The sequence below is a fragment of the Aquarana catesbeiana genome, linkage group LG07 (genome assembly GCF_042186555.1).
Source record: "Aquarana catesbeiana isolate 2022-GZ linkage group LG07, ASM4218655v1, whole genome shotgun sequence".
In the NCBI taxonomy this organism is placed as follows: Eukaryota; Metazoa; Chordata; class Amphibia; order Anura; family Ranidae; genus Aquarana; species Aquarana catesbeiana.
Genome location: NC_133330.1, coordinates 330909523 through 331197880, shown reverse-complemented (window position 1 = coordinate 331197880; position 288358 = coordinate 330909523). Strand labels below are relative to the sequence as shown.

The following is a 288358-nucleotide window of genomic DNA, read 5'->3' as shown; positions in this document are numbered from 1 at the left end:
TTACCTGTACTGAGCCACAGACTTCTGTTATTACCTGTACTGATCTATAGACTTCTGTTATTACCTGTACTGACCCATAGACTTCTATTATTACCTGTACTGACCCATAGACTTCTATTATTACCTGTACTGATCCATAGACTTCTATTATTACCTGTACTGACCCATAGACTTCTATTATTACCTGTACTGATCCATAGACTTCTATTATTACCTGTACTGACCCATAGACTTCTATTATTACCTGTACTGACCCATAGACTTCTATTATTACCTGTACTGACCCAAAGACTTTTATTATTACCTGTACTGACCCATAGACTTCTATTATTACCTGTACTGACCCATAGACTTCTATTATTACCTGTACTGAGCCATAGACTTCTGTTATTGTACTGAGCCATAGACTTCTGTTCTTACCTGTACTGACCCATAGACTTCTATTATTACCTGTACTGAGCCATAGATTTCTGTTCTTACCTGTACTGACAAAACAAATCTCTCCTGCGCTCAGGTGTCCAGGAACTGAACATGTGGTGCGACCACCTATACCAAGGTATTGCCTAGCGTCTTGCAGCCCTCCTCTGAACAATGGGTATTCATGCTAGAAAAAACAGAAAAAGAAGGAGGGCGCACTAACCTAGTGCATTACCACTATAAAACTTTATTGCAGCATAAAAACAGCAAAGATTATACTCACAAACGAGCTATTGAAGCCAGCTTTAAAAAGGGCGCAAATGCGCTGTTCTATGGATCGACACACCAGGACCTATTGCCAAGAGAATCAGACCGGTGCAAATGGCCAATGGCTAACGCGTTTCAGGGGAGCACCCCCTTCTTCAGAGCCTGAACGGGCAATGGCTAGTCTCTCGAAATTGCCTCTCTATAGATATATATATGTGTGTGTGCATAAGTACCTGTGTTTGCCACACCCAATTGGTAGCGACGCCCCCTCACAAACAGCAACACCTACCCATTTGGGCTTACTCTCCCTGCACCCCTCCCTCTATGTACAAGCCCCATTTGCAGCCAAAAGATAGTACTGATAAAAAACAAGCGACAGGTCTCCCTCTATGTTGCTTGCTGTATTTGGAGCTAGCAAAAACTGTAGCAAAATCAGTATGGACCACAAACCAAAAAAAAAAAAAAAAAAAAAAAAAAAAAAAAAAAACCCAAAAAGGGGGGGTGGTGGTGGGGGGGGGGGGCGCCGACCACACATACCTTTCATCCCACAAACAGCTCCATAGGTAACCCCATGCCGTGGACAAACTGCAGTAAATACTACGGGATTTCTCTGGCTCCCAGGAGCCATATGAACACTGCACACAGCGTGTGGAACGCATGCCGCCCGAAGGACCAGGAAGTGCGGGCGTTCCTGTGTTCCACCCGCAACTTCCGGCCGATCGTGACGTCAGTTCCCCTTCTAAAAGCGTCAGAGGACGCTGTGTGCAGGGGACACGGCCCGGAAGCGCGGGTATGTTTGCGTTTCACCCGCTGCTTCCGGCCGTCATGGAGCTGCCTGTGAGTGGCCAGGAAAGTCGGTGCGCGCGCATCCCCGTTGGTCCGCGCGCCTCCCACCAATAACTCCTAGGCTGATAATGCCTGCACAGTACGGCAGCATTCAAATTACAGCCACAGGCAGCTCGCAGCCCAAATCTCTCTACAAGGACCATTCATGGGATGAGAATAGAGGGTAAAGATGTAATAGGTAGACGGCACATATATTTGCTAAAAAATAGAGATTAATCTCAAATGGAGAGGTTGGTGAGGGGATCAAAATCGATACCAAATGAAATTACTAATAGATAATATTCCGTTGGTGTGATCCGCAGAGGTATCCTTACCAAGGTGCAATAGGTTAATACAACACATAATATATGTATGGTTCATAAAAAACACAGTTGATTAGACAGCATATAATATATATATTTCCATAAAATATAATATCTTGAAATGGTCAAAAATGAAAATCCATAGCAAAATTAAAATCAAAAAGAGATCCGTGCACTATGGTACCTGAATAATACTGATCAAAAAAATTATATAATAACAATAAATAAAAGATCTAAAAACAAATGCTCATCGGCCTAAAACATTAATAACACCGTTAAAAAACAGTAATAGAGAATACCGGCTAAGAAACTACGCACCACTCTATATAAATACAAATATAATAAATATAGTAAAATAAATAACCTATGGCAGGATATAACATACTATGTCAAATGGCCATAGTGACCGTCCCCCCAGCAAATGCCGTGCAGGATACCTCTGCGGACTAGCGTACCAAAAACGAGAGAGACCATTGCCCATTTGCACCTAATGGAAAATGAACACTATACCCCAATGGCGGTGAAGTACATAAAGTGACATGGACTACATATTGTTATCAAATTAGCTACTATCTAAACACCAACCACAGCCTGGTAACTAGCTTCTACACATTGAACTGAAAACTGTATGACTACTACTACATCTGAAAAACCTATCTGCCCCAAATCCTGGTCACTACACCTAGTGTACCCCATATGACCCAAAACTGAGCCCCAACCTGCACATTGGTGGCAATATGCACACTTGAAAGGTCAAACCCCAATTGACCTGGCTAGTGCCACCAATGACTCGGGGGCCTTTTCGGGAACTGAAGGAGTTAGACAACATTGTGCAGTTCGATTTCCTCATTCAGGCCTTTTGGGGCCAGAGTTCCTAGGGAAAAAATCCAGAAGGCCTCTCTATTACATAGCATTTGATGTTTTTTGCCGCTATCCAAGTCGCTCGGCATCACTTCTATACCGAACACTTTGAGGCCGTCTGTACTGCTACTATGGGTTTCTTTGAAGTGTTTTGGTATTGAATAGTTGTCCTTCTCCGTAAGGATACTGCTCCTGTGCTCATTCATTCTGGTCCTCATAGGTCTTGACGTCCGTCCTACATAAAGGAGGCCACAAGGACACAGAAGGCCATAGATGACATACGGGGTACCGCAGTTAATGAACTGCTTAATCTTGTGGATCCTACCGTCTGTTCCAACAACTTCTTTCTTTCTATGGCACATATGCACGCAGTTCCCACAAATGTTGCTCCCACATCTGTAATTTCCCTTCTGGTCAAAAATCGTGCTCCAAATACTACTGAGCCCTCCATTTCTTTGTTTTCTCACTCTACTTGGGGCAATAATGCTCCTTAGGTCCTTCGGTCTCCTAAAGACCAAATTGGGGTGCGAAGGAAGGCTTGTCTTCAAGATAGGGTCTGATTCGAGGATCCTCCAGTTCTTTTTGAGGATTTTTTGTATTGAGAGGGCCTTGTTGTTATACCTAGTGCAAAATCGTACTTGTGGTCGTTCATCCATGTGAGGATTTGTCTTTTTTTCTTCCTCTCCAACACGAGTGTTGTCATATAGCACAAGGTATTTTTGGAACGCCTCCTCTATATGCTCCTCTTCGTAACCCTTTTCCTTGAACTTAGTCTTGAGGACAAGGCTTTGTTCTTCATAATCGTGCTTCAGGGTGCAGGTCCGCCTGAGTCTGCAAAACTGACCAAAAGGTACATTCCTAATCCATCTAGGGTGATGGTGGCTCCGGGCGTGGAGATATGAATTACCAGCGCTCGGTTTGAAATGCGTTTTTGAATAGATGGCCCCAGTGTCGTCAACCTGTAGCTCTAAGTCCAGGAAAATCAAGGACTTATCGTCTACCACATGTGTGAAGGAAATCCCATAGGGGTTCCCTGCACAATGTGCCAGGAATCCCTTCAGTTCCTCATCAGTGCCGCTCCAGATGATGAGAATATCATCTATGTAACGCGAGTACAACACTAGGTTCCTCCCATAAGGGTTATTGGCCCAAATATAGTTCTGCTCCCAGTAGCCCATAAACAAGTTCGCATAGCTGGGAGCGAACCTAGCACCCATAGCTGTACCCCTTACCTGCCTATAGAACCTGTCCAGAAAGGTGAAATAATTGTGAGTCAAAGTAAACTCAATGCATTCGTAAATGAATCGAGCTTGCCTGGGATCAAATAGGTGGGCTTCTGCAACATAATATTCAATGGCCCTAAGCCCGAACTCGTGCTGGATAGATGTATATAGAGATGTCACATCAAGTGATAGCCATCTATATCCCTGCTCCCAAGTATATGCACTAAGTACCTCTAAAGCGTGGCCTGAGTCCTTGATGTATGATGGCAGGTTGACCACCAGTCCCTGGAGGAAGTGATCGATGTAGTTGCCAAGATTGCTGGTCAAACTGTCGATCCCTGCTATAATAGGTCTTCCTGGAGGCTTCTCCATATCTTTGTGTATTTTTGGGATATGGTAGAAGTGAGGGACCACTGGGTGCTTTGAATACAGAAAATGATACTCGTTTTTAGTCAGGACTTGATCTGATAGTGCTTTGTCCAGGAGCGCTTTTAATTCGACATTATAGTTGACCGTAGGATCCCAGGTAAGTCTCTCATAGGTGTTGGTATCGCCGATCAATCTGTAGGCTTCCTCTAGATATTGATCTCTATCTTGGATAACCAGACCTCCACCTTTATCTGCTTTTCTTATGACTATTTCAGAGTTCTTTTTTAGACTACCCAAAGGGCCCTCCAGGCACACTTCGTGGCCCCTTAAATACTTCCGTTTATTGTCTCCACAGATTTTCCTGAATTCCTCCATCACCACTTCATAAAACGTGGGTATGAAGTTCCCCTTGTTCCAGTGGGGGTAGAAACTTGATTTTGGTCTGAAGTTAGTATTGATCGTCGCACCCTCCAGGGTTAAAGGAGGAGAGACTTCCACAGATTCTTGACCTCCTTCCAGGTATAGTTCCTCCAAAATCTCCAATATCTCTTTGTCTAGAGGTTCAGCATGGGCAATGGGGATAGTCGTTTCTGGACCCTCACTTGTTCCATTTATTTCCTTCAGTCTAAAGTGGCGCTTTACAGTAAGATTCCGCACAAACTTATTGAGATCGATAAAGAGCTCAAACAGATTTGGAGGACTCTCAGGGGCATAGTTGAGTCCCCTTCTAAGCAATTCGAGCTCCGTGTCAAGGAACTCACATTTCGACAGATTGAAAATTTTTATAGTGGAGTGGCTCTCTGATGTTTTTGATCTCTCTTTGGATTTCCGCCCTCCCCTACACCCTCTTCTCGTTGTTTTAACTGTCTCCTGGTATTCGGGGGTGATAGAGGTCGGAATGCAATGCTTTTTTGCGCTGCGGGTTTCGTTCTTCCCGCAGCTCCTTGCACAAAAAAAGGAATCTCAACCTTAGATTTAATTGTATTGGTACCAGTCGTACCTATCCCCGCTATGTCATTAGATCTTGATTTTAGAGGGGACTCCTGTTGTTTCTCAATTGCATTCAACGTGGACTGTATCGGTATCGCTAGGTCGCTTCTCTCCTCTTGTATTGTAATCTCCTTCTGCTGTAGCAGAGTCACGTCAGTAGCAGGATCATGTCCAATGAGGTCTCCAGCCTTCTGATTGCCTTGCTTGCTTTTCTCATTGTGATCACAGTTACCAAATAAACCCCTCTGATCTCGAAGGGGCGGAAAGTCTTCGTGCACACTACATCTATAAGGGCCCAGGTCTGACCATTTATTAGGTTCCCCATTCTCATTGTTCCTACTTCTGATCCTATTATTTCTACCCCAATGTTTGCTCTTATCTTTAAAGTGGTTCCTGTTACGATTTCTATTTCTATTTCTTTTACTATTCATCACACTGCCAGCGTTGAATGAAGTGCTGGCCTCAGGGCGATCTCTTATCTCAGGACCACCTTCCTGTACATGGGTAGGGGGTCCAGGCGTCTTTTCTTTCTTCCAATTAAACTCCCGCCCTGCCATATAGTCCTGCCTATCCCTTTCGAATTTCCCAGATTTCTTGACTATTAAGTCTGCCTCAAACTTTGTAGTTTGTTCATTGATTTTTGTATCCCATGTAGAGAAAGATTCTATATCTGAAAATGCCTCTAGTTTTTCTTGGATACTAATAATATCTGACTTCACATTTACTAGATTTCTCTCCCTCTGTTTAATAATCATTCCTAACCAGGATTTATTGAAAATCCGCATCTCCCTAATCCAATCCTGACCAATATCCTCATCTAAAAAATCGCACACTTTTGTTATTCTCAATCCTCTAGGGATTCTATTAACTTCTAAATACTTTTGCAATAAAACAACATCCCACCATTGGGTCATTTCGTTCTCCAGAAGATGCTTCAGTTTATAGAAAGTTGATATCATAATTTCCTCTCTATTTGGTGCAACTTTATTAATCTCAATATCCTCTGGTCCTTCTGGTTGCTGTTCATAATTGTCGATACTATTCAGAAATCCCTTTGCCAACGAAGCTCTCCTTAGCTGTCTTTCTTCTATGGATAATACCATACTTGCTGATAGGTACTCGGTCCTTCTTAACACCACATTAGCTGTCCACCCGGCTGCTGGAGTCCCCAAATCAAATTAAACACACACAAAACAAATCTCTCCTGCGCTCAGGTGTCCAGGAACTGAACATGTGGTGCGACCACCTATACCAAGGTATTGCCTAGCGTCTTGCAGCCCTCCTCTGAACAATGGGTATTCATGCTAGAAAAAACAGAAAAAGAAGGAGGGCGCACTAACCTAGTGCATTACCACTATAAAACTTTATTGCAGCATAAAAACAGCAAAGATTATACTCACAAACGAGCTATTGAAGCCAGCTTTAAAAAGGGCGCAAATGCGCTGTTCTATGGATCGACACACCAGGACCTATTGCCAAGAGAATCAGACCGGTGCAAATGGCCAATGGCTAACGCGTTTCAGGGGAGCACCCCCTTCTTCAGAGCCTGAACGGGCAATGGCTAGTCTCTCGAAATTGCCTCTCTATAGATATATATATGTGTGTGTGCATAAGTACCTGTGTTTGCCACACCCAATTGGTAGCGACGCCCCCTCACAAACAGCAACACCTACCCATTTGGGCTTACTCTCCCTGCACCCCTCCCTCTATGTACAAGCCCCATTTGCAGCCAAAAGATAGTACTGATAAAAAACAAGCGACAGGTCTCCCTCTATGTTGCTTGCTGTATTTGGAGCTAGCAAAAACTGTAGCAAAATCAGTATGGACCACAAACCAAAAAAAAAAAAAAAAAAAAAAAAAAAAAAAAAAACCCAAAAAGGGGGGGTGGTGGTGGGGGGGGGGGGGCGCCGACCACACATACCTTTCATCCCACAAGTACGATTTTGCACTAGGTATAACAACAAGGCCCTCTCAATACAAAAAATCCTCAAAAAGAACTGGAGGATCCTCGAATCAGACCCTATCTTGAAGACAAGCCTTCCTTCGCACCCCAATTTGGTCTTTAGGAGACCGAAGGACCTAAGGAGCATTATTGCCCCAAGTAGAGTGAGAAAACAAAGAAATGGAGGGCTCAGTAGTATTTGGAGCACGATTTTTGACCAGAAGGGAAATTACAGATGTGGGAGCAACATTTGTGGGAACTGCGTGCATATGTGCCATAGAAAGAAAGAAGTTGTTGGAACAGACGGTAGGATCCACAAGATTAAGCAGTTCATTAACTGCGGTACCCCGTATGTCATCTATGGCCTTCTGTGTCCTTGTGGCCTCCTTTATGTAGGACGGACGTCAAGACCTATGAGGACCAGAATGAATGAGCACAGGAGCAGTATCCTTACGGAGAAGGACAACTATTCAATACCAAAACACTTCAAAGAAACCCATAGTAGCAGTACAGACGGCCTCAAAGTGTTCGGTATAGAAGTGATGCCGAGCGACTTGGATAGCGGCAAAAAACATCAAATGCTATGTAATAGAGAGGCCTTCTGGATTTTTTCCCTAGGAACTCTGGCCCCAAAAGGCCTGAATGAGGAAATCGAACTGCACAATGTTGTCTAACTCCTTCAGTTCCCGAAAAGGCCCCCGAGTCATTGGTGGCACTAGCCAGGTCAATTGGGGTTTGACCTTTCAAGTGTGCATATTGCCACCAATGTGCAGGTTGGGGCTCAGTTTTGGGTCATATGGGGTACACTAGGTGTAGTGACCAGGATTTGGGGCAGATAGGTTTTTCAGATGTAGTAGTAGTCATACAGTTTTCAGTTCAATGTGTAGAAGCTAGTTACCAGGCTGTGGTTGGTGTTTAGATAGTAGCTAATTTGATAACAATATGTAGTCCATGTCACTTTATGTACTTCACCGCCATTGGGGTATAGTGTTCATTTTCCATTAGGTGCAAATGGGCAATGGTCTCTCTCGTTTTTGGTACGCTAGTCCGCAGAGGTATCCTGCACGGCATTTGCTGGGGGGACGGTCACTATGGCCATTTGACATAGTATGTTATATCCTGCCATAGGTTATTTATTTTACTATATTTATTATATTTGTATTTATATAGAGTGGTGCGTAGTTTCTTAGCCGGTATTCTCTATTACTGTTTTTTAACGGTGTTATTAATGTTTTAGGCCGATGAGCATTTGTTTTTAGATCTTTTATTTATTGTTATTATATAATTTTTTTGATCAGTATTATTCAGGTACCATAGTGCACGGATCTCTTTTTGATTTTAATTTTGCTATGGATTTTCATTTTTGACCATTTCAAGATATTATATTTTATGGAAATATATATATTATATGCTGTCTAATCAACTGTGTTTTTTATGAACCATACATATATTATGTGTTGTATTAACCTATTGCACCTTGGTAAGGATACCTCTGCGGATCACACCAACGGAATATTATCTATTAGTAATTTCATTTGGTATCGATTTTGATCCCCTCACCAACCTCTCCATTTGAGATTAATCTCTATTTTTTAGCAAATATATGTGCCGTCTACCTATTACATCTTTACCCTCTATTCTCATCCCATGAATGGTCCTTGTAGAGAGATTTGGGCTGCGAGCTGCCTGTGGCTGTAATTTGAATGCTGCCGTACTGTGCAGGCATTATCAGCCTAGGAGTTATTGGTGGGAGGCGCGCGGACCAACGGGGATGCGCGCGCACCGACTTTCCTGGCCACTCACAGGCAGCTCCATGACGGCCGGAAGCAGCGGGTGAAACGCAAACATACCCGCGCTTCCGGGCCGTGTCCCCTGCACACAGCGTCCTCTGACGCTTTTAGAAGGGGAACTGACGTCACGATCGGCCGGAAGTTGCGGGTGGAACACAGGAACGCCCGCACTTCCTGGTCCTTCGGGCGGCATGCGTTCCACACGCTGTGTGCAGTGTTCATATGGCTCCTGGGAGCCAGAGAAATCCCGTAGTATTTACTGCAGTTTGTCCACGGCATGGGGTTACCTATGGAGCTGTTTGTGGGATGAAAGGTATGTGTGGTCGGCGCCCCCCCCCCCCCACCACCACCCCCCCTTTTTGGGTTTTTTTTTTTTTTTTTTTTTTTTTTGGTTTGTGGTCCATACTGATTTTGCTACAGTTTTTGCTAGCTCCAAATACAGCAAGCAACATAGAGGGAGACCTGTCGCTTGTTTTTTATCAGTACTATCTTTTGGCTGCAAATGGGGCTTGTACATAGAGGGAGGGGTGCAGGGAGAGTAAGCCCAAATGGGTAGGTGTTGCTGTTTGTGAGGGGGCGTCGCTACCAATTGGGTGTGGCAAACACAGGTACTTATGCACACACACATATATATATCTATAGAGAGGCAATTTCGAGAGACTAGCCATTGCCCGTTCAGGCTCTGAAGAAGGGGGTGCTCCCCTGAAACGCGTTAGCCATTGGCCATTTGCACCGGTCTGATTCTCTTGGCAATAGGTCCTGGTGTGTCGATCCATAGAACAGCGCATTTGCGCCCTTTTTAAAGCTGGCTTCAATAGCTCGTTTGTGAGTATAATCTTTGCTGTTTTTATGCTGCAATAAAGTTTTATAGTGGTAATGCACTAGGTTAGTGCGCCCTCCTTCTTTTTCTGGCTTACCTGTACTGAGCCATAGACTTCTATTATTACCTGTACTGACCCATAGACTTCTATTATTACCTGTACTGAATCATAGACTTCTATTATTACTTCTACTGACCCATAGACTTCTGTTATTACCTGTAGTGAGCCATAGACTTCTATTATTACCTCTACTGAGCCATAGACTTCTATTATTACCTGTACTGAGCCATAGACTTCTATTATTACCTCTACTGAGCCATAGACTTCTATTTTACCTCTACTGATCCATAGACTTCTATTATTACCTGTACTGAGCCATAGACTTCTATTATGACCTGTACTGAGCCACAGACTTCTGTTATTACCTGTACTGAGCCATAGACTTCTGTTATTACCTGCAGGTTTGGTGTGCTTTCAGAAAGTGCATCACACCTGCAGGATATAATTGAATTCTATGGCAGTGCAGCTAACCCACAGGAAAGCCACAGGCGCACTGCGCTGAACCCACGGTGCAGGTAAACTGTAGCGCATCAGTGTGAAAGCAGCCTTAGCACTCATTCATACAATCGGTCCCTGCTTTGCAGGGAAGCGCAATCCAGCACATCCCCCAGTGACAGGACAGAGCTCTGCCTTGTTTACATACTGACCCATAGACTTCTATTATTACTTGTACTGACCCATAGACTTCTATTATTACCTGTACTGACCCATAGACTTCTATTATTACCTGTACTGACCCATAGACTTCTGTTATTACCTGCACTGACCCATAGACTTTGATTATTACCTGTACTGACCCATAGACTTCTATTATTACCTGTACTGACCCATAGACTTCTATTATTACCTGTACTGACCCATAGACTTTGATTATTACCTGTACTGACCCATAGACTTTGATTATTACCTGTACTGATCCATAGACTTCTATTATTACCTGTACTGATCCATAGACTTCTATTATTACCTGTACTGACCCATAGACTTCTATTATTACCTGTACTGACCCATAGACTTCTATTATTACCTGTACTGACCCATAGACTTTGATTATTACCTGTACTGACCCATAGACTTTGATTATTACCTGTACTGATCCATAGACTTCTATTATTACCTGTACTGACCCATAGACTTCTATTATTACCTGTACTGAGCCATAGACTTCTGTTCTTACCTGTACTGACCCATAGACTTCTATTACTACCTGTACTGACCCATATGCTTCTATTATTACCTGTACTGACCCATAGGCTTCTATTATTACCTGTACTGACCCATAGACTTCTATTATTACCTGTACTGACCCATAGACTTCTATTATTACCTGTACTGATCCATAGACTTCTATTATTACCTGTACTGATCCATAGACTTCTATTATTACCTGTACTGATCCATAGACTTCTGTTATTACCTGTACTGACCCATAGACTTCTATTATTACCTGTACTGACCCATAGACTTCTATTATTACCTGTACTGAGCCATAGACTTCTATTATTACCTGTACTGATCCATAGACTTCTATTATTACCTGTACTGATCCATAGACTTCTGTTATTAGCTGTACTGACCCATAGACTTCTATTATTACCTGTACTGACCCATAGACTTCTATTATTACCTGTACTGAGCCATAGACTTCTATTATTACCTGTACTGACCCATAGACTTCTATTATTACCTGTACTGACCCAAAGACTTCTATTATTACCTGTACTGACCCATAGACTTCTATTATTACCTGTACTGACCCATAGACTTCTGTTATTACCTGCACTGACCCATAGAGTTTGATTATTACCTGTACTCATCCATAGACTTCTATTATTACCTGTACTGACCCATAGACTTCTATTATTACCTCTACTGACCCATAGACTTTGATTATTACCTGTACTGATCCATAGACTTCTATTTTTACCTGTACTGACCCATAGTCTTCTATTATTACCTGTACTGAGCCATAGACTTCTGTTCTTACCTGTACTGACCCATAGACTTCTATTATTACCTGTACTGAGCCATAGACTTCTGTTCTTACCTGTACTGAGCCATAGACTTCTATTATTACCTGTACTGACCCATAGACTTCTATTATTACTTCTACTGACCCATAGACTTCTGTTATTACCTGTACTGAGCCATAGACTTCTATTATTACCTCTACTGAGCCATAGACTTCTATTATTACCTTTACAGAGCCATAGAATTCTATTATGACCTGTACTGAGCCACAGACTTCTGTTATTACCTGTACTGAGCCCCATAGACTACTATTATTACCTGTACTGAGCCATAGACTTCTGTTATTACCTGCAGGTTTGGTGTGCTTTTAGAAAGTGCATCACACCTACAGGATATAATTGAATTCTATGGCAAAGTGCAGCTAACCCACAGGAAAGCCACAGGTGCACTGCGCTGAACCCACGGTGCAGGTAAACTGTAGCGCATCAGTGTGAAAGCAGCCTTAGCACTCATTCATACAATCGGTCCCTGCTTTGCAGGGAAGCGAAATCCAGCACATCCCCCAGTGACAGGACAGAGCTCTGCCTTGTTTACATACTGACCCATAGACTTCTATTATTACCTGTACTGACCCATAGACTTCTATTATTACCTGTACTGACCCATAGACTTCTATTATTACCTGTACTGACCCAAAGACTTCTATTATTACCTGTACTCACCCATAGACTTCTATTATTACCTGTACTGACCCATAGACTTCTATTATTACCTGTACTGACCCATAGACTTCTATTATTACCTGTACTGATTCATAGACTTCTATTATTACTTCTACTGACCCATAGACTTCTGTTATTACCTGTACTGAGCCATAGACTTCTATTATTACCTCTACTGAGCCATATACTTCTATTATTACCTGTACTGAGCCATAGACTTCTGTTATTACCTGTACTGATCTATAGACTTCTATTATTACCTGTACTGAGCCACAGACTTCTGTTATTACCTGTACTGACCCATAGACTTTGATTATTACCTGTACTGACCCATAGACTTCTATTATTACCTGTACTGACCCATAGACTTCTATTATTACCTGTACTGACCCATAGACTTCTATTATTACCTGTACTGACCCATAGACTTCGATTATTACCTGTACTGACCCATAGACTTTGATTATTACCTGTACTGATCCATAGACTTCTATTATTACCTGTACTGATCCATAGACTTCTATTATTACCTGTACTGACCCATAGACTTCTATTATTACCTGTACTGACCCATAGACTTTAATTATTACCTGTACTGACCCATAGACTTCTATTATTACCTGTACTGATCCATAGACTTCTATTATTACCTGTACTGACCCATAGACTTCTATTATTACCTGTACTGATCCATAGACTTCTATTATTACCTGTACTGATCCATAGACTTCTATTATTACCTGTACTGATCCATAGACTTCTGTTATTACCTGTACTGACCCATAGACTTCTATTATTACCTGTACTGACCCATAGACTTCTATTATTACCTGTACTGAACCATAGACTTCTATTATTACCTGTACTGATCCATAGACTTCTGTTATTAGCTGTACTGACCCATAGACTTCTATTATTACCTGTACTGACCCATAGACTTCTATTATTACCTGTACTGATCCATAGACTTCTATTATTACCTGTACTGACCCATAGACTTCTATTATTACCTGTACTGATCCATAGACTTCTATTATTACCTGTACTGACCCATAGACTTCTATTATTACCTGTACTGATCCATAGGCCTCTATTATTACCTGTACTGACCCATAGACTTCTATTATTACCTGTACTGACCCATAGACTTCTGTTATTACCTGTACTGACCCATAGACTTCTATTATTACCTGTACTGAGCCATAGACTTCTATTATTACCTGTACTGACCCATAGACTTCTATTATTACCTGTACTGACCCATAGACTTTTATTATTACCTGTACTGACCCAAAGACTTTTATTATTACCTGTACTGACCCATAGACTTCTATTATTACCTGTACTGACCCATAGACTTCTATTATTACCTGTACTGACCCATAGACTTCTGTTATTGTACTGAGCCATAGACTTCTGTTCTTACCTGTACTGACCCATAGACTTCTATTATTACCTGCACTGAGCCATAGATTTCTGTTCTTACCTGTACTGAGCCATAGACTTCTATTATTACCTGTACTGACCCATAGACTTCTATTATTACCTGTACTGAATCATAGACTTCTATTATTACTTCTACTGACCCATAGACTTCTGTTATTACCTGTACTGAGCCATAGACTTCTATTATTACCTCTACTGAGCCATAGACTTCTATTATTACCTGTACTGAGCCATAGACTTCTATTATTACCTCTACTGAGCCATAGACTTCTATTATTACCTCTACTGAGCCATAGACTTCTATTTTACCTCTACTGATCCATAGACTTCTATTATTACCTGTACTGAGCCATAGACTTCTATTATGACCTGTACTGAGCCACAGACTTCTGTTATTACCTGTACTGAGCCATAGACTTCTGTTATTACCTGCAGGTTTGGTGTGCTTTCAGAAAGTGCATCACACCTGCAGGATATAATTGAATTCTATGGCAGTGCAGCTAACCCACAGGAAAGCCACAGGCGCACTGCGCTGAACCCACGGTGCAGGTAAACTGTAGCGCATCAGTGTGAAAGCAGCCTTAGCACTCATTCATACAATCGGTTCCTGCTTTGCAGGGAAGCGAAATCCAGCACATCCCCCAGTGACAGGACAGAGCTCTGCCTTGTTTACATACTGACCCATAGACTTCTATTATTACTTGTACTGACCCATAGACTTCTATTATTACCTGTACTGACCCATAGACTTCTATTATTACCTGTACTGACCCATAGACTTCTATTATTACCTGTACTGACCCAAAGACTTCTATTATTACCTGTACTGACCCATAGACTTCTATTATTACCTGTACTGACCCATAGACTTCTGTTATTACCTGCACTGACCCATAGACTTTGATTATTACCTGTACTGACCCATAGACTTCTATTATTACCTGTACTGACCCATAGACTTCTATTATTACCTGTACTGACCCATAGACTTCTATTATTACCTGTACTGACCCATAGACTTCGATTATTACCTGTACTGACCCATAGACTTTGATTATTACCTGTACTGATCCATAGACTTCTATTATTACCTGTACTGATCCATAGACTTCTATTATTACCTGTACTGACCCATAGACTTCTATTATTACCTGTACTGACCCATAGACTTTGATTATTACCTGTACTGACCCATAGACTTCTATTATTACCTGTACTGATCCATAGACTTCTATTATTACCTGTACTGACCCATAGACTTCTATTATTACCTGTACTGATCCATAGACTTCTATTATTACCTGTACTGATCCATAGACTTCTATTATTACCTGTACTGATCCATAGACTTCTGTTATTACCTGTACTGACCCATAGACTTCTATTATTACCTGTACTGACCCATAGACTTCTATTATTACCTGTACTGAACCATAGACTTCTATTATTACCTGTACTGATCCATAGACTTCTGTTATTAGCTGTACTGACCCATAGACTTCTATTATTACCTGTACTGACCCATAGACTTCTATTACTACCTGTACTGAGCCATAGACTTCTATTATTACCTGTACTGACCCATAGACTTCTATTATTACCTGTACTGACCCATAGACTTCTATTATTACCTGTACTGACCCAAAGACTTCTATTATTACCTGTACTGACCCATAGACTTCTATTATTACCTGTACTGACCCATAGACTTCTGTTATTACCTGCACTGACCCATAGACTTTGATTATTACCTGTACTCATCCATAGACTTCTATTATTACCTGTACTGACCCATAGACTTCTATTATTACCTCTACTGACCCATAGACTTTGATTATTACCTGTACTGATCCATAGACTTCTATTTTTACCTGTACTGACCCATAGACTTCTATTATTACCTGTACTGAGCCATAGACTTCTGTTCTTACCTGTACTGACCCATAGACTTCTATTATTACCTGTACTGAGCCATAGACTTCTATTATTACTTCTACTGACCCATAGACTTCTGTTATTACCTGTACTGAGCCATAGACTTCTATTATTACCTCTACTGAGCCATAGACTTCTATTATTACCTTTACAGAGCCATAGAATTCTATTATGACCTGTACTGAGCCACAGACTTCTGTTATTACCTGTACTGAGCCCCATAGACTACTATTATTACCTGTACTGAGCCATAGACTTCTGTTATTACCTGCAGGTTTGGTGTGCTTTTAGAAAGTGCATCACACCTACAGGATATAATTGAATTCTATGGCAAAGTGCAGCTAACCCACAGGAAAGCCACAGGTGCACTGCGCTGAACCCACGGTGCAGGTAAACTGTAGCGCATCAGTGTGAAAGCAGCCTTAGCACTCATTCATACAATCGGTCCCTGCTTTGCAGGGAAGCGAAATCCAGCACATCCCCCAGTGACAGGACAGATCTCTGCCTTGTTTACATACTGACCCATAGACTTCTATTATTACCTGTACTGACCCATAGACTTCTATTATTACCTGTACTGACCCATAGACTTCTATTATTACCTGTACTGACCCAAAGACTTCTATTATTACCTGTACTCACCCATAGACTTCTATTATTACCTGTACTGACCCATAGACTTCTGTTATTACCTGCACTGACCCATAGACTTCGATTATTACCTGTACTGACCCATAGACTTCTATTATTACCTGTACTGACCCATAGACTTCTATTATTACCTGTACTGACCCATAGACTTCTATTATTACCTGTACTGACCCATAGACTTCTATTATTACCTGTACTGAATCATAGACTTCTATTATTACTTCTACTGACCCATAGACTTCTGTTATTACCTGTACTGAGCCATAGACTTCTATTATTACCTCTACTGAGCCATATACTTCTATTATTACCTGTACTGAGCCATAGACTTCTATTATTACCTGTATACTTCTATTATTACCTGTACTGAGCCATAGACTTCTATTATTACCTGTACTGAGCCACAGACTTCTGTTATTACCTGTAGTGATTTATAGACTTCTGTTATTACCTGTACTGACCCATAGACTTCTATTATTACCTGTACTGACCCATAGACTTCTATTATTACCTGTACTGAGCCATAGACTTCTATTATTACCTGTACTGACCCATAGACTTCTATTATTACCTGTACTGATCCATAGACTTCTATTATTACCTGTACTGATCCATAGATTTCTATTATTACCTGTACTGACCCATAGACTTCTATTATTACCTGTACTGATCCATAGGCTTCTATTATTACCTGTACTGACCCATAGACTTCTATTATTACCTGTACTGATCCATAGACGTCTATTATTATCTGTACTGATCCATAGACTTCTATTATTACCTGTACTGATCCATAGACTTCTGTTATTACCTGTACTGACCCATAGACTTCTATTATTACCTGTACTGACCCATAGACTTCTATTATTACCTGTACTGAGCCATAGACTTCTATTATTACCTGCACTGACCCATAGACTTCTATTATTACCTGTACTGACCCATAGACTTCTATTATTACCTGTACTGACCCATAGACTTCTATTATTACCTGTACTGACCCAAAGACTTCTATTATTACCTGTACTGACCCATAGACTTCTATTATTACCTGTACTGACCCATAGACTTCTGTTATTACCTACACTGACCCATAGACTTTGATTATTACCTGTACTGATCCCTATACTTCTATTATTACCTGTACTGACCCATAGACTTCTATTATTACCTGTACTGACCCATGGACTTCTATTATTACCTGTACTGACCCATAGACTTCTCTTATTACCTGTACTGACCCATAGACTTCTGTTATTGTACTGAGCCATAGACTTCTGTTCTTACCTGTACTGACCCATAGACTTCTATTATTACCTGTACTGAGCCATAGACTTCTGTTCTTACCTGTACTGAGCCATAGACTTCTATTATTACCTGTACTGACCCATAGACTTCTATTATTACCTGTACTGAGCCATAGACTTCTATTATTACTTCTACTGACCCATAGACTTCTGTTATTACCTGTACTGAGCCATAGACTTCTATTATTACCTCTACTGAGCCATATACTTCTATTATTACCTGTACTGAGCCATAGACTTCTATTATTACTTCTACTGACCCATAGACTTCTGTTATTACCTGTACTGAGCCATAGACTTCTATTATTACCTCTACTGAGCCATAGACTTCTATTATTACCTCTACTGATCCATAGACTTCTATTATGACCTGTACTGAGCCACAGACTTCTGTTATTACCTGTACTGAGCCCCATAGACTACTATTATTACCTGTACTGAGCCATAGACTTCTGTTATTACCTGCAGGTTTGGTGTGCTTTCAGAAAGTGCATCACACCTGCAGGATATAATTGAATTCTATGGCAAAGTGCAGCTAACCCACAGGAAAGCCACAGGTGCACTGCGCTGAACCCACGGTGCAGGTAAACTGTAGCGCATCAGTGTGAAAGCAGCCTTAGCACTCATTCATACAATCGGTCCCTGCTTTGCTGGGAAGCGAAATCCAGCACATCCCCCAGTGACAGGACAGAGCTCTGCCTTGTTTACATACTGACCCATAGACTTCTATTATTACCTGTACTGACCCATAGACTTCTATTATTACCTGTACTGACCCATAGACTTCTGTTATTACCTGCACTGACCCATAGACTTCGATTATTACCTGTACTGACCCATAGACTTCTATTATTACCTGTACTGACCCATAGACTTCTATTATTACCTGTACTGACCCATAGACTTCTATTATTACCTGTACTGACCCATAGACTTCTATTATTACCTGTACTGAATCATAGACTTCTATTATTACTTCTACTGACCCATAGACTTCTGTTATTACCTGTACTGAGCCATAGACTTCTATTATTACCTCTACTGAGCCATAGACTTCTATTATTACCTGTACTGAGCCACAGACTTCTGTTTTACCTGTAGTGATTTATAGACTTCTGTTATTACCTGTACTGACCCATAGACTTCTATTATTACCTGTACTGACCCATAGACTTCTATTATTACCTGTACTGAGCCATAGACTTCTATTATTACCTGTACTGACCCATAGACTTCTATTATTACCTGTACTGATCCATAGACGTCTATTATTATCTGTACTGATCCATAGACTTCTATTATTACCTGTACTGATCCATAGACTTCTGTTATTACCTGTACTGACCCATAGACTTCTATTATTACCTGTACTGACCCATAGACTTCTATTATTACCTGTACTGAGCCATAGACTTCTATTATTACCTGTACTGACCCATAGACTTCTATTATTACCTGTACTGATCCATAGACGTCTATTATTATCTGTGCTGATCCATAGACTTCTATTATTACCTGTACTGATCCATAGACTTCTGTTATTACCTGTACTGACCCATATACTTCTATTATTACCTGTACTGACCCATAGACTTCTATTATTACCTGTACTGACCCATAGACTTTTATTATTACCTGCACTGACCCAAAGACTTCTATTATTACCTGTACTGACCCATAGACTTCTATTATTACCTGTACTGACCCATAGACTTCTGTTATTACCTGCACTGACCCATAGACTTTGATTATTACCTGTACTGATCCCTAGACTTCTATTATTACCTGTACTGACCCATAGACTTCTATTATTACCTGTACTGACCCATAGACTTCTATTATTACCTGTACTGACCCATAGACTTCTATTATTACCTGTACTGAGCCATAGACTTCTGTTATTGTACTGAGCCATAGACTTCTGTTCTTACCTGTACTGACCCATAGACTTCTATTATTACCTGTACTGAGCCATAGACTTCTGTTCTTACCTGTACTGAGCCATAGACTTCTATTATTACCTGTACTGACCCATAGACTTCTATTATTACCTGTACTGAATCATAGACTTCTATTATTACTTCTACTGACCCATAGACTTCTGTTATTACCTGTACTGAGCCATAGACTTCTATTATTACCTCTACTGAGCCATATACTTCTATTATTACCTGTACTGAGCCATAGACTTCTATTATTACCTCTACTGAGCCATAGACTTCTATTATTACCTCTACTGATCCATAGACTTCTATTATTACCTGTACTGAGCCATAGACTTCTATTATTACCTGTACTGACCCATAGACTTCTGTTATTACCTGTACTGACCCATAGACTTCTATTATTACTTGTACTGACCCATAGACTTCTATTATTACCTGTACTGACCCATAGACTTCTATTATTACCTGTACTGACCCATAGACTTCTATTATTACCTGTACTGAATCATAGACTTCTATTAGTACTTCTATTGACCCATAGACTTCTGTTATTACCTGTACTGAGCCATAGACTTCTATTATTACCTCTACTGAGCCACAGACTTCTGTTATTACCTGTACTGAGCCATAGACTTCTATTATTACCTGTACTGACCCATAGACTTCTATTATTACCTGTACTGAGCCATAGACTTCTGTTATTGTACTGAGCCATAGACTTCTGTTCTTACCTGTACTGACCCATAGACTTCTATTATTACCTGTACTGAGCCATAGACTTCTGTTCTTACCTGTACTGAGCCATAGTCTTCTATTATTACCTGTACTGACCCATAGACTTCTATTATTACCTGTACTGACCCATAGACTTCTATTATTACCTGTACTGACCCAAAGACTTCTATTATTACCTGTTCTGACCCATAGACTTCTATTATTACCTGTACTGACCCATAGACTTCTGTTATTACCTGCACTGACCCATAGACTTCGATTATTACCTGTCCTGTCCCATAGACTTCTATTATTACCTGTACTGACCCATAGACTTCTATTATTACCTGTACTGACCCATAGACTTCTATTATTACCTGTACTGACCCATAGACTTCTATTATTACCTGTACTGACCCATAGACTTCTATTATTACCTGTACTGATACATAGACTTCTATTATTACCTGTACTGATACATAGACTTCTATTATTACCTCTACTGAGCCACAGACTTCTGTTGTTACCTGTACTGAGCCATAGACTTCTATTATTACCTGTACTGAGCCATAGACTTCTGTTATTACCTGCAGGTTTGGTGTGCTTTCAGAAAGTGCATCACACCTGCAGGATATAATTGAATTCTATGGCAAAGTGCAGCTAACCCACAGGAAAGCCACAGGCGCACTGCGCTGAACCCACGGTGCAGGTAAACTGTAGCGCATCAGTGTGAAAGCAGCCTTAGCACTCATTCATACAATCGGTCCCTGCTTTGCAGGGAAGCGAAATCCAGCACATCCCCCAGTGACAGGACAGAGCTCTGCCTTGTTTACATACTGACCCATAGACTTCTATTATTACCTGTACTGACCCATAGACTTCTATTATTACCTGTACTGACCCATAGACTTCTATTATTACCTGTACTGACCCAAAGACTTCTATTATTACCTGTACTGACCCATAGACTTCTATTATTACCTGTACTGACCCATAGACTTCTGTTATTACCTGCACTGACCCATAGACTTCGATTATTACCTGTCCTGACCCATAGACTTCTATTATTACCTGTACTGACCCATAGACTTCTATTATTACCTGTACTGACCCATAGACTTCTATTATTACCTGTACTGACCCATAGACTTCTATTATTACCTGTACTGACCCATAGACTTCTATTATTACCTGTACTGATACATAGACTTCTATTATTACCTGTACTGATACATAGACTTCTATTATTACCTCTACTGAGCCACAGACTTCTGTTGTTACCTGTACTGAGCCATAGACTTCTATTATTACCTGTACTGAGCCATAGACTTCTGTTATTACCTGCAGGTTTGGTGTGCTTTCAGAAAGTGCATCACACCTGCAGGATATAATTGAATTCTATGGCAAAGTGCAGCTAACCCACAGGAAAGCCACAGGCGCACTGCGCTGAACCCACGGTGCAGGTAAACTGTAGCGCATCAGTGTGAAAGCAGCCTTAGCACTCATTCATACAATCGGTCCCTGCTTTGCAGGGAAGCGAAATCCAGCACATCCCCCAGTGACAGGACAGAGCTCTGCCTTGTTTACAGAGCTCTGTTCTGTGTCTCTCCTCGCTAATCAGCTGGTGTCGGAGGACATGCATACTTACCTCCTCTATGCAGTTGGTTTTGCACAGAGCAGCCCGGATCCTCCTCTTCTCGGGTCCCTCATTGGTGCTCCTGGCCCCTCCCTCCTGTTGAGTGCCCACACAACAAGCAGCTTGCTATGGGGGCAACCAAGCCGAGTCACCAGGGCCGCTGTTAGAAATCATGGGGCCTCCGCACAGCCTAGACTTCTATTATTACCTGTACTGACCCATAGACTTCTATTATTACCTGTACTGAATCATAGACTTCTATTATTACTTCTACTGACCCATAGACTTCTGTTATTACCTGTACTGAGCCATAGACTTCTATTATTACCTCTACTGAGCCATAGACTTCTATTATTACCTCTACTGATCCATAGACTTCTATTATTACCTGTACTGAGCCATAGACTTCTATTATTACCTGTACTGACCCATAGACTTCTGTTATTACCTGCACTGACCCATAGACTTCTGTTATTACCTGTACTGACCCATAGACTTCTATTATTACTTGTACTGACCCATAGACTTCTATTATTACCTGTACTGACCCATAGACTTCTATTATTACCTGTACTGACCCATAGACTTCTATTATTACCTGTACTGAATCATAGACTTCTATTAGTACTTCTATTGACCCAAAGACTTCTGTTATTACCTGTACTGAGCCATAGACTTCTATTATTACCTCTACTGAGCCACAGACTTCTGTTATTACCTGTACTGAGCCATAGACTTCTATTATTACCTGTACTGACCCATAGACTTCTATTATTACCTGTACTGAGCCATAGACTTCTGTTATTGTACTGAGCCATAGACTTCTGTTCTTACCTGTACTGACCCATAGACTTCTATTATTACCTGTACTGAGCCATAGACTTCTGTTCTTACCTGTACTGAGCCATAGTCTTCTATTATTACCTGTACTGACCCATAGACTTCTATTATTACCTGTACTGACCCATAGACTTCTATTATTACCTGTACTGACCCAAAGACTTCTATTATTACCTGTACTGACCCATAGACTTCTATTATTACCTGTACTGACCCATAGACTTCTGTTATTACCTGCACTGACCCATAGACTTCGATTATTACCTGTCCTGACCCATAGACTTCTATTATTACCTGTACTGACCCATAGACTTCTATTATTACCTGTACTGACCCATAGACTTCTATTATTACCTGTACTGACCCATAGACCTCTATTATTACCTGTACTGACCCATAGACTTCTATTATTACCTGTACTGACCCATAGACTTCTATTATTACCTGTACTGACCCATAGACTTCTATTATTACCTGTACTGATACATAGACTTCTATTATTACCTCTACTGAGCCACAGACTTCTGTTGTTACCTGTACTGAGCCATAGACTTCTATTATTACCTGTACTGAGCCATAGACTTCTGTTATTACCTGCAGGTTTGGTGTGCTTTCAGAAAGTGCATCACACCTGCAGGATATAATTGAATTCTATGGCAAAGTGCAGCTAACCCACAGGAAAGCCACAGGCGCACTGCGCTGAACCCACGGTGCAGGTAAACTGTAGAGCATCAGTGTGAAAGCAGCCTTAGCACTCATTCATACAATCGGTCCCTGCTTTGCAGGGAAGCGAAATCCAGCACATCCCCCAGTGACAGGACAGAGCTCTGCCTTGTTTACAGAGCTCTCTTCTGTGTCTCTCCTCGCTAATCAGCTGGTGTCGGAGGACATGCATACTTACCTCCTCTATGCAGTTGGTTTTGCACAGAGCAGCCCGGATCCTCCTCTTCTCGGGTCCCTCATTGGTGCTCCTGGCCCCTCCCTCCTGTTGAGTGCCCACACAACAAGCAGCTTGCTATGGGGGCACCCAAGCCGAGTCACCAGGGCCGCTGTTAGAAATCATGGGGCCTCCGCACAGCCTACCTGATGGGGCCTCTTTCAACCACACCCTTCCTGACCCCGGCTCAAAACAAAATGCAGGTTTGTTGCCATTTACATATATGTGTGTGTTTGCAATTGCACAAAGGAGTGGGGGCAGTTTAAATTGTATTTTATTATTTTTTTTTTAAATAAAAAAATCTTACACTGTATCTTTTACATTTTTTTTCTTTGTTTTTTCCTTTCACAAGGGATGTAAAACATCCCTTGTGATAGTATAGGCCATGACCGGTCCTCTTTATGGAGAGATCTGGGGTCTTCTAGACCCCCTTATCTGTCCTCTGGCATCCAAAGCACCTGATCAAACCAAGATCAGTCTGATCCGATGCTTGTTCAGGCCGGTAATGGATTGTTTACATGATAACAAACCCGGAAGTGATACAATTCTCGCCACTCCTGGTTTGTGACGTCACGCAGTGGGAGGAACGACATCCACCCCTCTCACTGTGTCTCAGGAACTGGATGCTACTGGTCCCATCTTAAAGGTGGTGGTTGGGGGACCCCCTTCCACTGCCTAGAAAAATAATCCAGCGGCTTCCTAGGATTACTTTTAGTTTGTGCAGAATTGCTGGGGCTAAAAAAATGATATCTTTGCTGCAGTGATGACCGAGATATCACCCTTCCAATCCAGAGACGTACTGGTACATCGCTGGACGGGAAGAGGTTAAAGTGGATTTGTTTGGGGGCAGTAAAAATGCAGCTCTGCTGCACATCTTTACTGCTCCCCCCCAAATAAAGTGTAAAGTAGCAGCATCTCACCGTCTTATGATCATCAGCATTACAATAATCACACCGACAGCACAGTAAGCAGGTGCTCTATCATGGCCCTATCATGGCTCTATTATGCCTCTATCGTGGCTCTATCATATCCCTATCATGTTCCTATCATGGCCCTATTATGGCCCTATCATGGATCTAACATATCCCTATCATGGTCCTATCATGGCCCTATCATGGCTCTATCATGGATCTAACATATCCCTATCATGGTCCTATCATGGCCCTATCATATCCCTATTATGGCCCTATCTTGGCCTTATCATAGCTCTATCATATCCCTATCATGCCTCTACCATGGCCCTATCATGGCCTTATCATAGCGCTATCATATCCCTACCATGGCTTTACCATGGTTCTACCATGGCCCTATTATATCCCTATCATGCCTCTATAATGCCTCTACCATGGCCCTACCGTGGCCCTATCATGGCTCTATCATATCCCTATCATGGCTCTATCATATCCCTATCATGGTTCTATCATATCTCTATCATATCCCTATCATGGCTATATCATGCCTCTATCATGGCCCTATCATGGCTCTATCATATCCCTATAATGGCCCTACCATGGTTTTATCATGGCCGTGTCATATCCCTATTATGGCCCCATCATGGCCTTATCATAGCTCTATCATATCCCTACCATGGCTCTATAATATCTCTATCATATCCCTATCATAGCTCTATCATATCCCTACGATGGCTCTATCATGGCTCTGCTTTTGAATGAATGAAAGACTATTTGAATTTTATTTGAACGAAATTCAAAAAAACGAAAAACATTTGGATAATTTTGTTTTTCGTATTTTCTAACATAATTAAATTATTAACCATTATTATAGTTTTTATTATTTTAATAATAAATAATAATAACTATAATAATAGTTATAAATTATTAAATTATAGGTATTGGAATTTCCGTTTAATTTGGCAAACTGGATGTAACAAATTTATCTGAAATAACGAATGCCGCATCTAAATGAAATGATCTGATAAACAAAAAAAAACAAACGAATGAAAGGAGCACTTACTATGCTGCCTGTGTGATTTATTATAATATTGATACCCTGCTGTGCTGGGAGTTCTATAATAGGACACAGTGAGGGTTCAATGCTCTATTATTCACTCGCTGTGTCCAGTGCAGCTACGCTCTCCTTCTGATGTTCCCTGTCAGCCTTTTACTTCACGTAAGGGAATTTAACAAGACTCGTGGCCACTCATTAAAATTAGAAGAAAAGCCGTTTTACTGCGTAGAGGGTTCTTTACTGTAAGAGCGGAAAGGATGTGGAATCCCCTTCCACAGGCGGTGGTCTCAGCGGGGAGCATCGATAATTTAAAAAAAACTATTAGATAAGCACCTGAATGACCGCAACATACAGGGATATACAATGTAATACTGACATATAATCACACACATAGGTTGGCCTTGATGGACGTGTGTCTTTTTTTAACCTCACCTACTATGTAATTATGTTTTTTGAGAAGTGCAGCTCCTTACGTTTATCTATTTATGCTTGTGTACATTTCACTTTGAGCTGCAGCTGTAGTTGTAGGTTTGGAAACAGCGCAGTTTTTTTCTTTTACATACTACAGGAGATGATCAGAGACTGCAGACATGATACAGGAGATGGTCAGAGACTGCAGACATGATACAGGAGATGGTCAGAGACTGCAGACATGATACAGGAGATGGTCAGAGATTGCAGACATAGTGAAGGAGATGGTCAAAAACTGCAGACATAGTACAGGAGATGGTCAGAGACTCCAGACATGATACAGGAGACGGTCAGAGATTGCAGACATAGTACAGGAGATGGTCAGAGACTGCAGACATGATATGAGACGGTTAGAGACTGCAGACATGGTACAAGAGATGGTCAGAGACTGCAGACATAATACAGGAGAAGGTCAGAGACTGCAGACATAGTACAGGAGATGGTCAGAGACTGCAGACATAGTACAGGAGATGGTCAGAGACTGCAGACATAGTACAGGAGATGGTCAGAGACTGCAGACATGATATAGGAGACGATTAGAGACTGCAGACATAGTACAGGAGATGGTCAGAGACTGCAGACATAATACAAGAGATGGTCAGGGACTGCAGACATAGTACAGGAGATGGTCAGAGACTGCAGACATGATATAGGAGATGGTTAGAGACTGCAGACATAGTACAGGAGATTGTGCGAGACTGCAGACATGATATAAGAGATGGTTAGAGACTGCAGGTAAAGCTGTCTCTATAATATATTGACATATTTCCTCTATATTTTTTCCCTCTTCCTTATTTCCTTGTTGTAAATTTATATTATATAATTTACCGTAATATGTATGGAATGCTTTGGAAATTTCCAATGGGTCGTATGTCATTTTCCCAGAAGTTTTTATGATTTTTACTCTAGTAGTTAGAGGTAGTTGTTGTTTTAACGTTCTAGCTAATATTTTTATTTTTAGTTTTATTTCCATATTGATAATATTGAACTCTTGCATGTGAACGTCTGCTGCGCAAATACAGTGTGACATTAAATATTGCAACTAACACCATTTTATTCTCTAGGGTCTCTACTAAATTATATATATATATATATATATATATATATATATATATATATATATATATATATAATGTTTGGGGGTTCCAAGTAATTTTCTAGCAAAAAAAGTGTTTAGTGTTTAAGTGGTTAAACTTACCTAATTTTCACACCAAAGTGTATTCCTTTGATCTAAATTGTTACAATGTTTATACTTAAGTTCCAATGCTAAAGAATGTTGTGATTCTTGGCAGACTGCCAGGTTTTGATTTCCTTCTTTTGAGGCTGTTTGGCTCAAATTCTCTGCATAGAAAGAATCGGGAAATAATTTGTCAAGATCGCAACGGGAAAAAAATTGCGATAACAATTCTTAACGATTAATCGTGCAGCTCTAATATATATATATATATATATATATATATATATATATATATATATATACAGTATTTGAAATTGATTAGTCCTGAGGTGCTGACCTCTCATTTCTAGAGGCCCCAAAATGCCAGGACAGTACAAATACCCCCTAAATAAGCCCCTTCTTGGAAAGTAGACAGTCCAAGGTATTTAGCAAGAGGCATGGCGAGTTTTTTGAAGTTGCAATTTTTTGTCACAAATTTTTGGAAAATGCAGAAATGAAATACATTTTTTTTTTTTCATAACTTTTTTTTTTTCTACATACGGTCACCAATGCAGTGCAGCATCATCATGTGACTAGTCTGCCGTGACCATAGATACGAAGTGCTGGCAGTATATAAAAATTAAAAATGTATATAATTATTTATTCAATTTTTTAAGTATTTTTTATTTTTGTTATAAGCAATCATTTTAACTGTCATGAATGGCTTCCATTCATGACTGTTTGCTTACAAGGGATGCACAGATGCCACTATTTTAGCAACAAGTACGTGTAACCGATACTATTTTTTAAGTACTTGCCCATACCAATCACCGATACCAATTTCCGGCATTTAGAGAGATCAAGATTAGGAGGATCGGGGGGGGGGGGGGGGTCTCCATCATCTATCAGTGTGCTGTGTGATATTACTATCTGGATGAGACCAAGTAATGAAGAAACACAGCACTCCCAACACTCAGCACTGTTGGCCCCACAACTACGAGGACCAACGGAGCCAGAAGGTATCGGTTTTAAGCAGGGCTTTTCTTTCTGGGGGAACTTGGTGGAACTCAGTTCCACCACCTCTGACTCAGACCCTTTGGTGCCTGCTCACCACAATCACTTGTAAACACCGAAGTCTGGCTTCTGTGTTTACAAGTGACAGCTCTGCACTCTGTATGTAATGCAATCCTGGTATTTAAAGTGGGGTTCCACCCAAAAAAACAAAACTACATTAACCACTTCAGCCCCGGAAGGATTTACCCCCTTCCTGACCAGAGCGCTTTTTACAATTTGGCACTGCGTCGCTTTAACTGCTAATTGCGCGGTCATGCAATGCTGTAACCAAACGAAATTTGCGTCCTTTTCTTCCCACAAATAGAGCTTTCTTTTGATGGTATTTGATCACCTCTGCCGTTTTTATTTTTTGCGCTATACGCGGAAAAAGACCGAAAATTTTGAAAAAAAATTATATTTTCTACTTTTTGTTCTAAAAAAAATCCAATAAACTCAATTTTAGTCATACATTTAGGCCAAAATGTATTTGGCCACATGTCTTTGGTAAAAAAAATGTCAATAAGTGTATATTTATTGGTTTGCGCAAAAGTTATAGCGCCTACAATCTAGGGTACATTTTCTGGAATTTACACAGCCTTTAATTTATGACTGCCTATGTCGTTTCTTGAGGTGCTAAAATGGCAGGGCAGTACAAAACCCCCACAAATGACCCCATTTTGGAAAGTAGACACCCCAAGGAAATTGCTGAGAGGCATGTTGAGCCCATTGAATATTCATTTTTTTTGTCCCAAGTGATTGAATAATGACAAAAAAAAAAAAAAAAAAATTACAAAAAGTTGTCACTAAATGATATATTGCTCACACAGGCCATGGGCATATGTGGAATTGCACCCCAAAATACATTTAGCTGCTTCTCCTGAGTATGGGGATACCACATGTGTGGGACTTTTTGGGAGCCTAGCCGCATACGGGGCCCCGAAAACCAATCACTGCCTTCAGGATTTCTAAGGGCGTACATTTTTGATTTTACTCCTCACTACCTATCACAGTTTTGAAGGCCATAAAATGCCCAGATGGCACAAACCCCCCCCAAATGACCCCATTTTGGAAAGTAGACACCCCAAGCTATTTGCTGAGAGGCATGTTGAGTCCATGGAATATTTTATATTTTGACACAAGTTGCGGGAAAGTGACAATTTATTATTATTATTTTTTTTTTTTTTGCACAAAGTTGTCACTAAATGATATATTGCTCACACAGGTCATGGGCATATGTGGAATTGCACCCCAAAATACATTCTGCTGCTTCTCTTGAGTACGGGGATACCACATGTGTGGGACTTTTTAGGAGCCTAGCCGCGTACGGGACCCCGAAAACCAATCACCGCCTTCAGGATTTCTAAGGGTGTACATTTTTGATTTCACTCTTCACTGCCTATCACAGTCTCGGAGGCCATGGAATGCCCAGGTGGCACAAACCCCCCCCAAATGACCCCATTTTGGAAAGTAGACACCCCAAGCTATTTGCTGAGAGGCATGGTGAGTATTTTGCAGCTCTCATTTGTTTTTGAAAATGAAGAAAGACAAAAAAAAAATTTTTTTTTTTCTTTTTTTAATTTTCAAAACTTTGTGACAAAAAGTGAGGTCTGCAAAATACTCACTATACCGCTCAGCAAATAGCTTTGGGTGTCTACTTTCCAAAATGGGGTCATTTGGGGGGGGTTTGTGCCACCTGGGCATTCCATGGCCTCCGAGACTGTGATAGGCAGTGAAGAGTGAAATCAAAAATTTACGCCCTTAGAAAGCCTGAAGGCGGTGCTTGGTTTTCGGGGTCCCATACGCGGTTAGGCTCCCAAAAAGTCCCACACATGTGGTATCCCCGTACTCAGGAGAAGCAGCAGAATGTATTTTGGGGTGTAATTTCACATATTCCCATGGCATGTTTGAGCAATATATAATTTAGTGACAACTTTGTGCAAAAAAAAAAAAAAAAAAAAAAAAAAAAATTGTCTCTTTCCCGCAACTTGTGTCAAAATATAAAATATTCCATGGACTCGACATGCCTCTCAGCAAATAGCTTGGGGTGTCTACTTTCCAAAATGGGGTCATTTGGGGGGGGGTTGAACTGTCCTGGCATTTTATGCACAACATTTAGAAGCTTATGTCACACATCACCCACTCTTCTAACCACTTGAAGACAAAGCCCTTTCTGACACTTTTTGATTACATGAAAAAATTATTTTTTTTTGCAAGAAAATTACTTTGAACCCCCACACATTATATATTTTTTTAAAGCAAATGCCCTACAGATTAAAATGGTGGGTGTTTAATTTTTTTTTTTCACACAGTATTTGCACAGCGATTTTTCAAACGCATTTTTTGGGGAAAAAACACACTTTTTTACATTTTAATGCACTAAAACACACTATATTGCCCAAATGTTTGATGAAATAAAAAAGATGATCTTAGGCCGAGTACATGGATACCAAACATGACATGCTTTACAATTGCGCACAAACGTGCAGTGGCAACAAAATAAATACATTTTTAAAAGCCTTTAAAAGCCTTTACAGGTTACCACTTTAGATTTACAGAGGTGGTCTACTGCTAAAATTACTGCCCTCGATCTGACCGTCGCGGTGATACCTCACATGCATGGTGCAATTGCTGTTTACATTTGACGCCAGACCGACGCTTGCGTTCGCTTTAGCGCGAGAGCAGGGGGGACAGGGGTGCTTTTTTTTTTTTTCTTTATTATTTTTTTGCTTTTTTATCTTATTTTAAAACTGTTCCTTTCATTTTTTTTTTTTTAATCATTTTTACTGTTATCTCAGGGAATGTAAATATCCCCTATGATAGCAATAGGTAGTGACAGGTACTCTTTTTTGAAAAAATTGGGGTCTATTAGACCCTAGATTTCTCCTCTGCCCTCAAAGCATCTGACCACACCAAGATCGGTGTGATAAAATGCTTCCCCAATTTCCCAATGGCGCTATTTACATCCGGCGAAATCTAAGTCATAAAATGCTCGTAGCTTCCGGTTTCTTAGGCCATAGAGATGTTTGGAGCCACTCTGGTCTCTGATCAGCTCTATGGTCAGCTGGCTGAATCACCGGCTGCATTCTCAGGTTCCCTGTTGAGACAGGAGAGCCAGAGAAAAACACGGAAGACGATGGGGGGGGGGGGCATTCTCTCCCACTGCTTATAAAAGCAGTCTAGAGGCTAATTAGCCGCTAGGATTGCTTTTACATGAAAGCCGACCGCTGGCTGAAAAGAATGATACCAAGATGATACCTAAACCTGCAAGCATCATTCTGGTATAACCACTCAAAGTCGTGAATGCTGTACCTGAAGACAAAAAAATGGTTAACAATAAAGCACAGTAAACGGTAAAGTATAAAAAATTGCATACCTGAAAAGCAAACATGATAAAACATAATAACAATAAAACATTGCAGAATAGAATACAGTAAAAAAGAGCAGAACAATAGAGAGAATAGAGAGAGAGAGAATAGAGAGAGAACAATAAAACGACAAGTATTATTTTTTATTTTATATTTTTGTTTGTGTTTTTTTTTTTTTTTTTTTACACTTTTTTTGTAACTGTAACTTTTATAACTGTAACCGGTTCCAGGTTCGGGTCTCTCAAAATGCGATGGCATCTTGGGAGACCCTGTGAAAGTGTGCCTAGTCTGTGCAATGCTGTACCCTACGCTAATACTCAGCTAGTGAATGGTAGCGTTCAAAACATTCACCAATGCAAAGACCAGGATTGTCAGGACAGGAGGGACAATAATAGGGTGTCACGCCTATATCCGCGCTTGCTGCAGACACAACATCTTTTTTGGGGGGGTTCGTTGGGTAGGGGTACTCGGGAGGACATAAAAATGCCTCTCATGCAGCCGACTGCATTTGGTTGGGAATGTGAATGGGGGAAGTACGGGCGCTGCAGAAGTGGTGGGTTCCCAATTAGGATTGGCGAATGCAGCAGGAAGGGCATTATGGGCACGACGGGCCTGTTTGTCTTCTTGGTGGCAGCGGGACACTACTTGTGCTTGCCACCTCACCAGCTTTAACTGCACTTATGGGACTCGCCACGTCACCAAGTGTTACTGCAGTGCTGGTTTGACTACGACCGGGGTGTACTAGGCCGCTGGCGCTTGCCAGTTCACCAAAACGCTACCAAAAAAACTGTTAACGATCGCAGGGATCAGGCCTGACTCTGCGAACGCTGCAGTTATGCGTTTAGTGTTTTGTAAGTGACAGTGATCGATCGATACTGCACTTGGGTGGGCTGGGCTGGGCCGGGCGGAGGGGCAAAACGCAGGTGCTAGCAGGTATCTGGGCTGATCCCACTAACACTGCGTTTTTGGGAACCCTAAACTGCTGGGGATGCCAGTATAGATCTGATCGGATCAGATCAGATATTGATCAGTTCAGATACTATACCACTAAGGGAGGTGTACGGTGCGTGCGTGGGTGTTAGCGCTACTGGCACTAACCTGACGCTGCCTGGGGCTGGTGCTTGCCAGTTCACCAAAACGCTACCAAAAAAACTGTTAGCGATCGCAGGGATCAGGCCTGACTCTGCGAACGCTGCAGTTATGCGTTTAGTGTTTTGTAAGTGTCAGTGATCGATCGATCCTGCACTTGGGTGGGCTGGGCCGAGCCGGGCGGAGGGGCAAAACGCAGGTGCTAGCAGGTATCTGGGCTGATCCCGCTAACACTGTGTTTTTGGGAACCCTAAACTGCTGGGGACGCTAGTATAGATCTGATCAGATCAGATATTGATCCGTACAGATACTATACCACTAAGGGAGGCGTATGCTGCGTGCGTGGGTGTTAGCAGTACTGGCGCTAATCTGACGCTGCCTGGGGCGACGCATATCACCGCCGGGCGATCAGGGGGCTAAATCTTTATTTGGTAATAAACGGCGGGTGCCCTGACACTATAAAAAATAAACAAACTAACCAGCGTCACCCGTAACGGTTATACAGTGATCAGTGGTGAAAGGGTTAACTAGGGGGCAATCAAGGGGTTAAAACATTTATTAGGTAGTATATGGGGGTCCCTGTCGCTATAAAACGCTGACGGCGAACCTAAATATTTACCTCACTAACTAGCGTCACCAGCGACACTAATACAGCGATCAGAAAAATGATCGCTTAGCGACACTGGTGACGGGGGGTGATCAAGGGGTTAAAACTTTATTAGGGGGGGTTAGGGGGGTACCCTAGACCTACAGGGGGCCTAACACTCACTGCCCTGACACTGTAACTGTCACAAACTGACACCAATACAGTAATCAGAAAAAAAAAAAAAAAAAAACCTGCTTGGTGTCAGTTTGTGACAGGGGGGGGGGTGATTGGGGGGGGGATCGGGGTGTTTTGTGTGCCTGGCATGTTCTACTGTGTGTGTGTTGTGCACTCACATTGCAGTCTTCTCTCCTCGGCCCGGAACGGAAAATACCGAGCCGAGGAGAGATGACATCATTTCCTTTGCCTCTGTGTACAATACAGAGGCAGGGAAATGATCCCATTGGCTGGGAGCGATCGCGAGGGGGGGGGCCACGAATGGATGGCCTCCCCCTCACCACCGATCGCCGTGGGAGATTTGCCGACCGCCGCAGGCACCGGGGGGGGGGTCCGATCGGACCCCCCACCCGCGGGCAGGCAAGGACGTACCTGTAAGTCCTTTTGCCTGCCCGTGCCGCTCTGTCGACGTATATAGTCGTGCGGCGGTCGGCAAGTGGTTAAAAATCCTAAAAAAAAACCCCAAAAAAATTTGGATATTTTTTTTTTTAACTTACCTCTAAATGCCTGTTGCTAGGGGGTCCCTCGTAGTCTGCCTCTTCCAGTGCCTGGGCTGGTGACATCACTTCCCCCTCGGCACAGGAAGGGCTCGGCTCTGCTCCCTCCCTCCTGTCAATCATCTGGGACCCATTATAATTCCCAGGTGACTGAGCGGCCAATCGCGGCGCGCAGCGCCGCTCGCGCATGCGCAGTGGGTGCCAGGCTGTGAAGCCACAGCCCGGCGCCCACAGTTGCAATGCCGGCGCCGCTGAACGGAGGGGGAGACGAGCGGGGCTTCGATCCCCCGCATCGCTGGACCCTGGGACAGGTAAGTGTCCAATTAAAAATCAGCATCTGCGGTATTTGTAGCTGCTGACTTTTAATTTTAATTTTTTTTTGACTGGCCCTCCTCTTTAATGCCCCTTTAAGACCCTCCTACTATTCATGAAATTTGACTGACCACACCTACTATTTGATGGGATTTGGAGGGTGTGTGTAGGGGGAGGGGTTTTGTGGGGTCGTGGTTAAGTTCCAGCACCTACTGTTTGAGAAAAAAAGCCCTGGTTTTAAAGAGGAGTTCCACCCGAGGTCCAGGAAAAAAAAAAAAAAAATTAAAAGTCAGCAGCTACAAATACTGCAGCTGCTGACTTTTAATTGGACACTTACCTGTCCCAGGGTCCAGCGATGCGGGGGATCGAAGCCCCGCTCGTCTCCCCCTCCATTCAGCGGCGCCGGCATTGCAACTGTGGGCGCTGGGCTGTGGCTTCACAGCCTGGCACCCACTGTGTATGCGCGAGCGGCACCGCGCACCGTGATTGGCCGCTCAGTCACCTGGGACCTGTAATGGGTCCCAGATGATTGACAGGAGGGAGGGAGCAGAGCTGAGCCCTTCCTGTGCCGAGGGGGAAGTGATGTCACCAGCCCAGGCACTGGAAGAGGCAGACTACGAGGGACCATCTAGCAACAGGCATTTAGAGGTAAGTAAAAAAAAAAAAAATATCCAAATGTTTTTTTGTATTTTTTTTTTAATTTTTCATGTAGGTTTTTTTTTTTTTTTTGGGTGGAACCCCACTTTAAGTATCGGGGCATTTGTACAAGTACCGATACTTGTGTAAATGCCTAGTATCGGTGCAACCCTATTGCTTACTATTGTGATTGGCTACAGCTAATCACATGGTACAGGGTGCTGGGTCTGGAGCAGATACCATATGATAGCTGTGGGCCAATCATAGCATTACAATAGTAAGCAAGCAGTCATGAATGGAAGCCATTTATGACTGTTTTGCTTACATGAAATCACGTGATCGCTATGATTGGTCACAGGATGGCCACAGGATCATGCCGCTGCGCAATACAGGGGGCGCTATTGCCTATGTGCCAGTGCTTATGGGGAGGGGGGGCATCAATGCCCATGTTGAGAAGGATGGAAATCCGGTCCCAAGGAGCCCAGGGGCTGTAGAAGATGCTGATCTGTCCGGGTCCAAGATGGAGGGCCGTGTATGTCCGGACTAGGAAGGTGTGAGGTTGCCTGGCTGTGGCCAAATCATAGGGCTCAGCGGGTCAGACCACTCGGTGGTGACCTGAGGGAAACCGGAGGAACCAGAAGAGCCAAGAGCAACCGACGCACCTGGAGTTATGTCACCGCTGCGCCAGAGACAGAGGAAAGGGACGTCTGTGGTCATCTTGTGGAACGCAAGCTGTGCTTTTGCCGTGACTTACATGTTTCGCAGCGCATGCGCGTCACCGAAGTCACGGCGAGGACGACAACAAGCACTATTTAAAGCCAATGGTAGGCGAAAAAAAACGATCTCAAGCCTGTGGATGTTGTTAACCCCTCGTTACCCATTGCATTGGCTAGAGGCAAAAACACAAGAATTGTAGAGTAAATTACAAATGCGATTACAATACCACAAAATCGCTAAAAAAAACAACATTGTACCACAGGCAGACTTTGTCGTCTTTCGCTCAGCTAAATCTTTTTTTTTTTGGTTTTCTTATTTCATGATATTTTATGGATTCATTTGACATATTATTTGTTTGTATGTATTATAATAAAAAAAAAAAAAAAATCATTTGATCAAAAGAAATAAAGAAATCTTTTTGGTGCATTCAGAGACAAAACGCAAGCACGGATAAACGGATATTCATTTTACATTTTTTTGCCTGTATATTGTGGTGGAATTGACTCCTTAAAGCACAAAGTAGAAAAAAAATGAGTAAAATAGTACTGTGAATAAGAGCCAAATTAAAGTAATAACTCGTAATTTATTGCTGGATAAAATGACGATTCTCACAATGCACTTACCTTTCCTTAAATTATAGTTTTGGAATGACGAGCTGGCGGCGGGATTTATATAACCCTCTAGACGGCCATACACGTGTAAAGGATTTGCGTTATGTGGGATTATAGCGCGGAATGCGGTTCCATCCTGACCTTTTCAAAATTCGGCAGCATGATGGACGTGCGACTTCCAACTCGCACATCTAGTCTTGTTTTACTACGCTGTCAGAGCCAAGGGGAAGGTAAATTTGGCTGCATGGCAAATATAAAATATCAGAGACTTATAGGCTTAATAATCAATTGCAGACAGAATTCAGTGGTCACAAGTTCAACTTTTTTTTTTTTTGTCAAATACTGGCCATAAATCCATATCCAGATCTCCACTTCATTACCATTTTGGATTTTGTGAGAAGTCTGCTAGTTTGGTTTAGAGACATAAAAATATGAAATCATCAAAGATACGTGAAATCATTTAGTGGAATGTAGACATAGGGGTGCACACAGGATGTGCCTGGGCACACCCTAATCACAGATTCCCTCCTGCTGCCCGGGTCCTGGTCCTGCCCCCCCCCCCAGCGCTGCTGGCTTCCCTCCTCTTCAGCCGGCTGCTGCAGGCACGAATGTTGATGTTTCATGATGGAAAGCAGGGGGCCAGTAAATATGTCCTTTACAGGCCCCTTCCTTTTTCTGAATGAACACAGTGAGTGATCGGTGCCAATCACTCACTGTTTTAATTCATAACTGAAGAATAGTAAACTGTGGTTACTATGCTTCGGTTTGTAAATGAACAGGAAGCCGCTCAGCACAGAACGATTCTCATTTATTCACTGTGCAGTGCAAATGAGACTACAGAGAAAAGAGACCGGGGGGAATCTCTCTCAGAAAAATTAGACATGAGGGGTCTATTTAGACTCCTGATATTTCACCAAAGCTCCCTACAAAAATAATAAACAATAATAGTGTAAAAAATGATTTAAAAAAAAAAGAATAATAAAATGAATAATATTAATAATAATATTAATAAATAAATAATAATAAAATATAAATATATATTATATATACATATTATTATTTCATTATTATATATTATTATATATATTATATTAAATATATTATATTATTATTATATATTATATTATAAAATATTATATATATAATTATATTTAAAAAAAAAAAAAAAAAAAAATATATATATATATATATATATATATATATATATATATATATATATATATATATATATATATAAAAATATAAATATAGATAATAATAAAATAATAAACCTTGCTTTGTGCACTGGTCCAAATCATTTGGTGGAGGGGGGATTATGGTGTGGGGGTTGTTTTTCAGGGGTTGGGCTTGGCTCCTTAGTTCCAGTGAAGGGAAATCTTAAGGTGTCAGCATACCAAGACATTTTGGACAATTTCATGCTCCCAACTTTGTGGGAACAGTTTGGGGATGTCCCCTTCCTGTTCCAACATGACTGCTCACCAGTGTACAAAGCAAGGAGGTCCATAAAGACATGGATGAGCGAGTTTGGGGTGGAAGAACTTGACTGGCCTGCACAGAGTCCTGACCTCAACCCGATAGAACACCTTTGGGATGAATTAGAGTGGAGACTGTGAGCCAGGCCTTCTTGTCCAACATCCGAGCCTAACCCCACAAATGCACTTTTGGAAGAATGGTCAAACATTCCCATAGACACACTCCTAAACCTTGTGGCCTTCCCAGAAGAGTTGAAGCTGTTATAGCTGCAAAGGGTGGGCCAACTCAATATTGAACCCTACGGACTAAGACTGGGATGCCATTAAAGTTCATGTGAGTGTAAAGGCAGGTGTCCCAATACTTTTGGTAATATAGTGTACATATACATACATACATATAGGGTGTACACTCTAATGCATATGTATCTGTCTTTCCATCACACTGAAAACAGCTCTGGTATATATACAATCCAGTGTAGTGAGGAATCCAACAACCTGTACATTGGAGAGACAAGGCAACCACCCAACCGCTCAACATATAAGAGGTGCTTTGCAATTGGTTAGAAGTCGGTGCCAAGAGCAAAAGTCCACGCGCCGCTCCTGTCCTTTCTAGAACCCTAAGCTTCTAGCTGAGTCTATACCGTCCGCCATATTGTGCCCCACTCCATGCTGGAGAACTCCACAGGACATTCCTGACCATTAACTGATATATCCCAAAAATAAGGAATGTCCACCACACGTAAATTAGGTTGCAGCACTTGACTGGTGGTACTTGGAAAATGGCACAAAACTGTCACATCGCATTGACATTCATTCCAGAATCACTTGACAGTATATTGCCAATCAAATTTATTTGACAGTCTGCAGCAGTCACACGTGAAAGCACATGCAGCACTTTAAGCAGCCATCTTCCCTCCTACAGTCTCTCTCTCTCCTTGGGAGCACCACAGTGGTGGGACCCATCTCCCTGTATACTATATCTGCAGCATCCTGCTCTAATAGCCAATATTAACAAGTATATGCCAGTCTCTCCTTCCATGTCCCACTCCATAGCTCTACCCAGCCAGGTATGCTCCTTGCAGTTTCTCTCAAAATCCCAGAGTACCCACTCAGAGGGCTCTGACTTGCCCATTAGGCTAAGGTGACCAGATTTTTAAAATGAAATCCGGGGCCTTTTTTTTTTTTTGGCATGGTAAACTATTTTATAAGCATATCTTTCTCAAATGAAATATAAGCAGTGTATGTGGTATGTGTTTATGGAATGATTGTATGATATATACGTTATTTCTCACATTTCGTCAATGAGATTAAAAAAAAGATACTTCTTAGAATTTTTGGAGATATGACTACCAAATGTTATAAAGATAAGATAGAGAAAAAACAGAGTGCAGGGCTCAGGAGTGCACTACATAAAGATTTCAGGGCTCAGGAGTGCGCTACATAAAGAATGCAGGGCCCAGAAGTGTGCTACATAAAGAATGCAGGGCTCAGGAGTGCGCTGCATAAAGAATTCAGGGCTCAGGAGTGCAATACATAAAGAATGCAGGGCCCAGGAGTGCGCTACATAAAGAATTCAGGGCCGAGGAGTGTGCTACATAAAGAATTCAGGGCTCAGGAGTGCGCTACATAAAGATTTCAGGGCTCAGGAGTGCGCTACATAAAGAATGCAGGGCCCAGAAGTGTGCTACATAAAGAATGCAGGGCTCAGGAGTGCGCTGCATAAAGAATTCAGGGCTCAGGAGTGCAATACATAAAGAATGCAGGGCCCAGGAGTGCGCTACATAAAGAATTCAGGGCCGAGGAGTGTGCTACATAAAGAATGCAGGGCCCAGGAGTGCCTACATAAACAATACAAGGCTCAGGAGTGTGCTACATAAACAATGCAGGGCCCAGGAGTGCGCTACCTAAAGAATGCAGGGCCCAGGAGTGCAATACATAAAGAATGCAAGGCTCAGGAGTGCGCTACATAAAGAATGCAGGGCCCAGGAGTGCGCTACATAAAGAATACAGGGCTCAGGGGTGCGCTACATAAAGAATGCATGGCTCAGGAGTACTCTACATAAAGAATGCAGGGCTTAGCAGTGTCCTACATAAAGAATTCAGGGCTCAGGAGTGTGCTACATAAAGAATGCAGGGCCCAGGAGTGCGCTACATAAAGAATACAAGGCTCAGGAGTGCGCTACATAAAGAATGCAGGGCCCAGGAGTGTGCTACATAAAGAATACAAGGCCCAGCGGTGCACTATATAAAGAATACAAGGCCCAGGAGTGCGCTACATAAAGAATGCATGACTCAGGAGTGCTCTACATAAAGAATGCAGGGCTCAGCAGTGTGCTACATAAAGAATGCAGGGCCCAGGAGTGCGCTACATAAAGAATACAAGGCTCAGGAGTGCGCTACATAAAGAATGCAGGGCCCAGGAGTGCACTACATAAAGAATGCAGGGCCCAGGAGTGCGCTACATAAAGAATGCAGGGCCCAGGGGTGTGCTACATAAAAAATGCAGGGTCCAGGAGTGCGCTACATAAAGAATACAGGGCTCAGGGGTGCGCTACATAAAGAATGCAAGGCTCAGCAGTGTGCTACATAAAGAATGCAGGGCTCAGCAGTGCGCTACATAAAGAATGCAGGGTCCAGGAGTGCGCTACATAAAGAATACAGGGCTCAGGGGTGCGCTACGTAAAGAATACAGGGCTCAGGGGTGCGCTACATAAAGAATGCAGGGTTTAGCAGTGCGCTACATAAAGAATGCAGGGCTCATCTGTGCCCAGCAATGCGGCCTCACCAGTGCCCAGCAATGCAGCCTCACCAGTGCCCAGAAATGCAGCCTCACCAGTACTCATCCAATGCAGCCTCACCAGTGCCCATCTATGCAGCCTCACCAGTGCCCAGCAATGCAGGCTCACCTGTGCAGGGAATCAGAGAGGAGAGGAAGAGCGAGCCGGCTGGATGATCACACAGCCGACGTCGACTGCTGTGACAGCCTTAATTTGAATCGCCGGATGTCCGCCGTCCCACAAGTCCCGCCTCCTGGATTGGCTCCTACCTATGATAGACAGCACATGTGTGCTATGCATCAAAGGAGCCTAAGAGGCGGGACTTGTGTGACGGTGGGCACCCGGCGATTCAAATGAAAGCTGCCACAGCGGGCGACACCGGCGGATCCCCCCTCTGCCTCAGCACCTGCCCAGGATCGGCCCTGCACCTGGCGCCGCCCCTGCAATCCGGGGACAGACTGGCTCCGGGGACAGTGCCCTTAGTCTGGGGACTGTCCCCAGAAACCAGGGACGTCTGGTCACCGTACATTAGGCATCCAGCTCATGACTCTCCTTTAGTCATTCCAGAGACAGGATTGCTGCTCTTACTGAATGCTGTACACTTCTCCTGGGATTTTTCCCTGAGCAGGGCTTTGCAATCTTTGTGATGTAGGAGCGCTGAACCTTATGCGTTTTAAAGCGATGGGTGGTTTGTGATCCAAGAGGCTGCCAGAGGAGGAGCGTTTTGAAGTTTGGAAATGATAGGAGCGCCACGCCAGCTTGTACAGACTTTTAAAAAGATTTTTTTTTTTTGTAACAGCCAACGCGTTTTGGGGGCTCAGCTTTCCCCCTTCATCAGGACTAAAAACAAGATGATGCAGACATTTGGATTGGAAAGGCCAATGAGCAGGGCTTTGCCTGTGTAGACTACATCTGCATAGGTGAGGTGTACTTGCCTTGCATGCTTTATTTGCCTAGGGCTCCTCCACCACCTGACTCACCCCTGACATCTCTACAGGAAGGACTTCTCTAAAAAGGGAGCTATCAATTCCTTATAACTTCTCCTTTTACCATACTATTTTTGAACAGAGCCACCTAGTGGCAGACTAGCTAACTGCACTGGCTTACAAACAGATGGCCCAACACTGGAGGGTAAATCCCATAGACCAGGACTAAGCAGCCTTCATTCACTTTAAAGCTGAACTTCAAGCAAATAGAGTGCCTTGAAAAAGTATTCATACCCCTTGAAATTTTCCACATTTTGTCATGTTACAACCAAAAATGTAAATGTATTTTATTGGGATTTTATGTGACAGACCAACACAAAGTGGCACATAATTGTGAAGTGGAAGCAAAATGATAAATGGTTCTCAAAATTAAAAAAAAAAAATATCTGAAAAGTTGTATTCAGCCCCATTTACTCTGATACCCCTAACTAAAATCTAGTGGAACCAATTGGCTTCAGAAGTCACCCAATTAGTACATAGAGTCCACCTGTGTGTAATTTAATCTCAGTATAAATACAGCTGTTCTGTGAAGCCCTCAGAGGTTTGTTAGAGAACCAACAAACAGCATCATGAAGGCCAAGAAACACACCAGACAGGTCAGGGATAACGTTATGGAGAAGTTTAAAGCTGCTTAATGACCAGGCCATTTTTTGCGATACGGCACTGCGTCACATTAACTGACAATTGCGCGGTTGTGCACGTTGTACCCAAACAAAATTGATGTCCTTTTTTTCCCACAAATAGAGCTTTCTTTTGGTGGTATTTTATCACCTCTGCGGTTTTTATTTTTTGCGCTATTAACAAAAAATAACTTAAATTTTGAAAATAAAACAATATTTTTTTACTTTTTGCTACAACAAATGTCCCCAAAAATGTTTTACAAAAACACATTTCTTCATCAGTTTAGGCCGATACATATTCTTCTACATATTTTTGGTAAAAAAAAATCGCAATAAGTGTATATTGATTGGTTTGCGCAAAAGTTATAGCGTCTACAAACTATGGGAAAGATTTATGGCATTTTTATGGCATTTTTATTATTTTTATTTTTTTTTTACTAGTAATGGCGGTGATCCGCAGCGGTACTGCGACATTGCAGGAGACAGATCGGACACTTTTGACACATTTTTGGGACCACCGACATTTATACAGCGGTCAGAGCAATAAAAATGCACTGCTTACTGTGTGAATGTCACTGGCAGGGAAGGGGTTAACACTAGGGGGGCAATCAAGGGGTTAAATGTGTTCCCTAGTTAGCGGAAACTAACACTGCACATCACCCTGAACACACCATCCCCACCGTGAAACATGGTGGTGGCAGCATCATGTTGTGGGGATGCTTTTCTTCAGCAGGGACAGGAAAGCTGGTCAGAGTTGATGGAAAGATAGATGGAGCCAAATACAGGGAAATCTTAGAAGAAAAACTGTTTAGCTTCTGCAAAAGACTTGAGACTGAGGCGGAGGTTCACCTTCCAGCAGGACAACGACCCTAAACATACAGCCAGAGCTACAATGGAATGGTTTAGATCAAAGCATATTCATGTGTTAGAATGGCCCAGTCAAAGTCCAGACCTAAATCACATTGAGAATCTGTGGCAAGACTTGAAAATTGCTGTTCACAGACGCTCTCCATCCAATCTGACAGGGCTTGAGATATTTTGCAAAGAAAAATGGGCAAAAATGTCCCTCTCTAGATGTGCAAAGCTGGTAGAGACATCTCAAAAAAGACTTGCAGCTGTAATTGCAATGAAAGGCGGTTCTACAAAATATTGACTCTGACTTGACTGAATACAAATGTACCCCCACAATTTTCATATATTTATTTGTAAAAAAATTTGAAAACTTTTTATCATTTTCCTTCCACGTCACAATTATGTGCCACTTTGTGTTGGTCTATCACATAAAATCCCAATAAAATACATTTACCTTTTTGGTTGTAACATGACGAAATGTGGAAAATTTCAAGGGGTATGAATACTTTTTCAAGGCACTGTATAGAAGACCCAAATTAATAAAGATCTGTAATCAATAATATATCAAGGTCACAGGCCTCCTTCGGTCTAATGAGGACCTCCAGGGCCAGAGATAGCTGACATCCTTCTGTATGTGGTGGGTTGTGAGGCATGGTAGGTGCAAAGTAGCTAAAGTCATTGGGCGCCAGACACTTCTTGAATGCAAAAGAGATTTTTATTTCTCAAAATAGAACATTGGAAGAGAGGGTTAGGGCCAGGACACCCTTAGGTAGTTGCAAGATTAATTGGCAGACTCCGAGACTTCAACAGGAGGACAGCCACGCAGGGAAAGGCATCCAGCAAGACGCCACATCTGTATGTGTAGGAATGCTGTCTCCTATGGCAACAGTCTTTACCAGTTCCTAACACAAAGTGTAACAGTTCCTTCACTTCTACTACAATTACTTCTTGTAGTTCTTCAGCCCACAGCTCCGGGTCTCTCACTAGACTAGATAATTCACTACCACTGAATCGCTTGAGCTCCTCCAATCTTCATGGTGGTATCTTCCTCAAGCGTCACCCCCACCTCTCTGCTCGGTCCCTGGCTTGACACACAAGGCTGATCTGCAAGAGTTACCTCCGCTGGTTGGGTCCCTGGCTTGATACCCACTGAAGTTTCCAGATTCTTCACCGTCCCCAGTTGGTGAGAATACTGCTCCGGTACTTGCTTCAGTTACTCACTGTGGTCCCCGGTAATAAGGTGGATGGTCCCTTAGTGGCGACAGCTTCCCCTCTACCTCCGACCACGACAGGTTCTCCGGCCGGCAGAACCGTCACTTCTGGTTGGACTGCAAGCCGCAATCCCAACCCTGAGCTGCTCTCTTACTTCTGGATAGGCCCCCAGACAGCCTAGCAGCCAGGTGTGCCCGGGATAGGCCCAATCTCTGGCCTAGAAGCCCAGGCAATACAACACATGTCCACCCAGACAGCCGTCCAGGTGACACAGATCACCTGACTCCATCCAAATATAGCTCCCAGCAGGCCAAGGGATACAAAAAAAAACCCTGTCCATTGGCTGAGATACCCCATATATCCATAATCTGGCCTTGCATTGCCCTTCTCTTATCTAATGCCACCACTGGTACCCGGCCACCTAGTGGCAGAAGAGAAAAGTGCAACTGTGCCAGACTTAGGGAGAAATCAGATGATCCCTAACAATTAGCCAATGTAGCTACACCTAGCAGGTAAATTTAGGAGCAACCCTGCCCAAAAAGACAGACCTCCTCAAGAGCCAGATCATTCCATCTCTTGTCTTGTAACAGTTTAAAAAAAATCTGGATGCATTCCTCAATGCAGAGAAAATGGCTATTAAGGTTTATAGGTAATAACACCAGAGATGGTAGAGTTAGGGAATATCCGATTGCCAAAGGGCACGGATCTCCAAACCTTTTCGTACAGGGGCCACACTGAGGGTTGCCAAGCCTGAACAGACATTTACTGACACGACACAAAAAAAAAAATTAATGACAGAAATTATTTTTTATTGACAGGACATAAAAATATTATTGACAGAGCCAAATATTTACTGACAGTTCAAAAGTTAGCAAAAATACCAATTTTCAGTGTAAAAATCAATATTTAAGCTACAAACAAGTAGCTAGTGCAAATAGCAAATGTGCTTAAGGTATAACAAAAGGCAAAACAAAATTTTTCCTTTTACATAAAGGTCAGGTTCATATAGCCCAGCACAGAGTTCCCCCTTACATCAGAGTCTGCATGGTTCTTTACAGTGCAAGGGGGAACTCTGCGGACCCTGATGTAGAGGGGAACTCTGATGTAAAGGGGAACGCTGTGGACCATGGTGTAAGGGGGAATCCTGCAGGACTCTGGTGTAAAGGGGAACTCTGATGTAAGGTGGTCTGTGATCACCAGAACTCCCCCCCCCCCCCTTACATCAGCATTCCCTTTTACATCAGAGTTCCCACTTACCTCAGGGTCTGCAGCATTGCTCTTTACATCAGAGTTCCCCTTTGATAGCAGGGTCCGCAGAGTTCCCCCTTAGTAAAGAGGGATAGTGATATAGAGTCCCCCCTTACCTCAGTGAACCCCCACAGACTTTGTGTGGCCTGGCTGGACCGGGGGCACTGACCTGCCTCCTCCGTAAGACTGCTAGGGTGCAGTCAGACCACGGTCCAGGTCCTCCTCTGTTTCTTTATCTCCCATTCTGGACTTCAGTCCTCCCCTGTCCCCATGCTCCTGCCCCCAGCTCCTCCTCCTACCATTCGTAAAAGGCACCAAGCGGTGCTATGATGTCACCAAGGCACCGCCCACCCCCCACTCGAACACCCAGCCATTGTGTTTTTACTGGACAGCCACCACCCATAATGGACATTTACAGGCAGTGTAAAAATTGGCCCACTTTTACAAATTGGCCATAAATTTATGGACAGTTGGCAACCGTGGCCACATTGACAGACAGCATGGCATGATTCAGAATAACAGAGAAAAAATTTCAGTAAAAAAAAGCACTCCAAATAATTTTGAGCAATTAATAAAGCCTGAATATTACTGTCCCTATAGGAGTCCCCTCTTACATCAGTGTCCCCAACAGAGTCCCCCTTAGATCAGTGTTGTCCCCCTTACATCAGTGACCAGTTTAGAGTTCTCTCTTACTTCAGTGTCCCCAACAGAGTCTCCCTTACATCAGTGTCCCCCCTTACATCAGTGTCCCTATCACAGTGCCCTTTACATCAGTGTCCAGATCAGAATCCCCCTTACATCAGTGCCCCCCTTATATCAGTGTCCCTATCAGAGTGCCCCTTAGATCAGTGTCCCCTCTTTCATCAGTGACCAGTTTAGAGTTCTCTCTTACTTCAGTGTCCCCAACAGAGTCCTCCCTTAGATCAGTGTCCTCCCTTACATCAGTGACTAGTTTAGAGTCTTCTCTTACTTCAGTGCCCCAACAGAGTCTCCCTTACATCAGTGTCCCTATCAGAGTGCCCCTTACATCAGTGTCCCTATCAGAGTGCCCCTTACATCAGTGTCTCCCCTTACATCAGTGTCCCTATCAGAGTGCCCCTTACATCAGTGTACCCCCTTACATCAGTGTCCCCCCTTACATCAGTGACCAGTTTAGAGTTCTCTCTTACTTCAGTGTCCCCAACAGAGTCCCCCTTAGATCAGTGTCCTCCCTTACATCAGTGACTAGTTTAGAGTCTTCTCTTACTTCAGTGTCCCCAACAGAGTCTCCCATACATCAGTGTCCTCCCTTACATCAGTGTCCCTATCAGAGTGCCCCTTACATCAGTATCCCCCCTTACATCAGTGTCCCTATCAGAGTGCCCCTTACATCAGTGTCCCCCCCTTACTTCAGTGTCCAGATCAGAATCGCCCTTACATCAGTGTCTCCATCAGAGTGCCCCTTACATCAGTGTCCCTATCAGAGTGCCCTTTACATCAGTGTCCAGATCAGAATCCCCCTTACATCAGTGTACCCCCTTACATCAGTGTCCCCCCTTACATCAGTGACCAGTTTAGAGTTCTCTCTTACTTCAGTGTCCCCAACAGAGTCTCCCTTACATCAGTGTCCCCCCTTACATCAGTGACTAGTTTAGAGTCTTCTCTTACTTCAGTGTCCCCAACAGAGTCTCCCATACATCAGTGTCCTCCCTTACATCAGTGTCCCTATCAGAGTGCCCCTTACATCAGTGTCCCCCCCTTACTTCAGTGTCCAGATCAGAATCCCCTCTTACATCAGTGTCCCCATCAGAGTCTTCCTTTACTTTCATGATTCAGCTTACACAGCATGGCTGCAGCTGTGTAGCAGCAGGCCGAGAGCCGGTCCAAGCAGCCAAGGACACAGTGCAGCAAGGGGATAGTGTGGGGATGCTTGCGCTGGGGACTATCTGTGAGGGTGGGGCTAAAGAGGCACAGACCAACTTAGAATCCTGTGCTTTAAGTCTGAGGATCACTACGGGCCAGATAAATTCTCCTAGCAGGCCACATGTGGCCCTCGGGCCGTTTGACCTTAGCAGATCAGAGAGGATTTTTTTCCCCTGTTGGAAATTTATAAGTTTTTTTTTTGCCTTCCTCTGGATCATCTGTGGGTATAGCGTTCTGTATATGGAGGTTTTCTATTTATGTATACATTTTTTTTCTGTTGGTTGAACTCAATGGACTTGTGTCTTTTTTTTCAACCTAATTATGTAAGTTTGTTGGCGGTTCTATAGCAAGGACCTTAAAATTCCTAAGCGGCTAGTCCCTTAAAACTTCCTATCAAATCAGTAGAAGCATACTCAGCTCACCTCCCATCATCATTGTTTATCTCATTATTCTACCAAGCCGTCTGTTCAAACAATACGATATCCAGTGGTAGCTGCCCTGCCCCCGGAATACATTAAGTCACAGAGCCGAGATTAAAGCTTTCTGTATTCTTGGTTAACGCGACCTTTTAAAAATGTACCAGACATAAATCTGCATTGTCACCACTTTTCAGAACCCGCATACCGTCCCCTGATGAATACATAATGAAAGGCTGGTGTAATCGCCGCCGGAGAGCTGTCCTAACCGGACTCCAGAGACAGTCTGAAGTAAGACAACATAGTCTGTGCATTTTAGGGCCTATTCACACCATGACTCCAGACTGTTCATTTTGAATGCTGAGATAAAAATGATCACCTGGGCTTGGCATGTCTACTAAACTGAAGCTGGCCATACACGGTTCTGCTTAGCAGGTTCCCACATCCACAAAGATCTACTGTCAGGACATGGATCACCTGCTGGTGGCGCTGTGGTAACCCTAGGTGGAGGGTTGTAATTACAGTGTCCACCAGCGGGTGTCTCCCAGCAGCCAGCTGACCCCAGTAATCAGCTTTTTACCTGATGCTGGCTGCTGGGAGGGTATTTAGGCCCTCCTCCAACTAAGTGCCTCTCGCTCCAGTGTTTTGCATGCTGCCAGTTACTGCTAGAGGTTATCCTTTTCCTGAGCGGCGGCTGGTGTTTTTTTTGTTGGGGGGGCGGCAAACAACCACCCCCCCTCCCCGGCACCTCAAACCCCACCCATCCCCCCTCCCAGCTGTCTTTTGGTGGACCGGCACTTACCCCATCTAGGCGGCGGGCATCCAAGGAGCGGTGGGGATCGGGGCACCAAGCAGCGGCAGAGATCGGGCATCCGAGGAGTCGGGCGAATCTGAGGAGCAACGGGGATTGGGGAACCAGGCAGCGGCGGGGATCGGGCATTGATGTTCTCCTCCTTGCTTCCGCCGTGCGTCTCCTCCTAGGCATCCAATAGGTGCGCCTGTCCTTTCAGCCAATCGGGTGATGGGTATCAGACTCGCCTCCCGATTGATCGGTAGGGGGATCAGTGTTGCAACACCCCTGGGTGGGCTCTAGACGTAATGCTCTGTGCCCCGAGCCCACCCTATTTTGAAGCCTAATAAAGCCTCTGGCTCTAATCAGTGCTTAAAAAAACACACCCCCCGCCATAGGAATTCATGTGCCCACCATCCAGAAAGGGGATGGGTGCATGAATAGGGAGGGCAGCGTCAGAACGTCTGGGAGATCTCCTGAGAGTCACCTGGGTGGGCTGATGAGTGTCAGTCTGGGAGGACTGTGGGGAGAAGTTAGCCTGGAGGGCTAATGAAAGGGGCAGCTGCAGCCAGGCGGGTTGGCAGTGCCTGAAGAGGGGGCGCTGGGATCAGTAGCCACAGAAGGAATTGTAAGCTGGACACTGAACTTTGCTATACAACCAAGGGGCTCCGGGTTCCTGCCTGTAATGGGCCATTGCTTTAATCTGACTGAGTGATTGTCAGACATTTTCAGTGTTCCTGCTCAGTACTGCATACAAGTGATTGCTGGAGGAAGAAGAGGAGCTGTATATAGAGAATGTATATAGGAAGAGATGTTCCTGAAGTTTGTTCTGAAGTCAAATGGGCACCCCATAACCTCCCATCCCCATCCAAGGTATTATTCCTCAATAAAACAAACAAAAAAAGTCACGGACTGTCATCTGACTCAAGTGTGCCTGTTAAGATTCGGTGAGCCTGACTGTGCAGGGTGGGGGATCCCAATTTAATTGCGGCTCCTCAGTGGGTGCGCTACACATATACTGCTAACATCAATGATCTAACGATCTTTAACTAACTGTAAGGAGCATTCTTCCCGCTGACTACCAATGTAAGGAACATTCTTCCCATTGATCACCAATGTAAGGAACATTCTTCTCACTGATCACCAATGTAAGGAGCATTCTTCTCACTGATCACCAATGTAAGGAACATTCTTCTCACTGATCACCAATGTAAGGAACATTCTTCCCACTGATCACCAATGTAAGGAACATTCTTCTCACTGATCACCAATGTAAGGAGCATTCTTCCCACTGATCACCAATGTAAGGAACATTCTTCCCACTGATCACCAATGTAAGGAGCATTCTTCCCACTGACCTCCATTGTAGGGGCCATTCTTCCCACTGACCTCCAATGTAAGGACCATTCTTCCCACTGACCTCCAATGTAGGGACCATTCTTCCCACTGACCTCCAATGTAAGGACCATTCTTCCCACTTACCACCGATGTAAGAAACATTCTTTCCATTGATGTCCAATGTAAGGAACATTCTTCTCACTGACCTCCAATGTCAGGACCATTCTTCTCACTGACCACCAATGTAAGGAACATTCTTTCCGTTGACCACCAATGTAAGGAGCATTCTTCCCACTGACCACCAATGGAAGTAGCATTCTTCCCACTGACCTCCAATGTAAAGAACATTCTTCCCACTGACTACCAATGTAATGGAACCCTTTTACCACTAACAAACAGTGAAAGGAGGCCCCTTTCCCAATGACCAGCAGTACCGGTATAAGGTGGTCCTTCTCTCACTGACCACCCCACAGTACTTTTTGTCTGCCACTAGGTGTCTAGATCCATTCAACCCACTCCCTTGATCTGTAGTCATCCTAGACCCACCACAGCTGAGACTAGTTAGTGAAATGCAAAGCAGCACAACGATTGGCTCATCTCTCTTTAACTCTGCCCTCTCCTCCTATCAGCACACGTCTTGCCATCACATGAATCGATTGGCTCCTTGTGCTGCTTCTTCCTCAGTCCAGCTCTGCCGGACCTCCTGAGGCTGATACCAGGTCCCATTTAGACACTTACACTGCTTGTATTTACAAGATACATTAAGACCTCTTTCACACTGAGGCAGTTTTCAGGCATTTTAGCGCTAGAAAAAGCACCTGAAAACTTCCTCCCATTCATTACTATGAGCGCTTTTACTCTGGGGCGGTGCGCTTGCGGGACGTATGGAAAAGTCCTGCAAGCAGCATCTTTGGGTCAGTTTGGGAGCACTGTATACAGCGTTCCCAAAACGCCCCTGCCCATTGCAATCAATGGGCAGTGCTTCCGAAGCGCCGCAACACGGGAGTTTTTAACCCCTTCTTTGGGGTTAAAAGTGCCCCGCTAGTGGCCAAAAAGTGCCGCTTAAACAGCGCTAAAGCGCCTAAAACGAGCGTTACTTTAGCGCAGCCACGGCCCCAGTGTGAAAGGGGTCTTATTGATGTAATTAGCGAATGCAGAGTTGCATTTATTTGTGTCTTTTATATCTGCCTGGAGCTCAGCGTTTACTTGCTGTTGAAGAGTTTCTGGACTGGCCTCTAGAGAGATCGGAAATAAAACAACGCGCTATTGTCGAAAATTCTCTTTTGAAATTTATTGGTGGAAAGTTCTAAGAGCTTTATTAAAAAAAATAGAAAAAGTGAAACATTTCACATGAAGACGATTTACGAGTTCTCATAAAACTGCTACAAACGGCTGCATTAAATACAAGTACTGTACACTGCGCTGGGTACGGCACCTCAGGGAGGGACAGTAATATCCCCGTTACTATCTGTAAGGTTAAACGCGGGCGCCGTTCACTTCCCGCCGTCGGCAGCTTTATATCGGCACGGAGCAGATGTATCTGTGCCTCTCGCTGCAGCTTTTCTCCGTCCATTCTTTCCTTCTCCGGACGAGGATGCAGCTTTCCTCCGAGGCTCCGGACAGAAACGAAGATGATGGCTTGAAGTTGCTGGATGTCCAGTGTTGTCCGTTTGCCCAGGACCAGGGCGAGCGTCTCTCTGATGACTTCAGGCCTAAGGATTAACAAAAAAAAAAAAACGTGATCCCAACGGCTCTCGACCATTTTTTTGATATCACAATCACTGTGCTGGGAGCGCACACTGGGCATGCTCTGTGCACAGAAATCTCGGCCATCCATAAAAACATACAGTATGTGCATGTATTGCCATATGTGCGTTACGTGGGCAGCGAGAGGTGAAAGGCACAGTCCACCCTTAGGACCATGTTTCCCATTTTTAGGGTATATCGTGTAGGACTGGTCCCCTCCCTCCAACCTTTAATTATGGGGTGCATCATACTCTTGCTGCATTAAAACTTTTTTATGGCTGTATCTGGTTCCACTAGGGTTGCCACCTGTCCGGGATTCACCTGGACAGTCCAGGTTTGGAATCCTGTGTCCGTGTTTCAGTCCATCAGTGGCAGCTCCTCATCACAGTTCTTATATCCCCCTCTCCCCTCCTGTCGGCTTCCAGTGCTTTTAATTTTATTGGTGGGGGGATGCTTTAACTGGGGTACAGACTGATGTGGGAGGATTATACTGGGGGATAGACTGACTTGGGTCGGATTATACTGGGGGATACACTGACTTGGGTCGGATTATACTGGGGGATACACTGACTTGGGTCGGATTATACTGGGGGACAGACTGACTTGGGGCCGATTATACTGGGGGGGACAGACTGACTTGGGGCCGATTATACTGGGGGACAGACTGACTTGGGGCTGATTATACTGGGGGACCGACTGACTTGGGGCCGATTATACTGGGGGACCGACTGACTTGGGGCCGATTATACTGGGGGACCGACTGACTTGGGGCCGATTATACTGGGGGGGACAGACTGACTTGGGGCCGATTATACTGGGGGACAGACTGACTTGGGGCTCATTATACTGGGGGACCGACTGACTTGGGGCCGATTATACTGGGGGACCGACTGACTTGGGGCCGATTATACTGGGGGACCGACTGACTTGGGGCCGATTATACTGGGGGACCGACTGACTTGGGGCCGATTATACTGGGGGACCGACTGACTTGGGGTGGATTATACTGGGGGGACAGACTGACTTGGGTCGGATTATACTGGGGGACAGACTGACTTGGGGCGGATTATACTGGGGGACAGACTGACATGGGGCCGATTATACTGGGGGACAGACTGACTTGGGGCGTATTATACTGGGGGACAGACTGATTTGGGGCGGATTATACTGGGGGACAGACTGACTTGGGGCTGATTATACTGGGGGACCGACTGACATGGGGCCGATTATACTGGGGGACCGACTGACTTGGGTCGGATTATACTGGGAGACAGACTGACTTGGGGTGGATTATACTGGGGGGACAGACTGACTTGGGTCGGATTATACTGGGGGACAGACTGACTTGGGGCGGATTATACTGGGGGACAGACTGACATGGGGCCGATTATACTGGGGGACAGACTGACTTGGGGCGTATTATACTGGGGGACAGACTGATTTGGGGTGGATTATACTGGGGGACAGACTGATTTGGGGCGTATTATACTGGGGGACAGACTGACTTGGGGCATATTATACTGGGGGACAGACTGATTTGGGGCGGATTATACTGGGGGACAGACTGACTTGGGTCGGATTAAACTGGGGGACAGACTGACTTGGGGCGTATTATACTGGGGGACAGACTGACTTGGGTCGGATTATACTGGGGGACAGACTGACTTGGGGCGTATTATACTGGGGGACAGACTGACTTGGGTCAGATTATACTGGGGGACAGACTAACTTGGGTCAGATTATACTGAGGGACAGACTGATTTGGGACGGATTAAACTAGGGGACAGACTGACTTGGGGCGGATTATACTGGGGGGCAGACTGACTAGGGGCAGATTATACTGGGGGACAGACTGACTTGGGGGGTTATACTGGGGGACAGACTAGCCTGTGGGGGGGATTGCACTGGGGGACAGGCTGACCATGTTTGATTTAACTACGCTCCTTATGCTTCTCCCATTATTAACAAAATTTGGCCACACCTAATGTATATCACGGGATGCTACATGTGCCACAATACTACTCAAAGGTGTCCCAGGTCTTTTACAATGCTAGTGTATACTGCAAAAAAAATTAAAAATTGTCGCGCGCCACTGAAGTGTTCGGGTTTGGGTTGATGAAAAAGTGGCAACCCTAGGTTCCACCCACACAGCCACACCGTCCAAAGTTCACCACTACTACAAGTCCCATCTGGGGCCGCAGCACAGCGCCACCAGCAGGGCATTGACAACGCCATCATGGTAGTTTGACCGCACCCCTCCAGTCCAATAACAGAAGGTCTGTACTTCCGTACAGACCTGGGGCTAAATGCTGCAAGCAACTATGCAATACACCTGATTTGCGCTAATTGTGGGTGCAATGCTCTGCAGGTTTTGATGCAAAAAAAGTAGTTAGTTCACTTATGAGGCAGACCCCCCACTACCTGATTACAGAACACTACTTTCAAGCAATAGTAAAAAATGTAAAAAAAAATGCCAAACTGATAAGAGGCATGGAGGAGCTCAGCTATTAGGAAAGATTAGAGGAACTGAATTTATTCTCTCTTGAGAAGAGGAGATTAAGGCTAGGTTTCCACTAGTGCGTCCCCAAAGTCGCGCGATTTTGCCGCAATTTTTTACCGCGATTTTACCGCGACTTTTTACCGCGATTTGAAGCAATGCCTGCATCTATAGACCTCAAGTCGCATCAAAGTGGGACCAAAGTAGTGCAGGGACTACTTTGAAGTCGCTGCGACTTGAAGTCGCACAGATATGAACGGTACTCATTGGAAATCATGGGAAACAATTTGTCATGCGACTTTTCAGTCCCAAGTCGCATGAAAAGTCGCACTAGTGGAAACAGAGCCTAAGGGGGGGATATGATCAACATATACAAATACATAAGTGGTCCATAGAGTGAACTTGGGGGTTGATTTACTAAAACTGCAGAGTGCAAAATCTGGTGCAGCTCTGCATAGAAACCAATCAACTTCCAGGTTTTTTTTGTCACCCTAGGCAAGACCGGCTACTTGAACCCCCCCCCCAAAGAAATAAAACTTACATTTTTTTAAAAACAGTAAAAAATGTTTATAACAGCCTGTAGCTCAGGTGACATGGTCCCACTTTATATCACTGTATATCCCTGATGTTTCTCTGGACACTGGCCAGAGCCCTGACACATCAGCTCTCACATCCTGGGCCTGTTGTAGGGAGTGCTGGGCCTACCTCCTTGAGGTGCTCACAGTCAGGGAGGCTCCGTGTGACTACCTAGTACCCTGCCAAAACACAATGCATTATGGACCGTTGCACCACCATGGCCACATTATCTGCAGAGCAACACCTGGGCTCTCCAGACCTGTTGGAGGAGGATTGCATCCACTAGGGGTTCCTCCATGGACCACGGGGTTAAGTGCTCCCCCAGTGCCAGTGGGGTCGAGCTCTGTCGAGATCCTGCATCAGAGGTACCATCCTTGGAGGCCAATGAGGGACCGCCACCTACAGCAGCACACCCAGCAGACGGAATTGGTTCTCTAGGACCATCAGAGGTACAGCCATCTGCCCTACCTGCCGAGGAACTGCCACAGTAGGTGGTGGTGTGTGGGCCTTCAGCCCCTTGTGAGGAGCCAGAAAGGTCTGTGGCTCATGTCGCTTCACCTGCAACATCTTGACCAGTTACCACCGCTGTTTTGCCTAATAGGGGGTGCTATCACAAGGTCCCTTAAAGTGGGGTTCCACCCAAATTTTGAACAATATCTGTATGTATTCTCTTCCTTGCCTAGATGCTGACATGCCGTTTAAAAAATTTTAAATCGCCGTAATTACCTTTTATTTTTCTATTCTTCTTTGCACTTCCTGGTTCTCCTCCCGTGGGAGTAGGCGTGTTTCTAGCCTCTCCCAGACTCCTGGGAGCTAGTCTCAGGCTTCCCAGGATGCCACTGAGCATGTGCGGGAACGAGCGGTGAATGCTGGGAGCACAGCATTCACCACATCCAGGAAATAAATGCTTGTGGGCTTCAAATGCCCACAATGAAGATGGAAACCGCCTGCAGTGAATAATATAAGTTATTCTTTCCGACGAAATCTGACACAGGCGGACATATTACACACAATATGTGAGTATGTAATGCTGAGAAGAAAAGTTTGTGAATGAACTAAAAAAAAACCAAACGATAGATAGGTGGACCCCCGCTTTAACCCCAGGGAGACCTGGTGCCCTACTTACATAGAGTCAGAGGAGGAGGAAGGGGGGGAGACCAACACTGCCCTGGAGACCCCCCAAAGCCCTCCATTCTACCTGCACTCAGCAGTTGTCATGGCTCCAGCGGCCAATGATCAAGGATGTTGGGGAACTCTATGTACTTGAGTTCCCCTATGTTCTGGAAGCTTTGTTTTGTACCTGAGAGGCACAGTGGCAGCAGTGGTACGAGACTGCAGCCTGGGACCATTTACAGGTGCCCAAACACCATCAGGTGCTTGTGGAAGGGACAGCCACCTGTACAGAGTTCCACCGATATCAGGTGTGGAACTGTAAATACCATATTTACATGCACAAGGTGGTTGTGGCTCATTCCAATTCCAAGGACACCCATTATTATGTAGTTAGGCAGGTCCCAGGTACATAGAAGTGGAGAGGACCCCAAATAATACATTTAGTGTGCCCTGCAAAATCCTTTGATTCTGTTGTTTGTTTTATAAGCATGCACTACATATTGTGTATCTGATTTGTTCCTATTGAGGTTTGGCCTCAATAGGAACAAATCAGATACAAAATATGCAGGTACAAGTCATGGAGGTGTGAAAGCAGAAAGCAGCAGGGTGTGATGCAGCCTCATGGCGGATTGTATAGGGAGACCAGCGGCCTTGGTTGGCAGTGTGCCCTAGGCGGCTCCCTAGTTCGCCTAGTGTTAGTACCGGCCCGGCCTGTGCTCACATCTGATTGGAATTTACTAATATCTTACCAATCCAAAACGGCTTCTTGCTGGCGAACTTCCAGAGCCACCTCATCGCCGATTGTGACTGGACACTTGTTAAATGACTGCCCGGCCTGAAATACAGAAGCTGGGGGTTAGGCTAAATCTTTGGGAAGACCACACTCCATGTTCACCTAAACATTTTTGGATCCCACCACTAATTCCCAAATCTGTGATTATGTGGGCTGGGGAGTCATGAGTTCATCTAGAGGTGCCCTATATCGTAATATGTACACTCGTCTCAACCATTTACTGGGAACCAATAAATATTTATTTATTTTTATGTGTATATAATGATAATATATTCCATAGTGGTCTACAAAGCAGACAAGGCTCCATCAGTCCCTGTCCCAACCATACCAGTCCCTGTCCCAATCACACCAGTCCTTGTCCTATTCACACCAGCCCCCATCCCATTAACGCCAGCCCCCGTCCCATTAACGCCAGCCCCCGTCCCATTAACGCAAGCCCCCATCCCATTAACGCAAGCCCCCGTCCCATTCACGCCAACCCTTATCCCATTCACGCCAACCCTCGTCCCATTCACGCCAGCTCCCGTCCCATTCACACCAGCCCCTGTCCCATTCACACCAGTCCCTGTCCCATTCCCACCAGCCCCTGTCCCAAATCACACCAGCCCCCATTCTAATTGAAGACTAACCTAGCAGCATGTTTTTGGAAGGAAGTTGAACCCTCAGTAGTACACACATGGGGAGAACACACAAACTGTTTGCAATGTCCTAGTGGGTAATGGGTTTAGGACTCCAGCTCTACAGGACCTCAGAGTGCTAACTCCACCCCCCTAAAGATGTGTCAATGTCTTACATTTGCACACAGTCCTGCTCGGCCTCCTCCCAGGTGCTCTTTTTATGGGTATTCAGATAATAGCAGTATTTCTGGTGGTGAGTCCACCCTGCAGGACATCTTCTCAGCTTCTCTCCCTACAGACGAGCAAAGCATTAATTAATATTAAACAAGCTCATCGTGACATCTTTACTCATGCAAATAGACTAATACCAAATATTGACTCTTCCTTAGAATTCTGACATCATTGCCAATGAATGGACCAATATCAAATATGGACTCTAGGGACAGGTTTCCTGGAAAATCTCTATGACATCATTGCCCATATACAGTATGAAGTAATAATAAATATAGACTATGGGGATGGGGTCTCTTGAAGTTCTCTCTGACATCATGACCCATATATGGACAAATATCAAATATGGACTCTAGGAAGGGGTTCCCTGGAGTTCTCTGACATCATTCAAATATGGACTCTGGGGACAGGTTTCCCTGAAAATCGTTTAGACACCATTTCCCATATATAGACTAATATCGAATATGGACTCTAGGAAGGGGCTTCCCTGGAGTTCTCTCTGACATTAGGACCCATATATGGACTAATACCAATTTTGGACTCTGGGGACAGGTTTCCCTAAGGTTCTCTCTGACATAATTTCCTATATATAGACTAATTTCAAATATGGATTCTAGGAAGGGGTTTCCCTGGAGTTCTGACATCATTACCCATATATGGACTATTATCAAATATGGCCTCAGGGGAGAGTTCTCTCTGAAATCATTGCCCATGAAAAACCCCTCTATATATGGACAATATGGATTCTAGAAAGAGATTTACCTGGAGTTCTCTGACAGCCTTACAAATATATGGACCAATATTAAAAATGGTCTCTGGGGACAGATTTCCCTGAAGGTCTCTCTGATCTGAAGGTCTCTCTGTTTACAAAGCCATCCACAATACCATGCCCCCCAGCTACATCACTAACCTATTCTCAATATAGCAACCTAATAATTTCTCTTGGCTCCTCCCAAGACCTCCTGCTCTCTAGCTCCCTCATCACCCCCTCCCATGCTCACCTCCTGGACTTCTCCAGAGCTTCTCCTGTCCTCTGGAACTCTCTACCCCAATCTGTCCGACTATCTCCTACTCTGTCCATCCTCAACAGTTATTACCTTTTGTATCTCTTGGCCCTCCCTCTTAGATTGTGAGCTCTAACGAGCAAGGTCCTCTCATTCCTCGTGTATTGAATTGTATTGTATCTGTACTGTCTGCCCTCATGTGGTAAAGCGCTGCATAAACTGTTGGTGCTATATAGATCCTGTATAGTAATAATAATAAATTAACTAATATTAAATATGGACTCTTGAAAGGAGTTTCCCCAAAGTTCTCTCTGACATCATTACCCATATATGGATTAATCTCAGATACAGTCTTATATACTCTGATCTGTGTCATGCTGAGCTATATACCCTGATCTGTGTTATGCTGAGCTATATACCCTGATCTGTGTTATGCTGAGCTATATACCCTGATCTGTGAGGCTGAGCTATATACCCTGATATGTGTTATGCTGAGCTATATACCCTGATCTGTGAGGCTGAGCTGTATACCCTGATCTGTGTCATGCTGAGCTATATACCCTAATCTGTGACGTTGAGCTGTATACCCTGATCTGTGAGGCTGAGATGTATACCCTGATCTGTGAGGCTGAACTATATACCCCGATCTGTGAGGCTGAGCTGTATACCCTGATCTGTGAGGCTGAGCTGTATACCCTGATCTGGGAGGCTGAGCTATATACCCTGATCTGTAATGCTGAGCTGTATACCCTGATCTGTGAGGCTGAGCTATATACCCTGATCTGTAATGCTGAGCTGTGTACCCTGATCTGTGAGGCTAAGCTACATACCCTGATCTGTAATGCTGAGCTGTATACCCTGTTCAGTGAGGCTGAGCTGTATACTCTGTCCTGTGAGGCTGAGCTGTATACTCTGTCCTGTGAGGCTGAGCTGTATACTCTGTCCTGTGAGGCTGAGCTGTATACTCTGTCCTGTGAGGCTGAGCTGTATACTCTGTCCTGTGAGGCTGAGCTGTATACTCTGTCCTGTGATGCTGAGCTGTATACTCTGTCCTGTGATGCTGAGCTGTATACTCTGTCCTGTGATGCTGAGCTTTATACTCTGTCCTGTGATGCTGAGCTGTATACTCTGTCCTGTGATTCTGGGGCTGTATACTCTGTCTTGTGATTCTGGGGCTGTATACTCTGTCCTGTGATGGTGGGGCTATATACTCCTGACACTATGGGTGAAACCAAGTGGAATACAGGGGATGAAGTATTCTATAAGGGGTAGGGCTTATGAGAAGTGGGAGGGGTCAAAAAGGAAGGACGGGGTCTGGCGCTCCCCCATCCTAAAACTTCACCAGCCGCCACTGATCTTTACAGAGGGGTTTCTTTGAAGTCCCCATTTGGATTTGGTTCAGCTGAACACTATGAAAGTGACATTTTAGTCATAGATGAACATTTTGCATCACAACTCCCCCAAAGCAGGATGGTGCACTGCATATAATCATCTAATATAATGCTGCAGCCTGTATGGAGATACTTTGATAAAATCTAATATCTAGCTGCAGCATATTGTGAAAAGTTCAGATTAGGATAAACTGAGTTGATTTTGTGATTTTTAGCAGAGTTTCAGGGTTTGCTGGATGACACTGCCTGCTTCACTAATTGTTTTCGCTTGTTGCCTGCAGTCTATTTAAGTCTACACCTTCTTTTTTTAATTTGCACACCTTTATGAGCATTTTCAAAATGAATACCTGCTGTGTCCCGTTACTCGATTGGCGTATTGAGTCTGGAGGGGCGGAATCATGTTGGGGGCGCTCTGGAGCAGAAAGACCTGACGGAGCTCCTACCAGCCAGACTTCTCTTCTTCGGGACTGCTGAGCTCCGCTCAATGGCGTCATCCCATGATACTGTATAGGAACAAAGAGAGAGGGAAAACTGACCCCATCGGACGCAGATAGGTGAAAGGACAACTCCAACCAAGCTGTTGTATACACTTGTGTAAGAAATGTCTGAATTACCAACCAATGCATAAAAAATAGAAGTGTTAGTGAGCCACAGGTTTGTATCAAGTCCAGGAAAACTGTAATTTTCTTGGTAACAGATCAGAGGTTAAAATTGATGTGTTTCGAGGTCAACTCTCCCTATTATCAGGGCTTGTGTGCTGACAGTTGTTTGGGAACATTGGACAATGAAAAATAAATAATTACTTTTAGAGAGATCACAGGTCACTAGTCTGGCAGCTGTAAACTTTGTATATTTTTCACTGTCCAAAATAAATGAATAACTGCCAGCATACATACCCTGATAAAGGCGGAGCTGGGAACACCTTAAACACGTTGGTTACATCCTGTGACTTGTTATCAAGATAAATACATTTTTTTACTTGATACAACCTTTTGGCACCCTCATCCCTTCATACACTATTTTGACCACTCTAGAGGCCCTAGGGCAGTGATGGCGAACCTTGGCACCTGTCAGGGCTGGGCTCAGCCCTTCCTTCTCTGAGATGGCCGCTCAGCTGTCGGCTAATTGCCAGCTCCTATCTCTCCACAGTGACTCAGCTGTTGATGATATCCTGCTCGTCAGTCCTGCCTACTTAAGCCGTTCAGTCCAGAGGAGCTCTGCCTTCGTCATGGTCAACATCATAGAAACTATCTCCTGCGATCCTGTTCAAGACTTGCTTTGCTGACCACCCTTCTGGCTCCAGATCCTGCTTGCTGTTCCACTACATTGATCCCTGACTTCTGGCTTGGCTGACTATCTGTTCCGGTTACTGAACTTTGGCTATGTTTTGACTATGTTTGTTCTTTTTTACTTTTATTATTAAACAAGTGTGGTTTAACTGTACTTCTGTCTCGGTCTGATTTCATGGTTTCTGACAGCACCCTAGATGTTTTGGAACTACATTTCCCATGATGATCATGCACTCTACAGTGTAGTTGAGCATAATGGGAAATGTAGTTCGAAAACATCTAGGGTGCCAAGATTCGCCATCACTGCCCTAGAGTACCGTGGCCAACTTTTCACCTAATGCCAACACGCTTTTTAAAAAAACATGTAAAGTAATGCACATCTCCCCCCGTGCAAAATAACAAAACCAGCTTTCACCTTCAATCTAGAGATTACCCTTGCAGTATTTTTTCTGTAGCTATAGGTCTTCAGTTTCATGGCCAGCATCATTCCCCCCACTTCCTCTGAGTTCAGGTTATCCCGGACCAGCCCCCAGCCTGTAAAAAGGAGAAGCAGCAGAGTGATGACCTCATCTCTCTGTTCTCCTATCAGAATGCTTCTTATCAGCACATGAACTGATTGGCTCCTTGTGCTGCTTTTCCCTCTCCCAGTCTTGGCTCTGTTGAACAGGGACTACAAGAGGCTGATACCTGGTCAGATTTAGGTACTTGCACTACCTGCATGTAAAGAAATGCATTTAATGGTGCATTAATGATTAGAGAGGAGCAGTCATTTGCATCTTATATATCGGCCTGGAGTTCAGCTTTAAAAAAAAAAAAAAAAAAGTTGGCAAGCATCGAAAAGAATAAAGAAATTACGTCTGAGAGCTTCATCATCCCGATTATTGAATTATTGGAGACCTAACTATGCTTTTCACCACTCCCCTCAATGAGGGTCTTAATCTCATCCCGCAGCCCCGTGTCATCTTCATCAGTCTGCGCTAATTAAATCGCCGGCGGAGGCCCGGGCCCTCTTAAGAGAGAATGTCAACCTCGGCCCCAATTTATACCAACCACTCACCGAACCTGGAGCGGCGTAATGACATAATTAGATCTGTGCAATAATCCATAGAAGTTTTTCATTTGCTGGGAAGAACACTATCAATTAAGAATGAGTTATACCGTCTCATTTATTTCCACCGTTATTAATGCCCTTTTTTTTTTTTTTTTGTTCTTGTGTTTTCGGATAGTTAAATTAAACCTACGAGGACGCTGCTTCCAGCAAAGGCCAGCTCCTGTCCCGGGCGGTCGATGCCGGTCATAGAATGATAAATTCGAGGGGCGGCTTGGACGGAGGCTCGCGTGTTTGGCAGCCGGATCTGAGTGATCTGAGTGGAGATTTCGTCGTTTTTTCCGCGGCCCCTCGCGTTCGTGTTATGGCCTCCGCACTGACCTGTTAAGAAAAATGACCTAAGGTTAAAAAAAAGAGACCCGTGTTCATTTGTCTTTTTATTTGAGCCGGGGGCTTCAAACTTTTCAATACGAGGGCTACATTGTACATTTTATTAAAAACATTTACAGGTTGAAAAATTTTAGTTTTATTAAGAGTCTCGCTTAAAATCCAGGAGTGCCCCATCAGAGTCCCCCCTTAGATCAAGAAGTGCCTATTAGCGCTAACCCTTATATCCAGGAGTGCCCATCAACGTGCCCCCTTACATCCATGAGTGCCCATTAGCACCCCTCCTCTAATATCCAGGAGTGCACCATCACAGTCTCCCCTTAAATCTAGCAGGAACCAACAGAGTCCCCCCTTGTATAAAGGAGGGCCCATCAGAGTTCTCCCTTACATCCAGGAGTGCTCATTAACACCCATCATCTAATATCCAGGAGTGCCCATCAGCGTCCTCCCTACATCTAGAAGTGCCCTTCAGGGTCCCCCCTTACATCTTGAAGTGCCCATCAGCATCGTCCTTTTATCCAGGAGTGCCCACCAGCGTCCCCCTTACATCTAGGAGTACTCATCAACATCCCCCCTTACATCTAGGAGTACTCATCAACATCCCCCCTTACATCTAGGAGTGCCCATCAGAGTTCCCCCTTACATCTAGGAGTGCCCATCAGAGTTCCCCCTTACATCCAGGAGTGCCCATTAACACCCATCCTCTAATATCTAGGAGTGCACATCATTGTCGCCCCTTATATCCAGGAGTGCCCACCAGTGTCCCCCTAAACATCTAGGAGTGCCCATCAATGTCCCCCCCTTACATCTAGGAGTGCCCTTCAGAGTCCCCCATTACATCTAGGAGTGCCCTTCAGAGTCCCCCCTTACATCTAGGAGTGCCCTACAGAGTCCCCCCTTACATCTAGGAGTTTTCAAAGTCCCCCCTTACATCTAGGAGTGCCCTTCAGAGCCCCCCTTACATCTAGGAGTGCCCTTCAGAGTCCCCCCTTACACCTAGAAGTACCCATCAGAGTTCCCCCTTACATCCAAGAGTGCCCTTCAGCGTCCCCCCTTACATCTAGGAGTGCCCATCAGAATACCCCTTAAATCCAGGGGTGCCCACCAGAGCCCTCCTTATATCTAGGAGTGCCATCAGAGTTCCCCCTTACATCCAGGAGTGCCCATTAACACCCATCCTCTAATATCCAGGAGTCCCCCATCAACTTCCCTCCTTACATCTAAGAGTGCCCTTCAGAGTCCCCCCTTACATCTAGGAGTGCCATCAGAGTTCCCCCTTACATCTTGGAGTTCCCATCAGAATACCCCTTAAATCCAGGGGTGCCCACCAGAGTCCCCTTTAAATCTAGGAGTGTGATCAGAGTGCCCCTTTACATCCAGGAGGGCCCATTACAATTCCCCTTACATCCACTAGTGCCCATCAGAGTCCCCCCTTACACGCAGGAATGCTCATCAGAGTCCCGCTTACATCCAGGAGTGCCAATCAGAGTCCCCCTTTACATCCAAGAGTGTTCCATCATAGTCCCTCCTTACATCTAGGCGTGCCCATCACAGGGTGTGGGGGGAGGGTCATGGCTGGCAGAGGATTCGCCAATCTCCATATTACGATACACAGACCAGCGCATCCACTGCCAGCCAGGGTATTTTCATGGACAGTTACTATGGGCCAGATAAAATCTTGTAGCGGGCTGGATTTGGCCCATGCGCCGTAGTTTGGTGACCCTACAGAAGGGGATAGTCACTTGATTGTCATGTTGATCCCCTTGTCTTCAATGCTTTGAGTCACTCGCCAGGAGCAAGTATGAAGACGAGGGCCTCTGCAACTTCCCCAAACTGTATATTTGCTGCTCTCATAACAGGTTGGCTTAGGTCCCATTCATGGTATGGTGCTGTGGTAATGGTCACGTTTCCAAAATCTGCAACCCTGCACATTATATGCATTGTTGCAATGCAGTGTCATTCTGATTGGCACCTCAATGCACCTTCTGATAGAATTACATGAATGGACCATATTAGTGTGCTGCTGCACAGTGGGTGCGCTCCCGTGTTCCTGTGCCCCCGTGTTGTCACCCTGTCACATTGGCTGCTGGTAGAGACTACCACAGTTACAGCGCCATGTCACACAGGTTTATTTATTTTTTGGAACCATCAGGAAAATCACCCCGAGAAATGACATGCAGCCATCGCTAAAAACAGAAATTTGATTTAAAAAACAAAACACAAAAAAACCCTGACAATTGTTTATGATGCAAAGCGCTATAGTAAATTAAACCTTATCCAGTTGGGGTTTATACCGTATCTAATTTAAGGAAGGACACTGCTCTATACTGTACAGAAACATTATTTTTTTCTAGAGTAGTTTTTTTTTTTTGGTGGAGAAGGGTGCAGTGTGAGGGGTGCTCTGTGGAGTAGGGTGCAGAGTAGAGTAAGGTGGGGGGTCCAGAGTGAGGGGTACTGGGTGGAGTGGGGTGGAGTGTGAGGGGTGCTCTGTGGAGTAGGGTGTAGAGTAGAGTAAGGTGGGGGGTCCAGAGTGAGGGGTACTGGGTGGAATGGGGTGGAGTGTGAGGGGTGCTCTGTGGAGTAGGGTGTAGAGTAGAGTAAGGTGGGGGGTCCAGAGTGAGGGGTACTGGGTGGAGTGGGGTGGAGTGTGAGGGTGCTCTGTGGAGTAGGGTGTAAAGTAGAATAAGGTGGGGGGCCCAGAGTGAGGGGTACTGGGTGGAGTGGAGTGTGAGGGGTGCTCTGTGGAGTAGCGTGTAGAGTAGAGTAAGGTGAAGGGTGCAGAGTGTGAGGTGCTGGGCGGAGTGGGGTGTAGTGTGAGGCGTTCTGGGTGGAGTAGGGTGTAGATTGGATTAAGGTGAGAGGTGCAGAGTGAGGGGTGCTGGGCGGAGTAGGGTGCAGAGTGAAGGGGAACACAATCTGTGCCCACTGGGTAGAGTTAGTGCTGTGTGTGTGTAGTGTGAGGGCTTCTGGGTAGAGCAGTGTGCGGAGTAGAGTAAGGTGAGGGGTGCAGTGTGAGGGGTTCTGGGTGGATTGGGGTGCAGTGTGAGGGGTTCTGGGTGGAATGGGGTGCAGTGTGAGGGGTTCTGGGTGGAATGGGGTGCAGTGTGAGGGGTTCTGGGTGGAGTGGAGTGAAGTGTGAGGGGTGTTGCGTGGAGTGGGGTGCATTGTGAGGGTGTTGGGTGGAGTGGGGTGCACTGTGAGGGGTTCTGGGTGGAATGGGGTGCAGTGTGAGGGGTTCTGGGTGGAGTGGGGTGCAGTGTGAGGGGTGTTGGGTGGAATAGGATGCAGTGTGAGGGATGTTGGGTGGAATGGGGTGCAGTGTGAGGGGTGTTGGGTAGAGTGGGGTGCAGTGTGAGGGGTGTTGGGTGGAATGGGGTGCAGTGTGAGGGGTGTTGGGTGGAATGGGGTGCAGTGTGAGGGGTGTTGGGTGGAATGTGGTGCAGTGTGAGGGGTGTTGGGTAGAATGGGGTGCAGTGTGAGGGGTGTTGGTTGGAATGGGGTGCAGTGTGAGGGGTTCTGGGTGGAGTGGGGTGCAGTGTGAGGGGTTCTGGGTGGAATGGGGTGCAGTGTGAGGGGTTCTGGGTGGAGTGGGGTGCAGTGTGAGGGGTTCTGGGTGGAATGGGGTGTAGTGTGAGGTGTGTTGGGTAGAATGGGGTGCAGTGTGAGGGGTGTTGGGTAGAATGGGGTGCAGTGTGAGGGGTGTTGGTTGGAATGGGGTGCAGTGTAAGAGGTTCTGGGTGGAGTGGGGTGCAGTGTGAGGGGTGTTGGGTAGAATGGGGTGCAGTGTGAGGGGTGTTGGGTAGAATGGGGTGCAGTGTGAGGGGTGTTGGTTGGAATGGGGTGCAGTGTAAGAGGTTCTGGGTGGAGTGGGGTGCAGTGTGAGGGGTGTTGGGTAGAATGGGGTGCAGTGTGAGGGGTGTTGGGTAGAATGGGGTGCAGTGTGAGGGGTTCTGGGTGGAGTGGAGGGAAGTGTGAGGGGTGTTGGGTGGAGTGGGGTGCAGTGTGAGGGGTGTTGGGTGGAATGGGGTGCAGTGTGAGGGGTGTTGGGTAGAATGGGGTGCAGTGTGAGGGGTGTTGGGTAGAATGTGGTGCAGTGTGAGGGGTGTTGGGTAGAATGGTGTGCAGTGTGAGGGGTTCTGGGTGGAGTGGAGTGCAGTGTGAGGGGTGTTGGGTGGAGTGGGGTGCAGTGTGAGGGGTGTTGGGTGGAATGGGGTGCAGTGTGAGGGGTGTTGGGTGAAATGGGGTGCAGTGTGAGGGGTTCTGGGTGGAGTGAAGTGTGAGCATTGTTGGGTGGAGTGGGGTGCGGTGTGAGGGGTGTTGGGTAGAATGTAGTGCAGTGTGAGGGGTTCTGGGTGGAGTGGAGTGCAGTGTGAGGGGTGTTGGGTAGAGTGGGGTGCAGTGTGAGGGGTGTTGGGTGGAATGGGGTGCAGTGTGAGGGATGTTGGGTGGAATGGGGTGCAGTGTGAGGGGTGTTGGGTAGAGTGGGGTGCAGTGTGAGGGGTGTTGGGTGGAATGGGGTGCAGTGTGAGGGGTGTTGGGTGGAATGGGGTGCAGTGTGAGGGGTGTTGGGTGGAATGGGGTGCAGTGTGAGGGGTGTTGGGTAGAATGGGGTGCAGTGTGAGGGGTGTTGGTTGGAATGGGGTGCAGTGTGAGGGGTTCTGGGTGGAGTGGGGTGCAGTGTGAGGGGTTCTGGGTGGAATGGGGTGCAGTGTGAGGGGTTCTGGGTGGAGTGGGGTGCAGTGTGAGGGGTTCTGGGTGGAATGGGGTGTAGTGTGAGGTGTGTTGGGTAGAATGGGGTGCAGTGTGAGGGGTGTTGGGTAGAATGGGGTGCAGTGTGAGGGGTGTTGGTTGGAATGGGGTGCAGTGTAAGAGGTTCTGGGTGGAGTGGGGTGCAGTGTGAGGGGTGTTGGGTAGAATGGGGTGCAGTGTGAGGGGTGTTGGGTAGAATGGGGTGCAGTGTGAGGGGTGTTGGTTGGAATGGGGTGCAGTGTAAGAGGTTCTGGGTGGAGTGGGGTGCAGTGTGAGGGGTGTTGGGTAGAATGGGGTGCAGTGTGAGGGGTGTTGGGTAGAATGGGGTGCAGTGTGAGGGGTTCTGGGTGGAGTGGAGGAAAGTGTGAGGGGTGTTGGGTGGAGTGGGGTGCAGTGTGAGGGGTGTTGGGTAGAATGGGGTGCAGTGTGAGGGGTGTTGGGTAGAATGTGGTGCAGTGTGAGGGGTGTTGGGTAGAATGGTGTGCAGTGTGAGGGGTTCTGGGTGGAGTGGAGTGGAGTGCAGTGTGAGGGGTGTTGGGTGGAGTGGGGTGCAGTGTGAGGGGTGTTGGGTGGAATGGGGTGCAGTGTGAGGGGTGTTGGGTGAAATGGGGTGCAGTGTGAGGGGTTCTGGGTGGAGTGAAGTGTGAGCATTGTTGGGTGGAGTGGGGTGCAGTGTGAGGGGTTCTGGGTGGAGTGGAGTGCAGTGTGAGGGGTGTTGGGTAGAGTGGGGTGCAGTGTGAGGGGTGTTGGGTGGAATGGGGTGCAGTGTGAGGGGTGTTGGGTGGAATAGGGTGCAGTGTGAGGGATGTTGGGTGGAATGGGGTGCAGTGTGAGGGGTGTTGGGTAGAGTGGGGTGCAGTGTGAGGGGTGTTGGGTGGAATGGGGTGCAGTGTGAGGGGTGTTGGGTGGAATGGGGTGCAGTGTGAGGGGTGTTGGGTGGAATGGGGTGCAGTGTGAGGGGTGTTGGGTAGAATGGGGTGCAGTGTGAAGGGTGTTGGTTGGAATGGGGTGCAGTGTGAGGGGTTCTGGGTGGAGTGGGGTGCAGTGTGAGGGGTGTTGGGTAGAATGGGGTGCAGTGTGAGGGGTGTTGGTTGGAATGGGGTGCAGTGTGAGGGGTTCTGGGTGGAATGGGGTGCAGTGTGAGGGGTGTTGGGTAGAATGGGGTGCAGTGTGAGGGGTGTTGGTTGGAATGGGGTGCAGTGTGAGGGGTTCTGGGTGGATTGGAGTGAAGTGTGAGGGGTGTTGGGTGGAGTGGGGTGCAGTGTGAGGGGTGTTGGGTAGAATGGGGTGCAGTGTGAGGGGTGTTGGGTAGAATGGGGTGCAGTGTGAGGGGTGTTGGGTAGAATGGGGTGCAGTGTGAGGGGTTCTGGGTGGAGTGGAGTGAAGTGTGAGGGGTGTTGGGTGGAGTGGGGTGCAGTGTGAGGGGTGTTGGGTGGAATGGGGTGCAGTGTGAGGGGTGTTGGGTGGAGTGGGGTGCAGTGTGAGGGGTGTTCGGTAGAATGGGGTGCAGTGTGAGGGGTGTTGGGTAGAATGGGGTGCAGTGTGGGGGGTTCTGGGTGGAGTGGAGTGGAGTGCAGTGTGAGGAGTGTTGGGTGGAGTGGGGTGCAGTGTGAGGGGTGTTGGGTGGAATGGGGTGCAGTGTGAGGGGTGTTGGGTGGAATGGGGTACAGTGTGAGGGGTTCTGGGTGGAGTGAAGTGTGAGGGGTGTTGGGTGGAGTGAAGTGTGAGGGGTGTTGGGTGGAGTGGGGTGCAGTGTGAGGGGTGTTGGGTGGAATGGGGTGCAGTGTGAGGGGTGTTGGGTGGAGTGGGGTGCAGTGTGAGGGGTGTTGGGTGGAGTGGGGTGCAGTGTGAGGGGTGTTGGGTGGAGTGGGGTGCAGTGTGAGGGGTGTTGGGTGGAATGGGGTGCAGTGTGAGGGGTGTTGGGTGGAGTGGGGTGCAGTGTGAGGGGTGTTGGGTGGAGTGGGGTGCAGTGTGAGGGGTGTTGGGTGGAGTGGGGTGCAGTGTGAGGGGTGTTGGGTGGAGTGGGGTGCAGTGTGAGGGGTGTTGGGTGGAATGGGGTACAGTGTGAGGGGTTCTGGGTGGAGTGAAGTGTGAGGGGTGTTGGGTGGAGTGAAGTGTGAGGGGTGTTGGGTGGAGTGGGGTGCAGTGTGAGGGGTGTTGGGTGGAATGGGGTGCAGTGTGAGGGGTGTTGTGTGGAGTGGGGTGCAGTGTGAGGGGTGTTGTGTGGAGTGGGGTGCAGTGTGAGGGGTGTTGGGTGGAATGGGGTGCAGTGTGAGGGGTTCTATTTAGTTGTCACAAGAACGGGATCTCTCCTCATATTGTTTTTTTTTTTAAATGTCGCTACATTTTACACAACTTTTTGTTTTCATGCCTTACATTTAAAGACAAACTTTATCGCTATATAAGGCTGGAAGACAATGTAACAAAAATCAGTCTTAAAATATAGACCCCATAGTGGTGAATTTTGCTTCCTCCTGACCCCCACATTACATCTTGTATCCTTTACGACTCCCCGCAGCAATTGAGGCAGTATGATCTGTGTCCAGCAGGTGTCACTGTTGTTCCAGCATTCGCTGGCTCAGAAGTGTGCACACGGTGGAGCGAAATGCGTGCATCAGCTCTTTTCTGCAGAACGTGTCTCTCTTTCCACTTTCATTATGGCTTGAATTATATCTTGTTGCGCATATCAAAAACAGTGGAGGGATTGTAATCCTTTAAATCCCAAACACAGTAGGTGGCAAAATGCAACCCAGCAGGAACGTCACCAGGAAAAAAAAACGAGGCGTCTGCGATGAATTAGGATGTTTTGTACAGCGCTAAACTTCAGCAGGGATAGAGGGGGCACTGGGGGTCAGATCTAAGTTATATACCCCCTCAGGGGGCTTGTATTGTGACCCCTCCAAGGGAATTTTGTTTATCCTACATAGCAGAATGGTAAAATCTTTTGAGGACAAGTTCAGAATTAAAAAAAAAAAAGCTCCCCTCCCTCTCTAGCCCCCCTATACACACCAGGCCTAAACCCCTCTCTGCAAAGTGCATACAACCCCCTCTGACAGCTAAATCCAAATGTATTCTCCTATTACTATTTATATAATTTCTCTCTCAATATACGCTTATTGGGATTTTATTTACCAAACATATGTAGCAGAATACATTCCAATTGGAATCGAATTCCATTCGAAATTCGAATTTTGGAAGACGGTTCTATTCTTTCAATTCCATTCTATTCTATTGTTTTTTCTATTGTTTTTTTTTAATTTTATTTTCTATGCTGTTCTTTTCTTTGATATTATATTCTATGCTTTTCTATTTTATACGAATTTTAATTTATTCTATTCAATAATCAAATTTCAGAAAACAGTTATGTTGTTATATTCTATCTTATCCTATTCTTTTCTATTGTTTATTCTATTCTATTCTTTTCTATTCTACTATATTCTTCTATTTTCTATCCCATTCTATTTTATTCTATTCCTTTATTTTCTATTCCATTCTAATCTATTATGTTGTCTATTCTATTCTTTTATATTCTTTTCCTTTATTTTCTATTCCATTCTAACCTATTCTGTTTGATTATATTCTTTTTTATTCTATTCTATTTTATCCCTTTATATACTATTCTGTTTTATTCTTCTCTTTTCTATTCTATTACATAAAAGATCATCTTCTAAATTCAATGTTATACCTTGTTGTATTTACTGCAATATATTTCCACTTCAAATTCAAAATAATTTTCTGTTTCAATAATTTTTATTATTTTTAACAAGTTCCTAACATGCTATTGCCCACGCAGGGGCTAGCGTTGACAGTGGTGACAAGAGTTAGCTAACAAAGGTAGATAAACTGCAGCAGCATGAAATGAGAACTATTGTAACATCTGAAGATAGGCCTTTTCTATTTTATTTTCTATTCTATTCTTTTGTATTGTATTCTATTCTTTTCTACTGTATTCAAATTTATTCTATTCAAAAATTGGAATTACAGAAGATGGTTATATTCTCCCTATTCTTTTCTATTGCTTTATTTTCTATTCTTTTTTATTTTATTCTGTTTTTATTTTCTATTCTATTTTGTTCCGTCTTACTCTATTCTTTTATTTTGTATCCTGTCTCTTCTTTTTCTTTTCTATTTTTTTCTATTATTTTATTTATTCTGTTCTGTTTTACTCTATTATATTCCATTCTTTCATTTTCTATTATATTCTTTTCTATCCTATTCCTTTATTTTATTTTCTATTCTATTTTATTCTGTTCGGAAATTCGAATTTGATTAGAAAACTATTCAAATTTGAATTCCGTCTGAAATTTTGATTCGTTATTTTGGATTTGTTTAAATTCATTACTATTGTAATTCGGTTATTTGGATACATCCGAATTTCCGATTAACGAAAAATTTGTCTAAATTTCAATTCTGAACGAAAAGAACTTCACACGTCTAATAAAATGTAAAATTTTGTGAAATTAAGTAATTATATTCCATTCTTTTATTTTCTATTATATTCTTTTCTATCCTATTCTTTTATTTTATTTTCTATTCTATTTGATTCTCTTAACAAACTGCACATGTCTAATAATAAAATGTAAAATGTAGTGAAATAAAGTAAAATGATTATTTTGAGGAAAGTTCCCTGGAGGTGAGGTGGATCTGATGAGGTGAGGTGGATCTGGTGAGGTGAGGTGGGGCTCTATCTGACTTGCTGCAGCTTCTAATGCACATTGTGATAAGCTCACAGTGTGCGGTGAAATCAGAGTAAGTGATAGAAGAGGAGCCATATTCAGGGATACTGTCACAGATTGCACCCCGAACTGCCCTATCACGTGACTTTCTCATGCCCCAGATTTGCCCCAACTAGATGAAGTCGTTTCCCATATTACAAAATCCGTGGGACATCCTTCTCACCATCTCTGGGATCCACAATCTCCACCGTGGCCTCCCGATTCTTCCCCAGCACGCCGTTCTTGGGGGTCCTCAGTAAAATTTTTAAAAGCTCGTGATTTTCCTCCAACCCGTCATTCTTTAAGTAAATATTCCAGGATTTCATGGAAACTCCTAAAGGAGAGAAAACAGAATATTCAACTGGAATCAAAGATATTATATATTCATATTAATTATAGATGGAGCCTGGGGGTCAGTCCCTGGATACTTATCTATGCAGACATCTCACCAACTGATCAAAGAGATCCCACCAACTGATGGAAGAGATTCATCAACTGATAGAAGAGATCTCACCAACTGATGGAGGAGATTCATCAACTGATGGAAGAGATTCAACAACTCATAGAAGAGACTCGCCAACTGACAGAAGAGATTCAACTGATCAAAGACTCAACAACTGACAGAAGAGATTCACCAACTGAACAAAGAGATCTCACCAACTGACAGAAGAGATTTACCAACTGACAGAAGAGATCTCACCAACTGATAGAAGAGATTCATCAACTGATAGAAGAGATTCATCAACTGATAGAAGAGACTCGCCAACTGACAGAAGAGATTCAACAACTGACAGAAGAGATTTCACTGACAGAAGAGATTCATTAACTGATAGAAGAGATTCATCAACTGAACAAAGAGATCTCACCAACTGACAGAAGAGATTTACCAACTGACAGAAGAGATCTCACCAACTGATAGAAGAGATTCATCAACTGATAGAAGAGATTCATCAACTGATAGAAGAGACTCGCCAACTGACAGAAGAGATTCAACAACTGACAGAAGAGATTTCACTGACAGAAGAGATTCATTAACTGATAGAAGATATCTCACTAACTGACAAAAGAGGCTTGCCAACTGACAGACGAGATTCATCAACCTACTAGAAGAGACTCACCAATTGACAGAAGAGATTCATCAACTGATAGAAGAGATCTCACTAACTGACAGAAAAGATCCGACAACTGACAGCGGAGATTCACTAACTGACAGAAGAGATTCATCAACTGACAGAAGAGATTCACCAACCAATAGAACAGACCCACCGACAGACATAAGAGACTCGCCAATGGACAGAAGAGATCTCACCAACTAATAGGAGAAATTCACAAACTCACTTACCAATTGATAAAAAAAACTCAACTGACAGAAGAGATCTCACCAACTGATGGAGGAGACTCGCCAGCTGATAGAAGAGACTTTCCAGCTGATAGAGGAGACTCACCAGCTGATAGAGGAGACTCGCCAGCTGATAGAGGAGACTCACCAACTGATAGCGGAGACTCACCAACTGATAGGGGAGACTCGCCAGCTGATATAGTAGACTCACCAACTGATAGAGGAGACTCGCCAACTGATAGCGGAGACTCGCCAACTGATAGCGGAGACTCGCCAGCTGATAGAGGAGACTTGCCAACTGATAGCGGAGACTCGCCAACTGATAGCGGAGACTCGCCAGCTGATAGAGGAGACTCACCAACTGATAGCGGAGACTCACCAACTGATAGGGGAGACTCGCCAGCTGATAGAGTAGACTCGCCAACTGATAGAGGAGACTCACCAACTGATGGAGGAGACTCACCAGCTGATGGAGGAGACTCACCAGCTGATGAAGGAGACTCACCAGCTGATGGAGGAGACTCACCAGCTGATGGAGGAGACGAGGAGACTCACCAGCTGATGGAGGAGACTCACCAGCTGATAGAGGAGACTCGCCAGCTGATAGAAGAGACTCGCCAGCTGATAGAAGAGACTTGCCAGCTGATAGAGGAGACTCACCAACTGATAGCGGAGACTCGCCAACTGATAGAGAAGACTCGCCAGCTGATAGAGGAGACTCGCCAACTGATAGCGGAGACTCACCAACTGATAGCGGAGACTCACCAACTGATAGCGGAGACTCACCAACTGATAGCGGAGACTCACCAACTGATAGAGGAGACTCACCAACTGATAGAGGAGACTCGCCAACTGATAGAGAAGACTCGCTAGCTGATAGAGGAGACTCACCAACTGATAGCAGAGACTCACCAACTGATAGCGGAGACTCGCCAACTGATAGAGGAGACTCGCCAACTGATGGAGGAGACTCGCCAGCTGATAGAGGAGACTCGCCAACTGATAGCGGAGACTCGCTAACTGATAGAGAAGACTCGCCAGCTGATAGAGGAGACTCACCAACTGATAGCGGAGACTCACCAACTGATAGAGGAGACTCACCAACTGACAGAGGAAACTCACCAGCTGATAGAGGAAACTCACCAGCTGATAGAGGAGACTCGCCAACTGATAGAGGAGACTCACTAGCCGACAGAAGAGATCTCACCAACTGTTAGAAGAGACTAACAAATGATAGAAGAAATCTCATTAACCGATAGAGGAGACTCACCAACTGATAGAAGACACCAGCCAACTAACAGAAGAGATCCAACCAACTGATAGAGGAGACATTTAAGCTGACATACGTTTTAAAGGAAAACAAAAGCTGCATGTCACAATATACATAAATAATATACATTTTCAGAAAAGCTTCACATTTTATCATTATAAAATGGTCTTTGAGCTCCAGTCAGGTGACTTTTTTCTAGGCTGGGATGATGCCATTAGTCTTCTGCAGGCAGGAGGAAGCATTCCCTCAGTCTCCTCTCCCCCACTGATTAGACTTGCGTTTCCATCCAGGAAGTAAATGGGGACTCTAGGTCAGTAGTGGGACAATATCCTCTGGCACCCAGGGCAAATAGGCCAAAGTGCAGCCCACCACCACCACACTGAGGGGGATGGATTTTACATTGGCTGGGCCACTGGCCCTATATTTACCATTTTTGACCCCGGAACTGCTGTGATATGGTTAAACCATAGGTGTGGACAGCCTATTGCATTAGGGTGTGCACCCCAAAGCTCAAACACATGTATGAGTGGACGGTGTCAGTAGACCAGTGGATGGTGTCAGTAGAGCAGAGGACGATGTCAGTAGAGCAGTGGATGTGTCAGTAGAGCAGTGCATGGTGTCAGAGCAGTGGACGGTGTCAGTAGAGCAGTGGACGGTGTCAGTAGAGTAGTGGACGATGTCAGTAGACCAGTGGATTGTGTCAGAGCAGAAGACGGTGTCAGTAGACCAATGGATGGTGTCAGTAGAGCAGAAGGCGGTGTCAATAGAGCAGTAGACGATGTCAGTAGACCAGTGGACGGTGTCAGAAGAGCAGTGGACGGTGTCAGTAGAGCAGTGGACGGTGTCAGTAGTGCAGTGGACGGTGTCAATAGACCAGTGGACGGTGTCAGTAGTGCAGTGGACGGTACAAATAGACCAGTGGACGGTGTCAGTAGACCAGTGGATGATGTCAGTAGGGCAGTGGATGGTGTTAGTAGACCAGTGGACGGTGTCAGTAGACCAGTGGACAGTGTCAGAAGAGCAGTGGACGGTGTCAGTAGACCAGTGGATGATGTCAGTAGGGCAGTGGACGGTGTTAGTAGACCAGTGGACGGTGTCAGTAGACCAGTGGACAGTGTCAGAAGAGCAGTGGACGGTGTCAGTAGAGCAGTGGATGGTGTCAGTAGACCAGTGGACGGTGTCAGTAGTGCAGTGAACGTTGTCAGTAGACCAGTGGTCGGTGTCAGTAGAGCAGTGGATGTGTAGGTAGGACAATAGATGGTGTCAGTAGGGTTGAGGTATGTGTCATTAGGACAGTGGATTGTGTCAGTCAGTAGAGCAGAGATTGGTGTCAGTAGTAGTGGATGGTGTCAGTCGTGTTTTATTTTTATTATTTTATTTTTTACAATTTTATTTTTATTATTTTTACAATATTACGGTATTATTATTATTTTATTTTTTTTTACAATTTTTTATGAGTCCCATTGGGGGGATTTTGGTGAGATATCAGGGAACTAAACAGACCAGGGCACGAGCAGCAGGGGGAATTTGCATCGCACAGGGTGAATAGGGTGTGCCCAGGCACATCTGGCACACCCTGTGCGCACGCCTATGGGTTAAACTGTGATTTAGTCATTCATAATCCAAATTTTAGACATCATTACTCTTCAAATATGTTTGTGTAGTTAATGAATGTGTCATCACTAATTACTATTCCTGCACCCTAAATCTGGTGTGAGGTCACTGCCCCCCAAAACCAGAAGTGATAGTTGTCACTACATAGCCGATGCCGGTCCATAAATCTCTCATGGAGAAAATCCATAATGAATTGTTTAGCATAATAAGCTGATTGAACCCGGACACGTGTCACTTTATAAAGGAGTGCGTCTATTTAATGTTACCTTTAATGAAAATCCTTTTTGAAACGACAACCTTTAATTGAGCGCTGACCCTGTCCTGAGATTTGATTTACTGGAACCTTCTATTTTGCTGGAATTCACAGAGATGAATAAATTAGCCCGGTACCAGTAACTGGATTATAAATTACCTGTCCGTCCGCAAGCAGAGCTCTGGGTGCAGGTAGCGGGATGAAGCTGGAGAAATGTTACTTTACAATTCCTGATGTGATCATAGAAAATCCTGATCACTGGATTCAGGGCATATCCGGATTGTGTGGTAAGATGGTGCAAGGAGAAATGATGATGGAAAGAGTAAGCCTGATCTCAACTTTCATCTGTTGTATTAATTTTATTGACATTATTCATAGGTGTGTGCAGCCTATTGCATTAGGGTGTATACCCCAAAGCGTAAACACACACGTGTATATATATACTGTATATACACATATACAGTCAGGTCCATAAATATTGGGACATCGACACAATTCTAATCTTTTTGGCTCTATACACCACCACAATGGATTTGAAATGAAACGAACAAGATGTGCTTTAACTGCAGACTTTCAGGTTTAATTTGAGGGTATTTACATACAAGTCATGTGAACGGTGTAGGAATTACAACAGTTTGTATATGTGCCTCCCACTTTTTAAGGGACCAAAATTAATGGGACAGATTAACAATCATCCATCAAACTTTCACTTTTTAATACTTGGTTGCAAATCCTTTGCAGTCAATTACAGCCTGAAGTCTGGAACACATAGACATCACCAGACGCTGGGTTTCATCCCTGGTGATGCTCTGCCAGGCCTCTACTGCAACTGTCTTCAGTTCCTGCTTGTTCTTGGGGCATTTTTCCTTCAGTTTTGTCTTCAGCAAGTGAAATACATGCTCAATGGGATTCAGGTCAGGTGATTGACTTGGCCATTGCATTAAAAAACTCTTTGGTTGCTTTCGCAGTATGCTTCGGGTCATTGGCCATCTGCACTGTGAAGTGCCGTCCAATGAGTTCTGAAGCATTTTGCTGAATATGAGCAGATAATATTGTCCGAAACACTTTAGAATTCATCCTGCTGCTTTTGTCAGCAGTCACATCATCAATAAATACAAGAGAACCAGTTCCATTGGCAGCCATACATGCCCACGCCATGACACTACCACCACCATGCTTCACTGATGAGGTGGTATGCTTTGGATCATGAGCAGTTCCTTTCCTTCTCCATACTCTTCTCTTCCCATCACTCTGGTACAAGTTGATCTTGGTCTCATCTGTCCATAGGATGTTGTTCCAGAACTGTGAAGGCTTTTTTAGATGTTGTTTGGCAAACTCTAATCTGGCCTTCCTGTTTTTGAGGCTCACCAATGGTTTACATCTTGTGGTGAACCCTCTGTATTCACTCTGGTGAAGTCTTCTCCTGATTGTTGACTTTGGCACACATACACCTACCTCCTGGAGAGTGGTCTTGATCTGGCCAACTGTTGTGAAGGGTGTTTTCTTCACCAGGGAAAGAATTCTTTGGTCATTCACCACAGTTGTTTTCCATTGTCTTCCGGGTCTTTTGGTGTTGCTGAGCTCACCGGTGCGTTCTTTCTTTTTAAGGATGTTCCAAACAGTTGATTTGGCCACACCTAATGTTTTTGCTATCTCTCTGATGGGTTTGTTTTGTTTTTTTCAGCCTAATGATGGCTTGCTTCACTGATAGTGACAGCTCTTTGGATCTCATATTGAGAGTTGACAGCAACAGATTCCAAATGCAAATAGCACACTTGAAATGAACTCTGGACCTTTTATCTGCTCCTTGTAAATGGGATAATGAGGGAATAACACACACCTGGCCATGGAACAGCTGAGCAGCCAATTGTCCCATTACTTTTGGCCCCCTAAAAAGTGGGAGGCACATATACAAACTGTTGTAATTCCTACACCGTTCAAATGATTTTACATACCCTCAAATTACCCTCAAATTAAAGCTGAAAGTCTGCAGTTAAAGCACATCTTGTTTGTTTCATTTCAAATCCATTGTGGTGGTGTATAGAGCCAAAAAGATTAAAATTGTGTTGATGTTATTTATGGACCTGACTGTAAACACAGACACACACAATTTCTGCTAAATCTAAAAGATAAAACTGTATTGAGTTAATAAATAAAGCTCTGCGTGTAAATGCGCTCTTGGGGGTCATTCACATGGGTGCTAAGGTTTTTAAAGTGTAGTGTTTTTTTTTTTACCACATCCGATTCCTATGCTGCCCAGACAGTGGCACATGGGGTGATTAGGGTGTGCCCAGGCACATCCAGGATACCCTGTGCGCACGCCTATCACATTATTATTATTATACTTTGTTTACTGAGCACCAAAACAGTACACAGGACTGGACAGGAAACAAAAAGAGAGTTCAAACTCCAGAGATGACACTGGGGGAAAAGTAGGGGATCAGAGAAAAAGATCACAATGTAAGAGTAGGAGAAGATTCCATGGAGCCGAATCACAGAGGGAGGAATGAATGCTGACCAAGCTTTGTGAATAAAGGGAAGCTAAAATCAGAGGTCAAAGACTACGAAAACCACAGTGTGGTAATCTGGTGATTGGTTGTTGTATAAAAAGAAAAAGAGAGAAAAGAGAAGGAAGAAAGTAAGGAAAGGAATGAAGAAAAAAAAGAGAAGGAAGGAAGGAAGGGATGATTATTGTATAAAAAGAAAGAGAGAAGGAGAAGAAAGGAAGGAAAGCAATGACGAAAAAAGAGAAGGGAAAGGAAGGAAGGAAAGAAATGAAGAATAAAAGGAAGGAAGGAAGGAAGGAAGGAAGGAAGGAAGGAAGGTGAAAGGGAAGGAGAAAGGAAGGTAGGAAGAAAGACAGGAAGGAAGAAAAAAGAAGAAAAGGAAGGAAAGAAATAAGGAAGGGGGATGAAATTGAGGAAGAAAAAGGAGGGGGCAGAAGAGAGGTTGGAGGAAAGGAAGAAAGAGAAATGAATGAAGGGAAAGGGAAGGATGGAGAAAACAATGGAGCAAGGAACAGATGAGGAAAAAGAAAGGAACAATGAAAGAAAAATGGAACAGGGGAAAAGAAGGCAGGAAAGAAGGGAAACAAAAAGGGAAAAGGAAGGGAGGAAGGAAGAGACTAAGGAAGGAAATGGAAAGTAACGGAGGAAGAAAAATAAAGCAAAGAAGGGCAGGGGGGAGGAAGGAATATAAGGAAAATAAAGGGTAAAGGAAGGAACGAAGGAAGGAAGGGAAGAAGGAAGGGAGGAAGGAAAGGAAGCAAGGGAAATGAAAAGGAATGAAGTAACCAATGAAAGGGAAAGAAATGGAGAAAGAAAAAAAAAGGAAGGAAGGAGAAGGAAAGGGAAAGGAATAAAGAAAGAAAAATAATAGGGAAAAAAAGAGAGGGAGGGCAGCAGGAAGGAGAGAAGGATGAAAGGGAAAAGGAAAAGAACAAACAAAAAACATATATAAGAAATGGAGAAAAGAAGTGAAGGCAGAAGGAAGAAATAAAAAGAGGAAGAGAAGAAAAGAAGGAAAAAAGAAAGGATGGGAAATGAAAGGGAATAACAAAGGAAGGAAGCAATAAAAGGAGGGAAGGAGGAAAGGGAAAGGAATGGATAGAAAAAAAGGATGGAGAAAAGAACTAAGGAATGAAAGAAGAAAAGGGAAATAAATAAAGGAAGAAAAATAAAAGGAGAAAAAAAGTGGGAGGGTGGGATGAATGAGAGGAGAAAAAAAAAAGGAAAGAAGGTGAATTGGAAAGGAATAGATAAAGAAAAATAAAGTATAAATAAATATAAATAATAAAATGGAAGGAGGAAAAAAGGAAGAAAATAAGGAAGATAAATGAAAAGTAAGGAAGGAAATGAAGGAAAGACCGAAATCTCCTTTTATCTGTTGCCTATCTGTCTCATACTCAGCTCATGGTAGGTGAGCCAGCTATGACTGGGAAGTATATTTAGGGCTCTGTAAAAGAACATTACATTTATTTGTTGTCTTTGTTAAATGTTTATTAAGGACAAAGTGTGCAGCCAACCATCTATAACACCTTATCTCATAATTCTCTGATATGGGAAGAGAGGACGTCTTTCGGGACTGAAATACGGAGCAAAGGACATATTAACATCAGAGCAAATCAGATCTGTCCCCTGGTTTTTGGAGAGTGATGTGATCTGGGCTCCTGTATCATTACCATTGCCAATAACAATTCTTTAATGTAAGCAAAGGCACATATTCTTTTTTATTATTCGGTTTGTGTTTGGCACCATCAGTGCTGAAAGATATATCCGGGTTTTAGAGCAGCATATGCTCCCATCCAGACAGCATCTATTTCAGGAAAGGCCTTCTATATTTCTGCAGGACAATGCTAAACTGCATACTGCATGTATGACAACAACATGGCTTTGTAGTAGAAGAGTCCGGGTGCTAAACTGGCCTGCCTGTAGTCCAGACCTTTCACCAACTGAAAATATTTGGTGCATCTTGAAACAAAAATATGACAAAGACCCAGGACTGTTGAGCAGTTAGAATCCTATATCAGGCAAGAATGGGACAACATTCCTCTCCCAAAACTCCAGTAACTGGTCTCGTCAGTTCACAGACCTTAACAGAGTGTTGGTAAAAGAACAGTACACCATGCTAAACATGGCCCCACCCCGACTTTTCTGAGACATGTTGCTGCCACCAATTTCAAAATGACCTTTTTTTCTTAAAATGGTTCAATTTTCTCAATGAACACATTTGATCTGTTTTCTATTGTGAATAAAATATGGGTTTATAAGATTTCTAAATCATTGCATTTTTTTTTTTTTTTGGTCCATGCCGCGGATGACGTCAGATGTGACAAAACATGTAGGGTGGAGCCTGTTGTGACTTCATCGTGTAACCAGAAGCTATTTTCTCATCATCCGGCAAGTTTGTTTGTAATTCAAAATCTCTTTTACGATATTTTAAATGTTAGTACCTTACCTTTCTTAATAAAATTGCCTTTATGGTTTTTACACTACAGTATCTCACAAAAGTGAGTACACCCCTCACATTTTTGTAAATATATTATATCTTTTCATGTGACAACACTGACGAAATGACACTTTGCTACAATGTAAAGTAGTGAGTGTACAGCTTGTATAACAGTGTAAATTTGCTGTTCCCTCAAAATAACTCAACACATAGCCATTAATGTCTAAACCGCTGGTAACAAAAGTGAGTACACCCCTAAGTGAAAATGTCCAAATTGGGCCCAATTAGCCATTTTTCCTCCCTGGTGTCATGTGACTTGTTAGTGTTACAAGGTTTCAGGTGTGAATGGGGAGCAGGTGTGTTAAATTTGGTGTTATCGCTCTCACTCTCTCATACTGGTCACTGGAAGTTCAATATAGCACCTCATGGAAAAGAACTTTCTGAGAATATAAAAAAAAAAGAATTGTTGCTCTACATAAAGATGGCCTAGGCTATAAGAAGATTGCCAAGACCCTGAAACTGAGCTGCAGCACGGTGGCCAAGACCATACAGCGGTATAACAGGACAGGTTCCACTCAGAACAGGCCTTGCCATGGTCAACCAAAGAAGTTGAGTGCACGTGCTCAGCTTCATATCCAGAGGTTCTCTTTGGGAAATAGATGTATGAGTGCTGCCAGCATTGCTGCAGAGGTTGAAGGGGTGGGGGGGTTAGCCTGTCAGTGCTCAGGCCATACGCCACACACTGCATCAGATGGTCTGCATGGCTGTGATCCCAGAAGGAAGCCTCTTCTAAAGATAATGCACAAGAAAGCCCGCAAACAGTTTGCTAAAGACAAGCAGACTAAGGACATGGATTACTGGAACCATGTCCTGTGGTCTGATGAGACCAAGATAAACTTATTTGGTTCAGATGGTGTTAAGCGTGTGTGGCGGCAACCAGGTGAGGAGTACAAAGACAAGTGTGTCTTGCCTACAGTCAAGCATGGTGGTGGGAGTGTCATGGTCTGGGGCTGCATGAGTGCTGCCGGTACTGGGGAGCTACAGTTCATTGAGGGAACCATGAATGCCAACATGTACTGTGACATACTGAAGCAGAGCATGATCCCCTCCTCATCCTCAGAGACTGGGCAGGATTCCAACATGATAACGACCCCAAACACCTCCAAGATGACCACAGTCTTGTTAAAGAAGGTGAGGGTAAAGGTGATGGACTGGCCAAGCATATCTCCAGACCTAAACCCTATTGAGCATCTGTGGGGCATCCTCAAAAAGAAGGTAGAGGAGCGCAAGGTCTCTAACATCCACCAGCTCCGTGATGTCGTCATGGAGGAGGGGAAGAGGACTCCAGTGGCAACCTGTGAATCTCTGGAGAACTCCATGCCCAAGAGGGTTAAGGCAGTGCTGGAAAATAATGGTGGCCACACAAAATATTGACACGTTGGGCCCAGTTTGGACATTTTCACTTAGGGGTGTACTCACTTTTGTTGTCAGCGGTTTAGACATTAATGGCTGTGTGTTGAGTTATTTTGAGGGGACAGCAAATTTACACTGTTGTACAAGCTGTACACTCACTACTTTACATTGTAGCAAAGTGTCATTTCTTCAGTGTTGTCACATGAAAAGATAGAATAAAATATTTACATAAATGTGAGGGGTGTACTCACTTTTGTGAAATACTGTATATTTGGCTTTTTGCGCTCCTTTCTTGTATGTGTTTGGAGGATGGAGGGGTGATTATGGACATCAATGTCATCTATTGGAAATGAATATTCCTGTCGTATCTAGCAATGTGTGGAACGTTGAAGAGGGGATTCTTGTGAAATTATAATACCAATGTTTGACTTCTCTTTAATTAGAGGGTCATTCCAATCCGGTAAGCGCATATTTGTGGTATCTGTTGGAGGTGCTACAACTATCATTGGACACTCTCACGCTGCGTATTCACGCTCGGACATTCCGACAACAAAATCCTGGATTTTTTTTCCGACGGATGTTGGCTCAAACTTGTCTTGAATACAACGGTCGCACAAATGTTGTTGGAAATTCCGAACGTCCAGAATGCGGTGACATACAACACGTACGACGAGCCGAGAAAAAAGAAGTTCAATAGCCAGTGCGGCTCTTCTGCTTGATTCCGAGCATGCGTGGACTTTTGTGCGTCGGAATTGTGTACACGCGCTCGGAATTTCCGACAACGGATTTTGTTGTCGGAAAATTTAAGATCAAGCTCTCAAATTTTTGTTGTTGGAAATTCCGACAACAAATTGCGATGGCGCCTATACACGGTCGGAATTTCCGACAACAAGCTCCCATCGAAACATTTGTTGTCGGAAATTCCGAGCGTGTGTACGCGGCATTACTCTCAAGATTCCCATAATATGGACATCTTGTTTTTCTTCTGGACATTTATTACTTTTTTCACTTTGGACTCTATTATTATTTTGTTCACCTTTTTATTGGGATTTTGTATATGGTGTACAATCATCCATGGTGTTGATATTCTTTTTCACTATTTATTTGCATATTTGTGCTACGCAATTTAGATAATTGTCATAATGTGAATTAGCGCAACATTTTCTTCTAACCATTCTGTTTTTATGTAGATTTAGCACAGCATCCCAACTATTTTGGAATAGGGGTTATTTTTATATTATTTTATGTTCATTGCTAAAGAAACAAATTCTCTAACAAGCCCCAAGCTCAGTTCATCTTCAATACACAACCCGCTCAGCAGCTCTACTATTAGCAGATCGTCATCCGACCGGCGAGTGACAATTTATTCCGCCCGGCGCTCAGTTTATGGATTTCTCCCACACTTTGTGCCGCCTTTCATATCACACCTGTGTCACATTATTACCCGGCTCTCCAAAACAGATGTCTCCTCCTAATCCTGATGAGTTAAGTGATCCTCTCGCTACAAATGTAATGAATTTCACATTCCCAGCTGAACTCCAGGGGAAAGAACACCGGCCAAATCAAAACGCCTTCTTTAGATGCCATCTGGGCCGGTGCTGCAACTTGGACCCACGCTCGGCCTTAGCTATGTTCTATCATTCATCCCCACCTCTAATTTTGGGAGGGGGGTGGGGGGAGATAAGATCACATTTCCAAGCGGGGATTTTTGTTTCAGGTCCAGTGTCACTCTTCTCACCATAGAGGACAACCAGTCACCACCAATGCATCTCTCTCTTTTATTGTATCTACTCTTTACATGTACAGTATTAATATATAGTGCTATCAAGAATGAAGACTAAAGGATTTTGAAACAATCATCACCCTCCTAATCTGCCCAGACATTCTAGCTCTGAACTCGTTCCAAGACGTGACGGCCTCCACGGGGGCCTAATGGCCTTACACCAGACTGCCGTGTCTGATCTGACAGGATGAGAATACAAGAGAATAACAACACAAACACCAATCCCTATTATGGAGTTTATACAATCATTCCTGAATCCTGCCTCTCTTCTCACCCAATACTGGAGGCTCCAAATTATAAAATGATTTCAAAATCCAGAACAAGTGTGGGCCTTCTTGTAAAAGAGTTAGATATAGGCATGTAGATAAGTACATAATAGATAGATAGATAGATAGATAGATAGATAGATAGATAGATAGATAGATAGATAGATAGATAGATAGATAGATAGATAGATAATGGAAGGCAGAAAAAAGAAGAAAAAGAAGGAAAGGGTAATGAAATTGAGGAAGAAAAGAAGGAGGGAGCAGAAGTGAGGTTGGAAGAAAAAGGAAGAAAGGAAGGGAAGAAAGGGAAATGAATGAAGGGAAAGGGAAGAATGGAGAAAGGAACGGATGAGGAAAGAGAAAGAAACAATGAAAGAAAAATGGAACAGGGGAAAAGAAGGCAGGAATGAAGGGAAAAGTAAAGAAGGAAGGAGCATATGGAAAGTAACGGAGGAAGAAAAATAAAGGATATGAAGAAATAGAAGGAAAAGGAAAGAGAAAGAAATTAAGGAAGAAAAATAAAAGAGATGGAGCAAAGAAGTGCAGGCGGAGGAAGAAATATATAGAGGAAGGGAAGAAAGAAAGGAAAGGAAATGAAAAGGTATGAAGTAACCAAGGAAGGAAGGAAGGAGGAAAGGGAAAGAAATAGAGAAGGAAGGAAGGAAGGAAGGAAGGAAGGAAGGAAGGAAGGAAGGAAGGAAGGAAGGAAGGAAGGAAGGAAGGAAGGAAGGAAGGAAGGAAGGAAAGAAGGAAAAGGAAAGAAATACGGGAAGAAAAATAATAGAGAAAAAAAGAGTGGGTAGGCAGGATATATATATGAGATGGAGAAAAGAAGTGAAGGCAGAAGGAAGAAATAAAAAGAGGAAGGGAAGAAAAGAAGGAAAAAAGAAAGGACGGGAAACGAACGGGAATAACAAAGGAAGGAAGGAAGGAGGAAATGGAAAGGAATGGAGGAAAACAGTTAAAGGATATGGAGAAAAGAAGTAAGGAATGAAAGAAGGAAAGGGAAAGAAATAAAGGAAGAAAAATAAAAAGAGAAAGAAAAAGTGGAAGGGTGGGATGAATGAGAGGAGAAAAAAGAAAAGCGGAAGGATGGAAGGTGAATTGAAAAGGAATAGAGAAAGAAAAATAAAGGATATAGAGAAAAGAATTGAAGAAGGGAGGAAGGAATGAATAAAGGCAGGAAGGAAATGAAAGCGAAGGAGAAAGGAAGGAGGGAAAATGAAAGGAGAAAAAGAAGGAAGAAAATAAGGAAGATAAATGAAAAAGAATAGAAGGAAGGAAGGTGAATCGAAAAGGAATAGATGGATAGATAGATAGATAGATAGATAGATAGATAGATAGATAGATAGATAGATAGATAGATAGATAGATAGATAGATAGATAGATAGATAGTAGAAAACATAGATTTATAGCTAGATAGACATAGAAAACATAGATAATATGATAGATAGATATTGATGTTACCTGGGTCAAACTGGACGAGGCTTGCACTGCTGTGTGCAAAATCCAGGCCATGTCTGGCGGAAAGTTCTTGGACCTTTAAACAGAATGATTCCATTAATAATTTCTAGTTGACATTTGCCAGGATCAGATCTGATCACACAAAAAGCTCCAGATTGATGATCTGCCCCCCCCCCCCCCCAGTCATTCACACACAGGCAGGATCACTACGAGACATAAATGACAGACGTGTAACTGAATACATCTTTACCATCAAACTATCATTGATGGTCATTCTTCTAGATGTTCCTTCACATGGTGGCATATCTGGGGGGGGATCCATGCCTGTTCCCTGTAGTTAGACAGAATGTTCTCTCTCAGGGGGTTCACCATTTCAAAGTAGAACACCTGGAATTTCCATTCCTCCTTCCGGAGAAATCCGGTCCTCGGCTATGTTCACACCTATGGAAACTCGTGCAAAATATCGCGCTTTCACAACACGCACAGAAATGCGCTGCCCTTTAGCAGACGCGTTAAGGTACCGTAAATTAATGACACCCCCACACATCTGCAAGTGTGCAGGTCTTCGCGTGCGGCAAACCGCATAGTGCCGCAGCACCATGCGATTTAGTGTGGTGCATTTTTGGAAGCGAGTCAGGGACTTTCTTTTCCACGTTTCTCACGCATTGAGCAGCCCATTAAAATGAATAGGCTGCCCTACACGTGACGCGCGGAAACTCGTCTGCACTTGGTTGCACCTGTAGGTGTGAATCCAGCCTTATAGTTATCAGTCACTAGGCCAGATCTGAGATCTCTTGGAGAGACAAATTATCGATTGTATTATTGACTCTAAAAAAACGAAATTTTCCAATAATTTCAAAAATGTGACCTACAATACAGCAACTAAGATAAAAATGATTTAAAAATTGTCATTTGATTACGTTTTGTCTACCTTTTTTTGAAATTTTTGCCTGGGTTTATTCTTCAGTAAATCATGCCAAGAGTTTCAATGAAAAAAAAAGAAAAAAAAACAGACAATCCAAAATAGGCTCTCCCCTTTTTTTTCAAACAAATAGCAAAGCATTTTTTTCTAATAATTAAAAAAAATGTGATGTACAATAACCAAGAAAAAAAGATTAAAAAAATTGGCATTTTATTGTGTTTTGTTTCCTGCCTAATATTTTCGCTGTGGTTTATTCTTTGGTAAATCAGACCAAGAGTTTCAATGAAAAAAAAAACAGACAATCCAAAACTGCCTCTCTTTTTTTTTTTACAGCAAATAAGTGCTCTTAAAAAAAGACTTTTAATTTATTTATTTTTTTTGCTTTGGCTTATTCTTTGGTAAGTCAGGCCAAGAGTATCAATGTAAAAAAAAAAAAAAAAACAGATAATCCAAAATAGCGTCTGCCCTTTTTTTTCTTCAAATAAGTGCTCTTAAAAAAGCTAAAAATGTTTTTTAATCATTTCAAAAATATGACATACACAATAAAAAAAAAAAAATAATTATGAAAAAAAAATGGCATTTTACATTTTGCTAAATACGAGATAACCCATGTATGTAGATTCTGTACCTGCCCTTAAAATTGTTTCCTTTTTTTTTTTTTTATTTGGTTCATTCTTTAGTAAATCAGGTCAAGAGTTTTAAGTTAAAAAAAAAAAAAAAAAAAAAAACAGCATATGATCCAAAAAATTTCAAAACTGATGTACTATAACTGAGAGCGAAAAAAACAAACGATGAATAAGAAAAAAATTGGAATTTCATTAGGTTTTGCAAATGATACAAATAAGTGCTCTTAAAAAAGCAAACCATTTTTCTAATCATTTCAAAAATGTGACGTATAATAACTGAGAAAAAAAAAAATTAGGAAAAAACTTGGCTATTTACTACATTTACTAGTTTTTGCAAAAAGTGATATAATCAATGTATTTACACCTGCCCTTGAAATAGTTTCCTATCATTTTTTTTTTTCTTTTTTTTTTTAGCCCTTCAAACATACAATGTAAATCTGTCCCTGAGGGAACAAACCAAACAAGCAAAAAACGACTGAATAGCAGAAAAAAACAAGTCAGTAGTTTTCCCTAAAATAATAATAAAAAAAAAAAAAATATTTTTTTTAATTTTATTTCCAGGCCTGACTGAGAATCCAGGCACTGTTAGTTATCTGCAGGCACAGTCGCTGTGTTTGGCTCGGCTTATCGACTTGAAGCAGATTTTTTGCAGGCCTGTTATCTCGCTCTTTACATGTCCATGCACACAGAACTGGTGGCCCCACATAAATATCTCCCTCCAAAGCCCAACACCTTCCAGGATTTGGCACGGGGAAACGGGTGATGTGTGTGCTGGAAGGATTTAGTGAGGATTGAGCCTGCGGAAAGCCCCCAAACTTTATATTTTTTTTGTCAACTTGCAAAAAAAAAAAAAAAAAAAAACATGAGAAAAAAGCGATGTTGGATTTGGTTGTATTAAACCCAAAAATTCTGGAGTAACAGAAAAGCTTCAGAAAAGTATATAGTTTAAAAGGAAATCAAAAGTTTTCTTTCTTTCTACTGGAAAGATTATTTGCCAACATGACAAAAACAGGAATATTCCATAGAAGGTACACAAATCTTTTTATTTTTTAATATAAAATAATGAAATTTTAGTTACCTGACTAAGCTTTTGGAGTTTTCGAAAAAAGGAAATTTGTTCTCCTTTGAGGAAATTCTATAGTCACCTTTAAAAACAGAAGATGGCAGAAAAAAGACCAAGTGGTCCATCAAATCTGCTCCATTTTTTAAACTTTTTATGCTTTTTTTTTTTTCCTAACTTTTTTGTCTAGATCTATGTTTGTCCCAAGGATGTTTGAATCCACGTACTGTTGAATAAAATTGACTATGCAGGGACTGGCCTTAAACTCACATTTCCGGAAACTTTTACAAATTACAAATTTCCATATACCGTTTGACCCTTCCTTTCTCCTTCCTCCTCAATAATTCAATTCCCACGATTATATATCGAAAATCAATTCCGAGACATCTCATAAATCCAGCCGAAGCCTGTATTCCAGCCTGCTGGTGCAAAGTATATACCCACTTCAATTCCAATGTGACTTAACAAAGTAGACAACATTGGAAGGATGAAAGACCTCTTTTCCCCAAAATAATTTACAAACTTCCATATACCCTTTGACCCTTCCTTTCTCCTTCCTCATCAATAATTAATTTCCCTCCATAATATATCAGAAGTCAATTCCGAGACATCTCATAAATCCATCAGAAGCCTGTATTCCAGCCTACTGGTGCAAAGTATATACCCCCTTCAATTCCAATATGACTTAAAGTAGACAACATCGGAAGGATGGAAGACCTGACTCGTTTAAAAAAAAATAGATCAGATGTGTTCTACAATACATGGTTCTATTGGTTCCAGTTCACCTACTTGGAAGAGGGTAAGCGCCTGCTGGTGGAACAGGACGGAGTGGACAAAGTACCCATCCACCCATTGCTAGACAACATCTCATTATGCCCCTCAGTGGTTCCAATGTGACTTAAAGTACACATCAGAAGGATGGAGGACCTGACTCATTCCCCAAAAAATAGATCAGATGTGTTCAACAAGACATGGTTCAGTTGGTTCCAGTTCATCTACTTGGAAGAGGGTAAGCACCTGAACGAACACTGTACCCATCTACCCCCCCTTTACTGCCCTAACTTCATCCACCCCCCCATTTCCCACCCATTCCTGGACAACATGTCATTATGCCCCTCAGTGTTTCCAATATGACTCAACAAAGTAGACAACATCAGAAGGATGGGGGACCTGACTGATTTCCAAAAAATAGATCAGATGTGACTATTGGTCCATTGTCCTATTGGTTCCAGTTCATCTACTCGGAAGAGGGTAAGTGCCTGCTGGTGGGACAGGACAGGACTGAGTACTATCTATCCCCCTACCTCCCATTCGTTCCTGAACAACACTATTATCATTATGCCCCTTAGTGGTTCCAATGTGACTTAATAGACAACATCAGAAGGATGGAGGACCTGACCCATTCGCCCCTAAAAATAAATCAGATGTGTTCAACACAGTTGGTTCCAGTTCATTCACTCAAAAGAGGGTACGTGCCTGATGGTGGGACAGGACTGAATGGACAACGTACCCATCAATCCCCCTCCTATTGCCCTGATTTTATCCATCCCCTCACCTCCCTCCCATTCCTTGACAACATCTCGTTATGCCCCTCAGTGGTTCCATTGTGACTCAACAAAGTAGACAACATCAGAAGGATGGAGGCCCTGACCTGAAAATAGATCAGATGTGTTCAACAAAACATGGTTCCAGTTCATCTACTCAGAAGAGGGTAAGTGCCTGCTGGGGGGGGGGGGGGTGGCAGGACTGAGCAAACACAGTACCCATCTACCCCCCTCCTATTGCCCTGACTTGATCCACCCCCTCACTACCTTCAGTACCTCCCGCTTCTTGACAGCATCTCATTATGCCCCTCAGTGGTTCTCCCAGCCTCGTCCCCATCCAATTCCCACTTTTAGTCCCTTGTTCACTCTCCACCACCCTATTCCCCTCTTCTTAGTTATACCTTTTCCAACACCCACTCCCATGAAACCTTTACTCCTATACAAGAGATCACTACTATGGGATTCCTCTGTGACTACTCAACCACTGTGTCATGGACAGGGGTCAGGCTCGGAGACCAGTAGCAGTGGAGAGGCTCCCAACGACTCCCAACGACCAGCAGGATAAGTATACAAGCAGGTCACCCTGATGGATGAAATGGGTTCACCCGAGGTGCGGCGTCTAAGCACTAACCAGTCTTCACCAGAGCTCCTGATGATGGGGATCGGTTTTGCTGCGTGTAAGTACCAAGTCACAGTCCTCAGGATCGCCCAACCAGGAGATGAGTAAGCAGGGAACCAGTAACAGATACAGCAGCTTGGGATCAAGCAGAAGTGCAGTTGAGGAACAAGCCAAAGGTCGGTAACGAGTGGTAGTGAAGATATGGACGGCAGCATGAGAGACAAGAGCAAGATATTGACTGGAGAGAGCACAATAATATGACAAACAGGAAATGCAAAGGCATAGCTAAAATAGGAAGTTCATGGGAGGAGCAAAAAGTTTAAGGTTCACTAAAAACAAGGTTCTAGGCAAGATTGTTCAAGGATTTGTCCAGGATGCTGTCCAGCATCTCAGGTGGCTCAGCAAGAAGAGACACTGCCAGATGCAGCAGAGGTTGCAGGTTCATATGCAGGTCCTGACGCCTCAACCTATCCATGTTTTAATTACAAACATTGTAGAGATTTTTAGTCAGAGAGCTAATACCCTGAATCACTCTCTGGCGAGCCAGTCTACGAAGACACCTACAGCCCCCCCAACATCAGAGTTCACACGAGTTCTTACATGAGAGTCCCCCCTCTTAGATTAGAATCTCCCTTTACATCAGAATCCCCAGCTGATCGAAATTTGTGTAATTCTCCCCCCCCCCCCGCACTGCCACTGATGTACTACGTACGTTGGTGCCAGTTAAAGGGTTAGAGCTGATTATAAGAACTGGAAAGGTTGCACTAACTTTTGAAATGTCATTAATATGTTAAAGCTCATATAAGATTTCAGTGACTGGTTAAGATCTGTACTCAGAACTCAGGCTGGAGTGTCAAGAATAGGAGACCTCTTGGATACCCACAATGTTCAAAAGCATGCCAGACCTATTTTCCTGGAATTGCAAAAGTAGAACATTCAGAACCATTAAAGATGAATTGAACTTTCAGTTTAAATCTGTTAAATAAATTCCAGGTGCACCAAAATACACTATGATATCAAAAGTATTGGGACGCCTGCCTTTACACGCACATGAACTTTAATGGCATCCCAGTCTTAGTCCGTAGGGTTCAATATTGAGTTGGCCCACCCTTTGCAGCTATAACAGCTTCAACTCTTCTTGGAGGGCTGTCCACAAGGTTTAGGAGTGTGTCTATGGGAATGTTTGACCATTCTTCCAGAAGGGCATTTGTGAGGTCAGGCACTGATGTTGGACGAGAATGCTTGGCTCACAGTCTCTCCTCTAACTCATCCCAAAGGCGTTCTATCTGGTTGAGGTCAGGCCAGTCAAGTTCCTCCACCCCAAACTCGCTCATCCATGTCTTTATGGACCTTGCTTTGTGCACTGGTGCGCAGTCATGTTGGAACAGGAAGGGGCCATCTCCAAACTGTTCCCACAAAGTTGGGAGCATGAAATTGTCCAAAATGTCTTGGTATGCTGACGCCTTAAGAGTTCCCTTTACTGGAACTAAGGGGCCAAGCTCAACCCCTGAAAAACAATCCCACACCATAATCTCCCCTTCACCAAATGATTTGGACCAGTGCACAAAGCAAGATCCATAAAGACATGGATGAGTGAGTTTGGGGTGGAGGAACTTGACTGGCCAAAGTCTTACAATTCATTTTCTTTAGGAAGCAGCCACAGCCTGAGCAAAAAAAGCCTTTCCCCCACCAGGATGCTGCCTAGAAGGACCCTTGTTCTTTGTGTCAAAGCAGTGGTCTCTATGCAGAGGTCTCACATGCACCCAAGTTAGAGCCCTAAGCGCTCTAATTAGCAGAATGCGTGAGCTTTGCTGAACTCAAAACTCCTGGTGTGACACAGCGAGGGGTGTTTCAGACCTCATGCCAGAAGAAAGCAAGGCTCCAACCCCGGAAGAGAAGAGGCTTTTTTACTCTGGCTGGGGCTGCTTTAAAAATAAAATTGTTTTTTTTTTGATGTACCTAGAATGTATTTTGGTGATTTTCGGTGCTCCAAGGCAACATTGTGCACAGCAAGTTTAGAAACCTTAGTTCAGCAGTGACGTGCCTCTTAAAGTGATTTTTAATGGAATATTTTGAAATGTTTCCATTGTCTAGCAGCAGAGCAGATCTTACCTTTATACCAATAAACGATGGATCCTTGCTGCTCCCTGTTCTCATTAGTGTGATAGCGAGAGTCCCTGAGTTTTCACAAACCCGATAATACGGCTCAGCAAGTTGTAAGATCGACCACTGCAGTTCAAGACTGAAAGAGGACAATTATATTAATGTGCAGATTTTCAGAGTACATCCAACCAAACAAATAAAACAAAACACAAACTTCTATGTCTTGTAGTCAGCTTAGACTCCATTCACAAAGCCATATCTTACTCTATCCGAGTATGCGGTAAATTACCGCACAGCGTTTTTCGAAACTTTTTTTGCATTCACTAAAAAATGCTACTAAAATACCACATGAGTTATTTTATAAAGTCATGCAGTATTTTAGTAGTGAAGGCCTGCGATAATTTACCGCTGGCGGTAACCGGCGTCCTTAACACAGATTTTAAATAGCTGGTTGTTAAGGAGCAGGCGGCCGGCTGTCTGACGGTCATAGTTGTTACAGTAAGAAGTGGGCGGCCATCGCGTTCTTAACAACCAGTAACTGTCGTGGTTGTTCAGAAGCGGGTGGCTGCCATGTTCTTACAAACCAGTAACTGTCATGGTTGTTCAGAAGCGGGCGGCCGCCATGTCCTTACAAACCAGTAACTGTCATGGTTGTTCAGAAGCGGGCAGCCGCCGTGTCCTTAACAACCGAGGAGTCATCAGCTGTCAGCGGGGTTCCCTGCTGACAGCTGATTGTAAAAGAAAATATGCCGGCAAGGAGAAATTAAGAAAAAAAAAATGGCGTAGGATTCCCCCCTCCAATCCATACCAGGCCCTTCTATACCTCTGTAGCTCTAACACTAACTCAACTGTAACCCTAATACTGATCCTCCCTGTAACCTCAACACTAACCCCTGATACAACTCCAACATTTTGCCTCCCTTTATTCTGATAACTATCCTTCCTTGGAATCCTAACACTAACTCTCCCTATAACCTTAACACTAACCATCCCTATAGCTCCAACACTAACCTAACTGTGACCCTAACACTAACCCTCCCTATAACCTTACCACTAATCCCCCTGTAACTTCACTACCAACCTATAGCAGTAATACTAACCAACCTGTGGCCAAAACACTGATCCTCCCTGTAATCCCAACACTAACCCTTGCTACAACTCCAACAACTCCAGCATTTTCCCTCCCTGTAACCTCATACCTATCCCTCCTTGTAACCCTAACTCTTCCTATAACCCTAACACTAACCCCTCAGTTACTAACACTATCCCTCCTGATAGCCTCAACACTAACCCTAACACCGATCCTCCCTTTAACCCCAACACTAACTCTTGCTATAACGCCCGCACTAACAATATCGAGAACCTTAACACTACCCCTCTGTAACTCTAACATTAACTGTCCTCATAACCCTAACACTAAGACCTCTGTAAATAACATTAACACTTCCTATAGCCCTAACACTAACTCCACTGTAACCCTAACACTGATCCTCCCTGTAAGCTCAATACTAACCATCGCTGTAACACCAACACCAACCCTTCCCGTATCCTTAACACTAACGCTTTTTCTAACTCCAACAATAACCCTCCTTGCAACTCCAACATTTTCCCTCCCCAGAACTACTCCTCCCTACAACCCTAACACTGACTTTGCTTGTAACCCTAACTCTAATTTTCCCTGTAACCCTAAATCGTTCCCTCTATGTGACCCCATAACTATTCTTCTTTTAACTCTAACACTATACCCTTCATGTAACTCTAACAATAACCCAGCATGTAACCCTCACAGAAACGTACCCAGTGTAATAAGGTTTCCTTATCCTTGGATACTCACTGCTAGGACCTTCTATGCCATAGACCAGGGGTAGGCAACCTGGGGCCCTCCAGCTGTTGTGGAACTACATTTCCCATGAGGCATTGCAAAGCTGGCAGTTACAATTACTCCCAGAGGCATGATGGGACTTGTAGTTCTGCAAACAGCTTGAGGGCCCCAGGTTGCCTACCCCTGCCATAGACCAACCCTTCCTGAACCAAAAAAACACCAGAATCCCAATGCCAGATTCTGTTGATTTGCAAACTCCTTGTCTCTTTTTGTATATCACACTCAGTGAGCAGGATTTATTTCTGTTATCTTGGCTCTCTTGGTTAATATTGTTTCAAAAACGTATGTTTAAATGCATAAAAAAAAGGATTTTTTTAAATGTAAAATGTGGTGTAGCTAAAACGACTGTGAGGGGTTCCAGAACTGTCACAAATAATCCCCCCCTGTAAATTGTCTAATATGTGTATTTACTGTGATCTTCAGCTCCATCTAGTGGCCATAAGGCCATATTTTCCCTGAAATGCTGCAATCCAGGAAAATAACGCATTATGGCCACCAGATGGAACTGATGAACTTAGATGAACTTAGGAAATAAACATTTTCGTGGCAGCAAATTTTTTATAAATAGACCCCCAAGTAAAAGGTTGTGTATTTTTTTTTCCTGCAGGATATCGCACTCTTCTGGGTAGTATGTGTGTCAGCCTTTAGCATCAGGTTCCGGCCAAGGGGAAAGCAAAGGAGGCCTCTGCCTTGGGCGCTTTAGCAGGAGGGCAATAAAAAAGGGTAGGACCTGCAACCTATGCTGCTAAAGTAATTCACAGCTCAAGGGGGGGGGTTCACCTAACGTAACTTGTCCCTGCACGGCTTAGCAACAGATACAATATTCTTGTCAGCACAAAGACCTCAATATTCCACAAGGAACCTACATTTCAGGAGGACTTTTATTTCCAGCCGGGTCAGAGACTTGAAATTCAAAGCTGTCTGAATTCACATCTAACGAGGGGTTAATGACATAGCGAATCAGCCTCTGATTAACATCCTTCTGTGTGAACGTTCTTCCTATGTGATCACCTGTGAAATAAAACCAATTAACTTACATACAAAATGGTTAAAGTAGATGTAAAGCCAACCGAATGACTAAATCACTGTGTATCAAAACCAACTGCCATTTTTTTAATTCTTTGTTATAAGGCTAGATTTTTTTTTTATTTTTTATTTCAAAGCAAATTTAACCATAGAAGTTAAATGAGTAAAACAGAAGGGTCAATTTACACTTTTCCAATGCATTGCGGGTCCACTGCCTCGACGCAACTCACTCATAGGCGTGAAATTAAAAAAAAACAAAAAACACCCAATGCCCAGGAATGCTAATGTTTAAATGGGCCCTAAAAGTTTCAGCTTCAGTAAAATTTCACTGATGAAGAAATGGATAATTTTGGCGCAAACCCAATTTTGGCTAAATCACTTGGCCCATGTCTAGTGGCTAAAGAAACGACTATACTCTCCGTTATCATTACAAGTCTAGCGGTACCCCCCATAGGGGATGCTAAGTGTTGTGGCCCACCTGTCACCCTGCCCAGCCTGGCATTCACCTCTCCGAGACTCCGAGACATACAACAGTCCATGTACTTTGTTTTAATGTTTTATAGCCGGTCAGCATTCTGGAGTATCCCACGGATCCCTACCCTATCCAAGTTACTCAGCAACAAACACAAAAAAAGGCAAACCCCTAGACCAGTGGTTCTCAACTTGGGGGTTGAAAGATGATTTGCCAAGGGTCAACGAATCCTGGGCTGGTCCTGAAGCTCACGCTACTCTCCCAGTCTTTTTGCGGCCGCCCAGCAGGGATGTCCCTGGAGCCACTCAGCCTCTTCGCAGCTGCCCATTCAGTTCACGACATGGCTGGGGGGCAGAGACTAGAGGTCAGCTGACTGGTGAGGAATGTGAAGTGGGAGGGGCTGGAGAAGACCCCATCTCCTGATTTCGGCATAGGTGTCACGGCTACGAAACACCACAAAGTCGGAGACACAGTGAGTAACACTACCTGGGATTAGAGTTACCATTAAAAGTCCCCTCTACAGTTCTCAGATCAGCAGATGACCTTCATCAAGAGCACCTAAGTTGGTTGATCAGAACTCCCCCGCCAGCACTGCCACTGATCCCAACTCCCCCCGCCAGCACTGCCACTGATCCCAACTCCCCCCGCCAGCACTGCCACTGATCCCAACTCCCCCCACCAGCACTGCCACTGATCCCAACTCCCCCCGCCAGCACTGCCACTGATCCCAACTCCCCCCGCCAGCACTGCCACTGATCCCAACTCCCCCCGCCAGCACTGCCACTGATCCCAACTCCCCCCGCCAGCACTGCCACTGATCCCAACTCCCCCCGCCAGCACTGCCACTGATCCCAACTCCCCCCGCCAGCACTGCCACTGATCCCAACTCCCCCCCGCCAGCACTGCCACTGATCCCAACTCCCCCCGCCAGCGCTGCCACTGACCCCAACTCCCCCCGCCAGCACTGCCACTGATCCCAACTCCCCCCGCCAGCACTTCCACTAATCCCAACTTCCCCCGCCAGCACTGCCACTGATCCCAACTCCCCCCGCCAGCACTGCCACTGATCCCAACTCCCCCCGCCAGCACTGCCACTTATCCCATTCCCCTCACCAAGGAGTAAAAATAGAGAATACATGGAAGGGAGAGAAAAAGAGGGGGAGGAACAAAGAAAGGGAGGGAAAGAACAAGAAAGACGGCTAGAGAGAGGGACGGGGAAAAAAACCCAAAAATTTAGGATATAGAGGTAAAAGGGAAAGAAAGGAGAACAAAGAGTGGTACATCCTAAAATGTACCATAAGGAGTTTTTTTACTGTACGAGTGAAAGGGACTCAGGGAGCACTAAATGTCCGTGGGTTAGGGGCGCAAATGACTTGTCTTGCCTTGGGTGCTGACAACACACGCTACGAAAATAAATTTTACTGTTAGGGGTCCCCACTACTTGGGAAATTTTATCAAGGGGTCACGGCAATAGAGTGGTTGAGAACCACTGCCCTAGACTATTCAATAAACCAGAGGAGTGAATGCTGCTGTGGGCCTGGCTGCTGTACTACAGAGAGGGAGGAACCTGGGATAAATCGGTGGCCCTTGCGGGGGTAGCGCTACATATACAATCCCCTAGATAAATGAGAACCTCCATAGAAAGTTTGAGGAATACCTTATTGCAGCGATGACTCCCATTGTCCTTACCTGCCTTTGCATTTTCCAAGTGTCCGAAACTGGGAGATCTTAGAATGACGTAGAGAAGGTCATCCTCAGCGCTGTCGGGATCCGAAGCCTTCAAGTTGAGTGATGTGATCTGGATGACAGATTTCCCATCTTTCAGGTTTTCCACCGTAGATGGTCTCTCCTTCTGTTGAATTTTTGGGGGCATTTTATCCACATGCTCCACCTTAAAAAAGCAAAGGCAGAGTGTGTTAGACCTTTGTGTTGTGGTAATGCACAATAAAAAACACGTGATGCATGGTAATGCAGGACTGGTGGTGCCATTCAGGCTGATGATATTCTGCACAGCAGTTATAATTTTAAGATGTTACGAAGAGCAGCTGCTGACCTCCTACTGAAAATGCTGGTTGCCTGGCTGTAAACCGGCCCTCTGACTGCAATCATTTTTGAGTCACCAACCCTGAGCAGACATACTTGTTCTAGATCAGTGACTTAAAACAGTGAAGCCAGAGTCATCATGGCAACAGTACTGAAGTCAATGTGGAAATGAAAGTGGAAGGCAAGTATATGCACATAAAGAACCACCCCCCACTAACCTGTTTCACCCAACATAGGCTTAATCAATGATTAAGCCCATGACAGGGGAAACATGTTAGGGGGGCGTAGTTCGGGAGGGGATAGTGCTGATGTCTTCCTGTCACATTTTAAATCTAGCAGCTTTTGGTTTGCACTTCTATCTTTTCCCTGTATGATGTAAACAGGAATGTGTAGATGTATTGGAGGGCTGACAACGCCTTTAGGGTGCTGGACTCATGGTGGTGACATAATTTACAGGAATTTGGAGATGGATTGGAGAACCAACAATGCCTCTAGGTTGCCAGACACAGGGGCGATGACATCATTCAATCACAGAAATGTGGAGATGGATTGGAGGGCCAACAACACCTCTGGCAACTCAGGGGCAATGACATCATTCACTGTATTGAAGGGCTGACAGCATCTCTAGTCTGCTGGACTCATGGCTGATAGCATCCTTCATTCATAGGAATGTGGAGATGGATTGGAGGGCTGGCAAAACCACTAATGTGTTGGACCCATGGGTGATGACATCTTTCATTCACAGGAATGCGGAGATGGATTGAAGGGCAAACAAAGCCTCTAGGGTGCCGGACTCATGGGAGATGACATGATTCATTCACAGGAATGTGGAGATTGATTGGAGGGCTGACAACATTCATTCATTCACAGGAATGTGGAGATGGATTGGAGGGCCGACAAAGCCTCTAGGGTACCAGACCCATGGGTGATGACATCATTCATTCACAGGAATGTGGAGATGGATGGAAGGGCTGACAACACCTCTACGGTGCCGGACTCATGGGAGATAACATCCTTCATTCACAGGAATGTGGAGATTGATTGGAGGGCTGACAGCATTCATTCATAGGAATGTAAAGATGTATTGGAGGGCCGACAAAGCCTCTAGGGTGCTGGACTCATGGGTGATGACATCCTTCATTCACAGGAATGTGGAGATGGATTGGAGGGCTGGCAACACCTCTAGGGTGTCGGACTCATGGGTGATGACATCCTTCATTCACAGGAATGCGGAGATGGATGGAAGGGCTGACAACACCTCTAGGGTGCCGGACTCATAGGTGATGAGATCCTTCATTCACAGGAATGTGGAGATTGAATGGAGGGCTGACGGCATTCATTCATAGGAATGTAAAGATGTATTGGAGGGCCAACAAAGCCTCTAGGGTGCTGGACGCATGGGTGATGACATCCTTCATTCACAGGAACGCAGAGATGGATTGGAGGGCTGGCAACACCTCTAGGGTGCTGGACAATGGGGCGATGACATCCTTCATTCACAGGAATGTGGAGATGGATTGGAGGGCAAACAAAGCCTCTAGGGTGCCGGACTCATGGGAGATTACATCATTCCTTCACAGGAATGTGGAGATTGATTAGAGGGATGACAACATTCATTCACAGGAATGTAGAGATGTATTTGAGGGCCGACAAAGCCTGTAGGCTGCCGGATTAATGGGAGATGACATCCTTCATTCACAGGAATGTGGAGAGTGATTGGAGGGCTGACAACAGTCTTTTTTTCACAGGAATGTAGAGATGTATTGGAGGGCCGACAAAGCCTCTAGGGTGCCGGAATTAATGGGTGATGACATCCTTCATTCACAGGAATGTGGAGATGGATGGAAGGGCTGACAACACCTCTAGGGTGCCGGACTCGTGGGTGATGAGATCCTCCATTCACAGGAATGTGGAGATTGATTGGAGGGCTGACAGCATTCATTCATAGGAATGTAGAGATGTACTGGAGGGCCGACAAAGCCTCTAGGGTGCCAAACTCATGGGAGATGACATCCTTCATTCACAGGAATGTGGAGATTGATTGGAGGGCTGACAACATTAATTCATAGGAATGTAGATATGTATTGGAGGGCCGACAAAGCCTCTAGGGTGCCGGACTCATGGGAGATGACATCATTCGTTCACAGGAATGCGGAGATGGATTGGAGGGCAAACAAAGCCTCTAGGGTGCCGGACTCATGGGAGATGACATGATTCATTCACAGGAATGTGGAGATTGATTGGAGGGCTGACAACATTCATTCATTCACAGGAATGTGGAGATGGATTGGAGGGCAAACAAAGCCTCTAGGGTGCCGGACTCATGGGTGATGACATCATTCATTCACAGGAATGTGGAGATGGATGGAAGGGCTGACAACACCTCTACGGTGTCGGACTCATGGGGGATGACATCCTTCATTCACAGGAATGTGGAGATTGATTGGAGGGCTGACAGCATTCATTCATAGGAATGTAAAGATGTATTGGAGGGCCGACAAAGCCTCTAGGGTGCTGGACTTATGGGTGATGACATCCTTCATTCACAGAAATGCGGAGATGGATTGGAGGGCTGGCAACACCTCTAGGGTGCCGGACCCATGGGTGATGACATCCTTCATTCACAGGAATGTGGAGATGGATGGAAGGGCTGACAACACCTCTAGGGTGCCAGAATCATGGGTGATGAGATCCTTCATTCACAGGAATGTGGAGATTGAATGGAGGGCTGACAGCATTCATTCATAGGAATGTAAAGATGTATTGGAGGGCCGACAAAGCCTCTAGGGTGCTGGACTCATGGGTGATGACATCCTTCATTCACAGGAACGCAGAGATGGATTGGAGGGCTGGCAACATCTCTAGGGTGCTGGACAATGGGGCGATGACATCCTTCATTCACAGGAATGTGGAGATGGATTGGAGGGCAAACAAAGCCTCTAGGGTGCTGGACTCATGGGAGATTACATTATTCATTCACAGGAATGTGGAGATTGATTAGAGGGCTGACAACATTCATTCACAGGAATGTAGAGATGTATTGCAGGGCCGACAAAGCCTGTAGGCTGCCGGACTCATGGGAGATGACATCCTTCATTCACAGGAATGTGGAGATGGATGGAAGGGCTGACAACACCTCTAGGGTGCCGGACTCATGGGTGATGAGATTCTCCATTCACAGGAATGTGGAGATTGATTGGAGGGCTGACAGCATTCATTCATAGGAATGTAGAGATGTATTGGAGGGCCGCCAAAGCCTCTAAGGTACCAAACTCATGGGAGATGACATCTTTCATTCACAGGAATGTGGAGATTGATTGGAGGTCTGACAACATTCATTCATAGGAATGAATTGGATGTATTGGAGGGCCGACAAAGCCTCTAGGGTGCCGGACTCATGGGAGATGACATCATTCAGTCACAGGAATGTGGAGATGGATGGAAAAGCCAACAACACATCTAGGGTGCTGAACTCATGGGCGAGGACCTAATTCATTCTCAAGAATTTCGAGATGGATTGGAGGGCCGACAACATCTCTGGGGCCCCTGACCCAGGAGCAATAACATCATTAATTTACATGATTGTAGGGTGCTGGACTCGGGGTGATGACATCATTCATTCGCAGAAATGTGGAGATGAATTGGAGGGCTGACAACATTCATTGATTCATAGGAATATGGAGATGTATTGGAGAGCTGACAAATCCTCTAGGATGCCAGACTCATGGGAGATGACATCACTCATTCTCAGGAATGGGGAGATGGATGGAAGGGCTGACAATGCCTCTAGGGAGGTGGACTCATGGGTAAGGCCATAATTCATTATCAAGAATGTGGCGATGGATTGTAGGCGCTGTAGGTGGGGTGCAGAGTGGTGCGGAGGCAATAATTCACACAGGCAGGTGCGATAGAAACTTGTATTGAAGTCATGCAGCAACGGTTCACAATAAAACTGGGGAGCAGGCTTCCCAACCGGGTGCACAGATTCCAACAACGTAGACAGAGCAGGCACCAGCCAGATTGACAGTGTCTGTTGAAAGGGGCAGAATGAGGCCTGGTCTTCTCGTACCCAATCGGAAAGATGTCCATTAGTAGTGACCCTATGCTTTCCCTCCTCGTTAGGAAGCTTAGCCTATGACTACTACTATCCCTAACAGGGGGGACCCTTCGCCTGTACTACCCACGCCTGTGCCAAACCCAGGGGCCAGGGTCTAAATAGACCCTGCAACATCCAAGATGGCCACCAGAGTCACATGGGTGACCAACATCAAATTGGATCACTGCCCCAGTGACTCAAGAAACCATAGAAGAACTCTGTTCCCCATGACTTCCTCTCCCTCTGCATTGCCGATGGGGTTGAGCACCACCTGCAGTGGAGACAGCAGACTGCACCTGCCTACAGGCTGACAACACACCTTTGAATGAATTTTTAGTGGTTCCTGGCACTCAATAAGAAAAAAGCCATTAACACAAGCACTGGCAGGATCAACAGGTAAACTTGAAACAGAAAGAGAACGTTACCATGATATTGTGAATGATCATCTAACAAAAGGAAGATGTATTTGTAGATTGATTATTAATTTGGGATGGAGTTCTATTTTTATTTTTTTTTTTGGTGGTAGGAGGGGCAAATTGGTTTTTAAACGGCTCCTGAGGATAAACTGTCCTTTACCTGTTCTTCCGCCAAGAAAAAAAAAAAAGAAAAAACAAAAACACTCCTCGTTGGCCTTTTTATTTGATTTTTTTCCATAGACAGCCAAAAAATAAAGGAAAATAAAAAAATAGAAAGTGAATGCGCAAATAAAAAAATACACACAAAAAAAAAAAAAAATAGTAAGAAAAAAAAAGAAATACAAAGAGCAGTAAATTAAATAAACTAAACTGCTCTGAATACATCACCCGCAAACACATTAAATAATTAATTTTAAAAAAATTGGATTGATCGTGTTTTTTTTTTTTTTTTTTAACAACACAGCTCGGCAGGTTTGCAATGGTGCATGCCCCTGAAGGCGGCGACTGAAGAACAAATCATCGCTGGAAATGATTTTATAAATCAAATTTTATGAGTTATGATTATTTTATGAGTATACAACAAACAAACAAAAAAAATTTTTTAAAAATCTGAAATGTCTGCTAAATTAGTCTTTCCTGCTCATTTAGGAGAACGTTCCTTCTGCAAAAACCGTGAACTGCAAAAACTTTTTTCACCTGTTCAAGCAATGTGCACCCCGCGGGACGCCCACCTCCACGCTGCTGTCCAGCTAATTAGCCGCCTCGCTGACTGCGTTCTGTATTTCTGAATTGATGGCTCCCTACCTGACATCTCATGACACGTGATTAGCAATCTAGGCCACAAATTTACCAAATAAGCAGTTTAGGCATTCAGGGCCGTTAACTCTTTGTTGGTTTCACTCACCGTGACCGGCCCAAGGCTGGGACAACGTGTTTTATATATATATATATATATATTTTTTTTTTTTTTCTTTCATTATCTTACTTAAATGCATTTACATTGAGCTTAGTAAAATAATAATAATAATAAAAAAAAAATTAAAAAAAATGTATATATATATATATATATATATATATATATATATATATATCTCATATACTGTATATAAAGATCCTTCTATGAAAGGAAAGGACAATACAGGAACTGGATATGACCACCCACGTCCGAAACGCGTAAGATTGGGATCTGATTTGTAACTTTTTACTTGTGACAAATAAAGAGAAGCTGCAATCTATTACGTGGGTTCCGCTTTCTGTTACTATAATGGGCGCACCTTTTACCGCCCCTCCAACCCCCGATCACATGGACACATGGTGCAAAATTGATCTCTTACACCAGCTGGGCATTTTTTAACTGCTACTTTTCCTTATATTAACTAGTTAACTAACTAAATAACTAATGTAATAATGTGATAGATAGATAGATAGATAGATAGATAGATAGATAGATAGATAGATAGATAGATAGATAGATAGATAGATAGATAGGTAGATAGGTAGATAGATAGATAGATAGATAGATGTCCACCTTGGGTAAGCTTCAATGATAGATGGTCTCACTGCCCCCCCCCCCCCCCCCCCATTTGACAGTGGTCGGACGTGGCAATTGGCTCAAACACTGTCCCATTTAACCCCACATTCAGGAGTACAAAGAAGGGAGGGCAAAGGAAGTGGATAGATGAATATAACTATATAGATGAATATAACTTGTTGGGGAGTTTGCCGAGCAACAAATTCTGTTACTCTTTCCCAATGTTCCTTTACACTAGACGAGTCTCTCTCTGTGCCGCTGATCGGCTGATGTGAGACAGAGAGAGAGACTCGGGCAGAGCAAGGGACATGTCAGTGTGAAATTTTCAGGGGGTGGGGGGGCAATTGCCCTGTTGCCCCCCCCCCCCTCCCCCTGGATCTGCCCCTGCCTGAAGGACTCTCAGACCATGAGAAATAAAAATTCTCTGGTCTGATGAAACAGTCTTTGGACTGAATGGCAAGCGACATGTCTGGAGGAAGCCAGGCACCTCTCATCACCTGGCCAACACCATCCCTACAGTGAAGCATGGTGGTGGCAGCATCATGCTGTGGAGATGTTTTTCAGCGGCAGGAACGGGGAGACTGGTCAGGATCGAGGGAAAGATGAATGCAGCAATGTACAGAGACATCCTTCATGAAATCTTGCTCCAGAGCGCTCTGGACCTCAGACTGGGGCGAAGGTTCATCTTCCAACAGGACAACGACCCTAAGCACACAGCCAAGATAACAGAGGAGTGGCTACGAGACAACTCTGTAAATGTCCTTGAGTGGTCTAGCCAGACCCCGGACTTGAACCCGATTGAACAGCTCTGGAAAGATCTGAAAATATCTGTGTACCGACGCTCCCCATCCAACCTGATGGAGCTTGAGAGGTCCTGCAAAGAAGAATGGGAGAAACTGCCCAAAATTAGGTGTGCCAAGCTTGTAGCATCATAAACAAAAAGACTTGAGGCTGTAATTGGTGCCAAAGGAGCTTCACCAAAGTATTGAGCAAAGGCTGTGAATACTTATGTACATGGGATTTTTTTTTGCTTTTTATTTTTAATAAATTTGCAAAGATTTCAAATAACTTTCTTTCACGTTGTCATTATGGGGTGTTGTTTGTAGAATTTTCAGGAAAATAATGAATTTAATCCATTTTGGAATAAGGCTGGAACATAGCAAAATGTGGAAAAAGTGAAGCGCTGTGAATACTTTCCGGATGCTCTGTATAGCGCAAAAAATAAAAACCGCAGAGTTGATCAAATACCACCAAAAAGAAAGCTCTATTTGGGGGGAAAAAAAAGGGACATCAAATTTTATTTGGGTCGCATGACCACATTTGTCAATTAAAGTAACGCAGTGCGATAAACACCAAAAAAATGACCTCAACATAAAAGGGGGTAAATCTTCCGGAGGTCAAGTGGTTAATAACATTAAATTGCAACATGGCTTGTGTAGCAACTGCATATGCTATATAATTGTTTTTTATTTGCTATATTTGGAGTGGAGTAAAGCCTTTAAAACACAGAAACTTTCAAAAATATTTTTTTAACAGTTATTCAAAATGTAAAATAAAAGAAAACCCCAAATACTGGAGAAAAAAAAAAAAAGGAAAAGAAAAAAAAATTGCCCATAAAGACCACTAAAAGTGATTTTTCTGGCAGGACCGGCGAGGTAATAGTTAAGATGCTGAAGATTCCTCGTCCTTCGTGTGGGACTTGCACTCGTGGGGAGCCGGTTGGACAAATGATTCGGAAAACAGCGCTCTCTGAACTTTTGCCAGATCCGTCCCTCCCTGGTGACTCTGAATACAGAATGAGCTGCATGTTAGACCTGTCAATTCTTCGTAAGCAGTTTAGTATGCGCAGCGTTCGTGGTACGGGAGAAATATAAAGGAAAAGGTCCATAGATTATTTATGTCGGGGAGGGGGGGGGGGGGGGGGGCACTCCACAAAAAAAAAAATATCTTTCCAAGGATATATAGCTTCAAACTCCACTTTTCATCTTTCTGCAACCTTCATCCTGCGCAAGTCTTATAGTACGGTCCAAATAATTCACAAAATGACTTTCTTCACATATAGGGCTGAAGTTAAAGCTGAACTCCGGGCAAAGACAACTTAATATACAGACAAAAAACATACACCGTATTACCAAAAGTATTGGGACGCCTGCCTTTACACGCACATGAACTTTAATGGCATCCCAGTCTTAGTCCGTAGGGTTCAATATTGAGTTGGCCCACACTTTGCAGCTATAACAGCTTCAACTCTTCTGGGAAGGCCGTCCACAAGGTTTAGGAGTGTGTCTATGGGAATGTTTGACCATTCTTCCAGAAGAGCATTTGTGAGGTCAGACACGGATGTTGGACCTGGCCCGCAGTCTCGGCTCTAATTTATCCCAAAGGTGTTCTATATGATCAGGACTCTGTGCAGGCCAGTCAAGTTCCTCCACCCCAAACTCGCTCATCCGTGTCTTTATGGACCTTGCTTTGTGCACTGGTGGGCAGTCATGTTGGAACAGGAAGGGGCCATCCCCAAACTGTTCCCACAAACTTAGGAGCATGAAATTGTCCAAAATGTCTTGTTATTCTGACACCTTAAGAGTTCCCTTCACTGGAACTAAGCAACGCATTTGTGAGGTCAGGCACTGATGTTGGATGAGAAGAACTCGTCAAGTTCCTCCACCCCAAACTCGCTCATCCATGTCTTTATGGACCTTGCATTGTGCTCTGGTGCAAATCATTTGGTGGAGGGGGGATTATGGTGTGGGGGGTCCGTTTTTCAGGGGTTGGGTTTGGCCCCTTAGTTCCAGTGAAGGGAACTCTTATGCCGCGTACACACGGTTGGACTTTTTGACCGGACTTGTCCGACGGACGCCGACGGACCAAATCCGGCGGACAATCCGATCGTGTGTGGGCTTCAGCGGACCTTCAGCGGACTTTTCCAGTCGCAAATCTGACGGACTTTAGATTTGGAACTTGCTTCAAATCTTTACGCCGTAACTCCGCCGGACCCAGAAATCCGCTCGTCTGTATGATAGTCTGACGGACAAAAACCCACACTAGGGCGGCTATTGGCTACTGACTATCAACCTCCTTATTTTAGTCCGGTGTACGTCATCACGTACGAATCCGTCAGACTTTTGTGTGATCGTGTGTAGGCAAGTCCAGTCGTTAGAAAGTCTTTTGAAAGTCTGTCGGACTTTTGTAGCTGAAAAGTCCGGTCGTGTGTATGCGGCATTAAGGCGTCGGCATACCAAGACATTTTGGACAATTTCATGCTCCCAACGTTGTGGGAACAGTTTGGGGATGGACCCTTCCTGTTCCAACATGACTGCGCACCAGTGCACAAAGCAAGATCCATAAAGACATGGAGGAGCGAGTTTGGGGTGGAGGAACTTGACTGGCCTGCACAGAGTCCTGACCTCAACCATATAGAACACCTTTGGGAGGAATTAGAGCGGAGACTGTGAGCCAGGCCTTCTCGTCCAACATCAGTGCCTGACCTCACAAATGCTCTTCTGGAAGAATGGTCAAACATTCCCATAGACACCCTCCTAAACCTTGTGGACGGCCTTCCCAGAAGAGTTGAAGCTGTTGTTGCTGAAAAGGGTGGAGCCAACTCAATATTGAACCCTACGGACTAAGACTGGGATGCCATTAAAGTTCATGTGTGTGTAAAGGGAGGCGTCCCAATACTTGTGGTAATATAGTGTATATGGGTTCTATGTAACCTGTCAAAAGGAGTAATACTTCTGTCCATCCAGTCCTGAGATTTGCACTACTCTACCACAGGGTAGCTAAGGGTAATGTCACCTCCACACACATACGTGTATGCTGCTGAATTTCTCTTGGACACTTTGTTTCCAATCTAATTTTATGTCATCTCATTTTGCTACTTTAAGCCCTTTAAGAGCCAGAACGTGGTGCGGGAAACCCCCGTGTTCCATGCACGACTCCCGCACCGCATTCAAAATGCACTGGGTGTTTGATCTGCTGCGGGTGTCGATGTAATCCTAACAACGTCACATACGCAGATGCACATGCGCAGCTCAGTTTACATCGCCGACGCGGTCCCTGTGCGCTGGGATGACTGACTCCCGTACACACGTGCATCCGGCGCTGGCCAATGAAGAGGCCCAAAGACCGGCACCTGGAAGGAGGCTTAGAGAAGATGCCACAAGAGACCCCCCCGCAGACGTCGGACGGTCAGTGAGGACGCAAGTGTGATGACTTTGGTTCCGCTTTAAGTATGTATTGAATATCCAAGGCCCAACTATAAAAATCGTTTGGACCCCGAAACGCGTTGTTATGTTGTGGTCAATTGTCTGATGAACAACTAAAGTTTTCTTTCTTTTTTTTTTATCTTATTTTTTTAAATTATATTTTGATACATTTCTTTCATTTTGCTTTTCTAATCATCTCAATTGTATTATATATATTATACAATTTACAATTATTTTCTGTTTGTATTACTATAATTTACTTCAATAAATCCTAAAAAAAAAAATTTTAGTCAGAGTCTTTATATCTGTCCTTCCAGTCCTGAGATTTGAGTTTATTTTGGGTGTTTTTTTTTTATTCACATTCATTTTATATCAACTCAACTCATTTTGCTTCTTTGATTCCTTTTAAACACTCTTTTCCCAACATTTCATATTCCTGATGAGTAGCTGCCGTACCGTGTACTTGTATGAGAAAGTCTCCTGTTCTCTATGTATTGCTTTCATTCGTGTGACATACCGGTGTTCCTGCCAGCCCCTCTGCTTTCCTATTTCAAACTGACCACACTAGGCATGAGGGCACATTCTTCCCAGTGTGGTCAGTTTTCTGGTTGTGCTGAGAGAACAGCCTACCTGTCCTCCAATGGCCAAGACTTATACTGAACCCCCCCCCCTCCATCCCCCTGCACAGCCATTCACTGGGAAGATCATTGTACTGCTGCTTTTTCACCCCCACCTCTCTAAGCCCTTAATGCAGCTGAGAATAGAGGTCATGTGATCACTTATAAAAAGAAAAAAAAAGTTATTTATAATATACACTCACCGGTCACTTTATTAGGTACACCTTGCTAGTCCCGGGTTGGAACCCCTTTTAGCCTTCATTCTTCGTGGCATAGATACAACAAGGTGTTGGAAACATTCCTCAGAGATTTTGTAGGCTGAAATCACAGAGCCAGTCCAGGCTCTGAAAAAATCCCGACCCATATGGTCATTCGTGATCCACCCAAATCCCTGGACCGGCAGCTGGCTCAACCTCTCGGCGATCTGCTGAGAGTCTCAGCCAGCCCCTCCCTCCCCCCTGCACAGCCCAGCGCTCCAGTGAGCCCTGGAGGGGCAGAGCAGAGACACAGTTACTGACAGTCACCAGCTCTCTGCAGGCTGAGGACCGAGAACCGAGCGATCAGCGGTCTTTGATCATTCTAACAGGCAGCAGGGGGGGGGGGGTGGCTGCGGCTAGGATCAGTGCCACAGCCATCTAGGTGAGTATGACTGTTTGTTTTTTTGAAGCATTACTTTTCTTTTAAATACCCAAGTCTCCAAAAAGGGAGACTGTTTGGACCCCGAAACGCGTCGAAAGGACATCAATTTTATTTGGGTACAGTGTCGCACGGCCGCGCAGTTGGAGCTGAAGTGGTTAAAATTATACTTCATTAATAGTTTTTATTTTATATAAATAAAATATCATTAATTATATAATAATTAACAAATAATTCTAATAATCATAACTAGCAAGCGCGTCGAAAGGACATCAATTTTATTTGGGTACAGCGTCGCACGACCGCACAGTTGGCGCTGAAGTGGTTAAAATGATACTTCATTAATAGTTTTTATCTTATATAAATAAAATATCATCATCAATTATATAATAATAAAAAAATATTCTAATAATCATAACTAGCAAACGCGTCGAAAGGACATCAATTTTATTTGGTTACAGCATCGCACGGGTGCGCAGTTGGAGCTGAAGTGGTTAAAAAGATACTTCATTAATAGTTTTTATTTTATATCAATAAAATATCATCATCAATTATATAATAATAAAAATAATAATATTAAAAAAAGATTCTAATAATCATAACTAGCAAACGCATCGAAAGGACACCAATTTTATTTGGGTACAGCGTCGCACGACCGCGCAGTTGGAGCTGATGTGGTTAAAATGATACTTCATTAATAGTTTTTACTTTATATAAATAAAATATCATATAATAATAATAATAAAAAATAATTCTAATAATCATAACTAGCAACATAGTAATAATTACAAAATAATTAAATGATAACAGCAATAACAATGAATTAATTCAATAATAAAAATTCAATAAAAATTCGACAGAAATAATTCTACAATAAAAGAATATAATAATAATAAGAATTCTATAATAATTACAAAATAATGTGACAATAATTAGTAATAATAATAATAACAACAATATCAATATTATTAATAATTATCATTATTATTATTATTCTATAATATTTACAACATAATTTGATAATAATAATAATCATAGTATATTAATAAATAAATTATAAGAATTCTATAATAATTACAAAATAATGTGACAATAATTAGTAATAATAATAATAATAATAATAACAATATTAATATTATTAATAATTATCAATATTATTATTATTCTATAATATTTACAACATAATTTGATAATAATAATAATAATAATCATAGTATATTAATAAATAAATAATAAGAATTCTATAATAATTACAAAATAATGTGACAATAATTAGTAATAATAATAATAATAACAATATTAATATTATTAATAATTATCAATATTATTATTATTCTATAATATTTACAACATAATTTGATAATAATAATAATAATAATCATAGTATATTAATAAATAAATAATAAGAATTCTATAATAATTACAAAATAATGTGACAATAATTAGTAATAATAATAATAATAATAACAATATTAATATTATTAATAATTATCAATATTATTATTATTCTATAATATTTACAACATAATTTGATAATAATAAAAATAATAATAATCATATTATATTAATAAATAAATAATAACATCATCATCAATTCTATATTAATAATTCCAAAATAATTGAATAATAATATTATCATTCTTATTTTATTAAATGATAATTCAATAATCATAATAATGACAAAACAAACATCATCATAATAATAATGATAAGTTTGCTTTACATGTTTAATATTTATCAGAGCTGCAGATCCCAGCATGCCTTGGCACATAAAATAATTCTGTGTGTTTTTTTTTTTGAGGGGGGGGGGGGGGGGTTTGGCACAAGCAGCTGACAGCCAGAATAATTCAATAAATGGTCAAGAACCTCCATTCCCAAAAGAATGCAAATTTGGGGTTTTTCCTTAAATGCCAAACCTCATATTTCCAGCACAAGCCGCAGGAGCCTCAGAAAAGGAGGCTGTGAGAAGAAGCAGAGGCCATAAATCCAGGCTGTTAAAAACCTATAATTTGGAAGTGTCCCGTTCGGTGAACGTCGCAGTTTATCCGCCATCCCGTCCCACAGCTGGACGGGTTTACCGCCTGGCCCGGTCTCAGCATCGTGTTTGTCCACATCCCGCACGGGGGAACTGCAGACCCTCGCTGATTGGCTACCGTCCTCTTTAAATGTTATTAAGTCTCGCCCACGTCTCCCCCACAAACACCTCCAGAGTGCCAGCGGGCCTCGTTACAGCAAACATGACCAACGGGGTCTGGACAAAGTCAGGATTATTCAGGGACGTCGTGTAGGAAACATCTCCGGTGAATGACACCAAACAAAAACGCTGCAGCTTGAAAAAAAAACACGACTCTGCATTTAAAGTAGATGTCGCCCCTGACTGCTAAAAAACCTCATATACTCTTTAACATGGTAATATCATTTAAAAAAAGTCATTTTTAATCTTCTCCAGGCAAATATGATTGAGGTGAGCATGCTGCCTGGCTAAAAAACAAGTCTCTAATGCTGTGAAACATCCACAATGCTCTCCTAGTCAGACACCATGGGGGTCTATATGTAAAGCATTCGTTGGACAAACGTCACAAACATTTGTGCAGGCTGGACGAACTTTCCCTGTTTAGCCAGGTGCTGTGCTACAGCAATATGGAGAAGGAGACATTGCCTTTTATTCTTCTCTCCCTTTTCTGAGATACTGATGTTATGCTGCACCATTCTCCTCCAGCCAGCAGGGGGCGAGCTGAAGCCGAGCAAGCCCATAGGCTTCTATGCAGAGCACTGAGAGTCCTGGGAGTTGTAGTTTGAGACGGCAGCCCTAAACTGAGACGAATAGACTCCATACACTACTGATCCCAATATGCACTGTGCGGTAGTAGGAGGGGAGAGATGATTTTTATTAAACTGCCCGGGAAAGTTCTTCCTCTCGGCACCAGAGGAGTAAGAGAGAGAGAGAGAGAGAGAGAGAGAGAGCAACTCTGTCTGGGTATTCGCCTGCCAGCAGGAGACCATACCAGCAGAGATCCGAGCCTGAGACTGGGAGTGAGGACACCCGGTGGCAGGGTGGCAGTGGTACAGGTGCTGCGATATGGGCAGTGCTGCCCTACCCCTGGGTGTCCTCACTCCCAGTCTCAGGCTCGGATTAACGAGTAAGAGAGAGAGAGAGCAACTCTGTCTGGGTATTCGCCTGCCAGCAAGAGACCATACCAGCGGAGGTTCGAGCCTGAGACTGGAAGTGAGGACACCCGGGGGGCAAGGCAGCACTGCCCATATCGCAGCACCTGTACCACTGCCACCCTCTGCTTCCCACCACTGATCACTGGAGGCTTTCAGGGAGAGACCGAGGTGGTAGGGTTGCCACCTCATCCCTTTAAAACCAAACACATATTATTTAAACAGGTTCTGTAGCTAATTATGGTGGTAATTAAACTCACTTAGTGCCTTACCTGCAATTAAATTAGCCTCAATGTAATTAATATGTGTTCGGGTTTAAAGGGATGAGGTGGCAACCCTACGAGGGGACCTTCCTTTTCAACAGCAAGAGGTCACCATAGCATCTCAGTGACTAGAGAGAGGGAGACATTCACCCATTGCTGATACTGCTAGCAGGGATTAATCCATACTGCACCCTTAATGCACTCTATACCGTACTTATTTAAAATCTAGACCGCACCTACACCGACCCTATACCGCATTATAGCGAACCTTTACTGAATCCGAACCACATCTATCTTGCACCTGTGCCAAGACTATACAGTACCAATACTGTACCTGTACTGCATGCAGGTGAACTGGGACTGTTGTTAATTGCACCGATGCTCTTAAAGGGCCCCGATGATAGCCGGCAGAAGAACATCTCTAAGGCCTGCCCCTCCTGTAATACTCATTCTGCAATCTCCTTTGTTCACGCTGCCCTATGCGAACCGCTGCGGGTGTCAGCAGAAAGTTATTGACGCTCCCAGATCGGTTCGCATATCGCAATTCGGACAGGAATCGGATTGCATGGGTGTGAACATCCATGCGATCTGATTCTGGTGCGGACCAAAAAAAAGGGTTCTGCACGATGTTGGCCCGAATGTGATGCGAAATCAGCCATACAATCTGTATGGCAGAATTTGCATTGCACAAACATCACATGCGAAGTCTGACAAAGCAGCAGTGTGAACCCAGCCTGTGTGCTAACTGCGTTGCGGCGCAGTATTGCAATGCAAGATCCCATTTGGGATTGAAAAAAACAGGCAATCAGGAGGTGGCGGTATAGCCTCCTAAACACCTGCAAACTGCCACTCAACCAGCTCTGAATAATGAATAGATAATAAATGGTACATTACTCCCTGGGAAGCACTGAAGGTGTACCAAGTGGCCTACTGTGCCGCATCCCTATGTATATATGAGAACCAAGAGTCAACGGGAAAAAAATGGACTTTACAGGCCTATAAAGTCTATGTTTTTCTGTTGGCCATCGTTGCACTTCTGAAGAGTGATCCATCGTGGATTACTTTTCAGATGGCAGGTAAACTATGCCACAGACGTGGCTTTTGCCCAAACCTCATGGACTGAGGATACAGCTCTGATCATCAGAGATGGAGCCAGGCCTGAAATGACTATCTGGCATCTCTGGTACTTACTAGAAAGGCATTTTTTTGTCTAAGGACATCTCCAGTGCGGAACTGGAATGAGTGCCATTGCCAAACCATTACTGAACCTTTGTGTATTAAAAGGTTTGGTCACGTAAGTATGCAAAACATGGACTTGCTTATTCTATGACTGCACTGACCAATATTCAGTTATAAATCAGCATTTCAAATTGAAGAGGTCATTATAATTGAGGAGGACTTTACTAACCTGAATTACAAAGGTCGCCAAATCTTCTTTCAACTGGCCATCAACCATGAAGCCTTTGTTCACGTCATCTGTAGCAACGAATGAAAAGCGATCCAGTTTCGCCAGGCCACCATAGTGGCGGTAAGACAGCAAGAGGTTGTTGACGTCAACTTGGGTGAATTGGTTGTCCTGCAGGACGCGGTCACCCAGGTATAGCTGCCCATACTGAGGGTACTCTATGATTTTGTAATGTAGTTTCTCCAGCGGGCTGTCAGGGTCTGTTAGTTGTAGATGATTGGGTGAGATGACCATTGTTCCACCTTCGGTTATCTGGAGACCTTTATTATTCAGTAGGGTTGGTGGTACACGGTCAGTGCGCTTGGTGAGAAATTCCAGTGACCCATCTTTGGCCTTTAATCCGTTGCTCACAGTAAAACTATACAAAACAAAAAACATAAATACTTAAAATGCCAAATGATGGCCAATTAATGGCCATGTTCTTGGAGTGTGGTAAACACACGTAAGTCAGGGAGAACATACAAACTCCATGCAGATAGTGTCATGGTTGGGATTGAAATGACCCTACTGCTGCAAGGCCACCAAGCCACTTTGGGTCAATAAGCCATCCAGGCCACATCTCAAATTTTTAAGAGCTACCTCTGTGGGGGATTGTTATATCATATCACACTATGGCTTGCTGTTAATGCCTAAAGTCTAAGAGCTTCTTTCTTTTGGGACACCGAACCCGGGAGAAAAAGCCTCAGATGTGCTTCTCATTGGCAAGCATGGTCACATGAGTCTCCTCTTCTGGGGTCCCCTGCTGGCGCTCCAGGCCCCTCCTCTTCATCGGGTGCCCCCATGGAAAGCGGTTTTCCATGGGGACACCCGTGCAGGCACGCCCCCAGATCTTGTTGCTGCGGCCACAGACAGCCAAGCTTGGCCCCGCCCCCTGCTCCCATGTCACAGCTTTCGAAATTGACAGTAGTGGGAGCCAATGGCTCCCACTGCTATCAGTCTGTCCAATGAAGAGAGAGGCAGCGGCTGGAGCCCCTGCGCTTGTGCACATTGCTGGATCGTAACGGGGTCAGGTCAGAAAAAGGGAGGGGAGGGGGGGTCTGGAAGGGGGCAGCTACAGCACAGAAGGTTTTTCACCTAAATGCATAGAATTAATTTTGGTGAAAAAACTTTAGGCTTTACAACTGCTTTAATATTATTCATAATTAATAATATAATAATAATAATAATAAAAAATAAATATAAATAGATAGATAGATAGATAGATAGATAGATAGATAGATAGATAGATAGATAGATAGATAGATAGATAGATAGATAGATAGCGCTGCGTAAATTGACGGCGCTATATAAGTACCTTAAATAATAATAATGTTATTTATATATGTATATATATATATATATATATATATATATATATATATATTATATAATTATTATATTATTAACTTAATATATTTATTATATATAAATATATGTATGATTGCTGCTTTATCATTTTCCATGCAAGGGCTAAAGTGTGTTTTTGGTAGGGGAATTGGGGGGGGGGGGGGGTTCAGGTCTGTTGCCATCGAGTCTTTAACGTTACATTAATCAATTTTTTCCTTTCTCCAATTGCCCAGAAATCTGTGAAAATCCCTTGTAACCTAACAAGGGAACAACACCGCGCTCCGCGTCCAGCCCTGGCACCGAGTCTTCCGGCGAAAGCGCTGGCAGATTGGAAGTTACGCATGTGTTGAGCAGATGGGTAAACTTTAAAGAAGCGCAAGAAAAAAAAAAAAAGCAATTTATTAAATCACCTGGAAACAGCAGCTCGATTCCAAAAATAGTGAGAATGAAATATAGCAGAGGACAGCGCGGGAAGCTGGCACGGCCCGGCACCAGAAGGTACCGGTTACAAAACAAGATAAACATTTTGGGAAGCCTCAGCTGTGGAGCAGAATAATGAGATGCTTTTTAACCCAATAAGCCCCGAGAAATCCAACCAGGATGGCGGATTCTGCGTTTTCTCCTGCTTACCTTGAATCTATGTGTTTTTTTTTGGGCATTTATTGGACAGGCGGGCAACTTGGATGTGTTTGGAAGGTGTGGGATGTTTTTACAAGATGTATGATAAGTGGTGAACGACTTTGTACAGATGGTACCGGCTCTCTAAGACATTTAAGGCTGAAACCTAATCTGCTTATATTTTGACTTCCCTGGTTCCTCCTTTCCCCTCTCACCAACATACTAATGATATTTTTTAAAATAAAATCTTTCCATTTTCATTACAGACATCATTTTAGACATCAGGTTTCTGCTCTTCTCTGTGCAATGCAGGCAGATTATGGCTGGTGGGAGGGGCTGTACATAGTCTCCTGAAAACAACACAGCACCTTGTACTCAGTACTCCTCATGGGAGGAGTTATGCAAATATCAGAATGTCTTCATGGGTGGGTGTTAGTCTTGAGCAGTGGGCGTTCCTAGGCAGGATGTATTTGAATGCAGGCCACCGTACGTAACGCCCACATGTGATGGTGAGCCTCCATGATTGACAGAACTAAAATCCAATGAATGTAAGGGGCCAGGAGCAGAAAACTTCAAACGTTCAAAAAAAAACTTTGTCAGAAGATTCCACAAAACTGCTCAGGATATTTTTTTTTTGCTCCGTTTCTCTTTTATTAGAGTTATTAAACTACATATTAACCGCTTGCCGACTGTATCACTTACATGTGCGGCGGCCAAGGTCGGCTCTGCTGCGCTGCATCACGTACTGGGCACGTGATCCGGCACTTCCAGGTAGGGTGACCACGTGTCCCGGAGTGTCCGGGACAGTCCTGCACCTTCATTCCAGGACAATACAGTGTCCCGGAAAGAAACTGACACAGTTTCATTCCGGGAACCTTTGAGTTTGGGCCACACCTACACTCTCAACCCAAGCTCACTGCTAGTGCAAATGTATGCTCCTGTATACGTGGCCATGTGGCCAATGATGTCACAAACATGTCATTGACCTAATATGGTCATGTGGCCAATGAAGTCACAAGCATCTCTGTCCCTTTATGAAGTTGTACATGCAGCTGCAGGTGGAAAATCCCCTGCCTGCAGCTCATTGGCCCGGCAATGACATCTTACCTCTGGGTGCGCCTGAACTTGGGTTTGGGCTGAACCTAAGCTCATCACTAGTGCCATGTGGTCATATTAGGTCAATGATTAGACCATACTAGGCCAATGATGTCATAAACATCCCCACCCCTTTTTGTAACTGCAGCTGTGAGCTGCCGGCAGGGGATTGACCTTATATGGCTATTGGTATTGACCATTTGGCCATATTAGGTCAATGATGTCACAAGCATGTCATTGAAGTAATATTACCATGTGGCCACTGGCCAAAGATGTCATGAGCATGTCATCAACCTAATATGACCATGTGATCAATGATGTCACAAGCATGCCATTGATCTGATATGTGACCATATTAGGTAAATGATGTCATGAGCATCTCCTTTGTGTATGTTCAGCTATGATTTGCGGGCGGGAAATTGACCTGATATGGCCAATGTAATTTTTATTGATCATGTGGACATGTTAGGTCAATGATGTCACAAGCATGTCATCGACCTAATGTGGCCATGTGGCCAGTGATGTCACAAGCATGTCACTGACCCAATATTGGCTATGTGACCAACGATGTCATGAGCATGTCATTGACCTAATATGGCCATGTGGTCATTGATGTCACAAGCATGTCATTGACCTAGTATGGTAATGTGGCCACTGGCCAAAGATGTCAGGAGCATGTCATCAACCTAATATGACCATGTGACCAATGATGTCACAAGCATGCCATTGTCTCAGCTATGAGTTGTGGGCGGGGGGATTGACCTGATATGCCAATGTAATTTTTATTGATTATGTGGCCTTTTTAGGTCGAAGATGTCACAAGCATGTCGTTGACATAATGTAGCCAGTGATGTCACAAGCATGTCACTGACCTAATATGGCCATGTGGCAAGCAATGTTACAACCATGTCAATGACCCAATATGGGCAATGATGTTACAAGCATCTCAATGACCTAATATGGCCATGTAGTCAATGATGTCACAGCCATGTCACTGACCTAATATGGTCATGTGACCAACAATGTCATGAGCGTGCCACTGACATAATATGGTCATGTGGCCAACAATGTCATGAGGAAGTCACTAACCTAATATGGCCATGTGGCCAAAGATGTCACAAGCATGTTATTGGCCTAATATAGCCATGTGGTCATTGATGTCACAACCATGTCACCTACCTAATATGGCCATGTGACCAATGATGTCGTGAGCATGTCACTGATCTAATATGGCCATGTGACCAACAATGTCATGAGCATGTCATTGACCTAATATGGCCATGTGGTCATTGATGTCACAAGCATGTCATTGACCTAGTATGGTAATGTGGTCACTGGCCAAAGATGTCAGGAGCATGTCATCAACCTAATATGACCATGTGGCAAGCAATGTTACAACTATGTCAATGACCCAATATGGGCAATGATGTTACAAGCATGTCAATGACCTAATATGGCCATGTGACCAACGATGTCATGAGCGTGCCACTGACATAATATGGTCATGTGGCCGACAATGTCATGAGCAAGTCACTAACCTAATATGGCCATGTGGCCAACGATGTCACAAGCATGTCATTGGCCTAATATAGCCATGTGGTCATTGATGTCACAACCATATCACCTACCTAATATGGCCATGTGACCAACGATGTCATGAGCATGTCACTGACCAAATATGGCCATGTGGCCAACAATGTCATGAGCATGTCACTGACCTAATATGGCCATGTGGCCAACAATGTCATGAGCATGTCATTGACCTAATATGGCCATGTGGTCACCAATGTCATGAGGATGTCATTGACCTAATATGGCCATGTGGTCAACAATGTCATGAGCATGTCATTGACCTAATATGGCCATGTGGTCAACAATGTCATGAGCATGTCATTGACCTAATATGGCCATGTGGTCAACAATGTCATGAGCATGTCATTGACCTAATATGGCCATTGATGTCACAATCATGTCAGTGACCTAGTTTGGCCATGTGGTCATTGATGTCACAATCATGTCTTTGACCTAATATGGCCATGTGGTCATTGATGTCACAAGCATGTCATTGACCTAGTATGGCCATGTGGTCATTGATGTCGCAATCATGTCTTTGACCTAATATGGTCACGTAGTCATTGATGTCACAACCATGTCATTGACCTAGTATGGTAATGTGGTCATTGATGTCACAATCATGTCTTTGACCTAATGTGGCCATAATAAGTCAATGATGTCAGGAACATCCAGGCACTTTAATGTATATGCAGTTGTGGGGCTGGGAATCCCCACCTACAGCTTTTTGGCCTGGCACTGACAGCTTACCTCCGAGTTTGGCCAAAGATGAGTCCAGACTGTATCCAAGCTCATAACTACTGCAGACGTATGCCGCTGTATGTTATTTCTTAAACTGCGAGTTTAATAACACTTAATAATGGCAGCTCCTGGAAGCAACACTTTATATAAATCCATGGCAGTAATTTTTCAAGGGGCACTTTGGACACCATGAATCTGTGTAAGCCTTGTAAAGCTAGATTTAGATTCCCCACACTTCACATTGTACCAGATATTCTTCATCGCAGATGGCATCAAGATTCCCAACACAGGACCTCCCCAGCCTCATTATTCATTCCTGTGCTCGGCTGGTACCCTTCCTGACATATGGTGCCATTCTAGGGCGTTTAACCCTTTCCGAGGCATGGGCAAAAAAAAAAAAAAAAGAGAAAGCCATCTCACCTGAATGAATCCGTCCCAGCCTCGCGGCTGTTGTCATGGACGTAGCAAACCTTCTGAGCCGCGACATCCAACTGGCTGAAGCTGGAGATGGGCAAGCCGGGATAATTGATGTACTCAATCTGACCATGGACAGGTGGCACGGAGACGGCATACAGCAGCCTCTCTGGTTTGCCCGTGCCATCTGTTGCCAAGAGAACAGCTGTCGTCAAGGTCACCCTGTCACCCTCTGTTAAAGTTACGGGTCTGGTGAGGAGAACGATGTCACCTATGGAACACAAAAAAATGGAGGGACAACGTAACCAAATGATCCTGAAACATCCTTAAAATAAAAAAAATATGACACAATGGGGGTTCCCTAATACTGTCTGTAAATGAGCAGGTTAGAGATTGTATTACAGACAGCTCTCATGTATAATAGGAAATCAATTTAAAGCTGAACTCCAGGATATAAAAGACACAAGTGAATGCAGCTCTGTAATCATCAATACATCATCAAATGTTTTTTGTTTTTTTTTTAATACAAGGAATGTAAATACATGAATGTGACCTGGTCTCAGCCTCTCTCAGTCCCTGTGCAGCAGGGCTGGAGTGTTAGAGGAAGAAGCAGCACAAGGAGCCATTTAGTTCATATTTTGAAAAGAAGCATGCTGATAGGAGAAGAGAGCCGAGTGACAGAGTAAACTTGCAGTTCATCACTGTGCTGCTTCTTCTTTCACTGTCCAGTCACAAACTGGAGGCGAGTCCAGGAGGGCTGCGGGGGGGGGGGTAAATCTCTTGATTGAATCTCTAGATTGACTTTTCATATTTAGCTTGTTATGTTTGGCTGTGGCTTTGCTTTAATTAACGGGTAAGGGCAAGGAAAAACTAATGGTTATATCCAGGATGGGAGATATATTTGTCCCAGCAGCAGTATATCAACTGTTTGGACCTGGGACAAATATATCTCCCATCCTGGATACAACCAGTAGTTTTCCTGGCCTCCTGTCTCATATATATATATATATATATATATATATATATATATATATATATATATATATATATATATATATATATATATATGTGTTTTTTTTCAGTGGGAACGTGGGTGTACCGCAGTTCTGGCGCTTCCAGCGGTAAATGTATGTAATGGCAAGGGGTGCACTGGAGAGTTTATTCATGCTGGCCATTGAGGTATCTATTGACACTTGGGGGATCTATTGTTGCAGGGGGAGAGGTCTATAGTTACTGGTGGCGTTCTATTGTTGCTGGGGGGAGTAAGTCATATGTTGCTGGGGGTGATCTGCTGTTGAGGGAGGGGTCTATCATTTTATTATTCTTATTTCTATCTGTGTCTTCATTGGGTAGATTCACACACACTCTATTTGTCCTAGTGACTTATTACCAAGACAGGAAGTGATGGGAAATCCAAAAATGTTACAGTTGCCACCAGAGGAGAAATAAAGCGGAAATTGTCCAATGGGGACATTTGTTCCGGTGACAATTGTCCAGAGGGTTTCCCTTTCACTTCCTGTTGTGTCTACCCAATAGGACAAAAACACCCAAAAAAAACCCTATTTTTAACCCTTCCTTTCTCTATTCGAAACAATAAAGTTTTGGATATATTTTATATATATATATATATATATATATATATATATATATATATACAGGGGCGGACTGACCATTCGGGCCCTCAGGCAGTGCCACTAAGGTGCCCCATCAGGGTTGTCAGCCTCAATAAAACCAGGGACAGTATGTAAAAATCTGTGTTTTTTAAAAATCCCAAGATCAAGCTGCCCCGCCTCTCCAGTACCTTTTCAGTGTGTGTATGTGTATTCTGTGTGTGTATATTGTGTGTGTATATTGTGTGTCTGTGTGTGTATACTGTAGGCGTGTGTGTGTACTGTGTGGCCCCATAATCTATTGCCTGGGGGCCCCATCATCTCCTATTGCCTGGGGGCCCCATAATCTCCTATTGCCCGGGGGCCCCATAATCTTTTCCTATTGCCCGGGGGCCCCATGAGTTGTCAGTCCCCTGCATATATATATATATATATATATATATATATATATATATATATAAAATATCCAAAACGTTAGTGTTTCGGGTAGATAAAGGAAGGGTTAAAAATAGGTTTTTTTTTTTATATATATACAAACACACTTTAATGTAAATCTAATGAATGCATGTTGATGTTTAATAAGTAGTCTACAATTGTTGGTATCTGGGAAGGTCATTCGCCCCAGTGGGGAGGTACCAACCTCCCTTGTAAGTTGCAAAGTTGCAATACATAGAAAACATTGAGACTAAATGGGACTTTTAGATACATTATCGGATATTGTATCTTTTTTTTTTATTGTGTTTTATACAACAAACACATATGTACACATTTATGTACACGCGAGCAGTCAAATTTGCTCCTGTATAGTGACTGTGCTTTACTGATCCTCCTGCCTCAGAAGTCTATTATGCTGACTGTAGTCGTAGGATAAATGATTTAAAAAAAAAAAACACTGGATTTCAAGTCAATTAGTCACATTGTTGATTTTCATTGACAGGTCAGGAGACATCTCATGTCATTGAAGTACTCACAGACAACGCTTGGCCACATGGTCAGCAAGAGAAATACCACTGGGATGGGTTAGATACAGGGATATGCAATTAGCGGACCTCCAGCTGTTGCAAAACTACAAGTCCCATTGTGCCTCTGCCTCTGGGTGTCATGCTTGTGGCTGTCAGAGTCTTGCTTTGCCTCATGGGACTTGTAGTTCTGCAACAGCTGGAGGTCCGCTATCTGCATATCCCTTGGTTAGAAGATCTTACCTCTTTCTAGGGTTTTATTTGCCATAATAGCACATGTGGGCAATGCTTAGGGCAGCCAGGTTGCAGGGCGCCGGGCCACCACTATTTTCGATACATTTTTTGTTAAAGTTTGGGGTGGAGGTACTTGACTGGCCTGCACAGAGCCCCGACCTCAACCCAATAGAACACCTTTTGGGATGAATTAGAGCGGACACGGCAAGCCAGGCCTTCTCATCCAACATCAGTGCCTGACCTCACAAATGCACTTCTGGAAGAATGGTCAAACATTCCCATAGACTCACTCCTAAACCTTGTGGACGGCCTTCCCAGAAGAGTTGAAACTGTTATCGCTGCAAAGGGTGGGCCAACGCAATATACTGAACCCTACGGACTAATGCCCCGTACACACGGTCGGACATTGATCGGACATTCCGACAACAAAATCCATGGATTTTTTCCGATGGATGTTGGCTCAAACTTGTCTTGCATACGCACGGTTGCACAAAGTTGTCGGAAAATCTGATCGTTCTGAACGCGGTGACGTAAAACACGTACGTCGGGAGTATAAACGGGGCAGTAGCCAATAGCTTTCGTCTCTCAATTTATTCTGAGCATGCGTGGCACTTTGTGTGTCGGATTTGTGTACACACGATCGGAATTTAACCGATCTGATTTTGTTGTCGGAAAATTTTATAGCAAGCTCTCAAACTTTGTGTGTCGGAAATTCCTATGGAAAATGTCTGATGGAGCCTACACACGGTCGGAATTTCCGACAACAAGGTCCTATCACACATTTTCCATCGGAAAATCCTATCGTGTGTACGGGGCATAAGACTGGGATGCCATTAAAGTTCATGTGCGTGTAAAGGCAGGCGTCCCAATACTTTTGGTAATATAGTGAATATTTGATTAAGCACTGCATGTTTGTTTTTCTATTGTGGTATGATTTGTAAATCAACAAATTGGTGCTGGCTGATTTTTGTTCAGTGCTTTATAGTCTGAGCGCAGATATTTTACGTTATTTTAAAGGCTTATTAGAACAAAAACCGATCGCGTATGTTTTTTGGGCAGTTGTTTTAGGCTCGGTTTCCACTAGTGCGACTTTTCATGCGATTTGGGACTGAAAAGTCGCATGAAAAGTCGTAACCCCCATGATTTCCAATGTGTACCGTTCATATCTGTGCGACTTCAAGTCGCAGCGACTTCAATGTAGCCCCTGCACTACTTTGGTCCCACTTTGATGCGACTTGAGGTCCATAGACCTGAAGAATACACAGGCATTGCTTCAAGTCGCGGCAAAAAAATCGCGGCAAAATCGCGCGACTTTGGGGTTGCAATAGTGGAAACCGAGCCTTGCCGGCCACTCAAAATAAATAGGCTGCCTTAACGCAATGCATGGTCACACTTGAAATACTACACATTGGGTTATAAGCATGAACATGAAGCTCCAAATTTAATTCTCCAGCATCTGCCAAGCACTGAAAATATCATTTCTTGGTAGACTGACCCTTTAAAAAACAGACGACAAGCAAATAACTCTAAGTAATAGAGAATGTTTTTTTTTCATTTAGGAAACATGAATTAAGACTCAGAGCAGATTTAAGTGATTTGAAACATTAATATGGGGTAGAGATTGGAATAAAGAGGATCTTTATAATGCCAATGAGCCCAAAAAAGTCAATTAGCTGCAGAGGGTGTAATTAGTATTGACTGGTAGGGGTTCAGCAGCCAGAGCCGATCGATAAATGTTAATTAGGTGCATCCTCGCCGCACTCAGATAATATATAACAGAACAGAATAAAGATTTTTAAGCATGTTTGGGGTCTTTAGGTTGAAGGTGACACTGCAGAGATAAGTGCAGAATTTCAGGTTGGTGAATCACAAAATGCAAAGTATAAAAAAGAAAAAAAGGGCCAAAGCCTTGTAACCCTCTGCAGCTAATTGACTTTTTTGGGCTCATTGGCATTATAAAGATCCTCTTTATTCCAATCTCTACCCCATATTAATGTCATTCCTTCACTTTTATTTGCATGTTCCACTTTTAAAATGTAAACTTTGGTCAGCTATGAACGTTTTGCATTTTAAAGTACAACACCGGGCAAAACTTCTTTGGTTTTGGATAGTGTGAAAGAGTCAAAACTTTTGGTTTTATTGCTCTCTCCCCCCCCACTAGGGGTGATTAACCCTCACTTATGTTTTCCTAACCTTATGATCTACAGTAACTAACATTATGGTCCCAGATCCTGGGACGTTGTGAACCCCATCTACAGTCCACATTTTGCACCATTCCAGGAAGGCGTTCCTAAATCAGACTCCTTCTCTAAATATGTGGGACTGCCCATCACACCCACTTTATGGGTTGGTCCTGCACAGATTCTGTCTCTAAATATGAGAACCGCCCATCCTGGCTTCCAATTGTCAGGGCTGGGCTCAGCCCTTCCTTCACTGAGCTAGCCACTCAGCTGTTGGCTAATTGCCAGCTCCTATCTCTCCACAGTTACTCAGCTGTTGATGATATCCTGCTCTTCAGTCCTGCCTACTTAAGCCGTCCAGTCCAGAGGAGCTCTGCCTTCGCCTTGGTCAACCTCACAGAAACTATCACCTGCGATCCTGTTCAAGACTTGCTTTGCTGACATCCCTTCTGGCTCCAGATCCTGCTTGCTGTTCCGTTACATTGATCCCTGACTTCTGGCTTGGCTGACTATCCGTTCCGGTTACTGAACTTTGGCTATGTATTGACCATGTTTGTTCATTTTACTTTTATTATTATACAAGTGTGATTGATCTGTACTTCTGTCTCGGCCTGATTTCATGGTTTCTGACACTAATACCACCTCTATGCCGTTGACACACAGATCTATCTCTCCACTCCTCAACTCACCCCCTTAATCTCCTCACGTATCACAAACTTACTGAGCGACATATCAGTATGGATGTCACACCACTTCCTCAAACTCAATCTTTCTAAAACCGAGCTTGTAATATTTCCTCCCCATGACTTTACCATTGAGATCAGTGGCCAAAACCAGCTGTCCCTTCACACACGTCAAGGTGCTGGGTGTAATCCTGGACACTGACCTCTCCTTCAGCCCCCACATCCATTGACTGGCTAAATCTTGCCGCCTTAACCTCTGCAACATTTCCAGCATTTACCCCTTCCTGACTAACGACACCACAAAACAACTCATTCACTCCTTGGTTATTTCCCACCTTGACTACTCCAACTCCCTCCTCACTGGCCTACCTTTACACAGGCTATCCCCCCTTCAGTCTATTATGAATTCTGCTGCCCGACTAATACACCTTACGAGCCAATCCATGACTGCTACTCCTCTCTGCCAATCCCTTCACTGGCTTCCCCTACCCCACCGTATAAAATTCAAAAATACTAACCACAACATACAAGGCCATCCACAACATCGCCCCCAGCTTCATCAACAACCTCATCTGCAGATATCGCCCAAATTGTCCTCTCCACTCCTCTTAAGACCTCCTGCTCTCTAGCTCCCTTGTTATCTCCTCCCTTGCTCGCCTCCAGGACTTCTCCAGAGCTTCTCCCATCCTCTGGAACTCCCTGCCCGAGTATGTCCGGTCAGCCCCTACTCTGTCCAGCTTTAGGCGATCCCTGAAAACTCACTTATTCAGGGAAGCCTACACAACTTCCACCTAAGAAATGTCCCCGAATCACCTCCATCAGATCATCCCCACAGCTATTACCTTTTGTACCACCTCCCCCTCCCTTTCGTTTGTAAGCTTCATGAGCAGGGCCTTCCTATTCCTACTACATTGTAAAGCGCTGCACAAACTGTTGCCGCTATATTAATCCTGTATAATAATAATAATAATGTATGATAATCCCACCCACTCTACTGGCTGGTCTCACCCAGACCCCATCTCTAAATATATGAGAACTGTTCATCACACACATGTTTCAGCTACATATGTGGGACTGCCCATCCCACCCATTTTACGGGTTCGTTTTGCCCAGTCTCCTAATATGTGGGATCACCTATCCAAACCACTTCATGGGTTGGTCCCACACAGACCGCACCTCTAAATATGTGAGAACCAACAATCACACCCACTTCCAGGTTGGTCCCATCCAGAAAATGCCTCTAAATATGTAAGAAGCATCCATCCCATCCGCTTTATGGGTTGGTCCTGCCAAAATACTGCCTCTAAATATGTGGAACTGCCCATCACACCCACTTTATGAGTTGGTCCTGCGAAAATTCTGTCTCTAAATATGAGAACCGCACATCCCACCCACTATACCGGTTGGTCTTACCCAGACCCCATCTCTAAATATATGAGAACCATTCATCACACTCATGTTACATGTTGGCTCCACCTAGACTCCACCTCAACATATGTGGGACTGCCCATCTCACCCATTTTATGAATTAGTCTCGCCCAGACCCCTTCTCTAAATATGTGGGACCACCCATCCAAACCACTTGATGGGTTGGTTACACACAGACCGCCCCTCTAAATATGTATGAATCATCCACCACACCCACTTTCATGTTGTTCCCTCCCAAAAACTGTCTCTAAATATGTGAGAAGCATCCATCCCATCCACTTTACGGGTTGATCCTATCGAGATCCTGTCTCTAAATATGTGGGATTTCCCATCCCACACACTTTGAAGGTTGTTCCACCCAGACTCCACCTCTAAATATGTAGGACTGCCCATCCCACCCATACCCTGTCTCTAAATATGTAAAAACCATCCATCATACCTACTTTACAAGTTGGCCTCACTCAGACCCCACCTCAAAAAATACGAGAACTGTCCATCATACCCACTACAGTTTGGTCCCATTCAGACCCTGCCTCAAATATGTGGGACTACCTATCACACCCACTTTGTGGGTTTCTCCAGTCAATACCAGCCTTTAACTATGCAAGGACCTCCCACTCACTAACCCCACAATAAATAACTTTTGGAGTTAGTGCGCATGTGCAGAAACTCAAATGAGGCTGACACAGTAATTCTGGGACATGGCCTGGGACACTGTATTGGCAGGAGACAGGGCCAAGATGCCGCACTGTCCCGCCAAAAAGCAGGCATGCATGTGATTTCTTTACAAATAATAACAATTGCAGCGTGTCCTATTTTACTGGCTGGTGGGCCGAAAAAAGTAAATCGGCTTTGTAAATTAATTATTAAAATAAATAAATGGATGAACAAGTACCTTCCAAGAATTGACATCAGAAGCCTACCCATCACATCAGAATCCCCATTTCAAATCAGAGTCATTCTTTCACATCGGAAGTCTCCCATCACTCCAGAGACCCCTACATAGAACATCATTCAAGAAATAACTTCACCCTCAAATTTTTGTACAATATAGAAGTGAGAGATGATCTGTACTGTGCCAGGTGTGGTCACTTTTCAGGATCCCACATCCATCTTCTGTGGCGCTGTCCCAAATTGAGAAGGGCTCGGGCCAAGTTAGTAGGAACACTTAACGGTCTCCTTGGGATTGACCTCCCGGTTGAACCCCTTACCTGTTTGCTCGGGTATATTGATTCATCCTCAATAGACCATTCATAGCTCACAGCCTAATTATGCTTAAGTGGACCTCACCTTGACCGCCCATTCTTTCTGAATGGATAACGGATCCTAATAGATGTTATCCAACAAATAACTTCATATCAGAAGTCTCTCTTCTCTTGCTTCTGGCGATGGCTGTGAACACAGCTGATGTCTTTGGTTCATTTGTAAGGACCTAGTGGCTGCTTTAAATTGCAATGCCCACTATATATGGGGCACCCTGGTGTGATCCCTGCTGTGTGGTTCCTGTCTGGTGGTCTCCTGCCCTTTCCGCAGTTCCCGGACAAGACTGTCCTCATGGTCATTCCCCACTTCACTCCATTTCTTTTGCCAGAGAAGGATTTTTTAATTCTATACATGTTGTTATATGGCTGGTGAATATCCGAATAAATATTATCTTCTGAAGAAGTAAATGTTGCTTTACAAAACGCGTTGAGTTGAATGATATCAACTGGATATTCTTATATGCATATATACTATGCCATCATACAACTATTCATCATCTTTGGATATATGCTATGCAATTTTAATATGATTTTATTTACATATGTTAATAAAAACTGAATTGTTTTAGGAATGTACTGATTTGTTTTTGGGTTTTTTTGTGTGGTCCAACTCTTTCAAAGTCCCATGGGCAATGTTTGTATTTGAGAGTTCTCATATCAAAAGTCCTCCTTCACATCAGAAGCCTCCCCTTCATATCAGAATCCCTCCCTGCACAAGCACATCAAAGTCCCCTTTTCACATCAGAAGCCCCCATCACTTCAGAACCCCTACATACAACACCCTTCAAGAAATAACTTCATATCAGAAATACTCCCTCACATCAGATGCTTCCCATCCCATCAGAGCTCCCCCTTCAAGTAAGAGTCCCCTTTTGCATTAGAAGCTCCCCATCCCTCCAGTGCTCCCTACATACAACGCGAGGCAAGAAATAACTTTGTATCAGAAGCCTTGACCCACAGCAGAGTCTGGCCTTCAAATTAGAGTCCCCCTTACATATCAGTAGCCTGACTATCACATCAAAGAGTCCCCCTTTCACATCAGAAGCTCCCCCATCACTTATACTATACTATACTATACTATACTTATAATATACTCCCCGTATATCAGAGCTCCCCCACCCTTACATCAAGGTCCCCATAAAAAGCAGAGATCAACTGATCTGAGTCCTCAGTTTGAGGATATGCCACTAACCCTAACTATGGGCTGGATAAAATCTCATAGCAGACTAGATGTGGCCCATGGACTGTAGTTTGGAGACTCTATACAAAGCTACAATTTGAAAAATATGAATGGAGTTTAACTTTAAAGTGCTTCTAAACCCTTACATCTACCCAGGAAGTGACAGGCCTCAGGTGATACACGGATGAAACAAATCCTCCTACTTAAGTTGTACCTGTTTATCAGCAGTCTTCCCTTCTTTACAGCTCTACAGCAGCTCCACCCAAAAAGCTCTGCCTTCTTCTCCCCCTGCCCTCCCCATCTGCTGCCACATTTGGCACCTTTTGGGGGGGAGGGGCGGTCTTTTTGAGAGATACCGGCTGCCACTTCCGGCTTAGTTCGTGTGGCGAACTGAGCGGGAAGTTGCCCCCCCTCCTTCCCCCATGGCCTTCTGGGACACTTCAAAGGTCCCAGAAGACTGCAGCCCATTTACAAAGTGCAGCGCGCTTCGGGCATGCGCACTAGGGAACTGGATTCACTGCTGGTTTCCCTTAGTCAAGATGGCGATGCCAGCGCTCAATACCCGATTGAAGAATTGGCACAGGTGAGGACACCACTAGATGCCTGGACAAGCCCTAATAAAAAAAAGTCAGCAGCTACAGTATTTGTAGCTGCTCACTTACATTTTTTTTGGTTGAGCCTGGAGCTCCTCTTGAATTTACATCTTGTCTTAAGCCTCGTACACACAATCAGATTGTTGGCCAACAAAGCGTCAGACTTTTGTCCGAAGGGCGTGTGCCAGGAACTTGTCTTGCATACACACGGTACACAATTGTTGGCCAACAAACACAAACATAGTGACCTACTATGAGGAATTTCAGCTCTTGAGCGCCACCATTTGGGCACCTTCTGCTAATTTCGTGTTTGGTGAGCATTGATTCTGAACAAAAACCAACGCTAGGGCAGCTTTTGGCTACTGGCTATCAATTTCTTCACGTACGTATCCGTTGGACTTTGGTGTGATCGTGTGTAGGCAAGTCCGTTCATTAAAAAGTCCATCAGAAGTCCATCAAAAGTCAGTTGAAAGTCTGTCGGAAAGTCTGGTCGAAAAGTCCGCCCGTGTGTAAGCGGCTTAAGAGTTCCAAAGTCGGTGGAGAGCTGAAGTTACACTCTGCAGAGCTCAGTGAGGAGAGTTCTGAGACCTGATTGGACAGAAGGGACCCCCCCTTTCCAAACAGCACACAGGAGCAGAGCTGAGGTTGTCAATCACAGGCTGTGTGTTGGAGCTTCCTCCCGTCACCATTTTTCTCTTGGTGTCAGGAAAACTTGTCAGAAGTGACTCATGCAGATAGCAGAGGAAGGAGGCAGCAGAAAGAAATTTCACACTTTGTGCTCTCGACTGAGAGGACTGAGACAAGTACAACACTATAGAGGGATATGCTTTGTTCATATTTCATGTCTGAGGTTTACAACGACTGTAAGCCTTGTGAACATTTCTGATACAAAAAGGTAGAAGATTAATTTTTCTCGAAGACTCCGAATGAGTTAATTTTTCTCATTTCCAGCCTGCATGTCGTTAAGCAGAAGCAGGGTTTATTATGTCGGCCTGCTTATTGGTTTTGGCACAGGATCCTTAATTATATTAAAAGTGATGACTGACAAAGAACTTGGGGAGAGGCAAGCTGTTTTTTGGCTACGCTCTCTACGCTAAAACCTTTGAAAACGATTTGAATGCGCGGTCACGACTGTGCAAACTGGAGGGAGCGGAGCCTGAAGGTGCGCAACGCGGACAGCGAGCCATTAGACCGGAACGCCATCCCCCGGCCAGCCCCGATGCACGCTTCACGGCTCCGTGGACGGAGCCGCATCCCGCTTCAATGGAAGGCCTCCGACATGGACGAGATCAGAAAGACGCGGGGACGGCACAGATTATTCGCTGTGCGGCCCGCGCTCGCCTCGCTAATGATATCGGCATCAAAGGCTGGTTGTTTACTCCTTGTTTCTTTGTTTACGAGCCAATGACCTTTCCAGCAGAAACGCAAGCACGCACCGTAAAACCTCAAGTCGCCACCATGTTAAAAATAAACAGACGACAGAATCCCGTTTGACTCGATTGCCAATTAAAAGCAATAAAAAAAAATTAAAAAAAAGTTTTAAGAAGCCGACTTCAGAGCACTAACGCAAACAGTAATTAAACTGAACTCAGACATGTAGTAAAGGAATGCCGTTTTATGATCTTGTTTTGCTTGTGGTAATAAAAGAAATTACACAAACAGAAAATTGAAATATAGGTGGCATTAGGGGGATTAGTTTTAAAAATTCACTGCTTTCACACAGCCATCCCGAATAATCCCCGTAACGTGTCTAATATGTGTATTTTCTATGATCGTCGGCTCCATCTAGTGGCCATAATGTTGTAAATTCCTGGATTGAGGTATTTTAGTAAAATGCCGCATTATGACCACTAGTTGGAGCCGACGATCATAGGAAATAAACATATTAGACACATTACGGAGATCATTTGAGATGTAAATGGTGAGACATTCATAAACCAGATATTTTTTTTATAAATAAACACCTACACGAAAGAGCAATAGCACTAGTAGAAGTATGCATGTACATTTATCCCGAGCTGATCAAGAACAGAGATATACATATTAAGACATATACAGCTGTATTTAGATACAGGAGCTTAATGACAAATGACAGGCCCTCAATGCTTTATGGTCATTGTAAATCTCTCCCCATATAATGGTGGTCTGTGTAGTGTCTCCTTAAATGCCCATGTCACATTGGTGGTTCATAGGGATGTGCCCCCTTAAATTGATAGAGAGCCTCTTTACAATAAATGTACATTGAGTGAAGAGCGGTCACCGGAGATATGTTCAGAGATGAGAAGGACCCCCCTTATATTGGTGGTCAGTAGGTGAAAATGGCCCCCTTACATAGGTGGCCAGTGGGAGAGAAAAGGTCCCCTTTAGTGACCAGTGGCTGTATAGTGCCCCCTTTCATAGGTGGCCAGTGGAGAAGGGTTTTATTATGTCAATGATCTGTGAAGAAGGGCATCTTGACATTGGTGGTGAGTGGTGAAGTTCCCAATTACATCGATAGTCTGACAAGAATTGCCCCTGTACATTGTCAGTGTAAAGGCCTTTGTTAAATTGGGGGTTGGAGGAGACATACCACTGATGATGGCTGAATAAGAAGCCCCTTACAATGGCAAGTAATAAAAGAAGAAGAGTTCTCTTACACGGGTGGCTGGTAGGAGAGGGGGGCCCCTTCAATTGGTGGTCAATGGGTGTCATGGTCAGGGGCCAACCTCAGCGACCAGTAGCTATAGCAGTAGAGAGACTCCCACCGACCAGCAGTATAGATATAAAAGCAAGTCACCCTGGTGGGAGATGCAGGCTTACCCGAGGTGCTTGGTTTAAGTACTAACCGGTGTTTACCGGAGCTCCTGATGGTGGAGATGGTTTTTTCGGCGTGTTAATTCCAGGTCACGTTCCTCAGGACGACCTCACCGGGAGGTGAGCAAGTCAGGGTCCAGGAGCAGATATAGCAGGTAGGGATCAAGCGGACGCGTAGTCGAGGAACAAGCCAAAGTCAGCAACAAGTGGTAGCAAAGATGCAGACGGCAGCAGGAGTGACAAGAACAAGATGTTGCCTGGATAAAGCACAATAATCTGGCAAACAGGAAGTGCAGAGACATGGCTTAAATCAGGACATTATTGGGAGGAGCAAAGAGTTCAAGGTTCATGAAGAACAAAATTCAGTTGATTGCAATGCCCTAAGGTGGCAATCAAACACCCTAAATATAAATGTGCCACATCCTACATAATCTGGAAATATTGTAAAAAATTGACTTTGTAGGCACATATAAAAATAATAACTAATTTTTAATAGTTCACATAAAATACATACATATACAACACATGATTTGTAAACCGAAATATGGGACACAGTGGTTTTTCCTGGAGGAAATACTAAATATGATACTTCATGTGGGGGGCAATGCTAGATGTGTCAAGAAAATGCCCACACTGAGGTGTATGTACTCCTCTTAAGTGTTCCCAAAGTCCTTATAGAATAAAAGAATTGCTCGCTCCACATGTTTCGCGACCTGAAATGTCGCTTCTTCAGGAGCTTCAATGTTTCTAGTTAGAAGAACATACTTTAATTAGAATACAATATACAATATGAGTATTGAGGTATTGAAAAACAAGGCTTAAAGCGGGGTTCCACCCAAATTTTGAACATTATCTCTATGCATTCTCTTCCTTGCCTAGATACTGACATGCTGTGTAAAAAAAATTTAAATCGCCGTAATTACCTTTTTTTTTCTAATCTTCTTAGCACTTCCTGATTTTCCTCCCATGGGAGTAGGCGTGTTTTTAGCCTCTCCCAGACCTCCCACAGTCCCCTGGGAGCTAGTCTCAGGCTTCCCAGCATGCATTGTGCAACAGCGTCATCACAACATCTCGGTGAATGCTGGGAGCACAGCATTCACTGCATCCAGGAAATACATGCTTGTGGGCTTCAAATGCCCACAATGAACATGGAAACCGCCTTCAGTGAATTTTATAAGTTATTCTTTACAACGAAATCGGACACAGGCGGACTTATTACACAGAACATGTGAGTAGATAATCATGAGAAGAAAAGTTTGTGAATGAACTCCAAAAAAAAAAAAACAATAGATAGGTGGACCCCCGCTTTAAGGCAAGGTTTTCTAAGCAATCAGGTAGGGAGCTGTCCAGCATCTCAGGTGGCTCAGTGAGAAGAGTTGTTACCAGACACAGCAGATGTCTTGGGTTCAGGTCCAGGCCCTGACAGTGGAAGAAGAAAAATTGGTGGCCACTTGAAAGGGAAAAGGCCCCCTTACAATGGTGGTCAGTTGGGGAAAAGAACCTCTTATATTAGTGGCTAGTGGGACAAGAAGAGCCCTCTTACACTGGTGGTTAGTGGAAGAAGAAGGGCTCTTTATATTCCTTGTCAGTGGTAGAAGAAGGGCCCCCTACATTGGTGGTCAGTAAAAGAAGAAGGACTCCCTTATACTGGGTGATCATTGGAAGAGAGAGGGACCCCTTACATTGTTAGTTAGTGGAAAAGGAAGAATTTCTTTACCTTGTCAGCCAGTGGGAACCTAAAGGCCTAGACTTTTTGAACAGTCAATAGACTGTTCAAAGAAGGTCAATGATGTCAGTGGTTACATACCTCTGGCGAAGGAAAGGAGACTCTGGTGTGGCCACTCGCTGGATGCTGGACATGATACTTCCATTCAATGGGGATGCCTGGACTGGTAAGCAGAGCAAAGTAGGTCTCTGCTGCCCACCAGTCAATCGAAATTCTGTGTATATTGTGCCCCATTGTTGGTGTCAGTGGGAGGAATAGTGACCTATCATTGGTGTCAGTGGGAGGAATAGTGCTCCATCATTGGTGTCAGTGGGAGGAATAGTGACCCATCATTGGTATTAGTGGGAAGAATAGTGCCCCATCAATGGTATCAGTGGGAGGAATAGTGCTCCATCAATGGTGTTAGTGAAAGGGATAGTGCCCCATTAATGGTGTCAGTGTTAGTTATAGTGCCCTATAGTTGGTGTCAATGGGAGGAACAGTACCCCATCATTAGTGTCAGTGGTAGGAACAGTTCCCCATTGTTGATAAGGGGCCAGATAAAAGGCAAAAAAGAGCCACGTCCGCAGTTTAGAGACCACTGACCTAGCCCATGCTCCCTACCCCATAGAACAAAGCACAAATGTTACTCTGGCTGTCCTCTGATGTCCATGGACAGCTTATGAAAATCAAAGCAGACCTAGGTTTCTTTTCATCATTGTGATCTGCAGCGGACCAAGCCGAGTGAGTTACCTACTGTTACCCCTAGAAACCTCTGGAGGAACCCTGGTTGGAAAACCCTGTTCTAGAGGAATCCCACAGGTATGGAACCTGCATACGTATACTGGTCTAACCACAGGGTCTCCAAAACTTTTTAAACAAAGTGGCAGGTAACTACCCATTAGACTTTAGGGGGCCGAACCGTGGCTAGTGGGAGCAGAAAATGGTATCAGCGGAAAGAATAGCGCCCCATCAATGGTGTCAGTGAGAAGAATAATGCCTCATCATTGGTGTCAGTGAGAAGAATAATGCCCCATCATTGGTGTCAGTGAGAAGAATAATGCCTCATCATTGATGTCAGTGAGAAGAATAATGCCTCATCATTGGTGTCAGTGAGAAGAATAATGCCTCATCATTGGTGTCAGTGAGAAGAATAATGCCTCATCATTGGAGTCGGTGGGAGGTCTAGCTCCTCATTATTGATGTCAATGGGAGGAATAGTGCCTCGTATCAGTGTGAGAAATAGTGTCCCAAGGGCCGGATAAACGCAAGCAAAACGGCCAAATTTGGCCTGTGGGCCGCAGTTTGGAGACCACTGGTCTAAGCTGGAATATTGTAACTATGTAAAAATTGCCATACCAAAACCTTATCTTTAGGAGGGTCAAGTAAAACAGAGCTAACCACAAAGTTTTAATCCAAGCCGGCCACATTACGCATCTGCGCCGCAATCACAGCAAACCCCTCCATATACATCCAGCCGAAGACTTTACATTTTCGGATCGTGGGAAAAATATCCCGCACGTAGCTACGGCGCTTATCGCTCACCGCCCCCCCCCCCCCCGATCTGAAGAGCATCTTAACCCCCCTAATTTGCATTAAAAGCCAACTGCACGCCTTTATTTTTTCCTTGTTTATTCTTGCATTATAATACGGGCAACCTTTTTTTTTTCTCTCCACCATTTCCCACCATGCAGAAAGGCGGCCGATGATTGCTCTGAATTAATGGATTATCTCGTGCACCATTTGGCTATCATCTGGTCAAAACAAAACAAACAAAAAAAACACACAAAAATCAACAAATGCACCTGTTTACTAATAAATAAAGCCTCAGCTGTAAGAAAAATAAATTAGATGCGTTTAATTGGTAGGCTGAGCGGGCACCTCTCTTTATTACAATGTCGCCTCTTGTATTTTTTTTATGATGTCAGGGAGAGCATGGCACACTGACAAAGTGTTTATGAATCGCAGTTTGCAGATGGCACTTCTGGTTTCTCACTAGTTTTGTGGACAAGTAGCATTAGCGAGGAACGAGGGAGGAGGGGGATTTTTTTTTTTTTTTTTTACTATGCCAAGGTCCCCCCCCCCCACTCTCCGCCAACCGTCCCTTCCCCCCACCCTCTGGGAATTAGCAGTGTCTGGCTCTCTTGTGCCAATCTCTTACTGGCAGCATCCTTCCACAAGCACACGTTCAATAAATCACCAGCTCTTGGCGTGTTTGCACAGACATCTAACGCTTGCTGCACATACTCACCCGCACGTTGTTGGTTTTGTTTTTCGGTTTTGTGTACCCGACAATCTTGGCAGTCTACCTGTCGTACCAAGCCGATCGTACTTGCAGTATTCTTATTTTCTTGCAAAGCATACAGTCTACGTAAGTCGCTTTCATGTTCATTTTATTGAAGCGTCGATCTTTTTACGCTGGTGTGTTACCGTAATGCGCATTAATGCAACGCGTGGTAATGCTGATACAGTAATAGTTTTTTTTTTTTTCCTTTTTTCTTTTTCGTTATTTTCTCATACATGTTCAAATCTGCATCTTTTTGCTGAAAATTAACCTAAACCACACAACAATTATATATTTTCTGACAGCAGGGACACCCTGGAGAAAAAAAAATGGTGGCTGTTTGGCTCTAATCAGTGCTTCAAAAAAAAAAAACACCCCCGCCACTGTAATTCATATGCCCGGTGACCCGAAAGAGGCCGGACACATGAATAGGGGGGCGGCCGCGGCGGCAGTGGATAGATTCATGCTATGCATGAATCTATCCGCTGCATATGGGGGTGGCGAGGGTGGGGGGGGGGGGGGGGGGGGCTGGTATATACTGTCTAATTAGGGAACCAAACAAAAGAGCTAAGAGTCCAAATTTTTTTTATAATAACGTAAGTTTGCAACAAGACAACATAAAACAGCCAACGCGTTTTGCAGCCCAACAAACTCCCCCTTCTTCGGAGCCACAAAATGGACATGAAAATAATGCTACATAGGTATAGAATATATCAAATATAAAATCCTACGTTGGTCCAATCAGTATTAGAAAGAATCAACTCATTTAAAATATTTAAATCATCACAATTATTTTCATGTCTGTTTAGTAGCCCTTTGGACGGGGAGGTTGTTGGGTCCCTGAAACGTGTTGGTTGGTTTATGTTATTCTGCTGTAAAATAATATTATTATTAAAAGATTTGGACTCTTGGGCCATTGTTTGGCTATCTTATTGGATTTTATATACAATACATGGACTCTCAGTTCTTAGTCCCTTTTTTTTTTTTAAGGGTTGCCCCAATTTGTGGAGAGCAGCCTCACCGGAGCCACTGTGCCCTGTTATAATCTCACCAATTTACCAAAAATTTGTACCCAGTGCCCCCTCTATACTGATGTTTGGATTATACGTTTTAAGATTATCTAAGCATAAAATGCAAGTTAAGAAGTAAAAGTGTGGCAAGAACCTGGCAGCACTCACCCGATTTCCATCACCCGTACATGGACCCAAGTCTATGATCTAAATCAGGGTTCTCCAAACCATGGCCCATGGGCCACATCCAGTCTGTTACAAGATATGATCCGACCTGCAGGCAGAGTCAGTGATGTATCCTCAATGAGGAGTCAGGTTGGCAGAGGTTGCCTTATGGTCTCCACTTCAATCCCCCCAACCTGCACCCAGACTCTGTAAGGGTGGACTGTGATGAGGACCCTATGATGGGGACCTCTGATGTAAGGGGAATTCTGATGGGGGCCTTGATGTAAGGGGGGGGACTCGGAAGGGTACCCTGATGTAAGGGGGAAGCCAATGGGGATTCAGATCGGAACCCTGATGTAAGGGGGACTATGATGGGGACCTTGATGTAAGGGGGATTCAGATGGGGACCCTGATGTAAGGGGGGCTCTGACGGGGACCCTGATGTAAAGGGGACTATGATGGGGACCTTGATGTAAGGGAGATTGATAGAAGGTGGGACTCTGATGTAAAGGGGCTACTTCTGATGGGGACCCTGATGTAAGGGGGGATGCTGATGGGTATCCTGATGTAAGGGGAACCCTAATGGGGATTCGGATGTGATGGGGATTCAAATGGGGACCCTGATGTAAGGGGGGGGCTCTGAATGGGACCCTGATGTGAGAGGGACTATGATGGGGACCCTGATATAAGGTGTGACTCGTATGTAAGGGGGATTCAGATGTGGACCCTGATGTAACGGGGCTTCAGATGGGGACCCTGATATAAGGTGGGACTCTAATGGAGAATGTTATGTAAAGGGGCTACTTCTGATGGGGACCCTGATATAAGGTGGGACTTTGATGTAATGGGGCTTCAGATAGGGACCCTGATATAAGGTGGGACTTTGATATAAGGGGGCTTCAGATGGGGACCCTGATATAAGGTGGGGCTCTGAAGGGTACCTTTGATGTAAGGGGAATACAGATGGGGGCCTTAAAATAAGGGGGATTCAGGTGGGGACCCTGATGGAAGGGGGGACCCTGATGGAAGGGGGGACCCCGACGTAAAGGGGCTTCTTCTGATGGGGACCATGATGTAAGGGGGGATACTAATGGGGAATCTGACGTAAGAAGGATTCAGATGGGCACCCTGATCAAAGGGGGGCTATGATGGGGACCTCTGTTGTTAGGGGGGATTCTAATGAGGACCTTGATGTTAGGGGGGATTCTAATGCGGACCTTGATGCAAGAGGGACTCTGATGAGTATTCTGATGTAAAGGGGACTCCTTATTGGGTCTCTGATGTAAACGAGAGTTTAACGGGGGCCTTGGTATACAGTGATGTACAATGTGGCCCTAATACTGAAAATTTTGGAGACCCTTGCCCTATATGGTAGAAGGTAATCTATAGTATCACACTCAAACATCAAAATGATTCATAGATACAAAGTATTTAAAAATTCCTTTTCATGCTTCATACAACCCATAAGAAATCACTAGATCATTTTGGATGTTAAAAAAGGATATTTCAAAAGTGGTCCTTGAAATATTAAAACTGAAAACTGCAGTCTTTATATTTTCCTAATAGATACATACAATAAGTAAATAAATAAGATAAAATATTTAAAAATAGTATTACCGGTAAATGAGTATGATTCAAAATATATTTTTGTATAATTTTTGGCAAGCAAAAACAAAAAAAAACAAAAAAAAGAAAAGTTTCAGCTGACAAAATGATCAATTAAAAGCATTCAGAGGATAAATGGCCCGAAACATCGCTATTTTCCACTTGGATTTATTTTTTCACTTTGGAGAATAAACAGCAAATGGATAGGCATCAGGGATAACAGCAATGCCACACATGGGAAAACGGCGTGTGATCGTTAAAAGGGTTGGACAGACTGACTGGTCACCATGACAATAACACGTCTGCAGATGGCCCATCGGAATGGTCACTGGAAACAGACAGTTGATTATCAGCAAGCTTGTAAACATTGTTCCTGGATTCTCCAGTGTGAATAATGGCGACATTGTCTATTTAGGTCTGCAATGTTTTTTGCTTCTTTTAGGAATTTTAAAGTCGTTAGATTATTATTATTTTTTTTTTTTTGCACATAATGAAGCATTTTAGTAGTCTTTGATTAGTAGAACAGCCTCTCTCAACCAATTTAACATGGAGGAGCCCTGGAAATAACTGTCAGGTCTCAGAGAAGCCCCACTAATAATGACTATATCTACACCTCATCGTACCTCACCATGAACAGTGAGCTGAAATAAAGAAACATTTAAATGAATCCTGAATGTCCGGTTCTTAGCTTATTTAATGCAGCGCTGCTTTTTGCGAAATCTATTTTCATTCATAATAAGAAAAAACAAAAATCATGGGGAGAAATTAAATGCAGATGGTGGAAATTGCTGTGTTCCCTCACATTGGTGGTCGGTGAAGAAACACCCGCTGATGTTGATGTTCAGTTGAGATGTGTCCTCTTATTTTGGTGGTGAAGTAAATGCTCCCTTAGATAGATGGTCAGTGGAAGCCCCCTACATAGGTAATCATGGTGGGAGAATGGCTCCATTACCCTGGTGGTCAATAGAAATAATGCTCCTTACATTGGTGGTCATTGGGAAGAATGCTCCCTACATTGGTGGTCAGTGAGAAGAATGTTCCTTATATTGGTGATCAGAGGGAAGAATGTTCCTTACATTGGTGATCAGTGAGAAGAATTTTCCTTACATTGGTGGTCAGTGGGAAGAATGCTCCTTACATTGGTGGTCAGTGGGAAGAATGCTCCTTACATTGATTGTCAGTGGAGACAGGCTCTCTTAGGTGGTCAGTGGAAGCCTCTTACATGGGTAATCATGGTGACAGAAGGGCCCCATTACTCAGGTGGTGAGTTGGGATAAATGCACTGTACATTGGTGGTCAGTGGTAAGAATGCTCCTTACATTGGTTGTCAGTGAGAAGAATGCTCCTTACATTGGTGGTCAGTGAGAAGAATGCTTCTTACATTGGTGATCACTGGGAAGAATGCTTCTTACATTGGTGGTCAGTGGGAAGAATGGTCCTTACATTGGAGGTCATTGGGAAGAAGGAGGAGGAGGACACACCAAACAAGCTCTCTCTGAGAACCAGCCTTTTTTTCAAGCCTGGGCCTTGCCTGTTAGCTTTGCCCAGGAATAATGCCTGGTCCTGGGGGAGGCCCTGGGACTGAACCCCCTGATGACACGGGGCCTAGTGAGGAGGAGGTGGAGGACCTGACTCTGGGTCCAGGCCCTGGTGTGGATACAAATGTCTTCAGTCAGAAGTTCATCAATCGTTTCAGGGCGATTGGAAGAGCCGAAGAAAAACTTAAGGTTCTTAAGGCTGAACACAAATCCTTCAGAGCCAAATATTGCCAGGCCTGGAGTAAAAATGGTTTGCCCATGAAGCCAGAGTTACAGGAATTGGAAGAAAAGCTTTCAGTGTGTCACTGGCCTTAAGGGATTGCCCAGGCTCTGTAATGAGGGAGGGGTTGCGTTTTAACAATTTAGAAAGAATCCCTTTGAAGTTTAGGGATCAAGCCTGGCTCGCTTTCCATGGAAGGCTCTATGTCAGAGGGAACTTGAAGCATCGCCCTGTGGATGATCGGGATTGTCCTAGAGCGGAGTGTGATGGTAAAGTGGAGTCTATGGAGCACTTTTTGCTGCTTTCACTCCCTTAGCTTTTGTTGGTTAGTATCTTCTTTTTGAAGAAGGGCTGCATGCATAATGGGTGCGGGTTTGTTTCTCGACCTCGCAGGTTTGTCTGGTGTAGTGGTGTGAGTTGTAGTGAGATTTATCTTCCCCAGTAATGACATGATTATTCCTTTTGCTGTAAAGTCCTTCTTTGTTTGAGAGCAGATTTGCTATATTTATTTTCATTTTGTATGTAAATATGTATATACTCACGTATAATATATATATATTGTTTTTATGCTTATTGATTGCCAGACTTTTAATAAAGATAAATTGGGAAGAATGCTCCTTACATTGGGGGTCAGTGGGAAGAATACTTCTTACATTGCTTGTCAGTGGAGACAGGCTCTCTTACATAGGTGGTCAGTGGAAGCCTCTTACATGGGTAGGGATGAGCTTCGAGTTCGAGTCGAACTCACGTTCGACTCGCACATATCGGCTGTTCGCAAGTTCGCCGAACAGCGAACAATTTGGGGTGTTTGCAGCAAATTCGAATGCCGAGGAACACCCTTTAAAAGTCTATGGGAGAAATCAAAAGTGCTAATTTTAAAGGCTTATATTCATGGTATTGTCATAAAAAGTGTTTGGGGACCCGGGTCCTGCCCCAGGGGACATGGATCAATGCAAAAAAAAGTTTTAAAAACGTCCGTTTTTAGGGAGCAGTGATTTTAATAATGCTTAAAGTGAAAATAAAAGTGTAATATCCCTTTAAATTTCATATCTGGGGGGTGTCTATAGTATGCCTGTAAAGGGGCGCATGTTTCCCGTGTTTAGAACAGTCTGACAGCAAAATGACATTTCAAAGGAAAAAAAGTCATTTAAACTACTCGCGGCTATTAATGAATTGCCGGTCCGACAATACACATAAAAGTTCATTGATAAAAACGGCATGGGAATTCCCCACAGGGGACCCCGCGCCAAAATAAAAAAAAAAAAAAACGGCGTGGGGTCCCCCCAAAAATCCATACCAGATCCTTATCCGAGCACGCAACCTGGCAGGCCACAGGAAAAGAGGGGGGACGAGAGAGCGCCCCCCCCTGAACCGTACCAGGCCATATGCCCTCAACATTGGGAGGGTGCTTTGGGGTAGCCCCCCAAAACACCCTGTCCCCATGTTGATGTTCATCCCCACAACCCTGGCCGGTGGTTGTGGGGGTCTGCGGGCGGGGGGCTTATCAGAATCTGTAAGCCCCCTTTAACAAGGGGAACCCCAAATCCCAGCCCTCCCCCCTGTGTGAAATGGTAAGGGGGTACAAAAGTAACCCTACCATTTCACTAAAAAACTGTCAAAAATGTTAAAAACAACAAGAGACAGTTTTTGACAATTCCTTTATTTAAATGCTTCTTCTTTCTTCTATCTTCCTTCGGTTTCTTCCTCCAGTGTTCTCGTCCGGCATCTCCTCCGCGGCGTCGGCGTCTTCTTCCCTTCTTCTCCTCGGCCCGCTCCGCATCCATGATGGCATGGAGGGAGGCTCCCGCTCTTCTCTTCATCTTCTTCTCTTCATCTTCTTTTCGGGCTGCTCCACATCCATGATGGCATGGAGGGAGGCTCCCGCTGTGTGACGCTTCTCCTCTTCTGACGGTTCTTAAATAACGGGGGGCGGGGCCACCCGGTGACCCCGCTCCCCTCTGACGCACGTTGACTTGACGGGACTTCCCTGTGGCATTCCCCGTCAGAAGAGGAGAAGCGTCACACAGTGGGAGCCTCCCTCCATGCCATCATGGATGCGGAGTGGCCCGAAAAGAAGATGAAGAGAAGAAGATGAAGAGAAGAAGATCAAGAGAAGAGCGGGAGCCTCCCCCCATGCCATCATGGATGCGGAGCGGCCTGAGGAGAAGAAGGGGAGAAGACGCCGACGCCACGGAGGAGATGCCGGACGAGAACACCAGAGGAAGAACCAGAAGAAGAAGAAGATGGAGGAAGAAACCGAAGGAAGATAGAAGATAGAAGAAAGAAGAAGCATTTAAATAAAGGAATTGTCAAAAACTGTCTCTTGTCATTTTTAACATTTTTGACAGTTTTTTTGTGAAGTGGTAGGGGTACAACCCTTACCATTTCACACAGGGGAGAGGGCTGGGATCTGGGGGTCCCCTTGTTAAAGGGGGCTTCCAGATTCCGATAAGCCCCCCGCCCGCAGACCCCCACAACCACCGGCCAGGGTTGTGGGGATGAGGCCCCCGCTGTGGTCCTCATCAACATGGGGACAAGGTGTTTTGCGGGGCTACCCCAAAGCACCCTCCCAATGTTGAGGGCATGCGGCCTGGTACGGTTCAGGCAGGAGGGGGGGCGCCCTCTCTCCCCCCCTCTTTTCCTGCGGCCTGCCAGGTTGCGTGCTCGGATAAGGGTCTGGTATGGATTTTTAGGGGAACCCCACGCCGTTTTTTTTTTTACATTTTGGCGCGGGTTTCCCCTTAAAATCCATACCAGACCTGAAGGGTCTGGTATAAATTTTGAGGGGGACCCCACGCCATTTTTTTAAAAAAAATTTTGGCCGGGGTTCCCCTTACTATCCATACCAGACCTGAAGGGCCTGGTAAGAAATTTAGGGGGACCCCCCCACGTCATTTTTTTTTAAAATTTTGATTCGGGGTTACCCTGTGGGGAATTCTCATGCCGTTTTTATCAATGAACTTTTATGTGTATTGTCGGACCGGCAATGCATTAATAGCCGCGAGTAGTTTTAAATGACTTTTTTTCCTTTGAAATGTCATTTTGCTGTCAGACTGTTCTAAACACGGGAAACATGTGCCCAGGTCCCCAAACACTTTTTATGACAATAACTTGCATATAAGCCTTTAAAATTAGCACTTTTGATTATTCATGTTCGTGTCCAATAGACTTTAATGGTGTTCGCGTGTTCGAACAAATTTTTTGCCTGTTCGCATGTTCTGGTGCGAACCGAACAGGGGTGTGTTTGGCTCATCCCTATACATGGGTAATCATGGTGACAGAAGGGCCCCATTACCCAGGTGGTGAGTGGGAAGAATGCTCCTTACATTGGTGGTCAGAGGAAAGAATGCTCCTTACATTGGTGGTCAGTGGGAAGGAAGAATGCTCCTCTTACAGATAGCTTAAAAAGATCATGGATATCTGTCGTTACCTATCTGAGGGTCTGAAATTGGTCATTGCCCACCAAGGATCCCTTGGATTCCACAGAATTCAGGCTGAGATAGGCTGGTGTAAAAAAAAAAAAAAAAACAATCCTACCTTTCCCCAGGTTTAGAATGGAGATGTAGAAGGTGTCGGGGGGTGAGCTGTGTTCTCCATCGGTTAGGTAAAACCGGAAACTGTCGTGCCCTTTGCAGCCGAGGATTGTGGTGTGAAAATACCAGATATGATTCAGGTCAACTTCTTCCTGCGTAAAATTCATTCCGGCATACAGGGTGACCCAGAGGGGGCCCACCTAGAGAAACGGGGAGAGTTCAAGTTATTTAGGCCAATTTTTTCGGATAAATAGGGGGAGGGGTTAGAACGTCTTTCAGGAAATACAATTCCTTTGGCAGCTAAACAGACCCCATATATTTATTTCTTCTGTGGATTTAGAGGTGTGGCCTGGAGCTTTACGTCGCCAATCAGATTTCATCTGTCATGTTTCAAGAAAAGATTACAATTCGAATAAAAACTCTGATTGGATACAATGGGCAACACAGAGTATGAATTTTTACAAGAAACAACCTTGGGCTATTCACCTAAAATCTCCCTATTTTATAGTTTGCAGAACGCAAAATGGAAATCCTCAAGGTTGGATCGATATCTAGCAAATTGTTGGTAAACATATGAGCACCGCAGTGCAACCGATTGTCTCCTTGTGCTTATTTCCCCTTTCCCAGGCTGAAAATTCAAAAATTCGAAAGAACGAAAATCCAAAATATTAACTAACTAATTAATAAAAACTATTACTAACTATTAAATTATAGGTATTGGAATATCCTTTCAAATTTGGCTGTTAGTGAACATAATAAATACGAATTTATCTGAAGTTATGAATTATCCAAAAATAACAAATGCCGCATCTAAATGAATGGAACATAACGAATTAATAATAATAATAATAATAATAAAACCTTTTTATTATTATTATAATTTATTATTATTAATTTGTTACGTTCCATTTGTTTAGATGCGGCATTCGTTATTTAGGAAAATTCATAAATTTGTATTGGTTACGTTCACTGACAGCCAAATTTGAAAGGATATTCCAATACCTATAATTTAATAGTTAGTCATTATTGGTTAGTTAGTTATTATTTCAGATTTTCAAATTTGGCTGTTAGTGAACGTAACGAATACAAATTTATCTGAACAAGTTACGAATCATCTGAAAATAACAAATGCTGCATCTAAATGAATGGAACGTAACAAATTCATATTATTATTATTATTATTATTACTACTAATAAAAACTTTTTATTATCATTATAATTTATTATTATTAATTTGTAACGTTCCATTAGTTTAGATGCGGCATTCGTTATTACGAACTTCCGATAAATTTGTATTTGTTACGTTCACTAACAGCCAAATTTGAAAGCATATTCCGATACCTATAATTTAATAGTTAGTCATTATTAGTTAGTTAGTTATTATTTTGGATTTTCACATTTTCGGATTTTTGGATATTCAAATTTCCGAATTTTTCGAATTTTCGCTAACTTACAAATTTTTTCAAAATAATGAATAACCAAAAAAAATACCAAATGAAACAATAACGAACACATTTTTCGGCAGTGCACATGTCTAATTGGGACTTGCAAAGACCTCCTGTTATATGAAGTTGCAAGCTGCATCGAAATCGCCAGTGCAAATCGTACTGATGTGCAACTTTGAAATCGCGATAAAGTAGCCCGATTTCAAAGCTTACACCGGTATAAAACCAGAGCTTAGTGTATTTTCTACTGAAAATTTGTTCTTGATAACCCTTTGCACTAATATCGTATGACATCAAAATTTAGAACTACCATGATTTTATTCTCCAGGGGCTCTGCTTTAAAATAAATATACCTTTGGGGGGGGTTTACGTAATCTTCAGGCCTAAAATGGTTTTGTTAACCGTAAGTGCAAAAAACGGCTCCGGCAGCGAAAGGGTTAATACATATATTGGATTAATAAATACAAAGTTGCGCTCATTTGTATCGTTTCCCTATGGCTGGAGTTCAGCCTTCGAGTCCCAACATTCTCATTGGATGGGAAGGAAATCCGGGAACCAACCTTCCTCTTCAGCTCTCCGTAAGTCGGGGCGTTGTTGATGATGTAATAAATGGATTGCTTTCTGGAATCTCCATCTTCAGCCTCCAGAGCAACGCTGGAGATGACTTTATTATCTGCCGCCTCAACCTCTAATCCGCCATTTCTACCGAGGAAATACAAAGAAACAAATTCATTGCTACAACAAAATAAAAAAAACAGGAACGGTGCAGTCAGGGTAATAAAAGATGCTGATTGGCCGATATGAGCTACGGCAGTATCCAATAGGCTATGTGCTTTATTATAGTAACTCTTTTCTTTGGCACTGTGAGCGTTTATCTGAATCCAATTTTTTTTTCACATCTGCTGCAGTTTTAACTAAGGTTATGTTCACACCTACAAGAGTGACCGCATGCGCATTCATGTGCATTTTTTTGCTCATAACATGTAGGGCACTGCCGAAAGATGTGTTCGTTTTAGTTTCATTTGTTTTTTTGTTTTTTTGGGTTATTTGTTAGGATCGAAATTCATTATTTTTTAAAATAAATTCGTAACTTTGCGAAAATTAAAAAAATTTGGAAGTTCGGAAATTTGGAAATTCGAATGTCTGAAAATTCGAAAATCCGAAAATAAGAACGAAAATTTGAAAGTTTGAAAGAACGGAAATCTGAAAATTTGAAAGAACGGAAATCTGAAAATTTGAAAGAACGAAAATCTGAAAATAAGAACGGAAATTCGAAAGAAAACGAAATTCAAATATCTGAAAATTCGAAAATCCGAAAATAAGAATGAAAATCTGAAAGAACAAAAATCTGAAAATAAGAACGAAAATTCGAAAGAAAGCGAAAATCCGAAAATTAGAGCGAAAATCCGAAAATTTGAAAATCCGAAATAATAACTATTAAATTATGGGGTTCATTTCAATGGGCCCCTATGTGCAAAAAACACAGAAAAGAAGCCCCTGACACCCTTTTCTAAAAACGTGCGGCACTGATGATCTGCATGGTGAGGCGCTAGCGAATGCATGACGGGGGCAATAACAATTAATGGCACCGCTGTGCGGCGCTAAACGGCAGCGCTTTTCTGCGCATGTCAGGAGGGCGCATGATTTTGCGCACATTCCTGAAACGCAAAGGTGTGAACCTAGACTAAAACAGTCCCTGATGATCCTGCCATGGAGGTCCTTGTTCAGACACATCCTGTTATAGGGTGACAACGCCCTGTCCCTGTCTCCCAGCTGTGCTCCGGTGTTGTCACCCTGTCACATGGGCTTATAATGGAGGCTACTATACACGTGCCGTTCATTTCCTTCCCGATTACAAATTGACACATTTTTTGTTATTTGGATGTATCTGAAATTCCAAACTACAATAGTAATGAATTTAAACGAATCTGAAATACCGAAACAAAATTCGACTGGAATTCGAATTCAAATCGGATTCGATAGGAAAAAAAGTGCAAAAGTTTTGCCTTTTAGGCTGCATTCACACCCGAGCGACGTATTTTTGAGCCTTTTTTTCCTGTTTTTTTTGTACAGCATTTTTAAAGCGTTTTTGAGCTTTAGCATCTTTTTTAATAGAGAACCAATAGAGAAAAAAAGTCATCTGTTTCATCTTTTGTTGCTATGTTTTTCAGCTTTTTTATCTGCTTTTATGTATTTTTTTTTATATAGATTTAAGGGGTTAGGGTTTGGGATTAGGGGTTAGAGTTAGGGGATAATCTATTTATTTGTTTTATGTACAGTATTCTTTATTATTATTAATTCATTTACTTGCTTATTCATTTATTTATTTTTCTTTCTTAGGGGTTCATTTATTTATTTTTTATTGTTAATATTATTGTTGTTATTATTACTATTATATTTAGCGTTAGGGGTCTATTTATTCATTTTAGGTGTTATTATTTATTTATTTATATTTATTTATTTATGTAAGTTGGTTTATTCATTTTTTTGTATTATTTATTTATTAATATTATCATTTATTAATTTATTTTTTATTTTTTATTTTTTTTAGGGTTAGGAGTAAACTTTTTTTTTTTTATTTATATTTATTATTATTTTTATTATATTTGTTGATTATGTTGGATAGTTTTTTATTTTTTTAATTTAATTATTGCATTTGAGCAGAAAAATGTATGACACAACATACAAAAAATGTGCAAAGTGTGCATTTCAATGCATTTTTCCCAGGGAAAAAAAAAAACGGTTCAAAAACGCACCAATCTGCCTAAATTGAGCGACCAAAAAAGTTCTAAAACTTTTTTGAGCCTCAGGTGTTGGGCTTCAGGTGACTTGGAGTGGAGATGTGAACCATCTCCATGGAGAAGAATTGGATTTTTTCTCCTCCAGTTGTTTCGGAGCTTCGAGCTTCACACCGCTCAGCTGTGAACGGAGGAGGGGGGGCCTTAGATACCCCTTTACACGGGCAGAACCGGTTAAATTATCCTGCAACAGACATCCTGCCTAGATGGTTCTCCTCGCCCTACAATGAAAGGCCTCAGCTGGTGCAAAGCCTCATGGGAAGCAAACCTAACCCACTCCATTTTGCTTTTTTGAACTGGTTCCCAGTTTATGTAGCAGAACCATTGACAGCCCCCTCCTCCCCCACCCCGTGAGATTATGTGGCAGGTGTGGGCATCGCAGCACTGGCGTCTATGGCAGACAAGTCCCCTCCTGCGGTGGTCCAAATCATTTCCATCTCACCAGCCTTAAGGGCAATCGCTCCCCCGGGGTCAGGACGGATTGTCTGCGGCCTTATCTCTACCTTCACATTGATTGTCTCCTACAAAATATTCTATTGTCTGCCCGGGATTGGCCGGGAGAATATTGTTCAGCCAATAAAAGGATTAATCTGCAAAATCCCAAATTAATATCACCGTTGTAATTCATCACCTTCACACACCGCCAGGAAAGGCGCCAATCAATTAAATAGTGTTATAGGAGCTGCAAAATCTGGTTGAGAGTTTACTTTGGTAAAATAAAAACTGTATTTTAATCAACTGCCACTTTTTTATTATTATTATTATGTATTTTTTACATTTTTTTTGTTAGGGTTTAGAGTTTGGGATTATTATTATTATATATATATTTTTTTCTTTTTTGTTAGGGTTAGGGATTAGTGTTTGGGGTTAGAGTTGGGGGTTCAATAATTTATTTGATGTATTATTTATTAATGGTGTATTTAACAATAGCCAGGAAAGGCGCCATTCAATTACATAGCATTATAGGAGTTGTAAAATCTGATTGAGAATTTACTTTGGTAAAATAAAAACAACTGCCACTTTTTTATTTTTATTATTATTATTATTGTTATTAATAATAATAATAATATTATTATTATTTATTATTATTATTATTATTTTTTTTCTTAGGGTTTAGGGTCAGGGGTAAGAGTTGGAGGGTAATATATATATATTGTTTGTGCTATTTATTTATTTATTTATTTATTTATTTATTTATTGTTAGGGTTAGGGATTAGAGTGGGGTTGGAGTTTGGGGGTTCATTTATTTATTTTATGTATTATTTATTAATTATGCTATAGGAGTTTCAAAATCTGATTGAAAGTTTACTTTTTGTAAAATAAAAACTGTATTATAAACAACTGCCACTTTGGTATTATTATTATTATTATTTATTTATTACATTTTTTTTTGTTAAGCATAGGGGTAAGAGTTATAGGGTAATTTTTTTATTTTATGTGCTATTTATTTATTTATTGTTAGGGTTAGGGATTAGAGTTTTGGGGTTAGAGTTGGGGGTTTGTTTATTTATTTTATGTATTATTTATTCATTATGTATTTAATAATAGCCAGGAAAAACACCGTTCAATTGAATAGCATTATAGAAGGTGTAAAATCTGATTGAGAGTTTACTTTGCTAAAGTAAAAACTGTATTATAAACAACTGTCACTTATTTTTATTTATTTATAAAAGTCTGCTTTAGCATTTTTGTTATCCCTTTTGCATCTCAATATTGTGGATCTCCTGCAGCCTCTTTGCTGCAACTTCCTGTCCACACTCTAACATTTTTTTTTTTTTGGGGTTTAGGGTTAGGGGTAAGAGTTAGAGGGTAATTTATTTATTTTATATGTTATTTATTTTTTATTTATTTACTTTGTTTTCTTTTGATTAGTGTTTGGCGTTAGAGTTGGGGGTTCAATAATTTATTTGATGTATTATTTATTAGTTATGTATTTAACCACTTAAGAACCAGCCTCGTTTTGGATTTTAGGTGTTTACATGTTTAAAGCGGGGGTCCACCTATCTATCGTTTTTTTTTTTTTTTGAGTTCATTCACAAACTTTTCTTCTCAGCATTACATACTCACATATTGTGTGTAATATGTCCGCCTGTGTCAGATGTCGTCGGAAAGAATAACTTATATTATTCACTGCAGGCGGTTTCCATCTTCATTGTGGGCATTTGAAGCCCACAAGCATTTATTTCCTGGATGTGGTGAATGCTGTGCTCCCAGCATTCACCGCTCGTTCCCGCACATGCTCAGTGGCATCCTGGGAAGCCTGAGACTAGCTCCCAGGAGTCTGGGAGAGGCTAGAAACACGCCTACTCCCACGGGAGGAGAACCAGGAAGTGCAAAGAAGAATAGAAAAATAAAAGGTAATTACGGCGATTTAAATTTTTTTAAACGGCATGTCAGCATCTAGGCAAGGAAGAGAATACATACAGATATTGTTCAAAATTTGGGTGGAACCCCGCTTTAAAATAGTTTTTTTTTGCTAGAAAATTACTTAGAACCCCCAAACATTATATATGTTTTTTTTTTCTAACACCCTAGAGAATAAAATGGCGGTCATTGCCATACTTTTTTTTGCACCGTATTTGCGCAGCGGTCTTATAAGCACACTTTTTGTGGAAAAAAATTCACTTTTTTTGAATAAAAAAATAAGACAACAGTAAAGTTAGCCCAATTTTTTTTATATTGTGAAATATAATGTTATGCCAAGTAAATTGATACCCAACATGTCACACTCCAAAATTGCGCCCTGCTCGTGGAACGGCGTCAAACTTTTACACTATAAAAATCTACATAGGCGACGTTTAAAAAATTCTACAGGTTTCATGTTTTGCGTTACAGAGGAGGTCTAGGGCTAGAATTATTGCTCTCGCTCTACCGGTCGCGGCGATACCTCACATGTGTGGTTTGACCACTGTTTTCATATGCAGGCGCTGCTCACATATGCGTTCACTTCTGCGCACCAGCTCGTCAGGATGGGGGGGGGGGGGGGTTTAAAAAAAAAAATGTTACCTTTATTATTTATTTTACATTATTTTATTTATTTTTACACTGTTTAAAAAAAAAAAATGTGTAATTTTTATTCCTATTACAAGGAATGTAAATATCCCTTGTAATAGAAAAAAGCATGACAGGACCTCTTAAATATGAGATCTGGGGGGTCAAACAGACCTCAGATCTCATATTTACACTAAAATGCAATAAAAAAAAAAAAAAAAAAAGTCATTTAAAAAAATGACATCGAAAAAAATGTGCCTTTAAGAGGCGTGGGCGGAAGTGACGTTTTGACGTTGTTTACGCCCAGCCGTGTCATGGAGACGAGTGGGCGCCATCTTAGCCTCACTCGTCTCCAGGCACAGGAGGGAGACAGACGCGATCGCCTCCGCCGCTACCGACAGCTCCGGTAAGCGGCGGAGGGCACCGGATCACGGTGGGAGGGGGGGGGACCCTCTCCCGCCACCGATAAAAGTGATCTTGCGGCGAATCCGCCGCAGGGACCACTTTTATCAGAAAGCCGGCCGCCGCACGAAAACGGGGATACCGGGGTTATGCCATAACAACGATATCCACCGTCAAAGTTTGGACGTACATTGGCGTGCGGCGGTCCGGAAGTGGTTAATAATAGCCAGGAAAGGTGCCAGGTGGCTGCCTGGCATTTCTAAGGGCGGGTTTGCTGATGGTGACAACAGAGGACCATTTCTGTGTCCTCTATAGTCTCTCCGTTGGAAGCTCAAGTGACAGGGTGAAGCCTGCATGCATTGCACGTGGCTGCAGGGCAGTTTGTGATGTGGCCTCAGTCGCTTGAATGAGTCGTGTTCCGCAGCAATATCGCCTGCTGAAAGCGCATTGTCGTTTAATCGCCTCAGCTCCAGGTAGGGCTGCCACATTTTCTTCAACCCAAACACTGTAGTAGCCTTTGGGTGCCCCAAGGAGAGTAGTAATGCCGGGCGCATAGTGTGCCGCAGCGAACAGTGGGTGTGGCCAAATTGCTCTTGCTGACATCATCGCCCTGCCCCCCCAGTGTTGCCATCCGCAGCTCCCGGCAACAGATTTGTGTGCGACTATCTTGGTTAGTGGAGGAGCCACAGCCTGGTCTGTACAATGTGTCCGGGTTTATGTCTGCCTGAAACCCGGACACATCCACTTTTATTTATTTATTCTGTAAGGGGTTAATTTATTAATACTTACTTATTATTTATTTATTTTGTTAGGTTAGTGGTTAGGGTTAGAGGGTTAATGTTAGGGTTAGGGTTAGGGAAATAATATTGGTAATAATATAGGTTTTAGGGGTTAATTTAAGGGTTAAGTGTTGGGGTTAGGTTTTTAAAATTTTATTTATTTTATTGTTTATTTATGTATTTTATTTTAATTATTATCATTATTATTATTATTTGTTTTCCTTTAATTGTAGCATTAAATGAAATTTGAGATTTGGCCTGTTTTTAATTAGCCAATAGAGAAAAATCTAATTTTTTTCATCATTTGTTCCTATGTTTTTCAGCTTTTTCATGCACTTTTATTTATTTTTTTTTGTTTACTTTTTTTTTTGTAAGGGGTTAAAGGTTAGGGTTTTTTTTTTATTATCATATATATTAATTTATTTTGTTAGGTTTGGGGTTAATATTAGGGTTAGGGTTCAAGATTAGAGGTTAATATTAATATTATAGTTAAGGGTTGGGGGTTAGGGTTTTTTTTAATTATTTTGTTTATTTATCTATGTATTTTATTATTAATTTATTATTAATTTATGTATTTATTTATGCTTTTTATTTATGTATTTTATTATGTATTCATGTATTTGATTATTTATATATTAATTATTATTATTATTATTATTAATGTTATTATTTATTTTCATTTGATTATTGCATTTGAGCAGAACAACGCTCAAAAACATGTGACAAAATGCACTAAAACGCTAAAAAATGCTCAAATCAATCGTTTCCGTGCGTTTTTATGGAACAAAAAATGCTTAAAAAAATTAACCAATCTGCCAGTAAAGTTCTACAAAATTTACAGAACTTTTTTGAGCTTCAGGCGACTTGTAGTGGAGATGTGAACCGTCTCCATAGAGAATAATTGATTTTTTTCTTTGCCCTTAATTATACTTTAATGTAATGAATGTTAACACATGACATAACAGGCGATAATGTGTCCCCAAAACAAACATGGACCCTTTTTTTTAAATAGACCTCAAAGTGTTGTGACCATCTGAAAAGTGTTCATGAGGTTTCAAGGAAAAAAACATTCATAAGCAATATTCATCAAATGTGGCCATACACACTTCAATTTTTCTTTTCTGATCTATGTGGGATTCGATTAAAAGGATACATTTAAACCAATCCAATGGTGGCCATAAACAGAACAATCTGATATATTATTGAATTATTGATGGAATTACCGTCCAATCAGAAATATGATCAGAAAATAGAAAAGAGTGTTCAATGGGTATTGTATATGTCAGAGGTCTCCAAACTACAGCCCACGTGCTGGATGCAGCTCTTTGCTTGCCTTTATCTGGCCCTTGGGACACTATTCCTTCCACTGACACCAATGATGGGGCACTATTCCTTCCACTGACACCAATGATGGGGCACTATTCCTCCCACTGACACCAATAAAGGGGCACTATTCCTCCCACTGACCACCAAGCCAGAGGCATTCTCTACTCCCACTGGCCATAGTCTAGCCCCTGGTCTGAAGTGAACTGGCCCTTTGTTAAGAAAGTTTGGAGACCTCTGGTATAGGATTATCAACTTTTCTGCAATCCTAATTTATTTCTATCCAGACCAATCGAAATAATGCTGCTTAAACTGATCACTTTTGCTAAAATTGTGTGCGTCTTTTCACTAATTCACAGATCAGACGTTTGATCGGATTGTTACGTGTATGGCCATCAAGAGAAGACGCCCCCTATAGGGGGACTGGTTGGGGACGCATGGTCCTCCATTGTGCCGTATACATCACCTGATCAGGCCGGGCTTCTCATCATTGACCGGCACGATGTGCACATATAATGTGTCCTGGACGGTGTGTCTGCCATCTGTCAGCTGGATGGTGAAGCCGTCCTGTGCAGTGTCTGTGTCATCGTGTGTGTAGACAAAGGCCATTCCTACAGGAACACAAACCATTAATTCATCCGCTCTATTCATGCCCACGCACCCCAACACCCACGAACCCCGACACCTACACACCCCGACACTCACACACCCCGACACCTACACACCCCGACACCCACACACCCCGACGCTCACACACCCCGACACCTACACACCCCGACACCTACACACCCCGACACCTACACACCCCGACACCCACACACCCCGACGCCCACACACCCCGACGCCCACACACCCCGACACCTACACACCCTGACACCTACACACCCCGACGCCCACACACCCCGACGCCCACACACCCCGACACCTACACACCCCGACACTCACACACCCCGACGCCCACACACCCCGACGCCCACACACCCCAACACCTACACACCCCGACGCCTACACACCCCGACACTCACACACCCCGACGCCTACACACCCCGACACTCACACACCCCGACACTCACACACCCCGACACTCACACACCCCGACACCTACACACCTCGACACTCACACACCCCAACACTCACACACCCCGACACCTACACACCCCGACACTCACACACCCCGACACCTACACACCTCGACACTCACACACCCCGACACTCATACACCCCCAAGGGCTACACACCCTGACACCTACACACCCCGACACCTACACACCTCGACACTCACACACCCCGACACTCATACACCCCCAAGGGCTACACACCCCGACACTCACACACCCCGACACCTACACACCTCGACACTCACACACCCCAACACTCACACACCCCGACACCTACACACCCCGACACTCACACACCCCGACACCTACACACCTCGACACTCACACACCCCGACACTCATACACCCCCAAGGGCTACACACCCCGACGCCCACACACCCCGACGCCCACACACCCCGACGCCCACACACCCCGACGCCCACACACCCCGACGCCTACACACCCCGATGCCTACACACCCCGACACTCACACACCCGACACCTACACACCCCGACGCCCACACACCCCGACACCTACACACCCCGACACTCACACACCCCGACACTCACACACCCCAACACTCACACACCCCGACACCTACACACCCCGACACCTACACACCCCGACACTCACACACCCCGACACCTACACACCCCGACACTCACACACCCCGACACCTACACACCTCGACACTCACACACCCCGACACTCATACACCCCCAAGGGCTACACACCCCGACACTCACACACCCCGACACCTACACACCTCGACACTCACACACCCCAACACTCACACACCCCGACACCTACACACCCCGACACTCACACACCCCGACACCTACACACCTCGACACTCACACACCCCGACACTCATACACCCCCAAGGGCTACACACCCTGACACCTACACACCCCGACGCCCACACACCCCGACGCCCACACACCCCGACGCCCACACACCCCGACGCCTACACACCCCGATGCCTACACACCCCGACACTCACACACCCGACACCTACACACCCCGACACTCACACACCCCGACACTCACACACCCCAACACTCACACACCCCGACACCTACACACCCCGACACCTACACACCCCGACACTCACACACCCCGACACCTACACACCCCGACACTCACACACCCTGACACCCACACACCCCGACGCCCACACACCCCGACGCCCACACACCCCGACGCCCACACACCCCAACACCTACACACCCCGACGCCTACACACCCCGACGCCCACACACCCCGACACTCACACACCCCGACACTCACACACCCCGACGCCCACACACCCCGACGCCCACACACCCCGACGCCCACACACCCCGACGCCCACACACCCCAACACCTACACACCCCGACGCCTACACACCCCGACGCCCACACACCCCAACACTCACACACCCCGACACCTACACACCCCGACACTCACACACCCCGACACCTACACACCTCGACACTCACACACCCCGACACTCATACACCCCCAAGGGCTACACACCCTGACACCTACACACCCCGACGCCCACACACCCCGACGCCCACACACCCCGACTCCCACACACCCCGACGCCTACACACCCCGATGCCTACACAGCCCGACACTCACACACCCGACACCTACACACCCCGACGCCCACACACCCCGACGCCCACACACCCCGACACCTACACACCCCGACACTCACACACCCCGACACTCACACACCCCAACACTCACACACCCCGACACCTACACACCCCGACACCTACACACCCTGACACCCCGACACTCACACACCCCGACACCTACACACCTCGACACTCACACACCCCGACACTCATACACCCCCAAGGGCTACACACCCTGACACCTACACACCCCAACACCTACACACCCCGACACCCACACACCCCGACACCCACACACCCCGACACCCACACACCCCGACACCTACACACCCCGACACTCACACACCCCGACGCCCACACACCCCGACACCTACACACCCCGACACTCACACACCCCACACCTACACACCCCGACGCCCACACACCCCGACGCCCACACACCCCGACGCCTACACACCCCGACACTCACACACCCCGACACCTACACACCCCGACGCCCACACACCCCGACGCCCACACAGCCCGACGCCCACACACCCCGACACCTACACACCCCGACACCTACACACCCCGACACTCACACACCCCGACACCTACACACCCCGACACCTACACACCCCGACACTCACACACCCCGACACCTACACACCCCGACACCCACACACCCCGACGCTCACACACCCCGACACCTACACACCCCGACACCTACACACCCCGACACCTACACACCCCGACACCCACACACCCCGACGCCCACACACCCCGACGCCCACACACCCCGACACCTACACACCCCGACACCTACACACCCCGACGCCCACACACCCCGACGCCCACACACCCCGACACCTACACACCCCGACACTCACACACCCCGACGCCCACACACCCCGACGCCCACACACCCCAACACCTACACACCCCGACGCCTACACACCCCGACGCCTACACACCCCGACACTCACACACCCCGACGCCTACACACCCCGACACTCACACACCCCGACACTCACACACCCCGACACTCACACACCCCGACACCTACACACCTCGACACTCACACACCCCAACACTCACACACCCCGACACCTACACACCCCGACACTCACACACCCCGACACCTACACACCTCGACACTCACACACCCCGACACTCATACACCCCCAAGGGCTACACACCCTGACACCTACACACCCCGACGCCCACACACCCCGACGCCCACACACCCCGACGCCCACACACCCCGACGCCTACACACCCCGATGCCTACACACCCCGACACTCACACACCCGACACCTACACACCCCGACGCCCACACACCCCGACACCTACACACCCCGACACTCACACACCCCGACACTCACACACCCCAACACTCACACACCCCGACACCTACACACCCCGACACCTACACACCCCGACACTCACACACCCCGACACCTACACACCCCGACACTCACACACCCTGACACCCACACACCCCGACGCCCACACACCCCGACGCCCACACACCCCGACGCCCACACACCCCAACACCTACACACCCCGACGCCTACACACCCCGACGCCCACACACCCCGACACTCACACACCCCGACACTCACACACCCCGACGCCCACACACCCCGACGCCCACACACCCCGACGCCCACACACCCCGACGCCCACACACCCCAACACCTACACACCCCGACGCCTACACACCCCGACGCCCACACATCCCAACACTCACACACCCCGACACCTACACACCCCGACACTCACACACCCCGACACCTACACACCTCGACACTCACACACCCCGACACTCATACACCCCCAAGGGCTACACACCCTGACACCTACACACCCCGACGCCCACACACCCCGACGCCCACACACCCCGACTCCCACACACCCCGACGCCTACACACCCCGATGCCTACACACCCCGACACTCACACACCCGACACCTACACACCCCGACGCCCACACACCCCGACGCCCACACACCCCGACACCTACACACCCCGACACTCACACACCCCGACACTCACACACCCCAACACTCACACACCCCGACACCTACACACCCCGACACCTACACACCCCGACACCCCGACACTCACACACCCCGACACCTACACACCTCGACACTCACACACCCCGACACTCATACACCCCCAAGGGCTACACACCCTGACACCTACACACCCCAACACCTACACACCCCGACACCCACACACCCCGACACCCACACACCCCGACACCCACACACCCCGACACCTACACACCCCGACACTCACACACCCCGACGCCCACACACCCCGACACCTACACACCCCGACACTCACACACCCCACACCTACACACCCCGACGCCCACACACCCCGACGCCCACACACCCCGACGCCTACACACCCCGACACTCACACACCCCGACACCTACACACCCCGACGCCCACACACCCCGACGCCCACACAGCCCGACGCCCACACACCCCGACACCTACACACCCCGACACCTACACACCCCGACACTCACACACCCCGACACCTACACACCCCGACACCTACACATCCCGACACTCACACACCCCGACACCTACACACCTCGACACTCACACACCCCGACACTCATACACCCCCAAGGGCTACACACCCTGACACCTACACACCCCAACACCTACACACCCCGACACCCACACACCCCGACACCTACACACCCCGACACTCACACACCCCGACAGCTACACACCCCGTCACCTACACACCCTGATACCCACGCACCCCAACACCCCAACACCTACCCCCGACATGACACACCCCAACACCCACACACCCGACACCAGAACATCCCGACACCGAAACACCCCGACACTCACACACCCCGACACCCGCACAAGCCGACACCTACACACCCCAACACTCACACACCTACACACCCTGACACTCACACACCCCGACACTCACACACCCGACACCTACACACCTCGACACTCATATACCTCGACACTCACACACCCCGACACCTACACACCCCGACACCTACACACCCCGACACTCATACACCCCCAAGGGCTACACACCCCGACACCTACACACCTCGACACTCACACACCCCGACATCTACACACCCCGACACCTACACACCCGACACTCATACACCCCCAAGGGCTACACGCCCCGACACCTACACACCCCAACACCTACACACCCTGACACTCACAGGCCCCAACACCCACACACCCCGACACCCACACACCCCAACACCTACACACCTCGACACTCACACACCCCAACACACACACCCGACACCTACACACCCCGACACTCACACACCCCGACACCTCGACACTCACACACCCCGACACCTACACACCCCGACACTCACACACCCCGACACCTACACACCCCGACGCCCACACACCCCGACGCCCACACACCCCGACGCCCACACACCCCGACGCCTACACACCCCGACGCCTACACACCCCGACACTCACACACCCCGACGCCTACACACCCCGACGCCCACACACCCTGACGCCCACACACCCCGACACCTACACACCCCGACACTCACACACCCCGACACCTACACACCTCGACACTCACACACCCCGACACTCATACACCCCCAAGGGCTACACACCCTGACACCTACACACCACAACACCTACACACCCCGACACCCACACACCCCGACACCTACACACCCCGACACCTACACACCCCGACACTCACACACCCCGACAGCTACACACGCCGTCACCTACACACCCTGATACCCACGCACCCCAACACCTACCCCCGACACGACACACCCCAACACCCACACACCTGACACCAGAACATCCCGACACCGAAACACCCCGACACTCACACACCCCGACACCTACACAACCCGACACCTACACACCCCAACACTCACACACCTACACACCCCGACACTCACACACCCCGACACCTACACACCCCAACACTCACACACCTACACACCCCGACACTCACACACCCCGACACTCACACACCCCAACACTCACACACCCGACACCTACACACCCCGACACCTACACACCTCGACACTCACACACCTCGATACTCACACACCCCGACACCTACACACCCCGACACTCATACACCCCCAAGGGCTACACCCCCCGACACCTACACACCTCGACACTCACACACCCCGACATCTACACACCCCGACACCTACACACCCCGACACTCATACACCCCCAAGGGCTACACGCCCCGACACCTACACACCCCAACACCTACACACCCCGACACTCACACGCCCCGACACCCACACACCCCGACACCCACACACCCCAACACCTACACACCTCGACACTCACACACCCCAACACACACCCGACACCTACACACCCCGACAATCACACACCCCGACACCTCGACACTCACATACGCCGACATCTACACACTCTGACACCTACACACCCCAACACTCACACACCCCGACACCTACACACTCCGACACCTACACACCCCGACACTCACACACCCCGACAGCTACACACCCCATCACCTACACACCCTGACACCCACGCACCCCGACACCCCAACACCTACCCCCGACACGACACACCCCAACACCCTCACACCCGACACCAGAACATCCTGACACCGAAACACCCCGACACTCACACACCCCGACACTCACACACTCTGATACCCACACACCCCGACACCTACACACTTCGACACCGACACACCCCGACAAACACACACCCCACACACCGCAACACCCCAACACCTCAACACCGAAACACCCCAACACCAAAACACCCCGACATCCACACCCAGACACCAACACACCCAGAAACACATGAGATTTAGGACCTTTGATTGGAAAGTCCCATGATTACATGGGGGGGTTTAGTACAATTAAAAAGAAACTGCTTTTATCCTTATTAATTATTAACTCCACACAATGCCAGTTCTTATCGCACTATTATTCTGAATAAATGTCAGCAATCCCATCATTAATATTAATCAAGTCCAACCAATTCACCCTAGTGGGGGAGTGTCTGAGCCCTCGAAATGTGTGAGTTGTTTTGGCCATGTCACACTAGTTGCGGATTGTCTGAGCCCCTGAAATGCATTTGCTGTTTTGGCCATGTTACCTTGATGGGGGAATGTCTGAGCTCTTAAAATGTGTTGTTTTGGCTATGTCACCTTAATGGGGGAGTGTCTAAGTACCCAAAACCTGTCTGCTGTTTTGGCATATCACCCTAGTGGGGGAGTATCTGAGCCTCTGAAGCGTGTTAGCTGTTTTGGCTATGTCACCTTAGTGGGGGAGTGTCTGAGCCCCCGAAACATGTTTATTTTGGCTAAGTCACCCTAGTGAGAGGTTGTCTGTTTTGGCTATATCATCCTAGTGGGGGAGTATCTAAGCCTCCAAAATGTTTTGGCTGTTTTGTATGTATCACTGTAATAGGGGGTGTCTGAGCCCCGAGGCGTGTTGGTTATTTTGGCTATATCACCTTAGTGGGGGAGTGTCTTAGCCCCACAAACGTCTTGGTTGTTTTGGCTGTTGCCATAGAGGGGGACTGTCTCAGCCCCGAAACATGTTGGCTGTTTTGGCCATGTTACCTTGATGTTGGAGTGTCTGAGCCTCAAAAGGTGTTGGTTGTTTAGGCCATGTCACCTTAGAGGTGTTTTGGCTCTGTCACCTCATCTGGAGTGTCAGCACGGGGCTAGAGTACTGGCTCAAGAGCAAGTGGAAATTTTGGGGGCTACACTGAAGCCCCCAGGCAGCCAGGGGGCAGTAAAAACATGTGTTTTTTACTGCCCACCTACAGGGGGGCATGGGGGGTGATTATCGAAAGCCGTGCGCCATCAGTAGAGGCGCACGGCGAGATGCAACGCACAGTTCCATATTTAAGATATGGTGCACAGGTAACAGAGCGCAAATCCCCCATTTACTATAGCAATCTCGGCGCATGGGAGAATGCAATCTGTGCGCCACTATGGACATGGCGCACGGCATCTCCAATTCAATACTGACAGAGGATGGAGGTGCCAATATTATGGGGTGATGTGAGGAAGTTTAGTAACAACTGCCCAAGTAACAAATATGCCCATGAATGACAAAGTAACTTTTTCAGAGAAAGCCTGCTGTGCCCGCAAGTACGTTTAGAACTGCGTAAGATCAATGTAAGCACTGCGCATGCGCAAGCGGCTGTTGTGCTCGTTCACATGCATTTGTTCACTGCGTGGCCAAAATCTAAGTAAATGTTAAGCAACGTACATGCAATTGCACAGATGAACGGGCACACCTCTAAACTTGACAACATTTTTTTTTTTTTACGCTGGTTCACCTATATGTATTTTTTTAAGGAGATTTGCACACGGGTCATATTAGCGTGTTACGTTGCCGAGATGTGACATGCACCTTGTTAAAATTATGTAAAAAGACTCTCGCTCCTCTAGCTCCTCCTAAAAGGGCATTTAACCTTCCCCTTCTAATGCATATGATTTCCTTAGGCTAGCTTTTGCTTTTAAAAGGGGAAATCCACACTCCATTCTCCAATGCTCTTGTCTCCTCCCTCTAATTTCTTGGATTTCCATGGGCTAACTTTTGCTTTTAAAGGGGAACTCCACACTCCAAAGACTTCACCAATCCAGACCACATCCTTTTTCAGTGCATACAACAGGGCCGGCAAGGAAAGGGGCGAGAAGAGCGATCGCCAACCCCCTCCTGAACCATACAAGGCCACATGCACTCAACATAGATGGCTGCCTTTGGGGCATGTTGGGCTCAGCCCAATACCAACCACAAAGCACCTTGTACCCACTAGTTTAAAGGGGTTTTCCACATTCCGCAAAGCCCCCTGTCTGCAGCCCCCCACAACCCCAGCCTATGGTTGTGTGGAAGAGGCCCTTGTCTCCCTGAATATGGGAACAAGGTGGTTGACTTTTGGGGTGGCCCAGCCCCTCCTGCCCCCAAGTATCCACCCCCCTTTCATGGGCTGGCTTTCTGTGTGTTTGGCTATGGGGTTTGTTAGTGTGTGGGAGGGGCACAATATTTTTTTAGTTTGGGGTGGTATTTTTCACGTGGGGGGTTCTCATTTTAACCCTTAACAGACCCAAATGGCCTTGTATGTATGGGGGGGCAGGCTATTTTTTGTTTTGTTAAAATCTTGCAGCTGCAATGTAAATTTGTACATTTTCTCTAAAGCCGTACATCTTTGAAGCAGCATTTTGGATACATGCTACAGACACACCACTTTACAGGCAGAGTAACCCCCCCACCCAAGTTACTAGCTTTTAAGCAATTTTGCATTGTTAAAGGCACTTCTCCTTGTTTCGTTTTTGGGGTTGTCCAAATTGGTGACATTGATATATGTCCCTCAGAGTGGAACCTGGGCCCCCATACCCATTTTAAAGCCAATAACTAGAATATAAGCCAGCCGAGTGGGTACTAGCAAAATTAACAAGTCAGTTCCCATAGACTGCAATAATATTTGTTGTATAACTTTTGCCCATGTTAGGCTCTTTGTTTGCCCCCCTGGACCGGGGGGGGGGGGGGGGTTTGTCCCATCTGTAATTTTGTAGCATGCTGGATGATGTGCTTAATTTTTACTTTTACTTTTTTACTTTTGTTTCTTCTTTTTTTTTGGGGGGGGGGGGGTTATATTTTTCACTGAAATTTTTTTTGATGTTGTCAGTGTTTGTAGGTTGTTAGTTTCACTTTCATTTAATTGTCTGTTCTGCATTTTTTGCAAAATATTCCTCAAGATTTTGTGACTAAAATGTTTAAATCCCTAAGGGACTGTCCGTTTGTGGGAGCAGTCCTTTTAACTCCTGTTCATTTCCTCTGCAAAATGGTCAGACCTCAAAACCAGTTTCTGTTAGTGTCTCAAATTAACATACACGTTTTTTTTTTTTTGCTCATGGGACGTGTAGTTCCGCAACAGCTGGAGAGCCGTAGTTTGAAGATTCCCGATCACTCTATCATGTCTTGAAAAAAGGTGTTTTTTCATGTGCCTTGTATAATGCCCAAGAAATATCGTTTGGAAAATACAAGTGGGTCATGGCACATCTACATTCCAAATTTGGCACCAAGGATGGTCATGCACTATGCAATCTGATTGGCCATTCTCTGTACAACTCGATATTTAGGCAAAATAGGTAATAGGAAGGCGCACTTGAACAATTAATTCAAATTATAGGAAATCAAACAGGCTCTTGCACTAAATCTGATTTTTTTAAGATCTAACTGATTTCAGTGTATGGTCACCTTTAAAGATCAAGATTTGAAAATTTTAATTTATTGGGTTTGGAAACACTTCTCTGTTCTTTGTAATGTATTGAAAGATTTGAGTAAAAAAAAAAAAAAAAACACATTTCAAAGATATATTAGAATTAATAGGAATGAGATTAGCATCAAAAGGGTTAATTAACTGACAACACCTACTAATTGCCTAACAAGACACGTCCAATGAGATGAAATTAACCAATTGTATTGAGCATGCGCTATTATCATCGGGAAAACCGCAGTTACCCTAGTGACAGTTGCAGTTTACATATGCGGGTATTTATTATTGTTATTTGCGCCTCAATGTGCACCGGTCCGCACGTTCAATTAATGACTTTTCCAGCGCACCAATTAATGTATGAACTGGTCCCTTCTTTTTAGTAGATCACCCCCATGGTGTCACTTGGCTGCATATAGAGAGCTTTGCAGAAATTTTAACTCTACATGCAGAATTTGCAGACAGACGATGTAAGGGGGCACTGTGATGGGGATAATCGATGTAAGGGGACACTCTGATAACACATCTGATGTAAGGGGGTATATTGATGAGATATCTGATGTAAGGGGGCGCTCTGATGAGACATCCGATGTAAGGGGGCACTCTGATAAGACATCTGATGTAAGGGGGCACTCTGATAAGACATCTGATGTAAGGGGGCGCTCTGATGAGACATCTTATGTAAGGGGACACGCAGACATCTGATGTAAGGGGGCGCTCTGATGAGACATCTGATGTAAGGGGACACTCTGATGAGACATCTGATGTAAGGGGACACTCTTAGACATCTGATGTAAGGGGGCACTCTGAGACATCTGATGTAAGGGGGCACTCTGATGAGACATCTGATGTAAGGGGGCACTCTGATGAGACATCTGATGTAAGGGGACACTCTGAGACACCTGATGTAAGGGGGCACTCTGATGAGACATCTAATATAAGGGGGCACTCTGATGAGACATCTGATGTAAGGGGGCACTCTGATGAGACATCTGATGTAAGGGGACACTCTGAGACATCTGATGTAAGGGGGCGCTCTGATGAGACATCTGATGTAAGGGGGCACTCTGATGAGACATCTGATGTAAGGGGGCACTCTGATGAGACATCTGATGTAAGGGGACACTCTGAGACATCTGATGTAAGGGGGCGCTCTGATGAGACATCTGATGTAAGGGGGCACTCTGATGAGACATCTGATGTAAGGGGGCACTCTGATGAGACATCTGATGTAAGGGGGCACTCTGATGAGACATCTGATGTAAGGGGGCGCTCTGATGAGACATCTGATGTAAGGGGGCGCTCTGATAAGACATCTGATGTAAGGGGGCACTCTGAGACATCTTATGTAAGGGGGCGCTCTGATGAGATATCTGATGTAAGGGGGCACTCTGAGACATCTGATGTAAGGGGGCACTCTGATGAGACATCTGATGTAAGGGGGCACTCTGATGAGACATCTGATGTAAGGGGGCACTCTGATGAGACATCTGATGTAAGGGGGCACTCTGATGAGACATTTTATGTAAGGAAGCACTCTGATGAGGACAATTCATGTAAGGGGGCACTATAATGGGGGCACTTGGTTGTAAGGGGAACTGTGATGGAGACAATTTATGTAAGGGGGCTTACTGATGGGACAACTGATGTAAGTGGGCTTTTTGAAGGGGGAAATTGATGTAAGGGGTGATGGGTACAGTCCATGTAAGTGGGCACCATAATGGGTGCAATTGTTGTAAGGGGGCACTCTGATGGGGACCATGCATGTAAGGGGACACTCTAAAAGGGACAATTGATGTAAGGTGGCACTCTGATGAGGACATCTGATGTAAGGGGACACTATAATGGGGACATAGAACCAATTTAAGGGTTTAAGCCGCGTTAACATCTGGTGATTTGGGATCAAGAGCAGAAGCATTGCGATTCTGCCCGCGATTCCAAACCACACTGCAATAGTGGCAAAATGCACCACTGTGTTTGGATGCCTATCGGATGCCTCAAAAGCAGTGCAGTTTTGCCGCAATTGGTGGCAATTGCAGCAAACTGCATTGCGTGAAGCTTGTCTTCCAAAAAGGAGCATGAGCTTCTTTAGTGCGACAAGCTTTGCATGATGTTGTTTTCCATTTGATTTGTTATGTGACAATCACAGCAAAACTGCACCGCGTTTGAGGTTGTCATTAATAAATGAAATGAAATGCCACTATTGCAAAACTATTTGGAATAGTGGGCAGAATCGCCAGATGTTAACGCAGCTTAAACCCTTATGCCGCGTACACAGGAGTGGAATGTCCATGAGAAAAAGTCCGATGGGGAGCTTTTCATCGTATATTCCCACCGTGTGTATGCCCCATCTGACACCCGCTCGTCTGTATGCTGTTCCGACGTACCAAAAACGACGCATGCTCAGAAGCAAGTACGAGACAGAAGCTATTGGCTATTGAACTTCCGTTTTCTAGTCCCATCGTACCAGTTGTACGTCACCGCGTTCTGGGTGGTCGGAATTCGGTGTGACCGTGTGTATGCAAGACAGCTTGAGCAGAATTTAGTTGGAACTCCGTCGGAAAAACCTTCAGATTTTATTCCGACGGGAAAACCGGTCGTGTGTACGCGGCATTAGAATGGTTCTAAAGGCAGAAGGTTTTTTTACCCTATGCATTAAAGTGGTTGTAAACCTGAGACATAAAATATGAACAAAGCATATCCCTCTATGGTGTGTACTTGTCTCAGTCCAGAGCACTAAGTGTCATTTCTGTCTGCTGCTTCCTTCCTCTGCTATCAGCATGAATCACTTCCGACAAGTTTTCCTGACACCAAGAGAAAAATGGCGATGGGGAAGGCCCTCCAGCTGATTGACAGACTCAGCTCTGTTCCTGTGAGCTGTGTGAAGGGGGGGGTGTCTTTTTCCTCCAATCAGCTCTCAGAGCTCACCTTGCTGAGCTCAGCAGTATGTAATTTCAGCTCTCCGCCTTCTTTTTTTTTTGTAACTCTCAGAGAAGCTTTTTAAATTCAGCACTTTGAATGGATGTAGAGAAGAGATGGCAGATGAACAGGTACAGCTTTTGTAGCAGGATTTGTTTCAATTCGGGTTTACAATTACTTTAATGACTGTACATGAGTCCCCCCTTCCCGTTACACAATCGGATATTATTATTATTATTTTTTTTTTTTAAGTATGTTTTTGAGGGCCTCAGCTTTACTTTTTCTTTATGCCTAGGTGGGAATGGGGGGGGGACTTTTTTACGGCTAGGTGGGAATGAGGCCCCCCCCCCCCCCAGCCTGAAGCCTCCAGAGATACTGACCTTGAACACCTCAGTAGGTTTTGGGTCAAACCCTACCGCACCCCCACCCATCATTGGACAGGCTCAAAGATCCAGGGAGAGAAAGCCAGCTCCCTGATGACCTCAGAGGAGAAGATGGCGGCACGGGACCTGGCATTCTGCAATGCCGTGGCGACCTACAACAGACAATAGAGGATTTGCTGCGCGTGTCATGTTTTCGGAGGACAACCTCCTCCAAAAGTAAGGGGGTGTAAACTTCCTCTTTGGGTGCATCTGTGACATGAAAATTCTGTGTTCTATAAATGTATTCTTTTTATTTCTACTTTGCCACAACCACCATAAACGTGCATAGATGCATGTGCGTGTGTGTGTGTGTGGGGGGGGGGTCCAATGGCGTTCCTTCGACCGCTGTCATTGGTCAGATAACCTGCCAAAAATCAATTAACGAAAAAAAAAGCATATAGGGAGTTAGGAAGGGCTGCACACCCCAAAAAACTACAAAATGGACTGGTTTCCCCAGGGTTTTTTTTTAATTTTTTTTATTATGATACAAGATATTCATAGATTTCTGTACATTATGATGCACTAAACATATGGATATATTTTTGATATGTCTCTCTAGAGAAAAAAAATCCCCTGAAGAAGACTATGACTGTTTAAAGTCGTAACGCGTCAGAATTTTCATGTGGACATTATTTCTGCAATGTAACAAACTTTGGATAGGTGTACTATGTGAAGTTTGACAGATGTAATGAAACATGTTTGTATTTATCGATAGCCAAGACTCATAGTTTAACTCTATTTCCATTTTTTGAAATTGATTTTGTTAAATAAAGTTTTCAACAAGTAAACCAGGGATAAGCAATTAGCGGACCTCCAGCTGTTCCAGAACTACAAGTCCCATGAGGCACAGCAAGACTCTGACAGCCACAAGCATGGCACCCAGAGGCAGAGGCATGATGGGACTTGTAGTTTTGCAACAGCTGGAGGTCCGCTAATTGCATATCCCTGAACAAAACCAATACTTTGTATTCAAGTATTTGGCTGCTTAAAAACCCCCTTGTGGGAAACCAGTCCATTTTGTATTTCTTGCAAAAATCAATGCCTACACACGACTTAATAATAACATTCATTCTTTTGTTAATAGTTCTAAAGCCTGAGCGCCTTGTAGGTGATGGGAATTTTTTTTTTTTAAAAAACCTTGCATCCCAGCTCCCCCCTTGGGTCATGGAAGGAGTTAATCTCCAGATTTTTTTGGAGCCGGTCAGACTGCAGTCGCCTGAATCTCCAGCAGAGGGCATTCACAGACTGCCAATCCCCCACCAGCCCAGCGCTCTTCCACTGGATCTTGGACAAGTCGGAATTACAAGGCATTCAAAAACACAAAACAGATCCCCGCAGCGGCCAAAAGTCTCATCTGGTGCAAAGCAAAAAAAAAAAAAGAGGAGAAAGAAAGAAGCAAAATCAAAACACAGTTCCCCCCAAAAGCCCAACAGGATATAGTAAGCTTGTGCAGATCTGGGGTCTTGCAGCGTCGTATACAGATTAAGACGCCGTAGAGACATGAGGATCCATAGAACGAAGGCGGGGGGGGGGGGGGGGGGTCCATATGTACGGGGAGTCATGGAAGCCATAAAATCTTGATACAAACCTTGCTTCAGTTCATCCAAGGTGAAGCTGTCAATGGCTGAGCCCTTCCCCCGTTCTCCGAAACTCCCATATCTGTCCGGACTGATATCCTTACCAGATGCGCCGTTTAATAAGGAGCCGTGCACGGGGGGGATTATAACCGTGAATCGCAGCGTGTCCGGTGGGGCGTCCAGGTCTTCTGCGTTCAATGTGGCCGGCCCGATCTCGCAGCTTCCCCCTTCAATTATCTGGATGGAATACAAAAGACGAAACATAATATCAAATTCTGTGAGAAGGTCCAACCTGAGAACCCAACCACAAATGGTTTTCCTAGTTTTGGATGAAGCATCATCTAGCCTCTAGCATGCGGCCTTTGGCATTTTTGTTGGGCCCTCGGCGGCCCCCTGAAGACACTAATCTGGGTTTCCCTATTGCCCTGTTATAGCCGTGAATTCTAGCTGTCAGATACAGATAGAGCTGCACGATTCTGGCTAAAATGAGAATCGCGATTTTTTTTGCTTAGAATAAAGATCACGATTCTCGCGGAGTAACAACATCTTTCACATTATACAAAAAAATTGGGCTAACTTTTCTGTTTAGTTTTTTTTTTTTAAATTCATTAAAGTGTATTTTTTCTACAAAAATTGCGATTGAAAGACCGCTGCGCAAATATAGTGTGACATAAAATATTGCAACAACCACCATTTTATTCTCTAGGGTCTCTGCTAAAAAAAAAATAATAATATTCGGGGGTTCTAAGTAATTTTCTAGCAGAAAATACTGATTTTAACTTGTAAGCAACAACTGTCAGAAAAAGGTTTAGTCTTTAAGAGGTTAAACTGCCCTCATTTACAGACCGAAGTTCATTCCTTTGATTTAAGAACAAAATGTTACTTTGTTTATAGTTATCTCCAATGTTGTGATAAATTTGGCAGGCTGCCTGGATTTTTTATTTATTTTTTGTCAGCTGTCAGAAGTGAGCAGAGAACTCTGCACTTGTTACATAGAATCGGGAAAATGCTGTTTTAAAGATTGGAAGGGGGGTAAAATCGTGATTTCGATTGTTTAACGATTATTCGTGCAGCTCTCGTTACAACCTTGTTCCAAAATGGATTAAACTCATTATTTTCTTCAAAATTCTAGAAACAATACCCCATAATGACAACATTAAAGAAATTTGTTGGAAGTCTTTGCAATTTACAAATAAAAAAACAAAAAAATGCCATGTACGTAAGTATTCACGGCCTTTGCCATGACACTCAAAATTAAGCTCAGGTGCATCCTGTTTCCACTGATCATCCTCGAGATGTTTCTACAACTTGATTGCACCTGTGGTAAATTCAGTTGATTGGACATGATTTGGAAAGGCACACACATGTCTATAGGAGGTCCCACAGTTATCAGTGCATGTCAGAGCACAAACCAAGCCATGAAGTCCAAGGAATTGTCTGTAGATCTCTGAGACAGGATTGTATGGAGGCACAGATCTGGGGAAGGGTACAGAAACATTTCTGCCACAGTGAAGATCCCAATGAGCACAGTGGCCTCCATCATCTGTAAATGGAAGAAGCTTGGAACCGCCAGGACTCTTCCTAGAGCAGCCCGCCTGGCCAAACTGAGCTATCGGGGGAGGAGGGCCTTAGTCAGTGAGGTGACCAAGAACCCGATGGTCACTCTGACAGAGCTCCAGCATTTCTCTGTGGAGAGAGGAGAACCTTCCAGAAGAACAACCATCTCTGCAGCACTCCACCAATCAGGCCTGTATAGTAGCACTCTACAGACAGGTGCCACTCCTCAGTAAAAGGCACATGATAGCCTGCTTTTAGTTTGCCAAAAGACACCTGAAGGACTCTCAGACCATGAGAAACAAAATTCTCTGCTCTGATGAAACAAAGATTGAACTCTTTGGCCTGAATGGCAAGTGTCATGTCTGGAGGAAACCAGGCACCGTTCATCACCTGGCCATTACCATCCCTACCGTGAAGCATGGTGGTGGCACCATCATGCTGTGGGGATGTTTTTCAGCAGAAGGAACTGGCAGACTAGTCAGGATTGAGGGAAAGATGAATGCAGCAATGTACAGAGACATCCTTGATGAAAACCTGCTCCAGAGTTTTCTGGACCTTTAGACTGGGGCGAAGGTTTATCTTCCAACAGGACAACAACCCTAAGCACACAGCCAAGATAACAAAGGGGTGGCTACGGGACAACTCTGTACAGGTCCTTGAGTGGCCCAGCCAGAGTCCAGACTTGAACCCGATTGAACATCTCTGAAGAGCTCTGAAATGGCTGTACACCGACGCTCCCCATCCAACCTGATGGAGCTTGAGAGGTCCTGCAAAGAAGAATGGGAGAAACTGCCCAAAAATAGGTGTGCCAAGCTTGTAGCATCATACTCAAAAAGACTTGAGGCTGTAATTGGTGCCAAAGGAGCTTCACCAAAGTATTGAGCAAAGGCTGTGATACTTATGTACATGGGATTTTTTCCTTTTTTATTTTAAATAAATTTGTAAAGATTTCAAACAAACTTCTTTCACGTTGTCATTATGGGGTATTGTTTGTAGAATTTTGAGGAAAATAATGAATTTAATTCATTTTGGAATAAGGCTGTAACCAGAGGCACTGTATCTCCAGTCAATGATTGTCTCCCCAAGAATGTGCTCAGTCTCCTATAACTCTTATAGCATGTTTACAGTCTCTGACCATCTCCTGTACCCCGGGCTGATGTTAGAAAAGACAGGGCCCCACACTGCCTACCTGAGAGGGCCCTGCTCCCCCCCCCACCAGAAAATATCAGTTATATTTTTGCTAAAAATAGACTAAAATCATTATTATATGACATGTTTACCCCCCTCCTCAGCTCCCCATCCTGAAACATCCCCTTGTGTGCCAGCAGCAGCTTCCGGCAGGAGAGGAGGGAAGCCGGCCAAGCTGTGGAGAAAAGGGGTGCACGGGGCGGTCAGAAAGTAGAGGGATGGAGGCGCAGATGCTAGAACTAATCCTCTGCAGCACAGCTAGAGGTAGGGATAGGAAGAGCTGCAGAGGAAGGCAGAAGAGGATCAGTGTCTGCGGTAAGGTAGTACAGCTGGCCCCCCTGCTCAGAAGGTGCCCGGGCCCCCTTTTCTAGCTGATGGGCCTGGGCCCAGTACAGGAGGGGCTGGCTGTACTGCCTTATCAGCAGCTCTTACTGTATCCTGTCTGCAGTCTCAGACCATCTCTTGTATCATGTCTGCAGTCTCTGACCATCTCCTGTATCATGTCTGCAGTCTCTGACCATCTCTTGTATCATGTCTGCAGTCTCTGACCATCTCTTGTATCATGTCTGCAGTCTCTGACCATCTCTTGTACCATGTCTGCAGTCTTTGACCATCTATTGTACCATGTCTGCAGTCTCTGACCATCTCATGTATCATGTCTGCAGTCTCTGACCATCTCTTGTACCATGTCTGCAGTCTCTGACCATCTCTTGTATCATGTCTGCAGTCTCTGACCATCTCATGTATCATGTCTGCAGTCTCTGACCATCTCTTGTACCATGTCTGCAGTCTCTGACCATCTCTTGTATCATGTCTGCAGTCTCTGACCATCTCTTGTACCAAGTCTTCAGTCTCTGACCATCTCATATCATGTCTGCCTTTCTCTTAGGCCCCTTTCACACTGGGGCGGTAGGGGGCGTCGGCGGTAAAACAGCGCTATATTTAGCGCTGTTTTACCGCGGTATTCGGCCGCTAGCGGTGCGGTTTTAACCCACCGCTGGCGGCCGAAAAAGGGTTAAAACCCCTCGTGTAGAGCGGCTATAGCTGCGGTATTACCGCGGTATAGCCACGCTATCCCATTGATTTCAATGGGCAGGAGCGGTTTAGGAGCGGTGAATACACCGCTCCTTCACCGCTCCAAAGAAGCGGCTGACAGGAGATTTTTTCTTCTCCTGCCAGCGCACCGCTTCAGTGTGAAAGCTCTCGGGCTTTCACACTGAACAAACAGCGGAGGCTGTTTAGGGGCGGTTTGCAGGCGCTATTTTTAGCACAATAACGCCTGCAAACCGCCCCAGTGTGAAAGGGGTCTAACAATCCCTTGTACCATATCTGCAGTCTCATACCATCTTCTATATCATATCAAAATCCCACTGCTTGTATCAGGACTGAGGCCTACTGAAACCAATGTACAGCACCCTGCTGGCCGCTCCCACCCACAATCTGTCTCCATTGCCTATAAAAGCACAGAGACCCAGTGATGGGTCTAAAATAAGATATTTAATGAAAATAGAGGTTTTATTTAAACGTTGTATTAGCGTATGGTTGGGATGGGTTAGAAGTTACCAGGGATGCCAAAATATCAGCAGACTGAACTTCAAGCTTTGAAATCTATCGCCTTAAAGTGATAGTAAAGGTTCGTTTTTTGTTTTTTTAAAATAACAAATATGTTATACTTACCTCCTCTGTGCAAGGGTTTTGCACAGAGCGGCGCCGCTCCTCCTTTTCTGGTGTCCCCCAGCGGCGCTCCTGGCTCCTCCTCTTCTCGAGTGCCCCCACGGAGAGCAACATTCCATAGGGGCACCCATGCAGACGTGCTTCTGAGTCCTGCTGCTGCTGCGTCCATTGACCAAGACAGGACTCAGACCCCGCTCCCGTGTTACTGGATTCGATAAACAACAGCGGGAGACAATGTCTCCTGCTGCTATCAATCTATCCAATGAGGACCCGAGACAGCGGCTGGACCTGCTGTGCTCTTCCCCGTCGCTGGAACGATCGGGTTCGGGTAAGTAAAACAGGGGGCACTGGGGGTCTGCAGCACTACAGAAGGTCTTTCACCTTAATGCATAGAATGCAGTATGGCGAAAAACCACGAGGGGTTTACAACCCCTTTAATATTATAGTGCTGATCGGTGTCCCTTTTTCCCGTCTAAGAAAAAGTTGAGCGGCGCGGTGGTGTGACCTTCTGCTGAACCCCAGATTCTGGACGGCCTCGCGGCCCCCGGATCACGCCGCGGTGTTGCTGGAACAAAAGACGGGATTCTGGGCTGAAACGAGAACTAGCAGCCAGGCTGGGAGACACGGCAGATTGGTAATACGGTAACATGCGGCTCATAGAAAATACGCCTTGATTACCAACCCCGCCGAAACAAAACAATAATTCTCTCAAACGAGGGCCCCGACATTACTCATGGAAAGAAAAACAGGATACGTTAGAGAGGGCTCTGCTCCTTCCCGGATTCTCTGTTTTTTTGCGGCGAAAAACGTTCTGTTACTCTGTAAACACGCGGCGGACTAAATTTAGGCTCTATGTGTGTGGCACGGGCTCCTTCATTTGCAAGCCATTCTGGGATTTACACCAGCTGACAAGCACACATGGAAGCCGGGATTTAATGTTCCTTTATCCTCTGCCATGGACCTCTGGCATCAGATATGTTCTATTTTCATGCGTTCTGTTTACACTTTGCGGTCTGCTCCGTTCACGGGGGACTTGAGATGATCAAATACGAGCCCCATCTCTGGACCTGCCAAAAGGACTGCTCCTCGCTAATCCTCATCACCCCCCGCACTTAAAGGGAAAAGCCTTAACACCCAGGAAATTAAAAAAATTCTATACATACATACACATATATATATATATATATATATATATATATATATATATATATATATATATATATATATATATATATATTTATTTTTATTTATTAACATATATGTATATATATTTTTTATTAATATATATATATAATATATATCTAGATCTAACACATTTAAAAGTACATTTTTAGGCAAAACTATTTTTATTTTTTTCTTAATGCAAAATCTCTGAAATTATACGTAAAAAAAATAATGCAGAACCTATGGGGTTTATTTATAAAAACAAAATTTGTTGGACAAATGTCACAAGCATTTACCCAGCCAACACGAATTCTCAGCGTATTTTTATCTCTTTATTTTTCATGATGAGCTCCATCAAGTGGCCATAATGCATAATTTCTCTTAAAATACCCAAATCAGGAATATACAACATCATGGCCCCTAGATGGAGCCAATGATCATAGCAAATTGTCAGGAACCATGAATCAGATGGAGACAGAAAATGCTGTTAAAAATCACACCTTTTAATATAATGGTAAAAAAAAAAATGGTACAAATAGAAAACGTAGTCGAAACAGCCAGGGTACGCGGTAGCCAAAAGCGGATAGTCAGAACAAGCCAGTAAATCAGGAAGCCAGAGATCAGCGTAGTTGGAAGCAGCAGACAGGATCAGGAACCAGAAGGGCATCAGCCAGGTAAGTCTTCAACAGGAACACAGCAGAGAGTCTATTGATATGTTTGACCAAGGCGAAGGCACAGGAGAAATGAACCAGGCAGTTTATATAGTCAGAAGGGGCTGGCTGTAGGCTGGGGTGATGGGCAGAAAATGATCACCAGGTGAGCTACAGTGGAACGATGAGTACTGGCAATTAACCGACAGCTGCGCAACCCAAGAGCTGAGAAGGGAGGGAAGAAAGCCCAGCCCTGACAGTACCCCCTCCTCAATGACCCCTGCCCCTCAGAGGACCACCAGGTTTGAGGGGAAAACGTCTATGGAAAGCATGGAGGAGGACAGGAGCATGTACGTCTGAAGATGAGAGCCAAGAGCGTTCCTCCGGACCGTACCCTATCCAATGAACCAGGTACTGTATGCGCCCAAGGAAAATACGGGAATCAATGATCGATTGTATCTCATACTCTTCATGGTTTTCCATCTGAACCAGGCTAGGACGTGGTACCAAGGTGGTGAAGCAGTTGCACACCAAGGGTTTTAATAAGGAGGCATGATATACATTCAAAATACACATGTTAGAAGGAAGGTCTAATGCACAAGCCACTGGGTTGATCCTACAGAGAACACGGAAAGGCCCAATAAACAGTGATGCCAGTTTCAGTGAGGGAACATGGAGTTAGAGATGACAGCCAGACCCTCTCCCCAACCTGGTAGGAAGGCGCAAGTAGGCGTCTGCAGTTAGCATGGAGTCTGTACCTATCACTGGCATGTGGCAAAGGACTATTGGACCTACAGCCAAGTGGAACGAAGATCACAGAGATGCTCCTCTAACGCAGGAATTCTTTGAGGAACAAATGAGTCAGGCAACATGAATGGTTGGAAACCATAATTCGCCATAAACTGAGACAACTGGGAAGTAGTATTGACAGCACTATTGTAAGCAAACTCCGACCAAGGTAAGAGGTCTGACCAGTTGTTATGAAGGTCCAAAATATAGCAATGTAGAAACTGCTCCAAGGCTTGGTTGGCTCGTTCTGCAGCCCATTGGACTGCGGGTGATACGCAGAGGAGAAGGAAAGCTGAATTACTAACTGTGTACAAAAGGCTCGCTAGGACCTGGAGACAAACTGACTACCCTTATCGGAGATGATTACCTTGGGTAGCCCATGTAACTGAAAGATCTCCCGAGCAAAAATGGATGCCAGTTCTTTGGAAATGGGCAACTTCTTTAGTGGAATACAATGTGACATTTTCAAGACGCGATCAACCACCATAAGAATAACTGTGTTGCAATGGGAGTTGGGTAACTCCAAAATAAATTCCATGGACAGGTGGGTCCAAGCCCTCTCTCCAGTGGGTATAGGCTGTAGGAGGCCCACTGGAAGGTGTCATGGTGTCTTACTCTGAGCACACATGGAACAAGCAGCTACGAAGGCGGTCACATCAGCGCGGAGACTAGGCCACCAAAATTGTTGAGAAATAGCCAGGCCCGGACTGGCCATAGGGCAGACCAGGCATTTGCCCGGTGGGCCGGGGCCACACGCTCTGTGGCGGCTTGTTGATGAATAGGCCGCACAACGGGAGGTAAGCGCTGGCCGCGGCCTGGGCTAGACTAACACAGGTCGTGGCCGCTGCTCGCCTACCACTATATGGCCATGCCTGTGTCTTCTCCAGCGGAACTAGCGGCTGCATGGGCTGAGCTATGTGTCTCTCACACACAGCTGAGCCTCAGAGCCGACGCTGGCAGTTCCGCTCTCCGCTCCTAGGGACTCCTCCTCCAGCCATGGGCGTCCGCACTGTGGGGCAAGGGGAGGGAGAGCTATGGGCCGCTGTCAGGATGTTTCTCCCACTTGCCTCCCCCTCCCCTTCTCATGTCAGCAGCACGGGAGAAGAGAAAGTTTCCAGCCTGTTATTCTTCCCTCCCCATTGGCCACAGCGGAGGGCCAATCAGAAAATGCTAGAGGGGCATCATGGGAAATGTAGTCCCAGAGACTGGCAGCCCAATTTTTCTCAGTAGGGAACAGGCTACAGTCCCCAGCATGCACTCTACTGGGGGAAAAAGAGAAAACCCGGAAACAAGCTGAGGAGTTGTACACTGTAGCAGCTACTACAGGAGACATGGAAAAAGAAAGAGAGGGCTGTGCTGGGGGAACTAATAGCCCCAGCACCATCAGATAGAGCCACGCTGTACCCACACCACCAGAGAGAGAGCCACGCTGTACCGCACCACCAGAGAGCGACAGCCACGCTGTACCCACACCGCCAGAGAGAGCCACGCTATACCCACACCACCAGAGAGCCACACTGTACCTGCACCACCAGAGAGCCACGCTGTACCTACACCACCAGAGAGCCACGCTATACCCACACCACCAGAGAGCCACGCTGTACCCGAACCACCAGAGAGGCACACTGTAACCGCACCACCAGATAGATCCACGCTGTACCCGCACCACCAGATAGAGCCACGCTGTACCTGCACCACCAGATAGAGCCACGCTGTACCCGCACCATCAGAGAGAGCCACGAGAATCACACTGTCCCTGTACCACCAGAGAGAGCCACGAGAGTCATGCTGTACCCGCACCACTAGAGAGCGAGAGCCACGCTGTACCCGCATGACCAGAGAAAGCCATGCTGTACCCGCACTACCAGAGAGAGCCATGCTGTACCCAAACCACCAGAGATAGCTATGAGAGCCATGCTGTACCCACAACACCAGAGAGTGAGAGCCACGCTTTACCTGCACCACCAGAGAGAGCCACGCTGTACCCGCACCAGAGAGAGCCACACTGTACCCGCACCACCAGAGAGAGCCACGCTGTACCCACACCACCAGAGAAAGCCACGCTGTAAATGCACCACCAGAGAGAACCACGCTGTACCCCCACCACCAGAGAGCCATGCTATACCCGCACCACCAGACAGAGCCACGCTGTACCACAACACAAGAGAGAGAGCTTCACATTGTCCAGCACCATCAGAGAGAGAGCGCCACGCTGTCCAGCACCACAAGAGAGAGAGCGCCACGCTGTCCAGCACCACCAGAGAGAGAGAGCCATGCTGTCCAGCACCACCAGAGAGAGAGCGCCACGCTGTCCAGCACCACCAGAGAGAGAAAGCAGGTCAGTGTCACTGGGCAGTGTGGGCACAATAGGAGACAGACAGTACTAGCACTGTAAGGCCACAATAGGACTGGGACACTGTAATATAAAGGGGACTGCACTGTAAAGGGGCACTGCAATCATTGCAGTGCCCCTTTATATCACAGTTTCCCTGCACATTACAGGTGGAGGACCGACACCGGCCACCCCCGCGAATGTCTACCGACACCCCCCCCCCCCCCAGGTCACCAGGTTTCTCGAGAGGAGAATATCATCAAGATAATCCACCACACATTGCTGCAACATATCTCGGAGGACATCATTGATGAATTCCTGAAAAATCGCAGGGGCGTTGCAGAGACCAAAAGGCATTACGAGCTATTCGGAATGTCCTGTCCTGGTATTAAAAGCAGGTCTCCATTCATCGCCCTCCTTGATCCTTACAAGATTGTATGCCCCTCTCAGAACAAGCTTTGTGAAAACCATTGCTCCCTTATGCCGCGTACACACGGTCGGACTTTTCATCTACAAAAGTCCAACGGACGCCGACGGACTAAAGCTGGCTGGTAATCCGATCGTGTGTGGGCTTCTCCGGACTTTCAGCAGACTTTTTCAGCCTCAAATCCGACGGACTTTAGATTTGAAACATGCTTCAAATCTTTACGTCGTAACTACGACGGACCCCGAAATCCGCTCGTCTGTGTGCTAGTCCGACGGACAAAAACCCATGCTAGGGCAGCTATTGGCTACTGGCTATGAACTTCCTTATTTTAGTCCGGTGTACGTCATCACGTACGAATCCGTCGGACTTTTGTGTGGTCGTGTGTAGGCAAGTCCGTTCGTTAGAAAGTCTGCTGCAAGTCCGCCGAAAGTCCGCCGGAAGTCCGCCGGAAGTCTGTCGGACAGGCTGTCGGACTTTTGTAGACGAAAAGTCCGACCGTGTGTACGCGGCATTAGAGGCGGTCAAATAATTCCATAATCAACGGAATGGGATAGGCGTTCTTAATCGTGATGCGATTGAGACCCCTATAAATCGATACTAGGTCTCAGTTCACCACTCTTCTTTTTCACAAAGAAGAAGTCAGCACCAGCAGGAGACGAGGATTTGCGGATGAACCCTCGAGATTGCGTCGGCAACATAGACCTCCATGGCTTTATCCTCCGAGACAGATAAAGAGTACACCAGACCACGAGGGAGCAAGGCACCATGTTGAAGGTCAATTGCGAAATCCTACGACCGGTGTGGAGGCAAACTACCGGCTTGTCCTTTGTCACAAGACATCGTAAAATTCGTGGCACTCCTCTGTCAAGGAGGAGAGTGAAGAGGTGCACAAGACCTTTGCCACTTTCCGAAAACATGTTTTTTTTTTACACTTCTTTTTTTCATTGCAAACTTCTCCGAGAGCGCACATAAAAAATAATAACGCATGTACGCACTCTTGCAAAACTATGGGGTTTATTTATTAAAAAAATTCACCTGGACAAATATCACAAGCATTTGCCCAGCCACCACAAATTATCACCATATTTGGCCTAATATGTTTATTTTCTATGATCAGAATGTTTGCATTTTTTCCAGATATGGTACATAATATATATATATATATATATATATATATATATATATATATATATATATATAAACACCCTCTGAAAATGCAAGCTAAAAATAATACATGTGCGCACGCTTTAAAAAAAAATGCTGGATTAATATCAAGCATGTAAGGCACAAACATTTGCCCAGCCATCACGAATTTCCACTGTATTTACCTAATATGTTTATTTTTCATGATCAGCTCCATCTAGTGGCCATAATGCATTATTTTCTTAAAAATACCATATTTAGGAAAATACTTCATTATGGCCACTCGATGGAGCTAATGATCATAGCAAAAAACTTATTACACAAAATATAAGGATTATTTGTGACCATTGTGAAAATGCTCTCACATTCGCACAGCGATTTTTTTTTTTTTTTTTATGAATCACCCCTCCTTTATCCTCTGCCGTAGAACTCTGGCATCAGATATGTTCTATTTTCGGTTTACGCTTTGCAGCCTGCTTCATTCAGGGGGGACTTGACATGATCAAATAGGAATCCATCTCTGGTCCTGCCAACAGGACAGCTCGCAGATAAAAGGAAACTAATTTATCACCAGTGAAAAAAAAAACGAAACTTTATATAGTATATTTTTGGCCAGTAAAAAAAAAAAAGATATATATATATATATATATATATATATATATATATATATAGCACTAACTCTTGGTGGAGCTGCTGGTTTAAGTGGGCTTGTTACCTTCACTCTCCTTCCCTCTGTTTTACCGGTACCGGGTCTAGGGGTTCCGTTGAGTTTACCTCCGGACGACACACGCACCAACACTGGAGTACGTTTTCAATGCTTTATTGAACAATTTACTAAGGAAATAGCAGGAAAGAGGCAGAAGGGAAACTGCAGAAGAAACATATACCTTTTCATAAGGTTCTTGACAAATGTCCTGGTAGGATTTAGATATTATAATAGAATGCGCTCCCCTCGTGGGACACACTCTTTGCTCGCCTGGATAGGCCTCTCTCACTTGCCTAGCAGCCAGTACGTAGCACGAACAAAAGTCTCTGCCACAGACTTGGGATAAACCGGTACGATCCTCTGCCACAGGATGTATTGGTCTTTTCTGTAATGAAAGTCAGTCACAGTGCTTGAACCTTTAAGCCAACCCGGCTACACTATGCTGTATAGTTACTTTTAGGATACGTCCTCCAACCGAGTCACCAGGCCCCTCTCCAGACCAGCACTCTGCGTGAACCTTCCATGACGGGTCCTCCCCTGGGATCTCCTCGGTTGTCCAGTTTCTTCACTCTGGATAGACAGCTCAGGACCATTCCTCGGCTGATGTGGCAGGCCCCAGACAAGCCTCTGGGCCCACCCCTGCGCCGCAGCGGCGTGGGCCTCTGGAACGGAGGACCACAAGATTTCTCTCTAATGCATAACTGTCGGCCAGGAGGGTCAGCAGGTGGCTGAAAAACGAACCCCTCAATTTGGCTTCTGTCCCATAAATACCCTCGCCCAGAATGCAACTCGGAGGACCACCTCCACCGAGTTGTCTCCGGGACAGAAGAACATCCATACGCTTCGACACGTTGCCTTTCCAACACTGACCAGTAATACCAGCGACACCCACTGGAAACACATACAACGTCAGTCAAGCTGGAACAGAGGCAAACTTAACCTATTTAACGAACAAGTTACTAAATTTACCTAACATATGGTAGATCGCAAATCTACCAGCGCTACATATATATATATATATATATATATATATATATATAAAAAATTATATATATATATATATAGATATATATAGATATCTATATCTATATAGATATAGATATCTATATCTATATCTATATAGATCTATATATATCTATATATATATATATATATATATATATAGATATTTATATTTATAGATATATATCTTTATATAAAGTGGGGACGGAAAGTATTCAGACCCCATTAAAGTGTAAGTAAACCCCCCCTATCGTTTTCAGCCAAGGAAGCTGCCATCTTTGCCTCTGTTTAATCTACAACTGCCATGATGCTGCACATGTGATCAGTTTAGACACCAGCCATTGGATGGCTTGACAGTTTGGTTGAGAGCACAACCAATGGGAGTGTTACATTTCCGGCACGTGCCGGAAATGAAACTGTTTTATGGATGGGTTTACTTCCGCTTTAAATTTTTCACTCTTTGTTATATTGCAGCCATTTGCTAAAATCATTTAAGTTCATTTTTTTCCTCATTAATGTACAGACAGCACCCCATATTGACAGAAAAACACAGAATTGTTGACATTTTTGCAGATTTATTAAAAAAGAAAAACTGAAATATCACATGGTCCTAAGTATTCAGACCCTTTGCTGTGACACTCATATATATAACTCAGGTGCTGTCCATTTCTTCTGATCATCCTTGAGATGGTTCTACACCTTCATTTGAGTCCAGCTGTGTTTGATTATACTGATTGGACTTGATCAGGAAAGCCACACACCTGTCTATATAAGACCTTACAGCTCACAGTGCATGTCAGAGCAAATGAGAATCATGAGGTCAAAGGAACTGCATGAAGAGCTCAGAGACAGAATTGAGAAGGCACAGATCTGGCCAAGGTTACAAAAAAATTTCTGCTGCACTTAAGGTTCCTAAGAGCACAGTGGCCTCCATAATCCTTAAATGGAAGACGTTTGGGACGACCAGAACCCTTCCTAGAGCTGGCCATCCGGCCAAACTGAGCTATCAGGGGAGAAGAGCCTTGGTGAGAGAGGTAAAGAAGAACCCAAAGATCACTGTGGCTGAGCTCCAGAGAGTTCCAGCTGAGGTTGAACTGCTCCACAGTGTCTACTGTTCACAACTGTGAGTTATTAGTTTCATTTCCTTAGTTTGGCTCTTCCTGCTCCCCTCTCCCAGCAGTGACTTAGCAGTCTGCCAGTCTTCTAATGCAGGGGTCTTCAAACTTTCTAAACATAGGGCAAGTTTACTGTCCTTCAGACTTCAGGGGGGCTGGACTAGGGCCTTCGGCAGTAAAAATTGTCCTGGTGTTCAGTGGGAGTAAACAATGCCATATCTTTGGTGCCAGTGGGAGAACTAGTGCCCCATTGTTGGTGTCAATGGGAGAAATTGTGCCCCATTGTTGGTGTCAATGGAAGGAATTGTGCCCCATCGTTGGTGTCAATGGTGCCCCATCGTTGGTGTTAATGGAAGGAATTGTGCCCCATTGTTGATGTCAATGGAAGGAATTGTGCCCTTTTGATGGTGTCAGTTGGAGGAATAGTGCCCCATTGTTGATGTCAACAACAGGAATGATGCCATATCTTTGATGTCAGTGGGAGGACTAGTGTCCAAAGGGCCAGATAAAGGCAGGCAAAGGGCCGCATCCAGCCCTATGGCCGCAGTTTGGAGACCACTGTTATAGTCCCTAATGTAAAAACAGAGCAGGTGCACAGGAAGAGGAGCAGGAGTACCAAGACCCTCATCTGAACTGAAGGTCTTCTCTACTTCTCTTGTGAACACTGAAAATGAACTACTCCTCAGTACCTGCAGCTACAAAGGTCAGTGAGGGCTTGTTTGAAAGTTTACTTGATGCTTCCTAAAAGATAAGGGCTCCAGTATTTTTCAACTTCCAGTGCAGCAAGTCTCACTCTCTTGGCAGTGCCTGCACAATACACCCCAGTAGACTTCTATGAGGCCATGTCCAGAGGCTGAAAATGAAGGAAGATGCCCCTATAGAAGTCTATGGGGGTCGTAAATATACATGAGCAGCCAGGAGAGTGAAACTTGTGAACAAACACCAGAGGTCGGGGCCATTGGTTTGAGGTAGGTATGCTTCTGTGGAGTAGGAGGGTGGTCTAGGTAAGGTCAGACCAAAGGGGCCAAAGCATTGTCTTAAAGTGCACTCGTCCTTTAAGAATATGTAGATATTTAAATGTCCACAGGTGCTACTGCAACCCCTGCAGGTGTATCTAGTAGTAGTTGGTCACATTCAACTGGACTTGTTCTGTAAAGGTGAAGATGTTTCAACTTTCATCTACAGTAAATAGCTTCTTTAGTTCTAACAAGTTTTAAAAATATGCCCCACAATTACTGCCACATGGGTAATTAAGTCACCTTAATCCAAGCACCATGAAATGATGCCAATTGGACAAGAGCATGGCAGGAGGCAGTCCTGAGACAAGGTCATCTAAAGCCCAGGGTGAACATGCAAAATTGCACCCCTCCCTAAATGTATGAGCATTATGTGTCAGCAAACCCCCCCCCCCAAAAAAAAATTGAGCACCAATCTGCATGCTTACCCCCTAAGTATAAATTCCCCCTTCCCCATACAAATCCGTTCCCTGCTGAAATCCTCTTCCCAGAACAAGTCTTTTCCTGCCCCCCCCCCCCCCTCCCCAAACACTGCCAGCTCAAATCCTCTCATTCTCCATATGCCCAGCACAAATCCACCCCCCCCCCAAAATTCCCCCCTCCTAGTACAAATGCTCTACCCTTCAAATTCCTCCTATGAGTACCCCCCCCCCCCACTACCCCACTACAAATCCCCCTACCAGCATAAATTCTCACCAATCCCCCATCCTAGCACAAATCCCCCCCAAATTTCCCCTCCTAGCACAAATATCCCCAATCATCCCTGCTAGCACAAATCTCCCCCCCCCCCCAAAAAAAAAAAATTGCCCTCCTAGCACAAATCCCCTCCCACCCTTGACATTACCTTTTCTAGCACAAACCCCCCCCCCAAATTCCCCCACCTAGCACAAATCTCCTCCCCCTATCCCTCCGCTCCAAAAACAAATCCTCTCGAATCACCACTCCTAGCACACCCCAAATGTCCCCTCCTAGAACAATTCTTATCCCCCCATCTCACATGATACCACAGCGCCCAGGGCAGTCACCTCTCCTGCCCCCCCCCTTGTCCCGGTCCTGGCAGGAGATGTAAAAGTTTGTGATGCCACCTTGTTCTAGTCACGTAATCAAGTGCCAAGAAGTCTGGGGCAGGTGCTCACTATCCAAGTTACATGGCTGAACGTGTGACTTGGCATCAAATTATCAGAGTAAAGATGTGCAGTAGAGAAGAGGAGAAGATGTTCCTACTGCATCCTTGGAGCTCTGCTTTTTTTCCTGGTTCGTTCCTGGTCAGCTATGGCATATCACCATCCGGAATGTTCAAAGACAAAAACCTGCTATGCTATTGGGAAGTGGGTCCTGAAACCCGATTGGCTGGGAGTCCTAAGACTCCCGACCAATCGGGTCTCAGGATCCACTTCCTGATTGGCCGGGAGGGGAATCAGGAAGACAATAGCGAATATTAATTCACTATTGTCACACAACTGGGTGGGCTCAGGGCGCAGTGCTCTGCGCCCCGGTCCCACCCTTTTTTGAAGCCAATTAGAGCCTCAGGCTCTAATCATGTGCTTCAGAAAAAAAAAATCCCATTGAAATCCATGTGTCCGGCGACCTGCATGTAGATTAGGGGCCGGGCACGTGAGTTAGCGGGGCGGCGCCCCTGCGCCCTGTATAGACGGGCCGCCACTGGTCCTCAGTTTAGTAACACTTTCATTTTCTTTTTATTTACCATTATTACTCTCACATGGGAGGACAATAGCCCCAAACGTGATAGCTTTTTGCTGTAACAGGTTCTTTTTACTGAGATGTGAGGGGTCTTTTAGACTGTCGTTGTCTCCCTTGCTTTTCATTGAAGCTAATGTGGCACAGATTGTTCTCCATTAGCTTCTTCATCCACCACATCAGCTAAGGAAGTGACATCTGACCCTGGAAGTGATGTAATACATGTGACTTCCATCGTCATTTATTATAAGGGAGATTAGCGAATGGTCGTTCCCTGGTTTCCCTCTGTTGCGCCCACTGACATCGCCAGGGATAACACCGGAGCCGTAGATACATGGTGGAGGTGGTCTGGTGGGCGAGATGGTACCTTTTGGGCAGGCTGTGAAAGTGGCCATGTCCACGTTCACATTGAAGCTCATCGCCTGATCTACAAATTTAAGTGTGTTTAAAATCCCCATCTACCAGCTGCTGTGTAAAAATGGTGGTTACAGACTTGGAAAAAGCTGCTTGAAACTTTCTGAAAGCTTTGTAAATTCTCGCTGAGTCTCAAGTCTTCAGGCAAGCATATACTGGCTTACCTGTCAGGTAAATACCAAAATCCAGGACACAAAAAGCTGAGCTTACCGTAAGGTTCTTGACATGCAGCTGAGGTTGCTCATCGTTAGTGGGTTGGATGACAACGTAGAAAGGAACGCTCATAGACTTGTAGAGGGAATCGCTAACCGAGATCATGAAGAAGTCCCCTGTGGGTTCTATGCCGCGATGATGAGACTGGATGTACTCGATAGATCCGGAGGTGACTTGCTGCAAGCTGAAGGAACCTGAAAAAGAATACAAAGTCTGTCTCCATTCAAAATGTGTCACAGTTCCTAAATCTCCATTTCCTGGACTATAGGTGTGTGCAGCCTATTGCATTAGGGTGTGCACCCCAAAACTCAAACACACATGACTTTCTCTGCAGCCTTAGCTGCCCTGGACAGGGGATGAATGGGAAGTGCTCTGTGCTGAGCGACTTCCTGTTCATTCACAAACAGAAGCATAGTAAACACCGTTTACTATGCTTCTGTTATGATTGAACACAGTGAGTGAGTGTGTTCACTGTATTCATTTAGAAAAGGAAAGGGCCGGTCAATGACAAATTGATTGGCCCCTTCCCCCACTCTCCATCCTGAAACATCCCCCTCAGCAGCCGGGGGGGAGAGAAGGGAAACCAGCATCACTGCGGTGGTGGGGCATAGCACAGGGGGAAGATGGGCAGTAGGGGAAATTGGCATCGGACAGAGTAATTAGGGTGTGCCCAGGCACACCCTTTGTGCACACCAATGTCCCAGACCCAAATCCACCCATCCTTTTCTCCTTCACAACTCCCCCCCCCCCTCTAGGTTTTATCTTATAGATCTGTGTAAAGAAAAGTACAATTTGTCTGATTCTTATGAGAAATGTTTGCAAATCTGATATCTGCACAGTGCCCAAAATTTAATGTACGACATTATATATATATATATATATATATATATATATATATATATATATATATATATATATATATATATATATATATATATATATATATATATATATATATACTGGACACACAGTATACATCTATCTACAGTATATCTATATCTATCTATATATACACATACACACGATAGATAGGTAGATAGAGATATATATATATATATATATATATAGATAGATGTGTATATATATATATATATCTATATAGATATATATACTGTAGATATATAAAATATATAAATATTCCTTTATCCCATTGTTTTGCAAATCTATGTACACTACAAACTGTATGATTGAATCGGTTCTGATATCGCTGTTTTGCTAACCTGACAGCTTCTTATTCTAAATAGGAAACCTTCATTTAGTTTGCAAATATTAAAAATTCTAACTACCAGCAAGAATAAGTCCTTACATTTAAAGAGCACCTGTCATTTCAGATCCATCATGGCAGCGCCTGTTAGCGGGCATCCACTCACCTGCTGCCGCCACGTCCCTCACCTTGTTGTGTCACTGCCGCATCATCAGCCGTCCCATTAAAGTGAATGGGACTGTCGAGGAGCCAACGGCAGGTCAGAGGAGGAGCCAACGGCGGGTCAGAGGAGGAGCCAACGGCGGGTCAGAGGAGGAGCCAACGGTGGGTCAGAGGAGGAGCCAACAGCAGGTCAGAGGAGGAGCCAACAGCAGGTCAGAGGAGGAGCCGCTCCGGGACAAAGATGACAGTTGCTCTTTAAAAATTATGATTTAAAATCGACTTGATTTAAATCAAGCCTTTTTCAAGCCTTTTCACTAGTGATTTAAATCAAATCCACCCTGATCTGCATGTCTTCAATATGTCATAGGGTAAAGCAAAGAAGCCTGAAATAATGGCGAATTTTACAAATATATTCTAAAATGCCCTCGATTTGTTGGTACCCCCACCCCAGCTTACTTTGCTCTCTAGACACCGCAATTCTGCTCCTGTCGCCTGCTGTGTTTTCATTACCTCTATCATTACATACATAAAGGGGCACAGATCATGGCATTACATGATCTGCCCCATTGATACAATGTTAAAAATTTCGGAATATATGGAAGAGACAAAGACTGACAATGGTGGACTCAGCTGGGAATATAACCTACTTATTTTGATCTCAGAGGCGGACTTTTCTGAGCCAGGCATGGGCAGCGTGTTCTTCAGATACCCGAATTGTGGCTGCGTCTCCATGAAGAATATTAAATTGTCAGCCAGGGTGTCCGCGTCGGACGCATTCAGGTGGGCTGGGGTGACGACAGATGAAGATCCTTCATCCACCACAAATATATCACCTGTAAACATACAAAAGAAGAGATTAAAAATATTCACACTTAGGTTAGGTTCACATCTTGTGTGTGTCGGGAACGCACGTAAAAATCGCACACTTTCCAGACATGTAGAGAAACGCGCTGCCCTTTTAGCAGACGCATGGCGTGCCATTGTTGATCATGTGGTTCAGTGTGACACAACTTTCAAAAAGGGTGAGGGACTTTATTTGTGCATTTCTCATGCATAGGGCAGAACCATGGAAATGAATCGGCTGCCCTACATGCCAAGCACGAAAACAATGTGCGCGCCTGGTGGCACCTGTATGGTGTGAGGCTAACTTTAAGCCCCGTACATGCGGGCAGAATGTCGCTAATCATTTGTCGGTACAAAAAAAAAAAAGGCGAGCGACATTCTGCCCGTGTGTGTGTTGGTCTGTCCGGCTGGCTTCTGTCAGAGGTGCATGCTGGGAAACCAGCAGCTGACTGACTCCTGGTCAGCGCTCATAGCCAGGGCGGCTGTTAGAATTTTTCGGGGCCCCGTACAGCCTACCTGGCAGGGCCCCCCACCCAATATATCAAAACAATATTTACCCTAAAAATACACTAAAATCATTATTAGTGGTCCCTATTAGTTGCAAATCATTTGGGTACTTTGTTCCCCCATGCTGGTCCCCACTAATTAAGGAGCATTTGGTTACTTTTCTCCTCCATTTTTAAATTCCCCCTTATTTCAGGTTCATTTGGTTCCATTGCCCCCACATTTCTGGTCCTCATTCAGGATCATTTGGTTACTTTGTCCCCCTATTTTTGGTCTCTGTTACTTCAGGAACATTCGGTTACTTTGTCACCACCATTTTTGGTCCCCATTAGTACAGAATCATTCGATCACCCCCCCCCCCCCCCCAACATATGTTTGGTCCCTGTTAGATCACAATCCTTGGGTTACTCTGTCCCCCCATTTTGGTTCCTCATTGGTTCAGAATCATTTGGTTACTTTGCCCCTTCATATCTGATCCTCATTAGTTTAGGATTATTTGGTTATGCCGTCCCCCAATTTTTGGTCCCCATTAGTTCAGGATAATTTGGTTTCTTTGTTACCCCCCATTTTTGGTCTCCATTAGTTCACGATCATTTGGTTACTTTGCCCCTTCATATCTGATCCCCATTGGTTAGGATTATTTAGTAACGCCATCCCCCAATTTTTGTTCCCCATTAGTTGAGGATCATTTGGTTACTTTGCCCCCCCCCCCCCCCCCACTTTTGATCCTCATTGGTTCAGGATCATTTGGTTACTTTGCCCCTTCATATCTGGTCCCCATTAGTTTAGGATTATTTAGTTATGCCATACCACAATATTTGGTCCCCATTAGTTCAGGATAATTTGGTTACACTGTCCCTCAATTTTTGATCCCCATTAGTTCAGGATCATTTGGTTACTTTGTCCCCCCCATTTTTAGTCCTAATTAGTTCAGGATCATTTGGTTACTTTTCCCCAATACCCCACACCACCATTTTTGGTCCCTATTAGTTCAGGATCATTTTGTTACTCTGTCTCCCCATTTTGGTGCCTCGTTAGCGCAGGATAGTTTGGTTATTTTGTTCCCCTACATTTGGTCCCCATTAGCAGGATCATTGAGTTACTTTTTCTCCTAAATGTTTGATCCCCATTAATTCAGGATCATTTAATTACTTTGATCCATTCATTTTTGGTCCCCGTTTAGTTCAGGAGTATTTGGCTACTTTGTCCCCCTATTTGTGTTCCCTATTAGTTGAGGATCATTTGGTTACTTTGTCACTCTATTCTTGGTCCCCATTAGTTCACGATCATTTTGTTACTCTGTCCCCCAACTTGGTCCCCATTAGTTCAGATCATTTGGTTACTTTATTTTTAGTCGCTATTAGTCCCCACGAGTTAAGATTTAATGAAATCAGCTGTATATGTATATACTGTACTTATTAATAAGTTGGTTGGTGGTAGTCAGTTTTTGTACTGAAGGATTAGGGGCCAGCGCTATATTTGAACATTTTTAGAGCAATGATATTAGAACATTTTTCCTTGCTGTGTTCTGAGTTCTGCAGACTATAAATCCCCCATGGTACGTACAGCCATTTATATAGATCCAGTCGTCAGGGGGAAAAGCACAATTCCAAAAAAGAAGAGGTGAACCATTTTCCGCGCTGTCTGGCGTGCCGTCTTTATTCATAAGGGATATTTTTAGCCACCTACGTTCTGGCTATAACATATGGTAAGTCGCGCTCGTCGTCGAGATGCTTTGGATGGATGCTTAATTACCTTCCACTCCAACGGGCTCCAGAGCGGAACTGTGACCTCGTTAGTCACATCGTACTCACCAATGTGCATGATAGGTTGCTGATTATTGACAGGCGTTAGAGTGATGTTCAGATCGTAGACGGGGAGGCTGGCGTGAAGAGGGATCGGTGGGGGAAGAGGGCCATTGAAGCAACAGGTGTCGGCTGTAGTGGATTCTCCATCTGAGACTATGAGCGTAACTGTATCTGCCTGGGGACGGGGTCCAATCTCTCCTCCTTAAGGTGCAGAAAAACATGTTAAGTATCAAAATATTCGGCCAAAGTTCAAAAACAAAACAAAACAAAAAAAAACACAAACAAGAAAAAAAAATTTAAAAAAAAACACAAACAAGAAAAAATAAATACATAAAAAAACACAAACAAGAAAAAAAAACAAAAAAACGAAAAAAAAAAAACACAAACAAGAAAAAAAAAAAAAAACAGAAAACAAGAAAAAAAAAACAAAAAAAAAAAACACACACAAGAAAAAAAAAAAAGCAAAAAAAAAAAAAGAAAGTCTTGTGCATAACCAGAAATTAGTATGTGGTCTGAACTCCACCTAGAGTAAAACACTTATTAAAGTAAGCCAACCAAGACTGGGATGATGTAAAAATCTGAATATTCAGTGCTAAAGGAGAAATAAAGTGCCACGCTCAATAGCTGAAAGGGCTACACTTTTTGGGCAAAAGTGGCGTGCAAAGTCTCTATTGGCAAATATGTAAAAATTTGCATAGCTCTCTTTGAGATTTTTGTGTGTGCATGCACTGTACACCCAAGCTTATTTTTGGCATCCTGAGGACATGAGCACAGTGAGCGTCGCTATGAGGGTGCGGGGGGGGGGGGGGTGCGCACTTGGGTGACACCCACCAGAGAAGTTACACCAGAGTTGCCAACCATCCGTGAAAAATATGGTTACGTGACTACTTTGGAACTGCGTATTCGCAGTTCCAAAGTCAACTGGGCGCGGACATACTCGGCTATTTTCATAGCGCATGGGCAGTGAGTCAGTGACGCCATGGCGCTGCTTGGCGCCACGTTTGAATTAATGGCAGAACAGCAACATGGCAGTGGGCACACTTCCAGAGTCCCGACACGGAGACTGGATCCTGGCCTGGCACCATCCATCCATGGCTGCTGGAGACTCCCACCACACCACTGTGAGCTACAGTTGCCATTTCATCCCTTTAAATCTGAACACATGTTCTGAGGCTAATTTATTGCAGATAAGGCACTAAGTGAGTTTAATTACCACCTTAATCAGCCACAGAACCTGTGTAATTAATATGTGTTCGCGTTTAAAGGGATGAGGGGGCAACCCTACTGTGAGCATGGCCACACGGAGTCCCAGAGACTGGACCCCCACACCTTCCATCCATGGATACTGGAGACTCTCACTCCACTGTGAGTATGGCTATGGCCACAATCTCTGACCATCTATTGTATCCTCTCTGCTGTCTCTGACCATCTCTTTTATCATGTAGTCAGCGGGCGGGGATGGCACCATATTTTATGGCACCGGGTGACACCAACCCTAGTGTCGCCACTGCATGTGCATGTAGGCAGGTGCAGCTAGCTAATTTGCCACTTAGGTGGTTCTCAGCCAGAATAGTGTCTGGTAACAGCAGTAAGTGTCATCAGGCGCTAGGCCCCTTTTAGGTAGAGCCCTCCTACAGTGATGTCATGGGTGAGGCAGGACCCACATAATGCCAGGTTGTGAGGAGCCCCAGGGCACCTGGGGCATGGGAGATAAACACCCCACACCAGCATGAATGTAACCAGCACATGGAGGGGCCTTGTCTCCACCCCCTCCTGTGGTTTTCTGCAGGCAGCCTGTAGAGGGTGGAGCTTGCTGGGACCCCTCCCACAGCTCTGCTCGCTCTCCTTGTGCAGGGTGACTGGTCTTGTCTCCGCCCCCCCTCCTGTAATTTTCTGCAGGCAGCCTGTAGTGGGTGGAGCCTGCTGGGCCCCTCCCAATGCTCTGCTCTCTCTCCTTGTGCATGGGGACCGGTCTTGTCTCCGCCCCCTCTGGGAATTTTCTGCAGGCAGCCTATAGTGGGTGGGGCCTGCTGGGCCCCTCCCATAGCTCTGCTCTCTGCACAGGCTATGTACAGCACAGTGATGATGTCACTGCTACTTTTACAAGGTAATATCTAGGTTTATAAATGCATTTGGTGCTCACAAAGTGGATTTAAAGTGTTCTCAAACCCAGGAGCCTTCATTCACTATATCTGGTCTCCCACAGTACACAGAACATGGACATGCAATTATTTTAGTAAATATAAACTGCTAAATTCCTTTTTTTCATCAGCAGTATATGGCTTGTGACTTCTGTCAGTGTCTGGGTAAAGATTGTAAGAGGACTTTTCATTCTGCAATTAGGCTGGATTACTTTCTGTCTGGACAGTGCTGATTGGCCCTGTGCCGATCCCCCCCCCAAAAAACCCTCTAGCAATACACACCAAACTGAGCATGTGCAGAGTGTCTCCAAGGCTCTGTTCTATCAGCAGTTGGATTGGGGACAATAAAAGAAAGGGGGGATCAGGGAAGACAGGCTTTTTACACAATGCAGAGGATTAACCCCTTAGGTTCCACAGTGAGTATAACAATTTTGCTTTACTGCATATACAGACTGATTTTACTGTTGTGGGTTTAGTAACACTTTAAGTTCTTTAGCTATTGAATACATTTAAATGAAAGTTGTCTAATATCTCAATGCGGGGGGGGGGGGGGGGTTAAATATAGATATTTTGTAAGTTAGTCTATACTTTACTATTATAGGTATAATAATTTAATGCAGAACTGTGAACACCAAATTCATTGTAAACGTTGTGCGTAATTCAGAAATTCATAAATTCTTAAATTCATAAATTCGAAAATTCAGAAATTTGGAAATTCAGAAAATCCGAAAATAAAAAAGATAATCCGAAAATTCAAATATTAACTAACTAATAATAACTAACTAATAAATTATAGGAATTGGAATTTCCTTTCAAATTTGGCTGTTAGTGAACGTAACAAATACAAATTTATCTGAAGTTACGAATTATCCGAAATAACGAATGCTGCATCTAAACAAATGGAATGGAATGAATTAATAATAATTATTATTATTTATTATTATTCATTTGTTACGTTCCATTCGTTTAGATGCGGCATTCATTATTTCGAATAATTTGTAACTTCGGATAAATTTGTATTCATTACATTCTCTAATAGGGCGTACACACGGTCGGACTTTGTTCGGACATTCCGACAACAAAATCCTAGGATTTTTTCCGACGGATGTTGGCTCAAACTTGTCTTGCATACACACGGTCGCACAAAGTTGTTGGAAAATCCGATCGTTCTAAACGCGGTGACGTAAAACACGTACGTCGGGACTATAAACGGGGCAGTGGCCAATAGCTTTCATCTCTTTATTTATTCTGAGCATGCGTGGCACTTTGTCCGTCGGATTTGTGTACACACGATCGGAATTTCCGACAACGGATTTTGTTGTCGGAAAATTTTATCTCCTGCTCTCCAACTTTGTGTGTCGGAAAATCCGATGGAAAATGTCCGATGGAGCCCACACACGGTCGGAATTTCCGACAAAACGCTCCGATCGGACATTTTCCATTTTACGGGGCATAACAGTCAAATTTGAAAGGAAATTCCAATAACTATTACTAACTATTAAATTATAGGTAAGTTATTATTATCAGTTATTATTTCAAATTTTCGTTATTTTCAGATTTTTGGATTTCAGAAATTTCGGATTTTTGAATTTACGAATTTTTTAATTTTCTAATTTACGAATTTTTTAATTTACGAATATTCGGAAAAATGTGTTAAACGAATTCAGAACAAAACGAATTGCACATGTCTATTTGCCGGCCCAACCCCACCCAAAAAATATACCACCAGCCCCCACTGGTAGCAAGATTCTTTACAGCCAGTACTCTGGTCCACCTCGCCCTGCCCTGAAATATGGGGGGCACTTTGACGTCACCGTGTGTTGTCAGGACCAGCGGTGGACATTAGGGGACAAGGGCCTCTTCCCCAACCCAGTGATTTTAGGGGTCTATGGGCAGGGGGCTTATTGGAACCTGGAAGCCCCTTTTAGCAATATCCCCCCCCCCCACGTTAATAGCCCCTTGATGCTTTTGTATTAATTTTGCACTTAGTGACACATTCTCAGCATTCGTGGTCAAGTTTGAATTTCAGATTCTGCCGTCGCTGTCGTATAACTCCTGATCCTCGGCTGCTAATATTGTATTTAATTATTCTAAAACTACAAACAATCTTTTTTTTATATTTTTTTTTTTTTCTTACACAAAGTTGAGTGTTTGGAGCATCTGTTGTGCCGTTTTCGTCCGGGGAAGGAAGATTGTTTTTCAAGCAGAAAATATTTATTTTAGGAAGAACATTTTGGAAAAAGTCGGATTTTGACAGGTGCCTCGGCAGGGAAGACGTCAGCCTGTCGTGTCAGCAAATTAGAATTTTAAAAAGGTGATTAATATCAGCGGAATTCATTAAAGCCTGTTGATTTGCCTTGGCAGGTTGTGCGGTATTGCCAGTTGTCACAAAAAAACAAAAATGGAAAAAGAAACGGCGAGATTTCTGATGAGAATATTGAACGTTGAAGACTGCTCGCCCGTTTTTGGGTTGACTTCTTCTGCGGTACAACCCGGGAGGGAAAATAACTGAAAGAATTCATGGAGTCAGTTACAGTCAGTGGCGGCCCGTCCATTAGAGGCGCCCCCTCTCTCCTCTCCGCCCCCTATATACAGTGGATTATCCACAACCGTCGCGGCCGCCCCCTATTCATGTGTCCGGCCCCTTTCAGGGCACCGAGGCACATGAATTAGAGCGGCCAGGGTTCTTCTTTCTTGTAGCACCTGATAGGCTCTAATAGGCTTCAAAATAGAGTTGGGTTGGGGTCGCAGAGCATTGCATCCGGAGCCCACCCAGGCGTGTTGCCACAGCGAACGAATATTCGCTGTTGCAACACTGATCCTCCTCCCGGCCAATCGGGAAGCAGGTCCGGTACCCATCCCCCAATGGGCTAACAGTACAGGGCTATCCTATTGGATGCCTTCCAAGGAGGAGAGAAGAGACGCGCATGGTGTCTCTATGAGAGGAAACAGAGCCGCTCCCGGGACACATCTTGTTGCCATTCACCCGCTGCCTGACCCGTCACTAAGATAGGGTAAGTGCCATGCAGACAGTGGGCGAGGGGGGGGAGGGGGGCTGTCGCTGGATGAGTGTGCTGGTGGTGGGGGTGGGGGGGGTTGGTTGATTGCCACCTAGACATGTGCATAGCCAAAAAATTTGTTCATTTTCGTTTCATTAGTTTAATATTTTTTTTCGCTTTTCGGGTCATTCGTTATGATCGCGATTCGTAAATTCGTTCATTCGTAAATGCGTTCATTCGTACATTCGTAAATTCGTACATTTTTACATTTGTACATTCGTAAATTCGTACATTCGTAAATTCGTAAAATCGTACATTTGTAAATTAGAAAATTCGGAAATTTGTAAATTCGAAGTTTGAAAATCCAAAAACCCGAAAATTCACAAATCTGAAATAGTAACTAACTATTAAATTATAGGTATTGTAAGTTCCTTTCAAATTTGACTGTCAGTGAACGTAACAAATACGAATTTATCCGAAGTTACGAATTATCCAAAACGAATGCTGCATCTAAACGAATGGAACGGAATCAATAATAAATAATAATAATAAAACGTTGTTATTATTATTATCGTTATTTATTATTATCAATTCATTACGTTCCATTACGTTTTTTCGGATCATTCATAACTTCAGATAAATTTGTATGTGTTACGTTCACTAACAGCCAAATTTGAAAGGAAATTACAATACCTATAATTTAAAAGTTACTAGTAATTACTAATAGTTAAGTTATTATTAGTTAACTATTATTTCAGATTTCCGAATTTTTGAAATTACAAATTTACGAATTCACGAATTTACTAATGTACGAATGAACATTCGTAAATTACGAATGTCCAATTTTATCAAATTTACGAATATTCGGAATAAATTAGTTAAACGGGTTTTCGTTAATTCGGATATTCCCGAATTAACGAATTTGTCGAAATTCGTCAAAAAACTAATTCGGAACGAAACGAATTGCACATGCCTATTGCCGCCCCTCCCAAAAAAATACCCACGAGCTGCCACTGGTTACAGTATACAGTAAAACTTGGGATTGCGAGTAATGCAGTTTACAAGCGCTTCGCAATATGAGCTGTTTTTTTTTTTTTTTCTTTTTTTTTTTTTAAATCCTGACTCGGTTTGCGAGCGTTGTCTGGCAAGACGAGCAGGATTCAAGCCTCTGGGGTGTGCAGTATTGCATGTAGCCAGAGGTGCGGGGGCACCGCTCAGAGACACTTGGAGCTGCTCGGAGACACTCGAAAACACCCAGAGACACTCTGAGACTTGGAAACACTCAGACACTCGGAAACACTCTTAGATACTCCGTTCCCGAGTGTCTCTGAGCGTCTCTGAGTGGTCTTTGAGCGTCTCCGAGTGTTTATGAGTGTCTCCGTCACCCCCCCCATCTCTGGCCACATGCGGTACTGCATACACTAGCAGTGCTACAAATTATCTGAGTTTCCCTATTCGCAGGAGAAGAATAACAAAATTCTGTCCAGGTGGTACTGGGACCCCCTCCACATTACACAAAATGTTTCCATCAACTCCAGCCTCTTGTTGGCGCTGTGATTCCTCTACAGGGACTTATCTACATGTCTGGTGGGAATGCGTCCTTCTGGACTCTGGTATTTGAATGTTATAATAAAATTTATGAAGAAACGCTATTGCCCTCCCCAAAGATTGCTCTCCTCTCGATATTCCCTGGGTCTATAACATTGCAGAAACGGAACCTCCTCCATGTTTTGATGTCCTCAGCGAGACAACTCATCCCATCATATTGGAAAACAACCACCACTCCTCCCTTGTCACGATGGGTCTCAATTATGAAGGACACAATGAGAATGGAGGAGATGTTGGCTCTTGACAAAGACACCCTTGATAAGTAGAAGGTGCTGTGGTCCACCTGGCTCCGCTTCTCTGCCTCAGATGCCCTCACGAATATACTGTGGACCCTGACAAGGTCTTCACAACATGCAGCTTAACCATGGGATTATTTAAGGCATCTACTCACTGGTCCCCCACCCTCTGTCCAATAATTACTTCTCTCTACGAATGTCTCCTCAGCAGCCCTTTCGCTGTTCTATGACTTTCTCTCTCTTTTCGAACCTAATTATTTGAGTTTATAGTAATTTCTATGGAGAAACTCGCTTTGATATACGAGTGCTTTGGATTACAAGCATTCTTCTGGAACGAATTATGCTCGCAATCCAAGATACTACTGTATTAGACTTTGACCCACTGGAGCTTACCCTCTAATCCCCCCTTTACAGTCATAAAACCACCCACACGCGCTGGCCCTCTTTCACAAAGCTGCAATATGACTTAAAGTATATATGTGAACCCAACAATGAACTTCATTTATATGTTTCCTTTGGGCCTGTTAAATATACCATTGAAAGTATTTTATTGTATCTGTTTAATAAGTGAAAAATAAATGTTGATTCTGCCTGAAATCCAATAATATGATAACTTCCTGTGTGCTCTGTCTGTGCTGCACTCTAATTGCATTTTTCCAGCTATCTCTCTGTGCTATAGAACACCCCCCCCACACACACCTTTGTTGTAGAAGAGGACAGCGGGGTGTTCTGTAGTCCTAATTATTGATGAGCTGGTGTTTGAAATAAATAATGTTGTATACACCCTTTGCTGTATGTCAGCTGTTTGTCAGGGAATCCCCTACAATGCGTAATAAGATGGAATGTTTAGGATAGAATTATACAGTACACTATATTGTCAAAAATATTGGGACACCTGCCTTTACACACACATGATATTTAATGGCATCCCAGTCTTAGTCTGTAGGGTTCAATACTGGGTTGGCCCACCCTTTGCAGAGGATTAGAGCGGGGGTGTTGGCGATCTCCTGGGCAGTGAGTGAGTTGGTGGGTGGAGGCAGTGGAGGACAGAGTAGAGTGTTGAAGGTAGAGAAGAGTTGACGTGGACTGGATGAGTAGGTGTTAATGAGTGTGATAAAATAGGTCTGTTTGGCAGTGTGAAGGCAGGAATAGTATTTTAGGAGGGCAGATTTATATTGTGTGAAGTCTTCCTGGAACTTAATCTTATGCCACAGGCGCTTAAGAGCGCGGCTACGTTTTCTGAGACTTCTGGTGTCATCTGTTTGCCAGGGTTGTAGCAGTCGGGGCCTAATTCTGCGTGTAGTGAGGGGGGCAAGCTTGTTTAGGGAGGAAGACAGAGAGCTGTTGTAGATGAAAGTGGCTAGGTTGGGGTAGGACAGGGGTAAGATTTTGTCATAGAGGTGATCAGTAGCAGAGAAGAGAAGGGTTGAGGTGGCGAAGGTTTCTACATGTAACTGTTAGGCGGTTGGAGGGAGAGGAGGTGGAAGACAGGGAGAGAGCAAAACTAATAAGGTGGTGATCAGAGAGTGGGAGAGGATTGTTGGAAAGGTTGCACGGAGTGCACAGAAAGGACAAGACAAGATCAAGGGTGTTGCTGTTGGAGTGCGTTGGAGCCTGTATCCATTGCTTCAGGTCAATCGATGAGGTTAGACTGAGAAGTTTAGAAGTAATAGTAGTATTAGTGTTAACAGGGATGTTGAAGTCACCGAGAATAATTGTGGGGATTTCAGAAGAGAGAAAGTAGGGTAGCCAGGCATCAAGGAAGGCTGATATTGGTCCAGGGGGCCGGTAGATGACAGCAATTCTAATGCCGCGTACACACGGCTGGACTTTTCGACCAGACTGGTCTGACGGACGCCGACGGACCAAATCCGGCAAACAATCCGATTGTGTGTGGGCTTCACCGGACCTTCAGCGGACTTTTCCAGTCGCAAATCTGACGGACTTTAGATTTGGAACATGCTTCAAATCTTTACGTCGTAACTCCGCCAGACCCAGAAATCCGCTTGTCGGACAAAAACCGACGCTAGGGCAGCTATTGGCTACTGGCTACCAACCTCCTTATTTTAGTCCGGCGTACGTCATCACGTACGAATCCGTCGGACTTTGGTGTGATCGTGTGTAGGCAAGTCCGGTCGTTAGAAAGTTCGCCAAAAGTCCGTTGAAAGTCTGTCGAAAGTCTGTTGGACAGGCTGTCGGACTTTTGTAGCTGAAAAGTCCGACCGTGTGTACGCGGCATTAGAGAAATGGGAGAGAATAGACGAATGCAATGTGCCTCAAAAGAGGAGAGTGTCAGAGAGGGAGGTGGGTGAAGTACCTGATAGGTGCTGCATGGGGCTAGAAGGATTTCCACTCCACCCCCTTTCTGTCCACTTGGTCTGGGGGAGTGAGTCTAGAGAAGGCCCCTATGGGAGAGGGAAGCAGGAGAAGTAGTATTTGATTCATGAACCCAGGTTTCAGGAATGGCAAGTAGGTTAAAGGAATTGGCCAATCAAAATTAAGATTGATACAATTCATGAGGAGATCTCCAATGCGCAAAAACCTCCCCCATGCAACACCCCATGTCCACAGATACAATCATTACTTCCCTCATTCAACCCTGCTACTATTAATGAGGTTGCTAAACTTTTATCCAACACTCATCTAACCACCTGCCCCCTGGATCCTGCTCCCTTGCAAATGCTACGCTCACACTCTGACATAATTCTACACTCTCTGATTCACATTTTCAACCTCTCCCTCTCTAGTGGCATCTTCCCAAACTCTCTAAAACATGCGCTAGTCACCCCCATACTTAAAAAGCCCTCACTGGACCCCACCTACGTCCCATCTCCTTACTCGCCTTCTCCTTCAAACTTCTTGAAAGACTGGTCTACAAACGACTAAGCGACGATGTGACCATGAATAAACTTCTTGATCCCCTTCAGTCCGGATTTCGCCCTCAACACTCCACGGAAACTGCTCTCCTTAAACTCTCAAATGACCTACTAATGGCTAAAACCATTGGACACTATTCTGTACTACTTCTCCTGGATCTCTCTGCTGACTTTGACACAGTGGACCACCCCCTCCTCCTCAAAAAACTCCACTCCTTTGGTCTCCGTCACTGTACTCTTCGCTGGTTCTTATCCTACCTACTTCCTCCTCTCCTCTTCCTTTCTCTGTTGGGGTCCCCCAAGGTTCTGTTCTTGGACCCCTCCTTTTCTCAATCTACACCACCTCCCTGGGTCAGTTGATTGCCTCCCACGGCTTTAAATATCATCTCTACGCTGATGACATCCAAATCTATCTCTCCACCCCCCAGCTCTCTCCATCTGTCTCCTCACGCATTACCAACTTACTAGCAGACATATCAGCCTGGATGTCACATTACTTCCTCAAACTCAACCTATCCAAAACCTGAGCTCATGATATTTCCTCCCTCAGGTGCCACTTCCCCTGATTTCTCTGTCAATATCAACGGCTCAACTATCAACCCATCTCCCCACGCCAAGGTCCTAGGTGTAATCCTGGACTCTGAACTAACCTTTCGGCCCAATATTCTATCACTATCTAAAATTTGCCGCCTCAACCTCCGCAACATCTCCAAGATACGCCCCCTTCCTACCCAATGTCACCACAAAGCTTCTAATCCACTTCCAGGTCATCTCCCGCCTCGACTACTGCAACTCCCTCCTCATTGGTTTACCTCTAAATAGGCTATCCCCCCTTCAGTCCATCATGAACGCTGCTGCCAGGCTCATCCACCTCACAAACCGCTCAGCGTCTGCTATACCCCTCTGCCAATCCCTTCATTGGCTGCCACTCAGTCACTGAATTAAATTCAAGATACTAACTATAACTTACAAAGCCATCCACAACCTGGCCCCCTGCTACATCTCTAACCTAGTCTCAAAATACCAACCTAATCATTCTCTTCGCTCCTGCCAAGACCTCCTGCTCTCAAACTCCCTTGTCACCTCATCCCATGCTCGCCTTCAGGACTTCTCCAGAGCCTCTCCCATCCTCTGGAATGCTCTACCCCAATCTGTCCGATTTTCTCCTACTTTGCCCACTTTTAGGCGATCCCTGAAAACTCATCTCTTCAGAGAAGCCTATCCGGCCCCCACCTAACAACTGTACATTTATCTTCTCAATCAGCACATCCCCCACAGTTATTACCTCTTGTATCTCTTGACCTTCCCTCTTAGATTGTAAGCTCTAAGGGGCAGGGCCCTCTGATTCCTACTGTATTAAAGTGTATTGTATTTGTACTGTCTACCCTCAAGTTGTAAAGCGCTACATAAACTGTTGGCGCTATATAAATCCTGTATTATTATAATAATAGTAATAATAATAACAGGATAGATGTGACATTGTATGTGAAGGGAATGGGAAGAAGATAAGGGAAGGCATATAAATGCCGCTCATGCAGGATGCACGGGCGCCACGCACCCCCCCCCCCCCGATCCATGCCCTCTAATCTACATGTGGGGCGCCGGACACACGAATTTCAATGGGGTTTTTCTTTTTCTATGGTAGAGATGGTACGGCAAGGAAAGGAATGGAAAAAGTGAAGGAATTTTAAGATGAAAAAAGAAGAGGGAGAAGGCCAGGGAAGAGATGTATGGAATAGATATTATATGTGAAGGGAAGGGAGGGGATGTATAGCAGTAGTCTCTAAACTGTGGCCCGTGGGCTAATACAGCCCTTTGCTTGCCTTTATCTGGCCCTTGAATCACTATTCCTGCCATAAATACAAGGCACTCTTCCCCTCACTGACAACAGCAGTGGGATACTATTTTTTCACTGACTCAACAATGGGGCACTATTCCTCCCACTGACACCAATAATGGGGCACTATTCCTCCCACTGACACCAATAATGGGTCACTATTCCTCCCACTGACACCAATAATGGGTCACTATTCCTCCCACTGACACCAATAATGGGGCACTATTCCTCCAACTGATGCCAATGAGACATTGTTTATTTCCAGGGCCTTTTCTACTCACACTGGCCACAATCTGGCCCCTCAATGTCTGAAGGATAGTAAACTGGCCCATTGTTTGCATATATACAGTGCCTTGAAAAATATTTATACCCTTTGAAATTTTCCAAATTTTTCATGTCACAACCAAAAATGTAAATGTATTTTATTGGGATTTTATGTGATAGACCAACACAAAGTGGCACATAATTGTGAAATGGAAGAAAAATGATAAATGTTTTTCAACATTTTTTACAAATAAATATGTGAAAAGTGTGGGGTACATTTGTATGGCGCCCCCCTGGAGTCAATACTTTGTAGAACCGCCTTTCACTGCAATTACAGCTGCAAGTCTTTTTGGGGATGTCTCTACCAGCTTTGCACATCTAGAGAGTGAAATGTTTGCCCATTCTTCTTTGCAAAATAGCTCAAGATTGGATGGAGAGTGTCTGTGAACAGCAATTATTGATCGGGCCATTCTAACACATGAATATGTTTTGATCTAAACCAGAGCTCTCAAACTGGCGGCCCTTCAGCTGTTGCAAAACTACAAGTCCCATCATGCCTCTGCCTGAGGGAGTAATTCTTGTAACTGTCAGCCTTGCAATGCCTCATGGGACTTGAAGTTTCGCAACAGCTGGAGGGCCACCAGTTTGAGACCCCTGATCTAAACCATTCCATTGTAGCTCTGGCTGTATGTTTCGGGTCGTTGTCCTGCTGGAAGGTGAACCTCCGCCCCAGTCTCAAGTCTTTTGCAGAGTCTAACAGGTTTTCTTCTAAGATTGTCCTGTATTTGGCTCCATCCATCTTCCCATCAACTCTGAGCAGCTTCCCTGTCCCTGCTGAAGAAAAGCATCCCCACCACATGATGCTGCCACCACCATGTTTCACAGTGGGGATGGTGTGTTCAGGGTGATGTGCAGTGTTAGTTTTCCCCCACACATAGCGTTTTGCTTTTAGGCCAAAAAGTTACATTTTGGTCTCATCTGACCAGAGCACCTTCTTCTACATGTTTGCTGTGTCCTCCACATGGCTTCTCACAAACTGCAAACAGGACTTTTTATGGCTTTCTTTCAACAATGTCTTTCTTCTTGTCACTCTTCCATAAAGGTCAGATTTGTGGAGAACACGACTAATAGTTGTCCTGTGGACAGATTCTCCCACCTGAGCTGTGGATCTCTGCAGCTCCTCCAGAGTTACCATGGACCTCTTGGCTCTTCTCTGATGAATGTTCTCCTTGCCCGGCCTGTCAGTTTAGGTGGACGGCCATGTCTTGGTAGGTTTGCAGTTGTGTCATACTCTTTCCCATTTTCACATGATGGATTGAACAGAGCTCTGTGAGATGTTCAAAGCTTGGGATATTTTTTTTATAACCTAAACACGGCTTTAAACTTCTCCCCAACTTTATCCCTGACCTGTCTGGTGTGTTCCTTGGCCTTCATGATGCTGTTTGTGCACTAAGGTTCTCTAACAAACCTCTGAGGGCTTCACAGAACAGCTGTATTTATGCTGAGATTAAATTACACACAGGTGGACTCTATTTACTAATTAGGTGGCCTCTGAAGGCAATTGATTCCACTAGATTTTAGTTAGGGGTATCAGAGTAAAGGGGGCTGAATACAAATGTACCCCACACTTTTCACATATTTATTTGTAAAAAATTTGGAAAACCATTTATCATTTTACTTCCACTTCACAATTATGTGTTGGTCTATCACATAAAATCCCAATAAAGTACATTTACATTTTTGGGTGCAACATGACAAAATGTGGAAAAATTCAAGGGGTATGAATATTTTTTTTCAAGGCACTGTATATATATATATATATATATATATATATATATGTATGTGTGTTTGTGTGTGTATATATATATATATATATATATATATATATATATATATATATATGAAGAATAGGATAGGGCTGGATGTAAGGGTGGGGGGGAATCTGCAACCCACCTGTTTTTAGGCACATATTATCTCACCTGTGTGAATGTATGTAATTAATCTCTGAATCACATCAAGCTGTGTGAACTTCTCCACCATGACCCCTTGTCTCTGTATCATCCCATACAGAGGCATGCGGGCGACCATGTACGTGAGCTTTGCGTCATCGCTGTCTGGGTCGGTTGCATAGAGGTTTTCAGCAGTTATGTAGACGTGACCGCCTTCTGGGCAATCCAGACTAGATTTCAAGCCGGGTTGCAACTCTGGGGGTTCATCATTTACCGGTATAATCTGCAGAAGGAAAAAATGCAACAAAGTTAAATACAGCAGCCTGCTCTAACCACTGCTATCAAAACTAGACTGTCTAATAAGTATTTGTAAAAATTGTTCAGACTCCGAGCTCAGAGATACTCCATTTTATTCATCTGCAGATCCATTCATATCACTGCTTTATGCCCCATTTGCTGCACATTCAGAATCCTTGGTGTGTGGTGCCAATATAGCCAACTATTATAGAACCATTTATTCCAAACTGCATACAGCTGTTTCAAGTTATTTGTCTATCATCAGTGTAGTGAATTGAAACCATGGTTTCTATTGAGAAGGGCACATATATCAAACACAAGGCCCGCGGGCCGGATCCGGCCTTGTCAGGTTGTCCTCGCACCCAGTTTTGCAGCCGAACTCCATGCCACCACCTCCGGCTCTCACCCATTGCTCCCCATCTGTCACTTGTAGACTAAGAAGCCTTCTGTGTTTAGCGGCTCCTGGACCTAACAGATCTCTGCATGCACTCATGGTGGGGACAGGTCTCCAGAATCAGACAGAACAATCTCACTGCATAGACCTACACAGGGAGGTACTAGAGCCAGGCCAAATAGGAGAGAGTAGAGAGGCAAGAAAGCTTTGGGGTTGTGGGGGGGGGGGGGGGGGGGATTAGGGCTGTGGAGATGTGTGCAGAGGTGGGGAATGAGGGAGAGTCGTGGTCAGAGCTGAGAAGGAGGGGTGGAAATGCGATGTGGACAGCCTGTGCTACACACTGCACATAGCGCATCCCCTAAACCCTGCACTCTGTACATAGCACACCCCTGAACCCTACACTCTGTACGTAGCACACTCCTGAACTCTGCACTCTGTACATAGCACACTCCTGAACTCTGCACTCTGTACATAGCACACTCCTGAACCCTGCACTCTGTACATAGCACACTCCTGACCCCTGCACTCTGTACATAGCACACTCCTGAACCCTGCACTCTGTACATAGCACACTCCTGAACCCTGCACTCTGTACATAGCACACTCCTGAACCCTGAACTCTGTACATAGCACACTCCTGATCTCTGCACTCTCTACATACCACACTCCTGAATCCTGTACTCTGTACATAGCACACTCCTGAACCCTGCACTCTGTACATAGCACACTCCTGATCTCTGCACTCTGTACATAGCACACTCCTGATTTCTGCACTCTGTACATAGCACACTCCTGATCTCTGCACTCTCTACATAGCACACTCCTGAATTCGGCACTCTCTACATAGCACACTCCTGAATCCTGTACTCTGTACATAGCACACTCCTGAACCCTGCACTCTGTATTTAGCATACTTCTGAGCTCTGTACTCTATACGTAGCGTAATCCGGAACTTCTGCTTTCAGAGATGGTTATTACTTAAATTATTATTATAACCAGTAATTGTCGAATGCAGCGGCAATTATTTGAAATGATAAACAGTAGATACATAGTCTTACAGATACAACCAGCCCTTTGAGGGCAACCATACTGCTGATGCAGCCTGCAATGAAATTGAGTTTGACACCCCTGGAGTAGGGCTTGGGACCAAACAAGACAGTTCAGGTTATGGTGAGAAAGGAACAACCCCACCCCCACCCCCGGGGGAATCAGTGAGCCTTTCTAAAACAGAAGGTATTCACATATCTCATCCAATCACTTATCCCACCACATTGATTTGATCGGGGGGGCTTTTATTTGGTTGAGCAACAGATCCAAGCATTGTGATGGTTCATGGAAAGAGTTCTGCAAATATCAAATCGCTTTGATAGGTGGATGTCAGTCTGGAGGAGTGAGCATTCCTAGGCAAACAGCATTTGCATGCACACTGCCCTAGGGCCAGAGACAGTCAGGTTATGAAGGAAAAGGCTAGACAATGCTGGACATCTTCCAGCCAGTAAATAGGGTGGGCTCTATGTTACTTGCTGCAGATTCTAATGCACATTGTGAGAAGATCACAATGTGCAGTAAAATCGAAGTAAGCAACATCAGTACAGGAGAGGAACCTGTACAACTGTGCAAGACTGAAGGTAAAGCTGGAGTTCAGTTTTCAGACTGAAAATTCAAATTTCTGCGTCAGCTCAGTCCTGACGGGGTCTCTTTATTAAGTCTACTTTTTTTGACAATTGGATGACACAAAGCGAGCGCCTGGATTGTCCATATTTCCATATGCAGCTGCCGTGAAACGTTCCGTTGTCACAGATATTGCAGGTGTATGTGGCAAAGCGGACGCCTCATTACCTTCCTAATTATACCCACCATTCAGAGGTTAATGGAGGCGCTTGTTTAACAGGATGGTAGAGGGCCCAGCGAGGATGCCAATTTGTTGGGGTAATGAGAGATACTTTCATCATTATATATTGTGCTACATTACACTGGAACCGCTCCTAAAAATTGTCTGAGAAGCGAACAAATGTATACAATTTAGGGATCGCCGTACACTCCATTTATTCACAGGATTCTGGCATATGGCAAACGTAATCAAATACCGGCATGGCAAAGACTTCGGTGGCTCCAAGTCAGTAGAGTGACAGAGGGTAAAAAAAGACACATGTCCATGGAGAGCAACCAAAGACAGCAATCGATTCATTAAAAAAAAAACACCTCCAAAACCTGCGGCTGATCTAAAGCAAGTTAAAAGGAGCTCATAAAAAAACATTCAATTTCCTCTTAAAAAAGGAACATTTGCTCCCAAAAAGGCAATTGGATGTTCTCTGCATCAACCTGCATACAGCCTCTCTCAACCTTTTTACTCTGGAGGAACCCTTACAATAATTTTGAGGTCTCAGATAACCCCAACTTGAAATTTGGGCAATATCACAATCAGTAAGCTATTGAAAGTTGTAAAAAAACATAGAAAAGAATATGTTAAACTTAACATTTTTGAGAACCAGAGCCAATTATTTTAAAATACTCCCTTGCCCTACACAGTGACTTGAAAAATACCCTTTGAAATTTTCCACATTTTGTCGTGTTACATCCAAAAATGTAAAATGTTTTTTATTGGGATCTTATGTGATAGACCAGTGGTCTCCAAACTGCGGCCCGTGGGCCAGATGCGGCCCTTTGCTTGCTTTGATCCGGCCCTTGGGGCACTATTTTCAAACACTGATACCAACAATGGGACATAATTAGACCCACTGACACCAATGATGAGGCACATAAACGTTTACTGTACAAAATAAGGTCCGTTGGCATGGACCATAGGGTGAGTACATGGATTGAAAACTGGCTACAAGGGCGAGTTCAGAGGGTGGTGATAAATGGGGAGTACTCAGAATGGTCAGGGGTGGGTAGTGGGGTTCCCCAGGGTTTCTGTGCTGGGACCAATCCTGTTTAATTTGTTCATAAACAGCCTGGAGGATGGGGTACACAGTTCAATCTCTATATTTGCGTACACGAAAGATGGGACACAATTCCTCGAAACGACACCAACGATGGGACACAATTTATAGTAGGTGACACAAGTACATCAAGTCCAACCTATGTGTGCGATTATATGTCAGTATTACATTGTATATCCCTGTATGTTGTAGTCGTTCAGGTACTTATCTAATAGTTTTTTTGAAACTATTGATGCTCCCCGCTGAGACCACTGCTTGTGGAAGAGAATTCCACATCCTTGCCGCTCTTACAGTAAAGAACCCTCTACGTAGTTTAAGGTTAGACCTCTTTTCTTCTAATTTTAATGAGTGGCCACGTGTCTTGTTAAACTCCTTTCCGCAAAAAAGTTTTATCCCTATTGTGGGGTCACCAGTATGGTATTTGTATATTGAAATCGTATCCCCTCTCAAGCATCTCTTCTCCAGAGAGAATAAGTTCAGTGCTCACAACCTTTCCTCATAACTAAGATCCTCCAGACCCTTTATTAGCTTTGTTGCCCTTCTTTGTACTTGCTCCATTTCCAGTACATCCCTCCTGAGGACTGGTGCCCAGAACTGGACAGCATACTCCAGGTGCGGCCGGACCAGAGTCTTGTAGAGCGGGAGAATTATCGTTTTATCTCTGGAGTTGATCCCCTTTTTAATGCCAATATTCTGTTTGCTTTGTTAGCAGCAGCTTGGCATTGCTGAGCCTATCATCTACTAGGACCCCCAGGTCCTTTTCCATCCTAGATTCCCCCAGAGGTTCTCCCCCCAGTGTATAGATTGCATTCATATTTTTGCCACCCAAATGCATTATTTTACATTTTTCTACAATAAACCTCATTTGCCATGTAGTTGCCCACCCCATTAATTTGTTCAGATCTTTTTGCAAGGTTTCCACATCCTGCGGAGAAGTTATTGCCCTGCTTAGCTTAGTATCGTCTGCAAATACAGAGATTGAACTGTTTATCCCATCCTCCAGGTCGTTTATGAACAAATTAAATAGGATTGGTCCCAGCACAGAACCCTGGGGGACCCCACTACCTACCCCTGACCATTCCGAGTACTCTCCATTTATCACCACCCTCTGAACTCGCCCTTGTAGCCAGTTTTTAATCCATGTACTCACCCTATGGTCCATGCCAACTGACCTTATTTTGTACAGTAAACGTTTATGGGGAACTGTGTCAAATGCATTTGCAAATCAGCTGGTACCATTCCAGTCAGTAGACTGTCAGTAAAAATTAAGAACAATGGTCTGGCAATTACTTGACTGAGTTCCCTAAGTACCCTCAGATGCAAGCCATCCGGTCCCAGGGATTTATTAATGTTAAGTTTCCCCAGTCTAATTTTAATTCCGTCCTCTGTTAACCATGGAGGTGCTTCCTGTGTTGTGTCATGAGGATAAACACTGCAGTTTTGGTTACTGAAGCCCCCCGATTACCTTGTGAAGACTGAGGAGAAGAATAAATTCAATACCTTCGCCATCTCCCCATCCTTTGTAACCAGATGTCCTTCCTCATTCTTTATGGGGCCAATATGGCCTGTCCTCCCTTTTTTACTATGTCCAAATCAATGATAATGTATAAATGACATAAATAGTAAAAATAACAGTTCAAAAATAGCCCAAAGGTGAGTGCTAAAAAGTGACACCTCTTGATGACAGTGCGCCGCCACCACATAGATTGTGAGCTTACCAGAAGGCAAGCTTTAGAGAGCCTGCGGCTAAATACCCAGCCAGGGCCTTTGTCCAAACAGAAGATGGTATTCCACCACTAGTTAGGAAAGGAGCTTGTATGAACCTCAATTTAGCCAAAAGTACTCGAGCATCAGCCACCAGGAATCAATTGAGATATTGCCCAGAAAATAGAAAGAGAGACTCCATAGTGTATACTGTACCATAAAGGATTTAATATAATAAAAGAATTGCACTTACAATTGGGAAGATAAAAACAGTCATATCAAAACAGCCGACCAGCAAGCGAACACACGTCCACAGAGGAAGCGTGATGACGTCAGCACGTCAACCTCCCAACGCACGTTTCGTCAGGGCATTTGTAGCGTCCCCTTACATTGGTGGTCATTGAGAAGAATGCTCCTTACATTGGTGGTCAGTAGGAAGAATGCTCCTTACATTGGTGGTCAGTGGTAAGAAGGCTCCATACATTGGTGGTCAGAGGATCCCGGAGAATGGACATTCTGGGTGGACCTGACCAATTAGCAGCTCTGCCTTAACACTGAACCTCCATATCAGGAGAGATCACAAGACCAATGCCTTGGCATATGACTACATGCTGTAAAGATGCAGACTAATTAAAAAAAAAAAAAATCTGTTTTTTCACCTTCTCATCCCCCCCCCCCCAAACTTAAGCTGAATTCCAGGCTGATATAAAAGACACAAATTACTGCAGTTCCATAGTCATAAATGTATTTTTAAATGCAAGCAGTGAAAGTTCCTGAATCTGACCCGGTATTGCCCTCTTGCAGTCAGTCCCTGTACAGGTATAGGAGTAGAGCTGGAGAATAAAAGAATGAAGTAGCACAACAAGCATGCAGCTTGTGTGCTGACAAGGAACATGCTGATAGAAGGAGAAAACAGAGTGACAAAGAGTGCCAATTCTCCTTTCACTGTCCAGTCACAGCCTGGGGGTGGGTCCAGGATAACCTGGGCTCAGAGAAAGTGGGTTTAATGATATTGGCTACAAGACTGAGGACATCTGCTGGCCGAAAAAAAGTACTACCGGGGGGGGGGGGGCTCAATCTCTAGATTGAAGTTAAATATTGCATTTTAAATTTTGCTTTAAAGAAAATTAAAGATTTATCACCTGTCACTGCAGAACAAGAATTTCTATCTTTTCTTTTTAATAAACTATTACATTTTGGTACCTGAAACCTTTTGTTGATTCAGCTGTTATGTGAGAGGGGTTTAATGTAATCAAAGGCACTTTCCAGAGGGTGAGCGCAACAGGTAACTGACGAATGTGCTGAATATATACATGGAAATGTAAAAAAAATGATGAAAGTGAATATTATGTGTAAGTTTATTTTCAGAAGTATAATTCCTGATTCAATTACCTGAACGCCAAGCACTCCATCCGCTTCATTATTTCCATCTGTCACGGTGAAAACAATCACATCTTCGTATGATTCTGAGTCATCGTGCTGATACCTGCCAATAAAAATCAACATAGAAATATGTATTTGTTAAACTTTTGACAGTATAGAGCTTGGCAGCAAGTTACAGGAATCCCCCGCACCATCCTTAGGTTTACTGCAGTGTTTACCTTTGGTGAGATACTTGCTAATGGTGCCACCCACAGAAAGGGAAGAAGCTTCCGTTCCATCATACCTAGCACAGCCGCACACGGGTCATTCTGGATGGAAGAATGCCCTTTAAATGGTGGCTAGTGGGAATAATGCTCCTTACATTGATGGTCAGTGGGAAGAATACTCCTTACGTTTGGTGATCAGTAAAATAATGCCCCTTACATTGGTGGCCAGTGGGAAAAAAGGTCCCTAAAGAGGTGGCCAGTGGAAAGAATGCTCCTTAAAATGGTGACCAAGGGGAAGAATGCTCCTTAGAATGGTGGCCATTGGTAAGAATGCTCCTTACAATGGTGGCCATTGGGAAGAATGCTCCTTAAATTGGTGGTCAGTGGGAATAATGCCCTTTACAATGGTGGCCAGTGGGAATAATGCTCATTACATTGGTGGTCAGTTGGAAGAATGCTCACCATTACAGTGGTGGTTAGAATGCAACCCTTACAATTAGCTAAAAAGATCATTGCTGCTGGCACTGCCAAGTGGCCTTGGCCTGGAACTATGTAGGCACCCTTCAAATGGGAGGTCAAATCAACCATAACTCAAGGCTCTGGGTATCTGTCGTAACCATAACTCAAGGAACTCTGGAAACTCTGGAGGAGCATGCACGCTCCTACTTAGCAGCAATTCTATCTTGTAATGAAGAGGCAGTTTGTTCCTACCTGACTTTCAAGGCTCGAAGGTCTTCAAGGTTAAATGAGCCTCCCTCAGGCAGGATGACTCCGCGGAGCTCCAGGTTTCCATGCAGAGGACGGGACTTCAAAATAATTCTCAGATCCTCCTCTTTTGTATCCACATCAGAAATATCAATATTTTCCCCAGTAATCAGAGAGCTGGCTCCTTCCTCAGTTCTCACAGGGCTGGTAAAAATCTGAAAGGTAACATTTGGTGAGCAATGGCACCAATGAACATGAGCCTATTGTGGCACTCTAAGGCCCCATTCACACCTGAGAGTAGTGTTTTCAGGCAGAAAGTTGCGCGATTTTTGCAACAGTTTTTGCCGCAATTTTGTACGGGTCAAAAAGTCACCAATGTGAAAAGCAGAAAAACGCCAAAATCTGCCTAAAAAAAAAAGTTCCAGAAATTGTATGAGCTTCAGGCGTTTTGGAGCTTCTGGCTTGAGGCATTTTGGAGTGGAGATGTGAACCATCTCCATAGAGAATAATTGATTTTTTTCCCCTCCAGAGTTTTGTAGCTTCAGGCTTCAAGCTACAAAATGCTCAGGTGTGAATGGGGCCTTAGTTGTAATTATATTCTCTAGAATTAATTCTTATAACCAGTAATAATACAACTTGTTAAATCTTGTCTGCTGCACATACACACCTTCGGGGTCTGATCATCTACTGGCATGACCGTTATATTGAAGAGGAGTCCAGTCAGCTTTCCTCCGTCCTCATCGCTTACCGAGAACTCAAACTGAACATACATGGGGTTGGGTCCGATGTCATGGATCGGCGGCATGTATGCCACTTTCAGGTGGGTTACTGCTTCCTGGCCAGAGGATTTCAAAATGTTATCAATAGCCAAACAATAGGTCTGATTTATAAAAAGACTGAAGGAAGAAAAGCTTTGTTGTCAGAGGCAGACAAACTCTTCCATTTCTCCAGTCCTGAGAAAAAGAACAGAGACAAGAAATGTTCTTCCTTGTCAATGGAATCAACAGACATGGTGAAGAGAGCATACACATAACGAGAGAGAAGAGAAGCGAGAGAGATAGACAAATAGAGGGTGAATAGAAGAGAGAGGAATGAGGAGAGCAAGAGAGAAGATAAAGAAAGGTGAGAAGAGGAAAAGAAAAAAGGTAAGAAGAGGAAAGGAAGAAGGAAAATGAAAAGAAAGGAAGGAAGAGGAAATAAAGGAAAAGGAAGAGAAAAAAAAGGAAGGAAGAAAAAAGGAAAGGACAGAAAAGAAGGAGGAGGAAAAGAAAGAAAGGAAGGAAGAGGAAAAGAAAGAAAGAATGGAGAGGAATAGGAGGGAAGGAAGAGGAAAAGAAAGAAGAGAATGGAGAGGAATAGGAAGGAAGCAGAAAAGAAAGAAAAGAATAGAGGAATAGGAAGGAAGTGGAAAAGAAAGAAAAGAATGGAGAGGAATAGGAAGGATGGAAGAGGAAAAGAAGGAGAGAGAAAAGGAAGGATAGGATAGGGGAAAGAAGAGGAAAGAAAGGAAGGAGAGAGGAAAGAACAAATAGGGGAAGGAAGAGGAAAAGGAATGAAGGAGAGGGGAAAGAGGATAGGGGAAGGAGGAGGAAAAAAAGGAAGGAGAGAGGAAAGAAAGGAAAGGATAGGGGAAGGAGGAGGAAAAGAAAGGAAGGAGAGAGGAAAGAAAGGAAGGAGAGAGGAAAGAAAGGAAAGGATACGGGAAGGAAGAGGAAAAGAAAGGAAGGAAAGAGGAAAGAAAGGAAAGGATAGGGGAAGAAAGAGGAAAAGAAAGGAAGGAGAGAGGAAAGAAAAAATATTTATGGAATGAAGCAAGCAAGGAAGGAAGATAGAAAAATAAACCAGAGAGATGGAGAAAAACAGAGGAATAGAGGAATAGAGGGAGGATGAGAGGAAAAAGAAGAAAGAAACAACTGCCAACATACCAAAGAGTGATAGAGAGACGATGCGAGAGGGAGGAATGAAGAGCGCAAGAAATAGGAAAATAGGAGAAGGAAGGAAAGAGGGGGGGGGGGGGGGAGGGAAAGAAAAGGAAACTAATTGCACCCACCTGGGTAAACGCATTCAGGGAAGGGATTAATGGATCTTTTTCTAAAGTGTTTGCTGTATCTACAAGGATAAGTTTCCCGGCATCCTGGATCCTGTAGAAAATACAGAGACTGGGTTATAATGTGTCCATATCCTCTGCATGTAAACCCCATAGTGTGTAGGGAAGGGGAGTCAAATTCTTTTTTAAAACGTCATGATAGAAGTTCACTCTTTGTAATACTTCAATAGGACCTGAGACATTACCTTAAAGTGGAGGATATTCAGTTGATTGGACATGATTTGGAAAGGCAAACACCTGTCTATATATAAGGTCCCACAGTTACCAGTGTATGTCAAAGCACAAACCAAGCCATGAAGTTCAAAGAATTGTCTGTAGACCTCTGAGACAGGATTGTATGGAGGCACAGATCTGGGGAGGGGTACAGAAAATTTTCTGCAGCATTGAAGGTCCAAATGAGCACAGTGGCAGACATCATTCATAAATGGAAGACGTTTGGAACCACCAGGACTCTTCCTAGAGCGGGCCGCCCATCCAAACAGTGCGATCGAGGGAGAAGGGCCTTAGTCAGGGCGGTGACCAAGAACCCGATGGTCACTCTGACAGAGCTCCAGCATTTCTCTGTGGAAAGAGGAGAACCTTCAAGAAGAACAACCATCTCTGCAGCACTCCACCAATCAGGCCTGTATGGTAGAGTGGCCAGACAGAAGCCACTCCTCAGTAAAAGGCACATAACAGCCCGTCTGGAGTTTGCCAAAAGGTACCTGAAGGACCCTCAGACCATGAGAAACAAAACTCTCTGGTCTGATGAAACAACAAAGTTTGAACTCTTTGGCCTGAATGGAAAGCATAATGTCTCGAGGAAACCAGGCACCGCTCATCAACTGGCCAATACTATCCCTACAGTGAAGCATGGTGGTGGCAGCATCATGCTGTGGGGATGGTTTTCAGCGGTAGGAACTTGGAGACTAGTCAGGATCAAGGGAAAGATGAATGCAGCAATGTACAGAGACATCCTTCACGAAAACCTGCTTCAGAGCAAACTGGACCTCGTACTGGGGCGAAGGTTCATCGTCCAACAGGACAACAACCCTAAGCACACAGTCAAGATAACAAAGGAGTGGCTATGGGACAACTCTTTTAATGTCCTTGAGTGGCCCAGCCAGAGCCCAGACTTGAACCCGATTGAACAGTTCTAGTGAAATCTGAAAATGGCTGTGCACCGACGCTCCCCATCCAACCTGATGGAGCTTGAGAGGTCCTGCAAAGAAGAATGGGAGAAACTGCCCAAAAATAGGTCTACTCAAAAAGACTTGAGGCTGTAATTGGTGCCAAAGGTGCTGCACCAAAGTATTGAGCAAAGGCTGTGAATACTAATGTACATGGGATTTTGTTGGTTTTTTATTTTTAATAAACTTGCAAAGATTTCAAACAAACTTCTTTCACGTTGTCATTATGGGGTATTGTTTGAAGGATTTTGAGGAAATTAATGAATTTAATCCAGTTTGGAATAAGGCTGTAACATAACAAAACGTGGAAAAATTGAAGCGCTGTGAATACTTTTCGGGTGCACCGTATGCTGTTGCAATCAGTGTCCTCTAAGTTCCCAATGTCAGTGGGACTAAACAATGCCACATCGTTGGTGCCAGTGGGAGGAATAGCACTCCATTGTTGGTGTCATTGGAAGGAATTGTACCCCATTGTTGGCGTCATCGGGCCCAATTGTTGGTGCCATTTGAAGGAATTGTGCCCAATCTTTGGTGTCACTGGGAGGAATTCTGCCCCTTCATTGGTATCAGTAAAAGGGAATTATGCTCCATTGTTGGTATTGGTGGATAGTTCCCCAAGGGCCGTATAAAAGCAAGCAAAGGGCCACATCTGCCCCCCCCCCCCCCCCCCCGGGCCACTGTTTGGAGACCACTGCTTTAGCTAATAGCAGTCTCTCTGCTACTTAATCAATACATTTCTAAATGTTTCACCACCAATGCAAGGTGGACTGCCTATACTCACCACCAATGCAGGGGGGTCCATCTACACTGACCACCAAAGTAAGGAGGCCCATATACACTCACCACCATTGCAAGGGGGGACCATCTATACTTACCACCAATGCAAGGGGGCCAGTCTTCACTCACCACCAATGCAAAGAGGCCAATCTAAACCCAACATAATGCAAGGGGGACCATTTGCACTGACTACCAATGCAAGGGGGCACAAACGGAGCCCATCTACACTGACTACCAATGAAAGGGGGCCTGTCTACACTGTCTACTAATGCAAGGGGGCCTGTCTACAATGATTACCAATGCAAGGGGCCCTGTCTACACTCACCACCAATGCAAGAGAGCCCATCTACACTCACCACCAATCATTAGTCCGGCCCCCCTAAAGTCAAAAGGACAGTAAACTGGCCCATTGTTTAGAATGTTTGGAGGCCCCTGGTGTAGTAGGAGATCCATTATCTGACTCATACCTCGGGGACATCAGAGAGTGACACGGTTTGGTGATGGTGTACAAGAGCTGACTATGCGGTGACTCGGTGTCGGTAAAGTGAAGTTGATTACGACCGATCCTGGTCACTTCGTTCTCCTTCACGATAAGATGTCTTGTACTTCCAGATACTTCTTTTGGAAGCTGATCCTTCACAGAAGTAATAAGGATTACAACAACCTAAGAAAATGAACAGACATGCGTTAGGAAGTCAATCCTGGGGAGCTAAGCAGCGATCCCCTGCACAAAGCTGGAAGCCACTGACAAGAATAATCCAAGTTTTCTAGAAGACAGCTTATGCTGAACAAAATCAAATAATATGTTTTTCAGATGAAACTGCTGGCCTGCCTTCTAAAAGTTTCTGGAGTGCTCTCCACAGTGCGATCCATGTGCACTGTCCATTGTACACACTCCATAGGGAATGCATGCCTGGACTATACAAAACAAAAACAAAGAAATTTCCCAGCTCAACTTACCAGCCAGCCTGCAACAAACCAAATTATCCTGTCTAACAGTTCACGTTAAAAACAGGGGTTTAGTTTGCACACATGTGCAAATACAGTGGAACCTTGGTTTACGAGTAACGCGGTTAATGAGCATTTTGAAAAACGAGCAACTTTTTTTTTTTTTAAATTCGAGTGTTGTCTCGCAAAACTAGCAGAATTCAAACTAATGGGGTGTGCAGTACCGGAGGCGTGGGGGCGCTGGGGACACTCGGAACGGTTTGGAGCCGTTCGGAAATGCTCGGAATCACTCGGAAATACTCCATTCCCGAGTGTTTCCGAGACTTTCCGAGTTCAGCTGAGCTGTCCCCGAGTATTTCCGAGGCTCTCCGGTCGCCCCGCCACCTCTGGCCACATGCGGTATTGCATGTAATAGAAGTCAATGCGGAACAAATTATCTTTGTTTCCTTTGACTTTTATGGGGAAACTTGCTTTGATATGCGAGTGCTTTGGATTACAAGCATTCTCCTGGAACGGATTATGCTCGTAATCCAAGGTTCCACTGTACATGCGTAAACTGCAGTGGCCGCGACAAGGCACCCCAGTATTATCTGCAGTCCTAACTTTATAAACATTGAGAGCCTCAATAGTAGGAGTACATATATAGTAATGGATAGATAGAGGACAGGTATGCCTGGGGGGAGCCCACTCGTCCCCAAAGGCACAGCGGCGCACTGGACACCCAGAAATTAGCACAATAGCAGCAAAGTTGTCCAGTGGGCCCCCTCATCAAATAACCAACAGTACAAACAAAAACATTTGCATACATTTGCAAACATGTGTGTAAGTTGCGTCGTCCTTCCATGTGCTCCTTGCTGTTAAAGGGGTTGTAAAGGTAATTTTATTTTTTTTTTAAATAACTAACATGTCATACTTACCTTCACTGTGCAGCTCGTTCTGCACAGAGTGGCCCCGAACCTGCTCTTCTGGGGTCCCTCGGCGGCCGTTTCAGCTCCTCCCCGCAAGAGCGAACCACCTTAATGCGTGCTCCCTCGCCTGGTGGTTAGTTATTGCGGGCGCGCTTACATGATACAGCCGGCGGCTATAGCCGCTCACTGTATCACTCGGCCCCGCCCCCCGCGCGCCGCGTCATCGGATGTGATTGACAGCAGCGCGAGCCAATGGCTGCGCTGCTTTCAATCCATCCACTGCAGCCAATCAGCGACCAGGCTGAGCTGCAATAGAGATGACGGGAACGAGCAGCGGAGATTCGAGGTGTCAGGTAAGTAAAACGGGGGGGCTGGGGGCGGCGGTATTGTCAAAAGTTTTTTCACCTTAATGCATATAATGCATTAAGGTGAAAAAATTTTTACCTTTACAACCCCTTTAAGGCCAGTTATAGGTTGGGGAATTTGCTGTTCGTTTTTACTCTTGGACTATACAAGCCTCAGGACCTGTGTTGATGGGATTTGGACTTGTGTCAATGGTATCAGTTTGAGATGCTTCTAAGATCATTCAGAATTAATTGACTGGCCCAGTGGAACTGCAGATGACCTCCATCTGGCCTGCATTTGACCTGCAGGTTTTTTATTCCCATAGTCTTGTATGGGAATGCAAAATTGGTTTGAAGTGAACAAAAGCCCATCAACACAGGCCCTTAAATTGGAACTTTATTCCTCCCAACCTTTACCCCCATCCCTTCTTACCTGTTAAACTGGGTTAAATTCAAAATCCCAGATGCCCCGGCCATTCTGTGAATGGGCCCTCCTGAGATATGCAATGCAGGTTTCCCAGGGGATGCAGAAGCAGTACACACATCATTCGGACCTAGGCCAGGATTGCAGTAGGGGGCAGAACCAACAGAAAAAATAACAAAAAACACTGCTCAAAAAAGTTTCCCAAAAACATCTTATTATTGTTGAAGGTGTGTGTGTGTGTGTGTGTGTGTGTGTGTGTGTGGGGGGGGGGGGGGGGGGGGGGGGTAAAGGCATGGACGCAAACTTAACCCTGAGAGTGAAGGAAAATACCAATTTTTGGGTTGTCACCAGAACAAGAATAGAGGAGAAAACTTACAATAGGGACACTAGTTGTGGTCACACCCCAGGATTCCATCCCTTTGAAGGGATTTTCTCTCACTTCCTGTTTTGGGACAGGATGTGAAGAGACCCGGCAGGGGTTTTAATCCTCCCTTACTCTATCCAAAATGAAAAAAAAGTTTTGCCTTTAGTACTTTTCAGCATTTTTAACCACTTTCAAGTTAGCTGTAATTGAAATTCTAAATGAACAAATGCAAAAGTTACTGGTTTCAATTGACCACAAGGAGATCAAGATTGATCAAAACCGCCTCTATGGAACCTCTGGCCTGATATATATATATATATATATATATATATATATATATATATATACACACACACACTCAGTTGTACATACTCTTTCTTGTTGAACGACGTAGGTAGGCCATAAAATAGTGTATACAATCCTTGCTGCATAAAGTCCCCTTGGGGAATATATTATCTGCCTTCAGTACCGGGACAGGTTCCTCCAGCACCCAGAGCAAGGATGAAGAACTGTACCCCTTTTCCCAAATGCTAATGCATGCCATGGTATGGGTGTACTGCCCTGCGCCCATTCTCGGCCCCCTATCTCCAGCTGCTTATGGTTGTCATCAGAGGCGGCTCTAAGCTTTGTGAGGCCTTAGGCATAACCTAGACATGAGGCCCCATTAAGGTCTATAATGGGAAAAAAATAATAATTCAAGCAATAAAAATTAATTGCATATATTAAGAGTACTGGTGTCAGTACTCTCTGTCTCAGCGCTGGTGTCAGTGTGTTCCATCACACCAGTACTGAGAGCACACTGACACCAGCGCTGAGAGCACACGGACACCAGCGCTGAGAGCACACTGACACCAGCACTCTTAATATATGCAATTAATTTTAATTAATACTTATATACTGTGCACTGCTGTCAGTGCTCTCAACTCCCCAGTAACATGCACACCCCCCAGTCACCTGCACACCCCCCCAGTCACCTGCACCCCCCCCCAGTCACATGTACCCCCCCAGTCACATGTACCCCCCCCAGTCACATGTACCCCCCCAGTCACATGTACCCCCCCAGTCACATGTACCCCCCCAGTCCCCTGCACACACCCCCAGTCACATGTACCCTCCCCCAGTCACATGTACCCTCCCCCAGTCACATGTACCCCCCCAGTCACATGTACCCCCCCCAGTCACATGTACCCCCCCAGTCACATGTACCCCCAGTCCCCTGCACACACCCCCAGTCACATGTACCCTCCCCCAGTCACATGTACCCTCCCCCAGTCACATGTACCCTCCCCCAGTCACATGTACCCCCCCAGTCACATGTACCCCCCCAGTCACCTGCACCCCCCCAGTCACTTGTACCTCCCCCAGTCACATGTAATCCCCCCCAGTCACATGTACCACCCCCCAAGCCCATGTACCTCACACATAGCAAGGCTCTGTCCCCTCACAGCTCAGTCAGTCGTCTGCACACAGACAGGCTACAGTGTACTGGAATTGGCTCCGCCTCCACCACGAAAGGCCCGCCCTGAAAGGAGGGTGGACTCCGCGATCCTGTGCTGAGGTGCTAGCTGTGCTCTTGCACAAGATATCGGCTGAAAGGACGGACAGGATTTGCTGGCGGGCGGGGCGGGGTGGGGCAGGGCAGTTGACGGTCTGTGTGTGTGTGTGTCTGCTGGTGTTCTGACGAGAAGGACACCTGCTGTTCCAGTGGAGTTTTCTTAAATGGCGTGGAGACTGGGCAGTGCCCTGGTGGAACGGGGTGTTACAGAGCAGAGAAGAGGCGGACTGACTGTACTCTGAACGAGGCGGCACGAAGCTCCGCTGACTGTACCTGGGATTAATGTAGTATGAGGATAGCCAGAGGCGGTTCTTTAGGCAAAGTAGGCGGCGGCGAGGCCCCTGGGAGGGCGAGGCCTTAGGCAAATGCCTACTTTGCCTAATTAGAGAGCCGCCTCTGGTTGTCATTATGTGTGTACTGCACATGCATGCCCAATCGCTTGCTTTCCAGCAGCTAGAAGGTAGTTGTGCATGCATGGTGTGTTTTTCGTATCAGATGTGGGTAGATGAGGTGGAGATTGGTCATGTTGTCGCACAATGTGACAGCAGCAGTGGTTAGAGCTGACAAGAAGTCACGCTCCATTTATTGCCAGCCTCTGATCTGGATCTTACGCATGGTAATGGGGTGCCCTTCCTATGGTTGCACCCAGAGCGGCTGCCCCTCCTGCCCACCCCTTATCCTTGCAGTGTGCAGTAGGGGCTTAGTCCAGTCACAGCTATGTCTTCAAAGTACAATGTGACCTCCAAAACAAGGAACCTATGTCACCAATTGCATGGACTAGCAACACTGTCCTCAGTCTCTCAATTAAGGTAGATGCAGCGCCCTGGGGTTTAGTCAGGGAGCTCCTCACAAATTGACTTGCCAGGAGTAGTTATCCTGGTCAATTGCTAGAGATCCATTGATTTCTCCCCAAGTTTGGCCTTGTTGCACTTTTCTCTTCCACCACTAGGTGGCCGGGTACTTGGTGGTGCTAGATATGAGAAGGGCAACCCAAGGTCAGGTTATGGGGTATATGGGGTATCTCAGCCAATGGGCAAGGGTTTTCTTGAATCCCTTGGCCTGCTGGGAGAACCTATATATTTGGGTGAGGTCAGGTGATCGGTGTTCCGTGCCACTTGGACGGCTGTCTGAGTGGACGTGTGTTGTACGCCCTGGGCTGCTAGGTCAGAGATTGGGCCTATACCAGGGACATCTGGCTGCTAGGCTGTGTGAGGGCCTATACAAAAGTAAGAGAGCAGCGCAGGGTTGGGATTGCGGCTTGCCGGCCGGGGAACCTGTCAGTGGTCGGGGGTAGAGAGGAAGCTGTCGCCACAAAGGGTCCAACCACCTTATTACCAGGGACCACAGTGAGCAACTAAAGCAAGTACCAGAGCAGCATTCTCATCGAATGGGCACGGTGGAGAATCGGGAAACTTCAGGCAATGTCAGGGACCCAACCAGCGGAGGCGACGCTTGCAGAGCAGCCTTGTAAGTCAAGCCAGGACCAAGCCGGTTAGCGGGGGTGAAGCTTGAGAAGTATCTGGAGTGCCAAGCTAGGGACCCAGCAGGGAAGCGTGGGTGATGCTTGAGGGAGATACAAACGCAAAGCTTTGAGGAGCGCCAGGGATTCATAGTCAGTGAATCAGAGGGTCTAGTGAGAGACCAGGAGCTCAAGGGGCTGAAGAACTACAAGTAGAAGTAGTAGTGAAGTAAAGAGGACTGTAACGATTTGTGTTAGGAACTGTTAAAGACTGTGTAGGAGACAGCAATCCTACACGTGCAGATGTGGAGCCTTGCTGGGGGCCTTTCCCTGTACGGCCGTCGTCCTACTGAAGTCTCGGAGTCTGCCAATTGAAATTACAACTGCTTAAGGGTGTCCTGGCCCTAACCCTCTTTCCCCTCAAAATATAAATAGGACTGTTGAGAGAAATAAAACCTCTTTTACATCCAAGAAGTGTCTGGCGCCCAATAACTTTATCCACCTTGCACTCACTATGCCTTACCACCACATACAGAAGGATGTAAGCTATCTTTGGACCTGAAGGTTTTCATTAGACTGGAGGAGGCTAGAGACTTTGCTACATAAATGTAAGCCCAACCACTAAAATCTTAAATACGTATTTAACATGTTATTACAATTTCATTTTACAGTAGTTTTTATTATTTACCCATACTAGTATATCTATATTGAAAGTTCTGGAATTTAAAGCAGGAGGAACTCACATGCTTGTCAGAATAGTTGGGAGGCTGGTGGCTGTCTGACAACACAAACTCGAAGGAGTCCTGGAAGATCTCCTCACCAAAGTGTCTGTAATAGATGAGGCCACGGAAGAGATCCCTCTGCAGGAACGTCAGTACCGGAACACCTAGGACAAACCACACAGTTTTTTACCTTCATTGGTGTTAAAAGCCTCCGAAAAAGTTATCTTCAGGTTTTCAGAACAGTCCATAATTAAAGAGGGGAACACTGCTGGACTATAAGTAGAACACACCTAGAGGTGGCATTTACCGGGACTCTCGGAGGAATATCTCTTCACCAATTCTCCAGCTGTAGGTGGCCTGGTGATATTGTAGAGGATGTGGTCATCGCTGGAATCCATATCGGTTGCCAGTAACATGTCTTTCTCAATGAGGATGGAGGCACCTTCCAGGAGCTCGAAACCCACATTGTTAACCAGGAAGGGTGGGCTGTCATCCTTAGGGAGAATGTTGATGGGGAATTTGTGTCGGATGCTGTGTTTGCCATCGAAAATTCGGAAGACAATGAAGTCTTTGGTGGTGTCACTGTCATCGTGGTGGTAACGTACAACGCCATCTTTGATGTCCTGGACAGTGACTACGAAAGCCTTGGAGTCTAATGAATGGAATTAAATGATTATTACTAAACTTCTTCAAAGCTGAGCTTTTTTGGTTCAAAATATTTTTATTGACTTTTGCAAGACATAAATTGCATATACAAAATGCACAGGTTTGGAATGTGACACCCTACAGGAAGGTCAAGACACGTGGCCATAGCAGAAAATACAAATTGGTGATGACCAATAAAGTCAAAGAAACTAAAAAAAACTTTTTGTAACAAGACAAGAAGGCTCCCTTTAGAGCAGGGATCTCCAAACTTTCTAAGCAAAGGTCCAGCTCACTATCCTTCAGACTTTAGGGGGGCCAGACTGTGGCCATTGGGAGTAGAAAATATCTCAGCATCAGTGGAAGGAATAGTGTCCCGTTATTGATGCTAGTGGGAGGAATTGTACACCCTCATTGGTGTCATTAGGCTCCATTGTTGGTGTCATTGGGAGAAATTGTGCCTCATCGTTAGTATCAGGGGGAGGAATAGTGCCCCATCGTTGGTATTAGGGGGGAAATAGTGCCCCATCGCTGGTATTAGGGGGAGGAATAGTGCCCCATCGTTGGTATTAGGGGGAGGAATAGTGCCCCATCGTTGGTATTAGGGGGAGGAATAGTGCTCCATCGTTGGTGTTAGGGGGAGCAATAGTGCTCCATTGTTGGTATTAGGGGGAGGAATAGTGCTCCATCGTTGGTGTTAGGGGGAGGAATAGTGCCCCATTGTTGGTGTCAGTGGGAGGAATAGTGCCCCATCGTTGATGTCATTGGGAGGAATAGTGCCCCATCGCAGGTATTAGGGGGAGGAATAGTGCCACATTGTAGGTGTTAGGGGGAGGAATAGTGCCCCATCGTTGGTATTAGGGGAAGGAATTGTGCCTTATCATTGGTGTCAGTGGGAGGAATAGTGCCCCATCATTGGTATTAGGGGGAGGAATAGTGCCCCATTGTTGGTATTAGGGGGAGGAATAGTGCCCCATCATTGATGTCAGTGGAAGGAATAGTACCCCATCATTGGTATCAGTGGGAGGAATAGTGCCCCATCGTTGGTATTAGGGGGAGGAGTAGTGCCCCATCGTTGGTATTAGGGGGAGGAATAGTGCCCCATTGTAGGTATTAGGGGGAGGAATAGTGCCCCATTGTAGGTATTAGGGGGAGGAATAGTGCCCCATAGTTGGTATTAGGGCAGGAATTGTACCCAATTATTCGTGTCAGTGGGGAGGAATAGTGCCCCATTGTAGGTATTAGGGGGAGGAATAGTGCCCCATAGTTGGTATTAGGGCAGGAATTGTACCCAATTATTGGTGTCAGTGGGGAGGAATTATGCCCCATTGTTGGTATCAGTGGATGAAACAGTACCCCAAGACCGGATAAAAGCAAGAAAAGGGCCGCAGTTTGGAGACCACTGCTTTAGACAAAGGGACTCTAGGCTGGCCATACACTTTTAGATTTTTCTATATCTATTGTTTCCCCAAACCACACAAAACAGTGTGGCTGGACATTTTTTAAAATTAAAATAGTGGGGGAGGGGGCTGGAGCCAGATGCACTTTGATTTTTTTTTTTTTTTACCCCACGTTTAATGTCCCTTAAAGGGCCGGCAGCAAAAAAAAAAAAAAAAATGATAATTACAGAGCTGCATTAATTTACGTCTTTTGTATCTGCCTGGAGTTCAGCTTTAAGAAGTCCATAAAACCGCCGCTGGCCATTACTGAACAATGCTTTGTCGGAAATGTGAGTCCTTTTTAAATCTTTCTTCCCGCTGCTCCACGTTCTCATGATGAACCAACAAAGAAGAAAAAAAAAGACATTTCTGCACCTCTCAGCGTGAGACGTCCGTGATGCAATCCATCCACTGTTACCAGGCGAACAGCTTGAATGTTATCGTTATCCACGATCTGGAAGAGATCCCAGGTGATAGGGCGAGACTGTCCCTCCAACAAGTCCAAACCTGGGGAGCGCGGCCAATAGAAAGTGACATCAGCAACGCGGATATTTTTATAGCAAACTAAAACAAGCTTGTTTTATGGACAAATCCAGCTGTAGCAATAAAAGAGTTCAAGAAAAAAAATTACCCGAAATGTTACATAACATACAGAACTGGCACCCGCAGCAATCTGTCATTTAAAGTGTTACTAAACCCCGGACTCTGCATTCACTATATCTGGTCTCTCCCACAGTACACTGAACATGGAAATGACATTATTTTAGTAAATATAAACCGCTAAATACCTTTTCTCATCAGCAGTATATAGCAGTCTTGTGACTTCTATCAGTGTCTGGTTAAAGCTTGTAGGAGGAGTTTTCTTTCTCCTCTGACTGTCCTATGAGGATGCAGGACCCCTGACCCTCTGACTGGACAGTGCTGATTGGCCCTGTGCTGATCACATGCACCCTCCCAAGAAAAAAAAAAAACTCTCCTAGTAATACACACCAAACTGAGCATGTGCAGAGTGAGACTCTGTTCTATCAAGAGATGGATTGGGGACAGTCAAAAAAGGGGAGGATCAAAAGACGGCTCAAACAGCCTTTTTACACAATGCGCAGGATTTAACCCCTTAGGTTCCACAGTGAGTATAACAAGCATGCTTTACTTCATACAACACTGTACCCAAACTAAAGTTTTATAATTTTCTTCCCACAAATTGAGCTTTCATTTGGTGGTATTTGATCACCTCTGCGGTTTTTATTTTTAGCTAAACAAACTAAAAAAGACCGAAATTATAGAAAAAACAAAAACTGATGGGCACTGATAGGTGGCACTGATAGATGGCACTGGATAGGCAGCACTGATGAGGGGCTACTGACAGGCATTACTGATGGGACACTGATTGGCACTTTTATGGGCACTGATTGGCAGATTTATGGGCACTGATAGGCACTCTTTATGGGGCACAGGCTGGCAGCTGATGGGCAGTGATTTGCAGCTGATGGGCACATCTGATGGGGCTGTGCTGATAATCAATGTGCTGATTATCAGCACAGACCCCCCTCTGACAAGAAGAGCCGCCGATTGGCTCTCCCTGTCAGCGCGAGCCGAGGAAAGCCCTCTTGATTGGTCACAGCGGATCACGTGGTAAGAAGCCTCCGTCAGCGGCTCCATACCACGATCGGAGTTGTAGTGTGTCAGACAGCACCTCCGATCGCTGCGCTGCACGGGCACGTGCCGGCTTGTTATCCTGAGCAGGTCATATAACGTCTGATCAGGATAACGAAACCACTTTGCCGACGTCATATTGCTGTATGGCGGACGGCAAAAAATAAAAAAAAAACGTAAAAGCCCAATTTTTCGTAAAATATGAAAGATGATGTTACGCCGAGTAAATAGATACCCAACATGTCATTGCTTTAAAATTGTGCACACTCGTAGATTGGCAACAAACTATGGTACTTATAAATTGACACTTGAAAATTTTTTACAGGTTACGTGTTTAGAGCTACAGAGGAGGTGCTAGAATTATTGCTCTCGCTCTAGCGATCGCGGCAATACCTCACATGTGTGGTTTGAACACCGTTTACATATGCGGACGCGACTTCCGTGTACGTTCATTTCTGCGCACAAGCTCAGGAGGGATGGGGCGCTTTCTATTTTTTTTTTTTTTTTTTATTTATTTTACGTTTTGTTTTTTATTTTTACACTGTCCTTTTTTATTTATTTTTTTTTATCACTTTTATTCCTATTACAAGGAATATAAACATCTCTTGTAAAAGAAATAAGCATGACAGGTTCTCTTTGTTGCGAGATCTGGGGTCAAAAAGGGCCCAAATCTCTTATTTACCTTTAAAGAAAAAAAAAAATTTGTCTTTAAGAAGAAAAAAAAAAATCCCTTTAAACCTGAGAGGCGGAAGTGATGTCAGATGTCGCTCCGGTCCTCCAAGGGCATAGAGCCAAGTGAGGGCCAGAGGGCCAGAGTCCTATTAAAGTGATCCTGCGGCAAATGTGCTGCTGGGACCACTTTTAATCTGAAAGCTGGCCACCTGCAAATAAAGATACCGGGGTTATGGCAGCTAGCTGCAGCCATAACCTTGATATTTAACGTCAGATGAATGACATATATTTACAGTTAGGCGGTTGGTAAAAGGTTTCTGCGCTACTTTGATGCGATTTTCATGCAACTTGAGTGCCATAGAGTGTAATAAGTCTCACGAGTCGCACTAGCGCCAACCGAGCCTTAAATACCTTTCAATCGCAAGACGAAATGAACCCTAAAAAGTATAGTGAGGGGGGGCAGTAAAACCGTGGTTCGACCCCCTATTTTTACCAACCCTCACCCGCTCATGTGAACAAGCCCCTACTTCTACTAGAACTTCAGGTGACTAAATGGAAGCTGTAAAAATGCTGTTAGCCAGAAGGCCTTTCGCTGCATAAAGAGGGTTTTTTTTTTTTAAATAATAAAATTAATAATAAATAAAAAAAATAATAAAATGATTAAATTGAAATTCAGACTAGTTAAACTTTTTTAAAAAAAGCTGTGCTACAATTTTATAATCATTACATAAAAAACTGATCATTCCATCTAGAAAAAAAAAGAAGTGTGAATTATATAAAAAGGATCAAAACTTGTTTACTGTTAAAAATTTAAATTTGCATTATAGCGTGTATTTTAAGAATGTACATCGATGAGAGCAACCGCCGAACACGGAAAGGTTTATATCCATCGGTAAAAGAAACCAACCATAAGGAAGCATGGAGGAGTGTGATGGCCGACACCTCCCTCTGAACATACTAATTTCCTGGCTGTCGTTCTGACTTTAACCACTTGCTTACTGGGCACTTAAACCCCCCTCCTATCCAGACCAATTTTCAGCTTTCGGCGCTGACGCACTTTGAATGACAATTGCGCGGTCATACAACACTGTACCCAAATGAAATTTTTATCATTTTTTCACCACAAATAGAGCTTTCCTGACAGACTCCATGGCAGCCTACGTGTGGGTTAACCCCGCCTCCTCTCCAATGCTATAGGACCCCATTCCCATAAAAGAGTACTCACCACTAGCTACTGCGTTCCTTTTTTGTCCTCCTCCAATGGACCTATTCAAGTTGTTCACATCCGGTCGGACGGATCCAGGATTATGGCATACCTCTTGCGGTGCAGCTCAGGGCCCAGCCACGGGCGGGCGAGTAGCGTTTGAGGCTGAAGATTTTCCCCTTGTGGTGGAGGGATGGTTGCCTCTGTATGCTGAAAACTTCTGGACGTACCAAACGGCTGGCAAGGTCGGAAGCATGTTTGTCTCCATGGCAGTGTTTTCTATGTATCCTGTCTTTCCCCAGGTATCTCCGGTCTCTATATCAGCGAGACCGGTCGTTTTGGGTCCTTTTCCGCCCCTCATGGCGGCTGGAGCGCTGGTGCGTTCCAGCCTGCTTCACTACTTCCGGGTACGGCGTTCTCGCTGTTCGCGCATGCGCAATAGCCTCCTCGAGACCGAGGCTTGGCTCGCGCATGCGCAGTACGGCATAATGCCCTGGAACCGCGCGTGCGTGGTACGATCGCTGACCCATGGCGCAGGCGCGTTATGGGCGGTGACGTCACGGGCGGGGAGCTTTAAATGCCGCTCTGAGACTCCCTCACAGTGGGATTTCCCTCGCAGTGAACGGGAGTGCAGCGGTCTTCCCCATGCCCAGCACTGGTCAACTTTAGGTGAGTGTTTTGAGCACTTTGGTATACTTTGTGCGTGGAAATGTAAAAATGCATATACTTGTAAAAAAAAAAAAAAACAAACAAAAATATATATATTTTATATTCAAAGTTTTAAAAAAAAAAAAAAAGGAAATAATATAATATAAAATAAATTAAAAAAAAAAAAAAAAAAAAGAAGAAAAAATATATAATATATATAAATAAATTTTCTCCTTGATATATGATGACATGTTGTGACTCTTTAGGGGCAACGGACTCCTTCTTACTGGTTTGTTGGCCCATCTAGGCCATTTTTTCTCTCTTTTTTGCAGACCAGCTGCATTGTATCGCACTTCTTATAGAAGAAGCAAATTATGGATAGTTCACCGCCTTTAAGTGGCCAGCCCTCTCGCACAAGGTATGTGCTTAAGAGGGGAGGGGTGGAAGGTCAGTCGCATGGTATATGCGTCTTCTGATGACGGTCCCATCATTTTCCCTTCCCTATTGTGCTTTTTTTTCCAGCCCTTCTAGATCGGACCCTCAGATTCCGGTCCAGAATGTTAAAGACCTTGCCAGGCCACAACGCCAGTCTCCTTCAAGATCCAGACGAGACTCTGCTTCTGGAGACCACCACCAGAGGAGACGATCTCATTCCTCCTCCAGACACCGCTCCCACCGCCATGACAGCCGCTCTGATCGTAGAGCCTGCTGGGGATGTGGAACAAGAGTTCCGGAGGGCAAATCACTATGTGACCGGTGCTATGCCCGGGCGGTCAGGGAAAAGGAAACAGAGACCCAGCATTTGGAATCTCTAGTTAAACGTGTGGTACAGCAATCCCTGAAAGAGTTGGATTCACCCCACACGCTGAGCCAGTCTACGGTACTGTCTGGCCCCCCGGCTGATGAGGCCCGTGAAGACCCGGGCACGTCCCAGCCTTATGCGGCCTCTCTTGATTCCTCAGATGATGATCTTCGGGAGGAAGAGGAAATCGGAGGCTTTGACTTCAACATGGTGTCACCTTTAATTAAAGCAATCAAAGAGGCCCTTAAATGGGAGGATCCCGCTACTCCCCCGGCCAAGCAGAAGAAATTCTTCAAACACCTCGGAAAAGAACGTTCAAACTTTCCGCTCCTTTCAGAGCTGAAAGATATTATAGATGAGGAATGGAGCAAAACGGATAGGAAATCCTCTATGGTTAACAAACCTCCAGATTGTACCCCTTCAAGTCAGAAGAGGTGAAATACCTAGAGAATGCTCCCCTTGTAGACGCTGCCCTGATGCGGCTGGCTAAACATGTCACTCTTCCCCTGGAGGATACGGTATCCTTCAAGGATGGTCTCGAGAGAAGGATTGACCAGGATCTGAAGAGAATCTATGGGTTGGCAGGCACGGCCTGTAAACCAGCGTTTGCTCTGGCAGCCATGTCAAAAGCCATGGAGGCTTGGGCGGAAAATGTGGATTCCTTCCTTAAGGGAATTTCGGAAGAACTGGCGGGAAGTTCAGCGGCCGCAGAATTAAAGCTAGCGGCAGTCTTCTTGGGGGAGGCATCCATTGATTTGATACGCCTGTTGGCGCGAGTTATGCTATCGTCAGTCACGGCCAAACGGGCATTATGGTTACGTCCTTGGCTTGCTGACCCTATTTCCAAACAGGCCTGGTGTAAAATTCCCTTCGAGGGATCCTCACTGTTTGGCAATAAACTCGATGATGCCATATCACGTGCTACGGGTGGCAAGTCGGGCTTCCTTCCCCAGGATAGACGCCTTCTTGGGCGGAAGAAACCTCAGTTTAGAAGACGTTCCCCAGAGCGCTCCAGGGAAGCTCGCTCTTACAAGCCCGGCAGGGACTTCAGGAAGAACTGGAGCAGAGGTCAAGCTTCCTTTCGCAAGTCCGCTAAAGGCCAGACATCCAGTGGTCGTGAGCAGGCAAAGTCCTTTTGAGATTACGCCCGCCCAGGCGGGTCGGGTAGGGGCACGGCTAAGCCTCTTCCGGCACGTCTGGGTGGCCTCGATCTCGGACTTTTGGGTGATAAGAACAGTTTCAACAGGTCACAGATGGACCTTTTCCAATATTCCTCCCCCCAGATTTGTCTCCACTCTTCTTCCCCGGTCGGAAGATCAAAGGAAAGCTCTTCTGTCCTATGTGGACCTTCTGAAGTCTCAAGGAGCAGTTGTACATGTCCCCAGGGACGAATGGTTTCAGGGGGTATATTCTCCCCTTTTCTTAGTTCAAAAAAAGAGTGGCTCTTGGCGCCCGGTCATAGACCTGACCTACCTGAACGAGTTTATAGAGCAAGGAAAGTTCAAGATGGAATCTCTGGCGACCATTCAGCAAGCCATTCAGCCAAACGATTGGATGATTTCCATCGATTTGAAGGACGCTTACTTCCACGTCCCAGTAGAGGAGCGGCTTCACAAGTACCTACGTTTCCAAGTAGGGCAGGAGCATCTGCAGTTTATTTGCCTCCCCTTCGGGTTGACAACCTCCCCCCGGGTCTTCTCAAAGATCCTCTTAGCCACGGTGGCCCTCATAAGGTTAAAGGGGGTGCGGCTCTACCACTACCTCGACGACCTCCTGGTTCTATCTCAAAGCAGGGATCGGCTGCTGGCCCACCGGGAGCAGGTGATCTCCGCTCTATCCAGCTTCGGGTGGCTTCTGAATCTTGCAAAGAGCCACCTAATTCCGACTCAACGCCTAATATATCTGGGAGCACAGTTCGACACTGTAAGAAGCACTATTTCTCTTCGACTACAGAAAGTTCCGGTGGTCCGGGACAGAATTGCTCGGGCTCTACATGCCTCACACCTGAAGGCCTCTCAGTGTCTAATAATCATCGGCACGATGGTCTCCACGACTCCCATGGTCAAATGGGCCTTGTGGAGATTACGTCCCTTCCAGTCAGGGTTCCTGCAGCAATGGGAAACAGGGGACAAGAATCAGGTCATCCGGGTGACATCATCAATGAGAAACAGCCTCTTCTGGTGGCTCCAACGCAAGAACTTACTGACATGTCATTCCATTGCTCCCATCGCCTGGATCACGGTTACGACCGATGCCAGCGGGACGGGCTGGGGAGCCCTCTGCGGTTCGAACCTTGCACAGGGCAAATGGGATCCATGCCTGCCAGTCCCGGGTTCGAACGTCCTAGAGCTCAGAGCGGCCTGGTGTGCACTGCAGTCCTTCTCTCACCTACTGAAAGGGAACTCAGTATTGCTAAGAATGGACAACACAACGGCAGTCGCCTATGTGAAGAGGCAGGGGGGTACCCGGAGCCTCAATCTCCTTCGGGAAGTCGAGCCCATCCTTTCCTGGGCACAGAAGAACCTATGCAATATCTCGGCAGTGTTTGTCCCAGGGGTCCAAAATACCCAAGCAGACTTCCTTTCTCGCACCAAGCTGGACAACAACGAGTGGTCCCTGAATATGGAGACATTCAGATGGGTCTCATCACTGGGAATCGAACCCGAGGTGGACCTATTCGCCTCACGCCACAACTGCAAGTTGAAGAAATATTATGCCAGAGGTCATTGCAGCCAGGCTCTCGGGTCGGACGCACTGACGGATCTCTGGAGATTCAACAAGGCCTATGCCTTTCCACCGCTTCCAGTCATCCTGAGGTTCCTGCAGAGGCTCAGTTCGGAAACAGCCGAAGTGTTGATGATAGCTCCATACTGGCCGAACAGGCCATGGTTCCCTCTCCTTGTCCAGCTCAGCTTCAGGGACCCGGTGCCTCTCCCTCTCAGGCCGGACCTTCTGTCTCAGGGGTCAGTTCTGCACCCATGTCCGGCAGTACTGAGACTGATGGTCTGGTTCTTGAGAGGGAGAGGCTAATCTTGCTTGGCTGCGCTCCCTCAGTGATCTCAACTCTTATGAGCTCAAGAAGATCTAGCACGAATAAAGTCTACAGTAGGATCTGGTCCAAGTTTGTGGATTTCTGCTCTTCTAACGGCAGGTCTTGTAGACACCCGGAGGTGCAAGACGTCCTCAGCTTCCTTCAAACAGGTTTAGACCTACCATTATCCATCAGCTCGCTTAGAGTCCAGGTATCTGCACTGTCTGCCTTCTCAGGGTCCTCTTGGGCAAATAATCCGTTAATCCGGCAATTCTTTCGTGGCGCTTCAAGGCTTAAGCCCCAAAGAAAATCCAGGTTCCCCAAATGGGATCTGCCACTAGTTCTGGATTCAATCTCGGGACTCAGTACTAGCGGGCCTTCCCCGCTCTCTATTAAGGACTTCTCGGCAAAGGTGGTCTTTTTAGTAGCCGTCACATCGGCAAAAAGGGTCTCTGAGATTGGCTCTCTGGGTTGTGAAGAACCCTTCCTGACGTTCTTCCCAGACCGGGTAGTACTCGTCCCTATGCTGGGTTTAAATCCAAAAGTGTCCTCAGTGTTCCATGATAATCAAGAAATAGTCCTTCCCACGTTTAAGTCTCCAGGATCTTCCGAAATTCATCCTCTGGATGTAGGGGAAGCAATTAAAGAATACCTGAGAATAACTTCTTCCTTCAGACGTTCTGACCATTTATTTATTTTACACTCAGGAAGCAATAAAGGGAAAAAAGCTTTGATTAGGACACTCGCTACTTGGATTGTTCAGACTATTCAGCAAGCATACAGGGCGAAGGGCTTGGCTCCTCCACAGGCGGTGACAGCTCACTCCACCAGGGGAATGGCGGCTTCATGGGCGGCAGCTCGACACGTGGCCCCGGACACCATATGCAAGGCGGCCTCGTGGGCCTCTATCAATACTTTCATGTCTCACTATTGTATTGAGCCTGCTTCATTGTCCTCTGTAAACTTTGCTTTGAGAATCCTATCGGTTGATAGGGCAAATTAAAATTTTTGGTTTGACTCAACATACCCACCCGTGTGGTCGGCTAGTTATTTCCCACACGTAGGCTGCCATGGAGTCTGTCAGGAAAAAGGAAAATTTATTATCAAATACTTACCGTAATTTTCCTTTCCTGATGGACTCCATGGCAGACGGAGTTCCCACCCATTGGTCATAGAGTAGGCTAGTTACGGAACGCAGTAGCTAGTGGTGAGTACTCTTTTATGGGAATGGGGTCCTATAGCATTGGAGAGGAGGCGGGGTTAACCCACACGTAGGCTGCCATGGAGTCCATCAGGAAAGGAAAATTACGGTAAGTATTTGATAATAAATTTTCCTTTTTCTTTTGGTGGTATTTGATCACCTCTGCGGTTTTTACTTTTTATTAAAAAAATGTAAAAAACTGATTTTTTTTAAAAAAAAAAGTTTATTTTTTTATATTTTGTTTTAAAAAAATTTAAACGGGTAATTTTTCTCCTTCATTGATGTACGCTGATGAGGCGGCAGTGATGGGCACTGATAGGCAGCAGTGATGGGCACTGATGGGTGGCAGTGATGGGCACTGATGGGTGGCAGTGATGGGCAGCACTGGCAGGTGGCACTGATTGGCACTACAGGTGGGCATTGATAGGTGGTACTTGTGGGCACTGATAGGTGGTACTTGTGGGCACTGATAGGTGGTACTTGTGGGCACTGTTAGGTGGCACTGTGGGCACTGTTAGGTGGCACTGTGGGCACTATTAGGTGGCACTGTGGGCACTATTAGGTGGCACTTTTACTGGGCACTGATGAGGCAGATGTGCCTCTTCCACTTGGGGACCGATGTCCCTCACATCCGATCCGGTGATCGGCTTTTTTTCTACTCGCGCTGTCAGCGTGAGTAAAAAAAAAAAACGATTACCGATCTTTTGTTTACATCATGTGATCAGCTGTCATTGGCTGACAGCTGATCACATGGTAAGGGGCCGGGACCGGCCCCTTACACAGATCGGTGATCAGCCGAGTCTCAGTGACTCTGTGATCACATCGCGCCCGGCGCGCGCCCTGCAGGGCGCGCGCAGGGAGCGTGCACAGGGGAGGACGTCATATGACGTCCTCCCGGGAATGTAGGTCCGCGCTGTAGCCGTCATTCGGCTATAGCGCGGATGCCAGGCGGTTAAATCTTTTTTTACTCTCAATTTGTATTTGTATTAATTTTCGTTTGTTTATTTTTTTATTTGTTTTTTCGTTTTTCTGGTCAGTCGTTATGATCGCAATTCGTAAATTCGAAAATCCAAAAATAAGAAAGTTATTCTTTAGAATTAAATAATAACTAACTATTAAATTATAGGTATTGTAATTTCCTTGCAAATTTGGCTGTTAACGAAACGAATACGAATTTATCCGAAGTTACAAATTTTCCCGAAATAACGAATGCCGCATCTAAACAAATGGAACAGATCAAATTAATAATAAATAATAATAAAAAAGTTTTTTGATTAATATTATTGTTTTTTTATTATTATTAATTCGTTACGTTCCATTCGTTTAGATGCGGCATTCATTATTTCGGATAATTCGTAACTTTGGATAAATTCGTATTCGTTACGTTCACTAACAGCCAAATTTGCAAGGAAATTACAATACCTATAATTTAATAGTTAGCAATAGTTAAGTTATTATTAGTTAGTTATTATTTCAGATTTTCGAATTTCTAATTTCCGAAACTCCGAATTTACGAATGTACGAATTTTGGAATATTCAAATTTACGAACATTCAGGAAAAAAATCGTTAAACAGGTTTTCGTAAAATCAGATATTTCCGAATCGACAAATTTTTCGAAATTCGTTAACAAAACGAATTCGGAACAAAACTAATTGCACATCTCCAGTTCCAGGGCCTCTGGGGTTCTGAAGCCACAGACAGCCAGGCATCTTGTATTTTCAAAAAGAGACCAGTGGCGCTTTCCGTAGTTCTTTTGGTGCAGGTTCCCTTTAACCACTTTATATGGATAGATAGATAGATAGATAGATAGATAGATAGATAGATAGATAGATAGATAGATAGATAGATAGATAGATAGATAGATAGATAGAATTTTTTTGCTTTTTTTTTATCAGAGACCCAAGTGAGTAAAATGGCGAATATTTTATGTCACACTGTATTTGCACAACGGTCATTCAAACGCAATTTTCTTGGAAAAAATACACTTTAATGAATTTTAATGCAAATAAAAAAAAAAAAACACCAGAGAAAGATAAAAGATAATGTTACACCGTGTAAATAGATACCTAACATGTCACGCTTTAAAATTACTTTAAAAATCTCCATAGGCGATACTTTAAAATTTGTTTACAGGTTACCTGTTTAGAGTTGCAGAGGAGGTTTAGTGCTAGAATTATTGCTCTCGCTATAACGTTCCTGGCAATATCGCACATGTGTGGTGTGAACACTGTTTACATATGCTTGTGCGACTTACGTATGCGTTCGCTTAGACATGCGAGCACGAAGGGAGCACACAGGGATTCCAGATTGCGATAAGCCCCCTGCCCACAGACCCCCACAACCACAGCCCAGGGTTGTGGGGATGAGGCCCTTTTCCCCATCAACATGGGGACAAGGTGCTTTGGGGTGGGGAGGCAGGACCTCCCCACATCCCAAATTACCCCACCTCCCCCATGTTTAGGGCATGTGGCCTAGTATGGTTTAGGGGGGGGGGGGCACTCGCTCGGCCCCCCACTTTCCTGGCCTCCCAGGCTGCATGCTCGGATAAGGGTCTGGTATGAATCTTGAGGGGCCATGTCCAATCACGGCTGATCACGATGTAAGGAAGAGCCGGTGATCGGCTTTTCTTCACTCGCATCTAACAGACGCAAGTAGAGGAGAGCCGACCGGTGGCTCTCCTGACAGGGGGGGTCTGTGCTGATTGTTTATCAGCACAGCCCCCCCTCGGATCCCGCCCAGGACCACCAGGTATGCCCCCCCCAGACCACCAGGGAAACGCAAATCTGTGCCAAGGCAGCTGCCAATTAATGCCCAGGCAGCTGCCAATCAGTGCCCACTCACAATGCCTACCACTGCCAGTGCCACCAGGGATGCCTATCAGTGCCGCGTATCAGTGCCTATCAGTGCCCATCAGTGCCATGTATCAATGCCCATCAGTGCCACCTATCACTGCCCATCAGTGCCGCCTATCAGTACAACCCATAAGTACCCATATTTGCAGCCTTTTCAGTGCCCATCAGCATCGTCTATCAGTCCCCATCAGTGCCCATCAGTGCCGCATATCAGTGCCCACCATTGGTGCCTGTCAGTGCCCGCTCATTGGTGCCGACTCATCAGTGCCGATGCAGCCTTTCAGTGCCCATCAGCATCGCCTATCAGTGCCCATCAGTTCTGCATATCAGTACCACCCATCAGGGCTGCCTACCAGTGCCCATCAGTGCCGCATATTAGTGCCCATTGTCTGTGCCTGTCAGTGCCTGTCAGTGCCCGCTCATTGGTGCCACCTCATCTGTGCCGATGCAGCCTTTCAGTGCCCATCAGCATCGCCTATCAGTGCCTACCAGTGCCACCCATGAGTGCCCATCAGTGCCACCTATCAATGCCCATCAGTTCTGCATATCAGTGCCACCCATCAATGCCGCCTACCAGTGCCCATCAGTGCCGCATATTAGTGCCCATCGTCGGTGCCTGTCAGTGCCCGCTCATTGGTGCCACCTCATCTGTGCCGATGCAGCCTTTCAGTGCCCATCAGCATCGCCTACCAGTGCCACCCATGAGTGCCCATCAGTGCCGCCTATCAATGCCCATCAGTTCTGCATATCAGTGCCACCCATCAATGCCGCCTACCAGTGCCCATCAGTGCCGCATATCAGTGGCCATTGTCGGTGCCTGTCAGTGCCCGCTCATTGGTGCCACCTCATCGGTGCCGATGCAGCCTTTCAGTGCCCATCAGCATTGCCTATCAGTGCCCATCAGTTCTGCATATCAGTGTCACCCATCAGTGCCGCCTACCAGTGCCCATCAGTGCCGCATATTAGTGCCCATCGTCTGTGCCTGTCAGTGCCCGCTCATTGGAGCCACCTCATCTGTGCCGATGCAGCCTTTCAGTGCCCATCAGCATCGCCTAACAGTGCCTACCAGTGCCACCCATGAGTGCCCATCAGTGCCGCCTATCAATGCCCATCAGTTCTGCATATCAGTGCCACCCATCAGTGCCGCCTACCAGTGCCCATCAGTGCCGCATATCAGTGCCCATTGTCGGTACCTGTCAGTGCCCGCTCATTGGTGCCACCTCATCAGTGCCGTTTTATCAGTGCTCGCCAGTGCCGCCTTATCAGTGCCCATCAGTGAAGGAGAAAACGTACTTATTTCCAAAATTTTATGACAGAAACAAAAGCAAAACTTTTATTTTTTTCACAATTCTCTGTCTTTTTTTATTTGTTTAGGTTTAGAAAAAACCACAGAGGTGATCAAATACCACCAAAAGAAAGCTCTATTTGTGGGAACAAAATGATGAAAATTCTTTTTGGGTACAGTGTAGCATGACGACACAATTGTCATTTAAACAGCGACAGCGCTGAAAGCTGAAAATTGGCCTGGGCAGGAAGTTGTATAATTGCCCAGTATTGAAGTGGTTAAAAGAGAAGTATGATTTTTTTTGGCTATTCATACTTACCTAGGTGGATACAGCGTCAGACCGATGCTGCATCTGTCCCCCCCGCCGCCTCTGCACTGAGAACCGAGCGATCAAACATCGCCGATGGCTCGGTTCCCTCACCTCCCCGAGCGGAGAGAGCTGCTGCCTGTTAGTCAGCACCTCTCCTGCTCTGCTCCTCCGCGCTCACTGGAGAGCCGAGCTGTGGAGGGGCAGGGGGCAGCCGTCTCAGCGTCTCACTGAGAGGCTGAGACTGCCATCAGTCCAGGCACCTGGCGGATCCAGACTTCGGAAGTCGGGATGAAGTGGAGCCTCGACTGATTCCTGTGACGTCAGCGGAGAGTGGACTTCAGATCGCTTTCCGCTGAAAACAAGTCACAGGAGTGCTAAAAAGCTCAGGCCGGACTTCTCCTTTAACAACCAGCTCAATGCGGTAAATTACTGCATGACAAAATGCGGTAATTACCGCTCAATTGAACAAATACCGCTTTCGTTATTTAAAACGCAAAAGTCTTAGTGAATTACACTTTCAAAACAAATGTACCGCAAGCGCAATTTTACCGCATTTTATTGGCCGTTATTTAACTCTTAGTAAACTGACCCTGTAGTCACTCTGCCCTGTGAGTAGGCACTGCTGTGTCACATATTTCACAGAGCCTGCCTTCTGACTTACAGAGGAGCTGAGAGAAGGAGCTTCAGGAGGTGGAGTCAGGACAGGAAGGTACCATGGGATACATAGTCCTTAGAAAACTAAAAGACGCTCCAAAGCATGCCAGGAATCCAGGAAGTTGTGGAAAGAGATGGCAAGGAGACAGGCAGCACTCCCCAACATTTCAAGTATGCTTTTATTGGATTGTCAATAATAACTATTGTCTGTATTGCTTTTACAGTGCTGATGTTGTTAAATGAAGAACAATAATAATACATATACAGTACATTATATATATATATATATATATATATATATATATATATATATATATATATATATATATATATATACACACACACACACACACACACACACACACACACACACACACACACACACACACACACACACTATCTCACAAAAGTAAGTACACCCCCACATTTTTATAAATATTTTATTCTATCTTTTCATGTGACAAAACTGAAGAAATGACACTTTGCTACAATGTAAAGTAGTGAGTGTACAGCTTGTATAACAGTGTAAATTTGCTGTCCCCTCAAAATAACTCAACACACAGCCAAAAAACCCGATAGGAGTTCTAATCCCTCTCCACTCTATCCGATGTTAAACATAAAATTGCCTTTAGATGATACTTTAATGCTTTGTTTGGGTACTCACCCATATTCCAGGACACTCTGGGGGAGTTTGTCTCTGCAGTTCTAATGGAGAAATGGACCATTATGGGGGTGCTGCTCAGGAAATAGCTATCGATTGCTTGAAATTCAACCTAAAAAAGGTACAAGCGGAAAAATGGAAACAAGAAACCAGTTTTAGGGCAACCCATTTTAAACAATAACCCCCCCCCCCGTCTCACCTGCCTCAGTAAGGGCCTACTAGACTTGCAGTTGGGGGGTGTTAAAAACACGCAATAAGGCCAAAGTTTGAGGGTCACAGACAGAACTTTCACAGTAATTTTAACTCTTACCAACTCCATCCAAAAAAAAAATGAATTGTCCTGGGGATAAACTTCAGGAAACGTCAGGACAGGAAGTAAGGACAAATCTCTCCAATGGGACACAGGGGATGGGTGTCCCTGGAACAGGAAGTGAAGGAAAACCTTCTCAATAGGGTTACAGACAGAATTCTATAAGTAATTTTAACTCTTTTCAACTCTATCCAAAAAAAAATGAAAAAAACAGCCCTGGGGCTATAAGAAATTTTTCTATACACTGCCCATCCAACTCACAGTACTTATCATCTTCACTTTTTTGCCTCTATATAATCTACTGACTGCTGTTAGACAAGAACAGGTGAATTTAGAAATTTAAGCTCACAACTCACCTCGTAGTTGCGTCTGTCGGGATGGGAGGTGTTGGGTGGCTGGTACGCTATCTTCAGGTCATGTAAGTCTTGCCAGGTGAAGGAAGTAATGGCTTTGGTCTGGTCATCAACATGGGTGATATATCCCTCGGGCGGTGGCTTACTGATCTTAAATACAAGTTTATTCTTTGGAGTCTCATCATCTTCGGCATCGAGAGTGGCCGTGGTAAGAGGGGTCAAGATGAACTGGTCGATTTCCAGGATAAACATGGGCATGAAGGCCGCCCTGGGTGGAGTGTTGGGAACTGCGCCTGAGATGTTTACAGGAATCCAGATGTTCTGCACCTGAAATGCGGAACAGTTAAAAATAAATAGGCAGCACAGTGGCTAAGTGGTTAGCACTTCTGCTGAGCAGCACTAGGGTCATTGGTTCAAATCCCAAACCCAACCATAGAGTTTGCATGTTCTCCCTGTGCCTGTGTGGGTTTCCTCCACACTTCAAAGACATGCTGTTAATTTTATCTGGAATCTGTGTCCATTGGGGAGATTTCCCTTCACTTCCTGTCCCATAGCCCCAACAGGAAGTGAAAGGAAATCCCTCCAAAGTGGGGAAATCCCTAATTGTCACCAGAACTAGTGTCCCCATAGGAAGATTTCCCACTGCTTCTCTCTGTTCCATGGAGTTTGCATGTTCTCCCTGTGTCTGTGTGAGTTTCCTCCACGCTTCAAAGACATGCTGGTAGGTTAATGGGCCCTAAAATGTGTATGTATGAATGTGAGTTAGGGACCTTAGATTGTAAGCTCCTTGAGGGCAGGGACTGATGTGAATATACCATATATATGTAATGCACTGAATAAATTGACAACACTATATAAGTACCTGTAAGTCAAATGTAGGAAATGTGAGCTAGGTCCTTGGTGTTGCTAACTGAGATTCTTATAGGAGCCTTTAAACAGAAAACATTAGAGATATGTATTGCTATTACCACTATATAAGCTTGTTAGACATCCCATTTCAAAACCATGTACATTGTTAAAAGGGTTCCCTTCTGGGAAAACTTTCCCTAAAATTTTGGAGTGTGTCTACGGGAATTTTTGCTCATTAGGGTTTAGCTTGGATTCGACTCTGGGTTTGGTCAGAATGTTTGACTGAACCCAAAAGTCATCTGTCCGTGACGAGCCAATGAACTGAGGGTGGGGAATTCCCCCGCCCCACAGCTGCACCACACAATGGGGTGGGGGTGCTTATGACATTGACCTAATTAGGCCACATGGCCATATTAGGTCAATGTCATTGACCTTATATGGCCATGTGGCCATATATAGTCAATTATATCATGAGCATGCGTTATGGGAATTGTCCAGCCTGCAGCTGATTGGCCCAGGAATGACAGCTGGCCTCTGGGTTCAACCGAACCCGAGTTTGGAATAAACCTAAGCTCATCACTGGTGCCCATTTAGCCAAAAGAGTATTTGTAAGGTCAGGTTCTGATGTTGGACTAGAAAACCTAGCTTACAATTGGCATTTCAATTAAAGTCAGAGCTGGATGGAGTTGGAGAGTCTCCCCACAGGACAGTTTAAGCTCTAGTGGATTTGTGAGCCTACCCTTACTCCCTCTTCTGTTGCATCCATGGACTTGCTACCAGTGGGCTCCACTAGTTCCTAACTATGTGCTGGAAGACTGTTCATAGCCCTATCACCACCCCAATTACTTCATAGATCATTTTAGAATGGTTACTTTTTGATGGCTACGTGTTCTCTCTGCCCCCATTGTGAACCGGCCAAATGGAAGCGGTCAACTGGCAAAGTGGACTTGCATTTGGGCATCTTGGTTGCTAAAAATGGCAAATGTTATTTGTAATGCGTTACTGCAGTGCCTTTACTACAACCCAACAACGGATAACCACACAGTCTCATGCACCTCATACAATATAAATGTTACCTCCACAGTTGTTAGTTTCTTATTTTTTACGTCTGCAAAGATGAAATAAGCTAATGGATAAAGTGCAGGTCTGAGAATGAGGAATGTATCTTGGTTGCCTATTCACAAATTTGAGATGTTTAACACCAAAGGTCGTTGCGATATGGTATCACGATATGGTATCACATGCATAGGCCAACATACACTGAGACCTCTCTTTTTATGGTAATGTTAGAAGATTTCTGACCTGCAACTGTTTTCGATTGTCTTGGCTGCGATACTCAACCTGCAGCGGTATGTAATCGGCATCGGGGGAGGGAGGACTGAGGTGTTCATATCTGATACCCATCTCAAGAAGATCGGCACAGTTGGCCTTCAGTAACCTCATTTCCTTTAGTCCCGGGTGGCAGGCCTTGTTGCCAGAACATCGCAATTTTTCTTGCCTGTCTGGAGAGAAAAAGAATAAAAAAATTTCAACAAAAATAATGTATATAAAATAAACACCAACTCTTGCTAAGCAGTAATTATTACAGAAAGGGAGATAGTGGCTGGCCTAGACTTGGCAGTAAAATCTGCACTGAACACATGTATGGCCATGGAATGTAAGCTTAAATGTGAGTGTTGGGTTGTGGGTATTTTTGGCAGCCAAATTATTCATCATGGTAATATTTTTTTGTTGGTTGGATTAGGTTCTAGGGCAGAGGTCTCCAAACTGTGGCCCTTTGCTTGCTTTACTATTCCATCCACTGACACCAACAATGGGGCATAATTCCTGTCGCTGACACCAACTCCTTCCATTGACACCAACGATGGGGCATTTTTCCTTCTGTTGATACTAACGATGGGCCACTATTCCTCCCACTGACACCAATGATGGGGCATATTTCTTCCATTGATACAAACAATGGGCCACTACCCCTTCCACTGACACCAACATTGGGACACAATTCCTTCCATTGACACCAACAATGGGGCATAATTCCTTCCTTTGATACCAACGATGGGCCACTCTTCCTACTAACACCAACAAGGGAGCACTACTCCTCTCACTGACACCAACGAAAGGGCACAATTCCTCCCACTTTCACCAACAATGGGGCACAATTCCTTCCATTGACACCAACGATGGGGCAGAATTTCTGCCATTGACACCAACGATGGGGTACTATTCCTCCCACTGGCACCAACAATGGGGCACTATTCTTTCCACTGATACCAGTGATGGGGCACTATTCCTCCCACTGACACCAAAGATAGGGCACTGTTTATTCCCACTGGACTCCAGAACATTTTTACTCCCACTGGCCCTAGTCCGGCCCCCCCTAAAGTCTGAAAGACAGTAAACTGGTCCTTTGTTTAGAAAGTTTGGAGACCCCTGTTCTAAGGGGTCACTATAACATTAGATTTAAGACTAAGTTCAGGGTAAGATAAAGGGAAGAAGGGTTATTTGATGATTAGTTTAAGGGTTGGTTAGTGTTATTTTTATGGATGTGATAATCAATTGTTGTGTGGAATAGTTAATTTTTCAATTCCCAAAAGACTTAGAGCCATAGTGCGAGTGTCTCGAATGTCCAATTTACTGTAACTAAAAATAAAGTCCCATTTCCTGGGACTTCAGATTCTGAAATGGATTACCAGAAATGTTGATACAGAACAGCACAAAAACTCCAGAAGAGGTGAATATGTATATTATATTATTCATACCGCAACGCAACTGTGGTTCTAAACAGGTTTTCTATATCTAGATGGGCATTCAATACGTCATCAGTGCACTCACAGTTCCTGACTCGCGGGTGCGGAAGAGATCCAGCAACAAGTCTGCTGTCACGCTTTGAATCCTCTATCACCATCTGTCCATAGGCAGGAAGACCCAGTTCAGATCCAAGGGTCCTGGCCACACAGTTTGTCCCTGGTCTTTCCAAACGATTCTTGAAGGACAGGATGTTTTTGTCCACCGATTTAGATGAAATGCCATAAAACTCTGGAACTTCTAGAGAATTCTCTCGCAGAAGAACAATGCCGGCCAATGGCTCTGTAATTTTTACTTCTAAAATAAAACTTTTCACCAGTGTCTCCCGTTCAGAAAACCTACGATATAGGAAAAGGCAATCTTTGAACACAACAATTAGAAAAGATTAGCTGTGGTAAGCAATTAGACAACAAAAATTCTGCACATGCCCATTATATTTTTTCCTATGGATGCTGGAAGTTGTTCATTCATAAATGAAAGATTATTCTACAAAACAGCCTTATTCTCATTGGTCTAATTGTGGACGTAGGTAAGAAATGGCACACTAACCTGATGGGAGCATTGGGGCCTTCCTCTTCCAAGCTCCTCAGCCGAAACCATTAATCCGATCTCCCTCAAACCCATTAAAAAAAAGCCCTGAAGAAGTGGGTGCTATGTTTAAAGGCCTTTATTTATTTTTTTACCTATCACCACAACATTTCCACCTCTAAAGGGACCCACCTTACGGCCCTTCAACAAATCAAGCTGCCATGGACGTTCTACCCCAACAAGGTCCATCACTACCTTACTCAGTTTCTGTAGACCCCTTGTTGGTCTAGTGTAAGCATTTTTGCCTATGGAAGATGGACTTCACTCCACCTATGTCATGTACCTGGGTGTATTTGAACCGGAATGTCCCACAGCTGCAGTCTTACTTATTGTGCCACAGAGGAGCTCTGGAGTTATAGCTATGCTCTCTTAGTTTGATGCATTACCTTGGGCTCACTAGCCCCACCTGCTGCCAGTTGTGGACAATCTACAATCAAAACAGCCCATATAGAGCAGCACTTCCTATCTCTCAGTTCCCGTTTGTGTGGACTAGCTTCCTGGGTGTTTTGACTGCTTTGTGACTTTGAATACCGTATTTGAACTTCTGCCTGAATTCCTGACTACTCTCTAGCCTCCTGATTTTGTACTTCACTGCCAGCTCGTGTATGACCTTTGCCTGCCTGACCAATCTCTGGATTTTGATCTTGTACCGCTTTACCTGATCTGTTGCTGTTCTGATCTGCCTGACTAAGTTTTCGTCTGAATCCTCAGCACACAAGTGCCACCTCGGACACTACCTATCACAAGTACCTTACAACCTATCCTCAGGAAAAAGCATTATCAATTGTCCAGGAAATGCAACCCAGCAAAGCCTTCCTAGGACAGGGTTGGCCAGGTTGAATTTACCAGCCAATCATCATCTTTTCCCAGGATTTGCTGGTATCTGGGAAACTGACTAGTGACAGTATGTAAAAATATATTTAATAATTTTTTGACATTTTTTTATAAAATGTTTTCTTTTTTTACAATTTTTTTTTTTTTTTTTACATAGCGTGACCAGAGCAATTCAGTGGTACCACAATAACACTGTTCTACTCTGGGAAGATGATCAGGACTTTTTTTTTTACATGTAGTACCCTACTAGATAGGTGCTGGAAGAGAATATAATTTTTGATCTTTCTGCTTACCAGGAAGATGGTCAGGTAAAACTTAGAGTGCTCTCTGCCTACCAGGGAGCAGGATCTATTGGTTAGGTCTGCTCATTGTACCCAGGTGCAGCTCAGCTTGTTCTGACTGTCCCCCACTGGTCCAATAGGGAGTCATATTGGACAGTGGGAGAGGACCTGACAAGTGAGTGCACAGGTTTTGTTACAGCCCTGGCAATTGGCAGAAGGAAAGTTTGCATTATGGGCAGACTTTGGAAACTGCTGAAAGGTAATTACTGCAGACCAGAAAAGGGTCTTCAACATCTTGGTCAACTGGTAGAATACCACACAGAAGCAGACTTACTATTTAAACCAGTCCTTCGCACTGTGCGGGGCGGGGAACTAATGGGTGTCTATTAGGTTTGTACATTTTTGAGAAGCATGTAATTTGAGGCCGAGGCTGTAATTGGCTTGTTTCAGGTTGTCCTCGGGGGCGTAGAGCACTGCGCTCTGAACCCTCCCACTTTTGATTTTAGCGAATCAATATTTGTCATCGCGTCACTTCCAGTTTCCGGCCTCTCGTCCCGTGGAACGCAAGGCGTCCTCTGGTGAGTGTGGACCTTTTTTTTTAGCACCAGCCACCCCGCACCCCCCAAAAAAAAGGGCGGGGAGCGAACCATCGATACTTCACTCTCTTTTTTAAGGAGTGCTGGGCTTGGTTTGGCAGAAAACCAGATTTTTACAAGATTGCTCGTCTCTAATAATAGTGATATAACATATTTCAAGATCAACACAAAAATAAAAAGAAAATTATACTAATTGCGACATAGAGGCTTTTCAAAGACTTCAGACAATGGACTGGGTCTGCTGTACTGGGATTTTTATTGTTTTTTTTTTTAACGACAAAACAGCCTTGATCAAAGAGACCGCACAGGAATTTGTGTCTGGTATGGAAAACACAGACAACTACAAACGGCGGTTGTAGAAATATTTATTGGTGATTTATAACCATGGTTCGCCTTTTCTAGTGAATAATTCTGTTGGCATTTAAAGTTCCAGACTGGCCTTTGCAGTATTTTGACAGAAGAGACAGATGAATAGTCTGGAGGTGTCACAAAAAATATTTTTCGGATGCTTTATAGTAGATGTAAATCCAAGCTGGATGATATTTCGTTTGCTACAGAAATGTGTATTATAAACAGTTGCCATTTTGTTATATAATACTTGTTTTCTTTTTTTTCCTTCTACAGTCTGAGATATCTTATCTGTAGGATACAATCTCCAGACTTCTCATAAGAAACTGGAGGAAATCAAACATCTTTGGTATAAAAAAAAACAAAATACTTTTTTTTCAAACTGACCTGACTTCAAAGTGAGACACATTTTCTGAACTGTAAATAACAGAATAATGATGTATGGGAATAGATAGGTCGTGACACCACAACCTAAAACTACTCAAATAAATACTTTAATTATATACGGTACACCCAAGGGACTTTTAAGATGCCAAATAATACACTTAATATATTTTAACAGAAAAAAATAAATTAATTGTATTTATTAATATTTATTTAAAGATTACATAAAATTGTATATATATATATATATATATATATATATATATATATATATATATATATATATGTAAAAATTATTTTCTGGCACCTTAAAAGTCTATTGTGTGTAGAATGTGTATAATTAAGGATGCTAAACAAACTTCATATATTATAAAAATGAAAATTTTATGTGATTTATTTTATTAATTAATAAATACAATTGTATTTTTTTTTTTAATGTAAATTATGTGAATTTTATTGTTTGGTGCCTTAAAAGTCAATTGTGTATAGTGTGTAAAATTAAGGATGCTAAACAAACTGCACATATTTATATAATTTAAAAATGACAATTTTATGTGATCTATTTTATTAATTAATAAATACAATTGTAAAAATGTATTTTTTATGTAAATTATATGAATGTTATTATGTGGCACCTTAAAAGTCCATTGTGTGTAGAGTGTTTAATTAAGGATGCTAAACGCAATACTCATATTTATATATTTAAAAAAATACAATTTAATGTAATATATTTAGTTTGCTACAGAAATGTGTATTAAACAGTTGCAATTTTGTTATATAATAATTGATTCCTTTTTTTTTTTCCTTCTACAGTCTGAGATCTCCTATCTGTAGGGATACAATCTCCAGACTTCTCATAATAAACTGGAGGATATCAAACATCTTTGGTAGAAAAAAAAACAAAACAAAAAGAAACAAACAAAAAAAAAAACAAAAACTTTTTTTCAAACTGACTAACTTCAAAGTGAGACACGTTCTCTGAACTGTAAATATAGAATAATGATGTATGAGAATAGATGGGTCGTGACACAACCTAAAACTACTCAAATACTTTAATTATGTACAGTACACCCAAGGGACTTAATATATTTTGACAGAAATTTTTTTTTTTACAATTGTATTTATTAATATTTATTTAAAGATCAAATAAAATTGTGTATATATATATATATATATATATATATATATATATATATATATATATATATATATATATATATATATATATATATATTATAATAAAAATATTATTGTTTGGCAAATTAAAAGTCTATTGTGTGTAGAGTGTATAATTAAGGATGCTAAACAAACTTCACATATTCATATAATATAAAAATTTAAATTGAATGTGATTTTATTAATTTATAAATACAATTGTAAACATTTATTTTTTATGTAAATAATGTGACTTTTATTGTTTGGCACCTTAAAAGTCCATTGCGTGTATAATTAGGGATGCTAAACAAACTTCACATATTTATATATTATAAGGATTGCAATTTTATGTGATATATTTTATTAATTAATAAATACAATTGTAAAAATTAATTTTTATGTAAACTATGGGAATTTTATTATTTGGCACCTTAAAAGTCCATTGCGTGTAGAGTGTATAATTAAGGATGCTAAACAAACTTCTCATATTTATATATTAAAAAATTACAATTTAATGTAATATAATTTATTAATTTTTATTTAAAAATGTGGTCACCGTCACTCCCGTCAGGCTGAACAATGGGAAACTGGCAACTTAAACTGAAAATGCCATCATTGTTCTGTTACCACTTTTTATTTATACAACATTTGTTACCCTTTTTGGTTCTTGAAATCTGCCTGCACCAAATTGCCATCATATTTACCATGTAGATGTACCGTCGTATGCTGTGATGTTCAACAACTGAATTATGAAACTAAAAGTCCATTGTGCCATTTGTGCGTAGAATGTATACTAAAGGGTGCCAAAAAGACTTCACATATTTATATAGAAAAAAACATTACAGTTTTATTACATTTTTTCAAATTACTGAATAATATTGTAAAAATGTATTTATATGTAAAATATGTGAATTTTATTGTTTGGCACCTAAAAGTCTCTTCATTTTTTTTTTTTTTAAATGTTAGTTATTGAATACATTTGTAAAAACATTTAGTTTTATATAAAATATGTCAATAAGTTTGGCTCCTTAAAAGTTCATTGCATGTTGAGTATATAATTAAAGATGCCAAACAAACTTCACATAATTTATATAAAAAAAAAAATGACCATTTTATTTAATCATTTTTTTAATTAGTGAATAAAATTGTAAAAATATACTTTTATATAAAATATGCCAGTTTTATTGTTTGGCACCTTAAAAGTTCAGTGTTAAGGTTTTTTTTTTTTGTTTTTGTTTTTAAATCTACAATTCATACAAAATGCTTTAACTGTAAACTCTACACACAAGGGACTTTTAAGTTGCCAAACCATAAACTTCACACATTTATTTAAAAAAATTGTGCGATTTTATAATTTTTTTTGCTATTTCATAGATAAAATTGTATAAAAAAAAAAAAAAAAAAAAGTATAAATATGTGAAGTTTATTCTTTGGTGGAGTACAATGCTAAACCATAAACTTCACATATTTATTTCAATAGAAATTGTGCAATTGTATTTATTTTTTTCTATTTATTAAATAAAATTGTAAAACAAAAAATAATAATAGTTTATAAATATATCACATTTATTGTTTGGCACCCTAAAAGTTGCTTGTTGTTTGTAGATGTAAAAAAAAAAAAAAACAAAACAAAAAAAAAACAGAAAGCGATTGAGGACAGCTTCAGCTGCACTGCAGAATCAAAGAACAGGAAGAACTCTGTGCAGAGGCTTCCTGGTCATTTACAAACTGAAGCATAGTAATCACAGTTTACTATGCTTCAGTTATGAATGAACACAGGAGAGATCGGTATTGATCACTCACTGTGTTCATTCGGGAAAGGAAGGGGCTGCAAAACATGACACGACGGGGTGACTAAGCTGTTATTTGCAGCTTTTGGAACTTCCTGCACCATAAAGCTGCCCGGGGGCCCCCACATTGTACTGGTGATGTACAGGTGGGCCGGTGTTCCCCTTTATTGGCTGCCCTGCCCCCAATTGGCATCCCCCCTTTGTATAGACTCAAAATATTGCTATGGAAATATACAAGTAGGCAAAATGTACCTGTAGACCCGGAGCATCACCTGATCGACATCCAGCATGGGGGACCCATTGTGTGTGTACCGCACTTCATCTGGTAGGAAGTGACAATCAAATCCCTGCAAGAGAACACAAGCCAAAAGACCCTCAGTTGTAGTATAATGACATCTAGTGGCAGTTTTTGCCCACTGCAGTTTGTTTACAATGTGGTTTTGGTTTCTTCCTCTGTCCTCCCCTCCTGTTTAGTGCTAGTTAGTTCAGTCCTAGCTGGACCCTTTACACTTTTAGTTAGTTAGTGTTAGTTATTCACAGACCCAGGGCTCAGGAAAGTTCTTGTTTCCTTACAACATTCCCTTTAGAGCAATTCTCTAAAGAAAAATTGCGTTAGGTTCAACTTCTGCATTTTATTGAAGAGTTAAGCTGTCTGTGGATGGTGTCAAGTCAGCAGGTGGCCCAGACTGTCTTAAGAAGGTACACTATATTACCAAAAGTATTGGGACGCCTGCCTTTACACACACATGAACTTTAATGGCATCCTAGTCTTAGTCCGTAAGGTTCAACATTGAGTTGGTCCACCCTTTGCATCTATAACAGCTTCAACTCTTCCAGGAAGGCTGTCCACAAGGTTTAGGAGTGTTTTGGGAATGTTTGACCATTCTTCCAGAAGCACATTTGTGAGGTCAAGCACTGATGTTGGACAAGAAAGCTTGGCTCGCAGTCTCCGCTTTAATTCATCTCAAAGATGTTCTATCGGGTTGAGGTCAGGACTCTGTGCAGGCCAGTCAAGTTCCTCTACTCCTAACTTGCTCATCCATGTCTTTATGGACTTTGCTTTGTGCACTGGTCCAAATCATTTGGTGGAGGGGGGATTATGGTGTTGGGGTTGTTTTTTAGGAGTTGGGCTTGGCCCCTTAGTTCCAGTGAAGGGAACCCTTACGGCGTCAGCATACCAAGACATTTTAGACATTTTCAAGCTCCCAACTTTGTGAGAACAGTTTTGGGGATGGCCCCTTCCTGTTCCAACATGACTGTTCTATCAGGTTGAGGTCAGGCCGGTCAAGTTCCTCCACCCCAAACTCGCTCATCCATGTCTTTATGGATCTTGCTTTGTACACTGGTGAGCAGTCAAGTTGGAACAGGAAGGGGCCATCCCCAAACTGTTCCCACAAAGTTGGGCGCATGAAATTGTCCAAAATGTCTTGTTATGCTGACGCCTTAAGAGTTCCCTTCACTGGAACTAAGGGGCCAAGCCCAACCCCTGAAAAACAACCCCACACCATAATCCCCCTCCTCCAAATGATTTGGACCAGTGCACAAAGCAAGGTCCATAATGACATGGATGAGCGAGTTTGGGGTGGAGGAACTTGACTGGCCTGCACAGAGTCCTGACCTCAACCCGATAGAACACCTTTGGGATGAATTAGGGTGGAGACTGTGAGCCAGGCCTTCTCGTCCAACATCAGTGCCTGACCTCACAAATGCTCTTCTGGAAGAATGGTCAGACATTCCCATAGACACACTCCTAAACCTTGTGGACGGCCTTCCCAGAAGAGTTGAAGCTGTTATAGCTGCAAAGGGCGGGGCCAACTCAATATTGAACCCTACGGACTAAGACTGGAGTGACATTAAAGCTCATATGTGTGTAAAGGCAGGTGTGCCAATACTTTTGGTTATATAGTGTATGTCAATGCATAAAGGGCATTTGAAACAGAACACCCATCACATTTAAAGTCAAACAAGATCCACCCACCAAATACAATATAGTAATAGATTCCCAACAAGTTTCACCAGCCACATTTAAAATCAACCAAGGTTTGCCCATCAGATGTCACATTACACATTGGGGCAATCCTCTTTGAAAAATATAGCTAAATTCTGTAAAATACAGTTGGACGAATATCCAGCAAACATTTGCTTTGCAAATTGCATGGTGACTCCTTAATATGTAGACCTTGTAAAGCAGAAAACTTCAACCAGGGTTCCCAGAGGTTGCAAGGAGTCCCTTGAGCAGTGGTTGATTGACCTCCAGTTAGATAACTCCTGAATAGTTCCAGAGCCAAAGCCAGAGACACCAATGATCCTTTAAGTTGTCTGTAAGGAACATTCTTCCCACTGACCACCAATGTAAGGAACATTCTTCTTACTGACCACCAATGTAAGGGACATTCTTCTCACTGATCACCAATGTAAGGAACATTCTTTCCTCTGATCACCAATGTAAGGAACATTCTTCCCACTGATCACCAATGTAAGGAACATTCTTCTCACTGATCACCAATGTAAGGAACATTCTTCTCACTGATCACCAATGTAAGGAACATTCTTCTCACTGATCACCAATGTAAGGAGCATTCTTCTCACTGATCACCAATGTAAGGGACATTCTTCTCACTGATCACCAATGTAAGGAACATTCTTCTCACTGATCACCAATGTAAGGAGCATTCTTCTCACTGATCACCAATGTAAGGGACATTCTTCTCACTGATCACCAATGTAAGGAGCATTCTTCTCACTGATCACCAATGTAAGGGACATTCTTCTCACTGATCACCAATGTAAGGAGCATTCTTCTCACTGATCACCAATGTAAGGGACATTCTTCTCACTGATCACCAATGTAAGGAACATTCTTCTCACTGATCACCAATTAATTGGTTTTACAAGATTTTCCCCGAACCTCAAAACTATTTCTAGTGTTTCTTCGGGTAAAAAGCTTGGGGAAGGCTCCCTCTTAAGTGTTACTCTGGGGTGAATACATTGATAAATGCCAACCCCCCCCTATAAGAAGACTATGTAGCTTACCTGAGGAGACAAAACTCCAACTCGTTGGGTGGTGGGCTCGTTCAAGACCACTTCAACCTTGCAGGAGTCTCTGTCGCTTGGGATGTTGAAGTGTAATTCATTTTCGGTGATGTAAACGCTTTGGCCTCTTCCAACGGTCACTCCTTTGTTGGTCACAATGAGGACAGAGGCAGCTAACATGTCCCAGGTCCACATGAAGAAGAGGAACACCACTCCGGCCATTTTCTTCAGATGATTACGGCTTGTATCCCTGAAAGAAACAGGAACATACAATGTTTGGCTAGTGGTCACTGTGCCCTCTTATGGCTGAAAAGGTTGGGGGGGAATAACTAGTAAATTTTGACCTGAGGGCTGTTGGGAGGAGTACTGAGACAGGGGGCTGTGATGTTTTCGGGAAGCTATGTACAGCCCCCTGCCGGCCCCCTTCCACCAGCCATGATCTGCCTGTCATGACCAGACCTGCCACTATGGCAGGTCTGCCAGCACAGAGACCAAGCTGTAATGGGCAGCTCTGGGTTTTGTACTAATGATCGAGAACCTTGGAAAACTGCTTTTCAATCAGCTGATTACTGTGATAGCGTCAGGGCTGGGCTCAGCCCTTCCTTCTCTGAGATGGCCGCTCAGCTGTCGGCTAATTGCCAGCTCCCATCTCTCGCCACAGTTACTCAGCTGTTGATGATATCCTGCTCGTCAGTCCTGCCTACTTAAGCCATCCAGTCCAAAGGAGCTCTGCCTTCGCCTTGGTCAACATCACAGAAACTATCTCCTGCAATCCTGTTCAAGACTTGCTTTGCTGACATCCCTCCTGGCTCCAGATCCTGCTTGCTGTTCCACTACATTGATCCCTGACTTCTGGCTTGGCTGACTTTCCGTTCCGGTTACTGAACTTTGGCCATGTTTTGACTACGTTTGTTCTTTTTACTTTTATCACTAAACAAGTGTGATTTAACTGTACTTCTGTCTCTGCCTGATTTCATGGTTTCTGACAGATAGCCTGTGATTGGCTATCACACTGATCGGTCACTGTACACCTCTGCGTTTTTTTTCTCCTCTTGAATAGAGAAAAAGATACATAGTACTACCTTTCTGGGTACATTATCCACATGGCCAGGTCATTTTTTGCGATACGACACTGCGTTCATTTAACTGACAATTGCGCTGTGCCCAAATTAAATATATGTCATTTTTTTCCCACAAGCAGAGCTTTTTTTTTTTTTTTTTGGTGGTATTTGATCACCTCTGCGTTTTTTTGTTTTTTTTTGCACTATAAACAAAAAAGACCGACAATTTTGAAAAAAAACAAACATTTTTTTACTTTGTTATAAGCCATATTCAATAAAAATAGAAAAATTTTAATTTCTTCATAAATTTAGGCCAATCTGTATTCTCCTACATATTTTTTGGTAAAAAAAAAAATACTTTGTGCACTGGTCCAAATCATTTGGTGGAGGGGGGATTATGGTGTTGAGTTGTTTTTCAGGGGTTGGGCTTGGCCCCTTAGTTCCAGTGAAGGGAACTCTTAAGGCGTCAGCATACCAAGACATTTTGGACAATTTCATGCTCCCAACTTTGTGGGAAGTTTGGGGATGTCCCCTTCCTGTTCCAACATGACTGCACACCAGTACACAAAGCAAGGTCCATAAAGACATGGATGAGCGAGTTTGGGGTGAAGGAACTTGACTGGTCTACACAGAGTCCTGACCTCAACCTGATAGAACACTGGTGTGCAGTCATGTTGGAACAGGAAGGGGTAATCCCCAAATCTGTTCTCACAAAGTTGGGAGCATGAAATTGTCCAAAATGTGTTGGTTTGCTGATGCCGTAAGGGTTCCCTTCACTGGAACTAAGGGGCCAAACCCAACCCCTGAAAAACAACCCCACACCATAATCCCCCCTCCACTAAATGATGTAAACCAGTGCATAAAGCAAAGGTCCATAAATGGACATGAATGAGCGAGTTTGGGGTGGAGGAACTTGACTGACCTCAACCCGATAGAACACCTTTGGGATGAATTGAAGAGGAGACTGCGAGACAGGCCTTCTCATCCAACATCAGTGCCTGACCTCACAAATGCGCTTCTGGAAGAATGGTCAAACATTCCCATAGACACACTCCTAAACCTTGTGGACGGCCTTCCCAGAAGAGTTGAAGCTGTTATAGCTGTAAAGGGTGGGCCAACTCAATATTGAACCCTACGGACTAAGACTGGGATGCCGTTAAAGTTCATGTGTGTGTAAAGGCAAGCGTCCCAATACTTTTGACAATACAGTGTATGTGGCATCGCTGCGATCATCGGGAGCAGGAGAATTTATTTTGGGCTGTTCTTTGGTGGTAGATTATGGTAATAGTAAAAAATATAGTTACATTTAAATTTTTTTTTTTTATTATTTTGTGCCAGTTTTTCTTTGATAATAATAATAAAAAAACAAATAGGAAATATTCATTATCATTTACCACCAAATGAAAGCCCAATTTGTCCTTAAAAAAACAAAAAAAAACAAGGAATAATCCACCTGGATACATTAACATACCTCCCAACATTCTGAGATGGGAATGAGGGACTACTAGCAAATGTATGTAGACATAAGACACGCCCCCTGCCACACCCCCTTAAAGGAGAATTAACCACAAAAAAAGGTTAATTAAATCCACAAGGGTTTTTTTTACCACTACATTTCCTTTATATCGGCTTTTAAACTTACAAATGCAGCAATTTAGAATTTGGATGAAAGGTTTAGCACTGGGGAACACTTTGAAAGATAAAAAGTGCATTTTATATACAACTATAGAGATCAGACCAAAATGAGGGACAAATGAGGGTAAAAGAGGGACAGAGGGACATTGCTCCAAATCAGGGACAGTCCCTCGAAATCAGGGACAGTTGGGAGCTTTGCATTAAGTCGTTGGGATGATATGTACAGTTTTACTAACACGTCAAAGACGCAAAAATGAAATTGGGTGTTAAAATTTCTTTTATCTCCGTCATGAAGGGGTTAGGATAAAATATAAGTGAACATTAAACGTGAATGTATAACTTTTAAAGGAATACATGGTGTTTGTGCAGAGCTGTACTTTAATCGGGGCTGAAAACATGACATAAGACGATCGGCAGTGACCGTCAACTCAGCATCTTTGTGCGTCTCCCATGACACCAGCAATTATGGAAATGAATCAGACAGAGTTACATTATCAGCTGGAATGGAAAACAAGTCCATCCTTTGCTGGCACGCGTTGCCGTCCCCGGTCCCAGCACTGATCTATGCTGGAAATTTGCTTCAATTACTTATTTATGGCGAGCTGCGAGCAGGTCTCCCTCACTTTTTTTTTTTTTTTTTTTGTTTTTTTATTTTACTGGAGTTTGTTGTAGTGTTAGTAATTGATCTCCCGAACCCCCAGGCCTACTTATTGAATCCGGCATTGATTAATATTTAATAGAACCTTGTTTGCTTGGATGATTCACATCCTCGGAACTGTATGAAGGGATGGAGTTTTTTCCTTTTTTTTTTTTTTTTTTTTAAAGCAAGTTGTACACGAGACATCAGTTACACCTCACCCCTTTTAGCTGGCGGTTTGGCTCCTTTTGCCGTAAGAGGTAACCACAAGCTTAAGTTATGGTGAATCAACCCATTAATAACAATGTAACCGATTCTCCGATGACTAATTCTCAATAGGGTCTGCTAAGGATCTGAATGGAGAATTTTGCCACATTAATTAATCACTTCATAGCCAATGACTTCATGGGTGGATTTATAAAAATAATTGGCAAAAAATGGGATAAATAACAGATCTTAGTAGGCTATTTTCTGTGCTCACATCTTCCCCATACTTAAAAAGCCCTCACTGGACCTAACCAGCTTGAACTTCTAGAATGCCTAGTTTACATGGTCTACATCCCTCCAAGCTCCTACCTCTCTGACAACAACCTTCTTGAAACCTACATTGTGACTATCAATCGCAACACTCCACAGAAACCGCCCTATTAAAACTCACTAACCATTTACTAACTGCAAACACCAATGGTCATCACTCCATACTCATACTACTAGACCTTTCTGAGGCCTTTGACCACCCAGCTCCTCCTCAAAAACTCTACTTCCTTGGCCTCCAAAACTCTCTTCTTTCCTGGTTCTCTTCCTACCTATCACAGTGTTCCTTAAGTGTTGCTTATATCTCTGTCTCCTCCTCTCCTCCTCCTCTTTCTGTAGGGGTCCCCCAAGGCTCTGTCTTTGGACCCCTCCTCTTCTCTATCTACACCTCCTCCCTTGGTCACTCGATAACCTCCCACGGCTTCCAGTACCATTTCTAAGCTGATGACACCCAAATGTATTTCTCTATTCCTCACCTCACTCTTTAGTCTGCTCCCACATTACTAACTTATTAACTGACATATCAGTAGGGATGTCACACCACTTCCTCAAACGAAATCTTTCTAAAACGGAACTGAAAATATGTCCCCCTGCTCCGTGGCTTCATCCTCGACTTTTCCATCAAGATTAATAACACAACTATCAGTTTCTCCCCTCATGCCATGGTGCTAGGTATAATCCTGGACTCTGGCCTGTCCTTTTAGCCCCACATCCAATCACTGTCCAAATCTTGTATACTTAACCTCTGCAACATCTCCACAATACGCCCCTTCTTCACCAATGAAACCACCAAGCTTTTCATTCACTCCCTTGTTATCTCTCACCTTGACTATTGAAACTCCCTGGTTGGCTTACCTCTACAGACACCAACCCCCCCCCCCCCGGTCTACCATGAATGCTGCTGACAGACTCATCCACCTTACCAACCATTCAGTGTCCACCACCCCCCTCTGCCTATCACTCCACTGGCTTCTGATTACTCAAAGAATAAACTTTAAAATACTAACAACACAACAAAGCCATCAGCCATCCACAACTCTGCCCTGACCTACATCACTAAACTTGTCTCAATATATCACCCAAACCATCCTCTCCACTCCTCCCAAGACCTCCTATTATCTTGTCATCTTCTCCCATGCTCACCTCCGGTACTTCTCATGAGGCTCTTCAATCTTCTGAACTTCCTACCTCAACAAGTCCAGCTATCTCTTATGCAGCGTACACACAAGTGGACTTTTCGACCGGACTGGTCCGACGGACCGAGTCCAGCGGACAATCCGATTGTGTGTGGGCTTCATCGGACCTTCAGCGGACTTTTCCAGTCGAAAATCTGACGGACTTTATATTTGAAACATGCTTCAAATCTTTCCGACGGACTCGAGTCCGGTCGAAAAATCCGCTCGTCTGTATGCTAGTCCGACAGACGAAAACCCACGCTAGGGCAGCTATTGGCTACTGGCTATCAACTTCCTTATTTTAGTCCGGTCGTACATCATCACATCCCAATCCGTCGGACTTTGGTGTGATCATGTGTAGGCAAGTCTGTTTGTTCAAAAGTCCGTCGGAAGTCCGTCAAAAGTCTGACGAAAGTCCGCCGGAATGGCCGTCAGACTTTTGTTGCCGAAAAGTCAGCTCGTGTGTACGCGGCCTTACTCTGTCCACCTTTAGGTGATCCCTGAAAACTCATCTCTACAGGGAAGCCTATCCCGCCTCCTTGTAGGTGAGTGCAGTGTGGTGCGGCGGCAATAATAAACATAGGCCAAGTGCGGTAATGAACTTGTATTGAAATTATGCAAAGACAGGTCCCAATAACAAAGAAAATTTCCAGCTCATTTTACCGACCAGCCTGCAACCAACCAAATTATCTAACAGTATGCATTAAAAACAGGGGTTTAGTTTGCACACATTTGCAAATACATGCGTAAGCTGCAGAGCCTCTTCACGGCACCCCAGTATGATCTGCAATTTTGAAAATAGTTATAGGTGGGGCAGTGCCCATTTGTTTGTACAGTTCACTATAAACCCCAACAGCAGCTGAAGGGGGAGAAAACAGCTTTTAGCTGCTAGAGGGAGAGACACAGACACAGTGCATTGTTCTGTAATTGTCCTCCTGTCCCGCCGCACAGATCCCCCTCCCTGTGCTGCCCACATCTGATCCCCCCTGTGTGCCTGTGACCCCCCCTTCATCCCCCCTTTGTCTACCCCCCCCCCAATACAGTTCCCCTCCCAAGCGCAGATCTGTCCCCCAGTACAGGTATACTCCCAGTTATAGAATTCCCCCAGTACAGAATTCCCCCCAGTACAGATATACCCCCCAATACAGTCCCCCTCCCAGGCACAGATTTGCCCCCCCAGTACAGGTATACTCCCAGTTATAGAATTCCCCCAGTACAGATTTCTCCCAGTACAGATCTACCCCCGGTACAATCCCTCTCCCATGCACAGATCTGCCCCCCAGTACAGGTATGCTCCCAGTTATAGAATTCCCCCAGTACAGATTTCCCCCCCAGTACAGATCTACCCCCCAGTACAGTCCCCCTCCCAGGGACAGTTTTGCCCCCCCAGTACAGGTATACTCCTAGTTATAGAATTGCCCCAGTACAGATTTCCCCCACCCTTCCCATAGGGGCCCACCCACCTAAGAGCCCTTCTCTGGGGCCCCACCCTCCCAGGGCCCCACCCCCACCTGCCGCTTTGCTTATGGACATGGGCACCATGGAATTCTGCTTGTGTGCAAATGTTTCACAGGTCTTCAGGACCTGGCAAAGACCTGTGACACATCTGTACAAATGATTCTCATGTATGCACACAGATTTTGCAGATATCAAGGTGCTAAATACCAACAGTGTGTGCACATATGTGGGATTCCACTGCACATGTACACAGGGCTGCTGATAGCGGGGTACCACCTGGCCTCCTGTAGGGGGCATGGGCACACTGGGGGGGCCCGGGCAGCAGGGGGATCGGTGCGACTGAATGGGAGGACAATTACAGAACAATGCACTGTGTCTGTGTCTCTCCCTCTGAAGAGGGAGAAAATGTTTTTTAGCTGCTAAAGGGAGAGACACAGACACAGTGCATTGTTCTGTAATTGTCCTCCTGTCCCTCCGCACCGATCCCCCTCCCTGTGCTGCCCACATCTGATTCCCCACTGTGTGCCCATGGCCCCCCCCTTCATCCCCCCTCAGCATCGCTGGCTTCCCTCTCTATTGCAGGTACAAAGGCGAATGGAGAGTGGGGGGAAGGGGCCAGTAAATACGTCATTTACCGGCCCCCTCCCTTTCTGAATGGGATACAGTGAGTGATCGTTACTGATCGCTCCTGTGTCCATTTATAACTGAGCATAGCAAACTGTGTTTACTATGCTTCAGTTTATAAATGAACAGGAGCCTCTGTCTCTGTTGGCTGTTGGGTTTAATGATCCTTTATTGAGCATTTGACTCTTGCTATGTGGAGGGGGGGAGGGCCATTGCAAGGGTATTTTTATTTATTTTTTTGGTTCCTTGAGTTGGGCAATAAATACATGAGCATTGTTTTGGCTAGATTGCGTTGGGGTGTCAATGGTAATGCAATGTGTTTTAAAACGCACGTTCTGCAGCGCAATACTGCAATCAAATTTTAAAGTGGACTGGTAGAATGACCCTTCAGCTTCCTTAAAGGTTTCAGCCAGGGATATGAAATCGCATTTTTTTTGCAAATCAGTATTGCGCCCATGTACTGTAATTAGCACTTTATCTGCCGTTGCCATTTAAATCTTGTCCAAATTTCACAAGCCAAACAGCGATCACAAATAAAACTGCTAAACTATTAATTTGCCACAAACTAAATAGAAATCTTGACCGGTTTTCAAAAGCCTCCCTGACTGCGCCCGTTGTTTTACGAGTGGCGGTCGCGCCGCTCAGCGCGGGGTCAGAATAATGGATAAATAAATATATCTTTTTTTTTACATTTTTTTTTTTACTTATTTTACAGCCTGGCCCCCAATTCCCACGAGTCGGCTAATTGCCTGTTGTTTTAATGCCGCTCCATCGGAGATAAGTCTCTTTGTATCCCAACAATGCGCTTCCCTTGCAGTTCGCGGCGCGTTTTCCGAGCCAAGATGGCAGCAAGTTCCCTGGCTCTGTGTCCAAGGCGCAATAAAAATGATTGGGGCTAAATGAAATTACTGACCGCCGTCTCGCCCGGTGCCAAGTCCCGGGCTGAGATGTAACTTATAGTTATTCAATGCAAAATAGATCCATCTATTAGATGAAATGGAGAGATATATCCCGGGACGTCACCGATAAAAATGGACACATTGTATCCCCACGCCGATCTATGCTAATCAATTCCTATACAAAAAAAAAAAATGTAATTTTTACCGCAGGAATAAATATTATAAGGGGTCACCGTGACAAACTGTACAACCCCAATACAAAGAGGATAGAGGTGTCATGAACCTGAACATGGACGATTTCTCAATCTGAACCACAAGTGCCAGCATTGCCAGCTGAAACTGTATCAGCCTCCCCTCCAGTCTTGCACAGTTGTACCGGCTCCTCTCCTGGACTGAAATGGCTCCCTCTGATTTCACCGCACACTGTGAGCTTCTCACAATGTGCATTAGAAGCTGCAGCAATTCAGATGGAGCCTGTCTCCTTTCCCGGCTGGAGGACATCCAGAATTTGTTAGCACTTTCCTCCCCAGCCTGACTCTCCCTGGCCTGCCCCTTTCATTTATTGGATTTCAGTTCTGTCAATCATGGAGGCTCAGCAGCACATGTGGGCGCTACCTAGGGCGGTCTGCATGCAAATACAGGAAAGCCCACTCCTCCAGACTGACATTCACCCATCAATACATTTTGATATTTGCATAACTCCCCCCAAGAGCCAGCCCCCCCCCCCCCCCAGTACAGATCTCCCCCCCGTGCCGATCCCCCAGTAGAGATCTGCCCTACAATTACTGATCTACCCCCTCCAGTACAGTCCCTCTCCCTCGCACAGATCTGCCCACCCTCCCCCAGTACAGGTATACTCCCCCAGTTATAGAATTCCCCAGTACAGATTCCCCCCCCCCCCAATACAGATCTCCCCCCCAGTACAGTCCCACTCCCAGGCACAGATCCCCCCCCCCCCCAGTACAGGTATACTCCCAGTTATAGAATTCCCCCAGTACAGACATACCCCCCCAGTACAGAATTCCCCCCAGTACAGATATACCCCCCAGTACAGTCCCCCTCCCAGGCACAGATTTGCCCCCCCCCAGTACAGGTATACTCCCAGTTATAGAATTCCCCCAGTACAGATTTCCCCCAGTACAGATATACTACCCTCCGGAACAGTCCCCCTCCCAGGCACAGATCCCCCCCCCAGTACAGGTATACTCCCAGTTATAGAATTCACCCAGTACAGATCCCCACCCCCCCGTACATATCTCCCCCTCAAGCACAGTCCCCCTCCCAGGCACAGATCTGCCCCCCAGTACAGGTATACTCCCAGTTATAGAATTGCCCCAGTACAGATTTCCCCCCAGTACAGATTTCCCCCAGTACAGATTTCCCCCAGTACAGATTTCCCCAGAGTACAGATCTGCCCCCCAGTACAGTCCTCCTCCCAAGCATAGATCTTTTGCCCAATACAGGTATACTCACAGTTACAGAATCCCCCCTCCAGTACATATTTCCCCCCAGTACAGATCTCCCCCTCCAGTACAGAACCCCCCCCCCAACTACAGATCACCCCCTCCAGTACAGATCTCCCTTCCAGAACAAGACTCTTTCCCAGTATAGATCTCCCCCTTCACTACAGATCTCCCCCTAGACCTCGGATCACCCACTTCTCTACACTGACATACACCCATCAAGGCATCTTGATATTTGCATAGCTGCCCCCAAGAGCCAGCTCCCCCCTCCCCAGTACAGATCTCCCCTCAGTGCAGATCCCCCAATACAGATCTCCCCCACAAATACAGTTCTACCTCCAAGCATGGACTCCCCCCCCAAGCAAAGATCTGCTCCCCCTGTACAGATATGCTCCCAGTTATAGATCCACCCCCCCAGTACAGATTTCCCCCTCCAGTACAGAACCCCCCCCCCCAGTAAAGATCTCCTCCTCCATTACAGATCTCCCCCCTTATACCTATGAACAACCATTTCTCTAAACTGACATTCCCCCCCCAAGGCATTTTTATATTTGCATAACTCCTCCCATGAGTCCACCCACTGCTTGTATCACCAGGACTGAGGGCTCCTGAGAGGAGTACAGGACACTACCTCCCACCAGCCACGATCTGCCTGCATTGCATAGAGAAGCACAGACATCTAGTAATGACATCACTGCATATAAATGAGGATATTACAATTGTAATTTTTTCCATTTAACCACTTAAGGACCGCAAGGATTTGCCCCCTTAATGACCAGGCTATTTTTTTCGACATGGCACTGCATCGCTTTAACTGACAATTGTGCGGTCGTGTGATGCTGTACCCAAACAAAATTAACGTCCTTTTTTTCTCACAAATAGAGCTTTCTTTTGGTGGTATTTGATCACCTCTGCTTTTTTTTTTTGCTTGTTTTTTCTTGCGCTATAAACAAAAAAAGAGCAACAATTTTGAAAAAAAAAACAATATTTTTTTACTTTTTGCTATAATGAATATCCCCCCCCCCAAAAAAAAAAACAAAACAAAAAAAATCTTCATCAATTTAGGCCAATGTATATTCTTCTACCTATTTTTGGTAAAAAAAAAAAAAAAAAAAAATCGCAATAAGCGTATATTGATTGGTTTGTGCAAAAGTTATAGCGTCTTCAAAATAGGGGATAGTTTTATGGCATTTTTATTATTATTTTTTCTGTTAACACTTAATGGCGGCGATCTGCGATTTTTAGCAGGACTGCCACATTGCGGCGGACACATCGGACACTTTTGACACTTTTTTGGGACCATTGACATTTATACAGAGCTAAAAATAGCCACTGATTACTGTATAAATGGCACTGGCAGGGAAGGGGGGGACACTAGGGGGCGATCAAGGGGTTAAATCGGTTCCCTCATGTGTTCTAACTGTAGGGGGGAGGGGACTGCCTGGAGGAGGAGGAGACCGATTGCTGTTCCTAATCTTTAGGAGCAGCAGATCTGTCTCTCCTCCCCTGACAGAACGGAAATCTGTCTGTTTACATTGACAGATTTCCGTTCTGTCTCTGTCAGGAGCGATTGCGGGTGGCCGGTGGGCATCGCGACCGCCGGCCACGCGCATCGGCTCCGGCGTCGCGCCGCGGGTTGCGCGCGCCCAGGGGCGTTGCTAGGTCTACAAAAGATCTGGGGCTAGAGCCCATAGCAGCGTAGTAAAGAAAGTCATATGCTTGGGTGGGCATACACATGTATATAATATAGGTATGTGTGTATATATATCCCCAGAGAGCCCCCCTTACATCAGGGTCCCCAGAGAGCCTCCCCCTTGCATCAGGGTCCCCAGAGAGCCCCCCTTACATCAGGGTCCCAAGATAGCCTCCCCCTTAAATCAGGGTCCCCAGAGAGCCTCCCCCTTACATCAGGGTCCCCAGAGAGCCTCCCCCTTGCATCAGGGTCCCCAGAGAGCCCCCCTTACATCAGGGTCCCAAGATAGCCTCCCCCTTAAATCAGGGTCCCCAGAGAGCCTCCCCCTTACATCAGGGTTCCCAGAGAGCCTCCCCTCCCCTTGGGGACCCCTGCAGAGGCTCGGGGCTATGGGCCCCAGATTCGGGGCTATAGCCCCAAAAGCCACCCCCTAGCGACGCCACTGCGCGCGCCCCATAGAGCTCTTAAAGCAGCTGATGTACCATGGCGGCGATTCTCCCAGGGGAGCCAACCGAGCCAACCTGCTGCAGTATAAGTTATTAATTATATCGCCAGCATGCTGATGAGGAGGGGAATTGGAGGAACCAGGGAAGGCCAATAATAAGCAGATGAAACTTCAGCTTTAAAAATGCCATGAACAGTGGAGAAGACCTCACTACTGAAGACAGTTACCCTGGAATGGAGAAGGCCCCAGCTTTATCTTTTGACATAACACCGAACAACCTTTATAATTTAACCACATTTTTTTAAGCTGCGAGCACCCAACTCCTGAAGTTGTTTAATTGCTTGTCCTGACCATCAGTCTTGGACGACTATGCAATTATCAAGGCGCCCCAGGGGGGGCAGAACACAGTTTAGGGAGCTTGCTGAGGATGGACAGGAAATCAAAAACGGATAATCCATCCTCTCCATACTTAAAGTGCATCTAAAACCAAAAAAAAAAAAAAAAAAGTTATATATTTCAGCTTACTAGTCCTTATATGTGGTGGCTGCATTCGTTTTATCCTTCCAGAACATTTTCAGCAAGTACAGAATCATAGATATTTTGAAACCTCTCCAAGTACAGATGTCCCCCCTTTCCAGTAAAAAAATCCCCAAGTACAAAGACTCTCCCCCACAGTACAGATTTTCCCCCCATACATATTTCCCAATCCAGTACAGGCCTCCCTCAGTACAGAACCCCCCCCCCAGTACAGATCTCCCCCAGCATAGGTCCCCCCTTAGTACATATCTCTCCGCCAGTATAGATTTCCCCCTCCAGTACAGATCACCCTCAGGTTATATTCACCCCAGTACAGATCCCCCCCCCCCAATACAGATCCCCCCAGTACAGATTTCTCCCCCCACAATACAGATTCTCTCCCCCACAGTACCGATCTCTTTTTCTGTACAGATCTCCCCCCAGGACAGATCTCCCCTAGCATAGACCGCCCAATACAACCCCCCCCCCCCAGTACAGATCTCACCTAAGTACAGATTTCCAAATCCAGTACAGGCCTCCCTCAGTATAGAACACCCCCTGTTCCCAGTACAGATCTCCCCCAATATATTTCTCCCCCACAATACAAATTTTCTCTCCCACAGTACAGGTTTCCCCTCAGTACAGATCTCTCCCAACATAGACCTCCCCAGTACAGATCTTCTCCTCCAGTACAGAATTCCCTCAGTATAGAACCCCCCAGTGTAGGTTTTCCCCCAATACAGATCTCCCCCCTTTCAAGTACAGATCTCCCCCCAGTGCAGTGCTCTCTCCCCCAGTACAGATTCCCCCCCTCCTAGTATAGATGAAGTCCCAGTACAGATTTTTTCCAGTACAAATTTCCCCCTCCAGTACAGGCCTCCCTCAGTATAGAACCCCCCCCCCCCCATATTGATCTCCCCCTCTAGTAAAGATCTCCCCCAGCATGGACCCCTCTTAGTACATATCTCTCCCCAGTATAGATTTCCCCCTCCAGTACAGATCTCCCTCAGGATATATCACCCCCCAGTACAGATTTCTCCCCCATAATACTGATTCTCTCACCCAAGTACAGATTTCCCCCCAATACAGATCTCCCCAATCATAGACCCCCGATACTGATGCCGCCCCCCCCCAGTACAGATCTCACATGAGTACAGATATCCCCCTCCAGTACAGGCCTCTCTCAGTATAGAACCCCCCCAGTTCAAATCTGTTCCCCAGTGCAGATATCCTCCTTTAGTACAGATCTCTCTCAGTATATACCCCCCCTAGTACAGATCTCACTCAATATAGTTCCCGAGTACAGATTTCTCCCCCACAATACAGGTCTCCCCTCAGTACAGATCTCCCCCAGAATAGACCTCCTCAGTACAGATCTCCTCCTCCAGTACAGATCTCCCTCAGTATAGAACCTCCAGTGTAGATTTCCCCCCAGTACAGATCACCCCCTTTTCCAGTATAGATCTCCCCAGTGAGGTTTTCTCCTCCCAGTACATATCCCCCCCCTCCAGTACAGATGAAGTCCCAGTACAGATCCCCCCATTACAGATATGCCCCCCCAGTATAGATTCCTCACAGTACAGATCCCCCCCAGTATAGACTCCCCCCCCACACCAGAGTATAGATTCCCCCCTGTACAGATTCTCCCCCCCCAGTACAGACTCCCCCCACACCAGAGTATAGATTCCCCCCCAGTACAGATCTCAGCCGCATTACAGATTTCCCCCACAGTACAGATCTCCATCCACTCGAAAGATCTTTCCCCAGTACAGATTTCCCCCCAGTACAGATCCTCTCCTAGATTACCCTCCAGTGCTGGTCTTCTCCCAATACAGATCTATTTCCCCCTTGTACAGATCTTTAGAACGCTCTGGGGATATTCGGAATCCCCCCCTATCTATGCCCCTGAGCAATTACAGAAAATATCCTGTCCGAAATGCCGTGTCCTTTACACTTCCCATTAATTAAACTGAAATCCCAAGCAATCGTATCTTCCTCATAAATGTATCTTCTGTATATTACAAATTAGTGTTTGTAGTACAGATCAGGAGAGCGGGCTAAGGTGACAACGCGCTCCCTCATAGATATAGTACGGTGAGTTAGCGGTGTCACCATAGGACAGGAAGTATATTACTGGCAGGATCACCAGGTGAAAATAAAAGAGAAATAGCCTGAAAAAAGAAAACCAATGCAGCCACCGCATCTAAAGACTGGTAAGCTACAATATATTCTATATTTGTTTTGGGGTTTAGATATACGATAAAGGTAAGGCACGAAATTCCCATTCCCAAGTTGGAATAGCTGATTGCCAGCCTCTATGCCTTCTACCTTTACATGTCTGCAGTGTGCTGAGCCATGTGCATTAGTGTGTGTTATGTCTCGCATTAAAGTGCTTTGTGTTTAGGTAACTTATAGAAATGAATGGGCTGCCAACTCACCTTAATGTGCTAAAAATCACCCAATTACCATTTTTGGCAATGCCATGCACCGCAACGCTGAGTCCTGCTGCAACGCAGTGCCTTGCCTTGCTGCGTTAGGGTGCCAATTCATAATGAATGCCCCCACGACGCATGTAACATAGGTTATCAGCATTGCAAGTGCTGCCACAATGCAATAGTGCCAATGGGCCCTTGGGGACCCAATCAGAGCCGTCTGTTCCGGTGTGTGCGGATCGTTTTCTTCCGAACCGAAATTAGGATGAATTTTTCTTTATTGGGTAATTCAGATGTATCCAAATTACAATAGCGAATACGAATTTAAACTAATCCGAAATAACGAAACAAAGTTTAAAAAAGGTTTTTGAATCCAAATTTGAATTTACGAAGAGAATGTAATAGAATAGAAAATAAAGGAATAAAATAGAGAAGAATAGAATGGAATAGAATAGAAAAGAATAGAAGATAAAAGAATAGAATAGAGTAAAATAGAACAGAATAGAAAATAAAAGAATAGAAAAAAAATAGAATAAAAAATAAAGGGATAGACTACAAAATAGACTCAACTACTCTCAGATCGGTTGGACTTTTCTGTACTGTGTTAGGAATTTAGAATAGAAAAGAATAGAAACTAAAGGAATAGAATAGAGAAGAATATAAAAAAATAGAATAAAAAATAAAGGGATAGAATAGAAAATAGACTCCACTACTCTCAGATCGGTTGGACTTTTCTGTACTATATCAGGAATTTAGAATAGAAAAGAATAGAAACTAAAGGAATAGAATAGAGACAAACAGCATAGAAAAGAATAGAATAGAAGATAAAAGAATAGAATAGAATAAAATGGAACAGAATAGAAAATAAAAGAATAGAAAAAAAAATAGAATAAAAAAATTAAGGGAAAGAATAGAAAATAAACTCCACTACTCTCAGATTGGTTGGACCTTTCTGTACTGTATTAGGAATTTAGAATAGAAAAAAATAGAAACTAAAGGAATACAATAGAGAATAATAGAAAAAAAATAGAATAAATAATAAAGGGATAGAATAGAAAATAGACTCCACTACTCTCAGATCGGTTGGACCTTTCTGTACTATATCAGGAATTTAGAATAGAAAAGAATAGAAACTAAAGGAATGGAATAGAGAAGAATAGAATTGAATAGAAAATAATAGAATAGACGTTAAAAGAATAGAATAGAGTAAAATAGAACAGAATAGAAAATAAAAGAATAGAAAAAAATTGAATAAAAAAATAAAGGGATAGAATAGAAAATAGACTCCACTACTCTCAGATCAGTTGTACCTTTCTGTACTGTATCAGGAATTTAGAATAGAAAAGAATAGAAACTAAAGGAATAGAATATAGACAAACAGCATAGAAAAGAATAGAATAGAAGATAAAAGAATAGAATAGAATAAAATAGAACAGAATAGAAAATAAAAGAATAGAAAAAAAAATAGAATACAAAAATTAAGGGATAGAATAGAAAATAAACTCCACTAATCTCAGATTGGTTGGACCTTTCTGTACTGTATTAGGAATTTAGAATAGAAAAGAATAGAAACTAAAGGAATACAATAGAGAATAATAGAAAAAAAATAGAATAAATAATAAAGGGATAGAATAGAAAATAGACTCCACTACTCTCAGATCAGTTGGACCCTTCTGTACTGTATCAGGAATTTAGAATAGAAAAGAATAGAAACTAAAGGAATAGAATAGAGACAAACAGCATAGAAAAGAATAGAATAGAAGATAAAAGAATAAAATAGAATAAAATAGAACAGAATAGAAAATAAAAGAATAGAAAAAAAATAGAATAAAAAAATTAAGGGATAGAATAGAAAATAAACTCCACTACTCTCAGATCAGTTGGACCTTTCTGTACTGTATTAGGAATTTAGAATAGAAAAGAATAGAAACTAAAGGAATAGAATAGACTAGAATAGAATAGAAAAGAATAGAATAGAAGATAAAAGAATAGAATAGAATAAAATATAACAGAATAGAAAATAAAAGAATAGAAAAAGATTGAACTAAAAAATAAAGGGATAAAATAGAAAATAGACTCCACTACTCTCAGATCGCTTGGACCTTTCTGTACTGTATTAGGAATTTAGAATAAAAAAGAATAGAAACTGAAGGAATAGAATAGAGAAGAATAGAAAAGAATAGAAGATAAAAGAATAGAATAGAGTAAAATGTAACAGAATAGAAAATAAAAAATATAAAAATAATAGAATACAAAATAAAAGGATAGAATAGAAAATAAAAGAATAGAAGAGAAAAGAATAGAAACTAAAGGAATAAAATAGAATAGAATAAAAAAATTGATTTTCAAATAGAATAAGTTCGAATTAGAATACAATAGAAAAGAATATAACAAAAAAAAAAAACAGAATAGAAAAGACTAGAATAGAAATCAAATAGTAAAGAATAGAATAGTATAGAACAAACACTAGAAAGGAATAGAATAGAATAGAAAGAATAAAACAATATAACTGTTTTCCGAAAATTGAATTTCGAATAGAATAAATTTGAATTCGAATAGAAAAGAATAGACTATACTAGAAAAGAAAAGAATAAAACAGAAAATAAAAGAATAGAATATAAAAAAAAAAACAATAGATTAAAATGGAACAGAAAGAATATAACCATCTTCCAAAATTTGAATCTCGAATAGAATAAATCCGATTTCAAATGGAATTCGATTCAAATTTAAATGCAATTCAAATTTTTTTTTGGAGAAAAAAAACAATCAGGGACTTCCGCGTTTCTTGTGTGTAGCCCATTATAATGAATGGGCCGCTCTACACGTGACGTGCGTGGAAACATGCCCACGCTCAGTCGCACCTGTAGGTGTGAACCAAGCCCGTTCACACAACGCACTGCATGGGGAAGATCTGCCCCGAGGGCCGCTTTACACCACATGCTGTCCAGTGCGTTTTTTTTTGTTTTTGTTTTTCTGGATCAAAAACGCATTGGATAGTAGGTTATATGGTTTCCAATGACATAGTTCACACCAGTGCAGTCAGTTCCAGAAAAAAAAAAAAAGGAAACCATGCTGCATTTTTCCTGCACTGGACTGTACTGAGGGCCAGTTCACACCGCATGCAGTCCAGTGGCGTTTTTTTTCTGCATCAAAAACGCATGGAAAGTAGGTTATAGGGTTTTCAATGGCATAGTTCACACCAGTGAGGTCAGTTCCAGTGCGTTCCAGTTCCAGAAAAAAAAAGTAGAACATGCTGCATTTTTTCTGCACTGGACTGAACGGGAACGCCGTAAAACACATCTAAAACGCACTGCAACACACTTGTTCTTAAGGTTGAGAAAAAAGAGGGGGGGAGCACTGAATGGCATCAAAAACACACTGGAACGCATCAAAAACGCGCATGCAGAAAAGCATCTGGAACGCATCAGGACTACGTTTCTATGGTATGAACCGGCCCTGAAACACTGTAAAAAGCATCAAAAACGCACTGGAACGCACATGTCCTCATTTTAGGTGAAGAAAAAAAAGGGGAAAAAATGCAGTGGACTGCACTAAAAACGCACCAAAAACACATAAAAAACGCACCAAAAACATGTCAATAACGCCAGATACATTCCAGGCGCTTTATTGCATGTGCGTTTTTGACACATTTTTGATGCATTCCAGTGCGTTTTTGATGCGTTTTTGATACAGTCCAGCGCATCCCCCCCCCCTTTTTTTTTTTGCTTAACTTTAAATAAGGACATGTGTGCTCCAGTGCGTTTCTGGTGCATTTTACAGCGTTCCAGTACAGTCAAGTGCAGGAAAATGCAGTATGTTCTACTTTTTTTTTCTGGAACTGCAAGCACTGGTGTGATCTATGCAATTGGAAACCATATAACCTACTATCCGTGCGTTTTTCTGTTTTTTTTTCCTGTATCAAAAATGCATGGAAAGTGGGTTATATGGTTTCCAATTGCTTGTGGACTGGCCCTGAAGGTTCAGGGGCCAGTTCACAACATAGAAACGCAGTCCAGAGGCCTTCCAGATGCTTTTCTGCATGCAAGTTTTTTTTTACGTGTTTTTGAGGCAGCCCAGTGCGTCTTTGATGCGTTTTTGATGCAGTCCAGTGCGTTTTTGCCCCCTTCCCTCTTTTCTATTAACCTTAAATAAGGACATGTGGGTTCCAGTGCGTTTTTGGTGTGGGTTCCGGTGCTTTTTTGATGCGTTTTACAGCGTTCCAGTACAGTCCAGTGTAGGATAAATGCAGCATGTTCTCTACTTTTTTTTTTCTGGAACGCACTGGGATTGACCGCACTGGTGTGAAATATGCCATTGAAAACCATACAACCTACTATCTATGCGTTTTCAATGCAGAAAAAAAAAAACGCACAGGACTGCATGTGGTGTGAACTGGCCCTAAGAAAAAAGAGGGGGGAAAAATGAACTCGACTGCATCAAAAAACGCATCAAAAACGCACTGGACTGCATCAAAAAATGCATAAAAAACGCACTGGACTGTATAAAAAAATGCATTAAAAATGCACTGGACTGTATAAAAAAAAAATGCATCAAAAATGCACTGGACTGCATCAAAAAACGCATAAAAAATGCACTGGACTGCATCAAAAAACGCATAAAAAATGCACTGGACTGTATAAAAAAAAATGCATCAAAAATGCACTGGACTGCATCAAAAAACGCATAAAAAATGCACTGGACTGCATCAAAAAACGCATCAAAATGCACTGAACTGCATTAAAAACGTGTCATAAACGCACATGCAGAAAAGCATCTGAAACGCATCCGGACTGCGTTTCTATGGTGTGAACTGGCCCTGAAAGGCCAATAGGTCACCCTGCCCCCCCCCCCGCACTCCATTGATTGCCGAGGCTTTACTTTCACGACATCACTGCGAGACGCTCCATATTCGCTCAGCTCTCGCGGCAAAGTTTTAGGACGAGTTCTAAAACAGTCATTTAACATAAAAAGTTTTAGGATGTGAAAGGAAGGACGGCGTGAGATTTTATTACATGCGCGCTCCGATCACAGCTGCAGAACATCAGAAAACAGCGGCGCAAATGCTTCGCCCAGTTGGCAGCCGCCATTTCCCCGTCTACATCGATCTCCCCCCCTCACAATCGAGCCAAGGCCGCCTCTCGCTTCGTCCGAACCCCCCCATCCCCCCCCCCACTCCTCTTCCTAGAAGACGTGGAATAGAATATGCTAATGGAGTGAGATTGCCGGAGATAAGCCGGAATAGATGCCTGGCATTCCTCCGCACCTGACCGCCTGAGGGATGCAGGTGTGTGTGTGTGTGTGCGCCTGAAATCCGATAGCAGCTCCGCGGCCTCCGCGTCGGCTCAATGGATTATTCTCATTATCAATACTGGCATCAAAGAGGGGCAAAGAAAAAAAAAAAAAAAAAAGGAGCCTCGCACCTGCCAAAAAAAAAAAAAGAGTTTTCGATATTAAAGCGACAGATTTCTATCTCCGCGTCTGCCACCGTGCCAGCGGCGTCTTTGGCGGAGGCCGCCTTTTGTGAAGCTGGCGCACGCCGCGGCAGAATGCTGACTTTGAAGAAAATCTTTATGCATCAAAGTAACGACGAGCGGAAGGGGATTAATTCGCCGCCGTAACGGGAGTTAAACTTTAAAAACGTTGTTTTTTTTTATTACGGGAGGGAAAAATGCGACAGATAAATATTAGAGCCTGTATATCCCATGGCAGCGGACTCTGCCGGTGACATCATCACCGCGCTCGAGGCAAACGTATTCATCGGATGACCTGATTGGGTGATGTTTGATGAGCACGACAAAGCGTGTCTTTTAAGCCCCCATACACACTATTAGATTTTCTGCAGATTTTTGTCTTCAGATTTACCAAAACCATATAATATGGAGGTCAAACCTTAAGGGCCGGTTCACACCATAGAAACGCAGTCCAGATGCGCTCCAGATGGTTTTTTTGCATACGCGTTTTTGATGCTTTCCAGTGCGTTTTTGATGCGTTTTTGTGCGTTTTTGATGCAGTCCAGTGCATTTCCCCCTCCCTTTTTTTTCCCTTTACCTTAAATAAGAACATGGATGTTCCAGTGTGTTTTTGGTGCATTGCGGTGCGTTCCCGTGAGTTTTTGATGCTTTTTACAGTGTTCCAGTGCAGTCCAGTGCAGGAAAAATGCAGCATGTTCTACTTTTTTTTTTCTGGAACTGGAACTCGTTGGAACTACAAGCACTGGTGTGAACTATGCCATTGAAAACCATATAACCTACTTTCTATGCGTTTTTGATGCAGGAAAAAAATGCACTGGACTGCATGTGGGGTGAACTGGGCCTAAGAGTTTCATTTTGTATGCAATCAGGCAGGCCCTCGCACCACATGGTTTTGGTAAATCAGAAGACAATCTGCAGAAAGTCTAATAGTGTTGTATGGGGTCTTAGATTTCATTTAGATTTGCATTTGGGGGAGCGGCAAAAATTTTTTTTTTTTTTTGCTGCCTGCCAACTGTACCCCCTTAAGCTGCAATAGGCAAGGGGTGGGGGTGATGCTTCACTTTACATCCACAGCTAAGTTCACCAGACATGTAGCGATCGGCGGGTGGCAAGCGATCTGAAAGGGCCTGTACTTTTATTCTGTGCAAATAGGGAAAACAAAAAAAAAAACAAATGTTATTGGGCTATTTCCTGTGCTGGACGAATGCTTTTCATTGATTTAAAACAGAAATTAACTCTTTTGACCAGTAGATGGCGCTAAGTATGATAGGAATTACTTCTGACACTGGTGCAATATTTTCCACATTGTTTGCATGTACAATTGTTCTGTGCAAATGGGGCAGAATAAAATAAAAAATAAATAATAATAATATATATATATATATATATATATATATATATATATATATATATATATATATATATATATATATATTATTATTATTATTATTATTATTATTGGGCTATTTTGTTTGCTGGACGAATGCTTTTCACTGATTTAAAACAGAAATTAAATATCTTGACCAGTATATGGCGCTAAGTGTCATAGGAATTACTTATGACACTTTGTGCAATCTAGTGGCCTGGTGCAATATTTTCCACTTTTTTTTTTTTAATAAGAAAATTGCAGTGCAATTTACCCAGTGAAAGTGTATATGTACATTTGTTCTGTGCAAATGGGGCAAGAAAAAAAATGTTATTGGGCTAATTTCTGTGCTGAACAAATGTTTTTAATTGATTTAAAACAGAAATGAACTAATTTAACAAGTAGAAGGTGCTAAGTATCAAAGCAATTACTTTAGCTAGCACCATCTAGGGGCCTGGTGCAATATTTTGCAATTTTTTTTTTTTAAATAAAAAAATTCCACTGCAACTCATCCAGTGAAAGTGCATGTACTTTTGTTCTGTGCAAATAGGGCAAAAAAAAGGAGAAAAGATTATTATTGCGCTATTCCCTGTGCTGGACGAATGCTTTTTCATTGATTTAAAACAGAAATGAACTCTTTTGACCAGTAGATGGTGCTAAGTATTATAGGAATTACTTATGACACTTAGTGCCATCTAGTGGCCTGCTGAAATATTTTTCGCCTTTTTTTTTTTTTTTTTTTAAATAAAAAAAATTGCAGTGCAATTCATCCAATGAAAGTGCACGTACATGTTTTTTTTTTTTTGTTTTTTTGTGTGCATATGGGGCAAAAAGAGCTCCAAACAAATGGTACTGGGCTGGACAAATGTTTTTCATTGATTTAAATGTACTCATTTGACCAGTAGATGGCACTAAGTATGATAGGAATTACTTATGACACTTAGTGCCATATAGTGGCCTGGTGCAATATTTTCCCCTTTTTTTTTGTTTTCAATTGCAGTGCAACTCACCCAGTGTAAGTGCATGTACAATTGTTCTGTGCAAACGGGGCAAAAAAAAAAGGAGATGATTATTATTGGGCTATTTTCTGTGCTGGACAAATGTGTTTTATCGATTTAAAACAGAAAATAACTCTTTTAACCAGATTCAAATCGTTTTCAAACCGTTTTCAAATACTTTTTGAAAACGTTTTCAAAATTCAAAATCTTTTCGAATTCGATTCGTTTTCAAATTCGAATTCGAAAACTTTTTGAATTCGAATAATCTTCCAATTTCCAAAGAGAATAAAATAGAATAGAAAATAAAGGAATAAAATAGAAATTTTGTTTTTTTTTTCTATTTTATTCCTTAATTTTCTACTCTATTTTATTCTCTTTGGAAATTGAAAAGCTTTTTGAATTCGAAAGCTCTTCGAATTAAAATTTTTTTTCGAATTTGAAAACTTTTCGAAAATTGATTCGAAAACGTTTACAATCGATCCGAATTCGAAAAATTCAAATCAATTCGAAAACGAATACAAAAAAAAACAAATTCCGAAAACGGATTAAACGAATGAAACAGATTTAACCAAATCGGATTTATGTAAATAACGAATCGAAACGAAACATTTTTTTTCGTTCTGCACATGCGCAGCTACTTGCTTAGATGAGAATCCTGGAAGCACCTAAAAAAAGTAGGGGTGTAGGGGTGGGGAGTGGAGTGTTGTCCAATTATAAGGGTGGGAGGGGGAGGGGTGTTAGGGTGTTAAGTGGATGGGGAGGGTGAAGATTAACTTTTAGGGGTGCGCACCAGAACTACAACGACCTGCCTAGGTGAGAACCATGGAGGCTGCCCAGAAATAATTTATTGGGAGGCAATGATGTTCAATTGTAAGAATGGATGGGGGGGGGCAAGTGTGGATTGGGGAGAAGGTCTACTTTAAGGGGTGCACACCAGAACTACAACTACAAGAATCCTGGAAGTAGCCAAAAAAAAGGTATTGGGGGCAAAATAAGTTATAAGAGGGGAAGGGGGAGTCCTGCAGGGGTGTTAAGAGGATAAAGAGAAGGATGAAGGTCAACTTTAAGGGGTACGCACCAGAACTACATCTTCTTGCCTAGGTTAGAATCATGGGGGCAGCCCAGAAAAAAATTATTGGGAGGAAACGATGTGCAATTGTGAGAGCGGGAGGGGTGCAAGGGTGTTAAGTGAATGGGGAGGGGTGCGAGAGTCTGCTTTAAGGGGTGCACACCAGAACTACAACTACTTGTCTATGTGAGAACCCCCCAAAAAAGGTTCTAGGGCGGGAAAAAAAATGATGTCCACTTTGGAAAAAGGGAAAGGGGTAAAGTTCAGGGGTGTTAATTGGATGGGGGCGGTGAAGCTCCACTTTTAAGGGGTGCATGCCACAACTAAAATGACTTACCTAGGCAAAAATCCTGGAAGCACCCCCAAAAAAGGTATTGGGGAACAAAAAATTGTAAGAGCAGGACGGGGAAGAGCTACAAGGGTGTTAAGTGGATGATGGGGGAGAGTAAAGGTCAACTCTAAGGGGTGCACATCAGAACTCTAATTACTCAGCAAGAATCCCAGAAGCTTCCAAAAAAAAAAAATGGGGGAGAAAAAATATTTCCAATTGTGAAAGCAGGAAGGGGTGCAAGGGTGTTAATTGGATGGGGGATGGCGAAGGTCCGCTTTAAGGGGTGCACGCCAGAAATATAACGACGTGCCTAGCCGAGAATCCTAGAAGCACCCCAAAAAAGATCGTTGGTATAGACAAAAAAGTTATGTCCAGGTATAAGAGTTAGAGGGGGGAGGGCTCCAAGGGTGTTAAGTAGACGGGGGTGAAGGTCAACTTTGAGGGGTCTACACCAGAACTACAACTACTTGTCTAGATGAGGAACCCAGAAGCACCCCAAAAAAAAGGTATTGGGGGAAAAAAAATGACATTCAATTGAAAGCAGGAAGGAGGAGAGGTGCGAGGGTGTTAACTGGATGGGTATATTGAAGCTCCGCTTTAAGGGGTGCAGGCCACAACTACTACTTGCCTAGGCAAAATGGAAGCACCCCCAAATAAGAGGTATTAGGAAGGAAAAAAAATGACATCCAATGGTGAGTGCGGGATGGGGGAGAGCTGCAAGGGTGTTAAGTGGATGTGGAGAGTGAAGGCCAACTCTAAGGGGGTGCACACCAGAACTACTGCTACTTACCTAGGCAAAAATCCTAGAAGCACCCTCAAAATAAGGTATTGGGGAGAAAAAAAAATGTCTTATTGTGAGAGCAGGATGGAGGAGGGCTGCAAGGGTGTTAAGTGGATGAGGAGAGTGAAGGCCAACTCTAAGGGGCCTTACACACCAGAACTACAACTACTTGTTCCACAGACAGGTCCCCATTCAGACATAGAGCTCCAGGAACCAGCATGGAGAATCTGGAAAACATGAATTCCTCATTTCGGAGCTACAACAAGATTTTTTTTTTTTCCGTCTGTTATGACTGCGAGGAAAAAGCTGACGTTCAGCCAAGACAAGCGGGGACGTACCTGAAAACAGATCCTCGGCCCCTCCACGCAGGCTCGCTCACATGTCTGACCAAAGGACGGATTCCACAACTCCAGCCAAGTTCCTTCCACTCCCTTGACGAAGCAGGAGGACAATGATGGGGGATTTGTGTCCTCCACCACTTCAGTGCAAACAAAAGAAAAGCAGGAACTATGTGTAACTCCCCGAGTATTCCCCGCACTGCCCTGGAGTCACAGATGTTTCACTGATTCCATGAGATAGCAAGTCCGAGAATCCCGGAATTTGCCTGTTGCTATTAGTTATGCATTCTAGACCGAGATCTGTAGGCCCTAATTATACGGGCCGGATCGCATTCCTCGTTCGGGGGAAGAGATTGCAATACTGGTAGAACCCTTTATGTTCAATAAAAGACACCCAACTCATTCTATAGAATGCTTTTTGTTACATTGTATTATTTTCTTATTGTGACACCAAACTGGTTTAACCACTTGCTGACCAGCGACATACTGGTAAGCCGCTGGATTGGAAGGGTGATATCTCAGATTGGAAGGGTGATATCTCGGATTGGGATGGATATATCTCGGATTGGAAGGGTGATATCCCAAATTGGAAGGGTGATATGTTGGATTGGAAGGGTAATATCTCGGATTGGAAGGGTAATATCTTGGATTGGAAGGGTGATATCTCAGGTTGGGAGGGTTAAATCTCGGATTGGGAGAGTAATATCCTGGATTGAGAGGGATATATCTTAGATTGGGAGGGATATATCTTGGATTGGGAGGGATATATCTCGGATTGGGAGGGATATATCTCGGATTGGGAGGGTGATATCTCAGATTGGAAGGGTGATATCTCGGATTGGAAGGGTGATATCTCGGATTGGAAGGGTGATATCTCGGATTGGAAGGGTGATATCTCGGATTGGAAGGGTGATATCTCGGATTGGAAGGGTGATATCTCAGATTGAAAGGGTGATATCTCGGATTGGAAGGGTGATATCTCGGATTGGAAGGGTGAAATCTCGGATTGGAAGGGTGATATCTTGGATTGGAAGGGTGATATCTCAGATTGGAAGGATCATATCTTGGATTGGAAGGGTGGTAAGTCAGACTGGAAGGGTGATATCTCAGATTGGAAGGGTTTTATCTCGGATTGGGAGGGATATATCGGATTGGAAGAGTGATATCTTGGATTGGGAGGGTGATATCTCGGATTGGGAGGGTGATATTTGGCCCAAATATAAATTCCGATGAATTTTTGGTTATTCGAAGATTTAAATGTATCCAAATCTCCAAATAATTCAGTAACGAATTTCGATGAAATTCATTTAATTTTGTTTTCTAACGAATTCCAAATTTTCAGAACAAAGAGCCTGGTATAGATTGTAGGGGGCAGACCCCACGCTGTTTTTTTTTTTTTTTTTTTACTTTCTCTTTGCCGGCATTCTTTTTTTTACATTCAGCTGTCAGTGGGGAAGCACGCTGACATCGGTTGTCATCAGTTGTTAAGGGTGCAATGGCCGGCTCCCCGGCCCGCTCCTTAACAACCAGCTATTCTTCACACACAATGTGAATCCTTCCAAAAATTTGGAATTAGTTAGAAATTTAATAAACAAAAGAAAATTAAAGGAAACTAAATCTGAAACGAATCAACGATAACAAAATTAATAACCTAACGAATCTATCTGGAACTAATAATACAAATTTTTCCGTTCTGCACATGTCTAGTTGTCCTATTGCAATCTGCCGATCGCCTTCCACAAGCAAGGTCCTGCACCGCCATCTTCTATGGCTGTTATATCAGGGGGCTGCTGTCCCTTCTGGATTCTTGCCATTGATGCAGCACTTCATCAGGGGCAGGGCTGCTGATAGGGGGGACTACCAGTCCTCCTGTAGGGGGCCCGGACACACAGGGGGGCCCAAACAGCAGAAGGAATTGGTGTGGTCGGGGGGAGGGGAAATCAAAGAAAGATGCCTTGTGCGGCTCTCTACAGCAGCTGAAAGCCGGTTTCTTTCCCTCCGGCCGGCTTTCAGCTTCTGTAGGGAGAGACACAGACACAGGGCATCGTTCCTGTAATTGCTTCCCCCGCACCGATCCTCCTCCCTGTTCTGTCTACTTCTGATCCCCCCCAGTGTGCCCCCCTGTCACTGTGCTGCGCCAACCTCCCCCCCCCCCCCTCCTGTGCCACTGCTGGCTTCCCTGTCCTGTAAAAAAAATAAATTGTGAAAAAAGAACATTAACATTGTAACAAGTAATTTTTAAAAATTGTAAAATTAAATAATTATTAAATATTTTAAAATGAAATAATTATTAGAAATTGTAAAATTTCATAATTATTAAAAATAGTAAAATTAAATAATTTTAAAAATGTAAACATTTTTTTAAAACTATACATTAAAAAAAAAAAAAAAGTTAAAAAAAAGGTAGTGTATTATTTGTGAAAATATTGTTTTTATATATTTTTTGGGGGGCTCCGTGATTTCTAACAGCAGCTCTGATTGGGTGGCTGGCTGTAAAAACAAGGATAAGCCGGCTGACCTGCTGATGACATTCATCAGTGCATGCGCAGTACAGGAACCTGATGCCTTCTGGGATTCGTCCCATGGGTATCCCAGGAGGCTGCTGGCAAGGGGAACATCATTCTTATCTGCTTTCAGGCTGACGTTCAGCCAAGGAAAGCGGGGAATCTTCCAGCCTCCTCCAAATCTCCCAATTCCTTTTTTTTTTAAATCTGACTTCCTGTTAGAGGGTGGCTACATTCGTTCTCAATGGTCCCACTGTATGTAGGAACATAGCCACCCTCTCTTGCTCGCTCCTGAGATGGACTATGAACTATGGGATTTGTAAAGTGCATAGAACAGTGCACATGGTTGTAACTAACGTGCACTGCTTGTACCAACCGAAGGGAAGTGAGGGAAAAAAGGAGAGGTTTCGGGAGCTGACCAGGGGCCCTGCCCCTGAGGAAGTGCAGAACAGAGGATGTTACAAATACTACACAGTAAGAAACAACTTCATAAAAATTGATTACAGGGCCATTAAGTACACCACAATGACCTGTGATAAATTGACGAGTGGGCCGCAGGTGTCCATCAGGACCTTGTCCTCCCACCCAGTTCCCTTTGGGGCAGCTCATACTGCTTCATAATTGTTTATTCACAATCAAAAAATAAACCAAAAGACAAAAAAAAAATAGAAAAATGTAGAGGTAAGAAGGAAAAAAGAAGAAATGAGGAGGAGATGAGTGCACGCCGACCAGCCGATATGATGAATATCGTATGTTTGGAGAGAAGCTGGTTTTATAAAAAAAAAAAAATACCATCTTATCATTGAACAATGCCGAGAATAGTTCATTACCCATAATCCATGAAAGCTTAGATTTCAGTAACTCAACAGGAATTATGGGAGATTTCCAAGATCTAGCCATGGAAATCCTGGCAGCTGTAAAAATAAAAGCAATTAGTCTTCTAGTGTGTCTCGGTAGTCCCTCCGGTGCACGTCCCAATAGGGCCTGCTGAGATGATTTCACCAAATTCATTTGCGTTCGTGAATAGATAAAATTAAGAATAAGGATTTTGTTTAGTGTAACTTTAAGGGCTCATTTACACTCGCTTCGGCTTCAACACACATTAACGGCTAGTTTACACTTTGCTTCAAAACAAGGCTTCGGACAGGCTTTGGTAAAGCTCTCTGAACGCCAGTAAAAAGCTCCCGTCACTAAATAAAATGGTTGGTTTACAGTCCTGTTTACACCTTGCTTTTGCTTTACTTTGCTTCGCTTCAAAAATGATACCCCATGTAGCTTTAGTGGTGCTTCAAAGTGTCTTCAAAGCCTCCATAGAAGTCTATGGCAAAGCTCGCTTGAAGCCCCACTAAAGCCCCACCGAAGCCTCATCGAAGCCCCAAGAAGCCTCTCCGAAGCCTCATGGAAGCCCCAAAAAGCCTCACTGAAGCTCCACCAAAGCCCAATCAAAGCTCCACCGAAGCCCCATCGAAGCTCTACCAAAGTCCCATCGAAGCTCCACCGAAGCCCCATCGAAGCCCCAAGAAGCCTCACAGAAGCCCCACCAAAGCCCAATCGAAGCTCCACCGAAGCCCTATCGAAGCTCTACCAAAGTCCCATCGAAGCTCCACCGAAGCCCCATCGAAGCCCCAAGAAGCCTCACCGAAGCCCCACCAAAGCCCCATCGAAGCTCTACCAAAGTCCCATCGAAGCTCCACCGAAGCCCCATCGAAGCCTCAAGAAGCCTCACCGAAGCCCCACCAAAGCCCAATCGAAGCTCCACCGAAGCCCCATCGAAGCTCTACCAAAGTCCCATCGAAGCTCCACCGAAGCCCCATCGAAGCCCCAAGAAGCCTCACCGAAGCCCCATCGAAGCTCTACCAAAGTCCCATCGAAGCTCCACCGAAGCCCCATCGAAGCTCCAACAAAGCCTAATCGAAGCACCAAGCAAAAGCAAGGTGTAAACAGGGATGTAGGCTAACCATTTTATTTAATGACGGGGGCTTTGAAAAGCGTATCTGAAGCCATGTTTTGAAGCAAGTGTAAACTAGCCCTAAAGCAGAACTCCAGGATTTCCAAAAAATTGTCCATTAGTACACCCCCCACAAAACACTAAACAGTTATTGCATTTGTCCCCCCCACACACACACACACACACACAAAACACTAAACAGTTAATACAATTTGTGAAATTTCTTACCATTTAAGAGAGATTTTTGATTGAATTTTCAGTAAGTGAGTCTTGTGATTCAAAAAATGCTTCATCTTTTCTGGCAGGGAGGATCTCTTAGAACAGCGATTGCATCATATCCTCTTCTCTCTCTCTAACTGTAATCAGACTACATTTCCCATGAATCCTTGGGATGGGAGTGAATGTTGGAGGTACACTGGGCTTGTACATGTAAATGTGACCTCGCCCACTTCAACATAAATCACACCCCTCATTCTGCAGCCAGCAAGTCATACATAACACACCGTATGATAGGTTACAGCCTTATAAATACAAACCAGTGCAACGTGTCAGTGTCTACCACCGCCAAATGTCAGGGACCACCACCGCCAAATGTCAGGGACCACCAGAGCCAAATGTCAGGGACCACCAGAGCCGAATGTCAGGGACCACCAGTGCAGCATGTCAGGGACCACCAGTGCAGCATGTCAGGGACCATCAGTGCCGAATGTCAGGGACCACCAGTGCAGCATGTCAGGGACCATCAGAGCCGAATGTCAGGGACCACTAGAGCCAAATGTAAGGGACCACCAGAGTCGTCAGGGACCACCAGTGCAGCATCTCAGGGACCACCAGTGCAGCATGTCAGGGACCACCAGAGCCAAATGTAAGGGACCACCAGAGTCGTCAGGGACCACCAGTGCAGCATCTCAGGGACCACCAGTGCAGCATGTCAGGGACCACTAGAGCCAAATGTAAGGGACCACCAGAGTCGTTAGGGACCACCAGTGCAGCATCTCAGGGACCACCAGTGCAGCATGTCAGGGACCACCAGTGCAGCATGTCAGGGACCACCAGTGCCGAATGTCAGGGACCACCAGTGCAGCATCTCAGGGACCACCAGTGCAGCATGTCAGGGACCACTAGAGCCAAATGTAAGGGACCACCAGAGTCGTTAGGGACCACCAGTGCAGCATCTCAGGGACCACCAGTGCAGCATGTCAGGGACCACCAGTGCAGCATGTCAGGGACCACCAGAGCCAAATGTAAGGGACCACCAGAGTCGTCAGGGACCACCAGTGCAGCATCTCAGGGACCACCAGTGCAGCATGTCAGGGACCACTAGAGCCAAATGTAAGGGACCACCAGAGTCGTTAGGGACCACCAGTGCAGCATCTCAGGGACCACCAGTGCAGCATGTCAGGGACCACCAGTGCAGCATGTCAGGGACCACCAGTGCCGAATGTCAGGGACCACCAGTGCACCCATGTCAGGGACCATCAGAGCCGAATGTCAGGGACCACCAGAGCCAAATGTAAGGGACCACCAGAGTCGTCAGGGACCACCAGTGCAGCATGTCAGGGACCACCAGTGCAGCATGTCAGGGACCACCAGTGCAGCATGTCAGGGACCACCAGAGCCAAATGTCAGGGACCACCAGAGCCAAATGTCAGGGACCACCAAAGTTGTCAGGGACCACCAGTGCCGAATGTCATTGACCACCAGGGACCACAAGTGCCGAATGCCAGGGACCACAAGTGCAGCATGTCTGTCCCACTAGTGCAGAGCGGGTATTATTATTAGAAATTGCTTGTATGACAAGAAGTGATGTCAGGTATTGTATATCAGAACACTGATCGCTGATGTCCCGCCTCCTGGTATGGTAATTGACAGCGCACTGTGCCAATACCGGAGGGAGGCGGAGTTCAGCGATCAGTGTTCTGATATACTATACCTGACACAGTGGGACATCCCCGCAGTGTCATACAAGTGATTTCTAATAATAACCCCCACTTTGCAGAGAGATAGCGATAGCGGGCCGGCGGCGGGGACAGTGGAGGGGCGGATTGCTGGCAAGGAGGAGGAGGAGGGGGGGAGAAGGAGGAGGACATCTTCTCCATGGGCGGCACAGACCGGGGGGCTGAGCTAAGGAGACGGATAGAAGCCAGCGGTCTTACAAACAGGATGTGAGCAGGTAATAACATATTTTTAGCAAGTTCAGCAGCCTGTCACAGAGGAACTACAGAGCTCAGAAGAACATGGATGGCAAAGTTGGCGAAGGTAGGAGATCAGCAGCAAGGATGTGGAAAAAATAATTTTGGCCGGAGTTCTGCTTTATGGTCTTGTTCACACAACCATCGGATGAAGATGTACAAGGAGTGACAACAGGCCCGCAGCTACTGATCTAGGCAATGCTTGAGGCAGCTCAAGGCAAAAGCTGTGATGAATACGGATGTGTAGTGAAGGCATGCTGAGTGCCCTTTTTTACTGCTGGAAGTGGCAGAATATCTATAAACGTGGTTTTATAATTTCATATCTCCTCCAATTCACTCCTCACAGAAGAAAATAGGTGCTAGATGCTTTGATAGATAGATAGATAGATAGATAGATAGATAGATAGATAGATAGATAGATAGATAGATAGATAGATAGATAGATAGATAGGACTTCTTGCACTCCTAAGCCTTCAGCCTCATTACTGTACATCTGCAGTCTAAGATCATCTAAGGCACTGCTGCCTCTGACTGCTAGTCTCACTGGAGTTGGAGTGAGATTTGGTGATGTCACTACCAC

The 288358-nt window shown here is 44.3% G+C and overlaps 1 protein-coding gene across 1 annotated transcript; it reads right to left on the bottom strand.

The window, feature by feature from the left end:
• Positions 1-51577: 51577 nt before the first annotated feature.
• Positions 51578-281404, bottom strand: LOC141103831 (FRAS1-related extracellular matrix protein 1-like). Its single transcript, XM_073593852.1, is given in 36 exon segments — positions 51578-51945; positions 51947-52013; positions 56983-57068; positions 57820-57935; positions 60617-60772; positions 62800-62987; positions 72642-72791; positions 86811-86883; positions 93691-93820; positions 96430-96574; positions 98751-98952; positions 115442-115856; positions 121271-121535; positions 146251-146446; positions 148252-148393; positions 156451-156595; positions 171912-172137; positions 188986-189182; positions 191002-191187; positions 193516-193710; positions 207450-207702; positions 214149-214242; positions 215057-215265; positions 215718-215885; positions 217101-217191; positions 219571-219767; positions 225849-225991; positions 226135-226479; positions 228284-228415; positions 242886-242994; positions 243549-243872; positions 245697-245896; positions 247227-247537; positions 253428-253522; positions 256209-256458; positions 281135-281404. Coding segments are annotated over 35 exon segments (6324 nt in total). The 5' UTR covers positions 256431-256458; positions 281135-281404; the 3' UTR covers positions 51578-51794.
• Between the last annotated feature and the right edge of the window lie 6954 nt (positions 281405-288358).